General features: G+C 38.9%; 1 protein-coding gene across 4 annotated transcripts; it reads left to right on the forward strand.

Annotated features, from left to right (window-relative positions):
• The first annotated feature begins 42,506 nt into the window (after positions 1–42,506).
• On the forward strand, positions 42,507–188,641 carry LOC127426074 (ephrin type-A receptor 8-like). Of its 4 annotated transcripts, none has more exons than XM_051672572.1 (17): positions 42,507–42,723; positions 77,141–77,205; positions 114,000–114,663; positions 162,088–162,243; positions 162,744–163,202; positions 164,447–164,571; positions 165,554–165,716; positions 167,701–167,806; positions 170,658–170,725; positions 170,909–171,034; positions 174,955–175,140; positions 177,947–178,008; positions 178,142–178,351; positions 178,496–178,645; positions 181,000–181,190; positions 181,705–181,860; positions 187,138–188,641. In XM_051672572.1, the coding sequence occupies exons 1-17, from the start codon at positions 42,636–42,638 to the stop codon at positions 187,250–187,252; spliced, it is 3,090 nt and encodes a 1,029-aa protein (XP_051528532.1). In that variant the 5' UTR covers positions 42,507–42,635; the 3' UTR covers positions 187,253–188,641. The 4 variants fall into 4 exon arrangements, with proteins under 4 accessions (XP_051528532.1, XP_051528534.1, XP_051528533.1 ...); XM_051672574.1 differs by having other exon boundaries at positions 181,750–181,860; XM_051672573.1 differs by having other exon boundaries at positions 167,701–167,797.
• The last annotated feature ends 79,335 nt before the right edge of the window (positions 188,642–267,976 follow it).

The following is a 267,976-nucleotide window of genomic DNA, read 5'->3' on the forward strand; positions in this document are numbered from 1 at the left end:
TTAATTCGATAAAAAATGTTAATCGATTGACAGCCCTAGTTTTTAAGCTACACATCATCACCTAAAATTTTTGACAGTAAACTGTATAAGAACTTTCTCTCAGAGAGAATATAAGAGACTTTATATACATTTTATTTATTATATTATTTTATTTGACTCATTACCACAGTAATTAGGAGGCATCCATGGTCTTACCTTATTTTATTGCATTACAAATGCCATAATGATAGAATTAGGGTGAACATAAGGGCAACTATAGAATTCAAAATAAAGGGCTTTAAAGTCCGCTTATGTAATATATGTTCTGCTCTAATGAGATTTGATTTGATATTAGCAAACAAACTGTCCACGTTTGCCATCAGATATTCATAGAGATTATTTAAATCATTAAGAGCCTGAGGAAAATAATTAATATCTGTGCAGTTAAAAAATAAAATAAAAAAAGTGCAGTCTCACCTCAGAAAGGTGGAAGACCATTTTTGACCCAGGAAAAATCCTAGCTACCCTAACATGTATTCACAGTTGTCCATATTTGTCCATATCCAAGCCTTGCTGCGTCTAGCACGCCACCTATTTAGTTTTCTAGTCTGTGCATTGCCTGTTTGTACTCTGAGGTTTGTGTACCATCTTCTGAATTAGAGCTGGGAACAGAGATAAGCTTCTCCAAAATGGAGCGAGAGATCGTCAGAGGTGGTCGTTGTTGTGAAAGATTAGAAACACCCATCCTTAGAGCCAGGCAAAGCTTTCATTCGCTTGACCAGAGCCCCATTCTCCCACTTGCAATTTTAACATTTGAGAAAAGTTCTGATTATAGATGCCCGCGGTTGTTCTTTATCTCTTTGTTTTTGTAGCGTGGGATGGAGGGGAGAAAAGGTCCTAATAACTGCAACTTGGCCATTTTAATTACAGCAGATCGTTTGGTTTTCTTTTCAGGATTTCAGTGCTAACCATTCTGAAAACAATGAAAACAACTGTTCCATGGCTAATTGTTTGCTTGCGCAACTAAGTGGAGGTAGCATATTCATCGGTGACTCAAATTCACTATCCCCATATTCAGCATGAAAATTTTTACATATGGCAAAATGTATTATTTAAAAAAAAAAAAAAATAGGGCAAAATATGTTATCTGGGGCCAAAAATAAATAAATAAATAAATAAATGTCTTCAAGATGAAAGTATTCAAGAAATGCTGGCATAATTATTTTTTGAATAATCTTTTATGGTAATGTCTTAATAAAAATGAAAGCACTGAAACTATTTTTCTTTTAATATTACTAATATTATAAACAATTTCGTAAAACATTGTTGTAAACTTAAAACAGAGAAGACATCTTAAGTTTTTTTGAAAATAAATAAATATATATACATATAGGTGTGTGTGTGTGTGTGTGTGTATTATTTATTTATTTATCAATATATATATATATATATATATATGGGTGGCGGGGGGTTATGTTGGAGGGGTCGAGGATGCCGATTGCATCACCTTTAGTGAGCCGCTGGCATCCCCCTTTACATGGTGCCCCTATGCACTGCATACCTTGCATATATGGTTTTTTGCGCCTCTGTATGTGTGTGTGTGTGTGTATATATATATATATATATATATATATATATATATATATATATATATATATATATATATATATATACAGAGAGAGAGAGAGAGAGAGAGATTTTGACATTTTTATGAAAAGGCATATTTTGTTCAAATGGAGTAATCCTAGGAATATGTCTTGATATTTGCAACTAATTTTTACAAACTCACATTTGTAAAAATAAATAAATAAATACAAATACATTTTTAATTAACAAATAAAACATTACCATGGAAAATATGATTAAATCTTTTTGGAAATTAACGATTAAGTTCTTAACACTGTATTTATATTCAAGGTGCAAGGAAAGTATTTTAATTATTTAATTTTTATCTTTACTTGATGGTTAAACCATTTTTTTTTATTTTATTTTTTTTTAAATGAAATCATTATAATGTAGAAAATGCTATAAATGTCAAAAATGTATGAAATCAACAAGGACAAAAATATTCTTTTTATTTGAACTTAATGTGCTTTTTTATTGTGTGGCCACAATAAAAGAGTGGCCTTTTATTGTGGCCAGCCTAAGGCACATCTGTGCAATCATCATGCTGTCTAATCAGCATCTTGATATGCCACACCTGTGAGGTGGATGGAGTATCTCGGCAAAGGAGAAGTGCTCACTAACACAGATTTAGACAGATTTGTGAACAATATTTGAGAGAAATAGGCATTTTGTGTAGATAGAAAAAGTCTTTGATCTTTGAGTTCAGCTCATGAAAAATGGGGGCAAAAACAAAAGTGTTGCGTTTATAATTTTGTTCAGTGTATATGTGTATGTATGTATGTAAGGAATACATTGATGTTGGACCGTTGAATTATTGAAAAATAATGCACACAGAGGTGGGAATGTGCAGTGGAATGACTGTTACACCTCAGGTGTGCATTATTTTTCAATAATTCAATGGGCTGGAGTCAATTATTCCACTTATACCATGGTTACCACACCTTAAGACATTGTTCAGGGTTTTATCTCAAGACATTTTCTGGTTTTCGTCCCTAAAACGCTCTTGTGAGTGGAACTGCTTTCTTCCGCCAAAGATTCATCGTCTTTCTTGAATACAGTTCGAGCCTTCGTTGCTAGTTCTAAAACGTCACTTTAGAACTAGCAACGGAGGATTGCGAGGCTTGCGCTGCTTTCCTGGAGCACTTACTGTAGTACAAAGGTAGTGCGTTTTTTTTTTTTTTTTTTTGCATGTGTGTGTGCAAAAGAGAGAGAGATAGAGATGACTAAAATATTTCATAAATACATTTATTTAAATATATACATGTATTTAAAACATATATTTTCCCAATATATTGGTATATATATTTTTTCTTTGAAGTATGGGTTAACCCAAAAATACACAAAGCTCAGCTTATTACTATGAGAATGATTGCCTGAAAAAATATATGTTTTTTAACCTCAAATAATACGGCCGGCATAATCATCCTACACTGCTTTAGACAGGACAAAATTATAATACAGATTACTGTCCAAAATTCCCAACTTTCACACCTGGTACTTCACAATTACTCAACATGAATGCTGAATCTAAGCTATATTTTCCCCAGTAGACCATAATCTAATGTTTCGTCTCAATAACAACTTATGGGCCAGCAACAGCTGGTGAGATCACCTTGCCCTGTCTGCCAAATGATGCTGGCCATAGCCTCTTCTGCCCATAAGACCTTGGGTTTTTACTCCGTCAACCTCTGTTTATGTATACAACAGTATTTATGAGTCTCAAATCAACAGTTTTGTGGCTGCCTTCCAACCAAAATCCATTTATAGGTGATCTTGTTGGACCCTATTAGGGTTGGTGATATTATTAGTAGTATTCATTCAGCAGATTTTAAGGGGTTTAAACAGATTTAAAGTTCACATTGTAGCTTTAAAATCTCATTCGCGCTTAGGTTGCATTGTGACGTATCAAGTTTGATTATGTGAATGTGTGATTGATATTTCAAAGCTAGGGTGATGGGGATGCTTTTCAGTGAATAACAACAATACCGATCAGATGGAATTTTCATTAGTTGCTTTTATACTATCGGGCCAGTGTGAGCCAGAGCTATCAACTGGCCAGCCGGGGTCAATAGCCTCGGACCTCCAGCCGCAAGACCAAAATCAATCTGCGTTACCACCATCATCCCAATAACTCAGAAGCTTTGCCCAAAAACTCGCCCTTAATATGCCACTGCCGTGCCAATATCACACACCCCGCCCATTTCACAAGCAAGAGGGAAGCTCAAGCTGAGGTATCATGTTATAGATTTATCTAGAATATCAAATTTATATGGAATGTAAACAGCAAGATAAGTTAGCATTGACAACTCACCGACTGTAACACCATGGTGTCCCGAGTGGTTTCTTCACTAACAGTGGGACGATGTCCCAGCACACCATCTATGAAAGTTCACTGAACCACAAAAAGTAATTTCTTTGGGCACCGCTTTGTCCATTGGCCGTTTTAAAGAATTAGTACTCTGCCCGCATTTTTTTAATTATATTTTTCCCCGAACCTGTACTGTTGTGCACTGGATACACAACCTGGGAAGTTTTTATCTAATTATGAAGGCCTGGTAAAAACTTTTAAATACAATTTTAATAAGACCTTCATTACACAAAAAGAAAAAAAAAGTTGAAATCTATTAGTTTTAATATAAATCACACCCTGGCTCATAAAATGGCCCAAAGAAAAACTCATATACCGTAGTTACCACAAGGACAATACCTGGGAGTAATTGCCATGCCATTCTGAGGTCTGAACCAACACACTTTCACTTACTACCCCCAATCTTTTACTGTACCACTAAGCCATGTAAAGGAAAGTGGGCATTTAAGGCTCAACACTTTGACAAACATGGTTAAGTCTAATGAATGATAACCATGACAATGCAAGTAATTATAGAATGATGGCACATCAAAGGGTTGCTTCAAAGGCTTTCGTGAGAGATTTGGAGGATGGCGCTTTGGGCGCTCGAGATGTATATCACATGGATGAGTCTCACATCTATCTCAGCTGTGCCAGCTGATGTAAGCCTTGTTTCTCAGAATAATCCTGACAGCTCAGCCTCAGCCTGACATTTGTGTGCCACCACGGAGGAAGAACTAACACAGAAACAATGTTTCAGAACAAATGAATTGTTTTGGATGAGTGTGCATCATGAAGTTTGAACTTGCAGCATCCATTATGTTAAATTGTCATGAACAAGAACTGAAATATCATTATTTGCTTCAGGTGGTTGGACATTAAAGGGATAGTTCACTCAAAAATTAAAAATCTGTAATCATTTACTCACCCTCATGTCACCCAAAACATAAAAAATGAAACCACTCAATTCGTATGGTTTACCTTTATGCTGCCTTGGTGTCCTTTTTTAAGCTTGAAAGTTTGGACTCCATTGACTTGCATTGTATGGAAAAAAACACCTCATATCACCATCAAAATATCTTCATGTTCCACGGAGGAAAGAAAGTCATATGAATTTGAGACGACATAAGTCTGAGTAAATTATGAGAGAATTATCATACTCTGGATTGTTTGTCACCATCGTATGCCTTCAGAAGACTTGGAATATAATGCACAATCATCTTTTATTATACTTTAGGGTCCTTTTTTAAGGTTTAAAGTGAGGCTCTATCCACTGCCATTGTACTGAAAAGATGGCCCGTGATATTCATTAAAACATCTCCTTTTGTGTTTCGCATAAGAAAGAAACTTTTTAGGTGAACTATCCTTTTAACCTGTATTCTTTTACAGTTTGCCTTCAGCCGGTTCCTTCAACCCTCCAACACAAACATGCGTGAAATCTTTCTATTTGACCCTTCAAGGCCGTGTTCCACTAGACCTGTCATGCAAAAGACTTCTGAAATATTCCCATTTCGGAAGGGTTGTCTTATCGGTGCAGAGGCTATTCCGCAGTTCATGGGCCGTGTGACACTGTGTCTAAGGTTCTCATTTTGCCTTTCACTTAAAACAGCATAACAGTGATGTCCCTAGTGGGTCCAGTCAGGGGAAGCTGTCTGCTTCGAGGGCAGGGTCAAACGCCCCTTCAGACCACAACTGCCAGAGCACAATAGAGAACTGGCAACCCAGACACACGCCAGACTGAATACGCAATGAAAATAACTATGAGAAAGACATATATGTCAGATATTTCTTTATAGGTCAAACACAAACAAGCTGCAACTGCTTTAACCAATGGTTAGAGGCTGGTTTACGTTCAGAGGGTCATTTTTGAGGGTGAAGAAATTATAACAGAATTTATATTATTGGGTCAGATACAGTTGAAGTCAGAAGTTTACATAAAAATTAAAACTCATTTTTTAACCACTCCACAGATTTAATATTAGCAAACTATAGTTTTGGCATGTCGTTTAGGACATCTACTTTGTGCATGACACGGGTAATTTTTCCAACAATTGTTTACAGACAGATTGTTTCACTTTTAATTGACTATATCGCAATTCCAGTGGGTCAGAAGTTTGCATACACTAAGTTAACTGTGCCTTTAAGCAGCTTGAAAAATTCCAGAAAATTATGTTAAGCATTTATGCAATTAGTCAGAAATCAGCCAAGACCTCAGAAAAAAAAATTGTGGACCTCCACAAGTCTGGTTCATCCTTGGGAGTAATTTACAAAGTCCTGAAGGTACCACGCTCAGCTGTACAAACAATAGTACACAAGTATAAACACCATGGGACCACGCAGCCATCATACCGCTCAGGAAGGAGACGCATTCTGTCTCCTAGAGATGTGAAAAAAGTGAAAATCTATCCAAGAACAACAGCAAATGACCTTGTGAAGATGCTGGAGGAAACAGGTAGACAAGTATCTAAATCCACAGTAAAACGAGTCCTATATCGACATAATCTGAAAGGCTGCTCAGCAAGGAAGAAGCCACCGCTCCAAAACCACCATAAAAAAGCCAGACTACAGTTTGCAAGTGCACATGGGGACAAAGATCTTACTTTTTGGAGAAATGTCCTCTGGTCTGATGAAAAAAAATTATGACCATTGTTATGTTTGCAGGAAAAAGGGTGAGGCCTGCAAGCCGAAGAACACCATCCCAATCGTGATGCATGGGGGTGGCAGCATCATGTTGTGAGGGTGCTTTGCAGCAGGAGGGACTGGTGCACTTCACAAAATAGATGGCATCATGAGGAAGGAAATTTATGTGGATATTTTGAAGCAACATCTCAAGATATCAGCCAGGAAGTTAAAGCTCGGTCGCAAATGGGTCTTCCAAATGGACAATGACCCCAAGCATACCTCCAAATTTGTGACAAAATGGCTTAAGGACAACAAAGTCAAGGTATTGGAGTGGCCGTCACGAAGCCCTGACATCATTCCGATAGAAAATTTGTGGGCAGAATTGAAAAAGCATGTGCAAGCAAGGAGGCCTAAAAACTTGACTCAGTTACACCAGTTCTGTCTGGAGGAATAGGCCAAAATTCCAGCTACTTATTGTGAGAAGCTTGTGGAAGGCTTCCCAAAATGTTTGACCCAAGTTAAACAATTTAAAGGCAATGCTACCAAATACTAACCAAGTGTATGTAAACTTCTGACCCACTGGGAATGTGATGAAAGAAATAAAAGCTGAAATAAATCATTCTCTCTACTATTATTCTGACATTTCACATTCTTAAAATAAAGTAGTGATCCTAACTGACCTAAGACAGGAAAGTTTTCTATGATTAAATGTCAGAAATTGTGAAAAATGTATTTGTACTAAGAGTTAATTGAGTTTAAATGTATTTGGCTAAGGTGTATGTAAACTTCTGACTTCAACTGTATATCTGATAGTGCTCTTTAAATATAAAGCGGAATTTGGAGCTGCTTGCTGTATGAGAGCAAAATATCCTTGTTCCTTCAAACACAAAGATTCCTATCAGGAAGCTCTGCCTTCTTTGCTCTGAAAGATCCTCCCAACTTTTGTGGCAGGTGGAACTGAATTAATGAAGGTGATGCTGAAAACATTTTTGCTTCTGCTTGCCATGGTACCATTAGGGCCTCTGCCTTTCTGTTTTAAGATGACATGACTCACTCTGACTTATCTGACAGTGCATCATATCATGAGCTCTATAAATAGTGCTTTTCATTTAATGCTGGTTGGGATGTAAAAGAATGTCACCAACTCCTAAATCCAGTGCTGCAGCACCTCCAGTCATATGTAATTATTACTGTGAATGCCCATATGAAGAGATTTCAACAAATAGCTCTTTGTCAGAAATCCTGGAATTCTCATTTATACCTGCTAGTTAAGGGAATAGTTCATCTAAAAATGAAAATTCTGTCATAATTTATTCACCCTCATATCGTTCCAAACCCTTATGGCTTTCTTTCGTTTTAGGTAATTTTTTAAGAATATCTTGGCCACTCTTTTCCATACAATGAAAGTGAGTGGGGACTGGGACTGTCAAGCTAATAATAAAAGTAATCAATATGACTTGTGTGCTTTTAAAGCAATATGATATCATTTGAGTGAGAAACAGACAAAAATGTAAGTTGTTATTCACTAATAATATTCCCCTTTTGAAATGGACTACAAAAGTCATACAGACCGCATACAAAATCACACTCACATCATAATTGACTCAAGAGCTACAGTGTAAGGGAAGATCAGTCATGGCAAGTCAGTGAATATATTTTAATGACTTTCGGTCTGTTCATCACACAAAACTATCGTGTGTCATCAGAAGACTTGGAATATAGAGCATGAGTCGAATAGACTTCAATGGTATTTTTTGTTTTTTTTTGTTTGTTTTTTTGGTATTTTTGGATGTAAATTTTTTTAATACATACTGGAACTGAATGATTTTTAGTAAACCGTTAACAGTGCTCAAACGTGCATTCTTCCGCCGATGCAGATGCAACACTGTACTAAAATACAATGTTTCCTGCACTACCGTTTAATGGCACTGCAACACCGCGACTTAATTAGCAGAGCAAAACATACAGTGTGACCAGTATATTCCGATTCCTGAATGAATGACTCTTATGAGTTGCTTCTTTTAAATGTACAGTGCGAAACATACGGTGCAACAAGTGTATTCCGACTCCCTAACAAATGAAACTTATGAGTGGTTCTTTTGAATCTAGATTGCAAAATATACAGCGTGACCAGTGTAGTCTAATTCCCGAACAAATTACTCTTATGAGCCAGTTCTTTTCAGTCTACAGCATGAAACATACAGCACGACCAGTGTAGTCTTATTCCAGGATGAATGACTCTTATGAGTGGGTTCTTTTGAATGTACAGCATGAAACATACAGCGCGACAACTGCAGTCCAATTCCTGAACAAATTAATCTTATGAGCCGGTTCTTTTGAATCTACAGTGTGCAACATACAGAGCAACCAGTGTAGTCTGAGTCAAAAACAATGACTCTTATGAGCCTCTTCTTGTGAATCTACAGCATGAAATGCTTCCTCCTAAACGAATGACTTTTATCAGCTTTTTAAGTGAATCAAAAGCTTAAAGAAAGGCAAGTCATTCATTTTGTCTTGTCCAACTCTAAATGGACCAAGAATTGTTACTGTATGTGTTGGACTTAAATCAGAATAATAACTGGATGTTTGACATGTGACACATTTGTAGTTAAATATACACATTATGAGTTTTGTTGTAATTTGTGATATAAAAAAAATAAAATAAATAAAAAATCAACAAATTAATTAAATATCTTATTAATTCTAAATAAACACCATTTTCAAGAATCTATTTGTTAACTTAAAATATGAAATAATCTCATCATTTGGTAACAGGGAGCTGAGGGCAGTAAATCCAATAAGAACTGAATTTCTAAACTATTAAATGAATTGATAATGGAACAATTAAGGAACCAAAATCGTTAAAGGGATAGTTCACCCAAACATGAAAATTCAGTCATTGTTTACTCACCAAAATGCAAAATGCGATGCGTGGGTCGATCGTCTGTGTTTCTCAACTGCTTTCAGGTCCTTGAATAAGGTATAATGTGTGAGTAAGGGCAGCCAGTGGAGTTTCTGGTGCCCCCCTTGGGTAAGACAGTGCCCCCCTAGGGAGTTGGCGCCCTATGCAGACTGTGTAATATGTGTATAGGGAGTGGCGGTACTGGTAGCTACCTTCAGCCTCCTCCATCACACTTTTTGATTGAGAACTGCGGTTCAAACAAATCAGGCTGGTCATTGAAATGCATCTATTCTTCCACATCAAACTCTTCAGACATGTTTGAAAGTTCTGTTCTCTGGTTTGTGTACAGCTATGTTGTGTTTACTGTTGTTAATATTGCTGGTGGTCCTGTTGAAGTGAAACAAAATGTATTTTCGCTTGAATGCCCCATCTCGCACTAGCTGCGTAACTGCTGTTGCTCTGGTGCAAGGAGCTCTAAAGCTCACTTGCAGACTCATGAACGTGCACAGAAGAATAATGGTCAGTGAAGATTTTCAATAAATAATACATTAGATTTCGGTTTGTTTCGCACCAAACCTTATCGTATACTTTCATAACAATCATGAGTCTCACGGAATAATTTATTAGACTTCTGAATTATACTTTTGTGTCCTTTTGAAGCTTGAAAGAGGTGGTCACCATAAACTGCCATTGTATGACATCACTGAGAACAATTTTTTTTTTTTTACAATTTCTCCCATTGTGTTAAGAAAAGAAAGAAAGTCTTATAACAACACAGGGGTGAGTAAACAATGGCCGAATTTGTATTTTTGGGTGAACTAATCCTTTAAGAGGAATCGGTATCGTTACTGAAATCGTTAAATTCCTTACGATTCTCATCCCTATCTGACATACCCGGTTCATTTTCATTATATGTAAAAGAACCGGCAGTATATTCTGCAAAACATCTCCTATTGTGTTTCACTGAAGAAAGAAAGCCCCCCAACCTGGTTTTTATAAACAAATTTCCCCTCCTTAATTCCTTTCTTATATTTCACCATCTTTCACCTACGTTAATAGCCTTTAACATAGTACAGTGCTGCCTTGGTAACAAAAAGAGGCTTCCTCAGCCATTAATCATGATGACAAGTCCTTTGTTGTCAGTTAGCAGCTGTGCGCAGAGGAACATTACTCTTCTATCCTGGCCTGCGGTGTTGAGCAGTCCCGTGCTGCTCCCCTTTTCACGAGAAATCGGAAACTGTAGGGTCCAGCCCCTGCTCGCTTATCAGCTGCTAATTGAACTCCCAGCTGTTAAGAAAATGGTCCCTGTGTGTATTTTCAGCCACGTTTTGGCAGATATTGTAGCCTGGATTGAACTTGCGAATGTCTGCCAGCGGCGCTAGTTTCTAAAGGTTAATAATTTGTTTTTGATGAAGTATGATGACAAACTTTGAGTCGTGTGAAACAGCATCCTCAGTCGGGATTTTAAATGACCGTCCCTCCGAGAATTCCCTGCATGTCAACATCTCACTTTAAGCAGCATCTCAACATAATTTTTAGCTCAGGGACTGTTTCGATCTGCTGGCGTGAATGTCTTCACAGTGTGAGTTATCGCTGTAGGCAGCATCCAAAATGAGCACTCGTCAAAGTGAGTAAAAATAGGCTTTGGCGAGCAAATAAATAGATTTACTTACCTGTTAGCCGGTAATTTTATTAAGAACTGCAACATTACAGTATGTAAAGGGATAGTTCACCCAAGAATTAAAATTCTTTGCCTAGTGGAAAGTTTACCATCAGAAGTTTATCTAGAATGCCTAAAGTTGTGACAAATGTAAAAATGTGACGTATCTGACTGGATGCATAGCCTTTTATGTTAACAGTAAAAGGGAAGTGTCTTTTTCTCCTTTTTAAAAGTTAATAAGCCTTTTTATTTGCTATCTTAAATGCACGATTAAATGATAAGTTGCATTTTATTATTTATATTTAGCTTTGTTTTCCCCAGCTTTCCTCGACGCTATTAAAACAGACCTGTGTCCCATTTTTGTATTGCGACCTACTAGTTGAGAGCCACTGTTGCAATGTTGCGAGAGACATCATGACCTGCACTCTTTGTCACAAATATACAGTACTATATTATACTAGGGTGTTTCTTCAACTTTGGGCAATTTCACATCCCAGGGGTAGATTTTTATAAAAAAAAAATATTTTTGTTATATAAAGGTCAGGTTAAAACAACATTTTGTCACAAATGCTGTCGATTGAGCTTAACTTTTATTGAACCCAGAATATTCCTTTAAGGTTGCCTTTGTAAAGGGTTTATAAAGGGGTTAATTTATGACTACTCATTTGCAAATGCATTAAAAATCATTTATAGGGGGCCTGGGTAGCTCAGCGAGTATTGACGCTGACTACCACCCCTAGAGTCGCGAGTTCGAATCCACGGCGTGCTGAGTGACTCCAGCCAGGACTTCTAAGCAACCAAATTGGCCTGGTTGCTAGGGAGGGTGGAGTCACATGGGGTAACCTCCTTGTGGTCGCTATAGTGTGGTTCTTGCTCTCGGTGGGGCGCGTGGTGAGTTGTGCGTGGATGCCGCGGAGAATAGCGTGGGCCTCCACACACTCTACGTCTCCACGGTAATGCGCTCAACGAGCCACGTGATAAGATGCGCGGATTGACGGTCTCAGATGCGGAGGCAACTGAGATTCATCCTCCGCCACCCGGATTGAGGCGAGTCACTATGCCACCACGAGGACTAGGAATTGGAGCGCATTAGGAATTGGGCATTCCAAATTGGGGAGAAAAAGGGAGAAAAAAAAATCATTTATAATGCAGTTACAACCACATGAATAAAAAGGAGGACTTTCATACAATAATTGCCAAATAGTGAGCCAATTTAAACTCACATGTTATAAATGCTTAATAAAGGTACTTATTAAAATATATTTGAATTAAAATCATGAAATGTCATAATTCATGTTTTATGTCATGATGCAGCAAAACATAGACTACTACAGTGAGATTATAAGGTGTTGTGATTGTGTTTTGTCACTTTCCTTGTCACTTTAATGTCAAAATGAACGGTGCTACTCCAAGTGGTGTTTTACAAACAGTTTTCTGCAAAAACACTTTTCAGGAATTGATGCTTTTCTACTGCAAAGTATAATAATTCTAATTCTCTCAGGTGTCCACTTTACATTAATGTATACTTTCATAGCTTATTAACATTAGTAAGTCATTACTAAATGGTTCACAGGTGTATATTTTACATTAAGGTACACTTTCATAGCTTAATAATATTGCTAAGTAATTGTTAAATGGTTCATGGGTTTCTAATTTACATTAAGTTACAATTTCATAGCTTATAATTGTTGGTAAGTCATTAATAAATGTTTCACTGTTGTTCACTTTACATTAAGGTACACTTTCATAGCTTATTAATGTCTGTAAGTCATTATTAAATGGTTCACAGGTGTTTACTTTACATTTAGGTACACTTTCATAGCTTATTAATGTTGGTAAGTCTTTAATAAATGTTTCAGATGTGTTAACTTTACATTAAGGTGCACTTTCATAGCTTATTAATGTTGGTAAGTCTTTAATAAATGTTTCAGGTGTGTTAGCTTTACATTAAGGTGCACTTTCATATCTTATTAATGTTGCTAAGTCATTAATAAATGGTTCACGGGTGTTCACTTTAAATCAAGGTACACTTTCATAGCTTATTAATGTTGGTAAGTCATTAATAAATGGTTCATGGGTAACTCCAACAGGCCATGGTTGTCCAACTTGCAATATGGCAACTTTTTTAAGGTTGTAGCCAAATTATTACTTAATTCATAAATTACCTATAAAATGAAGGTAAATAAAGAATATAGATATAATTTTGATAAGTGAGAGAAATAAACGTTACAGGAATATTCCAACATTCCAACCATATACGTAGGCTACAAATCTGAGTAACGGCATTCTTTTGTCACCAACTCGACAAGTAAAGTGACATGAGTCAAGGCATTAGAGTAATGAAAAGTAAAACACAACACTTTTTATTTATTTCTATAATAATATGTTTTTGCTGAATCATGACATAAATCATGTATTAAGACATTTTATGATTTTGATGAAAATAAGTATTAATACATACCTTTATTAAGCATTTATAACATTTGAATTTAAATTGGTTCACTATATGGCAAGAATCGCATAAAAGTCCCCTTTTTATTCATGCTGTTATAACTGCATATCAATTATTTATAATCCATTTGTAGATAAGTTATTAGTCATTAATGAATCCCTTTATAAACGCTTTACAAAGGGAACCTTAATGTAAAGTGTTGCCAGAATATTTTTAATAAGACACCATTTCCAATCAAGCTGTAATTTTGCCAAATTATGCAAAAATATGAAAATATTATTTAATTGTGTGTATTAAGGTAACATACAATTTTAGCTATGAAATTAGCCTAAGCAAGACAAAGGAGCTGGCCATTTTATTTTAAAAATGTTAAAAATGTAATTTCCATCACAGTATTCAGTTAAATGCAATACAGAATTTGAGACTTGGTGGAAATGACACTGTGGCATGAATTTTCATGACTTTCTGAAAAATTTGACAGAAATGACAATTCTTCTGAGATGCATGTACATACACTGTTGGACATTTTTATAATACAATTAAAATAATTATAGAGAGTGTGAAAAATGTTTTAACGGACTTAACATTCTGGAAGTTCACAGTGTTAAAATTGAAACACCCATATATACAATTTCTTGGCCTTAAATTCATCTTGACACAAACTGTAGGCAACCACCTTGTAATGTTTTAAAAGCAAACACAAATTCTAGTCAAAATGAACTCAGATTGACCGTCAACCATTTCAACACCCAAAAGTGGCCCACTCTAATTGGCCATGAAATGCGACTAGCTCTCCAGGTTTTCTTCCTTGCTCACCATCAAACAAACATAAAATAAACAACCCATATTACGCATAGGCGAACAAAACCACCATGTCTATGTATAAACATGACTCATTCTGAGTTTTTTTTTTGCCATAGCCACTGTTGTTGTGAAGATTAGCTTCTGTGAAAAGAACTGTGTGGTATTAGCGGCTACGCGCTAACTGCTGTCGTAGCGCCAACAGCCTGGAGTCAATCCATATCTCAAGAGGTTTTGGATCTAAGCGCCTCCAAATGAACTCTTCTTCACCCTGCCTCCTAAAACCACCGCGACTGCCACTAGCTAGCTCATAGGCCTGCACTGAAAGTGACAAAAAAACCTCTGCTGTGTGTTGATGGCCCTTGTTCTGTCTCTCCTTGTCCTCCCACAGTACACTTTCCCACTGTTTTCTCACAAGAATGTGTGCGTGTGTGTGCGAGACAGCAAGAGAGTCTGGGTATCTCTGTCAGCAGAAATCCCTCACTAATGAAGTCCTTCCTGTCATCTATAGTGTCTGTTTACTTTCTTTTTCCTTTATTTTGCATAATATATGTGCATATAGGCTTGTTTGAGTCTCTGCATCTTGGCTCCATCCATATGTGACTAACAAGTTCCATAAATTAGCCTTGCTGTTATAAACATAGCAGAGAAGGTTACTAGAGAAGAACAATGATTAAACTTGTGACACATTGTCTATTAACAATTCAAATTGATCAGTACATAAACTTATCAAAGAACTGAACAATGAACTGATTTTAGTTCAGGTACTAGTTCCCCAATTGTATCGTAAAATACCTTTAATGTGACGAATGAAGTGTTTTGTGGTGCTACAGCTCTACTTGTTGGTAAATGTAGATGAACTACTGTTACTCTTCTGAAAAGTGTAGTTTAGTTTGTTGCATGGCTTAACTACTCCCCAACACTGTATTTAATTTCTTTATTATCCTTTTTTTTAAAATAAATTCATGTGAATCTTTATTGTTTAAGTCCATGCAAGCACTTAAGGTTGCTTTTATGAGCCATATTCGTTGTTAGATTTTTTGTATATGAATGGTCCACTAGCTTAATTTAAATCAAATCAAGGGTGAACAAACTCCTCGCCCACCCTCACCCTCATTTTCTATCGTCTTCATCCTCTATTTTTTTTTCTTTCATTCTATTAGAGATGGTGAAAGATTGCCTTATCTCCCTCAAAGGCACGGAAAGCCGCCTTGCGTGAAAGTGCCAGGACTCAAAATTCAAAGTAGTGATTAATGTGGTCTTCCTCCTCATAGACTGTGAAAATTAGCTCCCGGCTCAATTGAACGTGACCATGCACTCGGTGAGGATCCTTACAAACCGTAAATACGGCGTAGTCATGTGTACTCATCTGGTAGTACTATTCCCCTCATGGATTTCACAGATAGACCTGGGAATTTAATATTCAGCGTATTTGCAGACTTTCAGGCAGGGTCAAAAATTAACACCCGCCAAGGCAAATGTGAGTAAAAAATGGGCTTTGGAGAATAAATAAACCGTTGCTCGTAAGTTAGCCGGTAACTTTAGAAGGAACTGCATCATTTGATAATTTATATCAAATTGTATGAGCAAAAGTCTTTGCTTGTGTCGTAAGCAAGCAATTAAAGTTAGGATTTTGTCCTAACCATCGACAGGACATTTTGTCGATTCCTTGGTTTCTATTTCCGTGGCATCCCGCTGGGTAGCCACACCCACAGTGAATATCAAATATCTTCTGATTCATTGTAATGGTTTTGCAGAAAAATAACTTGTTGCTAGCTATGTCGCAAGTGATATGAACAATGTTCAAATCAAACCATCTACTAAAGAAAACATTTGTTGCGACTGGCGAGTGTTAGCATCATTAGTTTGTTTATGATGTGAAAGGTTCCACTTATGGTTACACATAAGTGGAATTTTCCAAGCATTAAACCACCAAAACAAAAATAAGAGTCACAATATTTTTGAAAATCTTGAGAATGACGTGACTGTGGCAAAAGTTTTGCAAAATTACGTATTTAAAAATTCAACCTAGTCTCATAGATTAAATGTAATTCGAACAAAATATTTTACAAACTAACTTTTACGTGCCGCTTTCCAAGTTTCGCCGCAATTTCTTGTTGAAATTAACACAAGAGGTGCTACAACAGCTGTGCATTTTATTTCACACAAATCACAACTGCAACGGCTGATTATGACTTTAGTATGACACTTATTTTTTGCACTATTACTCATACCCTGCTATGTTATGATATCAAAACATTTTTACTATAATGCAACATTTGAAAAACAACATTTTAACGCTTGTATTACAGACTCACCTACGTTTACACACTTATTCCAACATGATTACCTTGCACGGTAGCTCACCTGGTAGAGTGTTCGACTTGGTAGACTGCCGGTTTGAGCAGAGCCAAACATGCAAGCTGACATGAGAGAGGAAAGTGTCATAGAAGCAACCAGAATTTACTTGCTTGCTTCAGAAAATGTGCTTTTCATGTTGCATTTGCTTTTTCCAAACTATCAGTTATGTTTAGGTGTTTGTAAAGCGTAATGATGTCTGTTTTGTTCACCTCTCATTTGCTTTTAGAACACTATTGGTTAGTTTTAGGTTAAAGCTGTAGGTTAGGGAGGTACGTTTTACTCATTTAAACCTCCATCTAATATTCATCTTAATAATCTGATTACTTCACCATTTTACTCGCTTTTGGCGCCCCCCGCTGGATATTTCACAAGGAAACTGCAGCTAAGCGTGTAATGAAGCATGCCATTTCGTTTTGCAAAAATGTTGCCACGGTCACAAAATGTTCATGACATCAGACTGTCAAAATTTTACAAAATGATGTGTCTCATTACACCTATCGCAACAGTTTCGAAGTTAAACTCCACAGTGCATAGCTAAATGTGAGTAAAAATTTCTCCCAAATAGATGAGGTTCTTAAGGTTTTGCTCTATTAAGTTTTTAGTCAACAAAACCTTCCCCCTACCCTAAACCTTAACCCAACCGACAGTGTCTTAAAAAGCAAATGTGACATAAAAACCGCAATTGCTGAAGCAACCACGTGATTTTGTAGTACCTCTGCGACACTTATGGCTCATGTATCGACTTCAGGATTTGAATCTCGGTCCTTTGCATCTCAAGTGCAACACTCTATCAGTTGAGTTTCCACACAGTTTGATCACCCTCGAACAAGCTTGTAAATCTAGTTTATATAATGCAATGTTAAAATGTATCACCTTACAAGTCATACAATGTAGTAAAAGGGTTTTGATGTCATAAGAATCTGCCTTTTTAGTTGTAATTTGCTGTTTTAACACCTCTAGTGTTCATTTCACCAGAAAACTGCAGCGACACGTGCAAAAGGCACGTGAAAATCATTCTGCAAAAATGTAGGTATTGTTATGTGATTATATGAGACCAGGTTGGTTTCATCAAATGAGACAGAGACTGGCTCATTCAGTATATGATAACAGGTGAACTCTGCTGTTTGTCACTAATATACTAGGAATAAAACAGCTAAATATTGCCATTGTGGTTAATTAAAATAATTACAACAATAGAAAATACAGTTTCATGGCCGGAAAATGTTCACCATTCACCAACCATTGGCAGGCGTGGCAAAAGGTTACAGTACATTTGGACCTTGTATGGGTACTGGCGATTCAATTATTTTTAGTTATTCTGACTTACAGTACATGGTCGCAGTCCCTAACTGTCTGAGTTCCTCATATTCATTATCATAAAGGTCACGCACCTAGAAAGAATAGATTACTAGGGGTTGATTATCACCTTATCAGAGGCAGAGAGATGATGTCTTGCTATGTAGTATGGCCACTAAACGGCTTCCTAATTATGATTAATCACTCTGAGATGACACCCTGCTTTCATATTCATTCATCCAGGTTAAGGAAGACAGTTCCAATTAGCTTTTTTAGGACAGAATTACACTTTTATTGTTAAGAAATTAAAACAGAAACTTGAATGAATTTGATGAATTATTATACTTGATGAATGAAGATGGAGCTTGTTTGATGGTAATAGCACCATGTGCAACTCTCATTGGAGAATTGGTGGTGTTTGCTAAGTCAAACATCCATATAACTATTGCTCATACTTAAGCTAAAGGGGATTTGAACAAAACTTTAACACTCTTTGGTACACAACTCATTGTGCAACCATGCTACAGACATGAATGATACCTCAAATAACGAGGCTTGTTGATAAGAGGTGCACTATGTATTTTTCTTCTAAATTATCAGACTTATGATTTGTAGAAGCTTAACCATAATATCATGGAGACTTAATGGTGGGCTCTTTTGACTTGAACACCTAGCAACCATCTAGCACTGCCCTAGCAACCCCCAAAACGCCCTAACAACTGCATTGCAATGCACTAAAACCACTCAGAATACTTTGGCAGCCACATATGCAATGCAAAGTGACGACGAGTTCTGCACAGGCAGGTACCACTCACATTTCCTTCAGAAAATGTCAAAATCTACTTTATTTTTCTTTTTAACCTTTACTTTTTGGATTGAAGATACCAGAAAGTGTTGAAAAGATTTGAGCACCAAGTTCATGCTTCAGGCTTTCAAGGGTTTACCTGAGGTTATCCGTCTTGGTTGTCTATTGATTGTGGCTCTGTAAAGACCATGAGAGGATCTTAAACAAGTGGACTCTTCAATAATGGTCCATGGTAATTAAGCAGAAGGGGAGGAAAGATGTTTGTGTTGTCTGAAAGCATTTGTAATTACTGTAGTAACTTGTTGCCCATCTTGTTAGCAGCTACAGCTTTCACAACTAGATATTTACATTTTACGAAGAAAATGTGAGAGATCTAGGTGGTTGCTACTGTGGGACATTCCGATAACATGGTTTGGTTGAGATATATTGAATATCATCAATAGGCTGAAAAATATAGGAATTTATTATAGCCATATTGCCCAGCCCTAAGGTGTTCTAGGTAATTGCTAGGTGGTAGTTTACTGATTTTTGTTCCCTAAATATGACTTGGGTCCCTCCTTCAATACAAGTCTACGGGATTTTAGTCTGTTTCTAACATATGATTTGACATACATAAATCAGATCATTTAGAAATGTATTTGCAAACATCTTCTCAACAAGCCGCATCATTTAAAGTATCATTCATGTCTGAAGCACAAACTATTGCTCAGTGTTTTTTTAGTTTTTTTTATATACACGATAATTATGGAGTGTAAATTATTTTGTTATTCTTTATTCTCTTGTAGTCTCGTTTAATACATTTTTTTCAATCTACATATTTTAATCTCATCAAAGCCTAACTTCACGAGGCAATCAGATTATTTGTATACTCGTTTTTGGTCAACTTTTCAAACTCGCGCTGCATTTTTTCTTCTCCATGAATACTCCTTTACAGCAGCATCTGTCCATCTATCCATTTTGATTGGAAAAGCCTACAATAGAGTGCAGCAGTCTAGTTCAGGAAGTAAAAATCCCATTCACTTTTTCCATAGATGAATTGATTTTCAATGTTAACTTACAAACATTTAAAGACAGACCTACCTTGAGCTCTCGAGGTGTTTCATTGATGGTATATCCTTCCGTTGAAGACATCCGTCTGCATTATTTCAATGTTTAAAAATTGTGTTTGATATCGGAATTCATGGTAAACAACTACATTACCCATGGTCCAGCAGAGAAAGCTTCACCAATCAGAGGACCGAAATGTTCCTCAGAGCGATCGCTGACTCCAAAGATGCACTGTGAATTATGTTATCGAGTTGGTGTCTCTTCACCATTAAACTACTTATCTATTTGTTCATATCAAAATATTTAGCAATAAATGTAAAATATATTGTTTCAATACTTATAATCAACAACCTAAAATCAATAGTTTTATATATTCTTATTGTTTTTTATTCAGTGACATCATTCGAAATGCCTCATGGGATTGTAGTCGGTGCCTTCATGAAAGACAGGAAGTAAACAGTCTTTTACCATTGTCTTTTTGTCCGAGTCATTTTTGACTCAAAACAACGTTTGTGATGTTGTGATTCACCCCAGAGCTGGTTGGTTTGGTTCATGGCTAACAACTCTTTTATGAAGGATTTTATGTAAAGTCTATGGGGAAAAATGAATGGGAAAAATACTTTCAGAACCTAGACGACTGAATTAGTGGGCAGGCACTGTTGTGCTCTATATCAACAACTCACCAAGTGTTCTAACAAAGGTTACTAACCAGACTTTTAGAAATGTCCGGTATCGATTGTCTGATGGCTGATGATGCATTTTTCTTGACCAACGAGAAGCATTTGCTGTTCTGACTCCACCCAAATAGTTCCACTTTGTAAGGAAAGTACCACCAGAGGAGCAGGTACTAAAAAGTTTCCCAGTTTGATTCAGGTTTTTGTTCCATGTGGAACTAGTTCATGTGAACATGAAATAGTTCCAGAAACTAGGAACTGCAAACGCAGCAATGGAGTCGAGGGAGTAATCAAACACACCGTCCTCTCTCTCTCCCTCTCTCTCTCTCTCTCTCTCTCTCTCTCTCTCTCTCTCTCTGTAGCTGTAGGGAAACCAAATTATTTCAGAGAATCAGTTCTTTTGGACAGTTCATGCAAGTGAACTGGTTAAACCAAACGATTCCCTTACTGTATATTTAGTGTTATGAGCTCTGATTCATTTCAGTGAGTATTTCTGACGGTTCATGTAAATGAATTAGTGTACATAAATGATTCACTTGAGCCCTGCACAGCCTCAAAGGGCCTTTGACTTCTTTTTTTTAAGTATATTGCTGCTGTTTACCAGTTCTATAAAATATGGTGTTTTCTAGTTTATTAGTGTAAATTAAGAATAAATGTATGTTCATTTTAATGTAGTTGTTTAACCTATTTATTTAACCCTTCTGAAACAGTAATTTTGTAGTAACCCTAACTGTATGGTTATTTTGTTATTTTGTTATTTATTTTTATTTTTTTTACATTAATACTGTAGATAATTTGAATACTGTACATTTACATTTACATTTTACATTTATTCATTTGGCAGACACTTTTATCCAAAGCGACTTACAAGAGAGGAAAACATAAGCGAATCATCTTAGGAGACAGTGGTATGAAAAGTGCTGTATTACAAAGTATCACTAGCATCATAATAGTATTCAAAATAGAATAGAAAAAGTGCAACAGAATTTATTTTTTTATTATTATTATTTTTTTTTAATACTGTAGTAAAACAATGGTTAATTTTCCTAAAGGAATGATACCCTAATTAAATTGAGAACTAGCAGGTGATATTATTGAATTCTGCAATCAGAAATGTTAGAAGCATCTCTAAAGCCAGAGAGATAAGTTGTTTTATGAATTCATGACCGAAAGCTCAGCTTGTAAAACTTTGTCAAACTTATTTGCTTTGATATTTATCATTTCAACAACAAAAAATGTATTTCATAGCAGAAATAAACAGTGAAAATGCATCAAAACCTAATAAAGGGACAGAATTCACTTTATTTGAGCTAGCCATTTAGAACAATTTAGAATTAATCATGATGCAGAATGAATAGACTGAATCAACTGACTGATTCAGTCAGTTAGGACAAATGAATAGACTGATTTATGAATAGACTGATTCATGTATTAATGAAAAAACACTTGAATGTACTGTAAATGGAGATAAACAAGCATTTTTTGTATTTTGAGGCTGTTCCATCATGCTGTAAAATAAAAATTTTGTGAATATGGTGCCTTTAGCTCGAATGATAGAGCATGGGACTACTAACGCCAAGGTCATGAGTTTGGATCATGTGCACGAATGTATACCTTGAATGCAGGCTTTGGATAAAAGCGTCTGCCATATCAATACATTTAAACAGCTTAAAACATGGTCAACATGCTGTGTTGTCTGGCCTTGGCAGTGATTCAAAAACAAGACAAGAGAGTCTAGACCAGCAGAAAAGTTCTATTCATTAATTTGGTCAAGAAAACTTTCAGTCTGAAAAGTCAAAAGTTTAAATTATTGCATCTTTAACAAACTTTACTGTTATTGTTCAATACAGTTTTTATTATCAATCTGATTTACTCTCTCAGTTATGGACCAAGCACTTTTTAGTTCCAAACCCTATATGATTGTCTTTGTTCCGTGAAAAACAAAAGATTTTAGGCAAAATTTTAATCTCAGTGACCCTTCACTTTCATTGCATCCTTTTCCTTTCTGTCTAAAATCTTTTGTTTCACAGACAAAAGAAAGTCATACAGGTTTGAAACAACATGATGTAGAGTAAATGATGACGGAATTTTCATTTTGGGTGATCTATCCCTTTAAAGAGCAAAGGATATACTATTAAGATCAACTAGTGGCAAGTTGTCATAACACTTGGTGTGTAACGTTTGGAGTGGAGAGGTGTTTGATTTTTGCTGAAGACTTAACTCTGACTGTCACATTGATCAAACTCACTAATTCACCTTTCAAGAATGTAATTAATTTCATTTTAGAGAACAGATGTTTTGCATTGGATCTGTGAAGATGTTCTCCCACTGCTATTTACAGCCTGGTCCCATGAAATTTACAGGAGCATTGCAACATTTTTGCAAAACTGTAATTACATGCTTCATAACACATTTGGCTGCACTTTTCAAGTGAAATGTCCATCAGGGGGTGCCAAAACCGAGCGAAATGAGGTTGTAATAAGACAAGGTTTTTAAGGTGAATTTTAGATGGAGGTTTTAATAAAACGTACCTCCCTAACCTAAAACTTTACCCTAAACATAACCCATAGTGTCCGAAAAGAGAAATGAGAGTTTAATAAAACAGCCATCCTTACCCTTAACCAATACCTAACCTTAACCAATAGTGTTTTAAAATGCAGAAGCAAAATGAAAAGCACATTTTATGAAGCAACCACGTCAATTCGCCAAAACAATTATGTCTCTGTCATATCACATGTTAGCTTGAGTTCTTGTCTGGTTTTGAACCGCAGTCCTCTGATTCCAAAGTCCAATGCTCTATGAGGTGCACTACCTGGAATAAGTGTATACATTCATGTGGGTATGTAATACAAGCGTTAAAATGTATCATTTTTCTAAAGATGTTTCAGAGTAAAAGTGTCTCGACATCATAACATAGCAGGGTTTAAGAAATACTGAGAAAAATAAATGTTTATAAAGTCATAATCAGCCATTGAAGTCATGATTTGAGTGAAAGTGAATAAAACACACAGTTGTTGTAGCGCCTGTAGTGTTCATTTCACCTGGAAACTGCAGGGAATTGTACCTGGAGACACGTATAACAAGATTTACAAAAATGTATATAGAGTCACATTTTTATTATGAGACCAGGTTGGCTATTTAGCATCATAGTGTTTAGCACTTAAATTAACATAACAAAAATATAGATGCTGAAACGTACAATATAGATGTACTGACAGCACCTAAAATATAAATGTTTTTTTGCATATTTATAGCTTTAGAAACTTAAAACCATTTACAAATATTATATATATATTTGTAAATTTATTTAGATTTTTACTAGGGCTGTCAATCGATTAAAATGTTTAATCAAATTAATTCCATGATATGCCAATTAACTAATTGAATTAATTGCATATATAAATATTCTGCTGAGAAAGCCCCTAACTAAAAGGAGAAGTTGACAACCATAATACCAGCTCCTCAATTCTCTCTGTGCTATTTATCTACATAGCGTTTAGCACTGAAATTAACTAACACAAAAGATGTATTTAGAAGTGTCTAGGCATACTAACAGATGTTGTTGTTCATGTCTAGCTCTGTTTTCGGAGTCATAGAGAATTCTGATGACTTTGTATCTTTGTCATGATAGGAAAGCTGCAGGGCTTCCCAATGTAATTAGCTTAAAATTGGCACTGAATCCTGCCACTGAGAAAGTGATTTGCCCCTATGTTTGAAGTTGCCAGCAATTTTAGGAAGCCTTTGAGTGACTGTTTGAACTAAATTTGACCTGTCCATTCCACTCCTGTTTTTGATCTGGAGTTCAGATGAGGTTTAAAACTTCATATTAGCCTTTGATGAGAACAAGTACCTTGCGTAGCACACACTCCATCCTCTAGACTGGTCACCATAAGGTTGGCATCTTCATTGTGACATGCCACATGCCCTCTAGCAGCTTCTAACATTTCTAGACACCTGGAAAACGGTTAGAAGGAACTTCTTATTTTGGCAGAAACTTTTATTTTGAAAGTGAAGCCCTTTCCTTTTCTGTGTGTTTTTGACAGTAGCTTCTCACCTCTGGAAAAGCAGGTTGCTAAGTGACTCAATGCAACAATTAAACCGCAAAAGGCTGCTATTTAATTAAATAAATTTGAAGTCTTTGTGTTCCTGTATGCTACTTAGTGAATTAGTGCTCTGCCCACTGTCATCTGCTACAATTATATTGTTGATGGTGTTTTCCATGTATGAGTCAAGGGGCTCTAAAAGGTATGAGCAACCGGCTCCACACATTCACTTAGAAGAGCACATGCAAACTATATATTTATCTCACTAAATCAAAGCCTTAAAGGTGAAGTGTGTAATTTCTAACACTATCGTCACCAAACGGAACTACAAAAAGAAACATTGTTTTCAAAACAGCTTTTAGAATACAGTGCATCCGGAAAGTATTCACAGCGCTTCACTTTTTCCACATTTTGTTATGTTACAGCCTTATTCCAAAATGGATTAAATTCATTATTTTCCTCAAAATTATACAAACAATACCCCATAATGACAACGTGAGAGAAGTTTGTTTGAAATCTTTGCAAATGTATTAAAAATAAAAAAATGAAAAAAATTACATGTACATAAGTATTCACAGCCTTTGCCATGACACTCACAATTTAGCTCAGGTGCATCCTGTTTCCACTGATCATCCTTGAGGTGTTCCTACAACTTGATTGGAGTCCACTTGTGGTAAATTCAGTTGATTGGACATGATTTGGAAAGGCACACACCTGTCTATATAAGGTCCCGCAGTTAACAGTGCATGTCAGAGCACAAACCAAGCCATGAAGTCCAAGGAATTGTCTGTAGACCTCCGAGACAGGATTGTATCGAGGCACAGATCTGGGGAAGGATACAGAAACATTTCTGCAGCATTGAAGGTCCCAATGAGCACAGTGGCCTCCATCATCCGTAAATGGAAGAAGTTTGGAAACACCAGGACTCTTCCTAGAGCTGGCCGCCTGGCCAAACTGAGCGATCAGGGGAGAAGGGCCTTAGTCAGGGAGGTGACCAAGAACCTGATGGTCACTCTGACAGAGCTCCAGCATATCTCTGTGGAGAGAGGAGAACCTTCCAGAAGAACAACCATCTCTGCAGCACTCCACCAATCAGGCCTGAATGGTAGAGTGGCCAGACGGAAGCCACTCCTCAGTAAAAGGCACATGACAGCCTGCCTGGAGTTTGCCAAAAGGCACCTGAAGGACTCTCAGACCATGAGAAACAAAGATTGAACTCTTTGGCCTGAATGGCAAGCGTCATGTCTGGAGGAAACCAGGCACCGCTCATCACCTGACCAATACCATCCCTACAGTGAAGCATGGTGGTGGCAGCATCATGCTGTGGGGATGTTTTTCAGTGGCAGAAACTGGGAGACTAGTCAGGATAGAGGGAAAAATGAATGCAGCAATGTACAGAGACATCCTTGATGAAAACCTGCTCCAGAGCGCTCTGGACCTCAGACTGGGGCGAAGGTTCATCTTCCAACAGGACAACGACCCTAAGCACACAGCCAAGATAACAAAGGAGTGGCTCCAGGACAACTCTGTGAATGCCTTGAGTGGCCCAGCCAGAGCCCAGACTTGAACACGATTGAACATCTCTGGAGAGATCTGAAAATGGCTGTGCACCGACTCTCCCCATCCAACCTGATGGAGTTTGAGAGGTCCTGCAAAGAAGAATGGGAGAAACTGCCCAAAAATAGGTGTGCCAAGCTTGTAGCATCATACTCAAAAAGACTTGAGGCTGTAATTGGTGCCAAAGATGCTTCAACAAAGTATTGAGCAAAGGCTGTGAATACTTATGTACATGTGATTTTTTTCGTTTTTTATTTTTAATAAATTTGCAAAGATTTCAAACAAACTTCTTTCACGTTGTCATTATGGGGTATTGTTTGTAGAATTTTGAGGAAAATAATGAATTTAATCCATTTTGGAATAAGGCTGTAACATAACAAAATGTGGAAAAAGTGAAGCGCTGTGAATCTTTCCGGATGCACTGTATGTACCCCTTCTGCCATTAATCGAAAAAACAGACAGTCCCGCCCCTGACTTACGCCATTGGTCAAGTCAATGTTATTATCTTTCTTGAGATGGGTCGCTCAGAACAAAGATAAATTTGCATAGTGCCACAGAGGCACCAAAAAGCGGGTTATTGCGAGAAAGCAGAGTTCTTGTTTACGTGCACTGTATAAGCGGCGTACTCTTTACTCCCGTATACATAATAATAATAATTATAATTATAATTATATTTATTTATCACACATTATACATTTGCACATATACAGTGAAATTCTTTTTTTCACATATCCCAGCTAAGCTGGGGTCAGAGTGCAGGGTCAGCCATGATACGGCGCCCCTGGAGCAGACAGGGTCAAGGGCCTTGCTCAAGGGCCCAACAGTGGCAACTTGGCAGTGTGCGGCTCGGTCAGTAAGCAGCTTTATCCAGAGCAACGTAATTACCCCGTGATGCTTGTGTAGATAACAAACATGGTATCAGAGGAAGACTTCAGTATTTTATTCTCTGTTGCTTAGCTTTATTTCCAGATATTCCAGAGTTGTTGCCTTCCATTTCTATCGCGACCTGCAGCGGAACTGTGCTTCAAGAGTGGGGTTTCCCTTTACATAAACTCAGGGATTCCCTCAACGTACAAGTGCATATATGCGAACGTGGGGGGCCGTCGATATTTTACAGTAGTGCTTATTAATGGGTATAGTTTATAGTGTATGTGCTTTTCCCACTGTACTCCCAGAAATGTTTTGTTGACTTGTTGTTGGGCTCCATCCTATAACGTTTGTTATTCGGTCTGTTCCGCGCACTCTTCAAAAACCTGTTAGAAAGCCACGTATGTGTTTACATGGCCACATAAGCAGCTTTCTACGGGAAAAGCCTAGGTGTGTTAAACAGCTTTCTCTTAATCTCTTAAATGGCATAAGGAAATTGGCATTCTCGTTTACATGACATTTCAGAATAGCACTTTCTGCAAACACCCTGAAATAACCCGCTTTCTTAAGTGCATGTAAATGTAGTCAGTGTTTACAGTTGTCATGAAAATGAACCTATGAATGGCTTACTTATAGTTATCTATGCATATTAAGCTGGGAGAGGATAAAGTATTGTTTAACACCGAAAAAGTTACATGCTTCAGCTTTAATAATCACACTAAGACATAACATGATTTTAATTTGTGTGATGAATGTTTACGGAATGACATTCGTAAGTCAGATGGTTCCGGTTTTTGGTATCGGAGCATTTTTTACAAGCACAAGTACATGAGCGTGGTATCGGACCCGACTCTGATACCAAGATTGGTATTGGGACATCCCCAATCATATCAAATATATATATTTTAGGGCTGTCGATTTAACATGTTAATTCAATGTGATTAATTATATAAGAAAAGCATTAAGAAACACAATTAATCATAAGGGATTTAATAATAATAAAGGTAAAATAAATCATAAAAATAAAGGAATTTTATAATTATATAGTTTATTAATAATACTAAGGAATTTTCCTACCATTGGAGCAATTCACGCTTGAAGTGCCACCTTCATGTTTTTACGAGTCTCAGTCAGCAGGGGGCAGTAAACGCAACGAGGTGCAGTGACAACTATAAGTAAGCCATTCATAGGTTAATTTTCTCAAACTGTAAACACTGTCTCTGTGGCGCTATAAAAGTTCCTGTGTTTGTTTTGAATGCCCGCTTAGACCCGCCCCAACAACTTTACTCAACCAATGGCGTGAGTTTGGGGTGGGACTATCTGACTGTTTGAACAACTGAAGGGGAGTGTCGTTTTCAGAAATCTGTTTTGAAAACAATGTTTATTTTTGCAATTCCGTTTGATGGCGCTAGTGTCGCAGAAATTACAGTACATACTTCATCTTTAAGTCATTATTCACTGATAATGATGCTCTGAAATGGACTGCAAAAATGGTGCATCAGCAGCATTTGAAGCCAAAAGCCATTGAATCTCATGTGTCATGTGACCAGTTGCCATAGACGTGATAGCTGCCATATTTGCTCTGAGAGCTACAGTGGAAGCCAAGATTTTTATATAATAGTGACTTAAATTTCAGTCTGTTTTTCATAAAAAGCTATGACATAGCTTCAAAATATTTTGTATGGACTAATTTTATAGTATACTTTTATGGGGCTTTTTTTAAAAAAAAAAAAAAAATTATTTTAGAGCTTGACACACCCAGTTCACGTTCACTTTCATTATATGGAAAAGAGTGACCAGGACGTTTTTCAAAGAATCCACCTTTAGAAGAAAATAAGTCATATGGGTGTGTAAATGATGACCAGGTTTTCAGTTTTGGGTTAACTGTCCCTTAAAGTAAAAGACAGTTGCACTTAGTGATGATGTAATGGCACCAAAAGAACTACAAGTCCTGCCAATGAATGATGTAAGACAACAATGCATGCCATAATGCACTAATGCACAAAAATGATTTGTTAATAGAAACAAATTAAGCAAAAAACTAAATGCAGCTTTTCTAGATTCAACTTAGAAGCAAGACTCATCTTAATAATAAATATGCTACTATATTTTCACCATAAATAGGCAAATTCATTAGATTGCACGAGTGTGTCATTGCAGGTTTATATATAGCAGCCACTCTGTGTCCGAGACCCCTGTAGCGACCCGCACCATCTGCCAGCTCACAGTGCCACAAAATGGCAAGCTATTGGGTAGCCAGGCAGGTAATTCAAGGTTGCCGTGTGCCAACTGCTCTGCCCGAGCGCCTGTCAAGCACACATGCACGTCAGGTGCCCACTAGCACTGCTCACGCACCAGTGCAATGGAGTTTATTAAACACCTCCAGGCAGACGCATGACTGGGTACTGCATGACAACACATTAGTATGAAAGAGGAAGTTTGGTTGGTTGTTGCTCGAAGGATACGGCCAAATAATTTTTTTTGTGTTTAATACAGTGGCTGAAATTCACTAAATATGTCAAGAATATGTCTGGGTAATATTTCACCACCAGTAAAAAAGAAATAACATTTGCTTAAAGGCACTGTGTGACAGCTTTTTCGATGTTAGAAAACATTCTCCTATCCCAGTTTAATATGCAGTGTCAACTGTAAGTAAGCCATTTGTTTTGTTAATTTCCCCATAAAGTTTAACACTGTGGCACTATCAAAATCATTGATTTCAATTTTTTTTTTTTTTTTTACTTAAACAGATAGTTCACCCAAAAATGACAATTCTCTTATCATTTACTCACCCTCATGCCATCCCAGATGTGAATGACTTTCTTTCTTCTGCAGAACACAAACAAAGATTTTTAGAAGAATATTTCAGCTCTGGAGGTCCTCACAATGCAAGTGAATGGGTACCACATTTTTGAAGCCCCAAAATGCACATAAATGCACAATCCCAAGATACACTACATTTATGCATTTGGCAGACGCTTTTATCCAAAGTGACTTACAGTGCCCTTATTACAGGGACAATCCCCCTGGAGCAACCTGGAGTTAAGTGCCTTGCTCAAGGACAAAATGGTGGTGGTTGTGAGGATTGAACCAACAACCTTCCACTTACCAGTTCAGTGCTTTAGTCCACTACATCACCACCACTCCCTAGGATAGAACAGAGCACTACGCCACTACCACCACCACCACACTAGGATAGAGCAGAGCAGATCACTTGATGACTCGCACCACACTCATGCAAAATCCAGACTGTGCAAATGTGCGTTTTTAGATGAGAAATGTATGTAGCGGGAGTAGCACATATAAAGAGTCGAACGTGAGATGAATATCATTACATTTTTTTATTTAATTGTTTTTTAAATGTTACAAATTTTAAATGTGGGAGAAACCCTGGCATAAATGAGAATCTAATGAGAATCATCATTGAGAACAATATTATTACAAAATGTCCAGACACATGCTAATCAAAATTTGGAGGGATAAACAATGCGAAAGATGGTCTTAATAGTCCTAAAAATAGGCGTAATTTTTTCTATGCAAAACATATATTATTTTGTAAATAATAATTTAATTGGAATTTAAGGGTGAATTATCACCTGATATTCACTCACTATGTTCAGCAGAGGAAGCTTCAGTGGCTTTGTAAGTAAAAAAAGAGTGACATCTTGGGGCACCTAATGTTGTGGTGATGGTGCTGATGGAAGACACGTCTGGCCCACACGATCCCTCATCACATGGTGTCAATTCTCACTTTCTTTTCAGTTCTGCTCAGCTGCTTTTCACAAAAGCACTCAACATTCTCCCCCAGAAATACATGCCGTTTGTAATGCTGATTGTGCCTCAATGATGTCCCATTGACAATTTCCCTGAAAACAAAGGGCTGTGCTCGATGCAAAATGAAATATTCTTTGATTTTAATGAGAGGGTTTTGGTTATGAGCTGTGAGACATATGGTTTACACTGATTACAAGTTCTATTGCTTGCTCACACGCTCACTCTCTCTCAGAGACTACCTGTCACATAAATGTTATTTGGGTCCTGGCTAGGGTTGGGAATTAAAAAAACTACTGGAACAAATCATTTTTATGATTTTCAGTTCTGTTAACAGTTCTGGAATGTCTGCATTTTTACACTGATGCGGATCAAACAGCGTTATAAAATATGCTTTGCATATGCAATATACGCATCAAAGCCACCTTAAAGCTAAAATGTGTGTAATTTCTGCGCCAATAGTGCCACCAAACGGAATGGCAAAAATAACTGACATCGTGACTAAACAGCTCTATTCCAAAACTTTTATAAAACAATGTAGTTTTGTTAAAATCTAAAAATATATATATTTTATCAACTACTTTTGACAGCAGACCTCTGAGGGTAGTGAATGCAATAAGAATAATTTCCCAAGTATTCTGTCTTCCTCAAAATGAATAAATGAATTGTTAATGGAATCTGAACTAGAATCATTAAATTGAGCCTGATCTCATAAAAAAAAAAAAAAAAAAAAAAAGAAAATGTGACTGTGGCGACATTTTGCATAATCATATTTCGTGGCTCCTAATACGTACCGCCAAAGTTCCGAGGTGAACACCACTGAGTGGTGTCAAAAGCAAGTTACACTTTCTCCCAGATAGATGAGGTTTTTACGGTTCTCTATTGAGATTTAAATCAACAAAATTCTACCTCCTTACCCTAAACCTAATCCTAACCAATGTTGTCATAAAAAGCAAATGTGAGATTAAAAACGCAATTTCTGAAGCAACCACACCATTTCCTGGTGCTTCTATGACACTTTCCACTCCACTGAATCGTATGCTCTTTAGGACTCGTAGTCCGTCCTTTGCATCACAAGTGCAACGCTCTACCAAGAACAGTTTCAAAATAAGCTAACTTCAACAAACTATGCATTTATTCATTAAAATACATTTGCACTCACCCGGATTTTACATAGAAACCAATACTGACAGGATTAGGGTAATGCACATATATAAATAAACTCTGATTCTACATAAAGGCTATCATATTTTTATAATTTCACATGTTATTATTTAGAAAAACAAGTGGTGAAATTTGGCTTTTTATTAAAATGTGATCTGCCTGTGTTCAGATATTTAATGTACATACTGGTCTAATAAGCTTCAGAGTTTCTCGTACCACTTCGCATTTCCTTTCCCACATGAAATCAGATCCTTGTCCGTTGGTATGCATGACTCCAACAAAAACCAAAATACCAATAGAGTAGAATTCAATAAGAATCCACACTTGGCTTTGCTTGGACGCACACACCATGTCTCCTCCTCTAATCCAACACCTCGACAACATACATCCACAGCAACCCCCCATACAAATGCGCAGAAAAAAATCAATTTGCAAAATATTCAGTTATTGTTTTTAAAAGTGTAGAACAAGTACTCGATTAGTCGAATAATCGTGCACATCCCTACAAGATACATACAATATGCCATGTAAAAACAATTTAGCAAAATGTAAGTATAGAAACTTGTTTCTGTGAGACCATTTAGATTAAATTCCTACCTGTCTTGGCACTGAATTGGAGCAAAATGTCAGTCTTTGTTTGAACTGTAGTTAGACAGAATCTAGACTTCTCATTGGTTTGCATCAATTCTATTGATGTTTTCTTTATATTTCAGTAAAAAGCACCAGGCTGCTCTGCTCTCCTCCTGCAGATTAGCAACTACTTTATAGAGCTAAAGAGGTCTGTACTCATAGAATAGTTAGACTAGTGTGTTTGAAAGCCCAGCCAAGGCCAGGGCAGTTACAGAATGCTGAATAAATGAAAACTGTCTAGGTATTCTATGGCTAAACACATTACAGAATGTTTTTGAAAGTATAAAATCCATCTGTTTTAGTCACACATCCTTAAAATGTACTCTTTTTCACATTTTTATTTTTTTATTTTTTTTGCCTTAAAAAAGTAATTTATTTGAAGTATATAAAGCCAAAAAAATTCAACACTGCAAAAATGATGTACCATTTTGTGTGCCGCTTAAAGAAATATTGAAAAGTCTGTTATCATTTGCCGACCCTCAAGTTAGTTCCAAACCTGTATGGCTTTCTTGCTTCCAAGGAACACAAAATGAAATGCAGCTTGAGTTTTCAAAATACTCAAATACATCATGTTGCGATTGGTCACATGGTGCTTAAGGACAATTATGTCTGATAATTGCAGAATAATTGCTAATGTGCAGAACAGAAAATGAGATTTGAGACCAATGGCGTAGAGCAAGATTTTGTCTGAATAACAACTTAAATTTGGTCTGTTCCTCACACAAAGCTATTGTATGTCTTCAGAAGACTTGGAATATAGTGTTTGAGTCATTATAACTACTTTAATGGTGCTATTTTGTCCTTTTTGAAGCTTGACAGTCACTGATCACTGTCTACTTTCATTGTATGGGAAACAGCAGCTTGGACATTCTTCTAAACATCTCCTTTTGTGCTCCTCATCAGAGTTCAATGTCATACCAGTTTAAAAAAAACACAAGGGTGAGTTAATGATGACAGAATGTTGATTTTAGGGTGGACCATGCTTCACATGGATATTTATGACAACAGTTATGTCACCGCTGATACAGACAAGCACTGCAGCCTAGTGGCAGATCACAGGAGACTCAGTGGACTCCATATACTGGACTTGAACTTTTAATAAATAGATGTACATATAATCATATTATTGTGGTATAACAGATACACATGTAATAAGATCTATGAGCTACAAACTTACATCATTTCATCTATTCACTGGTAATCAGATAGGAAAAAATATGATCATGTATATTGTTGTCTTCCTAATAGAGTCACATTTAAACAAAATACAGACTTATTTGGGCTGGAGTTGTAAACAGAGGCTCACAGACTCATCCAAATGTCTTGGCCCTCTCGCATGCAGGCATGTTTTTCACTGTGGTTGTAAACAGGGATAGCTGTGACCCAACACAACATCTCCCCTGTATTCTCAGGACAGAGTTTGGCTTGGAATCTCCCTCCATGCCTCTCCTCTGTCTTCTTCTCTTCTCCTCTCTTCCTCATCTGTTTCTCCTGGCCAGCTGCAACACCAAAGATGGTGAGTTCACTGTGTTTATGCAAAGTAATGATTTGATACTTAAATTTCTGGTAACACTTTTTAATAACTTTCATTAATAACATTAACAAACATTTTTATATTTTACAGGGCTTATTTCAAAACAGATAAATCCAATTCAGAATTCTCTATACTAGAGAATATCTATATATCCTATATACTCAGCAAAAAAGAGAAAGCTTTCTTAATCAATATTTTTGTCTTGTTTTCCACTAAACATATCTAAACATCCTTAAAACATTATACCTTTACTAGATGATACCTTTACTAATGACATAAATCTTGTTTTTAAGAAATCAAGCAAAATTTTTGTGTGGTTTATGCATGGCGGGTCCAAAGGGAGGCGCTATATCGTAAAAAAAAGTTTACGTGTATACATAAGTCAGGCATATGAGGTAAAGCTTAGAATCTGAACTTTTCAGAGATAACCATCACTTCTGCATTTATGTTACATAAACAAAATAAGGCCTCAAAATATTCACGTCAGAAATGAGCACCCCCTAGTGATAATGGGGTAGAAATATTTATGTTAAAATAAATGTTTTTCACATAGCACCTAAATGGACATATATCAAATGAAAGCTCTTATTCTCAGAAATGTGACTATACATTTTATTTTGTTGCCCTAATACTACAGTTCGAAAGATTTCCAAAAGAATCAGAAAGTAAAATATAAGTCATCAAATACAAACGTCTATTTTATGTGCCGATAATTGCTTCCGTAAGCCCAAAGTAGCCAAAAACTTTATATCTCCTTTTACCTTAGGCAGTTTAAAAAAAAAAAAAATGTGTTTTTTTTACTTGTCTGTGAGCTTGATTGGCTGAATAATCTAATGCTATATCTTAGATGTCCAGAACAAAATATGCAGTCCAGCGGCAAAAGCTTACTTAACAAATTATCAGAAAAATATGTTTTCGACTATTGATGATAATATGTTATATATCATTGTAAAGGGGATCTCAGCTTTCAAATGACACTTAGATTGAGCTTCTAGTCCACTCAGAGGCTGAGATTCCCAATGCAACAATTAGGGTGGTGCATGAACTGAAAATTATACTGAATGCCTATGGACGAGCACATCTGTGAGGGCTAAAATGCATTAGAGCACCACATACATTTCAGATCTGTATATTGTGATGGAATGAGATAGAGAAAAATATTTTTTCTAGTGCTTACTGCCATCTAGTGGAATAAAATAAGACCTTTCAGTGTGAGGTAGAGTGAACAGAACCAGAATTACATGTTTACAAAACAAAGTTCTGTTTATCATAAGATTATAAACACACAATATTATATATGAGTGATTATAATATTTATAATTTATATATAATTATAAATATAATGTAATATATATATATATATATATATATATATATATATATATATATATATATATATATATATAATTCCCATTAAAAAAACAAAAACAACTAAACATTATTGTGATTCTAATTATAGGTTAGCTAATTGTTTACATTTCAGAATTTTTTTTAATTTTCTTTTTGTTCACACAGCTTTGAGGCTGGCATAAGAAATCTGTTGTAATTCTGCAAAGAAATAGAAAATGAAAGCATATAAAATCCATGTTAATTTTGCAAAAATAATTGCTAAATTATAATTGGTAAAACAATATATAAAATAATAATACATTTACTATTAGTTACTACTAGTAAATAAAAAATGAAATAGTACATTTGGCACAATGTGGAAAAAATATTTTCCATGCCAGTTTAAACGTTTGAGTGTTTCAGCAGAAATCTGTGGTACGCATGCAAAACATGTCGATGCGGTTTTATCAATGACATCTAGAAGTGTATTGCTGTGAGCAGTGGAGATTTTTATGGATTAATTTGAGTCAATGTGAGAAAAGCAAATACTGACTCAAGTCTAACTGAATCAGATATTGCCATGAGAAATGCTCTAAGAAGAGATAAGCTACAACCCGATATGTAGACATCATTTTATCTGTACCGGCAGCACTTAATCAGAAAATCCATCGAACGATGGCGATCAGGGTGGCCACTTTTTCTGATTAACAGTTTTTATTGATTCATACAATTAACAAAACAAATATTCAGAGAATCAACATTTAACCCCCACTATTACCCCTCTCCCTCCCAATCCCCAATCCCACCCTGACCCTCAACAAACATCCCTGTGGTCACACATGAGTATACACACACACACACACACACACACACACACAAAAATATAATAATCACACACATTTAAAACAATACTTCTCTCTCCACTGCCCCTCCCCGAGAGCCCTCCAAGAATGCCAAATAGCTGCCCCATTTGCCATCGAACGAATCCAAGCTCCCCAGCCTTTTACATAACACTTCCCCAAAAGCCACCACCAAAAGTGCTCCAGCCGACTTCCATCCTCCTAAAACAATCTGTCTGCCGATCATAACACTGGTTAGGACCCAATTTTTTATGTGTTTATCCCCTATATTGATGACCACCCCGTTGCCTATACAGAGTCTGGGGCAAAATGAAATTTGAGTGCCCAATACGTCACACATAAAACTCTGAACCTTCAACCAAAATTCTTGGATCTTAACACACCACCAAAAAACATGGGTTGTGCTTCCATCTTCTGATTGGCATTGCCAGCAGGTGGGTGTGTCTTTAAGACCAAGCCTATACAATCTAGAGTGGGTCCAATGGAATCGATGTAAAATCTTGAATTGCATAAGGCGCACCCTTGCATCTATAGATCAAGTTCCTCCTCCAATATCAAGTTTAAATCTTTCTCCCATAACCTCTTGATAGAAGTTAAAGCTCCGTCCCCCAGACTCTAAATTAGCAGGGAGAAATACACTGATGCCTCATGACCTTTTCCAAAAGCAGTAATCACCACTCCCAGAGTGTATCTGCCGCTTTAGCAGGGTGTATGTTACTCCCAAAAATAGTACAGAGCAGATGGCGCAGCTGTAAATACCTAAAGAACTGAGATCTGGGAATCCCAAAATGTTGAATCAAATTTTCAAAGGATCACAGCACTCTCATATAGGTCATCGAGTGTATTAACCTCCCTCACAATCCACTCTGACCAGCAGAAAGGGGACTTATTAATACATAATTTTGCGTTCAGCCATATGCTCGAGGCAACATTTAAATAAATGTCCGAATTAAACACCGAGTGCAAATGCAAGATAACGGGGTGTAACTTAACTTCTCAGATTAGTTTGATAGAAAGGCTTTGCAATGGCGAATTAGGGGCAAGAACTTCCTGTTTAATACAAAACCAGGGAGGGGCTCTCTCAGGTGGAAGTGACCAATGAGCCAAATGTCTGAGACCGAATGCATAATAATAAAACAAATTCTTGGGTAGGCCTAGCCCTCCTTTGTCAATCGGCCTATGCAGCTTACCGAAATGTAATCTGGGACGTTTACCAATCCAAATGAAGGACTTTGTTATGCTATCAAATTGCTTGAAATATGAGAGGGGGACATCTATATGGAGAGACTGTAGCAGGTAGTTGAATTTTGGAATATAATTCATTTTAATTACATTAACCTTCCCAATCATCAATCAATGTAATGGAGCCCACCTGCCCACATTGCTCGAAAACGTTTGTATTAAAGGGTCAAAATTAACTCAAATTTGCTGGGAATAAAAAACCCAAATACTTAATGCCCTGTTTGGGCCACTGGAAGGCGCCCGGCTGAAAAGCCGTTACCGGGCAGTACGCTGTCAGAGCCAAAGCTTTGGATTTAGACCAATTAACTCTGTATTCCGAGAATTTAGAAAAGGAATTAATAATTCTGTGGAGGCAAGGCATTGATCTAGTAGGGTCGAGACAAATAATAAAATATCATCTTCGTAAAGCAAAAGCTTATGCGTCACACCTCCCGCCACCACCCCTGGAAAATCATATCAAATCTTATCATGGCAGCTAATGGTTCCAGGGCAAGACAGAACAATAATGGGGAAAGAGGGCAACCGTGCCAGGTGCCCCTATGCAGAGTATAATAATCTGAAATTAATCCATTCGTTTGTACCACCGCTACTGGGTGCCTATAAAGTAACTTAATCCATCCAATAAAAGTATTCCCGAACCTATACATTTCCCATTCTACCATATCAAAATACCAAAAATGCCTTTTCGGTGTCAAGTGAGATGGCAGTGATCATTCGCCACTGACCACATGATATTGATGAAATGCCTAATGTTATCAGAAGAGCTACGGTCCCGAATAAACCCCACCTGATCTATGTATAAGAGATGTCATAACTTTACTTAATCGGTTAGCCACAATTATTGACAATAATTTAACGTCTAGCTAGATCAGGGAAATTGGATGGTAACTCTTACACTCGCTTGGATCTTTGTCCTTTTTAAGAATCAGACCGATCCGGGCTTGTGTCATGGTTGGCAGAAGCTTTCCATTCTTTAATGATTCCGTATAAAGTTCTAGCAAAAGTGGAGCCAATTCTGTAGCATAAGATCTAAAAAAAACTCAGCGGCAAAGCCATCTAGCCATGGAGACTTGCCTGTAGGCAAGGCCTTAATTACCTCACCAAGCTCCTCCAAGGTTATCTTAGAATCAAGAGAAATTTTTTGCTCAGCCATCAGTTTAGGAAGTTCTAATGGTTCCACAAAGTTTCTAATATCCTCATCAGGAGACGAAGACGTGGAACTTTAAAATAGAATAGAATAGAATTCTTTAAAAGCATTATTAATATCAATGGCTGAGGTAAATATTTCACCACCAGCAGATTTCACTAAGGGAATGGTAGAAAAAGACTCACTCTGTTTTATATATCTAGCCAGAAGTTTTCCTGCCTTGTCCCCCGACTCAAAGGATGACTGTCTTGCCCTGAATAGCCAAAACTCCACCTTCCGTGACAAAATATTATTATATCTGTATTTCAATTGGGTCAATTCTCTGAGGCCATCAGACGACATTCGGCACTTCAGCTCTGCCTCGGCACTTTAAATATTCCCTTCCAACTCCACAAATTCTCGTGCTTTGGATTTTTTAGTGAATGAGGCATACTGTATGATCCAGCCCCTAAGAACCGCCTTAAGTGCCTCCCAAGCCATGCCCACAGAGGATACCGAGGACCAGTTGGTCTCCATATAAACATTGATTTTAGCCTTTTACATTTGTTGGAATTCAGGATTTTGCTAAAGGGATATATTAAACTATATGATTTCCTTTTCTCCATATGTGGCAACAACTCTAAACACACCAGGGCGTGATCTGAGACTAAAATGTTTACAATTGAGCAATCAACAACAGATGAAAGAAGGGACTTAGATATATATATATATATATATATATATATATATATATATATATATATATATATATATATATATATATACATAAATCTATTCTAGAGTAAATCTTATGGACTGATGGACAATTTTCATCCCTACCAGATGGGTTCAAAAGTCTCCAAATATCTGTAAGACCAAGATTTTTAATTATTCTTTATTCTCTACTCTAAATTATTAAATTAAAGTATTCATCAATTTTTAAACATCAAAATATTGTCTAAAAATTACTATTTACCATGAAGTAGTAATATAATGTAATCTTATTTTTTCCCCATTTCACGACTATGTGCTGCGTGCTTCAGAGCACTCTGCTCTCTTTTATCTACTACACACACAAAGCACAAGATATTCATAAATCTGTGTTGCTAGTGAATGTGCGGCCAGCCTCCCAAATTAATTTTGAAGTGCGCAGCACATGCAGATTACATAGGCCTATACATTTAATTGAATCACAGCCTTTTGCAGTTTAATAATCACACTAGGATATATCACAATTTTGATTTGATTAATTGTACATTCAAAGGCCCTACAACAACAATTAATTTTATTCAATTTCAGACAAAGTAAATTGGCAGATTTTCAGTTCATAAACACTAACTTTTCACCCTGTTCCTTACACAATGCTATCTTATGACATCTAAACACCTTTATTATAGCAGATGACTTGTAAGGTGATACATTTTTACATTTGCATTAGATAACCAACTACATTTATAAGCTTGTTCAAGCTTGATAGCCTGTTGCACATAAGATGCAAATGACTGGAGGTACGAGTCCTGAAGAGCTTGTGAGTCAACACTGAAAGTGTCATATAAGCACCGCAAAAAGATGTGGTTACTTTAGCAATTGGGTTTTTCATGTCACATTTGCTTTTTATGACACTATCGGTTAGGTTTAAGGTTTAGGATGGGGAGGTATCTCTCTCTCTCTCTCTCTCTCTCTCTCTCTCTCTCTCTCTCTCTCTCTCTCTCTATATATATATTTAAACTCAATAGAGCATTAAGCTTAAAAACATCGACTGTTTCGAGAGAAATGTAACTCGATTTTAACGCTACTCAGTGGACATTTTACCGTGGGATTGCCACAATACGTGAAAGAAACCATGTAATATAATTTTGCAAAAATTTCACCACAGTCATGTTATTTTCATTAGATCTGGCTGAATATAAATATTGTTAATTGTGCTGTCAGTAGATTAACCTTTTTAATAACGATTAATCACATAATTTTTCATAGTTAATCACAGATTAAAAGTGCTGAAAGTCAAGCCATACTACTCTTACTGCTTATGTCATATCTATGTATAACAGAAATAGTATGGTAGTATGCCATTCCGAAAATGACCAACATCTTGTTCTGCTTTAAGTGCTGACACTGCCCACGTAATGATACTTCATCCAAATTGTCCAGTAATCATTAGATGATGCTTCAAAAGCTAAGTAGAGACAGGTTCAAAGTTTAAATCATATGAACGGGAGAACTCCAACAAGCTGCGCAGCGGTCTCTTATCAGTGCCATATATTGTGTTTAGCTTGTAGGTGATAGTTAAAATTTGGTGTGCTTCTGTGGTAAACTTCCGACTTACAAAGGATGCAAAGTACTTTATTTTTGTCACAAGTCCCATCTAGGTTTGTTTTGTATGAGGTCCTTTCTCTATCATTTTATCATTCTAGTGTGTATATCCGTGTAATGCCACCAGACACATCGCAAAAGGTCCATCCTATTCCAACCAGTGTTTAGAAATCACACAGAGCTGAATAAAATCTCAGAACATAATGTGAAAATTGGTAAATGCGTTTGTAACAGGTAAATGTTGGGCAAGGAGGAGGCGGGAACCGGCTGAACAATCAGCATAAAGTTTAATGGACAACATAAACTTAAACCAACATAAAACACGTGCATCTCTCTCTCTCTTGAACCGGCGCCTCCGGCTGCCCCTCATCTCGCTCTCCCGCTGATCAGCTGATTCAGCGCCGGCCGTACCCCTCCGCTTTAAAATGGACAAAAGGTGTATGGACTATGAAATTTTTCATTAATGCCAAAGGCCACTGGTTCTCACATCTTGTAACCAAATGTTGTTGACGTCAAACCTGACATACTTCTGAAGGCACATATTTTATTTGTGAGCTACAGCGGAGGTCAACATTTTCACATATAAAAAAAGTAATACAGGTTTGGAACAACATGAGGGTGAAATTTTTAAATTTCCAAAAAAGTGCAATTTTGTAGTAGATTTAAGGTCACAATATATTTAATCACCTTAAAGGAATAGTGCACCCAAAAATGAAAATCATTTTCTCACCCTAATGTTGTTCCAAATGTGTATGACTTTATTTCTTCTGCTGAACACAAACTAAGATTTGCATAAAAAGTAATCCAAATGACTCCAGTTGTTTAATCCATGTCTTCAGAAGTGTTATGATAGATGTGGGTGAGAAACAGATCAATATTTAAGTCCTTTTTGACTACAAATCTGAATTTACAGTGAAAAAGGACTGATCTGTTTCTCACCCACACCTATCATAATGCTTCTGAAGATATAGATTTAACTAATGGAGTAATATGGATTACTTTTATGCTGCCTGTATGGACCTACAGAGCTGAAATATTCTTCTAAAAATGTGAATTTGTGTTCAGCAGAACAAAGAAAGTTACACATCTGGGATGGCATTAGGGTGAGTAAATGATGAGGGAATTTTCATTTTTGGGTGAACTACCCTTTTAATTAACAAAAGACCATATCGCCTTATTTTCTTATATTCTGTAAACAAAAGTCTTTTCTTCATGATTTTGAAAATATCACAGTCAGATACCAATCAAATCGAAATACAACTTTCCAAACACAACCTTAATCAAATTATTTATCTAAATGCATGCATAGGAATGTGGCTCCAGATCAGATATACTGTATGTTGTGTGTGGTGGAGTCAATGTAAGACTTACATTTATTTCAAACCCTGCATTCTGATTGGCTTCTTCATCTGACAGGCATCGCTGAACACACCCCTGCGCTGTGCCTGGTGGTGTTGCAAGTGTCCAAGTGCAGGCAGGCAGTTTTGAAAGCAGTTCTTGATAGAGACTACTGCTCCGCTTCTAATCTGGCAGACAGCATAGGAGAGCGAGTGTGCGAGGGAGAGGGAGAGAGAGACAGAGGCAGAGAGAGAGATTTCTCCCCACGCACCGGGTCCACATTTGCACGATGGCATCAGATCCAGGGCTCTTGCCCCTCTTAGTGTGGACTATATCAATGCAGGTTCTGGGGTCCAGAGGAACTGCTAGTAACGAAGGTAAGTGTATGTGTGTCTGGATTATATGGGCATGCATTTTTGGTGTTTTGCCAACAGTTGACAGTACAACAAAGTGATGCATATTAGGTGTGAGCGGGGATAGTTGTCATCCATGGAAGTTGTCACAAGGGTTATGTCTTCAGTAAAAAGTCCAATTACATAAATCTTAAATTAGGAAATTTTTGTGAATTCTGTCCTCCATACTCCAATTCTGTCTTTGAAAATACTAATATAATTAAATTAATTATTAGCTCTTGGGTAGACAAGCAAACACATAAAAATCAGATTGGAATACATTAAGGCAAATATCAATTATGTAATGATTTAAACCGATATGTTGAACTGTGTTCTCAGGACAAGGGTATTTTTCATAAATGTCAGGTAAGACATGCATTTTAAATGCTATAATTTTATACAATCGATTAATTACAATGTATTTAGCTAAAACAATAGTTTGATATTAATGTTTGTTTTCCATTGTTTGCCATTTTGTGAATTGTTTTCTGCTTTGTAAATGTTCTACTGCTTCAGTCTTGCTGAAAAGCATATAATAGGTTGGTTATTGGCAGGTTCCATTGTGACAACTTACCCCATTTACTTTGGATATACATCTAATCTGTATTAGATTAGATGTGTCATCTAACATCTAATGAATATTTCCATCATTATTGACCTGGAAAAAAGATACAGTTAATTTAATAAATGTTGAACTTTTGTGACAACATGCCCTGGGGTTCAAAGTTCAACATGTATTAAATAAACTCAAACTTTTTTCCGGGTCAATAATGATGGAAATATTCATTAGATCTATTGTAGCCAAGACTTTAAGGTAAGTGTCACAAATTGACTTTTAAAATAAATCTGAGCTTAAAATGGAGTTAAAAGTGTGACAACTAGCACAAATCTCCCCTATACTCGATGATTACATCTATATTGCTTCTATGCATCAGTGCGAAAGGCAAGAAAACTTTATTCGAGATGGACTTGCATGCATGAGAGTTTGTGCGCTTGCCTTTGGATCAGTGGAAACTTGCATAAAATCCCTCAGATCAGTTTTATTTGTATGCGAATGTGTGTGTGTGAATGTGTGTGGGCTAGTCTGTCACTGTAAAATAGGGAACACACTGTTTCAGATCTGTCATTGTGATTGGAGTGATACCATGATGGCTTTGGAGTTATGTTGTACGATCTGTGCGATGAATTAAACGTATGCTAAAGGTAAATGTGTGGTTTTGGGTACAGATGCACCCTCATATCATATCACTGACTACATATATCTTTCAGTAATCCAACATGTTGAGCATTAGACTGCCTAAAAGTGAAGTGTTGCTGAGATATAAGGGTCATGATATGCTTAATCACCTTTAACAAAAGAGAATTGTCTTCTCTTAATGATATACAAACTCATCGGTGCGATCACATATGCCAAAATGTAGGGTTTTAAATATAGAGTATATGAACCATCATATAATACTGCTGACGGAGAACACATACCCTGCAATGCTGTATTGTTTGCAGTTTTTGGCATTTTCTATATATCTGTCAGGTTTTGTCAAAGTTTCATCATCTTTAATTAGCTGATTTTGAAAATTAGGTTGGTAACAGTCTACAATAAGGTTGTATTCGTTAACATCACTTTTACAGCGCTTATTCATCTCAGTTAGTTAATTTCTACATATACTAACAAATTATTTAAATTAAAAGTTGTATACATTAACATTAATGCATTATGAACTAACATGAACTAACAATGAACAACTGTATTTTTATAAATTAACATGGCAACAATTTACAATAAGGATCCATTTGTTAACATTAGTTAACAACATTAGTTAACATAAACTATCAATGAACAATACTTTTACCACATTTATTAATCTTTTAAAATCAAAAGTTATATAACATCAGTTAATGCACTATTAACTAATAATGAACAATTGTGTTTTATTAATTAACATTAAAAAAGATTAAGAAATGCTGTAAAAAATATATTGTATATTGTTCATTGTTAGTTCATGATACCTAATGCATTTACTTATGTTAATAAGTAGCTTAATTGTTACTATTAAGTGTTATGCATTTGTGTTATTTGTCTAGAACAGGATTGCTAAAATGTTTTGACGTACTAGACTCTCAGCCATTTCCATGGACCCCCAAATTTAAAAATGCCAGATTTTCTTGATAACACTGACTGTGTAGTGACTTTCATTAAAAATGTAAACATTTTTGCAATATGCTAAACTACTAATGACCCAAATTTCTAAATGAAAGTTACCATGTTCTCAATTCATTGTACCACTTTACGGTTCGAATAAAAGAGATTTACATTAGTTTAATGATGTTTTTACACTCTGTAGAAGAAACCATATCTACTTAGGATGATATAAGCAGGCTGATCTCATTTGTAGGTATTTGTATGTTAAGTGTATATTTTGTTACGTGTGGTCAGACACTGACATGTACAATACTGACAGCATCTTTTTTAATCTCATTAGATTACATATTTTATTGGAATGTGTTATTTCTAGTCCTCTGCAAAGTTTGATTCTGCTGACAACCTTGAAATGGTTTTTAACAAAGTCAGTCCAGATTTAATTTCAGAGTTTTTCTTAAAGATTTATTTTAAACATCTAACATTTTTTTAGTTGTTTTACCTGTTTTTATATTTCAACCTGGTTTTTGCCATGAAAATAGACATTTTAGATGTTGTCAATATGTTAAAATTGTCTGTTTATGTGCCTGTCCAAACATAAAAAATAACCTTTAAAAATTAATGAAATCAAGCTGATATAAGATTTTTTTGTTTGTTTTTTTTATCATTATTTGTAAAAAAAAAAAAAAAAAAAAAAAAAAAGCTATAGAACAAATTAACCACATTTAGAAAAATATTTTGAAATATACAGCATATATTTTTTAAAGAAATTACTATATGTTTCACATATCAGTCAACCCGACCCCCTGCATTACTTTCATTGCGAGTCTAGAATTGGAAACCCCCACTGTTGATCTGTTACATTGTCATATCACACTTCTTTACTATGAGAACAGAAACACTTCTGACCTCTTGACCTCATTCAGCCTCTGGATACGTGGCTATTTTCCCCCGTTCCAGCCATAGCATGCTTCCCATCTCGTAGAATCGTGCCTTAGAGAGAGTTTGCGTGTGCTGGAGACTGCGGCTTGTCATGGATGTTCCGCTCAGACACACTAAGTGAACACATGGTTTGCGTCCTATTTCTGCCTCTCCGGTCACTGTCACAAATGATTCAATACGGCGTAAAGACTGCTAAGGTGAGCGAGGGAGAGAGAGGGAGTCTGAAATGACTCTAGACAGGAGTGTTGGACAAACAAGGGATGAAACAGAGAATACAGTGGAGTCCAAAAGTCATTGGAACATCGGAATGTAAAACAAAAAATGAATTTAGAATATTTTAAAGAAACTTTTAAAGAAAAGATTCTGCACTATTTCTAGGCAGCAGTTTTGTGACACTGACCATGTTCACTTCAACTGACGAACATAAGACGATCTTTGGAACATTCTCAAATCATGCTTGGATAACATGGATCATCAGGTGCATGCCAGCTTGAGTGCTTGTTGTAATTAAGGCAAAAATTACAAAATAAAATTATGAAATACATGTACATTTTTCAAATCAGCTTTTCACTCAAATTGTATGTGCAGTGAAATTGTTTTTATTAAATTAGAAAAATACAAAATCAAAGCATTTCTCAGACTTTTGGACCCCATAAAGTCTATATAAGAAAAAATAAACCTTGCAATTTTACTTTCGTTTTTAACATGCGAGACCTTTAAAGACATCTTGGCAGACTTGGGCTCAGCAAGCTGCAATGACAAAAGAAATCAAGGAACATATTTTGAGACTGTTTGAAATTCCAAATAACTCTGTGGACTTTAATCATACACTTTTCGGCATGTAACTGCTGATGCGTTTGGTGTTTTGTTGAATTGCTCCATTAACCTGCACAAAAGTGCTTTGAAAATCTCTGTCGAAAAACATATTACCTGCCTTAAAAAGTAGCTTTTGAGCCAATGCAATATTAAGCAGGAAAAAGAGTTTGAAATGCTGTTTATAAATCATCTAATTGATGTTTTCTGCAGTGACGATCTTCTATCCAGTGGCGGTTCTAGACCATTTTAACAGGGGGGGCCAGGCTGGGGTGGGGTGTACTTGTAGGGGGGCAACTGCATTATACCTTACTTGTCCTCTGTACAAGTATAAAACAAAATTTGCTATTTTAATATTTTATAACATAACGCTATTTTAGAAGACCAAATATTTACTAACTGAAATAGCATATAAAATATGATGAAAATTGATGAACAAAAAGGCTAGTTACAAATGTTGGAGTCAGTATTGGTTACCCAGCCATGTTGTTCTTTAGAATAACAAATGCAGTAAAAGGACTTAGTAAAATGAATGACATATCAACATTTTAAGTTAGAGTATATGCTGTATGAGGAACATGTACAAGCAGGGGTGTAGCAGTCATTTTAAATGTGGGGGGACACAGCTGTCAGTAGGTGGCTCGCACAAACCCAACACTTACAGTTCAGTATTAACATATTACAGTATATTAATATATAAGCGTAATTTACAGTAAGTATTATATTAATATATTCATATTATTATTATTATTATTTTTTTTTTTTGGTGGATTTTTTTCCACTTTTTCTCCCAATTTGGAATGCCCAATTCCCAATGTGTTTTTTAAGCCCTCATGGTCGCGTAGAGATTTGCCTCAATCCGGGTGGCAGAGGACCGTGTCTGAGACCGTCAACCCGCGCATCTTATCACGTGGCTTATTGAGCGCGTTGTTACGGAGACATAGTGTATGTGGAGGCTTCACGCCATCCACGCTCAACTCACCACGCGCCCTACCGAGAACGAACCACATTATAGCGACCACGAGGAGGTTACCCCATGTGACTCTATCCTCCCTAGCAACCGGGCCAATTTGGTTGCTTAGGAGACCTGGCTGGAGTCACTCAGCACGCCCTGGGATTCGAACTAGAGAACTAGTGAACTCCAGGGGCGGTAGCCAGCGTCTTCATATTATTTACTTTTAATATTTGTAGTATTTTAAAGATTCAATTATTGCAAAATAATGGCCAAATTTTTAGCTCCAAAAATAAAGGGCATCTTGTGGAGCACTTACTTCTGTTTCACGCATGACAATAAAAGACAGAGCACAAGCTGGTCCTGAATAAATTATTTAATCAATTACAATAATGACAATTGTGCATGTGCACAATTGTATTTTTTACTCTGTGCTTGTGCATTGTGGCTCGAGTGTTTTGAATACGTTCACCAAAATTTGTTCAGATGCCAGAAGGTGGTGACAAATGAGTGTCTTGTTTGAAATGAGTTAATCACTGAATCAATGATCAAAAGAAAATTGTAATCCTTTAAAATGTTTATGTCTACAGACCTACAAAGAGACTTTAGTAAAGGTTTTAAGCATTATTAGAACAAAGCAAATCTATAATTTCCCTACAGTTTGTGAGCTGCTGATCATGACTTTTATCAAAAGACAACAATAATAGTCTTATAATAATTATAATGAGTTTCAATAACGTCCGTACGTTCATGTATACAAAAGTATGTCTGCATATCTATTGACTTCAGTAAAATGCATAAGTGTTCTAAGAACACAGCAGATCTGTCTTTTTTCCTACATTTTGTTGACTGCACACCAAAATAGAGGTAAAAAAGAGGAGCTGATATTAAAAATAGCTTTACATATTTAACACAGATCTAGTAATCTGCTTAAATTGGCAAAAACAACCAAACTATTACCTCACAAACATAATGTAAAATGCATAACTTAATGAAGACTCATGCGCTGATATAAACTCCACTTACAATGTGTGCTTTAAAGAAGGAATGCCCATTGTTTTTTTTTTTTTTCTGCAGTGCATTTCACGTAATGCTGCCAATCAAGAACGATGTGCCTATAAATAACTCTCATTTGTGTGTTCCTCATCTCTAGATTATTTATTTAGAACAACATCAATGCCGATAAAAAACATGAAAAAATGAGCATTGTTGAAAGAAACTTTGTAGAAATGAACTGAGCTGCATTGATTAGACTGTCTGACTGATGGCCTATTATGTAAGGGTTGTTTCGGCTCATAAAACTCATCTGTGATTGACTGGATGGTCGCTCAATCAGCCCAAAGTAACAAAACACAAAGAATACTGTATACAAATCCACCATTTGGACTTGGTATGGGTTTAGCTCGGAAAAGTGCGGGAGACAAAAATCACCTTTTTAAAGAGTGTGGGGGATGTGTCCCCCTCGTCCCCCGTGGCTGCTACGCCCTTGTCTACAGGTCTTGTAAATGGTCACCATTTCTTTGCCATATTTAAGCACATTTTTAACTTAGTCTAATTTAAATAGCCCTGCAGAGTAACAAATGAATTTTTAAAAGTACAAATAGTATTCCATGTAATATTTTATTTACTATGAGGTCATAAATGCTGCATGCAAAATAATTATACAAAAATTTAAAAATGCTGTTGAACAGGACATACCAACTTCTAGTATTTTGTATCAGCTACCCCCATAAAAGTATTTTGTATCAGCTACCCCATAAACAAAAAAGTATTTATATCAGTGTTTATAACTGATCATAGCTGCACTGTACAGTGCAAAAATGTTTAAATAATGATGGTGAATATTGACATAGTGACCTCAGGTTCGATATTCGTTGGACATTCTGTTTCTCCTACCCGCACTCTCTGGAGATGACAAGAGTATATGGCATATCAAACGGGCATAAATCATTGTACTCAAAACAGTCCACGCTTGTTGTAGCTGCAGAATTATTCCTGAAAACTAATTTTACACCTCTTAAAATTATTATGGATTCATTGGGCATTGATGTTTTATTTAAATGTAATTTGTTTGTACTATTTACTGTGATAAGGGAATATTATGTAATATAACATATGTTACAGTAGATAACAGACACAAAACAGAGGAATTCAGAATGGAAGCATTTTCTTTTTGCCCCCGCAAAAAATTATGGGAAAACATTGTTAAGCTTGACTTCACAAGTCTAAACCAAAAAAAAATTTTTTTTTTTTTTTTTTTTTTAAATAGACCTGTTCAATATCTTTGGTCTATTTTTATTTATTTATTTATTTTTATTTTATGCTGAAAGACATAATAAACAGTACAGAAGACAGTAAGACATCAAATTGATTTCACATTCAGCTTGCTTATGGCTGGAAGGCAATCACAAACACTACATTAGCAGGAAAAACATTATTCTGAGAAAAAGAAGTCGATCTCTCTATCTTAAATTTTTCATTTTTTTTTTTTTTTTTTTTTAAACCAGAACATAGGCATCGTCGTTTGAGTTTAGTACTCCACAGTGTAATTGTCTAGATTGGCCCTAAATCCAGAATGCCATCAGAATATTTATCAGTGGATCTATTAAAAACTTGCTCAATTTTAGTCAGCCAGTTTCTCAAACTTAGACCTTTGATTTGTGAAGAAGAATTTTTATCTGAAGAATGATTTTACCAACCATTAAATAAGAGGGTTTGATGAATGGTTGTCTGTATGTCTTATAATAATCTGAGGCTCTTATAATGTTGCAGTCTAACATAATTTCAAACTCTAAAAATAAAAGGTTAAAAAATATATTTGTTTGTTTGTTTTGACAACCTGGCTGTTTCTTATAAATAATAACAACAACAATAACAATTATTATTATTATTATTACTACTACTACTTCTATTACACAATATAGTTACATCTTTATTCTCCATAAAAAGATTTGACTCTAGATGAGCCCAATCCTGTGTTTATTTATGGACATAATAATTAAGCTAGATCATCGTAGACACTACAGTTGAGTTGGAGATTGTGGGATTCAAGTCAAGTCATGTTTATTTATAAAGAACAGATGTTGACCCAAAATGATGAAACAAATATATATAAAGATATAAAGATTATATAAAAATATTTTTGAAAAAATAAAATCAAAAATAATATGAATATAAATGCCTTTAGAATAGTTGATTTTGAATTATAAGAGTAAATATTTGAAATATGTACAAAATTTTTGAGTTTTTAAAAAGTTAGAAGTTTGATTAATATGGTAATTATGATGAGATTTTGTTTGAGAAATATTAAGAAAAATACGTGAATAATAGATTTGATGATTTCTTAAAGTGCAATGAAGGAAACTGCGGACTTTTCAATATCCTTGCAGAACATTCTATTGCATTCAGTTTTTTTAATTTATTTTTTATTTGTGATGCAGTTAAGATGCTTTAAATGTAGACGCATTACTTCATGTAGTGACAGGTTACATCAAAACTGCCATGCTTCTAAATGTCAGAAAAAATAAGTAACTCTTGAAGTGTGACAGTGAAAAAAAAAAAAACACACACAAAGTAAATCCTTATCTTCCCATGAAGGAAACCAAAATTCCCAAACAGTACTGTCAATTATTTCCCTCCTTTTATTTCCATGTGGGGGGCCGAGAAAGAGATGACATTCCTGCTCCATAATTTGAAGCCCAGCATCACATGGTTCATACATGATTTTAAGTGGGCTCTGCACAGTTTTCTCGACTTGATCTGCTGTTTAATGACCTATGTGTCTTAAACCTCGTACCGCCTTCCATCTACTGGATATATTTGCTTCGAGCTATTCATCACTCTTTCATTCTGTGTATGATGAAGGAAGTGTTGATTAAATGAGATAACTAGAATGTGTGTCACATGTAGGGAATTGCATTATGATTTCTTACATAAGAGTAGCTTATTGTGCATCCTTGCTGTAAAGAAAAACAAAGAGGAAACTTGCATGTGGCTCTTAGAGATTTGCTAGGGAATTTGATATTGATTGTGGACTGTTTGTGAGTTTGATGAATGGGGATTTGTGACTGTATGGAGCAAGAGGCACTAAACTATTCAAGGGAGGGGTGGTGTAGTGGTTAAGGATCTGGGATGATGACCCAAAAGGTTGTGTGTTCAATCCCCAGTAAAGGTGATCTATAAAAATCTAGAAGACCTTGAATGCCAAGTTTAATTTAGGAGGACAGTACCTATTTTATATGAACTGTAAGAAGTTATATAAGCAGTTAAACGACAAATAAAAAGCAGCTAAACATCAAATAAAATGTAGCTCATTATCAAAACAAAAAATAAACAGTAGTCTAAGTAGCTTAGCGACAAATAAAGTAGCAAATGCCACTTACGACAAATATAAAAGTACCTTAGCATCGAAACGACTAATAAATATTAGCTAAGTAGCTCAACGACAAATAAAAAGTAACTAAGTAGCCATATGACAAATGAAAAGTAGCTAAGTATCGAAATGAATAAATAGTAGTTGGCTAAGTAGCTAAATGAAAAAAACTAAAAAGTAGCTAAGAAGCTAAACAACAAATAAAAAGTAGCTAAGAAGTCATAAGACAAATAAAAAGAAGCTAATTATGAAAAATAGTAGTTAGTTAAGTAGCTAAATGACAAATAAAAAGCAGCTAAGTAGCTTTACATCAAATGAAAAGTTGCTAAGTAGCCATACAACAAATATAATGTAGCCTTATTATCAAAACGAAAAATAAACTAAGCTAAGTAGCTAAATGAAAAAAGTAGCTAAGAAGCTAAACAACAAATAAAAAGTAGCTTAGTAGTCATAAGACAAATAAAAAAGCTAATTAGCAAAAAAAATAGTAGTTAGTTAAGTAGCTAAACAACAAATAAAAAGTATCTAAGTCACCATACGACAAATACAAAGTAGCTAATTACTGAAATGATAAAGAAATTGTAGTTCGCTAAACAACAAATTAAGCAGATAAGTTGCAATACGACAAAAAAGTTGCTAAGCATTGCAATGACAAGTAAATTGTAGATAAGTAGCTAAGCGACAAATGAAAAGTAGCTAATTATCTAAACAACAAAAGAAAAGTAGTTAGTTAAGTAGCTAAACAACAAATAAAAAGGAGCTAAGTCACAATACGACAAATAAAAAGTAGCTGATCATTGAAAGACAAATAAATAGTAGTAAGCTAAATGACAATTAAAAAGTAGATAAGTCGCAATAAGACAAATAAAAAGTAGCTATGTATCGAAATGACAAGTACATTTTTGCCAAGTAGCTAAACGACAAATGAAAAGGAGCTAAGTCACAATACGACAAATACAAAGTAGATAATCACTGAAACTACAAATAAATAGTAGTAAGCTAAATGATGAATAAAAAAGTAGATAAGTCGCAATAGGACAAATAAAAAGTAGCTAAGTATCGCAATGTCAATTAAATTGTTGCTAAGTAGCTAAATGACACATGAAAAATAGCTAAGTAGCCATACGACTAGGACTCTGTGAAAATATAGATTTTCCAATGCATCGCGATCTTCATTTGAGCGATCTCGATATCGTAACCAATTTAAATCCTAAGATCGGTCTTTTACTCTATGCTCAGCTCCCTACAATGAGAGGAAATCACTCGCATTTGCAACTAAATTTCACGCTATGTGACTAAAATTTATATATTTGGCAACTGGCTGATAAATGTTCAGATTTCACTGTGTGTTGAGAGTAAAAGTTGTTCAGTGTAATGTGTGTCCAAAGACGAGATCCACGCAACCCATTTGTCATTGAATTATGTCTCCTTCCTGTTTTATACAGTCAGTTGTTGGTCAAAAACAACAAAAAATAAACATTTAATTATAATCATGCATAGCAGGGATGAGGTAAAAAAGCCATTTGAGTCCTATCTCATTAAAATGTGCTCATTTACAGACGCTCTCTACAGAACAGCCGGTTCGTAAAGTGACAGTACCAGCTTTTAGCACGTGTTCAACAAATCAATGTAAATAACTGTAAATAGTACAAATTATGCAATTAAACTCTGAACCCACAACAACTAGGCTACATATTAGGAATTTATGTTAGCAAGGCAATGTAAAGATGTAAAGCAATGTAAATATTTCATAAGATTGTTTCACAAAATCAGAGATGCCAGAGACTACAGTTGAGGTATTTCTATAGACATGTTCTTCGGTATGAGTTCTGCACAATATCTGTGCATGTTGTTTGGTCAAAGCTTGAAGCTAAATAATCAAAGCAAGGTAAGTCAAGCCTGTGCAGTTACCTTTGTCTAAGCTGTGGTGTTAATCATATGCCTCCGAACAACAGACTGTCTTAGCTGACCTACAAGTACACTTTCTATATCAGAATAAACATGGTCTTTTTTCACTTTTCTGTCTGGGTTTACAGTGTAGGAGGAGTGTGTTTGGACTTGTGCACTTGTGGAACAAGGATTTCTAAATCAATACACAGTCTGGTAGCAGCCAGGGCTTCATAAGGCCAAATCTGAGGAGAATACTGATGTTAAGCATGCTAGCACACTCTTGCTAGCACTTGAGCTAAGGCTGACCTTACCTATTAACTTAGACTTTAATGTTCCCTTGAGGCTAAATTAAAAGAATAGTTGAGATGGAAACATTCTTTTTGTTTGGTGCTTTCAAAAATTGTCAGTACATTGTGGTACAGTTCACACACATACACAAAAAATAAATAAATAAAAGCATCTGTCATTATTTACATACCTTCATGTTGGTGAGATGTTAAAGGAGATTTTAGGAATCACCAAAAAAAAAGATGCAATTAAAGTGAATGGGGACTAAGGCTGTCATTCTGCAAAGAAGAAAGAAAGTCATACGGTTGTGGATGCCTTAAAATAGCTTTTTTAACAGAGCAATTTGTTTGTTTGAATTTATCTTGTTAAATGCATTCGGCATTGCTGTTTTTGACTTCAAAACCAAGTCTATGCGCCAGTCTATGTAATTTGCTCTCTGAAAGCTAGTGTTGTACCAGCCTGCACTAGAGGAAGAGACCTGATGCAAGGCAGTATGAAAAAAGAGCCACTTGATGCAGTTTTTCCAAAAGGGAGAAAGAGACAGAGAGAGGGGCGCAAAGCGTGAGAACGAAAGGAGATAGATAACATTCTGACATAAACGAAAAATGGAGTGGCCCACAGCAGACATAAAAACATGCCTGTGTTGAACTATATGGCAGTGGCTGCGCTGTGAAAAGCCACCGCTCTGGCCAGAGGGGCTGTTTCTGTCATTCCGACCAGATTCACCTCCACATCCCTGGATGATGGAGAGCAAACAAAAACTCCAAACTCTGCTGTGCACTTTTGCCGCAGGAGCCCTCAGACATATATTCTTCCGACTGCAAGGGTGATTCCTCACACTAGTAGTGAACTAAAAGTCAAAGCCAACAAAAATATTTTTACTCGACTAAAATATAAAAAAAAAACGGTACATAAGATACAGTAACAAAGTATTTGTACTTCTTAACTGTACTGTACACCTCTCGCAGAATGTTAGAGACCGATAGCCTCAGTCATCATTCACTTTCATTTTATGAAAAAAAAAGATGCAATGAAAGTGAATGGTGACTGAGACTTATGTCGCTAGCCATAGTGATCTTTGTCGCCAACGGTCACTGCAGCTCGTGTCACCGGAAGTCGCTCCGCTCTCATTGAAAATGAATGGGATCGTGTCGCTTTGTTGCACTTTGACTTCAGTGGGTAAACTATCCCTTTAAATTGAGATTTTTTTTTTTAACTGAGAGTCACTATTTATAGTGCCATAATAGTATTAAGCTTTTTTTTTTTATTTATTTATTTATTTTTTTATTTAAATGATGCAATATGGGTGTAGTCTTGTTTGGATCAAATTATTATTATTATTATTTTTATTTTTTTCAAAATAAATAAATATACGAATTAATAAAAAATGCAAACAAAAATGCATGATTTGAATACAACTCTTCTGTGATACATTTTTTTTTTTTAAATGTATAAATAAAAAAAAAGAATTCGCAGTCAGAAATGTCAGTTGGACAATTGTCGAAAATATGATTAAAAATATGATTTTATTTATTTATTTATTTTAAGTGAAGCAGTTGTTTGAAAATATTACAAATCATATTTAATATCTGAAAAACTTTGGTTCAGCAAGAAAATTACCAATTTTCATGGTTCCAGAATTCACAATATTTGTAAAAAATTCTAATGTTTTACATTTAATCTTGACATTTTTTATTTTGTTGAACATTTAATATATGTTCTCCATAACTGTATGAAACCAACACAAATACATACACAACTTACATTTTTTATGCATTTTAAAATAGTTTTTTTAAAAAGATTTTTCTTTTTATCATTTTAAACATTCTTATTTGTCATTGCATCTATAGAGTTGTTCAGATACATAAAATAAGATCTGAGCTTAAATACACATTTATTGCAATATCAAGTCTTATGTTCTGTTGAAGAGCTCTGTGGCATGATCTCAGATCAAATTTCAGAATATTTAAAATCTAGAAAAGCTTCAATATTCCAGCTGGCATTGTGTCACAACACTGAAACGTGATACAGTGATTGTTAAACTCTGCTTGATCTTCAGTGATGGATGCCCCCTCTGGTTTCATGAAGAAATAATGTATTTTACACCTCATAATCTGCACATAAATCAAAGGTTTAACCTAATTCGGTGATGGGATGAAGGTAGTGTAAGTCTACAGTGGTCTCCACCTCACAACATAACCAGCACACTCTCTGCAATATAAATGCTTCTCACACACACACATTCATCATATTAAAAAGTGACACACAAATTCATCATTGAAAGGAAGCACAGATTATGAACGGTAGGAAAAATTAATAAACATTATTTGAAGGCGAGACGAGAAGCAAACGAAACTCATTCTGTGGAAAAAGATTTTATTTAATATCTCTTTCAACCCATTGCATCAGCATACAGTGAGTTATTTAGGCAGTGGCCCAGATTATTGAAGAAATAATCTAACAAACCCGAATTCCACAAGTTGAATATTTCTCATGGGTGAATGTATATTAAACAATTACCTGCAAAAAACCCTGTTTATTTCAAAAAGGAACAGACCTTCCTGAGTTATAAGTGTTTAAACTCTTAAAAAATCAAGTTATACTTTGGTGATGAAAGAAATAATCTCTTTTTGTAAGCTGTGATGTTTAACATCAGTTTTTTAAAGGAATAATTCACCCAAAAATGTCTTAATTTACTCTAATGTTGTTGCACACCTTATGACTTCCTCTCTTCCGTGGAACACAAAAGGAGCTGTCATGCTCCACAAAATGACAAAATCACCATAAAAGTAGTCCAATTAGTGAGCCTGATCTCATTAAAATTATGACTGTGGCAACATTTTTGCAAAACTATATTGCGTGTTTCCACGCAGTTCCGAGGTGAAATGTTCAATGTGTGGTGCTAGAAGTGAGTCCCCGAACAAATTAGGTTTTTAAGGTTAATGCTCAAGTGACTTTTAAATCAAGAACCTAACCCTAACTAACCCTGGTGTTTATTTTCAGACTTTTTATTGAGAAGTATAATAAAACAGCACAATGTCATAATGTCATATCTGCAGCATCGTGTCTTTGAAATACATTGAGTGTATCTTGTCATTTCACACATACCGGTGAATCTGTCATACACATACACTGTTCATTCACCATATGAGCGCTTAGTGTCTACTCTATTGTACTGGACTTATTTCCATTAAATGCTATCAGAGTGTATAGATTCACCTAATGAATGGCAGCACGATACTAAAGCCATTTTTATGGATTAAAATGTATCTGACTGTCAAAAGAAGACTTATCTTTGCTCATCTGAGAAGACTTGTGTTGTATCATTGGATTGGGTTGCGACTTATCCTGACATAATTCTATATGAGACATCACACATTTCTCTAAAGGATTTACTGATTTATTCAAATGATTTTGTCTGACATCCGCTAAATATGAACACAAATCAGGCTTATGTTTGTAACTTCAAAGCTGCCTAATTTTCCTCAAAGACACTAGGAAGGCCAGAGCTGGTATTGGAGGTAGTTTAAAAGAAATTAAATAAAAGGATTTTTATGGATTGATAAGCAAAGCATATTTGGTCCTCTGTGGAGTGCACATGTCAACCCCCCCCCCCCCAATTCAAAGAATTTAAACATAGTCTGCCTGTGTTTTATCTGTCCTTGATGTGTATCTTTTAGAAACAGTCACACATTAATTACCACAGAGTTATTATGTGATATTATGACAGTTAGAAGCTACAAATTGATGTAACATATTTTTAAGGTTTTTTAAGGTGACTGGACTTGCATCCAAAAATTTGTTATATACTGTGTGTGTGTGTGTGTGTGTGTATGTCTATATATATATATATATATATATATATATATATATATATATATATATATATATATACACACACACACATATATAAATACAACAATTGTATTACTACAAATTACTACAATATGTGGTGTTACTAATTAAACTACTCTATAGTTAAATGCACATTATAAAATGGAAAGTCTGAAATCTGATTGGATGAGCCACGTTCAAAACCATTTTGAAACAGAGCGTAACAGCCACTTTTTCAGCCAGTATTTCCTATTCATTTTTCCCCTAGGGTTTTCATAAAAGTTTTCACAAAAGCATTCTAAGCCATGAACCAAACCAATAGCTCTGAGGTGAATCACAACTGTACACTCAAAAAACAGTTATTTGGCTGAACTTGATTGGAACACTGGTTCCACATGTTTGCGATGAGTTTTTTTTTTTTTTTTACTTAACATTACTATGTAATCTAAACACAAACACTTTGTGTAGAAAGAACCTTGAATTGGGTAAACCCAATAAAATTAGATCATGTAACTAAATTAAATCTTTTTTAAGTCTTTACGTACAGTACTAACTAGTGAAAGTGAATGTTAGCATGCTAAGTACATGCTGGTTGAAAGCACTACAGAGTGTAGTTTAGTAACTATGCTATGGTTAGTGCAACAATTACTCAATGAAGAAGCAAACAATTACATGTGTTACAGCTACCTATCCTCATCATAGCTCAAGCTCCACTCTTCACCATTAACCCCCAAAACTCCAACATAACAAAACATAAAACACTAACAATTATCTCCCCTTATAGTCATCTTGCACAAAAATACATGAAATAACACTTAATGTTAAAATTTACTCTGCCTATGGAGTCCCATGCAAAGCATGCTGGGAAATGGAAATCTCTTGCCCAGTTTCATCAATGCTACATTAACACCACAAAAAGTATTCATGTAGTCCCAACTCAAATGGATTAAGTAAACTTCCATTTTACACATTTTTACAAAACACAATGAAATCAAGCTGTAACAAAATATTCTAGAATTGTGTTACTTTTTCTCTATCATTTTAATTTAGTAAATTGAACAAGCAGCAAAACAAAATTTTTTTTTTCTTTTTTTGAGTGTGTATTATAACACTTGGGCAATTCCATGAAAATGTCAGCCATACCATGGACGATTTCAATCTTATTTAAATTCATCATACAGCCTTAAAGGGTATTATAACTTAATATAATGTGTCTTGGAGGTCAAAGTCTGCAGATTTCAGAGTGTTTTGGATGCTTTCCCCTCATGAAGCAAGTGCTGCTTTATCAACTATCACATCCGTAATGAAGAGATCATAACGCCAGTTTTTCCACATTTATGTGAAAAAGACAATGAATAAAAAAATAAATATTACATGTTCTTAGGAGTGCCAACCCTTCTACATTCTATGGCTATTATTATTTCTGGATTTGAGTTTTTACGAAGTGTGTGGTCTACCAAAAACTTGTGTCCATTTTTGTCACATCCGTAACGCAAGCACGTTTCCTGATCTAAACTGGAAAAAATACTTGTCTAGACTGAAACTTTTCTGATGTCTGAACTCAATCTGCAGGGGTCTATGATTATACATATAAATTGTTTGATATACTGGTAATGAGTACTTTATATATTAAATTAAATTTCACACTTTCACTGCAAATGTCACATCCATAACGCTGGAATTGCCCACTTGCAGTTTTCTTGACCTCATGTTAATTGAGACCCTAGTTTAATTGTACTTCTACAATTTTGAAAGGTGATTAAAATTATGAAAAACTTGAAACAGTGAATAAATGTTGACTTGTCATAGCACCTAAAATACACACTTCCCTGTCTATCACTCACTCGACGTTGTGTCGATGTAGTGACACTGGGAGTTCGCTCTTGAGAGCCCCAATCACCTTTGCTTTATTCAGAAAAGGTCAATGAAAATTGGCGAGTGGAATTTGCATGCCACTCTCCGCCCCGGACATACGGGTATAAAAGGAGATGGCGTGCACCGCTCATTCAAACTTGTTCTTTGGAGCCGAGCGCATGTGTGTTCATCCCGTCACCTTACCTTCTGCTGCTGGAATTTACGGCACATATCAGCAGTCACCCTCGCATGATCGAGTGTTGTGCTTCCCCTGGGTGCTTCGGTGGCTGAGTCCACAGGTGTTAAAGGAGTATATTCCAAAAGAGTATATTTTCTCTAAAAGAGCTCACACAAACAATTGGCATCTTTTTAAAGATGACCTTTGGCCTTTTTGCTACTGGGTGTGGCCGTTATCTCTCCCTACCAGATGGCCATGAGATCTGTCTTGAGTGCTTGGTCACCAGCATGCCGAGGCAGCTTTCGTGGAGGGGTCATGTTCTCACTGCGAGAACATGCCCATGAGAACGTTGCGGTCATGGCTCTCTTCCTTCTTCGTGAAGCAGAGAGCCACCGCGGCTGCTTCCCGACCCGGTCCGTCCTGGGTTGAGACTCGGGTGGCTGCGTTGGCGAGCACCGCGGGCGATCTGGATGTGGATATGGGAGTGTTCCCGCCAGCTCAGTCCCCACGGACCTCCCAGCCCCCAGTACGCTCGTTCTACCCGTTAGAGTCACAAGCGAGGTAGGCGGTCTGCCTCAGAGCAGATTTAATATCTCGTTCGGGGCTCGTGACGAGGATGAGTTATCAGTTGCAGCATCGGAGGGTGGGCTTCTGCTTTCGGAAGCAGGCGAATCTTCTGAGCTCCTGCTCTCGGGAGGTAGAGCTCAGGATGAGGCGGACACTGAGTTGGCAGCCGTGCTTGCCCGGGCAGCCGCGAACATCGGGATTGAGTGGAACCCTCCGCCCTGCCCTGAGCGTTCGTGGCTGGATGATTGGTTTCTGGGCTCGAAGCACGACTCATGGCTGTGCCCCGCCCCAGTGCCCTTCTTCCCGGAAGTGCACGAGGAGCTCACAAAGTCATGGAAGGCACCTTTCTCTGCCCGTACACGCTTCGCCAGCTCGTCCACCCTAACTACCCTCGACGGCGGAGCGGCTAAAGGATATGTCGAGCTTCCCCAGGTAGAGTGCGCCATTGCGGTGCATTTATGCCCGCAGGGCGCAGCCACCTGGAGGAACTGACCAAGGCTCCCTTCCAAGGCGTGTACGTTTTCTTCATCACTCGTGGCGGCACACTCTCACGTGATCTTGAGACCCCAGGCCCGGTTACGTGCCCAAAGTTTCCACCACTCCCTTACGGGATCAGGTGGTGAAACTGCAAGTGCTCCCTTCGGAGGAGGAAGACCTGGCCTTGTCATTGCTGTGTCCAGTTAGCGCCCTGCGCATCTATCTGGACTGCACGCATAGCTTTAGATGCTTGGAGCAGCTCTTTGTCTGCTTTGGAGGGCAGCAGAAGGGGAAAGCTGTCTCCAAACAGAGGTTGTCCCATTGGATTGTGGATGCCATTTCTCTGGCTTACCAATCACAAAACCGGCCATGCCCTTTGGGAGTCCGGGCGCACTACATCAGAGGTGTTGTGTCCTCCTGGGCACTGGCGAGGTGTGCCTCTCTAGCAGACATATGCAAAGCAGTAGGTTGGGCTACACCCAATACTTTTGCGAGGTTCTACAACCTGTGTATAGAACCGGTTTTGACCCGAGTGTTATGAGGTAACAACAGGTATGCCGGGCAGCCAGTCGGGTGTATCACTTGCATTTGCGACTTTCCCCTTTTAAGATGATAATGTGCGCTATCTCGTCCACAACAGTTCTCCGCAACTGGTGAACACTGGACAACTCTTTAATTCCTTAAGCACTATTCGGTGGTGAACTCGGCGGAGGAGTAACTCATGGTATGCCCCTTTTTAGGTGAGCCTGCGTACTTGGGCGCAATGCTCCATACGTGGTGATTCCCCCCTCGGTAATCCCGTATGATGCGTTTCCACTGTTCGGTTTCCCCTCAGGTAAACCCTGTGTTTCCCCTCGTCAGAGCTCTGCTCTGCCTCGGCCACTTTTGCTGTTTACCCTCTCCGTAGATAGGGTCCTCCCCAGTGGCATCATTTCATATGTGAACTTCCCCGTCGGTAAGTCCATGTGAGGTATTCTCTACATATTAACCTCCCTCCAGTAGGATGTGTCTCCATAGTGCTCTCCCTCCTGGAGAGGGAAGAGCACTTCCCCAGCACTATTCTAGCAGGTGCTCGGCGGGAAATTGTTTAATACAAAAATAAGGAAAGGCCACCGCCTGTAGCCTCCTCGGGTAAGTGCCTCCTCCCACCCTTATCTGGACCAGGGAGACACCTTACCTAACTTGCTGGAAGGTCACGACGTGGTCGAATGCTCGCTGCGAGGCACACAGAAGCTTGCTCGTGTCTGCTCCTCCGTACCTCGTGACATGGTTCAGTGCCTGCGGCATTTCTTATAGGAACCCCTTAGTGTCACTACATCGACACAACGTCGAGTGAGTGACAGACAGGGAAAGTCTTGGTTACTGATGTAACCTCTGTTCCCTGATGGAGGGAATGAGACGTTGTGTCTCTCCTGCCGCGGCGCTGAACCGACCGCTGACATGGCCGGGACTCTCTCTCGGCTCCTCAGCACAACTCTGAATGAGTGGTGCACGCCATCTCCTTTTATACTCGTATGTCCGGGGTGGAGAGTAGCATGCAAATTCCACTCGCCAATTTTCATTGGCCTTTTCTGAATAAAGCGAAGGTGACTGGGGCTCTCAAGAGTGAACCCATAGTGTCACTACATCGACACAACATCTCGTTCCTTCCATCATTGAACAGTGGTTACATCAGTAACCAAGACGTTTTCGCTTATACATTCATGTACATTTTAAATTAAAATGTTTATATGTTGGGGAAAAAAGTTCTTCAACACATAATTTGTCATCTACCGAGCTATAGAGTCCTGATTATTATTATTTTTTCTGCTTCCTCTTTAAAAAAATAAAATAAAATAAAAAAAATCAGATCATCACGTTTGTAATGGTTCTATGGATGTTTTAATGATGGGACCCATTTTCATGATTTCATGATCATTCACAATGTGTCAAGAGATTGTAGGCTATAGTTTATTCCCTCATTAAGATGTTCAGTACACAGTCTTGTACCTTTGTCTTTTTGTTAGATTTTCAAATATTTTGTTAGATTTTCAATTACTTTTTTTTGCTTCAAATCAAAGTTTGCAATGTTGTGATTCACCTCGGAGCTGGTTGGTTTGGTTCATGTCATGTTTGGTTCAACTCCTTTATGAAGGATTTTATGAAAAAATATATAATAATAATAATAATAATAATAATAATAATAATAATAGGGAAAATACTTCATGCGCCAAGATGGCTAAAAAATTTAAGGCGGGCACTATTGCGCTCTATAAACCTCTATTGACTAACATTATAAGCGAACTTCAGGGAACATACATAAAAATGGAAAAGTGTTGAATATGGCCCCTTTAACTACATAAAGTTTAAAGACTAAAGTTAAAATAATGTTTAACAGAAAGCTATTGATTCTGAGTGAATTTTATCCAGAATGAACGTTAGATAGTTGATTGTCTGAATCATTTAAACTTCAAAAACTTGTGAACATTACTTCCCAGCTCATAGCTGTTTCTAACTAGAGATACTTATTGAACTCTGTTCTACATAGTGGTTTTGCTGTGCTTTCCTTGCTCCAAAAATAACTCTGCAAGCCTTTACATCCATCCAGCAAACAAGTGAGCAAACACTCTCTAGGGAACACCTGGCTTTGGTGCTGCGTGGCCGTTTGTGCCCACTGAATCCTCCAGGGACACGGAGGCTTGTGTTCATCTCCAGTTCTTGCTCTTCTCAGGGTGCAGAGAACATGAAACTCTGGAATCAACTGATCCATCACGGCAGGACAGAGAGTCAAAATGCTGCTACTAGTCTAAAATAATTATAGTCTAGAAAAAATTGAGCTTTTGAGGCCCATAAAAAAGAAAAATCACGAATGAGATCTCTGTTATTGTGTCACTAAAACAGCCATGAGAGTAAATGGAGAAACAAATGGAGACTTTTAAGAAAGAAAGTCATATGGGTTTGGAATGACATGACATATTCATTTTTTTGCCAAACTATTCCTTTAAGTCTCCTGAGCTATGAAAAAGAAACCTATAAGCGATATAATTTCCTCTGGAGGACCTGGCAGAGAGCAGACCGAAATACACCTGGGAATTCATCTCTGTCTCTAAACGCTATCAACAATTCATCACCGTTCACTAAAGTAGTCCTTCAACTAAAAGCAGCCGGTTATTCAACACGGGCAAAACAGAGTCAATTTAATGACCGATTCCTTCAAGCATGATGTGTTTGCAATAGAAAGCTTCTCCAGAGCTTTGAGGATAGATTTGCATCCATGAAATGAGTCCTCAAGGATTTCTTCGCTTAGATGATATGCTAAAACAGAATGTTGTTTTAAATGTTTGTGTCGAGTCGCTCACAGACTCCCTGCAGCAGTGAGGGTGTTTAGACTCGCTTTGTTGTGTTCCCTGTGAAGTCATTTCAAAGAGAAGGAGATGGCCATTTTTCTAGATGAAAAACAGAAGCATTGGCACACAGTCGCTGTGTGAGATCTGAAATCAATTTAATTATAATGGAAAAACAATATTTGTCAGATTTGCTTTAATGAGAGGAAATATATTGACATGTTCAGAATGGAATACTAGCTTAATACTGACTAGATATTGTGCAGTATATACTGACATCTTTAAAAAAAAAAATAGTGAGTGAAACAGTATGCATTACTGCAGGATGCAACATTGTTGTCACATGATCTCATCAGTTTGCACACTGTAAAATATTTTTAAAACAATATATATACAGTATATATTGTATTGTATTGCATTGCATTGTAAAATATAATTTTTCACCGTACTTGGTAAGGTATGGTGTAAGGTATCAGTTAACTAATCAACATATTTTCAGTGTTAACTATAAGGTAAATAATACTTTTTATTTAAAAAAAACAAAACATATTTGCATGCATATTGTATCATAAATGTACATGTATTTTCTTGTTAAATAATGTTTTTTTTACTGTACATGGTGATGTACAGGGTAACAACTAGTTAACCATTAACAGTTTTTCACTGGAGCATTTTTGCATTCTTCGTTCAAATAAGGAAAATGCATGTTAGTTATCCAGTTATCATCTCGGAAATAAAAAATTTTTTTTTGTATTTTTAAATAAATTTTGTGTGAAAATTTTTTAACTTTTTGTAGTCTGATTACAAATAGTACAAAAAAAGCAGCATCTGTATATACTTCCAGTTCATTCATCACAAAGGAAATGGAAAGTCAAGTCGAGCGCATTGCATTGTAAGATATTCCAGTATTCCCTGCTGTTGAAAACTGTAAATTTTAGCAAATTTATTAGGTTTAGTGAATTGTAGTACATTGTTATAAAATTGTAAATGTAGCAGGGGTTGCACCGACTAGACAATTAGTTGGTTAGTTCTGCCTCTACTCGACACGTTTGGTCCATGCCGACTATCCCTTTCAGTTGGGCTGGTTCCAAACAGCATCCTGTGTATTTGCGCACAAATACATTTTAAAGTATATCTAACTTTATTAGGAATTACATAAATAAAGTGAACATGGAGCGCTTTGCATTTAAAAAGCATGTATGAGGAAAGCCACACACATACCACATGCAGTAAAGATGGTTAAAATGAAAATTGACGGGATGTGGGTTAAATACCATATGTGCTTTATTGTTTTTTTTATCTGTTATAATGACAGACATATTGCTATTCTGCTCACTACAGTTGTTCAGAGTGGTTATCTGAATTACCATAGCCTTTATGTCAGCTTGAACCAGTCTGGCCATTCTCTGTTGCCCTCTCTCATCAACAAGGTGTTTTCGTCTGCAGAACTGCCGCTCACTTTATGTTTTTTGTTTTTGGCACCATTCTGAGTAAACTCTAGAGACTGTTGTGTGTGAAAATCCCAGAAGTTACAGAAATACTCAAACCAGCCTGTCTGGCACCAACAATCATGCCATGGTCAATTTTTTTCCCCATACTGATGCATGATTTTATGCATTGCACTGCTGCCACACAATTGGCTGATTAGATAATCGCATGAATAAGTATGTGTACAGGTGTTCCTAATTAAGTGCTCAGTAGAGTGTATAATTTATCTATAATTTACATTGAAAGAAGGTGTTTGCGCTGAAGAATGACAATAATTTTTTTGCGCTGAAACACTGTGCAAAAGTTGCACAAATTTTTATTGAATTCACCCAAATGTCTTCAGAACAGCATTAGCTCCAGTATTTAGCTCCAGTGTGTAAGTTGCCAGTCAGAATGAAAGAAATAAGGTAGATATGGAAAGGGAACAAAACTATGTCCTTCTGTTTGTTTTTCGAATAGTTTGCAGTTATGTGTGTGTGTGTGTGTGTGGTGTGTGTGTGTGTGTGTGTGTGTGTGTGTGTGTGTGAATAAGAAATAGATCAGTGATTTGATTGGTCAAAATGAAAATAGTCAAGTGTGGAATTAGGGCATATGGAAGTTCTGCCAATCAAAAGTCATCTTAAACCCTCATCAGTACTTCCCAAAACTGTACCTGTAGTTGTTGCTCCAGCTGGAACTGATAGAAAAGATACAGATGCTTGATTTGAAATTACATTTAGAAGGATTTGGTTGTGCAGACAAAGGATTAATTTAATAGCACATTCTATTAAGGATGTGTTTGGGCTCTTTGCATTTTAGCTGCATTAGACCAAAAACAAAAATAACCATATTTCTACATTTTCTAAAGAAAATGTAAGTGGTGCTTGACTGCAAAACTTTCCGCCATGATGGTAGGGTGTTTTGGCTGTTTGGCAATGCATTGCTATGTATCTTTCATATGTTATATTTTGGATATAATTGCATAGAAATATAATAGCACACCTCAAAATGCCACGTGATTTGAGTTCATAATTCATGTTTGTAGCATAAATGGTGCAGGATGAATAACACACTGAAGTTTATTACTTAGGGCTATCACCCTCTAAACTGTTTGAAGCATTTGAAAAAGTAATTAAAAAGACAAACAAACAAACAAACAAACAAACACAGGTATATTTAATTCTCTTGTGGATTCATACCCATTTTGCATTATTTACAACTTCTAAATACTTTACAAGCTAATGATAATTATTACTTTATATTCCCTTTGGGATTGCAAACATATTTCTTTGTCATTAGGAAAACTTTACATTTCTAATCCAAATGCATTGCACAAATGGCTTTGAGGCTGTTGGCGGTACCCCTTCTACACTCACCTCGATGACCAAAACTTCACCCTGTGCCCTTTTAGACACCACAATCTCTCCACCAGTGACCCAGACTGTTTGGGGCATCACAGGCCTCCATCAATCCACTGGTTTGAAACGTGCTTCTGCATGAATAGCCAGAAGAATTGGAAATGGAGAACAGTTTTCGAAGAGTAAAAGAATAAATGGAAAAGTTAACCATTGCCCAGGGACGTCTGTGTTTCCGAAACGAACAAAACTTATTTTACAGCAGGTCCGTGACTTTTCTCATTTGATGGATGGACTCATAAAAAATTATATTTTCTGGGGGGCAAAAGATAAAAAATTGTTTTACAAAACTGTGGAAGTGTACACCTAATCCCCCCCAAGAGATCCCTTTGTCGCGGAAATTCATTCGTCACAGTTGACAAGCGACAGGCATCTCCATGTGTAATTTTGACATGGGCTTCTGAAATTGGTCCAATTGCCTGATTCCCCTTAAACAAGAGGAAGATGGAACCATTTTTGAAATGGATAGTCCCACCCCTACCTCACGCCATTGGTTGAGCCAGTGTTGCTATGTCTGGCTGCTCAAGCAAACAGGGCAAAGATTTAATAATGTCACAGACCACACTATTTACACTTGGGGAAATAAATTAAGCTAACAACACACAAACAATGATAATATTTCATGTATGTATTGAACACATCCCATTAAACATTCACAGTGCTGTGGAAAAAGTAAGTGAACCCTTGGATTTAATAACTGGTCGATTCTCCTTTGGCAGCAATAACCTCAATCAAATGTTTCTGGTAGCTGAGGATAAGACCTGCACAACGTTTAGAAGGAATTTTGGACCATTCTTCCATACAGAACTGCTTCAGCTCAGCCATATTCTTAGGATGACTGGTGTGAACAGCTCTCTTGAGGTCATTTCACAGCATCTCTCTTGGGTTAAGGCCTGGGCTCTGACTCAAAAATGTGGATTTTGTTTTTTTGAAGCCATTCTTTAGTGAATTTACTTCGATGTTTAGGGTCATTGTCCTGTTGCATCACCCAACTTCTACTGGCTTACAGCTACCCTGACATTATCCTGTGGGATATCTTGAGATAACTTGGGAATTCATTTTTCCCTCAATGCTGGCAAGGAGTACAAGCAGCAAAGCAGCCCCAAATCATGATGCTCCCTCCACTGTATTTCACCATTCGGATGATGTTTTCAAGTTGGTATGTGGTGTCCTTTTGACGCCATACGTAGTTCTGCGTGTTCTTCCCAAACAATTCAACCGTAGTTTTCTCAGTCCAAAAAACATTTTCCCAGTAGTGTTGTGGACTGTCAAGTTGGACATTTGGAAAGCAATATTTCTGTTGTTATGCAGCGGCTTCTTTCGTGGTGTGCTGCCATGGACACAATGTCTGTTTAATGTTTTCCTTATAGTAGACTTATGAACAGAAAGGTTACCCAATTTTAATGATTCCTTCGAGTCTTTAGCTGTCACTCTAGGGTTCTTTTTTTACCTCATTGAGGATTCTGCAGTGTGCCTTTTGAGTCATCTTGGCTGGACAGCCACTTCTATGGAGAATAGCCACATTACTAAATTGTCTCCTGTTCAGCTGTGGACAGATGAATTTCTAAGCTCTTCGAGATAACTTTGTTACCCCTTTCAGCTTTATGCAAAGCAACAATTCTTGATTGTAGGTCTTCTGAGATCTCTTTTTCGTGAGGCATAGTCCACATCAGCAGATGCTTCCTGTGAATAGCAAATTCAAAATGTTTGATTGTTTTTTATAAGTCAAAGTAGCTCTAACCTACACCTCCAATCTTGTTTCATTAATTTGATGCCAGGTTTGCTAACTCCTGACTGTAATTGGCTTTTGTTGACATCTTTAGACTAGGGGATCACTTACATTTTCCACAGCACTGTGAATGTTTAATGGGATGTATTCAGTAAAGACATGAAATATTATAATTGTTTGTGTGTTGTTAGCTTAAGCATATTGTGCTTTATCTATACTTGTAACTTTGATAAAGATGAGATCACATTTTATGACCAATTAATTTGGAAAACCAGCTAGTTCCAAAGGATTCACATACTTTTTCTTGCCACTGTATATATTTAAATATTCTTTGTATTGACCCAAGAGGTCAGCGTGTGACATTTTGATCTTCTACTGGTCAAGCATCCTCTCAACATACGGATTCACAGGCCAGAGTTTACCAAACTTGAACTTTTGATATGCAGTGTAGTATGCAATTTCTTCACATATGAGGTTGTGTTACCGGTCTCCCACATTCCGATGCATTGGGAGTGAATGGTGCGTCCTGTGTAGTGTGACCCCCTTTTACTTAAATTGATTTTTTTTTCTTGACCATTTAATTGAGAAGCCCTCGAGTATGACATAATTTCCTGTAAGTTGCAGTTTTCAACATTTTCATACTATTCTATTATACTTTCCCGCAAAAATAACACCATGCAGCTTTGAAATATGTATTTTTTTTTTGTTTTGAGCCAAGAGGTCAGTGTGTGATGTTTCAATCTTCTGTTGGTAACACATCTTCTCATCATCCAAATTCAAAGGTGAGAATTCACCAAACTTGAACTTTTGCACGCAGCACAATGCGAAATTTCTTTGCATGAGCTTGCATTTCCAGTCTCGCACATTCAGATGTGTTTGAATGGGAGTGAATGGAGTATGAAGTGTAGTGTAACCACGCCATAAGGTGCGGTCACATTTACCTTTGCATGGCAAAATTCCGTGGATATTGAGCGTGTGTGAAACCAGCAAAAAACTAATTGCCAAGCAGCCTCTTTTTAACTGTGAGAGTGAAGTTAAAAAGAAATTCAAAGCTAAAATGATGTCCTTGTCGATTTGGAATATTCAGTATAGCTGTGTACAAAGTACCGCCCACACAGATATCACTGCCAAACCAAGAAACTTCCTATTGGTCAATGCGGCGAATTCGCCTGTCAAAGTTAACCAAACTTGAACTCCAAAAACTGCAAAATCCACAAGGGGAAATTCTTCGGCAATGGAAGTCCATTGCACAAAATGTATTATCGTGCAAATTTCCATTATGAATTTCCGAGATGACTGTATTTTGCCCACGGAATTTCACCATACAAAAGTAAATGTGAATGCGCCCGTAAAGTTATGCATGTGCATTGTAAGAATGTGATGTTTTAACATGCAATAAAATTAGCTTGTAACAGGAAAAGGTACACTGTTTAAAAAAAAAAAAAAGAAAGAAAAAGTTGAATTACAGCTGTTATGGTTCTGAAAATGCACTTAAGTTGGTAGCATCACTCTTAGTTAGTTACTTCTTAATGCTGGTCCAAGGATCCAAAAAGCGACAAGGAGAGAGAGTGTAGAGCGAGAGAGGCCATCTGTTCCTACCTTCTGACCCAGTGCCCTCATTAAAAGCAGCCTTTCCAAATTAGGAGTCCAATCACTAAGCACACTAATACTGCTGATTACAACACATGCTCTCTGTGAGAGAGACAGAGAGAAGAGAGAAAGAGAGAGCGGAGGAAGTTCTTGAAGTGAGTCTGAAGAAAATTAACCAAAGTGATGACATTTAAAAGAATGAAAAAATACAAAAAACCTGTTAATGAAGAGATTCTGGCGATATTCACAATACAGTTGAATGTGGTCCAAATCACACTGACTGAAACGTATTAGCATTAGCATAAATCAAATTTTAATCTGATTTTAAACCACATGGATACAGTTTGGATTTTTTTTTTTTTTTTTAAGACCACAAAAAAGAAGCAAATCTAAATCAAAGATGCCAAAAAATATATTTTTGCTGCTTGTCTGAACAAAGCTTAAAGGTTCTGTAAGCACTGAGCTAAGTGAGCTTTCATGCACGATTTTACACTGCTTATGCTTTAACCGACAACATGTCAGGTCATTTAAGCGCATTAAATGTTTTTCTTTAATCAGGGCAAGGTCATAAACAGTTTAAGCATAAACCAACTGGCACATGTAGATTTTTTTTTTTCCAGATTTCGCGTTATATGTAATCACTTTTACTGGCGTTCTTACCGGCTTATCCAATTTTCACAAGCGCTGTTCGCATGAATGTTTTGTCATCAAATGCAGCGACTAACCTGATGATTTCAATTCTCATGTAAACACATTTTTCTTGCAATGTTTGATTTTTTGAATAAACTGACTTTAGGTAATTATCAGTGTATTGGTGTGTATGTTATCGCACTTATTGACTGAAACACATTAGCATAAAATCACATTTTAATCGAATTTAAATACACATGGATATAGTTAGGATCGGATTTGTAAAAATGGGATTTTGCTGTTTTTTCAGACCACAGAAAACTAATCAAATTTAAATATGCTGAATGTTTTTTTTGTTGTTGTTGTTGTTGTTTTTTTTTTTTGTTAATGCTGAATGAAAAAACATAAAGGTTAGCGATGTTAGCCATTCCAGAATTTCCACTAGATTTAGCCACTGAATTAGGCATGTCCCCATTTTTTTCAAATCCCCGTCCTACAAAGTCAAGCCAAGTCGGACAAAGTTACAGTTATAACGCAAGACAAACTAGCAACTGACAGCTGCTTATAAAGCTGAATATGGTGTTTAACTTGAATTATCCACTTTCATTTACCATACTCTCAGCTTCCTGCTTCCCGCTTCTCATTTATGGGCTGTCCTGTAAATGCGCATTGATTGACAGGCAGAAAGTGCCTCAAAGTCTTCTGATTGTACTACTGTACCATTTTACCTGTAAAATATAAGAAGACATCTGCTTCGAGCTCACCTGTTGTTTCATGATACCTTGAGGAGTTTCAAGCCTGTTTGTGTTATCTGTTATTACAGTACCCAACACATATTCATGTGGCAGTCTGGGAGTTTTGCAAATTGAAGGTGACTCCTTGTTTATCCATTTCCAACTAGTTGGGTGCAGTGAATGTAAAACAGGATTCTGGGTCTCTGGGCTTACGGGGATAAAACTGGGTCAGGTGATTGTCTCTCATCGGCTCCTCCTCACGCACAGATGGGCACATCTGTCACAGCTTCCCCCATCAAGTGTCACAACGCCCGCTCAGGGGCACACAGTTCCTCCCCTGTATCCCAGATGGATGGGAGCAGGAAGATACAGTTTACCATGTTTATCCATGAGAGAAATTTACCATGATATGGCCCTCAGCTGTGGTTATGAAAGAAAACAATGTTTGTTTCAGGGTGACCTCGAATTTTACTGAAAATAGGCACGATGTCTGGTCATCAATATGAGCCGGCGAACGTGTTTCATCATGGTAAATGTGGGGCTAGGATTAGCAATAAGCCATGAAAGGCTTTTTGTTACAGTGATGCATGTTACCGTGGTCTTAAGCATGATGCAATGAAAACGTTGTGCCTAACAAATACTGTATGAATAAAAACCAATGTTCAATATATATATATATATATATATATATATATATATATATATATATATATATATATATATATATATATACAGTTGAAGTCAGAAGTTTACATACAACTTAGCCTAATACATTTAAACTCAATTTTTCACAATTCCTGACATTTAATCACAGAAAAGGTTAGGATCACTACTTTATTTTAAGAATGTGAAATGTCAGAATAATAGTAGAGAGAATGATTAATTTCAGCTTTTATTTCTTTCATCACATCCCCAGTGGGTCAGAAGTTTACATACATTTTGTTAGTATTTGGTGGCTTTGCCTTTAAATTGTTTAACTTGGGTCAAACGTTTTGGGTAGCCTTCCACAAGCTTCTCACAATAAGTTGCTGGAATATTGGCCCATTCCTCCAGAGAGAACTGGTGTAACTGAATCAGGTTTGTAGGCCTCCTTGCTTGCACACACTTCAGTTCTGCCCAAAAATCGTTTATCGGATTGAGGTGAGGGCTTTGTGATGGCCACTCCAATACCTTGACTTTGTTGTCCTTAAACCATTTTGCCACAACTCTGGAGGTAAGCTTGTGGTCATTGTCCATTTGGAAGACCCATTTGTCACTGAGCTTTAACTTCCTGGCTGATGTCTTGAGATGTTGCTTCAATATATCCACATAAATTTCCTTCCTCATGATGCCATCTATTTTGTGAAGCGCACCAGTCCCTACTGCAGCAAAGCACCCCCACAACATGATACTGCCACCTCCATGCTTCACGGTTGGGATGGTGTTCTTCAGCTCACCCTTTTTCCTCCAAAAAAACGATGGTCATTATGGCCAAACAGTTAAATTTTTGTTTCATCAGACCAGAGGACATTTCTCCAAAAAGTAAAGGTCTTTGTTTTTCACCTGCCTGTCTGAAAGTCTGTGCTGACCAACTGGCCCCCATCTTCACACAGATCTTCAATAGATCACTGGAGCAGTGAGAAGTTCCTTGCTGCTTCAAACGCTCCACCATCATTCCGGTCACCAAAAAACCCATAATCACAGGACTTAATGACTACAGACCTGTCACTCTCACGTCTGTGGTCACGAAGTCATTTGAGAGACTGGTTTTGGCCTACCTGAAGGACATCACTGGACCTCTGCTGGACTCCCTTCAGTTTGCTTACCGAGCAAACAGGTCTGTGGATGATGCTGTCAATATGGGACTGCATTATATCCTGCAACACCTCGACAGTTGTTTCAAACCCGTATGACTTTCTTTCTTATGCAGAACACAAAAGGGAAAATTTTAATGAATATCCGATCTGTGTATTCAATGCAATGATAGTTGATAGTGACTTACTTTAAATCTTAAAAAGCACCCAAAAATATAAAAGTAATACATGCAACTCCTGTGTCATATTGCAAGTCTTCTGAAGCCATAGGTTTTAATGAGAAACGACTCAGACTACAAGATATTTTTCAAAGAAAATCTTGACATCCATTGCAAGTTCATGAAAGCTATGAAGGTTGTTCAGTTCAAGTGAACTGTTTAGTGCAAAAAACTATGCAAGTTTTCCTCTGAACACATGTGCCACTATGAATGAGCTTCTCTCTTAGCGCTCATGAACGTGCAGTGGATTTTCTCCCAAAAATTACTTACATTTCAGATTGTTTCTCACCAAAACGTTTAGTTTCTTATTGCGATTATTATTGATTTATTAATAAAACTTAAAATGTAATATTTAAAACTTTTGAAAATGTATGCATTTTTTCATATTTCTTTTGCTGCTGTGTTATAAAATAAGCCATTTGTGCCCATGTATTACACTCAAACAATACATTTTTAAGATTTACGCATTTCAATTTCATAACAAATTTTCATCAGATTGAATTGAGTAGTCTTTAACAAAATTACATTATTTTTTTTTATTATAATGTTTTTATTTAATTTTTTTATATATATATTGTAGAAGATTTCATTTACACAATTAATTTTGATTGAACTTTTTATTAAATTGAACTGTAAATCACACATGGGCTCAAGTTAGTTATTTTATAACACAACATCAACAGTAATATCATAAAAGACATACAGTTGTGCTCAAAAGTTTGCATACCCTTGGAGAATTGGTAATATATGTACCATTTGTAAAGAAAACATGAGTGAGCAGGCAAAACACATTTCTTTTATTTCTTATGGGATTCATATTCAACTGTAGGTTATAACAGAATGGCACAATCATAAAACAAAACATGGCAACAATGAAAAAAATGAAATAACCCCTGTTCAGAAGTCTGCATACCCTTAGTTCTTAATACTGTGTATTGCCCCCTTTAGCATCAATTACAGCGTGCAGTCTTTTGTAACAGTTGTCTATGAGGCCCCAAATTCTTGCAGGTGGTATAGCTGCCCATTCGTCTTGGCAAAATGCCACCAGGTCATGCAAAGTCTTTGGTCGTCTTGCATGAACCGCACGTTTGAGATCTCCCCAGAGCGGCTCGATGATATTAAGGTCAGGAGACTGTGATGGCCACTCCAGAACCTTCACCTTTTTCTGCTGTAACCACTGGAGGGTCAACTTGGCCTTGTGCTTAGGTTCATTGTCATGCTGGAAAGTCCAAGAGCGTCCCATGCACGGCTTTCATGCAGAAGAATGCAAATTGTCTGCCAGAATTTTCTGATAACATGCTGCATTCATCTTGCCATCAATTTTCACAAGATTCCCTGTGCCTTTAGAGCTCACACACCCCCAAAACATCAGTGAGCCACCACCATGCTTCACAGTGGGGATGGTATTCGTTTCACTATAGGCCTTGTTGACCCCTCTCCAAATATAGCGCTTATGGTTGTGACCATAAAGGTCTATTTTGGTATCGTCACTCCAAATTATAGTATGCCAGAAGCTTTGAGGCATGTCAAGGTGATGTCGGGCATATTGTAACCGGGCTTTTTTGTGGCATTGGTGCAGTAAAGGCTTCTTTCTGGCAACTCGACCATGCAGCTCATTTTTGTTCAAGTATCGTTGTATTGTGCTCCTTGAAACAACCACACTATCTTTTTGCAGAGCAGCCTGTATTTCTCCTGAGGTTACATGTGGGTTTTTCTTTGTATCCCAAACAATTCTTCTGGCAGTTGTGGCTGAAATCTTTCTTGGTCTACCTGACCTTGGCTTGGTATCAAGAGATCCCAGAATTTTCCACTTCTTAATAAGTGATTGAACAGTACTGACTGGCATTTTCAAGGCTTTGGATATCTTTTGATATCCTTTTCCATCTTTATAAAGTTCCATTACCTAGTTACGCAGGTCTTTTGACAGTTCTTTTCTGCTCCCCATGGCTCAGTATTGTACAATAGTTTTGAATAATTGTATGGTTTTGAAGGCTCATGTGACACTGTGGTGTATGACGTTTCTATTTTTATTTATTTATTTATTTTAATAGACAGGGTTCGCACTGTCATGGAAAACCTGGAAATATCAGGGAATTATAACATTTTGTTTTCAGGCCTGGAAAAAATTTGCAAAATGACTAAATCTTAAAAGGAAATTTCTATAGTGAATATATTGTTTTTCTATTTATTTCTTTATTTTTACCGTTATTTTATTCAGAAATAATTAATCTCCTAAATAATGTTCTTGTGTTGAGTAGAATTTGCTTGCAAACCATGGCGATTGTGAACAAATTTTTTAATTTGTTTAAAGGGTTCACAAATTGGTCTGAATGATTCATTAGCGAATCAGTCTGAATAAAAATTATTTTAAAAAATCGGTTTCCAGAAATCACAAATGAATGAAAAAAGTCATAGAATTTAATTGGTCAAAAAGGATGGGAACCCTTAATAGAGCAAGAAAGTCTAGCTTGTCCATTTTGAATTCAATTGACACTAAATGTTAAACACTGGGCTAATGTGGCAATGTAATTGGTCCAGCCATAAAGGAGTTTAAACTCATTTATGGGCCATTAACCAAACATTTAGGAAATTATTTGTAAAAGCTTTGGCTCTTGCTTTGAGAAGAGGGTACTTGTGGTTTATTCCCAGTTTGCTTTATGATAATGACATTAGACATCAGTCTCTGGGAGATTAGAGATCAGGTTGTCTGGTGTTGAGGTCACAGGTCACTATGTGCATTTTCCAAACGGCATTTTTGTGCCCTTGAAGGGCACTTCGAGAAGGGGACGCCACTCGAAGGGTCGTTCCAAACTAAAGTAAGAAAGTTTATTTTTTTCACCAAGGACCCTGTCACAAGACTTTTAGTGATGGCTACATTCAAACTGTAATGTCATGCTCCATTCAGGTTGCCTATATCTAGAGCTCTGTCCTCTGTAGTGAGTAAGGCGTAGGGATGATCACTTTCAATTGGAATTCGCCCTATGTCTGCCGAGCAGTTTGTTTGAATGATATGTTTTCTAAAACTTTTGTATCAGTTTAAAAGAGAAGACATTTAGCCTACAATTTAGCCAAAACAGTGTATGCATTCCCAATTTACTTGGCTGGGCGTAAAATCATAAACTTAGTTCCACTAATATAATTGCAGGAAAAACAGTGCTTTTGATTACCATTGTAACATGTACTTATTTTCAATTTACAGTGAATATCCTGGACACAACGAAAATATCAGGAGACTGGGGCTGGCTCACATATCCTTCACATGGGGTAAGAAATGTCCGGTTTTATTTAACATTACAGTATGTGTGTTTTAAAACTGACATCTGTTTTATGTGTGATGTTTAAATACATTCTTTCTCATAATTCAGTTTAATGTACAGAGACAACTGTAGGTAAGCCATACGTAGGTTGACTTTCTGTAGAGTCTTAACACTGTGCAGCCCGACATGTCAACTTCTGGTTCAAAAAATGGCGTAAGTTTAAAACAGGATAGCTTCTCGTAGCCAGGCTTCTGACTTGCCAGGCTTCTGAAAGTCTACTCCACTTTGCAGCTTTTTCTGGCCAAGACCCACCCACTTAGAAGGAAAGAGAACATCTGACTGACATGTCAAGCGACCAACCACAGTTTATAACCTGTTTGTAAACAATATTTTTTGCAGTTCCGTTGGGTGGCATTAGTGGCACAGGAATTACACACAGCAACCTTAAGCGTTTAGGCCAGAAACATACGCAAATGTGAGTGCTTGGCCAACGCATTGCCAATGTGTGGTCAGGTTTAACATGCACGTTAACGTGCATTCTTGCGTTGCTGTGGTGGTAACAAACCTCAGTACTCAAGGGGGCGATAGAGTTACCTTCAAAAGTCTGTGCCATTAAACTGGATGTTACTATTCAGGTAACATACTTGTTCAATAATCTTATCTTTATAATGTTTCTCCGCCATGAAAGTAGTTGACTTGACAGAGAAAACTTACCGTAGAAGCGGACAGTTCACACTAATGTCTGCAATAGTCCTTGTGGCAATGTTGAGAATGCAACATGTACTTTCAATGTTTTATGAATTACTATCTGACAAAATTTGGAGTGCAACTTCCCATGAAATAAAGCTTGCGTAGTTAGAAGCACTTGTGATCACATGTGTGTAGAATATGTTTCGCTTTTATTTGTGCCTTCAATTTCTGTTGAGGTTAAAAGGTCAGATTTTTCCAACTTGTATGATTTTTTTTTCTCTATATTATTCTGTTTGTTTATAGCATGTGAAATGTGTTTAAAGATTTGTGCCTGTCAGCGCAGATGCAGAAAACACTGTGATTGCTGACATATGCTTTGTACACACACACACACACACACACAAACAAACAAGTACACACACTTTCCCTAATCCCCAGCTCCTCTGTCTCACTTGTCACTTTGACACATTATTCAACCACTCTCAGTCTGCCCTGAAAGAGAAAGGGGGGGGGTAGAGGACAGGACAGAGCGAAAGAGTGAAAAAACCATGGCAATGTTGAGAGTTGGAGGCTGTTGTCTGTTTTCAAGTCGGGGGTATTTGCATATTCTAATTGAGAAAATGATGCATGGGGTATTGAATTAGCGGCGCACGATGTGATCTAAGCGTTGAACTGTCACAATTAGCGAGGGTGGCTGTCAGATTCTGATGGCATGATGATGTCCCTCGGAGTGACACACCTCCCCGTAAGGCGACAATTACCAAAGCCTGCAACTCATCGCCGCCATTGATGTAACAATCCCGCTATTATCATTTCACAAGTTTAGCAGAGGCGGAACAGAATAAAATCAAAGAGTCTCTGAATATGGATTTAAAAGGGGGGTATTTCTGAAGTTTTAAAGGAATTATTACTCACCCTTATGTTGTTGGAAATCTGTATAATTTTCTATCTTCTGTAGAACACAAAGGATTACATTTTGAAGAATGCACTGGCCATTATTTTACTTGTCATACAAGTGTATGGGGATGATGGCTGTTGAGCTCCAAAAAGGACACAAAAGCACCATGAAAGCAGGTGTTAAATTGGGGTTTTTGAGGAGGGGGAACTCTTAACGCCCTCCAGTCTCCAATTTCTTGTCATCTGATTGGTCAATACTGATCCTGATACTGATCATTTAACCTTTATGAGGAGCTCTGTCATAACTGGTTCTAGAAGCTTTCTGATCACTGTCACTGTTATCTGAATTATCCTGTTGTTATACCATAGCTGATGATAAGTTTTTTGCTGACTAAAATGCTGTAGGTTAAAAATATTCATTTTTAAAATGAAAGTTTTTAATAGGCCTTAACAACAAGTAGACTTTCACAAAATATTCTCTATATTAGGATAGATAGCCCTATAAAGAACAAGGCTTAGTTACAAACTGAATTCGAACTGATAACCCATATTAAACTTAATGTGATAGATGTGGTTATTCATTGTCACTATTTCATTTAATTATTGTAATTCATAATTTTATTTTTTATATTGTATTTATTTTTGCATCATAATATACTATTGAAATATTTGATATCAAATTATTTTATTCCTAACTACGTCCCTACCTTTTCATTGGGTTAGATGATGGTAATATTAGTTCCGCTTCCACTTGTTCCCACTGGATCATTAATGAGTGGAACACACACACTCTTGTGTGATTAAAGAGATGAGAAGAGAGTGGACAAAGAGCACATACTTGTGGTCTAAACAGATGCTGCTGTTGGTGCAGTTTGGATTTGGAGATCAGTTTGATATCGATTGGTGGCCGATTGATCGTAGCTTCCCTAAAAGGAACCCTACCCCCTAACACAAGCCACAACCCTAAACCTCACCATCAGTGGAGTAAAAATGTAATTTTAGAGCAAAAATGCAACCACAGAATCACACTCACCATTGTTTATGTGAAACCGATTAATTCCTGGTTTCCACGGGACCAGAACCTGTGTCTTGGAGCAAGCAAGGTTATTATTGTAAACTAAAACATAAACTAAACGTAAAAAAACATTTTTTTGTAAACTGAAATAAAAATAAAAATAAACATAATTGGAAAAACTGAAACTAAACTAGAATACATTTTCCAAGCAGGTAGAAAACAAGGGTGACCAGAAGTCAGTCCCGGTTTTACGAGGTGTGTCCTGGCATCCCATCATTTCTCAGAAAAATTTAATAATGTCCTGGTTTCAGCTGTTAGGCTCACTGATTTTTTTTCTTTTAAATTAAATATCCTCACGTTCTTCTTGGTATCGTGTCTGGTATCAATTGCAGGGAAGGGAAGATATTTTATTGCATTGCACATTGATTTGACAAAACTTTCATTCTAGTTTTACAGCAGTCCGTTCAGAATCTGGTTACCATAACAACGACTCATGCGCTTGGCGCTCTCTGCTGCTCCCTGTCATCATCCAATGCAAATTAGAAATGCCCAAATGAAAATGCATGTTCAACAAGCTGAAAGAAGCCAATCTATTTCTTTGCACAACACGTGAAAATGGAATTGAAATGTTTTGCTGTCACTGTAAATGTTCACTTTCCCTTGGCCACAGTGTTAAATAAGAGATTGCAAGTCATACTCATACAGCTGTATTTTTTTTAATAGTACAAGCACTTAAAAGTTAAAATACAATTACACATTTCCGCATTTAAGTTCCAATGGTGCACATTTTGTGTAAAAATGTGTAGCTGACAAGAAATTTCAAGCACTGACAAGTCATATCATTATTACACATGCGGTATGACATCATATGCATAGAATTGGTACATTTTACAAATATCAAAAATATGGTTAAAATCATATAAACAATATATAATAAAATAAAATAACATTTCACATCTAAAAGATGTTATATTGAATTTAGCTACACATCTATATCTATCTATCTATCTATATATCTATATCTATATCTATATATATATATATATATATATATATATATATATATATATATATATATAATATATATACATATATATATATATATATATATATATATATATATATATATATATAGATATATATACCCCCCAGGTGTCCTAGTTTGAGACTTTCAAAATCTGGTCACCCTATAGAAAATGCGCCAGCCGTGTCTGGGACTTCAATTATGACACATTTGAACCTTTATTGGAATGACTGTTCATTGTGTTGCCAATGCATGATGTGAAAACAAAGAGAACAGAAACAATATAATATCCAGTAATGTATTCTGACTTTCTCTCTCTCTCTCTCCCCCCCCCCCCCCCCCCACACACACACAGTCTTTTCTCTCATTCTGTCATACACCGTCAATATGTGATTTGTTTTACATTTCATTTGGAATTGGTATAGAGTTGATGTTGATGTTCAATTTTCAGAATTGCGACAAGACTTACTTTCTCATGTCAAATGCGCCAAAGAGGACTTTGTGGTTAAAGTTCAATAAAAAAAGAGGCATTCATAAATAGGAATTGTGTTTTCTTCTACTGTAATATCAGTAATGAAATTCAGTTGGTCTTATTAAAAAGAAATTTTTTTCAGATTAACAATTTTTATTGATTCTTATAAATAAACACAGAAAAGCAAAACATATATACACAGAATCAATCTTTACCCCCATTATTACTCCTCCCCCTCCCAATCCCCAACCCCACCCTGGCCCCAACAACATCCCAGTGGTCGCAAATACAAAAATAAATAAATAAATAAAAAATATAATAAAGATAATCACCCATCCTTAAATGATATATACCCACCCCATTTCTCCACGAGCCCATTGTACTTTCCCATTCTACTAAACGACCCCTCCTCAAACGCCACCACCCTTCCCATCTCCGAGCACCACTCCTTAAAGGAGGGTGCTCCAGCTGACCTCCAGCCCCTTCAATTTATCTGTCTGCCGATCATGACAGTTATTAAGACCCAACTCATTATGTGTCCGATTTCCATGTCGATGACTGCCGCATTGCCCAAAATACAGAGTCTTGGGCAAAATAATACCAAAGTGCCTAATACATCACACACTAGACTCTGAACCTTTAACCAGAACTCCTGGATCTCAACACACCCCCAAAAGACATGGGTTATGTCTCCATCCTCTGATTGACATTGCCAGAAGGTGGGTGTGTCTTTAAGACCAAGCCTATACAATCTAGAGGGGGTCTAATAGAACCGATGTAATATCTTGAATTGCATAAGGCACACCCTTGCGTCTCTAGATGCAGTCTTGACATTTTTTTTAGAATCCCAGCCCAATCTCCCTCCTCCAATTCTGGTTTAAATCTTTCCCCCAGTATCTCTTGAGAGTGGTCAAGGTTCCATCCCACAGATGCCCGCACTGATGCCTCATGACCTTTTCCAAAAGCAGTAATCACCACTCTCATAGTATCTGCCACTTTAGGGGGGGTGAATGCTATTCCCAAATATAGTACAGAGCAAGTGGCACAGCTGTAGATACCTAAAAAACTGAGATCAGGGATCCAAAAAAGTTGAACCAAATTTTCAAAGGACCTCAATCCACTACTCTCATGTAGGTCACCGAGTGTAGTTACCCCCCTCACAATCCACTCTGACCAGCAGAAAGGGGACTTATTAATTTTGCAGTTTAGAGTTCAACCATAAGCTCGAGGCAACATTTAAATAAATATCCGTATAAAATACTATGGACACTTTTGTCCATACCGAATGCAAATGCGAGATAACAGGGTGTAATTTAACTTCTCCGGTTAGATTGATAGAAAGGCTTTGCAATGGCATAATAGGAGCAAGAACTTCCTGTTCAATACAAAACTATGGAAGGGCTCTTTCAGGTGGAAGCGGCCAATGAGCCAAATGTCTGAGACAGAATGCATAATAATAAAACAAAATCTTGGGTAGGCCTAGCCCACCTTTGTCAATCGGCCTATGCAGTTTACTGAAATGTAATTTGGGACGCTTACCATTCCAAATGAAAGACTGCGCTATGCTCTCAAATTGCTTGAAATAAGAGAAGGGGACATCTATAGGGAATGACTGTAGCAGGTAGTTGAATTTTGGAATACAGTTCATTTAATAACATTAACCTTCAAAATCATCGATAAATGTAATGGAGCCCACCTGCCCACATCGCTCGAAAACCTTTTTATTAAAGGGTCAAAATTAACTCTAATTAAATCAGACAAATTTTCTGGGAATAAAATACCCAAATACTTAATGCCCTGTTTGGGTCACTGGAAGGTGCCTGGCTGGATAGCCATTACTGGGCAGTATGCTGTCAGAGCCAAAGCTTCAGATTTAGACCAATTAACTCTGTATCCTGAGAACTTAGAAAAGGAATTGATACTTCTGTGGAGGCAAGCATAGATCTAGTAGGGTCGGAGACGAATAATAATATATCATCTGCGTAAAGCAGAAGCTTATGCACCATATTTCCCGCCATCACCCTTGGTAAATCATCCTCCTTTCTTATCATGGCTGCTAATGGTTCCAGGGCAAGACAGAACAATAATGGGGAAAGAGGGCAACCCTGCCGGGTGCCCCTATCCAGAGTGAAATAATCTGAAATGAATCCATTTGTTTGTACCGCCGCTACAGGGTGTCTATAAAGTAACTTATTCCATCCAAAAAACTTACTCCCAAACCCATACATTTACAAAATCTTAAAAAGATAATCCCATTCTACCATATCAAATGCATTTTCGCCATCAAGTGAGATGGCAGCGACCGGAGTCTGATCATTCGCCACTGACCACATGATATTGATGAAAAGCCTAATGTTATCAGAAGAGCTGCGGCCCCGAATAAACCCCACCTGATCTATATGTATAAGAGATGTCATAAATTTACTTAATCGATTAGCCAAAATTTTGGACAATATTTTAACGTCTAGCTGGATCAGGGAAATTGGACGGTAACTCTTACACTTGCTTGGATCTTTGTCCTTTTTAAGTATCAGACTTATCTGGGCTTGTGTCATGGTTGGCGGAAGCGTTCCATTCTTTAATGATTCCGAGTAAACTTCTAACAAAAGTGGAGCCAGTTCTGTAGCATAAGATCTAAATAATTCAGAGGCAAAGCTATCTGGCCCCAGAGCCTTACCTGTAGGCAGGGCTTTATTTAACTCGTCAAGCTCCTCCAAGGTTATCTCAGAATCAAGAAAAAATTTTGCTCAGTCGTCAATTTAGGGAGTTCTAGAGGTTCCACAAAGTTTCTATTATCTTCATCAGTAGACGAAGATGTGGAACTATAAAGATCAAGATAGAACTCTTTAAAAGCATTATTAATATCAATGACTGCGGTAAATATTTCACCACCAGCAGATTTCACTGAGGGAACAGTAGAAAAAGACCCTCTCTGCTTTATATATCTAGCCAAAAGTTTTCCTGCTTTGTCCCCTGACTCAGAATATGACAGTCTTGCCCTGAATAACCAAAACTCCACTTTCAGTGACAAAATAGTATTATATCTGTATTTCAATCAGGCCATCAGGCAACATTCGTCACTTCAGCCCTGCCTCTGCACTTTTAAAAATTCCTTCAAACTCCACGAGTTCTCGTGCTTTGGATTTTTTGATGTATGAGGCACACTGCATGATCCAACCCCTAAGAACCGCCTTAAGTGCCTCCCAAGCTACGCCCACAGAGGATACTGAAGACCAGTTGGTCTCCATATAATCACTGATTTCAGCTTTTAACATTTGTTGGAAATCAGAATTTTGCAAAAGGGATACATTAAAGCGCCAACTATATGATTTCTTTTTCTCCATATGTGGCAACACCTCTAAACTCACCAGGGCATGATCTGAGACTAAACTCTTTCCAATTGAGCAATCAACAACAGATGAAATGAGGGACTTAGATATATATATAAAAAAATCTATTCTCGAATAAATCTTATGGACTGATGGAAAAAATGAATAGTCCCTACCAGATGGGTTCAAAATTCGCCAAATATCTGCAAGACCAAGATTTTTACACATCCTGTGAAGCATCAGTGTTGCTCTAGGGGGCTTACACACTTTTGCTTCACTATGATCAAGGAATGAATCCATCAATAGATTAAAGCCTCCTCCCAATATTATATCATGAGTGGTGCCAGCGGCTTGCAACATCCCTTCAAGATCTATAAAAAAAAGCCCTGATCATCGGTAGGTGAATAAATATTAACCAAAATCAACCTTTGTCCCTGAATTTCAGCTAAAACAATAATGACTCTTCCTAATTTATCTTTAATCTGTTTAAGACATTTGAATTGTAGATGGTTACTTATCAATGTAATGACTCAAGATGGTGCCGAGTATGGCTGCTGCGCTGCGAACTCCGACCCAATATTGCAGTGTTTTGTTTGTTTTGTCTACAATTCTTATGTTTTTTGCCTTGGATGTTGTCTGCCTTATTGTCTGTGATAGACAAACACTTTTGGACATTAGTTCTGCAATAGCACACCAAAAACCAGACTTTAAATACCTCAATGCCGACCCACTGTTTTCAAACACGACAGTGGAGTCCTTTGACTGGGCTGCCCGGCCACAGAAATGCAGCCAAAAAAGGGGAAGGAGAGCCGGCATTCTTGTCAGACTAAGACGTCATGCAAATCGACCCCCGCTACCCAGCATTCTACTGGCAAATGTTCAGTCTCTAGACAACAAGCTCTGCGAGCTGAGAGCGTGGATCTCTTTCCAATGAGAAACGAGGGACTGCTGCATTTGCCTTACAGAAACTTGGATGTCTGCAGAGATTCCAGACTCAGCCATCAAACCCATGGGTCTCTCCGTGCACCAAGCGGACAGAGTGAAAGACCTCAAAGGTAAAAGCAGAGGTGGTAGTGTATGTTTTATGATCAACAAATCCTGGTGTGATCAGAGGAATGTATATTCTATCAGGGGTCACTCTTAGGAGCCCCAAACACCTCTGCTTTTTTGAAAAAAGGCCAATGAGAATTGACGCGTGGAATTTGCATGCCACTGCCCCGGACATATGGGTATAAAAGGAGCTGGTATGCAACCACTCATTCAGGTTTTCTGCTGAGGAGCCGAGACCAGGTCCCGGCCATTTCAGCGGGTAGTTCAGCATTGTGGCAAGAGGGACACAACGTCTTGTTCCCTCCATCAGGGAACGGAGGTTACGAAAGTAACCATGATGTTCCCTATCTGTCACTCACTCGTTCCTTACTCATGTTCTCACTCACATGAGAAACATCAAATGGCTTACTCACCCCAATGCCTCTATGACAGACAATGCTTGCTGGGGACATGTAAATACTTTGCGGCCATCCTTAGTATCTATCCTCAATTTGGCCGGGAACATCAGAGCAAAAGAAAACTTCCGTTGATGTAAGAGTTTCTTGCATTCCGTGAATCGATCACATTTCTCTCTTGTCGAATTCGCAAAGTCCGGGAACAAGAAAATGTTGTGATTCTTCCAAGAAAGCTCTACTTTGCTCCTCGCCTTGCGTAACACCAGATCTTTATTGGATGATCTCAGAAATTTGGCCAGAATTGATCGGGGCCTGTTTCCCTCAGAGGATCTCTGAGCTGGGACTCTGTGAGCTCTCTCGATTTCCAGCTTATGGCCCGTTATGTCGAGCAGACTTGTGAAAAGCTAATCTAGGAATTTCACCATATCTCGGCCCTCCTCATGCTCAGGAATTCCAACAATTCAGATGTTATTTCACCGGCTACGATTCTCCAAATCATCCAGTTTTTCCAAAACGCGTTCCAAGTCTATTTTGGTCGCTAGCGGATTAGCAGCTAATTCCCTCTCCGATGACTCCAGATAATCGGTCTGTCTCTCCACATCCCCGATTCTTGTAACCAACTCAGAGAATTTAGTTTCCATCGCAGTAATCAATCGATGTATTACAGCAATATCCTCTAAGTCAGCAACAACTTTCATCAGCATCACAGACATGCTCGCCAGTTGATGTTGAATTTCTCCCACCGCACCGTGCAAACTGAGTCCCTGGTCTGCGGGCCTGTCAGAGGTTTCAGCTTGAGCACATAAGTGTCTTTTAATATCTCCAGAGCCCGAGGATTTTGAATTCTTTGCCATGTTGATTTCACAGAACAGATATGTAGCAGGGTGTATCGAATCTCACCAGTTTATGACATAAAATAATTAAAAACTACCACAGAGTTCGCCGTTTACACGTCCGCTCCTCACATGGCGTCATGTGACTCTCAAAATGAAAATTTGTAATATTACAAGTATTATTTACAAACTGTGCATTTGGGTGTCCAGCTATATGACCCACATTGCACAAATGCCTGTTTTCCCCATTCTATATGTATCACTTGATATAAAAACTAAAACTAAAATAAAAACTAAATGTAATGAAAAACTAAAACTAAACTCTAAAATATTTAACAACTAAAACTAAACTAAAACTAACAAAGAACTAACAAACAAAATGAAAACTAAACTAAATTGGAGTGAAACATTTAAAACGAAATAGAAATAAAAACTAAATCAAAAATGTAAAACTATTATAACCTTGTCTCAGAGTGAGCGTGATTACTTCCTGGTTTCCATTTTGACCAGAACCTGTGTCTCGGAGTGAACATGATTACTTCTTGGTTTCCATGGGACAAGAACCTGGTGTTAGCAGCGCCACAGGGAGAGGTGAACACATTTGAATTGATACAAAACATCTGATGTGGGATGGCGTTTGTGAGTAATTCGGCAGAATGAGGTCGATTTCAGGGTAAATTAACATTCGAATGTTGACAGAATTTTCTTTTTTGGGTGAACTATTCCCTTAAAAAGAATTGTTGCATCCAATACAGTCGAATTTTGAATGACAGTCCTAAGAAGAAGAGCACAAATGAAATGGATTTCCCCCTTTACTGAAAGCACACTTACTTACAACATGAAAGGTAGAAAATTGGATGTACACAATTTACTGGAGTGCACTTTCAGCACAAGTCAATAAGCCTGAACGCAATAAAACCTCTAGATAATGAGCATCCGCTTTTGCATTTGCCCTCTAATTACTGTTTGTTATATTAATTTCACCGCAGATAATGAAAGCTACTTTCTTGATCTTTGTCTCCTTTTACTTTCACATCTACTGTGTTGTATAAACATCAAAGGCCAGCGACGACTGTTAAACCATCTCTCTCATGGTACGCAGGCAGTTATATCTTCTTCTCTCAACTGTAAAAATAATTTCCGCAAATAGATTGTTAGTGTGCCTATTCGCACTGACACAGACAGCATCTCCTCCCCAATTATTATTTGACAGCTGGCTAAAATTAGTCGCGAACTTTATCAGCTTGGCATTAATTAGTGTACCTGTCTGATGTGTACACGGTAGACCCAACTGAAATGTGTCACGACAAATATATCTCATTTACACTTGGCAATGCTCTGTTAGATGCAGAAACTTGTCTTTTCTTCACTAATAGCTGTACTTGTATTTCTTTTTGTTCATTTGAATTCAGATTTGTGTCCTGAAAACATATATATATATATATATATATATATATATATATATATATATATATATATATATATATATATATATATAAACACATAAGAGCTCTTTAATGTCTCAATTGTTGTTCCTAGACAGCAATGAGATTAAATGGAGAGAAAATGGAGATGTTTCCCCTGAGACCCTTTCTCTAAAACCAAATTATAATTATATTAAATTGTTCATTTAAAGCTACACTTTGTAACTTTTGGCCCTCTAGCGATTGAAGCATAAAACTGCAAGTTACTTGGAGAGGAACATTGTTTTGGTAATTACGCTTTGGCTCTACTCTCTGGCGTGGATGAATCTGATGGTTTGAGGTGTACCGGTGTACTCTTTCTGATATCTAAAAAAAAAACATAAATTCAGATTATCCTACTGATCATAAAACATTTGCTACAAGATACCTAGCTCAAGAGATAACCTGTTTAGCTGGAAATGGTCACTAGTTGGCTAATTAAAAAGATGAATATGTAGATAGTTTAAAGTTAAAATTTTACACTGTCCTTCCTCGATAATGAAATCAAGCACCACAGAAACACAACCCATAATAAAATGCCCCCTTAGAGAGGCTAACGCTGTTTAACGAACTAATGCACTAATGTTAGAGAGCTACCTAACTATCGGTCAGATAAAATATCTTACCTCTTGAGCAGGAAAAAAGCCATCTCTGGGTCGGTTTTAAATCTTTTCAGATCTCAGAGTTGTAGCCAGCTCTTTAGCAAGCTCCCTTTTTGCTTGCAGACTCTTCTTGGTTCAAGGTTTCTGTATTTTTACAACAGGTGATTCCCCAGAGGGTTGCCTTTTTGAACAATTCATGGTCAGTGTTGCTAATTTGTTGTGACTTCAAGCTTTCAGCTTCAAGCTACTACCACACCTTCCACTGCACCATACACGTGCTATAGTAGCCGGACCTTTTCTTCTTTATTTACGGACATGACATAAAGATGTTGTATCTGTTTCTCCTAGACAGCAATGATATTACCTTGTGCGACCCTGCATACACATGTGTGGACGTTATATTTTGGCCTCGCTATACCCAACGCATAATTTAATTTATACCGACTGTATTTTAAACTTTCGATGTATGGAGTCATGTGACAAAACAACATGGCACGAATCACAGCGGAGTTTGTCTTTGGCAGAAATGCCAAGTAAACTACATCTGGTAAGAAACCGCATTAAGTTTTTACATTGAAACCTGTTTGAGTCAAAATATTAGAGTCTCTAGATTCATCCGATATGCCATTTTTAAAATTTGAGCGATTTATCGTGAAACGCCATGGTACTAAGCACAATGTACACTAATGTGTACAATAGTACAAGGTTTTAATTAGAAATCCTTTATTAACTGTGCATTTTCACATTGAGAAATGTGTTTTTACTTTCAGAGGCTTTATATGGAGTTAGCATGAAAATTCGGTGCATTTCGAACTGTTCTGAGACCAGTGTAAACAGCACACTGGAGTAATCTCACATGTCACTCCTTTCAGAAGAGATCTCAAAAATGTCTCAGACTGTGCTCAAATTTGCTCATATGCCAAAGTCTGCTGTCAAAAGTCAGAGATCTCAGCATGAACTCAAACGATTCTCATCAAATTAGTGGAAGATATATATTGGCTAAATGAAATTATTATCGTAATTTGTAAAATCACAAATGAGAACTGTGTAATATCTCAGTTATCTCTTCTAGACAGCAGTGAGATTAAATGGAGTGCAAAGACATTTGCTGTATCTTAAGTCTCTTGCTTTTTTTTACTAAGAAAGAAACCCAGTAATCTCACATTTGTCTCCTCTAGAGTTTCAGAAGAGGTCTCAAAAATGTCTCTATCTGTGCTCAGATTTGCAATAAAAGTCAGAGATCTCAGTATGAACTCAAAGACTATTTTACTATAAATTATCTGACCAATACTTTTCACATTAATTTTATAGCTCTATACTCTAACTCTATGTCAACAATGTTTTATAAAAGAGCAACCTCTGAGCCATAATTATTTTCTCTGGGCAGTTCCAGACTCCAAAGACAGTTTATGTTTGTGGAACAAACAAAATACTTATACAGCACATGCTGATCACGTAGACGGTATATACAGTTTGTTTGGTAGTCGCAGGCCTGACCCTCATGTTAAAATGCTACAGCACTGTCTGTACCGTCTGTGGAATCGGTATAGATGGATTGAATACTTCAGCCATCTTTGTGCCCTCTGATTCCCTTTTACAAAAATATTTGCTACATGGACACTTCTCTCTATATAAATCTGTATTTTCAAGGATTTGCCACTTCCTTTTCCTGAAAATTTTGCCTTCCTCGGAATGCTACGTGACTTGTGTGGTGCACCACACAATACACAAGACCGTCTGGGACAAAAAGAGCACAGCGCAAAGAGATTACTGTTTCTATTTGACATTTTTTTAAGGCTGTACGGCTGTGACGTATGATCTGTCATAGTGGAGGGACCTTCGCACTGTGTGCGTCCTGCAGGTTAGATGAAAAAGTTTGATTGTGTCATGCAAAGAGGACTTTTGCAACTCTGGGTTCGATTTACACTCTCATTGAGAACAGCTACAAGAAACATGACATACGGTTAAAGCATATCTGCCATATGCTTTGTCAAATCAGTTGGGGTTGATGCTTGTTTGGCCCTGCAGTAAATATACACATTTAAATTAGCTACTGTAAAAAACTTGCCAGAATTTCACTGTAAAACATACAGTTACAATGCGTTGTGGTGCCTGTATATTTTACAATTTAAAATTATAAATATCATTAACAGATTATCTTAACATACTGTATAAACAACCTTATGTACATAACTATCAACAAAAATAAGTTTAAAAACAACTTCTTAATTGAAATAGGAAATATAATAATATATTGGTAACAATAGAAAATGTACTGGGTATCATGAATGAACTAACACTTAAAAATATTTTTAACAGCATTTAATAATCTTGCTTAATGTTAATTTATTAAATCATGCATATTATTTATACTTAAGCAATATCACGAGCAAGAATGCGATATGGCCCTATATCAGCACTGCTGTGATTCGGCCGCAGGCCGAGTGCGATAGGTAATCACTGCAGTGCTGAGTATGATATTGCTTATATACAACAGTTCAATGAACAAGTCAAAGAAAAGTTCAAAGAAAAATTAGGAAAACTTGAGTACGGTCACAAAAAAAACCCATTTGTGCATGGAACTACTTGCTTACGTGACGGATCAGAATCTGCCATTGCTAGTTTAAACCAAATGATGCGTCCAAGCCTTCATTAGTAATTCAAAAATTTCACTTTAGAACTAAAATCATGACTTGGGCTGTTTCTAACAAGTTATTGGAGAAACAAGGATGTGTGTGCGTGTGTGTGTGTGTGTGTGTGTGAGAGTGAGAGAGAGATAGAGAGATATGGAGTGTGTGCGATCACCTGTTGATGATGCTGTAGTCTGTTAGTCAGCTTTCTGAAGATAATGTCATTTTGGTGAAAAGCATCCTATTTTCTCAGTGGAAAAATAGCCATCCAAGCGGGGGTATTCCTCCCTATTTTGCAGTAGCCGGTGCGTAAGAGTCTTTCACTATAGAAACCGCAGTCTCCTCCGCCATTTTGTCCTCTCCAATGTGGAAAGTCCGGTAAGAGGTAAGCGCCTTGAGTATGTGTAATTAATCAGCTGTGATGAGCCGTAATGCTGAGTTGTTAGTTTATAGCCGTTTAAAGCTATTTCCTAGCTTTAGTAGTGTAGTAGTAATATGAGCGATCACGGAGTGCTGTTGAATATAAACACTGAGTGACGCTGACTCACTTCACGTCACCAGCTGGCTCATATAACAAACAAAAATGGTCCTTTGCCTCCACCTGCTGGCTAAAATATGTAATGTCACAATATTAAATGTAAAGAGACAGATGGCTCTTAACACATCTGCACTGCTCTTACACTTTAGTTTAGTGATACACACAGTGAAGCGTCCGAGTGCTGATGGTGTGAGACCATCAGTACTCATGGAACGTCTCTCGTCCAATCAGATTCAAGGACCGGAACTAACAGTTGTATATATATATATAAAACGTCAACCACCACTTTGAACTCCACATCTCATTCTGCGTTTTGGTGATTTTGGTAAACTTTACTATCATTTTAAGTGAACCTTCGAGGAAAATAAAAAGTACATTAAAAAGAATGCATGACATGACCCCTTTATGTCATGTGTTAATACTTTCAGTGTACAGAAACAGGTGTTTGTTACCGTGTACTGAAAGTTTTATCTCACTCATGATAGTGACAAGTATCATATTGTGCCTTCTCTGACAGCTTCTCGGCACATTGCTATCTCAGTATCGGGTCCTGTGAGGCCTAAGAGCTTGTCACATCTCACTTTACCACACAATATATTAAACCAGGTTTAGTGAAAGACTGGAGTTTAATGCTACACACTGAAAAAAAAAAAAAAAATGCTTTGAATTTACAGGATTTAATCATACACATCGGTTACGCATGAACCAATTAAGTTAACATCAACATAATTTTTCCTCTTGGGTTGCCTCATTAATTCTTTGTCTGAAAAGGATTCACATTCACCCTACATAATGCAATCTAGTACAGTGCACATTTGAGAGAATAACATGAATAGGAAACAAGTTTAGAAGAGAAACACAATTTTGTTGTGTAGATCACAAATAATATGAATTTGTAAATCAACAACCTGTGTTTTCCAGGTTTTTTTTTTTTTTTTTTTTTTTTTCAGTGAAGAAATAAATTAACCAATGAAAATACAGTCAGAATCACTCCATAGTGATTACTCATGATCGTCATTCATTAAGATAAAAGTGAAATGGCATATAAAGCTGTCACATTAATCTATATTGTGAAATATTTTGCATCATAAACAAAGCCTTCCATAAAAAATATAAATTCAATAAAATGTTTCGAAAATTAAATGATAAACTATAAGAAATGTAAATAATTGTATTTTTAATTTTATAAACGTATATTCAAATTTATTTTAATAAATATAATAATAATTTAATTAAAAAAAACAATTATATTTGGCTCTTTGATGGCACGCACAGCTGACTTTACAAACTATTTTGCATCTATCCTTATGAATTTGTTGCACCAATTTTAATACACGCAAGTATGAATGAAAAATGAGAATGGGCTGCATTCTCAGCAAGAACTTGACAAAAGGGAATTAAAAGCCATCTGACACTCTGACCCGGGAAGATGGATTAAAATTGGATTAAAGCAGCACCTTGACTATGAAATCCGTCACGTTCCCTCACGCAAATAGGAGGCTTATGGAAGTTTATGTGAGCATAAAGTAGAAACGAGTGATGAGGAACTGACATCGTCTGAAACGTGAGAAAGATGTGTTGCAATAGTTCAGCACACACCTGTTACATTAGATCAGCTTTAGTGTTTAATTTCTGCACCACTAGCATCACAAAACGTATTTTTAAAAATAATGACAAACAGGTTTTCAAACAGGTTTCCTCAACACATCCTTTTCATTTTTGGGTGAACTAAAGCTGTCAGCCGGATACAGAAATCTTAAGCACGTTCGTGATGTATAGAGTGATTAAATGATGGCTATAATTGCTAATTTTACAGCTCACTAGTTCAACAAAGTTTCTGAAGATGCTGAAAAAATATATAAAATAGTCCCACTTTTACCAATTATCATACAGTTCTCATCAAGCCAAGCCAATGAATTTTTTTTTTTTTTTAATTATTTGTATTTATTGGTTCTGACATCCAGGGGTCATAAGCAAGGGTACACTAAAAAATAGCTCTTTGGCTGAACTTGATTCAGTTGTGGACAGTGGTTCCACATGTTTGAAATGAGTTTTCTTAACTTAAAATTACTATGTAATCTCAACACAAACGTTTTGTGTAGAAAGGACCCAGTTGAACTGGGTAAACCCAACAAAATCAGACATGTCAATGTAACTCAAATAAATCTCTTCTATTCCTTTATGTACTAACTAGTGAAAGGGAATTTAAGCATGCTAAATACATTGGTTGGCACTACAGAGTATAGTTTAGTAACTTTGCTATGTTTAGGCATGTAATGTTTAATGTGTTTGTTCATGTGTTTCATGTCATGTGGTCCCCTGGTCATGTGATTTCATGTTTCCCTCCATGTTCATGTGTCTTGTTTTCATTGGTTTATTGTCTTGTTACCTTGCTATCAGTTCTGTCTTGTCATTGGTTATCATTGTCATGTTTCTCCCTTGTCCATGTATTTTAAGCCTCATGTTTGCCATTGTCAATTGTCCATTGTCAGGTATTGTTAATGTAACATTGTTTGTGAGTGTAACTTTGTTGGATGGTTCATGTCATGTCAAGTCAAGTTTAATCAAGTCAAGTCAAGTTAAAGTCAAGTTCATGTTTTTGTATTTTGTTCACGTTGGGAGTTACGGCTTTGGAATTTCACATTTGTTAATAAAACTGCACTTGGGTTCATCACACGTCATCGTCTTTGTCATTGAATACCTGACCATTGCAAGATGAACTCAGCGGTTCAAATCCTGCGTCTTCAACAAGGGAAATTATGTGGAGGACTTTTACGATCTGGCCTGACTTTAATGAAATCGCCCTCAAGGACATTTTCCGGGTGGGATTGAGTGAGCCGGTTTCCTCCTTGATGCCTGGTGGTCGCAGTCCCCTCAATCTGGCTCAGTATATCGACCTTGCCCTGCAGATAAGTGGTTCTACGTTCACTGTGGGGGAGGTGGATGCCGAGCCGGAGTTCCACATCGTGGCCGCCAAGCCGGAGTTCCATGTCATGGCCGTCAAGCTGGAGTTCCACGTCATGGCCACCAAGCCCGAGTCCCACATCATGGCCGCCAAACCTGAGTCCGACGTCATGGCCGCCAAACCAGAGTTCCACGTCATGGCCGCCAAACCAGAGTTCCACGTCATGGCCGCCAAACCAGAGTTCCACGTCATGGCCACCAAGCCAGAGTTCCTCGTCATGGTTGCTGAGCTAGCGCCACCTTTTGCCCCGGATCCTGAGTCTGCTCCCTGCCATGTCACAGCCACGCCTCAGCCTGCTCCATGCCATGTCACAGCAACGCCTCAGCCTGCTCCATGCCATGTCACAGCCACACCCAAGTCTGCTCCATGCTACATCACAGCCACGCCTCAGTGTTCTCCATGCTATGTCACAGCCAAGCTTCAGTCTGCTCCATGCAAGGTCTTAGGCTCACCTCTGGCCAACGAACCAGCGTTGCAGGCCTTGTCCATTCCAGAGCCATCTCTCACTGGGCTATTTGAGCTGGAATTGGTTCCTGCCCTTGTTCCCACCCTCTGTTCTCCTGATCAGACAAGGGGAACTTTCGACCCTCTGACCCCGCCTAGACCCTCCGAGCACTGGACTCTGCCTTGGTCCTTCAATCCCTCAATCCCACCTTGGCCCTATGTCCCTTCAGCTCCACCGTGGTCCTTCAGCCAATCGGCTTCTCTGTGGTCCCTCGTCCCTCCGGCTCCACCTTTGTCAGTTGGTCACCTGGCTCCACCTGGCCTCTCCTATCCTCCAGCTTTGCTTCGTCACTCCGAGCCTGCAGCTTCATCAAGGACCTTCTTCCCTATGGCTCACCTTGGTCCTCAGTCCCACTGGCTCCGCCTTTGTCTTCTGATCCCCCAGCTCCATTTCGGTCCTCCGAGCCTACGGCGCTACTTCGGTCCTCTGAACCTCCGGCTCCACCATGTCCCTTCGAACCATCGGCTACTCTTTGGGTACCAAGTTCCCTGGTGTCACCCTTCAAGTCTCTCACGGCTCCACCTTCCATGGCTTCGCCCCTCAAGTTTCTCAAGGCTCCGTCCCTCGAGCCTCTCATGGCTCCACCTTCCACTGGCATTGCCCTTATCCCATGCTTCACGCCCTGTCTTGCCAAGCCACACCTCTAGACCCCCCCCCCCCCAGCTCCCTACAGAACTTTTTGATTATGTCATGTTTCATGTGTTTGTTCATGATTTGGGGTGTCAGAAGCCGCCCCTAGTGGAGGGGATATGTAATGTTTAATGTGTTTGTTCATGTGTTTCATGTCATGTGGTCCCCTGGTCATGTGATTTCATGTTTCCCTCCATATACATGTGTCTTGTTTTCATTGGTTTGTTGTCTTGTTACCTTGTTATTAGTTCTGTCTTGTCATTGGTTATCATTGTCATGTTTCTCCATTGTCCATGTATTTTAAGAATCATGTTTGCCATTGTCCATTGTCAGGTATTGTTAATATAACATTGTTTCTGAGTTTAACTTTGTTGAATGGTTCATGTCATATCAAGTCAAGTTTAATCATGTCAAATCAAGGTCATGTTTTTGTATTTTGTTCACGTTGGGAGTTACGGTTTTGGAATTTCACGTTTATTAATAAAACTGCACTTGGGTTCATCACACGTCATCATCTTTGTCATTGCCAGCGACAGCGTTACAAGGCACAGCATTTACTCAACAAAGCAAGCAATTAATTTCATGTGTGATATTTACCTGTCATCATCATGAGCTAAAGCTCCACTCTTTAACATAATGGTAACCCCCAAAACTCAACACAACACTTTTAAATCTCAGAATAACTAAATATTAAACTTAACATAAAATAAAACTTAATTTTAACATTTACTCGCCCTAACACCACTTCAAGTATTCATGTAGTCCCAACTTAAATGGATTAAGTAAACTTCCATTTTACCAATTTAAATGGATAGAACTCAATGAAATCAAGTTGTGACAAAGTGTTCTAAAATTGTATTGCTTTAGTTCATTTTAATTAAATAAACTGAACAAGAAGCATAAATCCCCCTTTTTTTTTTTTTTTTTTTTTTTTTTTTTGAGTGTATAAAATGCCTTAGTAAAAATATTTTGTAACATTTTCTGAAGGAAATGTGAGTGGGGTTTGCCTGTGCAAAACTCACTGCCACAATGCTAGGGTGTTCTGGCAGTTTGGAGGTAAAATGTCCACTGTTTGGTGCTGAACGTGAGTTACATTTTCCCCAGAACAGATGAGGATTTTAGGTTAGTACTCTATTGAGTTTTAAATCAACAAAACCCTACCCTAAACCTTAAACCTGAACCTAACCGAAAGTGTAATAAAAAGCAATGTGAAATGAAAAATGCAATTGTTGAAGCAACCACGTCATTTTGTGATGCTTCTATGACACTTTCGGCTCACATATCGGCTTGCGTGCTCTTCTATTAGACCAGGTTGTATTTATGATAATCTGGTCTCTATATATGGTTCAGGACCCTCCTTCAATGTAAGTTTGATTTTTTTTGGCCCCTCTTATCACCTGCCAGGCAAAAAGTCTGATCGCTTAGAAAAAAATGGCGATGCTGGTGGTGCAGATGTTACACACTTCACTTTTACATTTTTAATATAGGCTCACAAAAGTACAACTAATGATGGATGCCAACATTGACAGATCCAGAGTTTGTCTCTGAATCCATTGTTATGGATCCTCACCGCAGCCGACAAGACCTGAATCATTTATGCCCCTTCATGAACTCATAGTGAGATAGCTTTTTACTGTCCAACTCTGGTTGGCAGACAGACGAGTGACCCCAGGCTCACCCCTGGCAGATATCTCAGCCTTCTGCACATTCCTGCAGGGCTTCAGTCGCCATAGGCTGTCATTACGGCAAATCACTCAGGCTGTGACAGCTGCTGTCGGATGACTTCATTATGTGCCCATTTGGCTCATGGTTGCCATGACATGTCTGTTGACACCCACCTTCTTTCCAACCCCTCTCGCCCACCCACCCACCACAATCGATCGGAGTGATAAGACAGGCAGGGACGATGACAAATGGACTTTGAGAGTGAGATGATATGGATGTATACAGATGTCCACCCACTCCCCTGTTACCGTCAAATGTGTCACTGTGTCACTCTGCGCTGTTGCTTGGAGGCACGGCATTAGTTTACGGGTGGCAGCAGCACCTGAATGGAGTTCAGGGAAAATGGGCAGGAGTGTTTTACTGTCACAAACATGCAATAATTGCATCATGCTGTATTCATATCAAGGTCATTTGCAATGGGCTGAGAAAACACCCTGAGCTGCTGAGCAGTAACAACAAACTCAATGCATTAAAAGTAAATAAATGAACATTTTATGTAAAAAGTGACTGTTTTTCAAACAAATGAAAAATAAACTTTTGAATTGAGATAGTGTTGAATTGTAAAATATTGTTAAGAAAAAAAGTTTAGTTAAACCTTTTTTGAAGATTCTAAGAAAAAAAAAAGATCAAATATGAAGATGTAATTCATTACAAATTTTGCAAATAATTCATAGAGTCCAAAGTCATGTGAATAAATGTTACTTTTAAAAAACAATTACCATCATTTTCAAGCTAAACATAAAAATAAAAATAAATCAATAAAAAAATACAAATTAAACTAAGAAACTTTTACATTTAGATATAACAAATTGTAAGTTTCCTGAAGATACTATGTCAAAATATTCCAAAAAATTATATAATATTAATGTGTAATTTATTACAACTTCTGTAAGTATTTCGTAAGGTCCAAAGGTTAGTAGACTTTTGGTGTCATGACAATCTTATTGCATTAAAAGTAAATACATTTTTTTTATTATTATTTGACCATCATATTCAAAAATAACTTTAAATTAAAAAACGTAAAAAAAATAAACTTTTACATTGAGATATTACATAATTTGTAAAATATTATAAAATTATTAAGATTTTTTTTAAAGTTAACCCTTTTTTGAAGATATTATGTAAAAATATTCTTTAAAAATCTCATATTAATATGTAATTCAATGCAACTTCTACAAATATTTCATAAGGTTCAACATTTGGTAGACTTTTGGTGTCACGATAATCTTATCGCATTAAAAGAAAATAAATGTTAATTTTTTTTATTTTATTTTTATTTGATCATCATATTGAAAATAAAACTTTTTAAACTTAAAACAACAAAACTTTTAAATTGAGATACTCATAATTTGTAAAATATTACAATATTAAGAAGTGTTCAATGGTTAGTAGACCTTTGGTGTAATGACAATCTTATTGCATTAAAAGTAAATAAATGTTACTTTTTTAATTTGTCATATTTTAAAATTAACTTTAGAATAAGAAACTTTTTAAACTTAAACATTTTTTTTTACATTGAGATACTCATAAATTGTAAAATACTATAATATATATATATATATATATATATATATATATATATATATATATATATATATATATATATATATATATATATATATTAAAGTTAAACCTTTTTCTGAAGATAATATGTAAAATATTCTTAAATTATATAAATTATATCATATTAATATGTAATTCATTGCAACTTCTACAAATATTTTGTAGTGTTCAACAGTTGGTAGACTTTTGGTGTTATTTTTTTTAAAAGTAAATAAATGTTTTTTTTTTTTTTTTGGACCATCATAATCAAACTAAAATTTAAAATAAGAAATATTTTAAGCTTAAGAAATTACATTAAGGTGCAAAAAAAAAAAAAAAAAAAAAATGCTAAATGATCATAATATTATTAAGAATTTGATTTTTGAAGATAGTCTTTTTGAAGAAAATATGTACAAACATTCTAAGAGTAAATATATAATATGAATACAATAAAAGTAATTGAAAATAATGGTTAAAAGTGTGACCATCATTTAAATGAACAAAATGTGACCATCGATTAAATGTAATATTATTATATGAACATATATATATATATATATATATATATATATATATATATATATATATATATATATATATATATATATATATAATAGAAACTCCACCGGCTGCCTTTACACGTTATATGTTATTGAAGGACCCGGTAGCAGTCACGGAACACAGACGATCGCCTTGCACTCACACTTTCACTTCGCGCTCGCACCGCGCCTCGCAACTTTAGCCTCGCGCTTGCACCACGCCTCGCAGTGCAAGGCAGGTGTTCAAATGGAAGCTGTCTTGCCGCTGCAATCATGTCACAATGTTAGGAGCCTTATCTGTGCTTTGCGGGCATGTTCTACTGCTGTGCTACAATGATAGGCAGGTCTCTTGGCGCAGGTCTCAGCATAATGTCTCCCACCATCTGTTTTCCCGACGGCAATGCATGTGACATTAGCGGCTTTTGCGCGAATTAACTCGCTTCTCATGAACTACGGATTATTGAAAGTGTCATATTACGCATTAACAACAACACAAATTTGTTGTTAAACGAATTTTGCGTTAAAGGGTTAACTTCCACAGCATTATATAATTACATTATATATATATATATATATATATACTGTGCAAAAGTTTTAGGCACTTGGGAAAAATGTTGCATAGTGAGGATGTCTTCAAAAATAATGCCATAAATAGTTTTCATTTATCATTTAATGTCATACAAAGTCCAGTAAACATAAAAAAAATGTTAAATCAAAATTTGTTGTGACCACCTTTGCCTTCAAAACAGCACCAATTCTCCTAGGTAAACCTGGATACAGCTTTTCTTGGTTGTTGGCAGATAGGATGTTCCAAGCTTCTTGGAGAATTCACCACAGTTCTTCTATCTATTCTCAATTACTTCTGTCTCTACATGTAATCTCAGACATACACGATGTTCAGTGGGGGGCTTTGTTGTTGCAGGGCTCCCTGTTCTTCTGTTCTAATCTTTTCTATTTGCAAATGTAATGTTTGGGAGTCTAACATTTATATTTCCTATTGACACACTAAAGCTGAAGATATAAATAACCATCTTAAGACAAATGCTTTTGTGAAACATCTTATCTGCCTAAGACTTTTGCACAGTACTGTATATATATGTATATATAATTCATTACTATTATTGTTACAACTGGTGGGCATTTAACATCATAATAATCGTAAATAATAAACAGGAAAAAAATGAAATAAAAAGTAAAACATTTATTACACCAGTTTAACATTTTGTGGGAGATACTATAAAAAAAATATATTTTACAGAAAAACAAAATGATATGAGGATCATAATAATATTTACAGTATAACAACATGGTAAGTGTTCAGAAGCTTCGTCCTTGCCTGTCCAAATATATTGTATCATTTCACCACACAAGTCTGTGAAGTTCTGATAGCTGATATTTAATGCTTCTCAGTAACTTTTGCAGTAATTACATCAAGAAAAAAATAACTCCTACTTATCTACCTCGAACAGCGTCGCCTTATTAAGTAAAGCAGGATGTTCTCTCTTCTCTTCTCTCTGCTCAGGACCACAGGCACTTGAATAAATACTGATATTTCATATCCTCTAAAGTGTACAACAAAGGAACCGCAAAGGTCTTGAGCAAATATTTTGCAGGGCCCAAAAGGTTGGTAGACATTTGGTGTCATGATGATCTATTTGCACAGAAGCAGTATATTAGTAGCCAGTGAAGATGTCTCCTCAGAGGAAAATGTAATTGCTCTTTCATAGCATTCATTGGTTTGCTAGGATGTTATGTGTGGTTGCTAGGGCATTGATAGGCGGTTTCTAGGTTGTTCTAGGTGGTTTAATTAAGACCACCTTTGGTCATATTGCTTAAGCTAAAATATAACTTTATTTTTTGATTGCCCTTTTGTATTACATATCGTTATTTATACATTTAAAGCCTTATGAAGTTTTCTAGACTCTTCATTTATTTGCCTCAATACTTTGAAGCACAGAATATGTCAAGACTAGACACTGCTCTGGATGAATCATAACACTGTATGCTAGCTGGCGGTCGACATACACAGTTAACACACACATTCCAAAAAGGTTATCGATGTAAAAGCCAGTATTACGATCAGCAGGAAGAGAATTCAATTAAAATCAAGATTTCTTACTTGAGTGAAACAGGGTGGGAATATTTCCAAGATTAATAGTCTGGTTTGATGCTGCATAATTGTGTCAATGCCACTTTAGGATCGGCAGTTGTTCTGTGTTGCTTTTTTTTTCCAAAGGATTTTCTCATCCAAGCCACTAATCTGAAATTAGATCACCAAGAATTGATACAAGACTTTTCTCTGCCAGGTTTTCTGGAGCTGTGTATAACTTTTCACACTGCACTAAAACCTGAGTTAAAGGAAAACATGACATGACACTACCAAAAAATAATACCAAAGTAATTTTGTGTCGTGTATTTTTTTGCATACCTCCTTATTGCAAATGCTTGAGAAAGTGTAAACTAATGCCATTTTTTCAGTGACATCTTCAACGAATGATTTTTAATAATTAATATAAATTATATATCCTATTTTGCTTACTAAAACTACTTAATTGCTATTTTCAATTTATTATTATTATTTTGTAATTATAATTATATATATATATATATATATATATATATATATATATATATATATATATATATATATACCTTAAATATCAATGTGTGATACATGATATAAATGTATAATATATTGCCTATTTTGCTCACTAAAATTACTTTGCTCAACACAATTACTTGTCGGCTGTGATGAAGATCCATAACAATGGATTCAGATACAAACCCTGGATCGGTCAATGTTGGCATCTATCATTAGTTGTACTTAGGTAAGCCTATATTCAATATTTAAAAGTGAAGTCTGTAAATTCTGCACCACTAGCATCACCAAACAGAATTGCATTCTTTTTTTCACACGTTTTAATTAATTTAATAATTAAAAATGTATAATTGCTATTTTAATTAGGGCTATCAATGGATTAACAAATTCAAAGTAATTACATGAATTTCCAAATAATTAGTCGAATTAATTGCAATTAATCCCATATCAATATTTGCTGAGAAAGTCCATCAAATACAGATTATTTAATATAAATAATAATTTAAATATCTATTTAATTCAGATATTCAGATTGAAATACACTGATGAGCCAAAACATTATGACCACTCACAGGTGAAGCGAATAACGTTGATCATCTCCTAACAAGGCCACATATCAAGGTCGGGAAGATTAGATGGTAAGCGAACAATCAGTTTTTGTTGTCAATGTGTTAAATGCAGGACAAATGGGCAGGAGTAAAGACCTGAGTGACTTTTACAAGGGCCAAATTGTTATGGCCAGACGACTGGGTCAGATCTCTGAAATGGCAAGGCTTGTGGGGTGCTCCCGGTCAGCAGTGGTGAGTACCTACCAACAGTGGTCCGAGGAGGGACAAACCACAAACTGGCAACAGGGTGTTGGGCACCCAAGGCACATTGATGTGCGAGGGCAACGAAGGCTATCCTGTGTGGTCCGAACCAACAGAAGGTCTACTGTGGCACAAGTGACAGAAAATGTTAATGATGGTTTCGGGAGGAATGTGACACAACACACAGTGCATTGCACCCTGCTGCATATGGGGCTGCGTAGCCGCAGACCGGTCAGATTGCCCATGATGACCCCTGTCCACCGTCGAAAGCGCCTACAATACTGAACTGAACCTTAGAGCAGTGGTAAAAGGTTGCATGGTCGCCGTAGAAGGCCGAGTACGTGTGTGCTGTTTACCTGGGAAAGTGATGGCACCAGGATGCACAATGGGAAGACAACATGACGGTGGAGGGACTTTGATGCTCTGGGCAATATTTTGCTGGAAAACGCTGGGTCTGGCCATTCATGTGGACATCAATTTGACATGTGCCACCAGCCTAAACATCGTTGCAGCCCAGGTACACCCCTTCATGGCAATGGTATTCCCTGATGGCAGTGGCCTCTTTCAGCAGGATAATGCGCCCTGCCACACTGCACACAAATTTTTCAGGACTGGTTTGAGGAACATGATGAAGAGTTCAATGCGTTGCCTTGGCCTCCTAATTCCCCAGATCTTGATCCGATTGAGCATCTGCCGGATGTGCTGGACCAACTAGTCCGATCCACTGTGGCTCCATCTCACAACTTACAGGACTTGAAGGATCTGCTGCTAATGTCTTGGTGTCAGATTCTACAGGACACCATCAGGGGTCATGTAGAGTCCATGCCTCGGAGAACCAACAGCATATTAGGCAGGTGGTGTTTTGGCTCATCAGTGTATATTGCACCATTGCGGCAGACGAGTAAAGCATTATTTAGAGAAATACAAAAAGTGGCTTTAGAAGTCAATATATTTTTATTCTCATATAATTGAACATAAGCCTACAGTTGACTGTGGCTTTGCGTTCCGTCTGCACTATTTTTAATTGTCATCTATATACATATGCTTCAGATGGACACTTTTGGAATGTCTAACTGGTTATCAGCATCATAAACATCACCTTTTTTCAGAGCCTGTGTCAAGTTTAAAGTAGTTGAAACTTTGAAAATCATATCTTGAGGTACCTGCTTTCTGTTGCACTTCATCCAGCTGTCAAGAATGCATCTAGCATGACTGGCTCTTATTCTGTGGCTGCGCTGCTTGTGAGGTTTGTTGAGGCACACTGAATGCCCCCTGCTGATGTAGCTCATAAATACACAACGTTACATGTAAGCCTACCTCAAGCTTGAATTGCTCAGATGGTAGAACAATTCATAGTTTTATTACATCTCAGAATGCACAACATGTCGAACCTTGAGGCGGATGGACTACAACAGCAGAAGACCACGTCGGGTTCTAATTCTTTCAGTCAAGTACAGAAAGCTGAGGCTGCAGTGGGCCTACCATCTGTGCACCTCAGCAGAAATCGAGATTCATCAGACCAGGCTATGATTTTCCAGTCATTAATTTTCTAGTTTTGGTGAGCCTTTGGGAACCCGACATGGTCTTCGGCTGTTGTAGCCCATTCGCCTCAAAGTTTGACATGTTGTGCATTCTGAGATGCTATTATGCTCACTACAATTGTACAGAGTGGACATCTGAGTTACCGCAACATTTCTCTCAGCGCGAACCGCGTTTCCGTCTGCAGAACTGCCACTCAATTGATGTTTTTTGTTTTTGGCACCATTCTGAGTAAACTCTACAGATTGTTGTGTGTGAAAATTCCAGGAGATCAGAAGTTACAGAAATACTCAAACCAGCCCGTCTGGCACCAACAATCATGCCAAATCACAGAGATTACATTTTTTCCCCATTCTGATGGTTGATGTGAACATTAACTGAAGCTCCTGACCCATATCTGAATGATTTTATGCATTGCACTGCTGCCACACGATTGGCTGATTAGATAACTGCATGAATAAGTAGGTGTTCAGGTGTATCTAATAAAGTGGTCGGTGAGTGTATAGTCTATTTTGCTTGCTAAAATTACTTAATTGCTATTTTTAATTGATTAATTGCTTTCTATTTTGTCAGTATTAAAAATACAACCGATGATTTATTAAATAATTAACATAAATATAATGTATAATATTAATTACATTTTTAATTACAGTATTAAATACTGTGTTTCCATTTTCAGTACAGCTGTGTCAGTTTGCAGGATCAAATATTGCCTTAAATGATTGGAGAATCAGAAATCAGAACAATTTCCATACAAAGGTGTTTCAATACCTGAACAAAAGGATTTTCTTTGTGCCTCCCAAAAATAACATCACTTTGATTTATTTCAATAGTTTTCTTCAGAGATTGTCTATTATGTGATAAAGTTCAAACAAAACCCAGACTTTTATCGGGAAGCTTATGAAAAGACTAACCAAATTGCTCACACCCCTCGAGCCAACCTAAATATGCTTCAAAAGCACTAATAAAAGGTATTAGATTTGTTCAGAGCGATAGATTTTCTAATGCTCTAATCATTAGAGCAAGGACAAATTCAATTTAACTGATAAAAACTTAATGTGGGAGGCTGGTTATAGTGTACCCTCGAATCAAACATTTAAATTACAGCAACGGGCTTTTTGTAGCTCTCCCATGGGAAGTGCATGCCTTGGAAGATCTACGTGCGAGCAGAGGCCAAGTTCACTGTGGCCAAGCTCGAGGCTTCTCTGAGGTCAGCAGTTTCCTTTTCAATTAGGCCCTCTGTGTCTGTAATGTATTCGGGGAGGCAATCTAACCAAGGCCAGTGGGAGCTGAATTGTAGCGCTACCTCTTGCACTGCTCTTCATGTGTGCTTAGATGGGCTAAAACTTTTACTTATCTGATTACTGTTCATAAATGTGTTTTTTTCCTTCCTTTTTCTTGTTGGCCAAATCATAGATTTAGTGGGAAGTTTTCCCGGTTTTATGTTTTCCCAAGAAAATTTGAGTGTTGCTTGCCTGTGCAAATATTGTGAGTTGTGGTTTCGAGCATGTTGCTATGTGTTTGCTTGGGTGTTCTTGGTGTTTGGCACCCCCAAGTCTTTGATATTTTGGTCTGTATATACTGTATAGCTAGGGTCCCTCCTTCAATGTAAGTCTATGGGATTTCGCCAGTTTTATCATCTGTCTATTGAAAGTCGATTGAAGTTTGATTGCTTTTGAAAGAAATAGCACATCTCTCCTCAGCACGCCACACGATTTAATGAATCATTCATATCCGTAGCACAAATGGTGCAGTATGAGTTACATGCTGAATTTTGATACTTAGAGTTAGGCGTTTGTTGCCATGCCATGACAGTAGTTAAGCAGAAAGAGAAAAATTATCTCATGAAAATAACGCGACTGTGGCGACATTTTTACAAAATAATATTACTTGGTTCATAACACGCATAGTGGTAGTGCTGAGGTGAAATGTCCACTGTGTGGCACTAAAAGAGAGTTAAATTTTCTCCCAAACAGATGAGGTTTTTAAGGTTATGCTCTATTCAGTTTTACCTCCCTAACCTAAACCTTAAAAAAGTGTATATTTCTCATTCAATGACATCTCTCCCTTTCAAAGCTAATGAGCTCTATTGCTTTTCATGCCTGTGAAGACTGACTTTAGCGCGAGCCAGTAGCATTCGAGTGCAGGCTGTGAGGCAGCATATCATTGGTTTCACCCGCTGAACGAATACGCCCCTTCACTGAACCAGTCGGTTGTTTGAGTCTGAACAAGATGAGACATCGTTCATGAATGAACTGAATGTACTGGTAAACATGTTTGCGTAATTAATCACAGTCAGATCATTCTTCATGTTTCATGACATTCATGTTTAGTGCCTTGTATAGTCTGTGTCTTGTGTGAGAATGCATGATTTGCCTCATTGACATTGTCATGCGTTCTCTTGTCTTGTTTATTGGCATGAATGCATTGCTTTCATGTCATCCTTGTGGCATGCACTTGTGTCAATTGTTTGTGTCTGTCTCTCGTGACCTCGGGTGCACTTCGCTCGCTTTGCGCTGTGCATCCAGGTCGCAATCCGTCTTCATGCTGTGTTGGGGTTCGGTAACTTCTGTCTTCCGTGCCTGTTTATTTGTGGCCGAACTCTTGCACAGATGGCCTTGTCTCATTTTGTCGCCTGTTGTGTGCATCGTGTGGTATGTGCTTTGTGGTGTATGCTCAGGTTTTATTTTTCTTCTTCCTCTATTGTGAGAGTTTTTGGTTATTTTTGTTTTCTTTTTATTTAAATAAAAGCATTGTTGCCAATCTGCGTTTGGGTCCTTCTCTCAACACCACATACCATGACATATAGGAAAAATAAGACTTGCCATTTATGTTGTAAATGTTATTGTGTTTAATATCAAATTTTAAATTGTCTTTGTACATTTGTAGACACTCAAATTCCATTTGTGTTGCTATTAAAGACTTTAACACGGGCCAATAGCATTCAAAAGCGACCTGTGAATAAGAATATCATTGGTTTGACCCACTGAACGAATACACCCCTTCACTGAACCAGTTGGTCATTTCGTTCATGAACGAACTGAATGTACTGGTGCACTCGTTTGCACGAATGAATGAATGAATCACTCATCATGAATGAGGATCTGCTGTTCGACTGAACGAGAGGAGCTGCATGTTGTCCGTTCAGTTTGTCAATCTCGTTCAACAAGAAAAGGGACTGGATGAATTATGAATAAAAGTGAGTGATGACCGCATATTACACTGACATTCAAATCTTATTGAATTTCAATAGCTTGATAAAGAGCTAGCTCAGCAGTTCACAGTATGATAGATATGCTTTTGTTGTCATTTGCGGGGAAACACTTATGATGTTTAAAAACTCTGCAGTGCTGAAGTCTCTTGGTAGAATTGTAGACACTTATATTTTAATTAAGAATAATTAGACTTGTTCTGGTCATGAATGAATGCTTTTGGTTCAATGCAATTCTGTAAAAGACGAACATTTGGCACTATCTACAGGTGTAACTTACAGAAATGGTTAATGAATCAATGAATGAATCTGAACCAATCTTTTTGGTAAATGGAATCTAATGAATCAAGTCACTGAAATGAATCAAAATCACCACCACTAGATCACTGTGCCAGTCTGTGAGAGACACGTTGAGCTCTTAAAGTGACAGTAACCTTTTTAGCACTTGTAATACAAATGAATGTAAACTCAATGGGCCTCATTCATGAAACTTTCGTAAATATATGAGTAAATAAATGAGTTATTTGCATGTAAAATGGACCTTCCCTGAAAAATTTCCGCTGGATTCACTAATGCTTCATACTCCCCAGATTTGAGAGTACAACGTGTATGTTAGTGAATTCCAAACATTCGTAAATAGAGGGTGTGTGCAAGTTCATTCACAATTATTATGATCCACGCCCATGAAAACGCCATATAAGGAAGGCATCAGACTCACTAGTAAATGCTGTTAACATCTATGCGGAACAGTAATTAAATAATTTTTATGAATGAAGTACATTCATATCATAACATTTTGATTTAGCAAGCACAATAGCATCTCAAAGAAAGTGAGGACTTACTGTCATCGTATGTTTTTGCTGTAATTTTGTGAATCAAACAGTTCAAGAAGTCAATAAAAATGGTTTGACCTGAGTTTAAAAATGTTCAGTTCATGTCAGGAGGAGGATGTCTACCACCATTAACCTATTCTGGTTCAGTTCAGCACATCACCAGCATCATTTGTGAAACATCTTGGGTAAATCATGATGGTAACAGTAATATACTTGCAACTGGAAGAATTTTCAGAGAAATTAATAGAATGCCTGAAGAAGACGTTTGACTGAAACGTTGTAAGATATTACAGATTTGCAAGTTATATGGCTGGGCTTTTTCTAATACCCCCCCCCCCCCCCCCCCCACACACACACACATTTGTGTTGCGTATACCTGCCCGCGATTTGTTTATTTATTGGTTTAACAGCATTAGCATTAACCATACATTATCAACTGAACATGATTTACTGATACATACTAAATTATGAAACCTAAATTATAGAGCTCATATCAAATAAAAAACTGTCCAAGCAGTCAATTCTATCAAAACGTAGTCATGACAGTTTGCCTGAAAGGCACAAAGAGGTCCTGCAAAGAAGAATGGGAGAAACTGCCCAAAAATAGGTGTGCCAAGCTTGTAGCATCATACTCAAAAAAACTTGAGGCTGTAATTGGTGCCAAAGATGCTTCAACAAAGTATTGAGCAAAGGCTCTGAATACTTATGTACATGTGATTTTTTTCGTTTTTTATTTTTAATAAATTTGCAAAGATTTCAAACAAACTTCTTTCACGTTGTCATTATGGGGTATTGTTTGTAGAATTTTGAGGAAAATAATGAATTTAATCCATTTTGGAATAAGGCTGTAACATAACAAAATGTGGAAAAAGTGAAGCGCTGTGAATACTTTCCGGATGCGCTGTACTTGCGAAGAGCATGTTCTGCACCTAAGACTTAAATGAAGCTTCCTTCTTGCCTCAAATACATTAACATACTCATTTTGTGAACATAATGACACAAAGACATTAATTATTTTTTGTCTGCTCCCGTCTGTATCACCAACTTTCTGCCTCAAAGAATCCCCCAGTGTCATCTGTCCACTCTGCTTATCCGGCAGCACTCCACTTTTAATTAACACGGAATATTCAGCACTCACACGCGGCATACGCCTGTGCTGTCCGTAGAGCTTGGTGTGAGCACTTGGCTTGGAGAGATGAAAGACCCGCTGTGTGGCGGCACGTAGCGGCTCCCTCCTCATGGGGATCTACCCCAGTTGGGTGCGAGGTCTTTCAAAGTACAGCTAGCCCTCAACTCGCCCTCTTTATTATTTCATGAGTGAGCCGAAAGAGAAGAGCTAATTGCCCGCAGACAGCTTGACTGAGACATCAGCGCTATCAGATTGGGCCTACACACAAAATATTGTCTGTACACTTTCCCTCTAAACAGGTTTTCTTGCTAGAGCTCTGACGCTAATTTTGTTCCAAACCTGTATGACTTTCATTCATGCAGATGTTAGTTAGTAAAAGTAGATGTTAGTTGGAATGTTAGCCTTAGTCACCATTCAAGGAAAGCAATTCCTTGCTTTATCAGTTTTGCACATTCACATTGATGAGCATTTCCAATTTTTTCTTCAAGCTCAAAATATGAATCTTAAAATTCATTTGCAACTTGTAATATTTGCATTGCATAAGAAACTGCTTAAATTGCACAAAAATAGTCCATGAATAATGAGTTATTCTCTTAGTTGGGAAACACATGCCACATTCATCACAATATGAAATTAATCTCAGCACAGAAACGCATTGCAAGATGTAAATGTTTTAAAGAAACTCTCATGAGTAGCAATATGTTGTCTGTTTTATAAGAATCTTAATTCTACAAATATGTAAATCCACAAATAAGATCTCTGTTGCATTGAAGATGTGTTTGTAACAGAAGCTTCTATCCTTAAAGGGATAGTTCACCTAAAAATGAACATTCAGTCATCATTAGCTGGGTTTCCATCCACATATTTGTATGTATTTGTATTTTGGAATATTGCGTTAAAAATACTGGATGAAAACACCAAGACACAAATTAAAATCTCTAAAATGCTCATAAAAAAAATAAAAATAAAATAACTTTAATTCAAAAAGAGGACAAGCTCATAAACTATGATGTAACACATTATCAAATTTATTCCTTTAGAATTTAAATAGTAATACAGTTATGCATCAAAAAAGTTATGTGACTTTTCCTCAGCAAGCCATGTGAATACATCATTTGCTCAGAGAATATCATACATTTTATTGCATAGCATCTGAAATGTTGCTCAGGGGCTTGTACCATGAAGCCGGTTTAGGTGGCTAGCCATGTAAGTTTTAGTTTAGTTTGTGTCAAACCTGGGTTTTAGGTAACATGATAGTGGGTCAGACTTTACTGGTGCTCATCGCCATAGTAACTTACGCTCCATGGCTAACCTGCTCCAAAGCAGGTTTTGTTCTCGGTAACAGATGGCTAACAGATACTGAGATACTCAGCTGCGAGTAAAGTGACACCTTTGATGCAATGAAGTCACTCCACCTTCTCTCTTGGTACATTTTTTGAGCTGCCGCTTTTTAACACTCAAATTTAAAAGCTCACCATTCACACATACTGTGGACTATTTGCAAAAAGCTGGTCTAATTTTTTCAGAAAACCCTCCAAATATATATATATATATATATATATATATATATATATATATATATATATATATATATATAAAAAGACTCCAATTATTCATACAAAATATTGTATATGTTTACAATCTTATTATGAACAGAAAATTACTTTTTTTTTTTTGTCCTAACTTTATGAGCATTTTATGCCACTAGATGGCAGCAGAATTTTCCCTCTATTACCTTCCATGACAAAATGCAGAATTCCTCTATTACCTTCCATGACAAAATGCAGAATTTCAGCCCTCACAGATGTGCTCGTCCATTGACATTAAGTCTAATTTTCAGTTCATGCACCACCCCCATTGTTTCATCAAATATCTCGGCCTCTGAGTGGACTAGAAGCACAATCTAGGTGTCATTAGAAAACTGAGATTCACCGCTTTGCAATGATATAATAACAATAAATGTATCACAAATAGTCGATAACATATTTTTCTGATAATTGTTTTTTTTTTTTTTTTTTTTTTTTTTTGCATGCTTTTCCTGCTGGACTGCATATTTTGTTCTGGACATCTCAGATATAACATTGAATTATTCACCCAAGCAAGATCACAAATAAGTAGAAAATGTCTCATTTTGTAGAAAACTGCCTAAAAGCAGATGTAAAGTTTTTGGCTGCTTGTGGCTTACAGTTGCATTGATCGGCGCAGAAATCATTTTACAGAAATCATATTTCACTTTGTGATTCTTTTGAAAATCTTTTGAACTGTGATATTAGGGCAATAAAATAAACTATACAGTCACATTCCTGAGAAGGTTAGCTTTCATTCGAAATATAACTTGTCCATGTAAGTACTATGTGAAAGACTTTTATATTCATATGAATATTTCTACCACATTACCTCTAGGTGGCGCTTATTTGCAACGTGGATGTTTTCAGCAATTATTTTGTTATGTTATGTAACATAAATGCATAAGTGATGGTTATCTATGAAAAGTTCAGATTCTAAGCTCTCAAGTGATACCACATATGACTGACTCACGTAACTGGGGACTTTAACATTTTAAGTGTAAACTTATTTTGCGATATAGTGACCCCTTATGGACCCCCAGGTGGGTCCATCGAGTTTATACTTTACAAAAAGTTTTTTTTAGAAATCCAAAAATAGACTTGATGAATCGATGATAAATTACTTATTTGAGAGTCTAAATATAGATTTTCAGCAGATTGAGTATTTTATTTAAATACATTATAATTGTTTTCATTTACCTACTCTAGCCATAAAATAAAAATATCTATAAAAATATAAACATATTATACCTGGAATATTAGGCTATCCATAAAACAGCTAGTAAGCTATATTAATGCAATACCTACCAATAATTATCTATTTTAAAATATTAAAATATTAATCACTCAGCAAGATGGCTATAGAAAGGGATGAATGCCACCCAAACCCATTATTATATGGATTAGAGATGAACATACTGTATTTCACTTTATGTTTAATATAAACAGTCCACAAAATATGAAAAAAGAACAAATATGCCTTATTTTTGCATACCAATTATTGAATATTCCGAGTGCTCACTTTTTAATTATGCTATAGTAACCTACTGCATATTAATATGTAATGATATTAAATTACATTAAGCTTGAATATAACATTTTTTATATATTTAAGCTTTTACAACTAATAAGCCTATGTACTTGTGAACATTTAGGAATTTACTTACGCATTGATATATCAGCTGTTTCACCTTTTAAATGTTTTTGTTTAATTTTGTAAATTTTTTTATGTTTTTAAAATATTACAATTTTCATAATAATCAGCATTCAGTGGAGAGGTAAATCCCACTGACTCCCTTGCGAGAAGTGAATCACTCTGTCTCTCTCTTTCTCTCCATGTTTTACATGTTTGGCTGTTCATTGCAAATGCAGCATCATGGTACCAATTAAGCCTGATTGGATTGGTTTGGTTTGTCAAATCAAAACCAATCCTGTAACCCTGAGTTTGTTTAACTAGCTTCATGGTACAGGCCCCTGGTTATTCTGAAATGCCAAAGCCTGTCATCAAAATGGTTGTCTACTATTACCTCCCAGAACTGGCTTCAACTTCCATTTTAATTTCTATTTTGCACCAATTTCAACCAATTTCTCTCATAAACATGGGATGGAAATGCTGCTTTATTTGCAAATTGTTTTGCAATATTCTGATTTTGCACATACATTAAATTCTCACCCTCATGTTGTTCTATACATTTATGATTTTGTATTCTTTTAAAATGGATCTATTTTCAATGTAAAATCAGCTCTCTCATTCTCTGTTTCTCTTTGGCAGTGGGATGCAATCAACGAAATGGACGAGTATTTCACTCCCATCCATACGTACCAGGTGTGCAATGTCATGAGCCCGAGCCAAAACAACTGGCTCCGAACCAACTGGATCCAGCGAGACGGCGCCCGCCGTATCTACATCGAGATTAAATTCACGCTGCGCGACTGCAACAGCATGCCAGGAGTACTCGGCACCTGCAAGGAGACCTTTAACGTCTACTACTACGAGACTGACCGGGATATTGGCACGAGCATCTGGGAGAGTCAATTTTCCAAAATCGACACCATCGCGGCTGACGAAAGTTTCACAAATGTGGACCTAGGGGTGCGAAGACTCAAACTTAACACTGAAATTCGTGGCGTGGGGCCACTTAGCAAACGCGGCTTCTACTTGGCTTTCCAGGATATCGGAGCTTGCATTGCTATCGTGTCGGTGCGAGTTTACTTTAAACGTTGCACGGGCATGTCGCGGAATCTTGCTGTCTTCACGGATGTGGTAACAGGGGCAGATTCGTCCTCACTCGTGGAGGTCAGAGGTCAGTGTGTGGACCATGCAGAAGAAAGAGACACGCCCAAGATGTACTGCAGCGCGGAGGGGGAGTGGCTTGTGCCTATTGGGCGATGCGTGTGTAGTGCCGGGTTTGAGGAACATAGAGATAGCTGTATTGGTGAGTGGAAAAGTTTGACTAATTTCTTAAAAGCTGATTTGTGCAGTGTTAGGGAGTATCGAACTAAAAATAGTGACGCTACTAATTTAGCTAAATTAATATCATTATTATTATATTAATAATAACTAAATCTATTTATCTATCTACCTCTTTTTATCTTCTCCAAAATATTTTTTTTTTAATCTCAATAAGCATTCTCAATTGTTGCTCGCTCACTCATTTAAAGGAAATAACATCTTGGTTACTGTTGTAACCTCCATTCCCTGATGGAGGGAACGAGAAGTTGTGTCGATGTAGTGACACTAGGGGTTGCTCTTGGGAGCCCCAAACACCTCTGATCTTTGAGAAAAGGCCAATGGGAATAGGCGAGTGGAATTTGCATGCCACTCCCCTGGACATACGGGTATAAAAGGAGCTGGCTCGCAATCACTCATTCAGGTTTTGCGCTGTGGAGCCGAGACAGGGTCCCGGCCATTTCAGCGCATAGTACAGCACTGTGGCAAAAGGGACACAACGTCTCATTCCCTCCATTAAGGAACGTAGGTTACAACAGTAACAAAGACGTTCCCTATCTGTCACTCTCTCGACGTTGTGTCAATGTAGTGACACTAGGGTTCCCTATACGAAAACACCACAACCAGCTGAACTGTGTTATGCGGACTGATGGTGCAGGTGCAAGTGAGCCGCTGCGTGCCTAATAGCAGGTGCATCCGGTCTGCACGTAGCCTCCCCCAACACCCCAAGAGGGGGAAAAACACCACGGAGACCATATCCTGCCGAAAGAGGAGGTTAACCTGTGGGAAATACATCACATGGGCAACCAGCCGCATGTGGAAGAAGCCCCGTGGTAGGTCCTACCCAGAGGAGAGGAACTCTACAGCACGGCGACTGGAGGCAGGGGAGGACCCTGCCGAAGAGAGACATGGATTTGCCCTCAGGGAAACCGTACTGTGGAAAATATGTACTGGGCCTGGCTATGAATTCCTCCGCCGAATTCGCCAGCCATAGGGCTAAGGAGGAAGAACATCCAGGGTTCACTCTCTTGTGAACTCGCATGGGGGAAAAAGCGCACGTCTTCCCCTCAGGGAGGGGAAAGGTGCTATGTGCAAGCGGTACACCCGGCCAGCTGCCCGCACACTTACCTGCTCATACCTGTCAACACACAGGATGAAACCGGCTCAACCCAGAGATTATAAAATCTCGCAAAGGTATTGGGTGTTGCCCAGCCCACTGCTTTACAGATGTCTGCTAGAGAGGTGCCATTGGCTAGGGCCCAGGAGGATGCCACACTCCTCATGAAGTGTGCTCATAATCCCAAAGGGGAGGGCATGCCATGGACCTGGTATGCCAAAGCGATGGCATCCACGATCCAGTGTTTGGATGCCTCTGTTTGGAGACAGTGTTCCCTTTTCACTGTACACCAAAGCAGACAAAGAGCTGCTCAGAGCATCTAAAGCTCTGCATGTGGTCCAAGTAGATGCGCAAAGCATGCACTGGACACAGCATCGACAAGGCTGGGTCTGCCTCCTCCTGGGGTAGTGCTTGCAGGCTCACCATTGATCCCTAAAAGAGGTTGTGGGAACCTTTGACACATAGCCCAGTCAGGGTCTCAAGACCACGTGAGAGTACTCCGGACAGAACTCCAGGCAGGTGTCGCTGACAGAGAATGCCTGCAGGTGGCAACCCTCTTGATGGACGTGAGCGCAGTCAGGAGGGCAGTCTTCAACGAGAGAGCCTTTAGCTCAACTGACTCTAGGGGCTCAAACGGGGCTCTCCACAGGCCCAGCAGGACCATGGAGAGATCCCATGAGGGAATGAGGTGTGACCTAGGAGGATACAACCTCCTAGCACCTCCTAAGGAACCTGACGATCAGGTGCTTCCCCAGGGACTTACCGTCCACCACGTTGTGGTGTGCCGCTATAGTGGCCACATACACCTTCAAGGTGGAGGGGGACAGCCGCCCCTCCAACCTCTACTGCAGGAAGGAAAGCACCAACCCGACACCGACTGCGCATCTCTGGGGGTCTTCGCCTCAGGAAGAACAACAATTTGCGAACAAACGCCACTTCAAAGCATACAAGTGCCTCGTAAAGGGAGCCCTGGCCTGAGTGATCGTGTCTACCACCGCTGGTGGTAGGCGACTTAGTTCTTCCGTGTCCCGTCCAGGGGCCAGACATGGAGATTCCAGAGGTCTGGTTGTGGGTGCCAGATGGTGCCCCAACCCTGAGAGAGGAGGTCCTCCCTCAGGGGAGCTCGCCAGGGAGGGGGCTGTCGTGAGGAGCGTGAGTTCCAAGAACCAAGTCTGGGTGGGCCAGTACAGCGCCACCAGGATGACCTGTTCCTCGTCCTCCCTGACCTTGAACAAGGTCTGTGCAAGAAGGCTCACTGGGGGAACACATAATTGCGCAGCCCCCGGGGCCAGCTATGTGCCAGTGTGTCTATGCCAAGGGGAGCCTCGGTCAGAGAGTACCAGAGTGGACAGTGGGAGGATTCCTGGGAAGCAAACAGGTCTACCTGTTCTTCACCAAATCGACTCCAAATCAGCTGGACCACCCGGGAGTGGAGTCTCCACTCTCCCCTGAGCATCACCTGCCATGACAGCATGTCCACTGTACGGTTGAGGTCGCCCGGGATGTGAGTGGCCCGCAATGACTTCAGTCACTGCTGACTCCAGAGGAGGAGATGGCAAGCGAGTTGTGACATGCAACACAAGCATAAACCGCCATGGTGCATCAGCCTAACACGCGCCCCAGCCTAAATTGGAGGCATCTGTCATAACAACGACACGCCTGGACACTTGCTTTAAGGGGACCCCTGCCCGCAGAAATGTAAGGTCTGTCCAAGGGCTGAACATGTGGCAGCAGATCGGTGTGATGGCCACGCGATGCGTGCCGCGGTGCCATGCCCATCTTGGGACTCGAGTCTGTAGCCAGTGCTGGAGCGGTCTCATATGCACCACTTCCCTTAGCGGGGCAAGGGCTGCCTCTGCGACTTTCGTAAAGATGCGAGGCGACAGGGACAGACTGAAGGGGAGGACCTTGTACTGATATGCCCGGCCCTCAAAAGTGAACTGCAGAAAGGGTCTGTGCTGAGGTAAAACCGAAATATGGAATGGAAGTACGCGTCCTTCAGGTCTACCGCCACAAACCAATCTTGATGCCGAATGCATGACAGAATGCGCTTCTGAGTCAGCATCTTGAACGGGAGTCTGTGCAGGGCCTGGTTCAGCACTTGCAGGTCCAAGATTGGCCGCAACCCACCGCCTTTCTTTGGCACGATTAAGTAGGGACTGTAGAACCCCTTCTTCATCTCGGCTGGAGGGACAAGCTCTATCATGTCCTGCTGCAGAATGGTCACGATCTCTGCACGCAGGGCAGCGGCATTCTCGCCCCTCACTGAGGTGAAACGGATGCCGTTGAACGTGGGCGGGTGCTGGGCGAACTGAATCACATAGCCATGTTGGATTGTCCTGGCCAACCAGCGTGACGGGTTGGAGAGCACTAGCCATGCCTCCGAGCGAGTGGCACCAAGGGGAGGATCGCGTTTGACGTACCTGCGAATGGGGCCTCGCTACGGGGAGGAGCAGGAACCGCCACGTCGAGGAGCCTCGCATCCTGAGCTCATGGCTGTGCTGAGGGAAACATCAAAGCACTTACCTCCCTCCGCATACCCACCATAGGACAGGTCAGCAACGGGAGACGGGAGCCCTCACGCTTGTCACGACTGCCTGGTCGTGGGTGTGTGTGTGTGCTGCGGCCGGGTGTGTGAAGGCGGGGTGCCTGCGTTCCTAGCGCCCTGGCTGCGAGTGTTCAGTGATGGCCGTAAACACCGGGTGTATTACCCAGGGAGTGAGGAAACCGCTCTTTTTTTGAAAATGTGGGTACCGCAGCCCCTTGGGCATGTGGTGAAATCATAATAAAAGGGAACAAAGGATTATCCTCCTGGCCTTCCACCGGGAGATGGAGTGGTCTGTATACCAGCTCCGGGGTTCCAGTGGGCCTCTTCCTTCATGGGTCATCTGTCTCAGGGGCACTTGGTGGCCTTCCTGGGGCTCTTAGCACTGGATCATGAGACAGGGGGTGTCAGCTTCCTGCGGGGGGCTCTACGCCGGGGCCGAGTGGTTGGCTCGGGCTGCGGTGGAGCCGCCTGAGTTGCAGCCGCAGGGGGATGCCCTCGGTGGCGAGCAGACAGGGTGCGGGACCTTGAACCACACTGGGGCATGATGTGTTGGATTGCCTTCATCTGCTTCTTCACCGCTGAGAACTGCTGGACAAAGTCCTCAACGGTGTCACCGAATAGGCTGATCTGGGAGATGGGAGAATCGAGGAAGCTGACCTTGTCTGCATCCTTTCTCTCAACCAGATTAAGCCATAGGTGGCGCTCCTGGACCAACAAGGTGGACATCGCCTGCCCGCCCGAAGGGTGAGATCGGTCACCGAGCGCAGCTTCTGCATCACTTCGGGGTCAGGAATACCCACTTGCAGCTCTTTTAATGACTTGGCCTGGTGTACTTGCAGGAGGGCCATGGCATTCAGGGCGGAGGCAGCCTGTCCAGCGGCACTGTAAGCCTTGGCCACCAGGGACGATGTAGACTTACAGGCCCTGGACGGTAGTCTCGGGTGACTCCGCCAGGTGGCGGTGTTTTGCGGGCACAAGTGTACTGCAACCGCCTTATCCACCTGAGGAATCTCTGTATACCCCCTAGCCACCCCACCGTCAAGGGTAGTGACAGCGGGGGAACACAGAAGTCGGGTCCAGGCAGTAAAAGGTGCCCACCACGACTTTGTGAGTTCCTCGTGCACCTCTGGGAAGAATGGAACCAGGGCAGGATGCGGCCGTGAGCGGCGCTCCGAACTCAGGAACCAATCATCAAGCCGCGAGGGCTCAGGGCAGGGTGGCACTCCAACCCAACACTCGCGGCAGCTCGGGCAAGCATGGCGGTCAGCTCCGTGTCAGCCTCAGACTGGGCGACCACATCTGAAGGTGGGAACCCAGTCTAGTCCTCAGCATCCGACTGCGCCAACCCGCTCTCCGATGCTGCAATCGAGAGCTCATCCTGCTCTCGAGCCCCGAACGAGACATTAAACTCATCCTGAGGTGAGCTGCCTGTCTCATCCCAGAACTCGTCCCGGCGGAACCACTCCCATTGGGGTCCCCAAATCACCCCCGGCGTTAACCGAACCGGCTTCGTACACGTAGGTAGCGGCTGGATTGGCATTCCCCTGCAAAAAGGAAAGCCGCGACCGCAATGTTGCCATGGTCATGTTCTCACAGTGAGAACATGAACCATCCACGAACGCTGCTTCAACGTGACTACAGCCCAGACACGTGAGACAGCGATCATGGCCATCAGAGGCAGAGAGATAGCGACCGCATCCAGGAACTACACACAGACAGAAAGTCATCTTTAAAAAGAAAATCTTTTAGAAGAAAATATACTCTTATTTTGTACAAATATATACTCTTTCAGCTGTCGAAGCGTCCAGGGGCGTACTCTGCACTAGTCGTGCACTAGGGGGAGAAAGCTGCTTAAATGCGCCGTATATCCAACAGCAAACGCTTCTCGTGTGTGAGGTGAATGGAACGGCAGTGGAACTCGCTGCTCAACACCGCTCGGCTCCGAAGAGAAAAATCTGAATGAGTAGTTGCGAGCCAGCTCCTTTTATACCCGTATGTCCGGGGGAGTGGCATGCAAATTCCACTCGCCAATTCCCATTGGCCTTTTCTCAAAGATCAGATGTGTTTGGGGCTCCTAAGAGCGACCCCTAGTGTCACTACATTGACACAACATAGAGTGAGTGACAGATAGGGAACCACGGTTCTGTGATAAACCATTTAAAAGAAGGACTATTTGTTTTTTCTTTCTGTTTACTAGTTCATTTCCAAAGCTCTCTTTGCATGGCCATTAGCAGCTACTGAATGTTTCAATAGATACATGACTGTGAAATGCTGTAGAATTGTAATTAATTCAATTTCCCTCTTGTTGCCTGTACTGAAATGTTCTGTGTCGAGCATATTACTCAAACCGTCACAAATACTCATAGTTTGTCAGGTAACTTTCTGCTCAATCTGTGGCTAATAGCACTCACGGCAACCCATTTCCTTTCTGGCTCCTTTCTAAAGCACTGCCACTGTCTGTGTGAGTCAGTAAAGGTTAACTGTCTGAGCCACAGAGTCAGGCTTTTGCTGTCTAAACTGGGTCGCTGTGCTAATTCTCTCAGTGAACGCGCCCTCCTCTAGTCACGCACAGCTCAGGGACAAACCAGCACTCTATCTGGGCTGCTCTTAGACACTGTGGCCCCCTCATAAAAATTAAAAAATAAAATAGAACAACACTGCTTACTACTCTTAAAGCAAGCAAGCATTAGTTCAACCAAAAATATAAGTCTTGCCATTATTTACTCACCCTTATATAATTTCAAACCTGTGTGCTTTTTTCATAGAACACAAAAGTCGATTTTTTTTATTTTTTATTTCTTTACACATTTATTTTCCATTAAATTCAGTTCATAGTGACATCTAAGGGAGTAGATTTGGCTTGAACATTGAACAACGTTTTAAAAAATAGAAATGCAATAAAATTGCACCAATTCAAGTAACATTAAATGTTTTGGAAGGTTGACTAATTGAAAGAACTATGCAACCATAGGTTGCACATTCATTGCAATGAGCATGCTGCCTTCACGTGCTATTGGAATTATCGTAAATACGAGTTTCCCACTCGGAAGTTGCACATGAATGACCCCTAAAGTCATAATTATGACTGGGAAACTCTGAGATAATTTACCAGAGTAATACCCGATATCGGAGTTTCAGAGATGGGAGGAGACGTAAACTTTCACATGGCGGATGGGAGTAAGGTTTCTGTAGTGAATGACAGGTTTTGTTAATTTTTTGTAAACATCATCTCCAGGGTCAAGCGCTACTTTGAACTTCACATGAAAAGCGATTACAAACACCATCTCATTCTGCATTTTCGTGATAGTTAAGAATTGACGTGCTTCTGTGGTAATTAAATTGCACCTTAAACATGCTGCAAAGCACTTGATTTCCATCACACGTCAAATCTGGGCTTGTTTTGTACAACAAATAATGTTAAGAGGTCCTTTTCCCATCACTTGATGACAGACATGGCTGTGTGTGTGTTTGTGAGGTGTTCATCAGTGTAATGACTCCGGGCGGACACATTGCAAAGGTTCCAACCTTTTCCAACCAGTATAAATGCTGGTTTATACTTTATTAATTGTAAATGCGTCAATCGCGATTAAGAAAAATGTATGTGTTAAACTTTTTAAATTATTCGCATGCATTGATGTGTTACCTTTGGCAGCTCTAGTTTATACTATTTAATAATATAAACGGTAGTGAACCGTAAAATATATGTAAAGCCTGAAAAATGGTCACTTTATACAGTAAATTTATGGCAACCACAGCTGACGGTATTTTAATGTATTTTGTTTTACAGTGTGGTCCCTACAAACTATCGTTGTATGGAAAGAGTTTTCATTTTTGGGTGAACTATTACTTCAGCAGAAGAAACTTCTTGTGTAAGATTTGTTTTCAGAGAATATATCTTGAATTCAGTTTAATTTTCTTACTCCATTGGCAAATTGTTCAAGTTGTCTCAAGTTACCAAGATGGCCACCGATGTCATGTATTCCCTGTTTTTGTCTAGACTTTTATGTTGAAATTCTTGTTTAGTTCTCCATTCCTGTTTCCTGTGTTAATTTTGTAGTCCTTTGTAGTTTTATTTCATGATTGGTTTTCCCTGATTGTTTCCCCAGGTGTTCCTCATTCCCTGATTGTTTCCCCAGGTGTCCCTTGTTTTCCCTTGTGTATTTAAGCCCTTGTTTCCCCTGGTTAGTTTGTCAGTCTTTGCATGTGTTTGTTATGCTTTGTACTTGGTTCCCTGTGTTTTGTTCGCTTTATATTCTGAGTTACTTTATCTTTGTTTATTAAAGCTGCATTTAGATCCTCATTTCTCGCCTGCCTCGTTACAGAAAGACTGACCAAAAATGGATCTAGCGGCAGAATTCTGCTCCTTAAGCAAGGGGACCGTACAGTTGAGGATCACACCCGTGAGTTTTTAGAGCTAGCGAATTTAGTGCACTATCCAGACCGCTCTCTGGTGGTTTTCTTCCAGACCAGTCTGAATAGTGTACTAAAGGAACTAATGCCTCCGGCTGATCCTCACTGGACACTCCACGAATATGTGGAGAAGGTTCTGGAACTTTGCGGTTCCCTTTACACAGTGGATTATGGCGGGAACCCCGGGCCACAACCTGCATCTTTGGCTCCCTTGCTCCAGGCCTTCCACGGCTCCTTGCTCCAGGCCTTCCACGGCTCCTTGCTCCAGGCCTTCCACGGCTCCTTGCTCCAGGCCTTCCACGGCTCCTTGCTCCAAACCTGCGCCCACGCCTGCCACGGCCAACGAGCCAGTGCCCATGCCTGAGTCTGCTCCCCGCCATGTCACAGCCACGCCTGAGTCTGCTCCCCGCCATGTCACAGCCACGCCTGAGTCTGCTCCCCGCCATGTCACAGCCACGCCTGAGTCTGCTCCCCGCCATGTCACAGCCACGCCTGAGTCTGCTCCCCACCATGTCACAGCCACGCCTGAGTCTGCTCCACGCCATGTCACAGCCAAGCCTTCCATGACTCCTTGCTCCAAGCCTCCCGTGGCCCCTGTCTCTAAGTTGAATGATTTGCTTCTGATGTCGGTGCGTAGGGCCATGAAGACCCTACCTCACAAATTGTCAGCGCCCACGCCTGCCACGGCCAACGAGCCAGTGCCCACGCCTGCCACGGCCAACGAGCCAGTGCCCACGCCTGCCACAGCCAACGAGCCAGGGCCCACGGCCAACGAGCCAGCACCCACGCCTGCAACGGCCAATGAGCTGGAAGCCTCGTCCGTCCCAGAGCCTGCGTTGCCAGCCTCGTCCGTCCCAGAGCCTGCGTTGCCAGCCTCGTCCGTCCCAGAGCCTGCGTTGCCAGCCTCGTCCGTCCCAGAGCCTGCGTTGCCAGCCTCGTCCGTCCCAGAGCCTGCGTTGCCAGCCTCATCCGTCCCAGAGCCTGCGTTGCCAGCCTTGTCCGTCCCAGAGCCAGCGTTGCCAACTTCGGCCATCTGGAGGAGGAGGAGGAGAAGAAAGGCTTCTGTTCCCAAGGCTCTTCCCGTGTACATGGCCATGGAGGTCATTTCCAAATCTCCGCCCATGCTCACGACCACGGAGGTCGTTCCCAAGTCTCCGCCCATGCCCACGACTACAGAGGTCGTCCCCGAGTCTCCGCCCATGCTCATGACTACAGAGGTCGTCTCCGAGTCTCCGCCCATGCTCACGACTACAGAGGTCGTCTCCAAGTCTCCGCCCATGCTCACGACTACAGAGGTCATCCCCGAGTCTCCGCCCATGCTCACGACTACAGAGGTCATCTCCGAGTCTCCGCCCATGCTCACGACTACAGAGGTCATCTCCGAGTCTCCGCCAGTGTTCACGGCCACAGAGGTCGTTCCCGAGTCTCAGCCAGTGTTTACGACCACAGAGGTCATTCCAGAGTCTCTGCCCGTGCCCACGACCACAGAGGTCATTTCCGAGTCTCTTCCCATGTTCGTGACCATGGAGGTCATTTCCCATGGCTCCGCCTTTCTTGGCTTCGCCCCTCGAGCCTCCCACGGCTCCGCCTTCTTTGGCTTCGCCCCTCGAGCCCCTCCTGGCTCTGCCTTCCTTCGTCGAGTCTTCCATGGCTCCGCCCGCTCCCCCAGAGACTATTCCTCCAGCGGCTCCACCCGCTCCCTCAGAGACTATTCCTCCAGCGGAGGAAAAACATTTTCTTTTTGTGTAGCGTCTGGAATCTGCTCCTTAAAGGGGGGCTCTGTCATGTATTCCCTGTTTTTGTCTAGACTTTTATGTTGAAATTCTTGTTTAGTTCCCCATTTCTGTTTCCTGTGTTAGTTTTGTATTCCTTTGTAGTTTTATTTCATGATTGGTTCTCCCTGATTGTTTCCCCAGGTGTTCTTCGTTCCCTGAATTTTCCCCAGTTGTCCCTTGTTTTGCCTCGTGTATTTAAGCCCTTGTTTCCCCTGGTTAGTTTTTCAGTCTTTGCATGTGTTTGTTATGCTTTGTACTTGGTTCCCTGTGTTTTGTTTTCTATATATTCTGAGTTACTTTGTTTATTAAAGCTGCGTTTAGATCCTCATTTCTCACTTGCCTTGTTACAACCGAGTGAACTGACTTTTTTCTTGTTTAAGAATGTTTATGTATTTTACTGGAAAATAGTGATTACAATTTTTGTTTTCGCAGTATGGGGGAAAAGCCCTGCATATTACTACTTAAGTCTTGGGCGCTGGCCCCTGTGGAAGAATTGCATGTTGTAGCGATAGAAAATGTCAAAATGTTTCTTGTTTCTTTTGACCGAGAGCTCAGCGACAGCCCCCCCACGATCATTTTAAGTGCCGATCAAAACAGAAAGCTAGCTTCACATCTCTCTCCTGTCAGCCGTGGATCCAGGCTTTGCGGTCCAGCGTGAAAATGTAGGGAAAATATCCATTTCAGTGGAGATAAGACAGTTCATGCTCATTGGAGTAGCAGGGAGCCTTGTCAAATCCACTCCATTTGGCAACTTGATTTAACCTACTTAGATTCAAGGGAGAGCGTCTCTCCCACATGTTCGGCCGCCGCTGTGGGCTAACTTATTCATGAGTGGTTGTAAACACGCTGCCACTCTACACGAATTGTGTTTGGAAGGCCATGACGATTTGCATTGGGTTATTTGAACAAAAGAAAAATATAAGAACATATACTATACTGTATCAATATATACTGTGGGGCCACTAGTGATTTTTTTCTAATTATTTTTTATTTACAAATTACAAATTTACATAAATATCTGAATTTCATAGTATTGATATGTTCCCATATTGTTAGTGTTTTGGAGGAGTTGTCCAAGCTTTGCTTCACCAAAATAGTGTTTCCTCCTTCTGCAAGGCTCAGAGAGTTTAAAGTTGTTTGTCAAGGTCTTTTATTACTCATAGCATTTGCTAAAAATGCTTTGACTTTGTAATATTTTCTGACATTAGATTGTTTCAAAGCCAGTCAAAAGCAACATTGCCAAAGAGGCTAGTTTTTCACAATCTACCAATTTCCCGAATTTATACTCACAGTTTATAATTATAAACTCCTCTGTACAATCTTGTGTCTGCTTGTGATTGTTAGACCTCTCTCTTGTTTTAATGGGCAGAGACATCACCAGCTCATTGGCATCACACCAGGGAATTTCAGAATGCTTTATACTGTCACTCTTCCATAGTGGTATTTATTTTCTGACAGCGTACATTTGAACAAAAAGAGAGAGAGAGAGAAAGAGAACTAAGAGCTGCAGAGTTTTAATATATATTTATTTTATTAGATCATAGACCTGAAAGCAGCTAATTAGATTTACAAAGCAGACAGATGCGATCTGGTCACATAGACAACTAACAGTCCTTAAGCTGTCTGTTTGTTTTTCACAGACACAAAGACACCTGCACAAAAGCTAAAATATGATGATTTGAGTGAAGATGTGATGAATGGGCTTTGAACATAACAGGCTGAATGTATTCTATCCTGAAATGTTAAAGTAGGGCTGGGCAATATAGCTACAAAAGCAATATCTCAATTTCCAGCCCATTGATGATATTCAATGTATATCTCGATAATTGTGTATTTGCTCTGAAATGGCTCAAAAGTGATTTTAAATTTTTTTATTTTACTATTTTATTTTTTATCAGAGGAATGTCCTGGTTACTTTTGTAACCTCTGTTCCCTGATGGAGGGAATGAGATGTTGTGTCGATGTAGTGACACTAGAGGTCACTCTTGGGAGCCCTAAACACCTCTAATCTTTGAAAAAAGGCCAATGTGAATTGGCAAGTGGAATTTGCATGCCACTCCCCCGGACATACGGGTATAAAAGGAGCTGGTATGCAACCACTCATTCAGGTTTTGTGCTGAGGAGCCGAGACAAGGTCCCGGCCATTTCAGTGGGTAGTTCAGCATTGTGGCAAGAGGGACACAATGTCTCATTCCCTCCATCAGGGAACGGAGGTTACGAAAGTAACCAGGACGTTCCCTATCTGTCACTCACTCGACGTTGTGTCAGTGTAGTGACACTAGGGGTCCCTATACAAAACGCCACGACTACTGAACTGTGTTACGTGGACTAGCGGTGCGAGACGGGCAAACCTCTGTGTGCCTCGTAGCCAGCGCACCAGGCCGTCATGTAACCTCCCCCAACATTCTTATGAGCATCGAACAGTCCTTCGAGAACGAGTCGACTGCCCAATAAATTGGGACAGGCTAGCCCAGCCATGGCCTCTTTTCCTCTTTTTTCTCCCCAAAAAGAGTGGAATTTGTTATCCAACTGGGGGCCATAAATGTCTACATCTTACCAAGGGGAAGACACCGTGGAGACCACACCCCACCCAGAGAAGGGGGGGGGGTATTTCGAGTGTAAATACGTCACATGGTCTTACCGAGTCTTGTCAAAAGTATGTCATGTGGAGAAGTCGACCCCGAGGGGGGGAGGAGTTTCTACAAGCATGGTGACTGGGGGCAGAGGGGCCTCTGCCCAAGGAAGACGCAGTTTACCAACAGGGAAACGATTTAGCGGAAGATATATCACATGGGGTCACCTATGGGGAACCAGCACATGTGGAGCACCCACCCCAGTACAGGGCTTAGTTAGCACATGTACTGGGCCGGCAGCAAGTTTCTCCGCAAACTCATCTGCCACAGGGCTAAGGAGGAAAATCATCCAGGGATCACAATTGTGAACATGACTGGGAGTCAAAGGTGCACGTCTTCACCTCATGGGAGGAAAAGGCATTATACGCAAGCAGTACACATGGCCAGCTGTCCCGGAACTTACCTGTTCAGACCTGACAACACACGGGACGAAACCGGCTCAACCCAGAGATTATAGAACCTCGCAAAGGTGTTTGGTATCGCCCAGCCCGCTTCTCTGCAGATGTCTGCCAAAGAGGTGCCACTAGTCAGGGCCCAGGAGCCCGCTACACTCCCAGTAGAGTGGGCTCGTAGCGCCACGGGGGGCGGCACGTCCTGAGCATGATATGCTATCATGATGGCGTCAATGACCCAGTGGGCGATCCTCTGTTTGGAGACAGCACTTCCTTTCCACTGTCCACCAAAGCAGACAAAGAGCTGCTCGGAGCTTCTAAAGCTCTGCGTGCAATCCAAATAGATGCGTTAAGCACCCACCGGACACAGCAATGCCAAAGCTGGGTCTGCCTCCTCCTGGGGCAGTGCTTGCAGGTTCACCACCTGATCCCTATACGGGGTCGTGGGAACCTTGGGCACATAGCCCGGTCGGGGTCTCAGGGTCACGTGAGAGTAGCCTGGACTGAACTCCAGGCACGTTTCGCTGACAGAGAACGCTTGCAGGTCCCCTACCCTCTTGATGGAAGTGAGCGCAGTCAGGTGGGCAGTCTTCAAAGAGAGTGCCTTAAGCTCAGCTGACTCCAGGGGCTCGAAGGGGGCTCCCCATAGACCCCAAAGGACTACAGAGAGGTCCCATGAGGGGATGAGACGTGGTCTGGAGGGATTCAACCTCCTAGCGCCTCTCAGGAACCTGATGATCAGGTCGTACTTCCCTAAGGACTTACCGCTATAGCAGCTACATACACCTTCAAGGTGGAGGGGGACAGCTGCCCCTCCAGCCTCTCCTGCAGGAAGGAAAGCGCCGATCCGACTGCACATCTCTGGGGGTTTTCGCGTCAGGAAGAACACCACTTAGTGAACAGACGGCACTTCAAAGCATACAGGTGCCTTGTAGAGGGAGCCCTAGCCTTAGTGATCATGTCTACCACTGGGGGTGGTAGGCCACTTAGGTCTTCCGTGTCATGTCCAAGGGCCAGACGTGGAGATTCCAGAGGTCTGGTCATGGGTGCCAGATGGCGCCCCGTCCCTGAGAAAGAAGGTCCTTCCTAAGGGGAATTCGCCCAGGGGGGGGGGGGTCTCACGAGGAGTGTGAGGTCCGAGAACCACATCTGGGTGGGCCAGTAGGGTGCTACTAGGATGACCTGCTCCTCGTCCTCCCTGACCTTGCACAGGGTCTATGCAAGTAGGCTCACTGGGGGAAATGTATATTTGCGTAGTCCAGGGGGCCAGCTGTGTGCCAGCGCATCTATACCAAGGGGTGCCTCGGTCAGGGAGTACCAAAGAGGGCAGTGGGAGGATTCCCGGGAAGCAAACAGGTCTATCTGTGCTTGACCGAATTGACTCCAGATCAGCTGGACCGCCTGGGGGTGGAGTCTCCACTCTCCCCTGAGCATAACCTGTCGTGACAGTGCGTCCGCTGCAGTGTTGAGGTCGCCTGGGATGTGAGTGGCTCGTGGCGACTTGAGGCACTGCTGACTCCAGAGGAGGAGACGGCGGGCGAGTTGTGACATGCAATGGGAGTGTAGACCGCCTTGACAGTTGATGTACGCTACCGTCACCGTGTTGTCCGTCCGGACCAGCACATGCTTGCTCTGGATCAATGGCCGGAACCTCCGCAGGGCGAGCAGTACTGCCAACAACTCGAGGTAGTTGATGTGCCAACACAGCCACGGGCCAGTCCAGGAGCCGGCGGCAGTGTGCCTGTTGCATACGACACCCCAGCCTGTCTTGGAGGCGTCTGTCGTAACCACGACGCACCTGGAGACCTGCTCTAGGGGAACCCCTGCCCATAGAAATGCTAGGTCATTCCAAGGGCTGAAGAGGCGGCGACAGATTGGCATGGCGACCATGCGATGTGTCCCGCGGTGCCATGCCCATCTCGGGACTCGAGTCTGAAGCCAGTGCTGAAGCGGTCTCATATGCCTCAACCCGAATGGTGTGGCAACCGCAGAGGATGCCATATGCCCCAGGAGCCTCTGAAAAAGTTTCAGTGGAACTGCTGTCTTCTGTCTGAATGCCTTCAGACAGTTCAGCACCGACTGTGCGTGCTCGTTCGTGTGGCGTGCTGTCATCGAGACTAAGTCCAACTCCAAGCCGAGAAAAGAGATGCTCTGAACCGGGGAGAGCTTGCTCTTTTCCCAGTTGATCCAAAGCCCTAGACAGCTGAGCACCAGGTCCCTGTGTGCACACAGTAACTCTCGAGAGTGAGCTAGGATCAGCCAGTCATCAAGGTAGTTGAGTATGCGGACGCCCACTTCCCTTAGCGGGGCAAGGGCTGCCTCTGCGACCTTCATGAAGATGCGAGGGGACAAGGACAGGCCAAAGGGGAGGACCTTGTACTTGTATGCCCAGCCTTTGAAAGCAAACCACAGGAAGGGTCTGTGTCGAGGTAAAACCGAGACGTGGAAGTATGCGTCCTTCAGGTTTACCGCCGCAAACCAATCTTGATGCCGGACGCTCGCTAATATGCGTTTTTGCATCAGCATCTTGAACGAGAGTCTGTGCAAGGCCCGGTTCAGAACTCGCAGGTCCAAGATTGGCCGCATCCCACCGCCTTTCTTCGGTACAATAAAGTAAGGGCTGTAAAACCTCATTTTGGATGGAAGGACAGGCTCTATCGTGCCCTTGCGCAGAAGGGTTGCGATCTCTGCATGCAAGGTAGCGTCGTTCTCACCCTTCACCAAGGTGAAGCGGATGCCACTGAACCTGGGCGGGCGCCTGGCAAACTGAATCGCGTAGCCAAGTCAGACGGTCCGGGTCAGCCATTGCGGTGGGTTGGAAAGTGCAAGCCATGCGTCCAAACTCCGGGCAAGGGGGACCAAGGGATAATCATGTCGGATGTACCGGCGGGTGGGGCCTCCCAGCGGGGCGGACCCTGAGGTGAAAAATGAAACAAAAGATTCACCTCCCAGCCCTCCATCGGGGGATGGAGTGGTCTGTCTACCAGCTCCATAGAAGCGGATCTCCTCTTCCCTGGGTCGCCCGTCTCAATGGCACTCCGAAGTCTTCCTAAGGTTTTTGGCGGCCGGCCATGAGATGGGTGGCAACTGCTTCCTTCGGTGGGCTCCACGCCGGGGTGCACTGTAGGTAGAAGGACCGAGGCGGGGAGCCGCTGGGGTGGCTTTCTTTCTTACGAATGCAAGCCACGACCGCAACGTTGCCATGGTCATGTTCTTGCAATGAGGACAAGACCCATCCACGAACGATGTCTCCGCGTGGGCAGTGCCCATACATGGTAGACAGCGATCGTGGCCATCAGAAGCGGAGAGATAACGACCGCAACCAGGAATAACACACAAACGGAAAGGCATCTTTAAAAAGATGTTCCGTGTGTGCCACTCTTTTAGAATGAAAATATACTCTTTTTAGAATATACTCTTTTTGTTATTCTGCCGAAGCGCCCAGGGGCGTTCTCTGCATTCCACGGGTGCAGAGGGGAGAAGCCGCTGAAATGCGCCGTAAAATCCAGCAGATGAGGTGAATGAACTCGCGGATGAATTCAGCTTCAATGAATAGAATTTCACTCGCCAATTCCCATTGGCCTTTTTTCAAAGATCAGAGGTGTTTAGGGCTCCCAAGAGTGACCCCTAGTGTCACTACATCGACACAGTGTCGAGTGAGTGACAGATAGGGAACCATCATTTCATCACTAGGTTAAATAAACACAAGGGAGAATGAGATTTAATCATTTTCATTGATATGGACATTTATATTTATATTCCATATACAGTAATACATATAGCTTAATAAAAAGCATTATTTACTATTATATTGTGAATGAACAAGTTGTGCAAAAACTAATTTTTTATAATTTTTGGAACCCAGTTGAATATTGCATAATACTAAATTATTACTGTGGGACCAAATCAGGGTTATTATTATAATATATTACAGAATGATTATTATTTTGAGGATTAAATTAGTTTTATACAAAAGTAATATACTTCTGTCCTATTTACTTCACCTTCACCTGGAGCATTTATTTTGACACTGAAAGTGCAGTGTGTAGTTTATAATGTTCCGTATCTGGTGAAACACTGTCGTTTTCTGTTATACTGTTATACATGTTTGTAGATTTATATAATAACTTGTAGCAGTTACTAATGTTTGGAATTGCACGAATGCTTGCACCTGCAGTACTTTTGATTTTACAATGCATGTGAACTGCTCTGAGAGTGCTGAAAACATCATTAGCCCTGCGCGTGCACACAGATTAGCGGGTCATCGGTTCATTCTGTTGCGCACACAGACCATGTTTATCTGTCTTTAATCAGTGCATTTTGCGATTTAATAATCACATATAACAACATCGCCAGTTTAATGTTATTTTGATTAACTGTGCTGCCCTGAAGGGTTGTGAAATGAGTCTACTGATGCACTCTTTATGAAACTTAAAGGGATAGTTCACCCAAAAATGAAAATTCAATCATTGTTTACTCACCCCTGTTGTTATAACCCTATATGACTTTCTTTATTTTTCTTAACACAATTGGAGAAATTGTGAAAAAATTGTGTGCTCTGTGATGTCATACAATGGCTGTTTATGGTGACCACCTCTTCAAGCTTCAAAAGGACACAATAGTATAATTCAGAAGTCTAATAAATTATTCCATGATACTCATGATTGTTATGAAAGCACACGATAAGGTTTTGTGAGAAACAAAACGAAATCTAATGTATTATTTAGTGAAAATGTTCACTGACTTTTTGTCTCCTTTATCTTTCTATGGTAATCAAAGTTTTTGTCCTAACCAGCAGTGACGAGCAATGATACATTCTATCGATGGCTTGTTTTCTGTTTTTTGCATCGTGCAGGTAACTCCATCTGCTGTGAACTAGCACCATTCCAAAAACTTTCAAAAATAAGGCTGGGCATAGAAATGCATAAATTCTTCAACTACAGAGCCGCGGCAGATGCGTTTGAGCTCATAATGTTATAGTGCTCGCCTGTTTCATTCTCCCTCTCTCTCCTCAACAGTTCTCTGTAACTTTAACTGTCTTGTCTAATGAGAAAAAGGCAAATATCAATAAAACTGATATCATATACCATCTGCAAATATGCAGATATCTCATTTAAACTGTTTAAACCATTTTTCATGCGATTGCTAACGTGGACATGCCATGCATGGTTGCTGGACTAATAAATTACTAAAATGTGATGACTAAAAAGAAATCAAAAGAAACTGCTATCTACTATTTTCAATACAATATTATTTTTTCGTTTTGTGTGAAATTGAGTAAATATAGTGCTAAATTATTTTATTTTTTTTAGCAATTTAATGTTTGTTACTTACTATATTAAATTGTGTGATGTATCAGCATTGTATCAGCCTATCGGCCACCCTGCTCTCTGAATATCGGCATCGGCAACGGACATTAAAAAACCCAAATAGGTCGACCACTACTTCTGTATTATACTTTTGTGTCATTTTGAAGCTTGAAGAAGTGGTCACCATAAACTGCCATTGTATGACATCACTGGGCACAACATTTTTCACAAATTCTCCCTTTATGTTAAGAAAGAAAGTCATATAGGGTTATAACAACACAGGGTTGAGTAAGCAATGACTGAATTTTCATTTTTGTGTGAACTAATCCTTTAATGGCCAAATAAAAAGCACATTAAAATCCTTATTCACGATATTGCTTAATTTTATGTCAGCAATTTGTGAATATTCAATATATTGCCCAGCCCTAGTTTAAAGTGAAGAAAATGCAACATTTAGTTAGCTTTGAGACTAAATAAACTTTTAGCAGATATATCTTCTGGTATCTGTTTTTCTTTTTTTTTTTAACTACCAGTTTATATAAAACTGGCAAAAAGAAACATTGTTTCATGAATTGGTGAGCTGATTGTTGTGGTGTGTATGGCCAAAAAACAAGTTCAGCCTTACTTTACTAGCAGCTCTACCTCTCTCTGGAGGATGTTTTTATTTATTTATTTATTTGTTATGCAAAGGATAACTTTTCTGTGAACTTGTTGATGTTAGATAAAGGGTATTAATGATATGTTTAAAGAAAGTCATACTGATTACAGTCTTTGAGTTGATGAGGACACCATCTGTCTGTATGCCGTATAATCAAGCGTATGAATGCATTAGCAGGGAGATTTGATGTCACAGAACAAAATTAGGATTTTAGAGAGGAAAGTTGTGTTTAGTTCATGTCATTGCTGTACAGTAGATTTGTATTTCTCTATATTTTATTTACACCAATTCTCCTACTTACACCTGGACACATTTTTTCTTGGTTGTTGGCAGATAAGATGTTCCAAGCTTCTTGGAGAATTCGCCACAGTTCTTTTATTTATTTAGGCTGTCTCAATTACTTCTGTCTTTTCGTGTAATCCCAGACTGACCCGATGTTCAGTGGGGGGCTCTGTGAGGGCCATGCCATCTGTTGCAGTGCTCCCTGTTCTTCTATTCTATTCTATTCTGTTTGCAAAAGTAATGTTTGGGAGTATAAAATGTATATTTCCTACTGACACACTAAAGTAGCAGATATAAATAACCATTTTAAGACAAATGATTTTGTGAAACATCTTATGTGCCTAAGACTTTTGCACAGTACTATATATAAAAATCTGGTTTACAGTAAGGCACTTACAGTACAATGGGGCCTATCAGTACAATTGTAACATACTCACTGTTTCAAAATTATAGCCACAGACATAAACAATATGTGTTAACATGATTTTAGTGTGATAAAATCATTTGCTAACCATTTCTGTGTAAAGTTATAGCCAATTTTATAACTTTGTTGCCATGATGACATAACACCGTAAACCCTAAAACAACTGTAAAAACGCTGAACTTTACAGCTCAAATAATGCACAAGTTTTAACAGGAGAATTGATGTGTTTTTATAAAAATCTAAGCTTCACATTTCTGCCTTTAAACCTTCCAAAAATGGGCCCCATTCACTTCCATTGTAAGTGCCTCGCTGTAACCTCAGTTTTGCTTTTTTTAAAGAAAAGGAGGGATGAGTCAAAAACATTTCTTGTGGTCATCAATTTTATGCTACAAATGCTGTCGAATGCGCTTAACTTGTATTGAACCCTGAATATTCCTTTAACAATTGATAAGTCTCATGTTAACAGTGTGTATTTTATCATTTTTGCATTGCCCCATAGACTTCCATTGTAAGTGCGATACTAATTTGTATTATTTTTTCTAACTGAGGATCAAGTTGAAATTATTTTTATGGTAATCAGCATCATGCATTGTATTGAACCTGGAACATTTCTTTAAATATCAGCAATAACAAACTTCAACATCATGTTGGATTGCAACTAAAATATACCTTTACAGTCACTAAATAACTGCCCATATGGCCGCCCAGTCAAAACAAGTTAAAATCCAACATGCAAAGACTAATTTACTCTGTGTCCTATTAACCACACTGTATGAGGAAAAAACAGAACAATACCAGCCAACAACACGTTGGTGGCCGTGATAACAAAAACAGATATTGCGCCTGCGAATGGAAAGAATAGGAATTTGCAAGAGGGGGCGGAGAAGAGTGGGATACTAATAAGCCTTTTTTGTGTCTAAGCTGGGTGTGCATTGTGTACAGCGGGAGGGTTTTCTGGCCAACATATTACACAGGGATTAAATGAGGAAATGGGGGGCTCCTGTGGGCAATATTAAAGGCCCACAGACAACTATGCCGCTGTGACAATGTTGGTTTTATCTGTTTGCCCACCGCGCAGGCAGTCAGACAGAGGAATGGGGTTGGGAAAAGGGTTTGCGGGTTTTTTTTTATTTTTTTTATTTTTATTTTTTTAAAGAATGCATTTTATCTCAGAAAGACTGAGTTAACACCTGTCACTCAAAATCTTGCCCCCTCCCCAACCATAAATGTGTACATGTATCAGAAATGTTGAAGAAGACTTGTTTATTCCAGGCAACTCGTGTTAATATTTGTATTCTAATATACAGTAGAGGAGTCTGTAGATTGTTTAAGCTAAAATGGGCCACTTTATAAACGATTATAAACAATAATATTTTGATGGTTCTTTTTTATTAAAACTGCTCAAATAATATTGAAAGAATCCAAATTCTAGTTTGGATGTGTTATAGTAGTATTGTATGAACGCAGTATCCATAAATGTGCTCAAATATGCACAGTGACTTCACACACACTCTCACAAACACACTAATTTAATAACAACTGTTGAGTAATAATACATTTACACATAAAATTACAATTGAAAATAAATGACTATTTTTACAAATTTTAGAAATTAATTTATTACAATGTGAAGACTTTGAGAAAATCTTTACAGAACAATGCAGTATTTGATCCACACACACACACACACACACACACACACACACACACACACTAGGAACTTTTCACAGAATGGTAACAATAAGTTTTGTGACTTTTAGTAAGGGGAGGTTGTCTTTTAAAGTTATATCCTTAAATTTACAAAGCAAACAAAAGTTTACAACACAAAGAAATCAAGCCACAACACAAAGAAATCAAGCTACAACAAAGAAATCAAGTCACAACACAAATAAATTCAGCCACAACACAAATAAATTAAGCCATAACACAACAAAATTAAGCCACAACACAAATAAATTAAGCCACAACACAACAAAATTAAACCACAACACAAATTAATCCACAACACAATAAAATTAAGACACAACACAACGAAATTAATCCACAACACAACAAAATTAAGCCACAACACAAAGAAATTAAGCCACAACACAACAAAAGTAAACCACAACACAAAGAAATTAAGCCACAACACAAATAAATTAAGCCACAACACAACAAAATTAAACCACAACACAAATAAATTAAGCCGCAACACAAAGAAATTAATCCGCAACACAAATGAATTAAACCACAACACAAATAAATTAAGCCACAACACAAATAACTTAAGCCACAACACAAAGAAATTAATCCGCAACACAAAGAAATTAATCCACAGCACAACGAAATTAAGCCACAACACAATTAAATTAAGCCACAACACAACAAAATTAAGCCGCAACACAACGGAAATGCTCCCAGCCACTAGGGGGCAATATTCTAACAACTACAAATCCAACTCAATCTCTCTTAACTCAACCTCCCCCACTACACACATTTTAACACATTAATTTGTGATGTCATAGACAATTTCTTGCAATGCAATGTTATTAATTTAATGAGACACATTTATTTATTGACAATAATGTTTTTGCTACAGATTCACTGGCCCATTTTAGCTGAATGCATGGCTCATTTGACCTGAACACAACAATAATGACACGGAGGGTGACTTTTTGACATTTAAATAGTTCTTAGGCTTAAACAATTTTTTATTTTTATTTTTATTTTTTTTTACATACTTTCAATATAAAATGATAGAAGAGACCTAAAATAAAAGACAAAGAGCTGTCTGGAAAATGTGCATAGACATTTTAATGCTATTCTAGATGATTTACTAAAAAAGTGGCCCACTTTTTCTAACATCACCCCTAGCTTCCGCTCTGTTTTCACATAATGCTATTCTATGACATCTAAACACTTTACTGAAGCGTATGACTTGTACAGCGATACGTGTTAGCATTTTCGTTACTTAACCAACTATATTTACAAACTTGTTTGTGTGGTAGCTCAACTGACAGTGTTGCACTTGTGATGCAGAAATATGGGTACGAGTCCTGAAGAGCAGTCAAGTCGATATGTGAGTCAAAAGTGTCATAGAAGCACCACAAAATGATGTCGCTGCTTTAGCAATTGTGCTTTTCATGGCACATTTTCTTTTTTTATGACACTATCGGTTACGTTTAGGGTTTAAGGTAGGGAAGTAGGTTTAGTTGATTTAGAACTCGATAGAGCATTGTGAAAGGTTCTTAGCTCTCTTGGAAAGGAGGAAGCGGGAGACAGCGAATCCAACTCAAATGTGTTATTTATTTTACAAAACTCAAAACTACGCTTTCCAGCGGTAAACACTCAAACACAATGTTCATTCGAACAGCACAGTCTTGGGGTGTGTTAAGCTCTCTCTCCCTAACTGGCATCTGGCTTGCCCTTAAATCCGTCTCCAACCTCACTGCAATGACAAACAGCTGTTAGAGACATTCATTGACAGGTGATGATCCTTACCGTTCTCATCTCCTGATCTTGCTCTCCATTCACAAACCGGCGCTCAACCACGCCCCCACTACCACAAGCATTAACCTGAAAAACCTTATCTGATTGGGAGAAAATGTAACTCGCTTTTGGCGTCACCCAGTGGACATTTCATCTAGGACCTACGCATTGTCGTTTTACAAATTGTCGCCACAGTCACATACTGTAACTTTCACAATATCAGGCTGTGGTGTTGATGGTGACAGGAAATTCTTAAAGACATCATGTAATCAGATTTTCACATTATAACTCATCAGCTGTGATTTTCTTTCTCACATTCTTTTTGTCGCAGTTAATTTAAACCAAACTCTGTGAGAATGACAATGCACGCCTGCCTCCCTCGTTGCAACCGAAAACCGTCTTATCAGCCCATTTGCATTGCCATTGTTCTCATGAAACGAACGGGGCGTGTGATAATCCACAAAGCCACAGCATCACAGCAACTTCATAAGACATTTTAAGTCTGAGCACAGACAAAAGAACTAAACAAAAGCTTGTTCGGCATTTCCCTTATAATTGCTGTTCACAAGACAGCACTAAATTTTCATTTAGATTGTTTCATTTAGTCAGCGCCACTGTAAACGTGTCGCTCTTTCACTGTCTCTGCGCACTTCAATTAGACACGGTTAGATAGTTGACAGCAATCCAATCAAACAATCAACAGCTGTTTAATGCTCATTAACAGAGATTTGTCTCATTTGATGTGTGGTTACACAATGTTTTCAAAGGGAAACACTGTTAGATTGTTGCAGTGTGGAGATTTCCTTCCTTCCATTGAAGCACATAAGATACTCTTTGAAACATTCTTAAATCATGCTTGGATATTGTGAATTCAAACTTGTGTTCAACTTTTTACTCAAATTTCTACTCTGAAAAGAATAATTTGTAATGATTTTTTTTTTTTTTCGTGAGACCCATAGGTGTTGCTAGACCCTATTTAGCAGGGCTTAAGCCCACCCTAACTTTCATCTCAGCCCCCCTACAAATCTGTGACTGCATATTTGAGCTCTTTAAACAGCGGCAGCACTCACTGTTTGGATTACATTTTTGCAGATTATTTTCTTTCGTCTTACTGGACTGAAGCCGCCTTTTCACTGCATCCGACAAATGAAAGATGACAGACCAGGGTTCAGTAATTTCAAATGGAGTGTCGCACGGCGGCTGTGTGGAGTTCCGACCATCTGCAGAGGCGGAATTTCGGATCTGATTTGAGCTTCGGATAGGTTGAAATATTTGTGCGATTAGACCGTATATGACACCCAACTGAATGTGATGTATTCATCAAAACTATGAGCATGAAGTGAGAAACACTGACGGTTTTTGTCCTAAACTTTATTCTAAATGCCTGCTACTTCTACAGATTGGACAGTTCTGAAGTCAAAAATTATCATCCATGTTGCAAATGTATATATAAAAACAAAAGACTGTAATTAAATGTGTACATGTCATTTATATCTACACTTGCCTTCACATATCAATGAATTTCTACTCCATATTTATTGAAGGATTAGGGGCCAAGCACCGAAGGGTTCCCTAATTAGTGTTCAACAAGAGCCAAATTCTGTCAACAATACAATGTCAAGGGCCACAGCCCTCGATGTAAGACAAAGTGTTTGTGCTGCTGTTATTATTATTATTATTATTATTACTATTGTTGTTTTTATTATGAAACTTTTTGTAATTATTATTTTATTAGTTATTTTTCTCAGTATTAGTAGCCTGTTTTATTTATTCAAACAATTAAGAACATTTTGTTTGTATACAAATACACAAAAGTACACAACTTTGCCTGCTGAAAAAAAAAAAAAAAAAGAAGAAGAATTTTTGAATGATTCTTCTTTAATGAAGAATCTGGATCTCCATGTCCTCCATGCCGGTCAACTGTTCCTGCTCACCTCCAAACGGGATCTACTCTTTGCACTTTCTCTAATTACAGATTCAATTATTAGACCTATTAGCATTCATATTGTTATTGCTCTTAAGGATAATATAACAAATTATCGCAATAATTTCAATAAAGAAAAGACAGTGAACCAGTGTTTTCTCATGTATATTATTTTTTATATATTTAATATAAACATATTAGGCTATGCATCATATTTTATACTGTACATTACATGTTATTCTTAATGTGCACTATTCCACAAGCATTTGTATCATGTATGTTATATTATCCAGGCATTAATCCTGGCATTATAAAAACAGTAGTTGGCTTCGGGAGTCCGTTTGGAATATACTCGTAGCAAAATACATGTGCAAATATAAATAGGACGTACAGTATATTTATGCAACAGTGCTCTTTACTCATCTCACTCGCATAAAAACACAGATTATATACTCCTCAGAATGCATTAACACTATGGAAAGAACATAATGAAAGAGTTATGCCAAATTAGGTAAATAAATGCTTTAACAGCATTCAATATATTAATCTCTAGCATTGATAGCTGGGCAAGAGACTGGTATAAATGTTTGTAGAACAGTAACAGCGCTGCCTAATGTACAGGGGTGACATTTTTTTTCATCGGAAGTTTGTCTCGCAAAATCGTCATGGATTTGGTGTGAACAGGCCTTCAGCGTTTGCCTATTGAGGAACCATGCCCTACTGCATCCGTTAATATTATTAGGGGTCAAGCACCGAAGGTGCGTAACTCCTATTGTATCTGTTAGTTAGGGGCCAATCACCGAAGTTGCGTAGCCACTATTGAATCCGTTAGTATTATTATTAGGGGCCAAGCACCAAAGGTGTATAGCCCCTATTGTATACGTTTGTATTATTAGGGGCAGCTATGGCACCTATTGTATCCGTTATTATTATTATTATTATTATTCTGGCTGGGAGTCTATTGCAGCCCGATGAACCGTACATAGGAAAATTATGACATTTGGCACTCTGATAGGGTTTGTCATGAATAGTCCCCGTACCAAATTTGAGGTCTCTAAGACATAATCTATAGCGCCACCACCATGTAAAAAATTCACTTTTCTTTTATGCCTATCTTTTGAACCATTTGTCCTAGAGACAATTCTTGTTTTGTCTCATTACTCTTCTCTTGATGATGCCAATAGCTCTTTTTCACACTCCGGGTTTTGGAAGTAAATGATTGCAGGGTAAACTTCGACAGCGGTGAATGGGAGTGAATGGGAGATCACAGCAAATATTATTTTCACTTACCCATTTACTCCCAAAAAAATCCACTGTTACGTTTGAATGACTTTCCAGAAGAGGAAAAAAATAGAGAGGTGTGGATTAAGACAGTCAGATGGGAGAAGATGCCAAATTTACTGTCACTTTTTCAGCAGCTGTAATAGAAACACCCTCGCAGCTGTAGTAATACATTTTTTAACTAATTACAATTAATATAACACAAAGCGTAATGTTATATATTTATTCTCAATATTAAAAAAGAAATTATAATATAATAAAGTTTGCGAGATTTACACTGCTAAATAAGGCAGAAATGCGTCATAACAGTCTGTGAAAAAGGTCTATGGACCCCTTACATTAAAACTCTGCCCATTACAGTGGCCGCCATCTTGGATTATGTCATTCATTGTTTTTTCACTTCTGCTCCTTCAAACTGTGCCTGATTTGCACACAAAATGGCTCAAAATAATCTCCAGACTTAGCCGCACAGAATGAATAATACGGAATTTTGATATTTGACTTTGTTGAAAAGTTGTGCAAACACATATTTAACGAGGTGGCTGTGAAAAATGATTTGAGGCTGTATCTCAGTAACGGTATGTCCTATCGAAACGAAACTTGGTATGCCTAATGAGGACCATGGTCTGAGGGCACATGCAGAGTTTCCTGACAGCGCCAGCTATGTTCTAAAATCATGTGGTTGGTGTCTTTTGATTCCTTAGGTTCAAATTCCCACCTTGACAAATCATGCAGTTAAAATATCTGTTGTTTTTTTTGCATTGTGCTTTTAAATGTTTGCTGGGCTTTTCTCTAATTAAATTTTTATTTTCATTTTGTTGTAAAGTTACATTAATACAAAGTTGATTATGGTGATTACGATGATCGGCTGTGATTGCTCTATGCTTGGTGTGTTCCTTTGGTGATTGTCAATGTTGTGGCTCTGTGGTGCAGAGGACTGCAGTGACCTGTTGAGTGGAAAGTTGTAGACTCAAATCCATCCAGAGGTGATGTGTAATGTTGTGTATTTGCACTTTATGTCACATGTGATCTTTGGGATGTGTGGAATGCTTGCCATTTTGCTGCTTGGACCCGCAAGCTATATATACCTTGCAGCTATATTTATTATTATTATTATGGTTGGGAGTCTATGGACGCCCTATGAACCGTACATAGGACAATTATGAAATTTGGCACACTGTTAGGGGTGGGCATGAATAGCCCTTATACCAAATTTGGGATCTCTAGGTCATACTCTATAGTGCCACCATCAGTTCAAAAGTCTTTTGTGTGTATCTTTTGAACCATTCTGGTTCACCATTCACCAAACATGTCTGATTACTCTCCTCCTCATGATTGAAATAGATCCCTTTTATTAAAACTCCATCCATTACAGTGGCCATTGTCTTGCATTATGACATTTACAGTTTAAACTTTTCACATCCTTCAAACTTTGTCCAATTTGTCCAAACAATGGCTCAAAATAATCTCCAGACCGAGCCGCATAGGACCAGAAATCATTTTAATTTGTGCTACCATTCAGAAATTTAGTGACGTCGACGTGAAAATGGATTTGAGGCTGTATCTCGGCAATGCTTTGTCCTATTGAAACAAAATTTGGTGTGCATCATCAGGACCGTGATCCGAGGTAACATGCAAAGTTTGGTGACAGCACCACCTATGGGTCAAGAAATGCCAAAATTGGCTATTTTGGCTGTAACTTCTGAACCATTTGTCCTAAAATTATGAGTTTGGTGTAACTGGATTCCTTGAGTCATGAGGATTTAAAAGATATACAGGTGCATCTCAATAAATTAGAATGTCGTGGAAAAGTTCATTTATTTCAGTAATTCAACTCAAATTGTGAAACTCATGTATTAAATAAATTCAATGCACACAGACTGAAGTAGTTTAAGTCTTTGGTTCTTTTAATTGTGATGATTTTGGCTCACATTTAACAAAAACCCACCAATTCACTATCTCAAAAAATTAGAATATGGTGACATGCCAATCAGATAATCAACTCAAAACACCTGCAAAGGTTTCCTGAGCCTTCAAAATGGTCTGGTTCACTAGGCTACACAATCATGGGGAAGACTGCTGATCTGACAGTTGTCCAGAAGACAATCATTGACACCCTTCACAAGGAGGGTAAGCCACAAACATTCATTGCCAAAGAAGCTGGCTGTTCACAGAGTGCTGTATCCAAGCATGTTAACAGAAAGTTGAGTGGAAGGAAAAAGTGTGGAAGAAAAAGATGCACAACCAACCGAGAGAACCGCAGCCTTATGACTGTCAAGCAAAATCGATTTAAGAATTTGGGTGAACTTCACAAGGAATGGACTGAGGCTGGGGTCAAGGCATCAAGAGCCACCACACACAGACGTGTCAAGGAATTTGGCTACAGTTGTCGTATTCCTCTTGTTAAGCCACTCCTGAACCACAGACAACGTCAGAGGAGTCTTACCTGGGCTAAGGAGAAGAAGAACTGGACTGTTGCCCAGTGGTCCAAAGTCCTCTTTCCAGATGAGAGCAAGTTTTGTATTTCATTTGGAAACCAAGGTCCTAGAGTCTGGAGGAAGGGTGGAGAAGCTCATAGCCCAAGTTGCTTGAAGTCCAGTGTTAAGTTTCCACAGTCTGTGATGATTTGGGGTGCAATGTCATCTGCTGGTGTTGGTCCATTGTGTTTTTTGAAAACCAAAGTCACTGCACCCGTTTACCAAGACATTTTGGAGCACTTCATGCTTCCTTCTGCTGACCAGCTTTTTAAAGATGCTGATTTCATTTTCCAGAAGGATTTGGCACCTGCCCACACTGCCAAAAGCACCAAAAGTTGGTTAAATGACCATGGTGTTGGTGTGCTTGACTGGCCAGCAAACTCACCAGACCTGAACCCCATAGAGAATCTATGGGGTATTGTCAAGAGGAAAATGAGAAACAAGAGACCAAATAATGCAGATGAGCTGAAGGCCACTGTCAAAGAAACCTGGGCTTCCATACCACCTCAGCAGTGCCACAAACTGATCACCTCCATGCCACGCCGAATTGAGGCAGTAATTAAAGCAAAAGGAGCCCCTACCAAGTATTGAGTACATATACAGTAAATGAACTTTTCCACAACATTCTAATTTATTGAGATGCACCTGTACATTTTTCCAACACCATATAACCTCTCCGCCATTTTTAATTTGATGAAAAAGTAATGTATATTTAAAACGCTTTGTTCGATTTGAATAAAAATTGGAAGGGGTCTTTGACATCATGTCCTGAGGGTACTTAAGCAGTTTGGAGACAGTGCCACCTAGTGGTCAAAATTCTTAGTCAACTTAAACAAAACTTTTAATGTATCATTGCTTCCTTATTCTAAGCCTTCTGAAATTGGCAGAGATACATTTCTAATTGTATTATATATATATATATATATATATATATATATATATATATATATATATATATATATATATATTTTATTTTAAACCTACTCTCAGCTTGGAATGTCTCTTTGGGACTTTTGAACTGTGGCCCAGTGGTTAACACAAAAAAGGGCAAAAGGTTGTGAGATTAAGTACAGGTAAGAGCTGTTTTAAAATGTGTACTTCTGTTGGTCTCTGAGTCTTCATATTTTGGTTACTACAGTGCAGACTGTACTTTATTGTGTAATTCCTGCTTCTATTAAAATAAAATAAAAACTAACCTGTACCAATACACAGAACTGGCCTAACAGATCATTCAAATAAAGAAGGTACACTCTCTGGGTGATGACTGATTATCAGTGATGACACCTGATGCTAACACACAGAGTCTACTGAAGGAAAGAGGGAGGCACAACAAGAGCAAGAAAAAAAGAGATCAAACCAGCAAACACTGCAACAACTGAATCTGTCTTACTGTCACACAGTCTTAGATGTACATCCACTGCAAATAAAATGTCTCAATATCTCCTGGGAGAAAGATTGAAAATACTCAAAATACAACACTGCCATGTTCTATTATTATGTTACTTTGTTTATATATATATATATATATATATATATATATATATATATATATATATATATATGTGTGTGTGTGTGTGTGTGTCTGTGTGTGTGTCTGTGTGTGTGTGTGTGTGTGTGTGTGTGTGTGTGTATATATACAAAAGATTGGGAATTAATAGAGCTTTAGCTCCATTTAGTGTTGCTGATTTTATGTTTACGTTGTTTTTTTATTTAAAGTCACCATTATGTTGATTAGTGTTCTCTTTGGTTATGCACTTCAACCTTATTCTTTAATGAGTAAGCTATTTTCTCTAGTAGGTGTGATAATGTTTCAGCAAAACATGTTTAGTTGCACAGTGGTGGGAGAGGAAAAAAATGAGCAGAATGCAAGTTATTCACATTGTGAGAAGTGCCTAAAAGAAGTGTAATGCTTTGATCGCATTGGTTGTAAGTTAATTGTACAAATCAATGACACATTGATCATGGCAATATAAGCAGTTCATATAGAAGAGGATTTACTGCAATGGTTATTTGACAAATTGAGCAGATACTGCCACTGAAGGATTCAACGATCTCTTATAAAAAAATTAAAAAAATACCTTTGCATAGTTATTCACACAGAATCATCCCTCTGAAAGGGTCTACAGAAAAGCAACGAGAACATCCTCTTTGATCATGCACTGCATGTACTACTTTCACTATTGCACACCATCTTTGTATATAAATATGTAATTTCTGTGACTTCTGACATAAAAGAATACTCTAACAAATACTCGCATTCCTCTATAAAATAGATGATTAGAGTTTCTGCTTAGACAAAGATCTTATCAGTTTGATTTACAGTAATTACAACTAGCTCATGGGAACACAAATCTCACCCATGGTAATTAAAAATAAATAATTTTCATAGCATAAAATGACATTATTATGATTAAACGGAACTTGAAACATAACTATAACCCACAATTACTTTTAAATGTTAATTAATAACACCACCAAACAGTCCCCAAAACATCCACAGACCTACCTAATTAATTATGCAAACACAACAGCCAATAACAAGTCCCCAAGCAAAAACCCACAACAGAAGTTACAATATTTTTTCTATGAGGTTCAGTTTCACTTTCCTGACAGAATTTATAACCTGTGTTGTTTGTTACTGATTTGCAAGGAAAAAATTAGCTAAATAATTCCACTGTCACAGTGACAAAAAATACATTTAAATAAAAAACAATGCAAAATTCAGTTACATGGCTTGTAAGAATTTGCTTTTTATCAATTATTTGATAATAAATTATAAATATTATAATTAGTTATATAATAATATATAATAATAATATAATATTTAAAGTTTATTTTGAACGTTATCTACATTTTAGTTAGCAAGTTATGATTCGCTAAAACTACCTGAGAGCAGAAAAGCCTTAGGATAGACTGAACAACCTGGCACCACTCTTATTACAGACTATGTAAAATATAAATGTATAAATAATTTTTTGTACGGATTTTTGTACTAATTTATTGTTTGATTCAAATAATGTTTGTGTTTGAAAAAAATGAATTACTTATAAATAATATAGCACGGTTAAATATCCATCAAAAACCATTTATATATAACCCTCACCACAAACACAAATTATTTAGGGGGTCCTAAAATAGCTATGTGCCCGGGGTCCAACATTTGGTGCTACACCCCTGGTCACTAAATTATACTTCCACTGTAATTTTGGATTTCATTTGATACTTTTACTTTTACAAAATCTCAGTTAGATATTCCAGAAATCATCCCAGTGGACCCTTTCCATCTCACTCTTTTGTGCTTGTTCTGTTGAACAACACTACATTTCCCAAACAACTTTTGTACACATGAAAACAAACATCCTCACAACATATTGAAACATTGTTGTCTAATAACATATTGTACGTTTTGGCAGTTGACGTACATCTAAGGCTGTGTGACAGTAAGACCGATTCAATTGTTGTGGTATCTGCTGGTTTGTTCTCTTGTTTGCTTTGTCTTGTTGTTCCTCTTTCCTTCAGTAGACTCTGCTTGTTAACACCAGGTGTCATCGCTAATGATCAACCATCACTCAGAGAGTGTATCTACTTTATTTAATTATTTTTTTGGCCAAATCAACATTGCACACTTCAAAATCTAGATTCAACACTGCTCAGTGTTAGTTTTTAACACCATCGGGTGGGACCAAAATGAACAATAAGGAGTGTATATTTAACATGGGGATATTGCTGTGTACTCTCATCCAAGAATGTCTCTTTAACGTAATGTTGATTGTGTGGGGCAGTGGTTAGAGCTCTGGGTTTCAGTTTAAAGGACTGGGTGAACCCTGGTTTGATGCCTGTTTCAGCTGGTATAAATGTTGTTCTGGAGCTTACTGCAATGTGCTTAGGGAATAGCTTTAGGACTTGGTCCCAATCATTGCTGCTTGCAGCAATATTTATTGTTGTTGTTGTTCGGCAACAAATAATTATAATAAAAACTATAAAACCAGTAATGATAATGATAATAACAATGTTACTAATATAATGGAATCTGAGTAATTATTAATTATGAATTTTATTGAATTTATCCATCTGCTCAACAGCAAGGTTTGGTAGCAAACCTCAGAAAACAATTTTTTTTTTAAATTTTTTATCTTTATGTCTCAAGGGACTGGGTGCTCTGACATTGCAATTCGTGAGTGCCTTTTCCCATGCAACAAACATTGTGTGACTGTGGCAATGTTTTTGCAAAATAAAATTATGTGGTTCATTACACATCTCAGGGCAGTTCCGAAATGTCCACTGTGTGGCGCTAAAAGCGAGTGAAATGTTCTCCCGAACAGATTAGGTTTTTAAGATTTATGATCTATCGAGATTTAAATCAACAAAACCAACCTCTCTACCCTAAACCTTAAACCTAAACCTATCCGATAGTGTCATAAAAAGCAAATGTGAGATGAAAAACAATTTCTGAAGCAACCACATCGTTTTGTGGTGCTTCTATAACACTTTTGGCTCACGTGTCGACTCGCATGCTCTTTAGGATTCATACCCCAGTCCTTTGTATCGCATATGCAGCACTCTATCAGTTGAGCTACCACGCAATTTGTAGTAGGTTATGCAATGCAAATGTTAAAATTAGTCATATGCTATAGTAAAATTGTATATATGTCATAAGATAGCATTGTGTGAGGAACAGAGCGAAAAGTGTTTATGAACTCATAATCTGTCCTTTTACTCGAGATTTGAGTGAAAGGGTATAAAAGTCACTGTTATTTTAGTGCCTCTAGTGTTCATTCCACTAGGAAATTGCTGTGTTACATACAACAGGCCACATAAAAATCATTTTGCAAACATGTAGTTATTGTAACATGATTGTATGACTAGGTTGCGAATGCCACTAAGGGAGAAATATGACGTCAGAGACAGTAAAAAGGTGAGTTAACAAACCAATCAAATTTAACAACATCCTCTCTCACACAATCTCATCTCTTGATTTCATTCCAGCATTACTTTTTTGTGATGATGTGAAAGGACACGTTGATCTCTTGCTGTGGAGGCGGTCATTCATTAATGAGGGCCCCCAAGTTATGTAGGAAAGTCGAGGAAGTAGAGAATGAGCCGTTTTTGCAGCTTGGTGTCAATAAATGCTCTGTTTTGACTAGGGAGGAAGTTTTAAAATCTGAAACGTACTGTATGTGTCATGTGTATTTTGTTAATTCATGTCTTTTATTTTGAAAAGTTTAGTTCCTGTTCCCTTGTCATGTGATTTCATGTTTTCCCTCCATGTTCATGTGTCATGTTTTCATTGGTTTATTGTTTAATTATCTTGTTAGAGTTCTGTTTATTCATTGGTTTATGTTCTCCCATGTCTTGTATTTAAGCCCTCATGTTTTGCATTGTCCCTTGTCAAGTATTGAATGTTGAATGTGATTGTAAATCTGTTGTTAAGTCAAGCCAAGCCATAGTCAAGTCTAGTCTAGTCCCATGTTCATGTTTTGTTTTGTAGTCAGGGTTATTGGTTCTCACTTTGTAAATAAACTGCACTTGGGTTCTCTACACTATGTCTTCGTCATCGTCATTGCCAGCAGCAGCCAGCATCGTTACAGTATGTTTATATCGTACAATAAACTCTCATATGTCAAAAGATCAAGGGCATTTTTATTCCTCATGATATGACCCCTTTAACATGCCGAAAGTGCGCTTGACTACACCGTTCATCTGGATATATGCCAGTTTATACTGCTCTTATCCATCATTTGATCATTATTTGAAGAATTACTGCTAAAATGATCAATTGAAAATGTACACAAACATGTCTTTTACTGTAAATGTAATTCTTGGCCGTCTGCTTTCATCTGGTGGTAATAGCGCAGTGTAAATTGTGCCGGGCAATTTTTGTGAATGAAGCGCAATCTATAATAAGCCTGTTTTACAAAGAAGGGAGGCATGTTTCGTGGAATGGCAGTGACTTAATTTAAATTCTCAAGATGCAGTACAATTTCAGTGCTCACTGCACCTGCTTAAACTAGATTGCGGGTTAGTGAATAAGATGCAAGTTTTTGCACTGAAATACCTAAGTGAATTCCCTACTAAATATTTTAGGATTTACTAATTTAGTTTTGTTAAACAATACACAATTCAATTTGATGGAATTTTTAAATGTTTTTTTAATTAAATTGAAAAGTTGAAAAAAAAAAAAAATTGGAGTGAAAATACATCATTACTCTCTGAACAAAGAGAAAAGATAAGTCTTAAAAAAATGACTAGGTATATTTAACACCATGTGACCCATTTTGCCAAGTCTATTGCACCAGAAATGTATTAATAAATGTTCTGTATACCCTGTACCAACAGGGGCGGTTCTAATCACAGGCTCACTTTGCTATATGGCATACGTACTTCTCTAGCAACAAAAATTAATGCCAGTCTGTGAAGTTTTTAATATATGCACTCAGGTCCCTTCTTCCAGCTGGATTTGTTAACCTGGTGCCATGTTTCATTTCTGCCTATTAGTGCAAGTGAGGGACGTTTAAGAACATAATTAAAGCGAGAGGCCCCTGTGGGAGCGTTCAGGTAGATTAAATGACTTCATTAGAGTTACGCTGCAGCAAGTGTGCGATGTAGCCCTCGGACAGAAGCACTGGTCCGAGATACAGGGCTTCCCTGCTGGGAGAAGATTGTCAAAGATTGTATAAAGTGTGTACATGCATCTCGTTAGCAAGCCAAGAGTTCTTGGTTTCAATGGCCTAGCAAAATATTGCATTGATACTGACTTATTTATATGTGTTTAAGAAACCTTTATTATTATTATTATTATTATTATTAACACAACCTGCCAAAAAATCCAACTTAAACTAGCCTATAATGTGCCCTGCTGAAAGAAAAGACCAGGTTTTGGTTTTCAGTTTGGACTAGCTTAAATTACAAAACAGTCTAAATTTAAGAATAGTTTTAACTGGATTTAGATAGACCATGTTGTTGTGTGTCCTGTTGAAAAACAAAAACAAAATCTAAGGTGTTTTGCTGGTTTTAGGTGCTCAACTGGTTGATCTAGTCTCCCAAGCTGGTTTAGCTGGTTGGCCAGCTGGTCTCCAAGTCTGACTATCTGACAAAACCTTTCAAAAACTATCCAAACTGTTCTGCTGGAATGTTTATTTGATTTTTTTTTTTCTCTATTTATAAAAAGTTTTCGACCAGCTTTACATTCAAAAATAGTCTTAACTGGATTTAGACAGACAATGCTGTTCTGTTTTTTGCTAAAAAAAAACAACACTGGGTGCTTTGTTAGTTTTAGGTGTTTTAAGATGGTTTAGCTGTTCTCCCATTCTGATCAAGCTTGTTGTTTTTGCTGGTTTAGCTAGTCCCTATATGGTTTCCCAGTCTGGCCAGATGGCATGTGCTCAAAATCTATGTAAAACCATCCAAACAGACCAGTGTAGGAAATCAAGGCTGGGAAATCAACTAACCAACTTACTTCATTTTTGTTGTTGTTGTTGTAGTTGTTTTTGTAATGTGTTAAAAAAAAAGAAGAAAATAATATTTAAAAAAAAACTTAAGCCTAAGGTGGTTTGCTGCTCTTAGGCGTTTTAAACTGGTTTAGCGGTATCCCATTCTGACCAAGCTGGGGCCTCATGTATTAACGTTGCATATGCACAAAAATGTTGCGCCACTTCTCACGCTCATGATGGGATTTATAAAAAGAAAACTTGACGTGAAAATGTGTGCACCACCAAGCAAGCTGTACCCCTTGCATACACACACGTTTACTGCTCTGTGTGAATTGGTGACTCCAGCTGGACTAGTAATGAACTGAACAGACTTTGATTATAAACACTGCTTTTCTTTAAACAGTGTTGAGTGTAATGCATTACTATGTAATAAATTACTGTAATTAAATTACTTTTTCATTGAGAAAAGTAAAGGGATTACTCTTAATTTTTCAGTAATTTAATTCCAGTTACTTCTGATGTAATTGTGTTAAATACTGTACAGAATATAGAACAATTCTATATAAAACAATATTGAATTTAAAATCGAAACTTAACGTCTAATGTTAAAATGTATGTTTTCTAATTTAATGCGGCACCCTTAAATTCTTTGGCCAGTTCATAAATAATTTATTTGATTTTATATGATTTATTTGAAAGAATTAAAAGAACAATTTCATGTCTATCCTTGTATTTTTCATCTGGTCGGGTTTTAGAAAGTATTTTGTAATAAGTAATGCAATTACTTTTCAGACAGAGTAATTAGTACAGTAATCTAATTACACTGTAGATGTAATTAGTAGTTAGTAATTAATTACTTTTTTAGAGTAAATTACCCAATACTGCATTTAAATACACAGCATTTAATCAAATAAAATAGAATAAAAAAGTATATAGTTAAGCACTTGAATCAAAATGAATCATTATCCAGCTAATATTAAGCTATATTAATTTGATGTAACTAATTGAAAAGACTTTCAAATATAAGCTGTAAAAAGGAAATATTGGGAGTAGATGAGCAGCCAGTAAAATACAAAACAAAAGGTAAGCTTGCACATTTTATTTTTAAAAAGCTCTTTAATAATCCGTTGATGTCAGACAATAGTTTAACACTGCACACATCATTTTATAATCTTTATTTTGTTTCCAGTATTATATATTTAACTTCTCCATAAAACACCCTTAAAATGATTTAAAACATTCTCTGAGAAGCAAAATTGCATAGATTTATACTTGCAACAATAAAAACAGTTGTCCTGGGATAAGATATATTATCAGAAAACAAGATAATATCTTTAAAAATAATGTTTCTCAGGTTAACAGATCTTGTTTAAAAGATGTCTAGATATTTTACTCTAAAACAAGACAAAGATTTAGAAATGATATTTAGCACCAGCATCTAACTTATGGGTATTTGAGGCATTAACAGTCTGTATTGTCTCCCGTGTTCATTGTTTCAAGTAGCGCTGGGCAATATGCACCAAAAATCATATCTCTATATTTTTAGGCTGAATGGTGATACACTATATATATCTCGGTATTTTCTATGAAGTGGGCAAATGTTAAGTTGTAAGTCAAAGCCACAAGTGAGATGGTAAATTAAGCTTGCAATGCACTTTGTTTCGAGGCAGAAGACTTTTCGGGCTGCAAAGGCTTCGCGGCTGGGGTTGCAGCAGCTGCGCAAAGTTTAACACACTCTTCGTACTGCAGTTTACAGTAAAAACCAGGGAGCATCGTTGCTCACTATGTTCCCTTACCAGAAACGTCCTCATGTCTTCTGAAGTCTCTCAAGTCGTAAGATGACAAGCACAAGTGTAAAACTATGAAGTCCAAGCATTATTTTCTCTTAAAAAGAGATGTTGTTTGTAATGTCTTTCATTCATAATTACCATGAAAGTGAAACAATCTTTTAAATATCTTTTTTTTAAAGTTGTTAAAAGGTTTAAAATACACTCCATTATATTTTTATTTCTTTATGCCATTTATCTGTTATAATAGACCTTTTTCACAGACTGTGATGACGCGTTTCCGCCTTATCAACGTAAATCTCGCAATTTCTTTTATATTATACATTTTTTAAATATTGAGTTTTAAAATATTTAAAACATTATGCTTTGTGTTATATTACCCTGGAAGTAGTTTTAAAAAATAAATTCCCACAGCTGCGAGGGGGTTTCTATTACAGCTGCTAAGAGAGTGACAGTAAATTTGGCATCTTCTCCCATTTTACTGTCTTAATCCACCCCTCTCTATTTTTTTCCTCTTCTGGAAAGTCATACAAATGTAATAGTGGATTTTTTTCTTTTGGTCTTGGAGCAAATGGGTAAGTGAAAATAATATTTGCTGTGATCTCCAATTCACTCCCATTCACCGCTGTCTAATGTTACCCTGCAAACGTTTACTTCCGCTTTCCAAAACCCGGAGTGTGAAAAAGGTCTATAACACTGTACGTTTGAATAGCTTCAGCAAATATGAATGATAGTGTCATTTATACAGCGATGGTGCTGATTAATAACAGCTGTGCTACAATGCGCAAGCTCGTTAACGTGTCACGGGTGATTGAGTCATAAGTGTCCCAATGTTCAGTGGATGAACACCCTTACTAGTGCCCGAATTCGTGTTCATGATATACTGATTCACGACATAGGGAGCTAGGGAGCTGATTGAGACACAGGGTGAGTTTTCTTAGGTAGTGTGGACCGGTGTCCTGAAAATATATGCCTACCAATGCTATTTTTGCGTAGTTTTAGGCTTGAGGTTAGGGTTTGGGGTAGGGTTAGGGCTTAGTACAGCCTAACACCATAAAGTGAACTTTGCGCAGGTTCTGGCGTACTTATGGTTTTATAAATCTGAAAATTTTTGTGCCTATGCAAAATCTGACTTTTGTGAGAACATATACTTTTAGGATGAAATCTACTCAGAGTTTTATACATGATGCCCCTGGTGTTTAACTGGTATAGCTGTTCGGACAGCTGGTCTCCCAGCTGACAACTGGCCCAACCCCTTTAAAACCATCAATAAAGTGTAAACACCTTAGCAAGGCTTACAGACCAGCTAACCACTTTACCGCCATCAAACAGATTTAAAATGTGTCCTGTTGCAAAAAAAAAAAAAACATCTTAAAATTCCAAAATAGTCGTAACTGGATTTAGATGGAAGATGTTTTTTTTTTTTTTCTCTCTCTCTGTTAAAAGAAAGCTTAAACCAGCCTAAAGTGGTTTGCTGTTCTTAGCTAGCCACCAAGCGTGTTTTCACTGGTCAGGTTTGATGGTTTTAGAGGGCTTTTGGGCACTTTTCAGCTGGTGAGCTTGGGAGACTGGCTGGCTGACCAGCTAAACCAGCTAAACACCAACTTGGCCAGGCTGGAAGACCAGCTATACCAGCTTAAACCAGTTTAAGGTAGTTAACTGGTCTAAGCTGGCCACTAAGCTGGTTTCCACTGCTCAGGCTGGTCTGGCTTGATTGTTTTAAGAGGACGTTTGGACACTTTGTCAGATGGTCAGTTTCGAGAAAACCACCTCCAGCTGAACATTCTTAGCTACTAGGCTGTGTACTTCATGATGTAAAAACTGCAAAAATTATGTCCTTTACTAATCGCTGGGACTGAAATCCGTTCAATCATTTATCAATTTGTTTTCCATAAGCAGCCGAGTCTATCTGCGCTATCACACAGATTCTCAAAGTAATAAAGTCACCAGCCGCATCTCTCCTTCTACTGTTAATGACTCTTCAAGGTCGCCCCCAATTTAGACAAGTTGGTCTTCATCTATCAAGCACTTAGAAAGAGGCACCACTTTTCTTGAGTAAATTGATCTGATAGCAATTACCCTCCTGCGCTTGAAAAGTTTTAGATGAGATCTTTGGAGGACACTGCCGAACCGCAACTACAGACAACAAGATTAAGGGCCAAAATAGAAAACAAAAGCAAAATTGCATGCCCACACACACACATATACTGTACTTATATGTTTGAACGTATTTGAGAATAAACTGATAATAGACTTCCATGACCCATGCTCGTAACCACATAAAGTTGTTAATATCAAATTGCAAGCCACGAACAATTAACTCCTTACGGCCCTCTCATATATCCATTAAAAGCCTCCCTCTGGGATAAACACATTTTTACACATGGCCAGTTTCAAATTAGGCTGCTTTCTAGAGGCCACTGCAAGCCATTTGCACAAATTAAGATATGCTTGTGTGTCAAAGGTATATGGTTATTTTGTGCATTGGGGGGCTATGTTTGTAGATTTTATGACCCATGCACTCTTTCTTCATGTTGCCTTGGGATCAATTAAAGTAATAGTTCAATGAAGAATTTTTGGCATTATTTACCCATATTCCAACCCTGTATTATTGTCTTTACTCTATGAAACACAAAAGGAGATCTTATGCAGAATGTCCATGCTTCTGTTTTGCATATAACGAAAGTAAATGGTGGCTTCAAAAAGTGGTTTCGTAATATTATACGGCCAATATTTATTTTAGTAACTATAATATAATATATAATACAATATTATTTCCAGTCACTTAGTGGTCTGTAACGTAACATGTGAAGTCAAACCTTGCCTGACAGCCACTTACAGTATGCCTGAAACGTACTTTACGCAAGTATGCGGATGCAAGCGCTAAGTCAACGCATTGCCAATTCGCTGTCTGGTTGAGCATGTTTAAAGGATTAGTTCAACCAAAAATGATAATTCTCTCATGATTTACTCACCTTTAAGCCATCCCAGATGTGTATGCCTTTCCTTCTTCAGCAGAACCGAAATTAAGATTTTCATAAGCACATTTCAGGTCTGTATGTCCATACAATGAAAGTGAATGGGTGCCTTAAGGCTGCTGGCTGTTTGACGGTCCAAAAGGCATATTTATGCAGCATAAAAGTAATCCACATGACTCCAGTCGATCAATGAATGTCTTCTGAAGCAAATCTATAGGTTTGTGTAAGAAACAAATCGATAAACTAATCCTTTAAGGTGCATTTTTCTGTTACTTTGGTGGTAACAAACCTCGGTAATCAAGGGGGTGATAGAGCTGCCTTCAAATGTCTGTGCCATTCAACTGGATGTGTTATTACTCAGGTATAAATTAATTATTTGATACAATGTACTTATTATGTATTGTTGCATTGTAATTACATTTAAAGTACCTGCATTTAATTACATTTGTAGTTACACTGTTAACCTTACCTCTAATCCTAACCCAACCCTTACTCTAAAACCTAACTCTAACCCCTAACCCTACTCCTACTCCTAAACCTACCCGTACCTCAACCTCAGTAGCAGGAAATGTGAATCTCGTGAGAATTTTGCAGAACAACATGTTGCTACACAGCAAATACATTGTATTGTATTTATTTTAATGTAAGTACATAGTAGTTAAAGACACCTAATATAAAGTGTGACCAAATGAAGCTTGCGTAGCCAGAAGTGCCTGGGTTATGTACTTCCGTACTTGACTTTGTTTCGTTTGTTAATTCATTATATGGAAAAACATTTCATTTTGTGTTTCACAGAAAAACTTAAATAACACAGTGTCAGAATAACATGAGGGTGAGTAAATGATGACAGAATTAAACATTTTTAGGTGTACTATTCTTTTAAATTTACAGAGGAGAGTGTGAGTAATATTTAGCAAAATTGGCAGATGTTATGCACACTGCTGTTGAATATCTATTATGTGCAGAGTTTATTATGACTGAAGACTAAATCTAATATGCAGGTAAATCCTTGTATTGTAATGCAAAATGTTAGCCACGCTGTTTGATATCAAAGGCCTGCCTATTTAATGACTATCAAAAGGTCATGTCTGTGTTTGCTGTTATTGTACTCTTGGTTCGGCTGGAATTTCATGCATGAATTGGCATTTTGATAGTTAGAGATGATGCTTGAAGGACTGATCATTTGCAAGCAATTCATCTTTTCCTCTTCTTATCCATTCTTATTTATTTCTTTATTTATTTTTACCCTCTGGATGTTCGATCTCGAGACCCCACTCCCTTGTGGTTTGAGGCCAGTTGGTATTAAGTCTTATCATGACCGTGTGGCTTTCAGAATCTGGTCGGTGCCAGTCAAGGTCAATATCGCTGCTGCGGAGTTTTTAGCCTGGAGACGGAGTGGATGGTTCCAAATGTCACTAACCTTGATTAATGTCACACCTAAAAGTGCAGTCACCAAAAAAGGAAGAAACTCTCACTTTTTGATGTAACTTCTGTTTTTAGGTGTCTTTAACTACTATGTACTTACATTATAATACATACAATACAATGTACTTATTGTGTAACTACATGTTGTTCTGCAAAATTTTAGATTCACATTTGCTGCTTCTGAGGTTGAGGTACAGTATGGGTAGGTTTAGGGGTAGGGTTAGAGTTTAGGGTAAGAATTAGTGAAGGTTAGTTTTAGGGGTTAGGGTTAGGTTAGGGTTAAGTTATAAAAAAGTGGCATCCCTAAGAATAACACTTAGAATTTAATTATTCCAAAAAGTCTCATTTAAAATAATCATTTTTGGTTTTCGGCCAAGTGTGTCCAGAATTTTCGGTTTCAGCCAAGAATTTTCATTTCCACCTAAACATATCGCTATGGAATACATCACTATTTTTCAAGATTCAAATATTACAAGGCACTTTGCCTTTGGTATTCCACATATGGGATTTAGTCATTTTAAAATGTAAATACAATGAAGCAGAAATGTTTGCTTTGTAAATTACAGCCTGACTGGGAACACCTGTTGGATTTATATGACCCTCACAGGAAACAGTCATTAAAGTAACATTACAGGCCTACATATATTAAAAAATGGCACAGTGCTGCAATGTAGTGTGAGTGATGCTGGCCTAAATCTAGATCAGGACAGTGTGTACCGAGCAAATGACGCACTAACACGATCGAGCTGGATGCGTCCAGTGGTTGTCCAGACCCTGTGCAATCAGTAACCCCTTCACTGTAGAGAGGGACATTTACAGCGTGTGTGCGTTTGGAGGAGTTGTGATGGAGTGGCCCATTTCCAGCTATGATTTCACTGACAGATTCATTCATCAATCACACGATCCTCCCAGCCTGTTAGCAGCTGCTGTTTGCTCCCATAAGAGTTCTCGGGGTGTCTGTGAGTATGTAAGTATTTCTCTGTCTACTTGTGAGTCTCTTAAAAGTCATGCTAAGGTTTGTGGTTACTACACAGAAGAGTTGCAGATCTGATTCAGAACTTTAGGTTGAGCATGCAAGGTTATATGAAGGTAATTAAAAACACTTCATTTGCGAGTCTCTTTTAGTGCCGATGCTTAAATCACCTTGGTCTTCTACAAGTCCTTGCATAGTCTGGTCATATAAGAAACACCTTGGTAGTTATTCTTCTCAACCATATTTATTTAACTATCTATACAGAGAGTAGAAATCAAGGTCAGCACACAATGGCTGTAAATATTCATTAAAATTCATTGTAATGCAAATTTGGCTGCAAGGGAGCTGCACTCTGACAGCTGCTGACAAAACAAACAATGTGCCAATGTGCTATAAAAAACAAAAACAACAAAACATGGCAACCCTAATGTAGTGTATGTAAACACCATACTCTTATCCACTTTGAAAAGAGATTTACTAAGAAGAGTCCTATAAAAGCAAAATTTCATCTAAAAATGAAAAGTATTTGTATTCGTAGTTAGTGGGATAGACACTGACATGCACAATATCAACGTAGGGGCATCTTCTAAAACAAAACAAAAATAATAATAAAAATAAATAAATAATGTATGACTTTAGAGACATAAAACTCCTTTGAGGTTCATGGAACATTGAATTATTGGAATTCAAAGGTTGATGTCATTATAATTTTAATGAGTAATATTAATTAAATAGCCTATGTTTAATGTTATCACATTTACAGGGTTGGGGAGTAACGAAATACATGTAATGGGATTACATATTTAAAATACAAAATGTAAGTAACTGTATTCCACTACAGTTACAACTGAAATTGGTACATTGGTACTTAGAATACAGTTACATTCAAAAAGTATTTTGATTACTGAACAGATTACTTTGCATTTTATTGTCATTTGTTTCATTTAATATTTTGTCCTTTCAGATGGAAAACATTTATACATATAAATGATGCGATCCAAAGTGCATTTGAACAGCGGTGAAACACTTTCTTATGATGCGTTACATTCATACGAGCAGACAGAGAAGTAAGTTTGAAGTAAGTTTGGAGCAGAAGAAACAGAAATAAACCTTGTGTAAATTGTCAGCTTTACACTAAGCTAAAATGCTATTTCTAGCCATTTTACATGTACATGTTACCAGACACTATCATAATTTCTTTATCAAGAAAACTCACGTTGGATCATAATTTCTTTTTTTCTAGTAAGACCTTTGATATTAGGGCAAAAAATTTATTCTTGATAATAATTTTTGTATTGTTTTCCTGTAAAAATATCGAAAAATCCTTAAAACAAGATCAGTTTGGTTAATCTTGTTTTAGAAACAACACTGCATAAGATATTTCGGTTTTTCAGAGAATGTATTTTTAACATGTGTATTTTGTCTTACTGTACTGGCAGAGTTTTTATAGTCAAAACAAGTGAAAAAATCTACCAGTGCTGAAGAAGTAATCCAAAGTATTTAGAAAACGTTACTGACCTTGAGTAATCTAATGGAATACGTTACAAATGACATTTTACAGCATGTATTCTGTAATCTGTAGTGGAATACATTTCAAAAGTAACCCTCCCAACCCTGCACATTTATTTAATGCAGCTAACCTAGTTTAACATCAACAGTGTATGAAACTTACATTTCATACTTGTTGAGCTTTGATGATAATAAAATAAAATAAAAATCAGCCATAAAAGTGTGCAAAAGACTTTACTTTTATTAGTCCCATCGGGATTTCATTTATAAACAAATTTGCAGTTAAAAAGGTCTTTCTCTGACAAAGTTTCTCCAAAATTCACTGATAAACGAGAGTCCAGCTCTGGGATTGTGTCTAAAGCTACATCCACATTTATCTGTTTTCATTTGAAAATGCAGTTTCACGTCATCATTTTCCAAAGTATGTGGTAATGAAGAGCATTTTTGGAGCGCTCTGTTTTTGGTGGAGGAAAACACTGTTCCAGTGTGGATGAGAGACTTAAACATAACTAAATAAATGCATTTTCAAACAAAAATGTGTCAAAAACATATTAGATCAAATGAAAATGTACAGTATTTCGACTAACAAATGAAAACATATACATAATACTCCATTTTCAGTTTTCTAAAGTCATAATTTTCCAAAGTATGTGGTAATGAAGAGCATTTTTGAAATGCAGTTTTTGGTGAAGAAAATGCTGTTCCACTGTAGATGAGAGGTGTAAACATAGTTAAATCAAAGCGGTTCCAAAAGAAAACAAATTAGAACAAAATTTATGTTAAATAATAAAAGAAAGCGGATCCACGCTACACATATCGGTTTCCATTTTGTATTGTCACCGTTTTCGTACTATGTCGTATTAGAGAATATGTCGTATTAGAGAGTGTTTTCGAAAGTCAACCAAAAACGTGTTAGTGTGAACTTGGCCTTTGTATTGAACCTGAGATGGTAACCTCACAAAGGTTTTGGAAATTTAAGTTTTGACTTCAAAGATTTTCGTATGTTAACATATGTTAAAGGGTTTATGTTTTAGATGCTGTCAGTATGTTAATATTGTGCATTTCATGCCAAGTCCACACTAATCCATTTTCGTTTGAAAACTCAGTTTTCAATTTCATAACCCTAACACTTCGTCATCGTTTTCCAAAGTATATGGTTATGGGGAGCGTTTTCAAACATCTCCATTTTCGGTGAAGGAAACAGGTTTCCAGTTTGAATAAGAGGCATAAACATATTAAAAATATCAATGTGTTTAAAAAAAATTAAAAAAAAATCTATTAGTGTAAACGTGGCCTCAGGGTCTATCCAAACGCAATAAATAAATAAATTTTGTGTACACTTCACTTATGAATATCAACAGATACGAATGCAATCACTCCTGGAAAAGGTCACAAAAAGTTCATTGCGATTAACTTGAACTTGAAAAGACGCAAGCACACCCTTCAATCTCCATTCTCGTGGACGTCTGTAGGTATATATGTTGAATGTGTGTGCATGATTGTGTTGCCACGGGTAATCTGTCAAAAACTTCAAAGTGCATAGACACCACTGTACTTGATGAGCATACGGTTCTGATGTTTATCGTGACCCGCTTTTCAACTCAGGAGCTTTTAAAAAAAACATCAAGGGAGGGAAGGATTAATCAGATAAATCCAAAAGAGAAAACAGACAAGGATAAATACTGCAAGAAGGAATACTTTTCAGGCTCCCTTGGGTCTCTGCCAGTCGAGATAAAGAACTTGCTATCACTCTGTGTTAATTCTCATTTTCTTTTTTCCCTAAAGCTCAGATTTCTCACCCATATTCTTGTTGTCACTACTTGAACATTCTCTTTCCAACTCTGGGCTGCTTCACATGAAGTGACTGTGTTTGATGACTGGTTCACAACTTGTTATATTTGTTTAAATAATGTTCTGTTAGACATAGTATGACATAATATTAACATAGTTTTACAATCCAAGCCATTGTGCAGTGGGGGCGCAGGTTCAAGTCTGGACAGCAATGTTCCCATTGCACCTTTCTCTAATGACTTTGTGACACGCTTAGCAAAAATGGCTAAAAGTTCCCCCAAAGAAAGCAGTTTAAATAAACATTTCAACAGTAAACAGAAGTTTGCTTATTTTGTTGATAATCATTTTAGTTGCAGCTGCATTTCTACACTGTTAACATTACCAGAATGGAAAAAATAATAACTGTTTTTAAACAAGTTTGCCGAACACAACCCTGTCTTCCATTGGCAGTCAGATAATCCCGCCCAAAATGTATGCCATTTGGTTCAGCCAATGTTGCTGTGTTTGGCTTGTTGGGATGCTCATACAAACAAAGCCTTGTTAAAAAAGTAGCATAAACCAGCCGAAGCTGGTTTGCTCGTTTTCACTGTTCTCTCAGTCTGGTTTGATTTGCAGATTTTAGAGGGGTTTGGGGCACTAGTCAGCTGGTCAGGCTCGGAGATCAGCTGTGTATTACTTTAAGTGAAAGATTTTATTTGAAGTTTACTTATAGTCCATCCACATCAAGCTGGGCTAGAAGAAAATTTGTATTTAACATCTAAAAAATGCACCTATTATCTTTAAACTTGTTACTATTTTTTCTGTTTTTCCTGTCAGCCTGTGAGATGGGTTTCTACAAGCCAGCTGCAGGTAATCAGCTGTGTGGGAAATGTCCCCTCCACAGTCACTCTGAGACCAGAGCTGCTCTAACCTGCCCATGTGATGCCAACTTCTACCGTTCTTCTACAGACCTTCCTGCTTCTCCCTGCACAAGTGAGTGTGCAGGCTTACAAATCAGACCGTTATTTTTAATGCAAGATCTTCTAATTCAGATTTAACTTCTTAGATACAGTGACACCAAAAAAATATTTGGACACTCAAGCCACACTTAAAAATGACTGAATGTCATTGCATTAGATAACAAAATATCAAACCAAGTCATTCTAAGCTTTTCTCATAACTAACTTCATTTTATGCAGTACTTTCTTCAATTAATTTTAACCAACTGGTGTCAAGGTGATTTTAGTTCCCTTCAAGTTAACACATGTGTTTTTGGGTTGACCGTAACTACAATTTTGACAATTCAACTTTTTTAGACTTTAGAGTCTAAAGAAACTGTAAGACATGATTAATTGTTGAACTTAGGTCATGTGGTTACTGAAGTGCAAATTCAATAATTCCCCTTTGATCAGTCAGAGCTGATAAGCATGAATACTCTCAGCCTCTCTAATTAACCTATAATTAACAAGTATCTGACTTCACCATCCCCACAGGACCTCCTTCAGCTCCAGTAAACGTCATCTCATCTGTGAACGGCACCTCGGTCAGTCTGGAGTGGGGCTCACCTCTGGACACAGGGGGCCGCAGTGATGTCATCTATGATGTTCAGTGCCAGAAGTGTGACAAATATGGAACGCATTGTGAAGACTGTAGGGTCGGTGCTGTTGGGGGCATCGGGGCTGGGAACGTCAATGGAGCTGTTGGAGACACGACTGGAGCTGCTGGCGAAACAGTTGGAGGAATTATGAATGGGGTTTTGGTGGCCCGGACTAGAGTGGCTCCAGTGCGGTTTATCCCTCAACAGATGGGACTTACGGAACCCTGGGTGACGGTCTTGAACCTCGCCGCTCATGCCAACTACACCTTCCGTATTGAGGCGCTGAACGGAGTCACACACCTGAGCAATGAGCAACCACAATCTGTGATGGTCAATATCACCACAAATCAGGCAGGTAAGAGATACTGTTCTGTCATTAAAGCTTGATGAATATGTTTGTATAAATGTCCAGAGCTTTTAAAACAAATCTGAACAATGGTAATGTTATTTGCCCTCACATAATTCTTAAAAAATCCCTGAAAATCCTGGTCTTACTAGCCTAAAGTGGTCAAGCTAGTCGAGCAGTTCAAGCTGTGTTTTAGAACATGGATAACAAGATATCCACCGGCTTATCCAAGAGGGTCTACAAGCCATAATCAGGTTGACCTTGGCCACACCATTAAGCTTGTCTAGCTGATCGACCACCTCAACTAGTTTGATCCAACTAATGACCAAAATGACCAACTTCAAACAGCTTCACCAAGGTGGTCTACCAGCACTAACCATGTTGACTTCAACCCCACCAGCTAGTAGTCTAGCTGATCAATCACCTGAATTAGCTTGAACCAGCTAATTACCATAAAAGACCAGCTTAATACAGGTTAGCCAAGGTGGTCTACCAGCCCTAACAACCTAGACCTCAGCCAGAGCAGCTAGTAGTCTAGCTGAACAACCATCTAAACTAGCATAAACTAGCTAATGACCATAAATGAACTACTTCAAAGAGCTACGTGTAGGTAGTCTAACAGCTTTAACAAAGGTGACTCCAGCCCCACCAACTAGTAGTCTTGATCTACCACCAAAACTGGTTTACCAACTAATGACTAAAATGACCAGCTTCAAACAGCTTAGCCAAGGTGGTCTACTAGCACAAACCATGTTGACTTTAACCCCACCAGCTAGTAGTCTAGCTGATCAATCACCTGAATTAGCTTGAACCAGCTAATGATCATAAATGACCAGCTTCATACAGCTTAGCCAAGGTGGTCTACCAGCCCTAACCACATAGACCTCAGCCAGAGCAGTTAGTAGTCTAGCTGATCAACCATCTAAACTAGCGTGAGCCAGCTAATGACCATAAATGACCTGCTTCAAACCGTTAAGTGTAGGTAGTATACCAGCCCTAACCAAGTTGACTTCAGCACCACCAGCTTGTAGTCTAATTGATCAACCACCTTAACTTATTTGAACTGGCTAATGACCAAAATTACCATCTTATAGATGAATAAACCATACAGTATTAAATCAGAAAATGGATTTAACTATATTTTCTAGAAGGATAATAATGCATTCTTTTTATTGTTTCTCATTATATAATATTCATTTTGTATAACTAATCTGTTGTTTTGCTAAGGGGACATTCATGTCTTGTTTTCACAGCTCCATCTCAAGTGATGGCTATCCGACAAGAAAACGCCAGTCAGAACAGCATTACTCTTTTCTGGCATGAACCAGCCCAGCCCAATGGAGTTATATTGGAATATGATATCAAATATTATGAAAAGGTAGGATAATTTCTTTATTAAAGTCAAAATACTCCAAGTCCAGTAGGGTTAATATTGATTTACTAATGAGAAGGTCTTTTCAGTACAAATGGCTTGACAGCGAGTGCCAGTTAATGAAGGGTCACATTTTATAGACTTGCCCGAAGTCATATATCTCAATTTAACGGCTTGGCTTATTGGCAGCTCAGTGTAACTGAAAGGAAATTACCAACCAATGGCACTCTCTGCCTGATTTGGTGAGATTATTTAAAGTGACATTGACAGCAAACAGTGAGTACTGCCAAACACTGGAGAGAAGTTAATTGTTGCATGAGCCAGGAGCTTTGCTGCCTAATGGCGCAAAAGACATCTCAGCTGTGACAGAAAATTAGTATACAGGGCCTACTTAACAATGCCATGATGTAAATACAATTTACATGCAATTCCTGCTTGTCAAACTGCTGTCTGTGGTGCTGATTCATGGGGAATGGTGCTTAACAAAGAACATGCATTGGTGTTTGACGGACATACGATGCCTGCAGTCTCCTCAGGGGACCGACAAGCATCAAAGACATTTAAACAAAGCGAAATGCTTTCGGAAGGGACAAAGTTCATGGACACTGTGGAGTGAAGCAGAGAATGCTAACAGATTAGTGAGCTGCACAGTTGTTTGCACTTCAGTTTATGCTGTTTAATCCTCTTGTCTTGGCTTAAAGGGGTAGTTCACCCAAAAAATAAAATTACAGGTATGTCATAATTTACTCACCCTCATGTTTTTCCAAACCCTTCTGCTGTTATTGTTTCTGATTCTTTTAAAATAAACATTTTTCAGGTCCTTGGTTTGAAGTCACTGGACAGTTTGTCTTTGGTCACTGCCATCCTTATTTATGGATTGTATAAACATAAATCACCTTAAATAGATTATTTACTAGAACTGATTGTCCTTTAAAGGTACATTGTAACCTCTCGTTGTCTTGTTTGTCTCTCTGGGACATCTCCACAGGACAATGAGCAGCAAAGTTATGCTACACTAAAGTCAAAGAATACTAGTGCTAAAGTTTCAGGACTGAAGCCCGATACAAGCTACATCTTCCAGATACGGGCGAGAACTTCTGCTGGCTGTGGCCGTTTCAGCCAGTCAGTGGAGATACAAACCGGTAAAGCAAGTGAGTGCTTTTCCACATGTTTGTGCTATAGAAACAGGATAGTTCAAAGGGATAGTTCAGCCCAAATTTTAAATTATCTCATCATTTATTCACCCTCATGCCCTCCCAGATGTGTATGACTTTCTCCTGCTGAACACAAAGATTTTTAGAAAAATATCTCCGCTCTGTAGGTTCATATAATGAAAGTGAATGGTGGCCAGATGTTTAAAGTTTAAAGTAAAATAAGTCTAAAGATCTAATAAGTTTAATAATTGTGTTGTAGCATCTTTCATACTTTAAATACAAATATTTGCTTAATAAATAAATAAAAATGGAACTGGCTTTTTACATTTTCTGAAGAAAATATAAATGGGGATTGCCTTTGCAAAACATGCTGCCACAATGCTAGGGTGTTCTGAGTGTTTTTTTGGCACATTTCGATGTGGTTGCTTAGGGTTGCTATAGCATTGTGAGGTGGTTGTTGGGGGTTTCAGGTGATTGCTAAGTGGTTTCTTACTGGCCCTTGTCAAAATAGCCCACCCCCGAACTCTATGATATTCTGGTTCATCAATATCTCTTGACTCCCTCCTTAAAGGGATAGTTCACCCAAAAATGAAAATTCTATCATTTACTCACCCTCATGCCATCACAGATATGTATGACTTTCTTTCTTCTGCTGAACATATAAAATTATTTTTAGAAGAATATTTTAGTGCTGTTGGTCCTTACAAAGCAAGTGAATGGTGACCAGTGCTTTGAAGCTCCAAAAAGCAAATAAATGCAGCATAAAAGTAATCCAATTGTCCAGTGGTTAAATTAATATCTTCTGAAGCAATATAATAAGTGTGATTGAGAAATAGATCATTATTTAAAGCTTTAACTATAAATCTCCACTTTCACTTCAACATTCTTCTTTTGTTTTTTGGGACTCGCAATTCTTTGTGCATATCACCATCTATTGGGCAGGAAGGAGAATTTATAGTAAAAAAAGATTTAAATATTTTTCTGTTTCTCACCCACTCCTATGTTTTCACTTCTGAAGATATGGATTTAACCACTGGAGTCATATGGATTTATTTTATGCTTTTTTTATATGCTTTTTGGACTTTCAAATTTCTGGCCACCATTCACTTGCATTGTGTGGACCTACAGAGCTGAGATATATTTTTTTGTGTGTTCAGCAGACGAAATAAAGTCATACACATCTGGGATGGCATGAGGGTGAGTAAATGATGAGAGAATTTTCATATAATTTCCTTAAAACTATCCCTTTAAGGAGGGACCCAAGACCGGTTGAAGAACCAGAATATCATGGAGACCGGGGGTGGGCTATTTTCACAATGCCATAGCAACCCCAAGCAACCACATCGAAATGTGCCAGAAAACACTCCGAACACCCTAGCATTGTGGCAGCAAATTTTGTAAAGCCAAATATTTTACCACTCATATTTTCTCCAGAACATGTAAAAATCCAGTTACGTTGAATTTTATTAAGCAAATACTTATTTAAAGTGGCTTAAAAATGAGAGATGCTACAACACAATTATTAGACTTATTAGACTTAATCCATACTGTTAACTTCATAAATAATTCCAAATAGTAGATTGTTGATGTATTCTTTTCTGATAAATATATTGTACTTATAAAAGAAAATTACATCATGTTTAAAACCTTATAGTCTTCAAAAATGATTAGCTTTATTTAAGTGTTTCAATTCATTTGATTGCTTAATTGGAAGATTTGCGGCAAAATTGTTCTTAAAACCTTCTACTATACCTTTCTTGATTGACCATAGCAGAGTTTTTCTGCATTTAAACTTGAATATTCATAAACTAACTGGTATATCTTGTGAAGTTGATTGTTTTCATCTCCTTGGACAAATAAGTTTTACGCAACCATTTCCTTTTTGGTCTCGCTTCCCCCTGCAGTGGCAAAACTGTTGATGATTCAGTGCTTAATGAGGCGTTTGTGTTGATATGTGCCGGTTTCTGTTTTTCCTCGCCAGCTCCCCTGCGATATACCAACATGACAGTTATCTGGATCTGCATGGTTTTGGTATCAGGACTGGTGACATTTCTGGCCTTTGTCATCTGCAGAAAACGGCAAGAGGAGTACTTTGAATTATCTGCCTTCACTTTCCCCTGCTGTATTCTGTAATATATGTTAAGAGAAAACTCATGCCAGCTTTCTATCCTGAAAAAATCAACACTCAAATATGTTTCATGCTGAAATTACACTCGGGGTCGGATTTGGAGAATTTCTTTTTACCGTGAATTAGAGGATTTTTTGCCCACCTTGAGATTTTATCATATGTATTTAACCTATATTTTATTATAATTTAATTATTTATCTATATTTTATGATTATTATTATTATTGATATGGTTTTCATAGGCTACGTTGCACATAAATAGAACAGACTGGTACGTGCGTCAAGACATTAAATCAACGACTCATTAAAATTTTTATAATGCGCGACACATAACTTAATTTACTCTCGGGATTTTCTCTCAGTGCTTATCTTTATGCAAGAGCCCGAGGGTGAATAATAGCAATAACAAAGGGTGTTTAGTTATTCAGTAAACAAAAGTTAATTGGCAACATTTTTTACACATTTATCAACTTTATTAACTTAATGACTTTTAAGTTGTCAATAGACGTTGTAGTAGATCACATTCCTCTGTGAGACGGTTGATCAAATGTCTTTTAAGAACTTCCAAGTGCAAAAACTCCTTTCACATGCCACTTGGGTAACTGGCAGAGTTAGCAACTTTGTAGACAGGCCCAATGACATTTAGCCACATTTAGCTGCAAACTTTTAATTCTTTTGATGTGCTGTTTATCTCTGTGCCACCCTTTGTCTGTAATTGTTTAGTGTGAACGGCCCCTTTCTCTTTGATCAAACATCTTTAAGGGATGGCAAAGCTGGCTGCATGAAACACTTAGGAATGAAGCATCATGGTGGTGTTTTTATGTTCAAAGTTATAAAATATTGTACAATAATAGTATCATATTTTAAATGGGATTTATTTGTTTATTTGACTTTTTTTATTTATTTATTTATTTATTATTTTTATATTTATATCATGGATCAGCTTGGGTTGGCCCACCAGCCCACCGGGAAAAGTCCCGCCACTCCTGATGGCTAATCTGACCCTGACACCCCGACCCTTGCCTTGTGAAACACAGTAGAAAACTGTGCTTCGCAAGGCAATATCTAGGCAAAGTTGCTCCCTCAAAAGTATACCTTAATACATTTTTATTGTATTGATTTAGGAATGTTCTGATATAGCCATTTAGAACACAACAGTAGGGTTCTGGAAGTAAAAATCCCATTCTTTTTCTCCATTGAGAAATTGTTTTTTAATGATAAAAAATAAACATTTCATGATAGACCTTTTATAGAGTTCTCATGGTATATGCTTTTGTAGAAACAACAATCAGAGTGATTTCAACTACATTTTTGAAAATTAAATAGTTTTTAATTGCAGAATTCCTGGTGATTAACTACTCTACCCATAATCCTGAAGAGAGATCCACCAATCAAAGTTACTCTTACCTTGGAAACCGGTACTGTGGCAAATGAGCTCAGCAAATTTGTTGACTTAGGGGCTGTTCAGACCGGATGCGATCTTGCTCTTTAAAAAAAGGCTAGTGCAGTGCAACGAATGTAACCGAACGCAGATGCTTTTTGAGATGCGTTTTTAAAAGTCCAAGTTCTTTAACATAATATAGTGTCCAAAAAAGGTAACTCCTCCTGGGTGAGAAGCTGGAAAAACAGCGAGACACAGCGCAATGGTCAAAGGCATCCATCTAGCACATGTTTACATAGGGACAAAAATGGAAAAAACAGCACATGAAAAAGTGCACTTCAAGCTGCTTTTTATATATATATATATATATTCTTACTGTTTTTAATTACTAAGTTATGAAGTTACTGTTACATTCACATGCAATTCAACATCCACTTTACTTGAGCCAAATAAGTAGGTTTATTTACATACAAAGTACCTACTTTGTTTGCATGTGTTAATTAATTTTATATCATTTATATAGCTTGCTGTTGGCCCACCAGCCCACTGGGAAAAGTCCCACCTCTCCTGATGGCTAATCCAACCCTGACCTTTTAATTAATTTCATTTATTTATCACACATTATACATTTGCATATATACAGTGAAACTCTTTTTTTCACATATCCCAACTAAGCTGGGGTCAGGGTGTAGGGTCAGCCATGATACAGTGCCCCTGGAGCAGATAGGGTCAAGGGCCTTGCTCAAGGGCCCAACAGTGGCATCTTGGTGGTGCTGGGGCTTGAACCCCCAACCTTCTGATCAGTAACCCAGAGCCTTAACTGCTGAGCCACCACTGTCCCCAAAATATGTATAGAGTATGTGTATAGAGTAAGGTCACAAATTAGATTTTGACTATGACTTCATGGAATGATTATACACTAGGTCATATGAAAATGAAATGTTGCAATGTTGTGATTAATCTCTCAGCCTTTTATTTAATTTTTTAAGATTTATTTGATTTTATTTTAACTGCCTGTGGTGTAAAAGAATGGGAAAAATCCTTCCACAACCAATGCTACCGCAAAAGTCGGTGGTTAGTCTATTGTTTTTTTATGCAAACAACTTACATTTCCACAAGTCTGTGTTAAATGATGAATTTAAATGTGGTTTATCATTGCTTACTGTATTTTAATGAACAGAAGCAGTTCATTAAAATATTCAGTTTGTTTGATATTTATAAGCTAGTGGATTAAGACTCAGAGGCGTTTGATATCTCCATGTAAAGAAAATGTGTTAATGTTAAAGTCCTTTTATAAATAAGGATTCAGATAATTTCATTTTTCATTTGAATATAATTAATGTGGGACATATTTCATGAAATAAGGGCCTTACAAGTCTTATGTTTATAAAATATATATATCTATATCTATCTCCCGGTTTGCGTTACAGGCGTTGTGGGTACAGCAAAGCTTTCCAGGACTCAGACGAGGAGAAAATGCACTACCAAAATGGCCATGGTATGAAAGACACTGTGTTCCCCGATGATTCCTCTTTTAATGAATTTTAGGCAGGAAACGATTGCTTTTTTGTTCCAATATCATGCTGTAGCTGCTGTCTAGGCCCTTCAGAGATTGTGCCTGTGACTGAAAATTGCTTTTATGCTGCTATATGTGACCAAATGCTGATTCTGTTTATTCTAGTATCATTTCCAGAAGCCAGATTTTATATTGATCCCCACACATATGAGGACCCCTGCCAGGCTGTCCACGAGTTTGCCAGAGAAATTGAAGCTTCCAGGATCAAAATAGAGAAAATCATTGGTTCAGGTATATTTGTCCAGAACACCTGGATATTCAGGCACTACATGAGTGCTGCCTTTAAAAAGTCTTATAGATTCATAATTAAGTATATGATATGACATTATTCAAAAATACATTAAAAATGTAATTCACTAAACATTTTCACACTTGAATACCCCTCTACTGTGCTATGAAGATCATGTTTTCAATTAAATTTTCTGAGTTCAAAGCCATTTTGATATACACTATATTGCCAAAAGTATTCGCTCACCTGCCTTTAGATGCATATGAACTTAAGTGACATCCCATTCTTAATCTATAGGGTTTAATATGATGTTGGCCCACCCTTTGCAGCTATAACAGCTTCAACTATTCTGGGAAGGCTTTCCACAAGGTTTAGGAGTGTGTTTATGGGAATTTTTGACCATTCTTCCAGAAGCGCATTTGTGAGGTCAGATACTGATGTTGGACGAGAAGGCCTGGCTCGCAGTCTTCGCTCTAATTCATCCCAAAGGTGCTCTATCGGGTTGAGGTCAGGACTCTGTGCAGGCCAGTCAAGTTCTTCCACACCAAACTCGCTCATCCATGACTTTATGGACCTTGCTTTGTGCACTGGTGTGCAGTCATGTTGGAACAGGAAGGGGCCATCCCCAAACTGTTCCCACAAAGTTGGGAGCATGGAATTGTCCAAAATCTCTTGGTATGCTGAAGCATTCAGAGTTCCTTTCACTGGAACTAAGGGGCCAAGCCCAGCTCCTGAAAAATAACCCCACACCATAATCCCCCCTCCACCAAACTTCACAGTTGGCACAATGCAGTCAGACAAGTACCGTTCTCTTGGCAACCGCCAAACCCAGACTCGTCCATCAGATTGCCAGATGGAGAAGCGTGATTCGTCACTCCAGAGAACACGTCTCCACTGCTCTAGAGTCCAGTGGCGGCGTGCTATACACCACTGCATCCGACGCTTTGCATTGCACTTGGTGATGTATGGCTTGGATGCAGCTGCTCGGCCATGGAAACCCATTCCATGAAGCTCTCTAAGCACTGTTCTTGATCTAATCTGAAGGCCACATGAACTTTGGAGGTCAGTAGCGATTGACTCTGCAGAAAGTTGGCGACCTCTGCGCACTATGCGCCTCAGCATCCGCTGACCCCGCTCTGTCATTTTATGTGGCCTACCACTTTGTGGCTGAGTTGCTGTCATTCCCAATCACTTCCACTTTGTTATAATACCACTGACAGTTGACTGTGGAATATTTAGTTTTTTTTTTTTTTTTGCTGATTGTTTGTTTTTTTGCGGGTTAAAGTAAAATGTCTAAGTGGCATAACCGTCTGGAGACAGTTTAAATTTTTTTTTTTTGTTGTTTTTTTAAAAAGTAAACAAATAAATAAGTCTAATTTAAAGCAGAAATTCTATATATTTTTTTTTAAGTGGCATTATTAAAAACAGTGAAACAATTTTTATTATTTTTTTCAAAAATTATTAATATTTGAGAAACTTTTGTCCACCAAATTTAATTCAGGTGGTGTAACCAACATGTAGGTAGTAATTCTATTTCCATGTGATGAAAAATATATAAACAAACAAATAAATAAAACAGACAGGTCCCATTTAAACTGTCAAGAATGTGTAAAGAAAATAAAAAGAAGAAAAAAAAAGAAATCTGGACATTTTTAAGAAAAGGTACATTTTGTTCAGGTCAGTTGGAGTAATTCTAAGAACTTCTTGATATATCTTGACTCAAATTTAATTACAATTAATAATATTTGTAAATAATAAAACCCATACGTGTGTGTGAGTTATATTATTTACAAATATTATTAATTTTTGATTAAATTTGAAGTGAGTGTGTGTGTGTGTGTGTGTGTGTGTATATATATATATATATATATATATATATATATATATATATATATATATACATATACATATACATACACATAGAGTGGCAAGAAAAAGTATATGAACCCTTTGGAATTATCCTCGATCCTCCTTTGGCAGCAGTAACCTCAAGCGTTTCTGGTAGCTGTGGGTTTGACCTGCACAACATTCAGAAGAATATGACCATTCTTCCTTACAGATCTGCTTCAGCTGAGCCATATTCTTAGGATATCTGGTGTAAACGGCTCTTCTGAGGTCATTCCACAGCATCTCTATTGGGTTAAGGTCTGAGCTCTGACTGGGTCACTCCAAAATGTGGATTTTCTTTCTTTTTGAAGCCATTCTGTAGTGGATTTACTTCATTGTTTAGGGTCATTGTCCTGCTGCATCACCCAACTCTTACAGAGCTTCAGCTGGCACACAGCTACCCTGACATTATCCTGTAGGATAACTTGATAAACTTGGGAATTAATTTTTTACTTGATGATGGCAAGCGGTCCAGGCAAAGCAGCCCCAAATCATGATGCTCCTTCCACCATACTTCACTTTTGGAATTATGTTTTCAAGTTGGTATGCAGTGCTCTTTTTACACCACACGTAGTGCTGCATGTTCTTCCAAAACAATTCAACCTTAGCTTTCTCAGTCTACAAAACATTTTCCCAGTAGCATTGTGGAGTGTCAAGGTGGTCTTTGGCAAACTTCAGGCACGCAGCAATGTTTTTGTTGGAAAGCAGCGGATTCCTTTTGTGGTGTTCTGCCATGGAGCTGAAGCACCCCCAGATCATCAACGATCCTCCAACTGATCGTCGCATGAATCAAGCCATGTACAAGGTTATCCTGGAAGAAAACTTGCTTCCTTCTGCTTTGACAATGTTCCCCAACTCTGAGGATTGGTTTTTCCAACAGGACAATGCTCCATGCCACACAGCCAGGTCAATCAAGGTGTGGATGGAGGACCACTGGATCAAGACCTTGTCATGGCCAGCCCAATCTCCAGACCTGAACCCCATTGAAAACCTCTGGAATGTGATCAAGGGGAAGATGGATGGCCACAAGTCCATCAAACATTGTGTACACTCGATTGTATTCAGTGTGCAAAGAAAGTACTTTAATAAATTTTTACATGATGTTTACACCACTTGACATAAAAATAAAAAATAAACTGTAGAAAATGCAATGAATGTTTTACAAAAATCTATGAAACCAACTTGGACACAAAGATTATATTTTTTACAATCTTGATACATGTGTTTTTAAACTAGATGTTTAAAAGGATTCAGATTTTTATTATCTCTGACATCCTTAGTTGTCGATGACCGATATAAATAATTTCAATATTAAACACTCTAGGTGATCCAATCACAAGCACTAAATACAGGTATTAATGGGTCCCAACATGTTTCCTATCACTCAAACCACATTTGGAGATAGTCAGAAACACATGTGACCACATTGCATTTATAAATGCTAGTCCGTCCTGATGCGTCCCAGATAAAAACAAAGAACCACCTAGTCACCTATCAATCAACCGTTGCACTAAAGCAAGAGTTTTCAACTTTGCTGGCTATATACGGCTTTAAAAGAAAACAACCATCTGGTCCGAATTTCTTTTTATTTATTTTTAAACACTTTCATAGTCATGCACAAGAAGACACATCTTTTAATACCGTTAAAATAACTGAGAATTCTGCTCAAAACATCACATTTGAAGTTAGATTCAAATTCAAGTATATTTGGGAGAAACACGCAATACTTGCGCAAAACACTGTGGTCAACTGTGGTCTGATTAACATGTATACATGCTGGACGAAGCTGAGCTACACTGGAACGTTATCTAGGTCTGTTAGTCTGATTTCAGAAAAATTAGAGTATGAAAAAGTACAACTCCAGACGGACAAATCTGTTTACAAGACATTTTAAAAATACTGACTTACTCTGAAATCAAACTTTTAAAGTGCATGTAAATGTACTGCCTGAAGGTTGAAATTGTAACTTGAATACAAATCCGAAATGACTGGACACTACCCATCTTCTTATCCTTTTTTTTCTGGCACATATCAGGAGAGTTTGGTGAAGTATGCTATGGGCGGATGAAACTGCCAGGAAAACGTGATACTCCGGTGGCTCTGAAGACTCTTAAAGCTGGATACACAGAGAAACAGAGAAGAGATTTCCTCAGCGAGGCCAGCATCATGGCACAGTTCGACCACCCTAACGTTATACACCTGGAGGGGGTTGTTACTCGCAGTAAGCATTATACTTCAGTCACAAAAATTATTTAGACACTTAAGTCACACTTAAAATGGAACATCATTGCATTAGCAGCCTGGTCTCATGAACATTACGTAACAACATTTTTGCAAAATGCTGTTTGGATGCAGTTTCCCAAGGAAATGTCCAGCGGGAGGCACCAAAAGCGAGTGTAAAAAGTGTGTCGTAATCAGACAAGGTTTTAAAGGTGAATATTAAATGGAAGATTTAATGAGTAAAACATACCTCCCTAGCCTAAAACTTTAACCTAAACCTAACCAATTGTGATCTAAAATCAAATGAGGTAGACACAAAACAGTCATCCTTACCCTAAACCAGGGGTCTTCAACCATTTTCAGGCCAAGGACCCCTTGGTGGGTAGAGAGATGGAGCCGGGACCCCCGTTACATTGTATAAAATTGAGTGTTGCATTTTTTTGCCTATAAAAATGTGGATGGTAGGCTACCAAATTATTGTATGTATACATCATGATGTTTACATTGCAAAGCCATTGAAATCATCATTAAATGCTGCCCTGCTGAAAAGACCAGCTAAAACCAGCATAAGCTGGTTGGCTGGTTTTAGCTTGTCGCCCAGCCTGGTCATAGCTGGTCAGGCTGGTTTTGAACCCTTTTTTTTTTTTTTTAGCTGGTCAGGCTGGTCTTAGCTGGCCTTAGCTAGTCAGGCTGGTCTTAGCTGGTCAGGGAGGCCTTGGCTGGTCAGGATGGTCTTAGCTAGTCTCCCAGACTGACTAGCTAAAAAGTGTTCAAACCCCCTCTGAAACCAGCTAACTGACCAGCCTGGCTAGGCTGGGCTACCAGCTAAAACCAGCCAACCAGCTTAAGCTGGTTTTAGCTGGTCTTTTCAGCAAGGATGTACAGCAGGGGTCTGCAACATTTTTGACTTGAAGTGACATTTTTAAATCCTTGTGCCAAACCTCCAAAAAGAAAGAAAATGACATACAGACCTTGTCCATGCAGAACAAAACAACTTTTATAAGGTTACTAAAATGGAGTCATCTCATTTGAGTGATCGATTTTATACATTTTAAAATTACTGTTGATTTTCATAAAATTTGTAATGAGGAAAACAATGACTGAGTGCACCTTTTAATTATGTTGATTTGAAAGTCACCATCTTGTGTGTGTTGAACGTCAAGGACCTGTATGCCACCTTGATAATCTCAGCGGTAACTATTTATTTATACCAGGCAAGTACGCTATTGTTCTGAAAGCAGGCTGAAAGCATCTGCTCAACCACACAGCGCAACCAACGCAAAGCAGACGGGTTTACTCACGTGACCCTCTGCCGCAGTGCAGCTAAACCTGATGTGCGTCGCGCATTGAGCAGCTCGTGGTGAACAGTGGTCGTGTGAAGGATTTTTCCAGACTGCGCGCTTCTGCTGACTAGCGCTGTTTAGTCACACTTTAAAATTTGGCATGTAACTGCGAAGGACTTCAACATGTTGATAGTTCATACTCGCTCGTGTGCGAGTGAGTGATTTTTACAAATGCCACCAATGGTGGATCAAAAAATAATTTTTACAACAGTGCAACTGCGGACCCTCTGGGGGTCGTGGATCCCCTGTTGAAGACCCTTGCTCTAAACCAGTGCCTAAGCCTAATCGAAATTGTCCAAAAACAATATGAGAAATGAATAGCACATTTTCTGAAGCAACCATGTCATCTCGTGTCACTTCTATGACACTCTTGTCTCACATGTCAGCTTGCATGCTTGACTGGTCTCGAGCATAAGTGTTGTGGCAGAATGGCCCTGCCTCTGAGGGTCGTGCTTCAGCCAGGCTCACGATGGGAGTTGGGGAAGAGAAGAGGCACATAATTAATAAGCCTCATTGGGGCAGCATTTAATGAGGCTCACCTGTATTGGATGGAGCCTCATCAGCGCTGTCAGGAGGGTTCGGCCGAGGTAGATGCACTGCCGGACCCGCTCCTTGGACTCCCGTCGTGAGTTACATGTGTTGCCGGGGAGGACAGCACGTGTTGTGGTCAATGGGCTAGAGGCTGGGCCGATTTCCCCTCTCACCTACAAGACAGGCCACTAAGGACACCACCGCCCTATGCGCCGCTGACCCAGTATGGGAGCGCGTTTTGTTTGTTATTATTTTCAATAAACGCCACACCCACTGTGTCTGTCTTTTGCTCACCCTGCCACATTGTGTAAATGCAGTTGGGTCTGTAATACAAGTGTTAAAATTTATTGTTTTTCAAATGATGCGTAATAGTAAATGTGTTTTGATATTATAACATAGCAGTGTGTGAGGAATAGTGTGAAAAATAAGTGCAAGTCATAATCGGCTGTTGCAGTTGTGATGTGTGAAAGTGAATAAAATGCACAGTTGTTGAAGCACCTCTAGTGTTAATTTTACCAGGAAACTGCAACGAAATGTAGTATTCAGCACATATGTCAGTTTGCAAAAATTTTGTTATAGTAATGTTCATTTGATGAGACTAGGTTGCACATTAGATAACAAAATCAAACCAAGTGGCATCTGCAAACAAATGATGCTTGAGCATTTCTCAGAACTAACTTCACTTTTCTGAGCCATTTTTGCAATCAGTCAGTTCCTCTCTAGTTCACACAGGTGTCCTAGCAGAGTAACCACAGATGTAGTTTATCACATTAAATATTGACATGCTCCACTAGCGGTGAAACATACAGTTAGATGTAGTTGGAAACCTATAGTTTAATTTCACTTCACAGAGACTTGCATCATCTTTCCAAACTCTTGACATGCTTTTCTCGTTCCTTCTGTTTTTCTCGTTGTTTCTCTTACTCTACTCAGGCAAACCGGTAATGATCATCACAGAGTACATGGAGAATGGCTCACTGGACTCTTTCCTCAGGGTGTGTAAACACGTCTCTTTTTGTTCTGTTATGTCTTCGTAGTTTTGTTTCGCCTCATTGAACCTCCCTGTGAACTAAAGAATGACTTCACAAAGTTTTCTCTTCCTTGGCTTGTTTTTGTTCTTCTAAACAGAAACATGATGGTCAGTTCACCATTATTCAGCTGGTCGGGATTCTTCGTGGTATAGCTGCCGGCATGACTTACTTGGCCAATCTGGGGTACATCCACCGTGATCTGGCTGCCAGGAACGTTCTGGTCAACAGTAATCTAGTGTGCAAGATTTCAGATTTTGGTCTGTCACGTGTGCTAGAAGATGACCCTGATGCAGCCTACACCACGAGTGTGAGTGTCCATATTCTATTTATTTCAATGTGCTCTCAGACTTTTGGATTCCACTGTATGTCTATTTCATATCACAGTTGTTAGTGTTTAAACCTGTATGCATGCATTTATATTTGTTCATCCTTCCTCCTTATGGAATTTTAGGGAGGAAAGATCCCAATCCGTTGGACGGCCCCTGAGGCTATTGCTTATCGAAAGTTCTCGTCCTCCAGTGATGTGTGGAGTTATGGAGTGGTTATGTGGGAAGTGATGTCATATGGAGAACGGCCATATTGGAACTTGACCAACAGAGATGTGAGTCTAAATCACACACACTTCATATGTTTGGAATATACACTAGCATACTACCTTTACTATGCTCAAAATAGCATACTAGCATACTACATTTACTATTTTGTACCAGTCACACATACTTTACAAAGTCCATGATGGCTATGTTCAGAATAGCATACTCTCTAGCATACTACCTTTTACAATTTTTGCAGCATGCAACTGTATAGACAGGGTTCAGAATAGCATACTAACTTTTACTATTTTTGCAGCATGCAACTTCACAGATCACATACTTTACTAAGTTTTTTTATTTTTTTATTTGCCAAAATAGCGAACTAGCATACTACTGTACCATTACTCTTTTAGTAGAATGCAACTGTTCAGATCACATTTGACCACTTTCATATTGCCTGTGTTAAAAAAAAAACCATCATCCAACCCATTACTATTTTTGCAGCATGTATAGATCACACATACTTCAAGTTTTTTATTATTATTATTATTTATTTATTTGGCTATGCTCAATAGCATACTGCATTTGCTATTTTGTATCAATCACACATACTTTACCGAAGCCAAGTAGTCTATGTACAGAACAGCATACTACTAGCATACTGCCTTTATAGTTTTTGCAGTATGATCACACACACAAAGTTTATATAGGCTATTTTCAAAATAGCATATTAACACACTAACTTTACTATTTTTGCAATATGCAAATGTACAGCTCACACATACTTCACCAAGTTCATATTAACTATATTCAGAGTAGCATTCTATCACACTAATCTTTGTATTTTTGTATGCGGTACGTATACTTGTTTATGTATACATCATTTTTAACTTGACTAATTATTTGATCAGACTCCCAAAAGTAATTTTGTTTTATTCAAAATTGGATTCAAAATGTAAAGAGACCTCTCTTTATTTTTTAGATGAAACCATGTCCAATTGGATGCCCAGTAAAGGCGCGGTCACATTTACCTTTGTACGGCGAAATTCTGCGAGCGATGGCGTTGGCGGAAGTTGAGCACGTGTGAAACCAGCAAAAAATTAAACTTTTTAATGCTTCTCTTTATACTCTGTGAGAGTAAAGTAAAAGAAACTTGATGCTAAGATGATATCCTTGTCCATTGTGAATATTTAGTATAGCTGCATACGAAGCACCGCCCACACAGAGGTCACTGCCGAACCAAGCGACTTCCTGTTGATCAACGCGGTGAATTCGCCTGTCCTCCGGAGGTCGCATTTGTCGGCCGCATACGTCATCGAGGCTGTCTCATTTCAGAAAAGCGAGTAGGACACTTTGAATGCAGCCTTCGAATGCGACCTTCTTTCATGGGAATTCGGAGGATGCATGAGGTGTATCCTTCGTGGGCACTCACAATCCACAATTCTTTGCTTCAACAGAAATGTCTTAAAAAATGACGCCAATTTGCCCGTAAATATGATGTTCAAACGCAAGGAATGTTAATTCCCAAGCTGAAGTACCTCAGTAGATGGGTGCAGAGTATATAATATATATAATTATATTAATATATAATTAAAATAAAGTATTAGACTAAAAATACACCTGTAAAATCTATTTTCTTTTCTCTCACCCCATAACTCTCCTAAAATGTACCTCATGCATTCCCTTCCAGAAGGACTTTGTTCCCTTCTCACTCAAAGCACTCGCGCTTGTTAAAGAGTGGCGTGCTGTCATAGCAACCATGTTACCTTCCGTTTCCGTTTGTCCTACGAAGGCCGTCTCGTTTAAACGAGACTTGTTTAAAGGAGGACGCTCGGTATACTGAGGCCTTCAAAGGACGCGACCTCCGGAGGACGCATCCTTCCAAACGAGACACAGCCTTGAACTCCACGTGAAATCCGCAAGGGGAGATTCTTTGCCACCGGAAGTCCATTGCGTGAAATTCGTAATCACGTGGATTCCCATTGAGATGACCGTGCGAAGGTAAATGTGACCGCGCCTTAATGAGTTTATATGACAATGTAGCATACTACTTTCTGAAATTTTTAGCACTGCATAATACATTGTTTCACATTCTATTTTTTAAATTGATTTTAAACATGATTTGTTATACATTTACACTAAATTAAAGTTAAAAATAAAAAAAAATGTTGGCTAGATTTATGCTGCTAAATATTTTTCATAACAGTTTGTGAAAAGCATCCACTCATTGTATACTGCAGAGTATGCTAGTATTCCATTCCGAACACAGCCACTGTCAAATCCTCATTTGTAAGTAATTTTGAATAAAAGCGTTTAATACATGTTAATGTAAAATATCAATCATGATCATTTGATTAGTGGAAACATATTGGAAAAAGGCAATGTGCACTCTTACATTAATTTGATTCTTGTATTTCTGCAGGTAATCAAGTCTGTAGAGGAGGGCTACAGACTCCCTGCACCCATGGGCTGTCCCGGTGCCCTCCACACCCTCATGCTGGACTGCTGGCAGAAAGACCGCAATGAAAGACCCAAATTCTGCCAGATCGTCATGGTCCTGGACAAGCTGATCCGGAAACCAGAGAACCTCAAGTCAATGGACACATTGTGCAGGTGAGCACCCGGCAATCGATACACAGCCTTCCGAGGGATTTACTTGACAAATGCACTTTGTTGGTGTCAGTTATGATCCATTCAAAAAGTCTTACAAAGCTGATGAGAATGTTACAGGAATACGTTAGTTACTTTAAGATGGCACCAAGACGCAAGTGTACACTTTCCAATAAGCTCATCTCAAGATGTGGTCACCATTAAATAAAAGGCCTCTGTGCGATATTGACATTGATCCAAAAGAGTGAACCAAAAAAAGGCTTCTTTCACAATTGGACTAGTATAAATTGCTCATCTCAGAGCACGAGTACCGTCGAGTTACTGGTGCATATCTAGATGGGGGGTAGAGTTGATGGGGAAAAAGAGGGATTTCATCCCTGTATTAATCTACTTGAACTGGCACCTCCTTTCCAATCTTCTCTATCATTTTAACTTGTATTGATTTTCTACCTGCACTCATCACATTTCAGAGGTACATCTCATACTCTCTTTCTCACACCCCGTGTTCTCATTTCAGACTAAACAGTACTTTAATGAACAGAAGTATTCCTGATTTCACCAGCTGCAGATCGGTGGATGAGTGGTTGGACACCATTAAGATGGGCCGTTATAAGGACCGCTTTGCTGCAGGAGGGTACCTGACTCTAGGGCATGTGATGAGCATGAAACAACAGTAAGCTGATTGATGGAGTGCTTGAAGATTGGTAATGCCAGAATGAAGCCCTTTAGTGCATCATTGTGTGCTCACAGGGTTCCATGGTAAAATACATGAATATTGATGCTAAGGTAGATTAAGAATACAATGGGGGAAACTTTTTGGTTTAAAGCCACTGATTGTTGCCTCCAAGGTCAGATCAGTTGACTGTTAGATGCAGTATCTATTTGTTCTTCACATTTCCATTGGCTATTTAATGTGCCAATCCAATTTCTGTGAATTTGAAAACATTGCTGCCTTGAAACCATACACCGTTTAAATTTTTTTATTTTTTTTGAGACAGAACATTTTTCAGATGTGTGCAGCTGTGCTGGTTGCAAATAATTTGTTTATCTCAAATGCTTTCAGTTAATCTTTTAAAATAAAAAGTTGATTATGGCAATACAGTAAATATATATACACATATATGCTCACACAGTATATACAACTTTCTTAATCAGTATTTTTCTTTTTTCAGTAAAATACCTAAATATCCTCTACAATATCCTTAAATATTCAAATATTTTTCAAATATTATATACAATTATAATATTTTCAGTATATTGCAGTCAAATTATATAGGCCTATATACTGTCTGTGTGTGTATATACAGTGCATCCAGAAATTATTCACAGCGCTTCACTTTTTCCACATTTTGTTATGTTACAGCCTTATTCCAAAATGGATTAAATTCATTATTTTCCTCAAAATTGTACAAACAATACCCCATAATGACAACGTGAAAGAAGTTTGTTTGAAATCTTGTTTGAAAACGGAAAAAAAAAATCACATGCACATTAGTATTCACAGCCTTTGCCATGACACTCAAAATTGAGCTCAGGTGCATCCTGTTTCCACTGATCATCCGTGAGATGTTTCTACAACTTGATTGGAGTCCACCTGTGGTAAATTCAGTTGATTGGACATGATTTGGAAAGGCACACACCTGTCTATATAAGGTCCCACAGTTAACAGTGCATGTCAGAGCACAAACCAAGCCATGAAGTCCAAGAAATTGTCTGTAGACCTCCGAGACAGGATTGAATAGGATTGAGTCACAGATCTGGGGAAGGGTTCAGAAAAATTTCTGCAGCACTGAAGGTCCCAATGAGCACAGTGGCCTCCATCATCCATAAATAGAAGAAGTTTGGAACCACCAGGACTCTTCCTAGAGCTGGCCGCCCGGCCAAACTGAGCAATCGGGGGAGAAGGGCCTTAGTCAGGGAGGTGAACAAGACCCCGATGGTCACTCTGACAGAGCTCCAGCATTTCTCTGTGGAGAGAGGAGAACCTTCCAGAAGAACAACCATCTCTGCAGCACTCTACCAATCAGGCCTGTATGGTAGAGTGGCCAGACGGAAGCCACTCCTCAGTAAAAGGAACATGTCAGCCCACCTGGAGTTTGCCAAAAGGCACCTGAAGGACTCTCAGACCATGAGAAACAAAGATTGAACTCTTTGGCCTGAATGGCAAGCGTCATGTCTGGAGGAAACCAGGCACCGCTCATCACCTGGCCAATACCATCCCTACAGTGAAGCATGGTGGTGGCAGCATCATGCTGTGGGGATGTTTTTCAGCGGCAGGAACTGGGAGACTAGTCAGGATCGAGGGAAAGATGAATGCAGCAATGTACAGAGACATCCTTGATGAAAACCTGCTCCAGAGCGCTCTGGACCTTAGACTGGGGTGAAGGTTCATCTTCCAACAGGACAACGACCCTAAGCACACAGCCAAGATAACAAAGGAGTGGCTCCGGGACAACTCTGTGAATGTCCTTGAGTGGCCCAGCCAGAGCCCAGATTTGAACCCGATTGAACATCTCTGGAGAGATCTGAAAATGGCTGTGCACCGACGCTCCCCATCCAACCTGATGGAGCTTGAGAGGTCCTGCAAAGAATAATGGGAGAAACTGCCCAAAGATAGGTGTGCCAAGCTTGTAGCATCATACTCAAAAAGACTTGAGGCTGTAATTGGTGCCAAAGGTGCTTCAACAAAGTATTGAGCAAAGGCTGTGAATACTTATGTACATGTGATTTTTTTTTAATATACATACATATATATATATATATATATTTGCAAAGATTTCAAACAAACTTCTTTCACGTTGTCATTATGGGGTATTGTTTGTAGAATTTTGAGGAATATAATTAATTTAATCCATTTTGGAATAAGGCTGTAACATAACAAAATGTGAAAAAAGTGAAGCGCTGTGAATACTTTCCGGATGCACTGTGTATATATATATATATATATATATATATACTGTATATAACATTGAGAATTTTTTTTTTTTTCCAACTTAAAAGTGCTCATGCTCCCTTTTAAAAATATAAGTTGTCAACTTAAGAGGGAAAGTTGTTTAAACAGAACATAAAGTTGCCTTTAATCAACATAACTTGTTAAATTAGCTTAATGTCTTTTTAAGTAAACTTGACTTTCTTAGTTCAATCCAGTGTTGGGTCATTTATTCTAAAAAAAAGTAATTACTAATTACATCTTCTACAATGTAATTAGATTACTGTACTAATTACTCTGTCTGAAAAGTAATTGCATTACTTATAACTAATTACTTTCAAAAACCCTGATCGACCTCGTTGAAATATAGACATGAAACTGTTCTTTTAATTCTTAAATAAATCATATGAAATCAAAAATTATTCATGAACTGGCCAAAGAATTTAACGGGTCAGCGTTAAATTAGACGATAAATTTCTATTTTAAATTCAATATTGTTTTATATAGAATTGTTCTATAGTCTATACAGTATTTAACACAATTACATCAGAAGTAACTGGAATTAAATTATTGAAAAAAATTAAGAGTAATCCCTTTTTTCAATGTAATTTAATTACAGTAATTAATTATTTAGTAATGCGTTACACTCAACACTGGTTCAATCAACTTAATTCGAGTTCAATTCAAACTGAATATAGAAATATATTATTGATAACCATAGAAGTAGTTAGGGCTATCCCATTGTCAGAGGTAAAATAAACTACAGTTTGATAATACATGACCAAATGATGATCAGAGACCAACATATTACACCTCTATCATATTCAAACTAAAGCTTATTAACGAGACATGCATGGGCCTCGACACAATACACTAGAGGTCTGTGCAGGACTGTTTTTACTCCTGCTCCCGCGAGCTCCCTTAAGTTTCTATCCCGCACCTGAACGCTCCCACAGCTCCCAATTTTGCTCCATGTTCGCCTGCTCTTTGCCCGCAGTGATTTTCTTCCTGACCACTCCCGTTCCCGCAAACCTGCATTTGTTTTCCACACAGGGCAAAATCCATACAAATAGACAACAAGTGTACGCAAATAACGTCTTATTTTTCTGTTATTGTTATTGTCAGATGACGCGTGACTTGATGCCCATCTGACTTGCCTGAGGTTGGTTTCTTAACACAAATGTTTTTGTTTTTTTTTGTTTTTTTTTTGCACTCATTAATGTAATACTTTTAATAGCCCAATATAAAAATAGATATCCACATCTAATTTTTAAAGCTCTTTTCTGACCGCCCGCTCCCTCTCACAACTCATGTCTGCTTCCACTTTCAACTCAGAAACGTAATCCCACGCCGCAAGAAATCCGATTGGATTATGCCATAGTTTTGTGGGAATGCAAACCTCTAATTTACACACAAATCACAATGATGGTGACAATCGTCAAACACATCAAGTAAAAAGATGAGCTTTGAATTATTGCTACATGCCAAATAACTGAAAGTGACAAACACAACCAGCAGCATAAATTAAAGCAGCAAATAGTAAATTTTTTTAAAAAAGACAGTAACTCTGCAATTTGCATAATTTATTCATGCCGCAGTGCATGCTGGGAATCAGAATACGTGAGCGTGATGTGCGTAGTCCTCTTGATTTTTTTAAAAATTTATTTATTTTATTTTTTATTTCAACTGAATCGTTTTTCTATGTTCAATAACATCACAATTCAGCGTACAAAAACTTGGATAATTGAGTTATCACAACAAGATTGATCAAGGGAATTATTCTAACTTTACATTTGAAATTATAACTACACTGAAAAAAAGAATTTTGTGGTGAAGTGATATAGTAGAAAAGATTCAGTACTTTCTACACTGAATAAGTTAGTTTAAACGTGAACTTGGAAATATTAAGTAAATTCTGTATTTGTACTTAAATTCAAACATGTAAAATTGAATGTTCTAGCTTATAAATAAATATTATTACTGATTGTTTATCTTTACAATGCATCATCATTTATCAGTCCTAAAGTAGAAACCTTGTCATATGTATTCGTTAATTTGAGTAAATTTCACAGTTAAATAGAATAAGTACATTTTACTTAACTTTTTGAAGCTGGTGTTCCCAGCATGCACTGGGCTTGAATAATTAATGAGCTTGCATTGTTTCACTGTTTGCAAGTTTATTTACACCATTTTTATTATTGTTTTTGCTGTTACTATTAGTATCTTTTTGTTTTATGAAGTCTGAAGATCATTTACTTAAAATTGCTCATGATCACAAAAAAAATCAATTTTAATTGTTAATGTTATCGTGTTTTGTGCACCAAGTGTTGAGGTCTGCATGTGCAGCCCTGTTTTTTGTTTCTTTTGCCTGTAATGCTTAGTGATATTGTCTATAAGACTATGTAGCATGCAATACGCTTTCTTGTGTATGTCATAAAGTTCAAAATGTGGAATGTTCCATTAAGGTGTTTTACTAAATGTACATAAGATTTGTAAGTAAAAATTATTGTATTAACTGAAATGTGTAAGTTAAATATACTCACTCACTTTAATCAATATTACGTCATGAAATTAAGTAGATTTTACTTAATTTTATACCATTAAAATTTATTTAGAAAAACTGTGTGCAAAAACTTTTTAAAAATTAAGTAAATCATGAATAAATACTCAACCTATGGGGACATATTCTTTCAATAAGTCAGCCTCCCAATGATACTTTGGAAAATGTTTAATGTTACTTGAATAGGTGACATTATACTGTTGAAGGCTTTGTTTGGAAAATGTTAATAAAGCATTATATTGTTACATATTGTTTTGTTTTCTTTCCTAAGATGGAAATAAAAGCATTTTGACAGGAAAATAAGTATATATGGTGTCAAATTTCAGCATTTTCAAAATCTGCAATTAATCACGATTAACTACAAAATAAAATAAAAAATACAAATGTGATTAATTGCGATTCAAAATTTTAATCTACTGACAGCCCTACTAATTACATTTCTTTTTCCACTTCTGTCTTAGAGACATCCAGAGGTTGGGCGTCACATTAATGGGCCACCAGAAGAAGATCATGACCAGTGTTCAGGTGATGAGGGCCCAGGTACTGAACCAGAGCGTTCCATCAGTGCACATATAATCATGGACCTCTCTGCCTTATCAGAATATAAATACATATTGATCTGATACGTGTCTGGGTCGTGTGTATGAACTTCAAAAGACTACTTCCCCTTCCTAAAACAGAACCTGACATGGACTTCTACTGGGATGAGAATGAATGCAACACATGAGTTTTTTTGCTTCAATAGGACATCCTGAAACCATCCCTTTTTCTCTATACTTTCTTTTGTAAATGTATGATGGACTGCCTTAAACGACACAAATAATTTAAATATTGTTGTACATGGATAAAGATTTTATGAATAACAGAGTCATGAATATGTAATGAGTGGACCTAATGAATATTAAAAAAGATGGACATGAATATGCATAGTGTTAAAGTTTTGCCACACCCACCACAGCACCACAATGGCATGGATGAAACTATGAGTACCTCAAGTGCTGATATTCAAAGCCGAATATTATGACGAAAACAATATCGTATTGGAATGAACTTGAAAGGTGAAGTGTGTAATTTCTGCATCACTAGCGATACAAAATGGAATTGCAAAAGTTATTCGGAAAGCATGCCATTAGTCGGAAAACAGGTTTGAGCCAATGTTGTTGTTCATACAAACAGCAATATTGTTATAGTGCCACAGTGTTTACATTTTTGGTGAAGTCAACCTATGACTTGCTTAACAGGGCTGGGGAGTAACGAAATACATGTAACGGGATTACGTATTTAAAATACAGTTTAAATCATTGGTAATTAGAATACAGTTACATTCAAAAAGTATTTTGATTACTGAAGAGATTACTTTGCATTTTATTGTCAATTGTTTCATTTAATATTTTGTCCTTTCAGATGAAAACATTTATCCATATAAATGATGCGATCCAAAGTGCATTTGAACAGCGGTGAAACACTTTCTTATGATGCGTTACATTCATACGAACAGACAGAGAAGTAAGTTTGAAGTAAGTTTGGAGCAGAAGAAATAGAAATAAACCTTGTGTAAATTGTCAGCTTTACGCTAAGCTAAAATGCTATTTCTAGCCATTTTACATGCACATGTTACCAGACACGATCATAATTTTTTATCAAGAAAATTCATGTTGGATCATAATTTCTTTTTTTCTAGTAAGACCTTTGATATTAGGGCAAACATTTTATTCTTGATAATAATTTTTGTATTGTTTTCCTGTAAAAATATCAAAAAAATCCTTAAAACAAGATCAATTTGGTTGATCTTGTTTTAGAAACAACACTGCATAAGATATTTAGGTTTTTCAGAGAATGTATTTTTAACATGTGCATTTTGTCTTACTGTACTGGCAGAGTTTTTATAGTAAAAACAAGTGAAAAAAATCTACCAGTGCTGAAGAAGTAATCCAAAGTATTTAGAATACGTAACTGACCTTGAGTAATCTAACGGAATATGTTACAAATTATATTTTACAGCATGTATTCTGTAATCTGTAGTGGAATACATTTAAAAAGTAATCCTCCCAACCCTGCTTATATTTGTCTCTGCATATTAAACTGGGATAAGAGAAAGTATTTAAATACCAACAAAATTACACACTTCATCTTTAAGCTACAAGCACATAATCTATGATAAGCCAAGATACTAAAAGGGATGGTTCAACCAAAAATGAATATACTCTCATCATTTACTCACCCTCATGCCATACCAGATGTGTATGACTTTCTTTCATCTTTGTTGGTCCATACAATGCAAGTGAATGGTGGCCAGAACTTTGAAGGTCCAAAAAGCATAAAAGTAATCCATGCAACTCCATGGGTTAAATCCATGTCTTCGGAAGCAATAAGATCAGTGTGGGTAAGAAACAGATCAATATTTAAGTCCGTGTTTACTGTAAATTCTTTTCCCTGCCCAATAGGTGGCGATATGCACGAAGAATGTGAATCGCCAAAAACAAAAGAAGAAGAATGTGGAAGTGAAGTGGAATGGAGATTTATAGTAAAAAATTACTGAAATATTGATCTGTTTTTTCCCCTTACCTATCATATCACTTCTGAATCACTGAATCACTTCTCAAATCTCTATGGATTTAACCACCGGATTCGTATGGACTACTTTTATGCTGCCTTTATGTAGTTTTTAGACCTTAAATGTTCTGGCCACCATTCACTTGTATTGTATGGACCTACAGAGCTGAGATATTCTTCTAAAAACCTTCATTTGTGTTCAGCAGAAGAACAAAAGTCATACACATCTGGGATGGCATGAAGGTGCATAAATGATAAGAGAATTGTAATTTTTGGGTGACTATCCCTTTAAATGGAAATCTCTGGGCTTTTGATAAACGCTGCATAGCGCACAATAATATGGACAAACACTGAATTCCTCTCCATTTTGCCTCTGTGGTCGTAAAAAAGGAAAAAAGGCAATTATGTATGTCATGTGTTTGATTAAACACCCTGGAACTAAACCTGCTGTTATTTATTGCGTGCTGAACCGAGCTTCCCTGTGGATCCCTCTGGAAATGGGAGGAATAAATATGTGTAAATGCTGGTCTACTGAAAATAACAGAAATGCATTCATTCTGCTTGAGATCTGTCTGAAGTAGAATCTGTATCTTTCTGTTATATCTTGATTCAGAGATGGCCAGTTTTAAAAATTGTATTCTTACCCTAAGAAAATCTCACATTCTTAAAGTTTAGGCATAATAGAAACAATCTTTTGTTTTTCTAAAAACTAACAAACTACAGCTCCAGTAATGAACCTACCTCACACTTAAGGGTGCACTCAGTAACTTTTGTCTTTGTGTCATTTTGGACCACTGACACCTAGTGGCTTGGATGCAGCATCATTTAAAATCAATAGTTTTTCGTTTCAGATGTCATTGTAGAAATGTAGTATTCACAGTGAGCCATAATTACTTTAATCAATGAGTGAAAGTGTCCAATAACAGGACAGTTACTGAGATTAAGCGAATAGTATTCGGCTGGTAATGTGATTCTAACATGGCAGCCCCCATGTGCGGACCCTCTCCATGTAGAATAAAACAGCTTTTATAAGGTTACTGATATAACTGGAGTATTAATTTTAATGTGAGTGGTCATGATTTCCTACATATATAGCAAAATTACAATTCATGTCTTTAGGAGTTAAACTTTTTTGATGAGGAAAAAATAACTGAGTGCACCTTTAATTAGAAAGCTCAAGATACACGTACTGTGAATGTGCGGTGGAACTTGACTTTAAAGTCAACATGAAACCAAAATCGACCTTATTTACTTTCTTAATACACATTTTTGTTGTGTTGTGCACAATTTATTAGTGCATGTTATTCCACAGAAAAGAAAATATCTTTGCAATCTTTCATCAAAATTCAATTTGCTGTTGGAGCTGTGGCGCAGAAGGTAGCACATTCGCCCCTGACGTATATCAGAGCTGTTGACTCACGGGGACCTAAGTTCAAAATGTGGTTTAGGTCATGTCCCAATCCTATTCCCACTCTCTCTCCCTCCCTTTCCTGTCCATCTGTACTGCCCTGTAAATAAAAGCTAAAAAAATACTGGGCCTCCTTTGATAAGCACTGAAAACAGTGTATGTCTCTTAAGTTCATCTTAAAGATAAAAATTAAATCATCTAATTGTACAAGTTTTTGTAAGACTAATGGAGTTTCCAATGAATCAGACATGTAAATATTAATCAAATAAAGTTTTTTCTTTCTCTCTGTTCCATTGGAAAGAGCAATAACTTTCTGTATGCACTCTGGAGTGCAAATAAAATCAAAACACTTCCTTGTGTGTTTGATAATCAGAGAGGAGTGTTTTTAATCAGTGATTTTTAATGTGTTTTTTATCTGGGCACATTATCACTTTTCTTACTGTCATCATAATGGTCTTGGTACTATTTGTCTTTATCATCATTAACATCTTCATCATCATCATAATTGTTGCCATCCCCAAGGTAACCCATTGCACAACAATCCATGTCAACATAAAAGTCAGATGTGGGTGAATATCATGAAAAAAATATTTCCATCCTAAATAAAGCGAAATTAAAACACAATATAATATTTCGCATAATTACTAAAACTTTGGAACTTTGCAACTAACTAAAAGTAGCCTGAGGTGTAGCTATAGCCTATAGCAACAAAGTACAAATTTGTTACTGTAGGTACTGTTGGTAGAGTAAATGTTTCTGTAGACTTTCACTTTTACTTTATTAATACCCAGTACTGGGCAGATTACTTGTGAATTGTAATCAGGTATTGATTACAAATTACATGACAAAAAATGCAATAAGTAACGTAATCTCATAGATAACATTTTTGGGGTAATCTAATCCGATTACTTTTGGATTACTTTCAATCTATTTTATTTTATGTCACATGCATTTGAGTAGGATAATCATTTTAACATAAAAGTACGAAGAGGAAGAAAATGTATTCCATTCTTAATTACTAACAAAAAGAGCCTCACAAAAAGAGCTCCTTATGACATTTTTAAAAAGTGCCTTTAACATTACATGAATGAAATACACATAAAATCTAACAGCAATGACAGTGCATGGCCAACGTTTATAATTCAAAACACTGAGACGTCAAGTTCACTTTAAGAGCATAAAACAATTGCAGCATTATGAACATTAATGACTATAAAATCAATAGAAACAACACTGCCTAGGTCAAAGCTTTCATCTAAAAACACTGGAACACCTGTAACACTTGCTTACTAATAGTCCATCACCTATTCCAAAACTGAGGTGCAAGATATTATCTTTTGAACAGCAAGAATATTCTAAAAAAGCAGAATATTTTAAAACAGCAGAGTTCCACCGAGTCATACAAGGAACAATTGTGCCATGTTTTATGTCAAGTTTCATGCAGTGGGCTCCACTGTATCAGCAGCAACAGTAAAGTGATAGACTTTGTTCCACAGTGTTGCACATTTTGCAGTTTAATTATTGTGTATTGGCATCCACTAGATCCTTGAGCAATTAAGTTCAATGTGCGAGCTGCAAACCATTGGCAAGGTAGAAAGAAATATATATATATATATATATATATATATATATATATATATATATATATATATATATTTTAACGTATCTAGTTCATTTTAAGTGCATAAAACATTACATGAACAAACAGTAATGAACCTGAAATCAACAGCAATGACATTGCTAGGTCAAAGCTAACAGCTCAAAACACTGACACACCTACCTTTAACCCTCACTACTCATTAATAGTCCATCACCTATTCCTTAGCTGATGTGTATATTTTACTGTTGTTATGTAAAAGGAGCACATGCTCAAAATGTTTATCTGTGAGAATATTGCGCTTCGGGGTAAGAATATGATGATATTGATATAAAAATGATCAATAAATTATTTACAATTTACTGCCATTGCCTTGTTAATATGTAATTATGTACTCTATAAAAAACTTACTGTAGTCCGATTATGAGTATTTTAAAATGTAATTTAGTCCAATAACAAGTACTTGATTTTTGTAATCTGAATACATATTCCAGATTATGTGTAATCTGTTACTACCCAGCACTGTTAATACCTTTCTAGACCCAGTAGCGGTGTTAACCCAAACCATACAATTGCAGACATCGGGGGGCCCCGGTCGGACGGCAAAACACTCAAGGGTTGACGCGCTGTTCTGTGTTCACACACGGATATGCTGTTTTCAGTGGTTTAGGAGCAGTTCATGTTCATTGTGAAGGCAAAGTGCTGCAGGTTTAACCATTCGCAAAAATCCAAACATTTGAAGCTGCTTAAAGTTATTATACAAATATAAAAGCACAACACAGTATCACAGTAATGAAGGAGGTGACAGCATTTCACCCGATTTGTCATGAGGAACATTGTAAACTGTGACATACATTCTGGCACTGCAGTGCACTATCATTGTTCAGTCAAAATAAAAGCCCCATGCAGGTGGGGGGCCTGGGTAGCTCAGCAAGTAAAGACATTGACTCCCACACCTGGAGTCGCAAGCTCGAATCCAGGGCGTGCTAAGTGACTCCAGTCAGGCTTCCTAAGCAACCAATTGGTCCGGTTGCTAGGGAGGGTAGAGTCATGTTGGGTTAACCTCCTCATGGTCACTATAATGTGGTTCTCGCTCTTGATGGGGCTCATGGTGAGTTGTGCGTGGATGCTACGAAGAATAGCATGAGCCTCCACACGCACTAGATCTCCACAGTAACGCGCTCAGCAAGCCACGTGATAAAATGCGTGGATTGACTGTCTCAGACGCGGAAGCAACTGAGATTCGTCCTCCGCCACCCGGATTGAGTCAAGTCACTATGCCACCACAAGGACTTAGAGCGCATTGGGAATTGGGCATGCCAATTTGGGGAGAAAAGGTGAAGTCAATACGACAGAAATATATTATTCTTGTATAAAACAAGCCCTCAGAATAAAAATACTAATTTTGCATTATGTTATAATAATCTAAAACACTTGACAGGACAATAATAAATAATATTTAGCTAGGTTCCAGAATATAAGTGAGTGAAGATGCATTGTTAGCACACCCTGTTAATTCACAAAAATGTTTTGTAAAAATATATGTAGGTAAACATTACTTTTTATTACTGTATTGTTTTACTGGTGCATACAAATTATAGTTATTGCATTTTAAATTACATACCATTCCTGTGTTCATTTAGTGAAAATTTTAATTTTTATTTCATTAAACGTTTTGAATCTACTTGGCAACAATGGCTGTTAGGATGAATGAAAAATATTTAAAATCACTTTTATGTAATTTCTGAGCAAATAAACAATTATCAAGATATGTTTAGAATATCATCAACACCCTGAAAAATATCGAGATATAATTTTTTGAGCCATATCGCCCCCCCCACCGGTGGACCCAGGTTGGAAAGTTTCTTGGGGCCTCGGAAATTTAAACCCCACCCCTGTCTAGACCCTGTCATGACAAATGAATGCTGATAGTGCGCTGATAGTTATGTCCGATTCACAAACTAATCATTTGAGTTGAATCTTTTAATCAGTTAGATTATTTTGAATCTGTATCACTCTGTTATATCTTGATTCAGACTTGGCAAGAACTATTTACAATATTTCTACTTTACTCAAGTATAAATGTTTCTGTTGGCTTATACTTCTTTACATTTTGAAGAGAAAATTAATACTTTTACTACACATTTACTTTCTGTAAAAAAGTAATCCACACGCCTCCAGTCGATCAATGAATGTCTTCTGAAGAAAATCGATAGGTTTGTGTAAAAATAAAAGCGATAATTAAAACTTTATTAACTTTTAAAAAACACTTTGTGCTACCAGTCGACTCATCATGGAGTTGTCGCGTGATGAAAGCGCAATGGTGCGTTCATGTGAGAAGTCGGAAACGTGCACTTTGTATACAACAGAGGAATGAATATCACACGAGAGCTAGGTCATTTCAAACAACAAAACAGCATTGGTTTGTAGTTAAAAACATTTTAATTATCTATTTGTCTCTTACAAAAACCTATCGATTTGCTTCAGAAGACATTCATTGATCAACTGGAGTCCTGTGGATTACGGTTATGCTGCCTAAATATGACTTTTGGACCATCAGACAGCCAGCAGCCTCACGGCACCCATTCACTTTCATTGTATGGACAAACAGAGCTGAAATATGCTTATAAAAATCTTCATTTCGGTTCTGCTGAAGAAGGAAAGTCATACAAATCTGGGATGGCTTCAAGGTGAGTAAATCATGAAAGAATTATCATTTTTGGGTGAACTAATCCTTTAAAGAGCATGAATACAACATTTACTGTTTAAATTTCAAGATAAAAGTGATATCATTTGAAAGCTGAGATTAAAATCGTGTTTCTCCAAAAAACTACTTCTGACTCAAATGATGGAGCTTGTCACAATTTGTGCATATGTAGCTGTAACCTGCGCTGTCCTGTGTTTTCACTCTGTGTTGTGTGTGGGTGTGTAGTAATGAGACAAAACAGCAAGCGCTTCTGGACATAATTTTTCAGAATAAAAGTCCCACATTGATTGAACTCATTTTAAAATTAATACGAACATGGATTACACTACACCACTACATTTAAACAGGCTTGAGTAACCCCGCTGCTGAAAAAAACCTGCACTTAACCCCACACAAGTAGAACACTACAGACCAGTGTAACGAACTGGCCATGGAGACGGTGTTAGGATCCATGTGCAGGAAGTTTATTAAAAGAGACACAAGCAAACACTATAAAACAGCAGGCAGAGAGACGTAGTCGTAAAGCAGGCAGATAAATCCAATAAACCAAACAGACAGTCCAACCAGGCAAACAAAACAAAGGGTTATCCAAAAAGCAGTAAATCCAGAAAAACAGGCAATGGTCATAACATGAATCAATAAACAATGGCAATGGAAAAACGCTCAGTAAGGCAGGGTAATCTGGCAATACTTCGCACAGAACAATGGAACTGCATGGCTAAATATACATGTGGTAAACAGGAAATGAGCAGTGAAGAAATGGGTGAAGATCAGTATTTGGGAGAGGGCTACCTCTGGTGGTTGGTAGGATGGGTAACAACCTCAGATGTTACAACCCGTCTCTCTCATCCCATTCATCCCAAACACTTGACAACACTTGATCTCTCACAGAACAAGCTGCTGGATGACAATCAGTCAGGCTTCAAAAGTGGACACTCCACCGAGACTGCCCTGCTGTCTGTCAATGAGTTGCTGAGACAGGCGAAAGCTGGATTCAGATGATCCATCCTGATTCTACTGGACCTCTCTGCAGCCTTCAACATAGTAAACCATCAGATCCTATTCTCCACCCTCTCTACTCTGGGCATCACAGGAACTGTGCTTGACTGGTTTAATTCCTATCTCTCAGGTAAGTCCTTCAAGGTAGCCTGGAATGGTGAAGTGTCTAAGTCACATCAACTACTTACTGGGGTACCTCAGGGCTCAGTGCTTGGACCACTTCTCTTCTCTATATACACAACATCACTGGGACTCATCATTCAGGCACATGGTTTCTCTTACCACTGCTACGCTGATGAGACACAGCTCTACTTGTCTTTCCAGCCCAATGACACCATGGTGACTGCTCGAATCTCTGCCTGTTTGGCAGACATCTCAGCCTGGATAAAGGAACACCACCTGCAACTTAACCCAGACAAGACTGAAGTCCTTGTCTTTCCAACCAACCCTGCTGTTGAACACAACATCACCGTGCAGCCAGGTTCAACTACAGTAACGCCTTCCAAAATGGTAAATCTAAGGGTAACCATTGATAAACAACTAAATTTCACAGACCACATCTCAAAGATCGCACGATCATGTAGATTTACACTCTACAATATCAGGAAGATAAGACCCTTTCTCTCTGAACATGCCACACAACTTCTTGTTCAGTCACTTGTCATAACTAGACTGGACTACTGTAACGCTCTCATCGCAGGCCTCCCTGCATGTGCAATTAGACTCCTGCAAATGATCCAGAATGCAGCAGCACGTCTGGTCTTTAATGAACCAAAGAGAGCATGTTACACCACTCCTTGTCTCTCTTCACTGGCTGCCTGTTGATGCACGTGTCAAATTCAAGGCTCTGATGCTGGCATACAGAACAGTCACTGGATCAGCTCCAGCATACCTAAAATCATTTCTGCAGAGCTATGTTCCCACCAGAAGCCTGCGATCGCTAAGGAACGGCGCCTTGTTGTACCAACACAAAGAAGCACCAAAACACTTTCGAACTTTCGGTTTCATCGTACCACGTAGGTGGAATGACCTTCCAAAGACACATCTTTTCCATGAGCATTTAAACAGTCTCTAAAAAAAATCTTGTTGCACTTTAATCTGTCTTGAATACTATTATTCTGATGCTAGTGAAACTTTGTAATACAGCACTTTTTGTACCACTGTCTCCTTAAGATGATTCGCTTTCCTCTTTTGTAATTCACTTTGGATAAAAACATCTGCCAAATGAATAAATGTAAATGTAAATGTAAATTACAGTGGTAAAATAAGATATTTTACAACACAGATGATTTTAGGACATCCCACAATGTGGTGAAATAAACTTTATAATCATATGCCTTAAAAAAAAAAAAAAAAATCACAAAAAAAAAACAATTAATAAAATTATATATATATATATATATATATATATATATATACAAATAATTGAAGATGAATTTTGATATCCACTACATATCTAATGGTAAAAATGTTATACATGCTACGATGATGTCAACATAGGATTATCATATGGCATATCACATTTTCCAACAATTTATCACATTTTTCCTTCATATTGTGCAGCCCTACTACAGTGTATTTGACTTTCTTTCTTCTGCAGAAAACAAACGAAGATTTTTAGAAGAATATTTCAGAAATGTAAGTCCTTACAATGCAAGTGAATGGTGACCAACATTTTGAAGCTCCAAAAAGCACATAAAAGCAGCATAAAAGTAATCCATATGACTTGAGTGGTTAAATCGAGATCTTCAGAAACTGAATGACAGGTGTGGGTGAGAAACATAACTCTTTTTTCTATAAATTCTCCTCCCTGCCCAGCAGGTCGCAACATGCAAAAAGAATGCGAATCGCCAAAAACAAAAGAAGAAGAATGTGAAAGTGAGATTTTGATAGTAAAAAAGGATTAATTATTGATCTGTTGCTCACCTACACCTATCATATCGCTTATGGATTACTTTTATGCTGTTTTATGTGCTTTTGGAGTAACAAAATGTTGGTATCCATTCACTTGCAGTGTGAGGACCTACAGAGCTGAAATATTCTTCTAAAAATCTTAAGATGCATTCAGCAGAAGAAAGGAAGTCATACACATCTGTCATGGCATGAGGGTGAGTAAATGATCAGAGAATTTTCATTTTTGGGTGAACTATTCCTTTAAAGCATTTTTTTTTTTTTTTACTTTTGAAATAACCTCAACCTGAAGTGTATACAGTTTATGTATCAAAAAGTGGGGTATAAAAATCTAAAGACTGCACTGGAATTCAAAATCTTAAAGCCTGGAAATAAACAAAGTTTTAGGATTTTTTTTTTTATTATTATTATTATTTTTTTAAACAAAGTATCATTATGGCAAAAAAAAAAAAAAAAAAAAAAAAAAACAATATCTTAGATGATTCATTATATCTAGGTCACTAATAAAAAATTAACAGAAAACTATAATAATAATGATTTACTTTTTCCATTAAAGCACACAAGATGGCTCCAACCAGTACAAGTTTTTACAGTCAAATGTTTAATTAATATTGACAAAAATATATAATTGCCGATACTGTTGTCAAAATTCAGCACACAAAACATATTTAATATTCATATGGACATTGTAAACAACATCATGAATTGCTTTTGTCACCAACTGTGTTAAGACAAATACACTTCAATGTGAGTGTCCACAGTAATCCAAACGAACAAAATGCAAACAGAGGTGTTCCAAACATTTGCAATACGTGCAGTTCATACAAACTCTGCGATTAAACATTTATGAGTGCCTTGACTTACTAGTGTTGTCATGCACGTATAGTGTATGCTATACTCTCTGTGCGTATGTTTGCAGTATCCCTAAGGAAAATTATATACATTTGGGTCAATATGACTGAATTCAAAAATGAAAACAGTTTCTACGGCAACAATGAATGCCATGTTCATAAAATGATAAAAAAAAGCCAGAAAGAGGTCATTTAAACACTTATGTGCTACAACTATATGCAATACCCTACTAAGAACTTTTACTGTACATAAACAGGTCTTCATTACTGTAATGAACCTCTTGACTAAAGAATCAAAACATACTCATACTTGCATACATTAAAGAACTAAAGACATCTGCTGTGGCTGACCTAATTACCTGAACAAGTTGAATAAGGATTTCCCTACCCTTAGAGAAAAATTCATGAGTTACTAATAAAATGTAATAGTGCCCTCATTACCATATATGCAAATCGGCATCATTTCAATGCAGAACCTTTACTCTCCTGGCCTCTGTATGCACCCGGCCCACTCAAACTTTCCCTTTGATGTTATAAGCGAAGTCTGTCACCAATGATCCTTATTTGCATGGATCTGATACAATCCATGCTTTGCAAATTATCATGCCCCTGGAGATATCAACCAGACAGAGAAGAAATTAAGACCTAATTCAGTAGATAAGATCTTTTAAGGGGCAAAAAAATGCAAATAGTACAGGGTGAATGCTGAATCAGGAGGAGCCATGGTGTTGCAGGCCGGGATTAAACCTTGTTAGTCACAGAGCGGCCTGACCGCTGATTCAACTTCACGGAGCTTATTAGTGAAAAGAGATTCACACAATAGCGCTGAAAATGTTTCTTTCGGTTCTCTGCAAGGTTCAGCACACCGTATTTATGTAGAGCTAGTTTTTAATGTTATAAAATATAATTATCCATTACTTATCTTTCTTGCATGCGTTGTTTATATGAACTAAACAAATAACATTGGCTCAGTAGCTGCAACATGAATTCAAAAAATAGTGTGCCAAAAATGAAAATTCTCTCATCATTTACTCACCGTCATGCCATCCCAGATGTGTATGACTTTCTTTCTTCTGCTGAACACAAATGAAGATTTCTAGAAGAATATCTCAGATCTGTAGTTCCCCACAATGCAAGTTAATGGTGGCAAGAACTTTGAAGGTCCAAAAAGCACATAAAGGCAGCATAAAATAACCAGTATGACTCCAGTGGTTTAATCAATGTCCTCTGATGCGATATGATAGGTGTGGGTGTTAAACAGATCAATACTGAAGTTATTTTCTACTATAATTTTTTCTCCTTGCCCAGTAGGTGGCGATATGCACGAAGAATGTGAAACAGCAAAAACAAAAGAAGAAGAAAGTGAAAGTGGAGATTTAGAGTATAAAAGGACTTAATTATTGATCTGTTTCTCACCCACACCTGTCATATCACTTCTGAAGATATGATTTTAACCACTGGAGTCTTATGGATTACTTTTATGCTGCCTTTATGTGCTTTTTGGACCTTCAAAGTTCTGGCGACCATTCACATGCATTGTATCCACCTACAGAGTTGAGATATTTTTCTAAAAATCGTCATTTGTGTTCAGCAGAAGATAGAAAATCACACACACCTGGGATGGCATGAAGGGTGAGTAAACGATAAGGGAATTTTCATTTTTGGGTAAACTATTCCTTTAAATACTTTATTAAAAACGTATTATATTATTATATAACATAAATTATTTTATTGATCCCATTGACAGTTTATCAGAATCAGCAGCCGCTCTGAAGTCGGACAAAAGTAATTGCTATTCTGCAGTTAGACTGAAACCTTCCAATAAAGTTTTCAGTTCACATCATATTAACTAAAAACAAGATACCAGATACAGGATATCTAAAGTAGGATATACATTGGCCCCAAAGAGTATTTGGAAATTTAAAAATGCATCAATGATGAATGAGAACAAAATATCAAAGCAAGTAGCATTTATTTAAAAGATATTGCAAGTAAACTGTCCAAGAAAAACATTTCACAGAAAGAAGATTGTTAGGTTTTTAATTATAAACTATAGTTATAATGTTCATAATGAAAACAAAAAGTATGTGGACATTTTGAGTTAACTTGAGTGAACTCCATGCATCCACTAAAATCACCTTTTTCACACCAGATGGTTAAAAGTAATCACAAAAATGGTTTAGAAAAATGAAGTCAGTTCTGAGAAAAGCTCCTGTATCATTTGTTTGCAGATGTCACTTGGTTGAAAAACAGTATTTTGTTATTTAATGCAGAGACATTCACACATTTTAAAGTGTGAATTTTTAAGTGGTCTTAACTAAACTAATCCCCCCCAAAATATACTGCATGCGTGAACACAGATGCTTCTAGCTACGCAAGCTTGATTTCGTGTGTCGTTGCTTTCCGAAATGTCTCAGACTGCAATTCATATCACATTAGTGTGAAAGGTGAGTTTTCTCTTTCAAGTAAACAGCAACAGTTTGGAGAGAATATAGCTAAACAAGCAAGTCATTGTATTTATAGCAACTTACATGAATAATAACACATCTGTTTGAATGGCACAGACTTGAAGTTGTCTCTGTCACCCTCTTGAGTAATGAGGTTTGTTACCACCACAGTATTGCAAGAAGGTACGTCAGTATGTTCAACCAGACCGTGCATTGTCAATGCATTGGCCAAGTGCCGGGTTTACGTTCACGTACTTGCGTAGAGTATGTTTCTGGCCGAAGACTGTACAAAATCTAAACACACTGTCATTAAACTCATTTTCAATTTATGTAGACTCAGATCTGTGTAAACAAGAGTCAAACAGTGTCAAAACCCTCTCTTTCTATTATGTCTGTCCTCTTTTGAGGTCGTGTCTTTTAAAAGCTCACTGTCCTAGTTAACACACTTTTCTTGCAGTGGTTTGTTTTCCCAGCATGCTGTAGCTCTCCGACTGGTGTAGTACAAGGGGGCAGCAGTGCATGCAGGCAAAGTGACAGATACTTTACCCCAGACAGAATATCTCCTCCTTTCAACATTTCTGAAAGTCAGATCAGTTGAAGCAGTAGACCAGGGGTTCTTACACTTTATCGGCCCGGAACCTAAATATGACATTTTGCGTTTACCTGGGACCCACACTTACAAAACTGTGCTGCATTTACTGTGGTATATCCACTGATTTATACACTTTTTCTAACATTTTTTTTTTTTTTTTACATTGACAGACTCTTACAGAAATTATTATTATTCTTTAACAGACTCACAGAAACATGCTCACTCTCAAACTGTAGACAAAAGAAATGTTAAACTGATAAAATCAATTATAAACAGTATGAACTGGAAAGCATCATATTTTGCAACCCTTACAAACATGTACCATCGCAACCATAGTCTCTGCCAAAAAACACCATAGTTACTACAGTCATTGTTAATAAAATTATAATAATACATAAAACTGATGGTGATTTATTAGTCAGGAAAAGATTCTGAAAGTCTTATACACAGTTTGAAGGTGATCACATATGAATTTCAAGTTTTATTGTAGGTAAGGGCCTTGAATATTGGGGGGTATTGGGGGGTATTGGGGGGGGGGGGGAGTGTGAAGCATCTACATGCTTCCATTGATCATGGTATAAATATTGGGGGATTGTACTTGCTTGTTTTGATTATTGGGGCGGTTACCTCCCCCCAGTCCCCCTGGAAACTATGCCCCTGATTGTAGGTCTGGTAACAATAATTGCAGTAACTATGTTATTTTCAGCAGAACAGACATCAATACATTTGTGTCAGCTGACCATTATTTGTCATACTGATGTCTTTCTATTTATTTAGGATTGGATTATGAAAAATTGACTGCATGACACAACAATACATAGCGATTGATTGTAAACAACTTACATATCCCACTTTGATAGACAGTACTCACTTTTTTCTGTTTATATACACCAGTAATTTGGCAAGGCCACCGCCTACCTCACATACAGAAGTGGTGGCAAAAAGACCGGTGCGTACAGTAAACCAAACCTCTAGTAAACCAACAGTCCTCAAAAAATTAGCTGTTACCTTTAAATTGTCTGGTTAAGCTAAATGAAATGTTGCGCAGCACTGTTGGCTGTCAAAATCACAATGGCAAATACCAAGTGCTTCACTTTATCAGATTCCGTCAAAATAGCTGACTGGACTGAGGAGATCATTTCCAACTCATGGCTTTGTAGCAAACATTTTATTACAGGTATGTTATTAACTAATTTCATTAAAAATAGTATAGCTAATATTTTTTCTGTATTTATTATGGCTTTGTGTCATACTTTCATTAAATCGATGATTATAACTAGCTGTGTTAATAGCAACAGTGTACCCAAATCTACAGTGCATCCGGAATGTATTCACAGCGCTTCACTTTTTCCACATTTTGTTATGTTACAGCCTTATTCCAAAATGGATTAAATTTCATTATTTTCCTCAAAATTCTACAAACAATACCCCATAATGATAACGTGAAAGAAGTTTGTTTGAAATCTTTGCAAATTTATTAAAAATAAAAAAACGAAAAAAATCACATGTACATAAGTATTCACAGCCTTTGCCATGACACTCAAAATTCAGCTCAGGTGCATCCTGTTTCCACTGATCATCCTTGAGATGTTTCTACAACTTGATTGGAGTCCACTTGTGGTAAATTCAGTTGATTGGACATGATTTGGAAAGGCACACACCTGTCTATATAAGGTCCCACAGTTAACAGTGATTGTCAGAGCACAAACCAAGCCATGAAGTCCAAGGAATTGTTTGTAGACCTCCGAGACAGGATTATATCGAGGCACAGATCTGGGGAAGGGTTCAGAAAAATTTCTGCAGGATTGAAGGTCCCAATGAGCACAGTGGCCTCCATCATCCATAAATGGAAGAAGTTTGGAACCACCAGGACTCTTCCTAGAGCTGGCCGCCTGGCCAAACTGAGCGATCGGGGGAGAAGGGCCGTAGTCAGGGAGGTGACCAAGAACCCAATGGTCACTCTGACAGAGCTCCAGCATTTCTCTGTGGAGAGAGGAGAACCTTCCAGAAGAACAACTATCTCTGCAGCACTCCACCAATCAGGCCTGTATGGTAGAGTGGCCAGACGGAAGCCACTCCTCAGTAAAAGGCACATGACAGCCCACCTGGAGTTTGCCAAAAGGCACCTGAAGGACTCTCAGACCATGAAAAACAAAGACTGAACCCTTTGGCCTGAATGGCAAGCATCATGTCTGGAGGAAACCAGGCACCGCTCATCACCTGGCCAATACCATCCCTACAGTGAAGCATGGTGGTGGCAGCATCATGCTGTGGGGATGTTTTTCAGCGGCAGGAACTGGGAGACTAGTCAGGATCGAGCGAAAGATGAATGCAGCAATGTACAGAGACATCCTTGATGAAAACCTGCTCCAGAGTGCTCTGGATCTCAGACTGAGGTGAAGGGTCATTTTCCAACAGGACAACGACCCTAAGCACACAGCCATGATAACAAAGGAGTGGCTCTGGGACAACTCAGTGAATGTCCTTGAGAGGCCCAGCCAGAGCCCAGACTTTAACCCGATTGAACATCTCTGGAGAGATCTGAAAATGGCTGTGCACCGACGCTCCCCATCCAACCTGATGGAGCTTGAGAGGTCCTGCAAAGAAGAATGGGAGAAACTGCGCAAAAATAGGTGTGCCAAGCTTGTAGCATCATACTCAAAAAGACTTGAGGCTGTAACTGGTGCCAAAGGTGCTTCAACAAAGTATGTACATGTGATTTTTTTTTTTTTTATAAATTTGCAAAGATTTCAAACAAACTTCTTTCACATTGTCTTTATGGGGTATTGTTTGTAGAATTTTGAGGAAAATAATGAATTTAATCCATTTTGGACTCAACATAACAAAATGTGGAAAAAGTGAAGTGCTGTGAATACTTTCCGGATGCACTGTAGCTAGCTTTGAAGAAAGCTAATTTTATTCTATATTATCTTTTAGCGATTTAGAGGAGCTAGCTAGTGCTAGCTGTCTAATCTGTCAAATCGAACACAACATTTTGCTAGCTGCCACCACTTACTGCACATGTACTGCAGTGTTTGTAAACAATGGGACTGGTCTATTGATAGATACATTTTTAACTATCTTACTAACTTTTTATCTATTGAACAACTGCTTTTCGTCTTGTTCTGACAGTATTTTTGCAGCTTTTTCTTTCGAGCAGCGGGTGCTCTTTTTTCCCAATTTGGAATGCCCAATTCCCACTACTTAGTAGGTCCTCGTGGTGGCGTGGTTACTCACCTCATTACGGGTGGCGGAGGACAAGTCTCAGTTGCCTCCGCTTCTGAGACTGCCAATCCGTGCATCTTATCACGTGGCTCGTTGTGCATGACACCGTGGAGACTCCGCATGTGGAGGCTCATGCTACTCTCTGCGATCCACGCACAACTTACCACGTGTCCCATTGAGAGCGAGAACCACTAATCACGACCACGAGAAGGTTACCCCATGTGACTCTACCCTCCCCAGCAACCGGGTCAATTTGGTTGCTTCAGATACCTGGCTGGAGTCACTCAGCACACCCTGGATTTGAAATCGTGACTCACAGTGTCAATACTCGCTGAGCTACCCAGGCCCCCACTCCATGTTCTTTCTGATAGTTTATGTAAAACCGAGACAAACATTTCATCAAGGAATTTTTTCATCTTTTATTTTGGCTAGTGTACATGGTAACTGCAGTGTCATGAAAATGTCGAGCTGCTGAGTAATACCTTTGACCTCATCACCTCAGCACCTGACAGTGCCTGCCCTCCGCCTCACTTGATATGGTGGAGAGCATGCCCATCAAATTATATTGCTGAGTGATGTCATCATAAGAAAACATCCGTCAAAGATTGGACTGAACAGAGAGTATTTGCTTTAAGAAATTTAAGTTACACTTACTAAGGAATTAATTCCACATTTATTAAAATATGTCACAACCCAACACATATGGCTTTACAATCTAATTTGGGTTGTGAACCATAATTTAAGAAATGAAACTGTAGACCTTGGAAATGTCCCAAAAGTTTACATTACCAATTTAAACAGAAAACTAGTTTATCTTTTTATCAATAGTAGGTTGAAAGATCTATAGCTGAAATTGCTCTGTTTTTACTGGAACCACTACCCCTAGAGGCCAAAGCTGGAAGTGTTGCTGAATGCATGTGCACTTTTCCAAGCTCCCGAGTGTCCGGGTGAATTTTCCACAGACTGGTGCCAGTGAGTTTTAAAGCAAGTTGTTTTTTGTTGTAAATGATGTAATACAGTCAACAGGAATATTAAAAATGAACCATGGTTAAATAAAAAATGTACCATGGTTTTATGAACCATGATTTTACTACAGTGACCATAGTATCACCATAGTATTTCTTAGGAAAATCATAGTAAACACAAATTTATGCATGGTTTGCATCTACACACGACTGATGTCGAGCTGCGGGAGAATCACCCCTCTCACACCATACGAGGAAGGGAATGTGTGCGATCAACAGACCCCCTCTCTAACCTGGATATCAAGCCCTAACTCTCCGACCTTCACCATTACCAAAATAAACCTTTATATTCTTTTTTTATTATTATTTATAATTTTTAGTAGTATTAAAGGGGATGTTAAGAGTGGGAACAGGAAACAGGAAGGGAAACAGAGTGGGACAAAAGGCAGATTCAAACCCGGGGTGCTGGCACGAAAGAGCATATTCACACCGTAGTTACACCCCATACCACTGAGGCTGCGCTTATATAACAGTTTGTTGTAAATTTCTGAGTTTCCACTAGACTTTTGGAGTGCAAATAGCCACGCTGTGTGGCTTTTAACACATGGTGCAAATAGTCACTCCGTTATATTAACCATACCGCCTAATCCAAACCACAACCCTCAACCTATCCGTTACTGGATAGTGGTTATTTTAGAAGGAAAATGCAACCTCCGTATCATGCTCATCATTGATTTAGCTAACACAATTACTTGACTAGAACCCGTGTCTTGAAGGTTGCTCGCACAACACGGTATCACTAACGCTAGAGGGAAATGTGTTTACGCTTGAATTTATGCAAAAAAAAATTGATGGGAGATGCCACTTGTCAGTAATTCATCTGAATGGGTCGATGTCAGGGTTTCAGAACATTCGGTAGCATCATGTCAAGTTCCCGTGTGATAATGTTGGACTAGACTGGCAAAAATATCACACACCGAACACATAGTTAAAAAAATACACAATGCACTGTCCTAATGGATATAAAGAAGCACAAAATCCACATATGGCTGTACATTGTTAAGAAATGTGATTTTTTTTATTTTATTTCACAAATCTCACCACCTGTATTGCTGTGCATGTTTGTGTGGACAACAACTAAGCAAGACTGATTACTGGTCTGATTACTCTATGCAAATTAGTCTAATGTCCATGCCAAAAATACATTTTAGGGAATCAGCACATTTCAATCTGACTCTAATTAAGTACACCAATGAGAAAGAGAGGGAAAAAACAATAGATCATGAAATTATGTGCATTGATCTCCAAAACCCCAGAGCCTCTGTCCTGCCCCTGCTTGATTTTCTCCTCAGGTCTGTCCGCTGGGCTCGCGTGTTTGCTGGCTGAACCTCTCACTGTTGGTCTAACTGTCCCACGTGTAAACTACAGCCCCGTGCAAGTTTTCTCCTGGCCATTTTAGCATCAGAGCTTTATGTTTGATAACATCTTTCCCTTTATGAAGGGGAATACACTTTGGATGTAAGCAAACCGCTTCCGTCTTTACGTGAACGCGAACTTACATAAAATTAGTAACATACTGCATGATTTGTGTTGTTGGGCATGCAGGAAGTTCTGTACCTTAAAACGTTCTCACCTTAAAAACCTGAAAATGTCCTCAAGATAGATGACTGCAGTGGCAAAATAAATTGTTACTTTGTGTTGCTGGTTGCTAAGGTGTTCTGAGTCGCTTTAAACACTTTGCTATGTGGTTGCTAGGATGTTCTAGGTGGTTACTAAGACATTGCTAGGCAAATGCTATAGAGTGCAACAGTATGGTTCTCGAAGTAAAAATCCTATTTATTTTTTCCATAGGGGAATTAATTATTAACGATAACTTATAAACCTTTAAAGATAGACCTACTCTGATGTTGTTAATCAATGGTAAATGTAGTGTTGGGTTCGAGTCCACCATAGAGTCCGAGTCAAGTCTGAGTCTTTAAACAATCGAGTCCGTGTTGAATCCGAGTCGAAAAGGGGCCGATTCGGACTCAAAACCGAGTCCATAACAGGCTGAGTCCGAGTCGAGACCAAGTCCGAATGAATCTGTCCATGAATCTGAATTCAAATTGTAACCGTAAACTCAACATCAATATTTTATGCCTATTTTAACTTTTACAGCTAAGAAAAAACAATTGTCAATATAAATGTAACAAAAACACCTCTATATTTTATGATTTGTATCCTGCTGAACAAACTTCAAAGTGGTTTCAGAATGAAAGCATATGCTTTTGGTGTATGAAGACAAAACTGTCCTTCAGCACACTTCTTAATGTGTTCTGTTGACATTTCAGTTAATTGTTGCTTTTTCCCCTTTTTTCCCCAATTATTTTTTACAAATTTTTTTCAAATTTATTTATTTATTTATTTTTTCATTTTCAATTTGTGCTTTCAATTTAGTTTAGTTTTATCTAAAATGATCCCTATCTAAAGAAATAATATATACTGAGATCACGTTTTTGTGATCTATAGCTGGTTAGCAATGCAATTAACTATTTAACTATTTAAAAAGTTACAGTTAATTCATAAAGGACCAGTTTAAATTGACAACACTGCGTGGACCACAAGAGACTACATAAGCCTACATGTGTGCATACATTATGCCTGAAAAGACTTAATAGCCCAATATTAATAATATTTTTCTGAATTTTTATTTGTATATGTTGTTTTAGTAAACTGTGAGAGACATGATGTGGGTGACTTGACTTAATGAAGTTCTTAACCACGATGAAACCGTGATGCGAGCACCGTCTTGGCTGCACAAACGCCACATGTGGTTTTACCAGTTGTCAGGTCCCGTGCCATGCAAAACTGCCTTGTAGTTTCTAGTACACTGGCTACATACCTGTCTTTATGTGTTTGTCATGCCAGCCACCTCAGTAATCTATGTTATACAGCAGTCTCCGTAGTAACATTCAAGTGTATTGGTTGACTAAGTGTGCCACTCTGCAGGTGTGTTTGCTCAAAACGATGAAACAAACTCTGGCTACGTCAATGACATCAGGGGGTGCTACAACTGCTTGCAGACAGAGTGTCCATTTATTCCTGTTTTGTTATTTTTATTTATTTATTTTGTTCATTGCATCACATATCAAATGCAATGGACTCAGCTGAACTCTGAAAAAAATCCAGAGTCCCAAAGGCTCGAGTCCGAGTCAAGTCCAAGTAAAAATGCATCTGAGTCCATGACAAGTCCAAGTCCATTAAAATTGGACTCGTGACTCGAGTACCCCAACTCTAGGTAAATGCTTCTGTTGAAGGCATCAGTCTGTGTTATTTCAACTTCCTTGTGAAAAACTACACTATCCATGATCCTGAAGAGAAAGACCCACCAATCAGAGAATCGCAGCAAACAATGCGTGCCAAAAGAGCTCAGCAGTGACCGCCCACATCCATGATGCACTGTGAATGAGGCAATCGAGTCGGTCTCCCTACACTGTTAAACTAATTATATATTTGCACGTATATTAATATTTTGCAATATACTTTAAATATATTGATTCTATACTTTATTTATATAATCAACAACTTTAAATCAATAGTTTACATTTTTCCCATAGTTTTTAATTTTAATCACATCATTCGCAATACTTCATGTGATTGTAGTTCATGCCCTCGTTGTCATTTTACAGACTGATCTCACAGTGAAATAGGAAACAGTAGGTTGACTTTTCTTTAGCTATAATCAGTCTGTGCTTACCAAAATGCGAAACACTGCCCCCAGTGGCCAAAGCAGTAACTGTTGTTGGGTGTATTGCAGGGGCATCACTTTGTTTTAAAAAGTGGTGGGGAATATAACTTATGTTATGTGCAGATAATGTCAAATAATCTTTTACTGTTTTGATAAACATTCAGTTTTTTTGGCTAATTTAAGAGCTCCAATAAATATTTCACATAATTAATTTGATAACCGTAAATCTGGCACTGTCAGTAGGCCTACTTGGATTTTGTTAGTCAGTGGATAAATACATGGATCAGTACATTTTAGCCAGAAAGACAGATGGGTTTTATGGTAAAGTTTTCGCCTCAAGTACAAGGAGTTCTGGGTTCTAATCCGCCCTAATAAAACTTTTTATTTTAATAAACAAAGTGTCACAGAAACCCAGACTCGATGATGGTGTTGAACCCGAAGGCAGGTATATATTGACACAAAACACAAACAGAGAAAAACAGGTGAGTAGTAAATAAGCAGATCTGTGCAGATGTGAAGGACTGAAACCTGAGGATGGTTCGTGTTGATGCAGGTAGTGATAATCCTTGGGGTGACAAACACACAATGGGAAGTAGACGTAGGAGTGGATGCTTGGAGAGATCGTTGGAGTTACGGTGGAGAGGAATCGAGGAGAGATCGCAGGAATGACATTTGAAGAGTCAGGTAAGTCGCAGGTGAGTCTGTATTATGAGTTGAGACCAGACAACGAGTGAAGGGAGAATGGGGTTTAAGTAGAGGAGCTGATTGATGTGGTGAAGAGAGGCAGGTGCAGGTGAACAGTATTCAGGAGAGAGGGATGGTTGTGTGTATATGGCAGGAGGGTCAGGTGGATCTGTGACATTACCCCCCCTCCACGGACCGCTCCAAAGAGATGTGCTTCCCATTGCTGTGGCCGACCCCATCCACGAGAAGCTGGACGGCTGGTGAGTGTCATGGAATTTGGTGAGTAGGGTCGGGTCCAAGATGTCATCTCGAGGTATCCATGATCTTTCCTCGGGGCCGTAGCCTTCCCAATCTACGAGGCACTCGAGACGACCCCTGCGACATCAGGAGTCCAGGATGTCTTGGACTGCGTAGACTGGTCCGTCTTCCAGGATTAGCGGCTGGGGGGGGGTCATCAACCGGATCAGGTTCTGAGGAGTGAGGAGAGAGAGACGGGTGGTAAGGTTTCGAAAGGAAGACGTGGAAGGTAGGGTGAATGCGATATTCAGGTGGGAGTTGGACAGGGTTGGTAAGTGACAGGGTTTATTTGTCTGGTGATAGTGAAGGGACCAATGTGCTTTTTTGCAAGGGAAGCGCAACCTGATGTCCCTCGTGGAGAGCAACACCTTCTTCCCAGGCTGGTAAATAGGAGTTGAAGATCTCTGGGCATCGGCATGGCTCTTCTGGCAGTGCACTGCCCACTGCAGATGGAGGTGAGCCAAGTCCCAGACCCTCTCGCTCTCTCTAAACTGGTGGTTGACAGCTGGGATGTCTGATGGTTCTCCGGACCAGGTGAAGAGATGAGGTTGATATCCGAGTACGCTCTGGAAGGGTGTGAGGTTGGTGGAAGACTGATGCAGGGAGTTCTGTGCATACTCGGCCCAGGACAGGAAACGACTCCAACGGTTCTGGCGGCGATGACAGAAAGTTCTGAGGAAACGGCTTATCTCCTGGATCTTCCTTTCCATCTGCCCATTACTGTGCGGATGGTACCCAGAAGAGAGGCTGATGGTCACTCCCATAATAGAAAAGAAGGCCCTCCAGACTCTAGAGATGAACTGGGGGCCTCTGTCGGAGACGATGTCTTCGGGAATCCCATAACTTCAGAACACGTGGTTAAAGAGGGCTTCTGCGGTTTCTAGGATGGTGGGAAGTCCCTTGAGGGGAATCAGCTTGCAGCTTTGGAGAAACGGTCAAAGGCCACCAAAACACAGGTGAATCCCTCAGAGGATGGCAGATCCATGATAAAATCGACCCCTAGGTGTAACGAGGGAGTTTGCCAGCCGGTAGTTGTCGCTGGGTTTGAGATATAGAATATTCCGGACATCCCTGGACGAACCTTCTGACATCTCTGTCCATGCATGGCCACCAGAACTGGTCCTGGATGAGCGAGAGGCTCCTATTGGTCCCGGGGTGGCCAGTGCCCAAGGAGGAGTGCACGGAGTCAATGAATGTCAGACATTGGGAAGAGGGTATGTAAGTTTTTGCTGGCAGGGCAGACCAGCGGAGCAGGTTCATTGGTGGTGGCTTCTGCAATGCTATTGTCTAGGGACCATTGGATGGGACTTACAATGACGTGAGGAGGAAGTATGGTGTCCAGTTCCTCAGGGTTTTTCTCGAGCATAGAGACGGGAAAGGGCATCCGCCTTGATGTTCTTGTCACGTGAAGACGAGGGTCCATCGTGCCTGGAACACGAAGGGGGCATTGACCAGGCCATACAGCATCACCCGGTACTCATAGTGGCCGGTAGGAGTCATGAAAGCGGTCTTCCATTCGTCTCCCCTCTGGATCCGAATGAGGTTGTACGCTCTGTGAAGGTCCAGCTTGGTGAAAATTGTAGCTCCTCTCAACAGTTCCAAGGCAGCCGGGATGAGGGGAAGCAGATATCGGAACTTGACTGTGATCTTGTTGAGGGAGCGGTAATTGATGCAGGGTCGGTCCTTCTTCACCACGAAGAAAAAGCTTGAAGCAGCAGGGGATGTGGATGGCTGGATGTAGCCCTGGCTAAGGGCCTCCTCGATATACTCCTCCAAGGCCCTTTGCTCTGGGATGGAGAGAGGGTATATCTTGCCATGGGGCACAAAAACAGGTGAGTAGTAAATAAGCAGATCTGTGGATCCTTGACACAAAGAGGGTATCTGTACATCAGTGGATGTACTGTACACCAATGAGCCAAAACATTATGACCACTCACAGGTGAAGCGAATAACGTTGATCATCATCTAACAAGGCCACATGTCAAGGTCTGGGTAAATTAGATGAAAAACTAACAATCAGTTTTCGTAGTCAATGTGTTGAATGCAGGAGAAATGGGCAGGAGTAAAGACCTGAGCGACTTTGACAAAGGCCAAATCTTTATGGCCAGACGACTGGGTCAGAGCATCTCTGAAATGGCAAGGCTTGTTGGGTGCTCTCCGTCAGCAGTGGTGAGTACCTACCAACAGTGGTCTGAGGAGGGACAAACCACAAACCAGCAAAAGGGTGTTTGGCGCCCAAGGCTCATCGATGACCTCAACTAACCTAACCATCAGTGGAGTGAAAATTTAATGTTGAGGGGAAAATGCATCTTCTGAATTGCGCTAATCACTGATAATGAGAATCCCTATTGAAGAAATGACTGGGAAAAATATTTCTGGAACTGAGACCGCTGAACATGTGGCCAGGCATTGATGCACTCTATAAAGCCCACCCTCAATTCTCTATAATATTTTGGTCCCTCCTTCAATGTCAATGGGATTTTATTTGTTATTTTTTTGGAACTATGTTAAAATTAACACATAAAATATTATTAATAATAACCCAAAATTATACTTACAAAACTGATGCATGCAAACCTGTCTGAGGAGCAGTTTGTCAGATCCCATAGGGTGTGGGTCGGATTACAGACCTATAGTTTATTTTCCTCAAATTTGTGAATAAAAAACTATTCTAATTGGAGATCAAAGGTTAAGCTAATAGTCTGTTCAAGCCGAGTCACGCAGGCTGACACACGGCAGCAAGACCTCATGGGCTGCCCGGTCTGCATGCACATTTAGACCGTGCTGTTTTTGCATGGAAGCAAGGCACACCAGTTTGTCACCTGGTGTTGCCTCTACTCTGAAGCAGTGCTTCTCCCAAGCCTCTGATGGAGAAAATGCTACTATTTTCAGCATCAAATATAGATGGGTAGCCCGTGCATGTTGTGTTACTCAGGAAGCGTGTTTGTGTCTGTGTGTTGAGCATGTGAGCCGTTGGAAGTGGAGCGATTCGTTTCATTAGTTGCAATGTTTTATTCATGAGAGAGCATTCCACTCTGTCTTCACACTGCAAGACTGAACACAGTCACGAAAACGAGCTGCACGAGCAAACAGGCATGAATTCAGACACCCAATACTTTGATCTACACTACCTTTCACTACCATTTCTGATGTGCACTGATGCTAGTATGCAAGAGCACAATCTATTATTTGTATCAGGTTTTGACAGATCAAGTTGAAGAGCATACGTCCATAAATATCTGCATTTCTGTAAACATTTGACTTTTGTAAAAAGCATCATATAGATATGTCAACGTGCTGAATGCAGGAGAAATGCCGCCAGTGGCCAAAAGTTTGGAATAATGTACTGATTTTGCTGTTTCGGAAGGAAATTGGTACTTTAATTCACCAAAGTGTCATTTAACTGATCACAAAGTATAGTCAGGACATTACTGATGTAAAAAACAGCACCATCACTATTTGAAAAAAGTCATTTTTGATCAAATCTAGACAGGTCCCATTTCCAGCAGCCATCACTCCAACACCTTATCCTTGAATAATCATGCTAAATTGCAAATTTGGTACTAGAAAATCACTTACCATTATATCAAACACAGCTGAAAGCTATTTGGTTCATTAAATGAAGCTTAACATTGTCTTTGTGTTTGTTTTTGATTTGCCACAGTATGCAATAGACTGGCATGTCTTAAGGTCAATATTAGGTCAAAAATGGCAAAAAAGAAACAGCTTTCTCTAGAAACTCATCAGTCAATCATTGTTTTGAGGAATAAAATCTATACAATGCTTGAAATTGCCAAAAAACTGAAGATTTCATACAAAGGTGTACACTAAAGTCTTCAAAGACAAAGGACAACTGGCTCTAACAAGGACAGAAAGAGATGTGGAAGGCCAGATGTACAACTAAACAAGAGGATAAGTACATCAGCGTCTCTAGTTTGAGAAATAGACACCTCACATGTCCTCAGCTGACAGCTTCATTGAATTCTACCCGCTCATCACCAGTTTCATTTACAACGGTAAAGAGAAGACTCAGGGGTGCAGGCCTTTTGGGAAGAATTGCAAAGAAAAAGCCACTTTTGAAACAGAAAAACAAAAAGAAAAGGTTAGAGAGGGCAAAGAAACACAGACATTGGACAACAGATAATTGGAAAAGAGTGTTATGGATCTTAACCCCATTGAGCTTTTGTGGGATCAGCTAGACTGTAAGGTGCATGAGAAGTGTCTGAAAAGACAGCCACATCTATGGCAAGTGCTACAGGAAGCAGGTGAAATGTCACCTGAGTATCTGGACAAACTGACAGTTAGAATGCCAAGGATCTGCAAAGCTGTCATTGCTGCATGTGGAGGATTTTTTGATGAGAAATGTCTGAAGCAGTTTAAGAAGTTCTGAACGTTTTTTTTTTTTTTTTTTTTTCAAATTGTAATAGTAATTTTTCACATTATTGATATCCTGACTATACATTGTGATCAGTTGAATGCCACTTTGGTGAATAAAAGTACCAATTTCTTTCCATAAGACAAAATCTGTACATTATTCCAAACATTATTCCAAACTCCAAACTGCCAGTGTATATATATATATATATGTATATATATAAAACTATGTGACCGAAGGTTTGTAGACACCATATTTGCTCGATGACCATTTAATTTCAAAACCATAGGTATAAATTTCCCCTTTTCTGCATTCTTCTGGGAAGGCTTTTTCCAGTATACTACTTGCAGCAGAGATTTGCTTCAATTCAGACATAAGAGCATCAGTGTTGCCATGCACTGATGTTGAATGATTAAACCCAAAGACTTTTGGTGGGGTTCAGGTCTGGACTGTGTGCAGGCCAGTCAAGTTCTTCCACAAGAGAACCATTTCTTTATGGACCTCAGAATTTTGTTAATACAAAAAGGGCCCTCCCCAAACTGTTGCTGCAAAGTTGTCTTTACAATAATTTTTGTAGTAACCAAACTTGATTTGTCTTTACAATAATTTCTGTAGTTACCAAACTCTATAATTAGAAGGGGGTGTCCACAAACTGTTAGCCATATAAATATATTTGTTTTTTTTCCATATAATTGAACAAGCCTATCACTGGCCTACAGTCCACAGCAATCCATTTTACAATTCAATTCATCAATCTGTCCAAGATAGACTTATTATAATGGCTTTTCTAAGGGCACATCTATATGCATACTTCAGGGGCATCTCACTTTGGATGCAGGCATGTCATAAACAGCGTTTTTAAGACACTGTGACAAGTTAAGCATAGTTTGAAACTTAGAAAAACACATCTTGAGATCCCTGCATTTTGAATTGCGCTTTGTCCAGCTGTGTTTAAATGCAAGACCACATCCTCCTCATCTTGTGCAGTCTACTGTAGCTTTTTTTCTGTACAACTGCACGTTGCCTGTACAGCTAGAGTTCCGCTTACTGCCCACCGCTGACTGACGCTCATAAAAACATGAAGGTGGTAATTCAAGCTTGAATAGAGCTGTTCAGCCATGATGTCGATTTGTAGGCTAACCCAGAAGTCTAATTCACCATGGGTTCCCTTGGGATTTTCCTATGGGTTTTTATAAAAAGGTTTTTGTACTTATGAGTAAAATAAGGTCTATGGTAAACATGATACATTGATGATACATGGACGTTTTGTTCTACAACATAAGTTACACCTACCTCAAACATGAATTTTGAAGCCGCCGTGTTTTGTTTTGTTGTTTGTTTTTTTAAGTATGCAATTCAATACAGCTTCAAAATTCATGCCTTTACCTAACCCCTAACCCAGTTGTAGTTTTTAATATTTTTTTTATTTTTTTTATAAATTACCCATAAACATGTTATACACAACATACACCCAGAATGCTCTAATTTACCCAAAAAGTCTTCAAAATGGATGCAAACAACATGAGAAATACAAGATGAAAACTTTAAACAAAACACATAAGAAAATTACCTGTTCTTATCCATTTTCTTGCTGTGTTGGATTAAAGTGTGACTGTAAATTGACAGTAAATTTTTCTTCCAATGGGCGTGGCCAATTCAATTCAAATTCCAACTCAGCTCCTGAAAGGGAGCCAATTCTTAAATTCTGAATTTTGCCTAACACTGATGCAAAAGCTGACAGATTTTTTCATGCTGTTCTGCTGACTACAGTATGTAAACAGAATTCTTGCCAGAGGAGTCACTTTTAGCTTCCACCCTGGTTGTACACTTTACAGGAAGCAGGAAGAAACCACAACAGGTGCAAGACTTTGGTGAGGTAAGAAAGATATATGTTTTAGAATGAAGCAAGTTTGGAATATTTTGGAATATTTTATAGACAAGGTTTTAATTTTTTCTGAAAGAAATGTGAGTGGTGCTCACCCTAGCAAACTTGCTGCCACGATGCTAGGATGTTGTGGGTGGTTGCGAGCATTAAAAGGATTTTCTTGGTGATTACCCTGCTAAACAGACAAGTTTAACATGCAATTCCCATGCTGGTCTAGTCTGGTTTATGCTGGTTCAGCTGGTGGATCAGCTAGATTTAAAAGGGTTTTGAGCAATAGAAATAGTTATGTTTGCCTCAGGAAGCACTCATTTTATAAAAATGTAAGTTAAAATTACCGTCTGCTTTGAGCAGCTAAAATTAGTTTGAACTTTTTTCTTTAAATGACACTCTATTTATGTTGTGGCTAGTTTGAAAGGTCAACACATCCAACATTTTCTTCTGACAAAGTTCCAGACATTGTTTTTTCAGTTCCTTTAAGCAGCTTGTTAAACGAATGAGAAAGTCAACAAGAGAAAAAAGAAACAATTTCACCAGTGCCCAATCTGTATCCTATGCCTAAATTGAAGAGTCTACGTCAATGCGGCATTTGATTTGATTGCTTATGTAGATAGAGCCGACAACACGCTCCCTCTGATCCTGTTCGCACAAGAAGAGAGACAGATTTGAGGCCGAAGTAAATCCCATCTGCGTCTAGCTCTCAGAGGAAGACTGAAATGCATTACTCATGAGCGGCACCTTATCAGCACAGAGAGTTTGGCCATTGGTGCACAATTAGACGTGCTAATCCTTCACTTAAGGAAGGCTAGTGGAAAAGCCTCCACTGTTGTGATGAATTTTAGGTGGGCTCCATGAGTTAAGAGTTTGAATTTTGCCTTAGTGCTTCAATGTTAGTAAAAACGAATGATAAAAAAAGAAGAAAAAAAAGAAAATGATTATAAAATAAAAATTGTATCTGTAATGTACAAATTCAGAAGGTTCCCTGTATAATTAACAGCATCAGCTGAGAGAGAATGTATTTTCTATGTACTGGTAAGTTAAATGGACATTATGAACTGAAATACTGTATACTCAAATGACTCAGAATCAAATAGAATCAGAATCGAATGAAGAGCTTTGAAAGATTTCCCATTTAAATTGGTGAATTTGTATCAATACCCAGACCTACTTAGAAATACATCATGCTACGAACGTTAACAGCATTGTGAATGCCATTAATGTTAATATTTTAAAGCTTAAAGGGGTCATATAGCTTAGGAGTTGAAACAATACTATGTACAACCTTTAACTGGGCAGTTTTGTGCATTTTACAAAGTGGTAGAGTAATAGAAGTGGTTTTAGGGTGAGACACTTACTTGACAAATATTAGCATGTGGTGAGGAAGACACATTGACTCGCGTCTACTGCTGAGAACAACAGATGTCACTGCTGGAGATGTCCTTGAAATGACTCCAGGACTATGAAATTAATTTGCTCATATTTGCCCTATTCAAGGGTGATCCAATTAGTAACACATCATTATTGAAAATGCAACTTTCTGACCTCTGACCCCTGTTGCCCTTTGACCCCGAATGCACATTAGGCACAATGAGTCTATGCTGTTGTTAGCAATAAATATATTTTAGCATTTAAAAGAATCTATCCATAGGTTATTTTTTAACCTATGTGAATTTGAAGCTTACCATTGCGGAAAGTCCGTCTAATGCTTTAAAATTCATTTTTAGATCATACCAATCAAAATGCAAAAACAGAAAAATGGTTTGAAACATTCATTTTTCATTTTTCTGGTTACTTCAAGTATGGATAATTGATCTTTTCTCTCATTTTCTTCAGTTTTACCTTTTCTATATTGTGACTATATTGACTCATCACCAATTTGCTATTTTTCCATATTTTGTGTCTTGCAATTTGCGCTGTGGGTTGAACCATTATCGTGTGGGTTAGGGAATGAACGGCTTATTACTGCATTGACGTAGAGGAGTTTAAAAGGCTAGCAGGGGTCCAACCTAATTATTATTATCATTATTATTATTAATAATGATAATAATATTTTTTTTATGTATTAAGGCTTTAATACGGAGCGTATTCTTGCAGTTTACCAGGTCCATTTCTCCTTGTATGATATTCACTGGAAGACAACTGTCGCATGGTAGCTGGCTATAAGTGGAGAACTCAGAATTCTAAAAATTATTCGCAAATAAATCCCTTATAAAGGCGTTAATACATTACAATAGATCCAATACATTTATGTATGTTTTTTTAATGATAGCTGGTTTCCTTCCAGTTAGAAATGAATATCAAACAAGGATAAATGGACCTGGTAAATTGCAAGTAAACACTGTATAAAGGCCTTAATGCATAAGCAAATATTAATAACCCTAAGTTTAAAAGGAAATGAAAAGCAATCCAGAAGAGGTCACCATTGTTTATTACTAGTATCCTATGCTTTGTAAATAAAATTTGAAAAAAGTGATACAAGTGGCAGGATGCCTGCCAGCGAGAGATCAAACCCTTATCATCCACTGCACGGAGCGAACAACGAAAAGCCAAACCCTTTATGCTTATGCAACCCACTTAAAGTGTAGATATGTGCTTGGCACCAAGTTGGCACTCAGTGGGTCATGCAAATTGTTTGCCCACTGGCAAAGGTGGCACGTGTGCCTTTGGTTGTCGACTTCTGCCTGGGCAAGCCTTGTAAACTACTCCTCAACGTACATGCAGTCCATTCCCTAACCCACACCCCTGCGCTAATGGTACAGCTCACAGCGCAAATTGCAAGGGAAACTGCAACCCCCATTAATGCAGCCTAATAGACATGCCCATGTCTAGTATGTTGTTAATATTAATCAAACATTAATGTATTACTGTAAAAGTATTAATGTATTCATACAGTGAAGACTGGTCGTTTAAATAGTTTTATGTTACATTTCATGTTTTTTTTTGTTTGTTTTTTTTTTAATTTCTGAATGTTTAACTTGAATACTTTTCAAGTATTGCTGTTAAAATCTTCAAGCACTGTTTTCTTAATTTGTATCGTTTTTCTATTGTTTTTATTTGTTCTATACTGAAATATATATATATATATATATATATATTGTGGTTAGGTAAATATAGCAGAAAAGATTAAGTATTTTCTACATTGAATAAGTTAAAGCGTGAACTTCAGCGTAAATTCTACATTTGTACTAAATTCAAGCATGTAAATATGAATGCTCTAGTATTTATGATTGATTGTTATCTTTACAATGTGTCATCATGTATCAGTACTAAAATAGAAAACCTTGTCATATTTATTTGCTAATTTGAGTAAATTACACTGGTAAATAAAATAAGTAAATTTTACTTAGCTTTTTGAAGCTGGTGTTCCTAACTTGAATAATTCATGAGCTTGCATGGTTTCACTATTTGCAAGTTTATGTACACCGCTTTTATTGTTGATAACGTTTGGTAACTTCTTGTTTTATGAAGTCTGAAGTTAATTTTCTATTCAAAATTAATCATTCATGATTTAAAAAATTATCTGTTTATTGTTACCATCATTGTGTTTTGTGCACCATGTGTTGAGTTCTTCGTGCACAACTCTGTATCTATAGTCTATTGCCAGTAATACAAGAATATGTTGTCGATTAGACTACATAGAATACAATAAGCTTCCCTGTGGAAGGCTTCCGTATGTTATGTGGTATAAGATTAAATGAGTGTTTGTAAGGAAAGTTCAAAATGTGAATTGTTCATATAAAATGTTCTTTGAAATTTTACTTAATGTACATCAGATTTGTAAGTAAAAGATACTGTATTAACTGAAATCTTTAAAGTTAAGTTAAATTTGCTAACTCATTTCATCAATATTATGTAATGAATCTAAGTAGATTTCACTTCATTTTATACCCTTAAAATTGACTTAGAAAAACTGTGGGAAAAACTTGAGAAAAAGAAATTAAGTAAATCTTACTAGTCATTTTTGTTCAGTGTGCTTATAAGGTTTTTCTTTGTTCTTATTTTATAACTGTTAACTTATCTTGAACAATTGCGTAAGAACTTGAAAAAATATTTACTTAAAGTAGTTAGCTAATTTTGTTGTGGTATCAAAATTGGTATCGGGAATCATCAAATAATTTTCATATGTAAGCTAAATGGACATCGTAACTGAAATATCATCATCAAAATTGTTTTAAAATTGCAGTTAGATATATCATAATATATGAATGTTACATTAGGGGTTAACATTAGGGATCTGTTTGACCTTCTTGATCCTTGAAACTCACTGCCAAAACTCACAGCTATGATGTACCAGTTGGTGAAGATGCCTTGATACATCGAGCCATGGTACTCATCTGGTGAGGGACAGCACAGGCTCCTGGCCACTTTAAAAGGGGTGATTTGGCCCAAAAAAAAAAAAAAAAAAAAAGGATTCCGCAAAGGCGCAAACACAATGAACAAGTCATAAGATTAAGAAATATTGATAATTTTTATTTTGAAATTCTCCACTGTCCAACAGATTCTACTGTGCACACAATAGAAAGTGCACCGTGCGTGGATCTGATCATTTAACATACAAATCACAATGATGGTGAACAGTAAAAACAACATATTAAGTATAAAATGAGCTCTGAATAATCACTAAAAGATAAATAACTGAAAGTTACAGCAAATAAAATAACAGCAGTATCTAAAAAAAAAAAAAAGAAGTAAAGCTAAGCAGTACACACTAATCTGCTTAATTTATTCATAAAGCAAAGCATTTCTGGGAACTGGATCGCAGCTTCTTATAACTGTATTATCTGAGACAGATCGCATGCACACTTTGCTGAATAATACGTGCGCCTGACAGAAACACAGGAAATAAATTGTGAAAAATAATGCTTTGTGGCTAATTTGAGTCTTTGAGGCTTGTTTTGTGTAAAGGATAGCAGAAACAGTGCTTGTCAAATCATTAGGGATTTTCATGTTTTCTCAAGAATAATCTACTGGGGAAGGAATTCAGACACTGTTGATATAAAAACGCAAAAATCTCACATAGAGTGAAAATTTGAGCAATTTATCTGGAAAATAACCAAATCATCCTATCTACAAAGATCTCTGCTCTCTAAGAGGTATGTGTTTATTCTCAACCCGTACTCATTCCCTAAGCATTCAATTTTGACGCTTGTGCAGAAGCTGTCCGTGTCTGCATGATGAAGCATTCAGCATATCATTTATTTCTAAAAATGCACTTTAATAATATTCCAAACCATACAATAGCATTGTGTGATTAGCAGAGTGAAACTGAAGGTTTTAATCTGTGAAAATATTCCCCCTCCATGAAGAAACTGCCATCCTAATTATACTGGCACATCTCATTCAAAAAATGAATACAACCGAAACTGAGCTCATCAAATCTGTTCACAAGACCTGCGAGAGCCAATGGTAAAAGCTTGAGCTCTCCACAATGGGTCACAAGACACACGAGAGCCAATGGTAAAAGCTTGAGCTCGCCACAATGGGTCACAAGATACGTGAGAGCCAATGGTAAAGGCTTGAGCTCACCACAATGGGTCACAAGATACACGAGAGCCAATGGTAAAACCGCTGAGTTGCTGACGTCAAACCCGTCTCATAGAGCTTGTGGCAGCAATTTTTGAATGTGTTAGAAAGAAACTTGTGCAGGATATGTTACGGTGGATGCCGGGTGACCGTGATCGGTAAATGAAAACTTACATTTGGGTTTGTTCTTCACATAAAGCGATTGTAAGAGTACACTCGGAATTGAATGGGTCACTTCAGCAGTGCAGGATGTGTACAGACAGATTAAATAACAGAAAACAACAGATTAAATATTAAGGACTGTGAATATATGTTGCTGATTTTAAATTAAATGAAAATCATTCCCCAACATATGTCACGATGTACGCCAACGTATAATTAAACAATGCTAAAATTCTGATGCCCTTCGTGTCAGTCATTTGACGTCAAAGTATTCTCGTTGAAGAGAACGTACTTGTCGGTTGCGTCGGAAACTGATGCCAGAGGGCACCTTTGCCTCTGTAGATTGATGTGCTGGCTCTTGCACAAGCGCCAGTTTTTGATGCCTTGGGAGTAAGAACGTGTTGTTATTCTTTACATTTGTTTACAAATATATATTTCGAATTTGTGGTGATGGGGGCATGGTCATGTTTATGTCTGCGGGAGAGAGGGAGCGGTAAGGCTAGTCATCTGGGTTATCATTATCTCTGTAACATGGTTGAAATGGGAAAGGAGGAGGCAGGAACTGGCTGAACAATCAAAGTAATATTTTAATATGAACATAAACAAAAAGACACAAAAACGTAAACACACACATGGCAGCTGTGTCTGGCTCTCTCTCTCCCAAACTGCCACATTGTAGTCACATTGTAGGGCATGTGTAGTCACGGCCCAGCCCTGCCTTCCTCCTCATGACAATCTCTAACACCTGTTTCTTGTTGTAATGATGGCAGAGGGAGACATAAAAAGGTACACGAGGTGTCAGAGTGGCAGAGACCAGAGAGAGACTGTTCCTGTGTGTGCGACAAGAATTATTGACTCGTTTGTGTGTGATTACTTGACCACTGAGTGCCCTTTTGCTTAAGTTTTGTGAATGACGTTGAAGAGTAATAAGATACTCACATTGACAGTTCATTGCCTCCTGACTTGCCCAGATTGTGAATGTGTTACAGTGGTGCCAAAACCCAGGATTTATTGGAGGACAACGTTGTCATGGAGTCTTCACTGCTGGGTGAAGTCATCAAGTCCCTTGCCAGCATCCAGCAAACACAACACCAGGCCATCATGGAGTTACTCCTGGAGCAGGAGCAGCATTTCCAACTCCTGCTCCAGGCCCGAGTGGAGGACCGACAGGCATTCTGGAGCCTGATGAACCTAGAGGGGGCTTCAGCTGTGACCCCAGAGCCCACATCACTGGTGACCCTCATCAAAATGGTACCAAGCGATGATCCCGAGGCCTACCTCGATCTTTTCAAGAAAACCGCCAAGGTGTGGAAGTGGCTACCCAACCAGTGGGTGGCCCACCTATTACCGCTACACACCGGGGAAGAACAACTAGTGGTCCAACAACTTCCTGCCGCCAGCCTCCTCAAATACAAAGACCTGAAGAAGGCCATCATGCAACGGGTTGGCCGTAGTCCTGAACAGACTCCACAGGGTTTTCCCCATTCTAACTGCTGTATGGGCATCGGCTGTGTGGCGTGCTCAACGGCATACGGAAAGCTTGGGAGGAGGAACCTTCAAACAGTAAAAATGAAATTCAATACATTCTTGATCTTAGAGCAAAACTCCACACTTTGGGTCAACTAACACAGGATAATTTGCTCCAAGCTCAGGAACGTCAAAGCCAACTATATGACAGGGGCACTCGACTACGGGAATTCGCACCGGAAGATAAAGTGCTTGTATTGCTGCCCACCTCAAGCTCTAAATTATTCGCCAAATGGCAAGGGCCCTTTGAGGTCACACAGCGAGTCAGAGATCTCGATTATGGCAAACGGACAGGAGCGGGGCACATCAAATATACCACCTCAACCTCCCAAAATCATGGGAGGCAGTCCCTGTGGCATTGGCTACGGTAGTCCCGGAGAGGGCGGAGCTCGGGCCGGAGGTGACTTTCAAATCACATTCATTCACCCCGGTCCCGTGTGGAGACCACCTTTCACCATCACAGCTCACGGACGTGGCCAAGTTGCAAGCGGTGTTCTCACCTCTCCTCAGTTGCATGAACCTCATAGAACACATTTCGAGACCACCCGGGGGTGGTGGTTCATTGCCGCCCCTAATACCTTCCTGAACACAAGAAAAGGGCTGTTCCAAGAATTGAAGGCAATGCTCGAGATGGGCGTAATAGAAGAGTTGCACACCGATTGGGCCAGCCCAGTGGTTCTGGTACCTAAAAGTGACGGGACGGTCCGGTTCTGTGTAGACTATCACAAAGTGAACGCGGTGTCCAAATTTGATGTGTATCAAATGCCTTGGATTGACGAGTTGCTCGATCGGTTGGGCGCGGCTCAATTTTATTCGACACTGGACTTTCGACAATCCTTTCGACAAAGGGTTATTGGCAGATCCCTTAAACTCCAAAAATGTCTTTTCCACACCGTTTGGCTTACACCAATTTGTAACCCTTCCAATCGGTTTGTTCAGGGCCCCCGCCACGTTCCAGCGTCTCATGGATAAAATTCTCAGACCATGTTCAAGTTCTCGTACTGCATATTTAGACGATATTAGTATTTATAGTAATGGCTGGATGCAGCACATGCAACATCTGAGAGTTGTCCTAAGGTCGCTGTGACAGGTGGGGCCTATGTAGTGGTGGGGGTGTGGTCGTGTACCTGTCTGGGAGAGAGAGAGTGGTAAGGCTTGCCACCTGGGTTATCATTATCTCTAACACCTGTTTCTTGTTGTAGTGATGGTGGAGGGAGACATAAGGCGCAAGAGGTGTCAGAGTGTCAGAGAGAGACCAGAGAGAGACTGTTCCTGTGTGTGCGACAAGAATTATTGACTGAGTGCCCTTTTGTTTAAGTTTTGTGAACGATGCTGAAGAGTAATAAAATACTCACGTTGATATTTCATTGCCTCCTGACTCCTCCATTGCCCAGATTGCGAATGTGTTACAGAGGTGTTGTATTTATAGGCCCTATTTAAAATATGTAATCTTATGTATACATAACCCCCCCTCCCCAAACAAACAAACATGTAGTTACATGATTTTCACAGATATTTTAACTTTTATTCACTTTTGCACACATTCTGGCCAACTTTTTGTTTTCATTGATTTTGTTGCTCTAAATAAACATTTACACATAGTTATGTGGGTAGTTGAAATGGAATTTTAAGCATTGTCAGCAGTGTCCTATACTATTAAAACTATCTAAAACTATTTTAAACAGCATTTTCTTATTTTGTGTTACTTATGGTTGTATTTGTTAACATTAGTTAACTACATTAGTTAACATGAACTAACGATGAACAATACTTAATAATCTACATATACTAGTCCATTTTTTACATTGAAAATGTTATAAGTTAACATTAGTTAATACAATATGAACTAACATGAACAAACAATAAACAATTGTATTTTTATAAATTGACATTAGCCAAGATTAATAAATGCTGGAATATTGTATTATACATTGGTAATGATACCTAATGCAAACCTTTTTGTAAAATGTTACCCAGTAATTATCATACTTGCAGTTTCCATGACCTCATATTAATTGAGACATTGGTTTATTTGTACTTCTAGAAAAAATCTGAAAGGTGATCAAAATAAGGCAATAAAATGGTGATTTGTCACAGCACCTAAAATACACATATTTCCTTATGCATGTATATTAACCTAACATCTTCATGTTGGGAAAACAAACTATTGTACACGTTATTTGTCATCTACCGAGCTATACAGTATAGTGCTTCTTTTTTAGTGCTTTCTATTAAAAAAATATACTCATCACGTTTGCAGTGGTCCTAGAACAGGGGGCCCATTTACATGATATCGCCTAGGGCCCCACAAACCTACGGGTCAGCCCTGGTGTTGATATCAGACACTCTAAAGAAGATCCATGAAGCTCTCATGATTGTGTATGTATCCGCTTTTTAAATTTCTCAGATCGGTTGGTTATTACCTTTTAAAGCTGCTTGTAAATGGCAAAGTTTCAACACTTTTGTTTTAGCGCAGTGGTTGATTGACAGGTGAGGGGTGGTGCTTCACTGCTGCCAGAATGCATACAGGACGGATTAACGTTTTCACCTCAAATGTGATGTGGTCACATGCGTTTTTTTATCACATTCGTATGTGGTTTTTGTAATCCGATCACAAAACATCTTAGACACCTTTTAGACCTGTATTTAGGGCTGACCACATGTGATCGGATCACCCGAAATGCATCTTAATACCAGGTAGAAATGGGGTCATAGTTCGACTTGATTAATAGTTTGGTGTATTGGAATGTTCCTACACCCTTTTATGCATTCTCAATCCATTTGCCAAGATGCCATTGCTTTGGCGTCTGTCTGGCTTGGCAAAACTCTAGAGCTCCTCCGACGCCTCCGTATGGCAGGCAGGCGAGCGGGCAGGTGGCCCTTGGGAGTCAGCATTGTGTGATAACACTTTGAAATGATAGTTTAGCCCAGGAGAGCACTTGACATGCAATATCTTCCCTGCTCAGATCGACAGGCAAAGCAAGCGCAGAGCAAGGTAAACATCGGCTCAGGGCGCCGACACAAGGCGAGATCCCGATGAAAGTGCGCTCATCACATGCCGGAATGGAGGAATGCATCTGGTCCACTGCACAATTACCACTCTGTCCATCATGCCGCTCATCACCAGCGGCTTTTCTCACTCACCGCAGACGCATTTATTCTCGTCTTCCACTGTCTGTGTTCTCTGACTCGACAGCTGCAAATAGACAACAGGTAATGTATTGACAGTCTAATAAAGAGCTTTGGCACTGGATATAAATCAAGTGTGTTTGTTTGTGCAGGGCGACTCTCACCTCTTTGTCATATTAATGGTTTCCCAGACGGTGAAGGCGTCAAGGTAAAGGACGTCTGGTGTTCTTACACTGAGAAAGTAAACAAAAGCGATCTCATACTCTCATAGGTAAATGTTTTGTAATACTCCATAAACACCCCTAAAATGAAAATTCTGTCATTATTTACTCACCCTCATGTCAGGGGCAGACTGTGAACAAAAATCAGCCCTGGAGAAAAGTTGTTGATTAGCCCTGCAGAAAAGTTGTTGAGTGTGTGGGGGGGGAACAAGCCCCTCAACATTATGAAACAAAATTTCAGGGTTTACACATAAAGCACATCCAACACATTGCATCCGAATATATTAAACTGTTAATCTCAAGCACAAATGTTATCACTCAACACCATAAACTATCAAACAGTCATGACATTTGAAATATTGAATGAAACGGTTTACTTAAGTTTTGATCGGGTCCAAGTGTTTTTAACTGCCCCATTCTTCAATAACAGTTCCTTTGCAAAGCTTGAATCATATTATGTCTGGTTCACAAGCAATCCACGGCAAAAAAAATACACACATCATAGTCTAAAGTACGATAAAATGATGCACACAAATCCTATAGGCGCACTGAGATGCACATCGCCGGAAACACATCGAAACGGTCAAAGATGTCCATCTAGTTCATGTTTACATACACCAACAATTAAAAATATCGCAGATAGGTGAAAGAACATGTCCATGGCGAGTTTGTGCTCAAAACAACAAGAGGCAGCAGCTGAATGAAAGAGAATTGCTTCTCCCTTTCAGAGTTGTAACTTGACACCGCGTCTTTTAAAAGCGGCGAGCTATACATGGCAGCGGTCAAAGAGTCTGTGTAGTTCATGTTTATAGTCCAGATGGGTCCCCTTTGGTGTTCAGGATTAGTTAGCCAAACAAGGCCTGTGCTCTTGATTTGAACTGAACGCCAGTGGGCGGAGCCAAGGGTGTGATGACGCATGTTGTGGGACGAGTAAATAGAAATGAGCAATGTTTCTCAGCATCACAAACAGACAGATTTCAAAACGAGACATTTCAGCAGGGTGGCAACTGTAAATACTCTTTTTAGACTGGGGAGGAAGTTTTGAGTTCTGAAATTTACAGTATGTTTTAATTTAAAAAATAAGTGTATTTCAGCATGATGTCATGAATATTACGTGACTGTATCAACATTTTTGCAAAATGACTTTACTTGGTTCCCTACACGTATTGCAGCAGTTCTAAGGTTAAGTGTCCACTGTGTGGCACTAAAAGTGAGTTAAATGTTCTTCCAAACAGATAAGGTTTGTAAGATTAATGCTCTATCAAGATTTAAATCAACAAAACCTACCTTCCTTCCCTAAACCTTAAACCTGAACCTAACCGATAGTGTCATAAAAAGCAAATGTGAGATGAAAAACTCAATTGCTGAAGCAACCGTGTCTTTTTGTGTTGCATCTATGATACTTTTGGCTCACGTGTCAACTCGCATTTTTTCTGGAAAGTTGAGCAACTGCACAATTTGATTGCATTCAAATAAGCTTGTAAATGTTTTTGGTTATGTAATGCATCAAATTACAAGTCATGTGCTACACTGTAATAAAAGTGTTAAGATGTCATGAGACAGCATTGTGAACAAGGTGAAAAGTAAGTGTTTATGAACTGATAATTTGTCATTTTTCTCTGCATTTACTTGCCGTGATATGTGTAAAAGGGACTAAAAGTCCTTGTTGCTGTAATGCCTCTAGTGTTCATTTTACCAGGAAACAAAATTATTTTACAAATTATTTTGCAAAAATGTAGGTATAGTAATGCATTTTAAAGATAGATAACCTGCCTTAAAATATTCTGCAGTGTTGCTTTTCCAGCACATGTAACTTGTTTTATGGATTATTACATATTTTTACTGGAAAACGGAAGCAAAAAAAAAAAAAAATACCCGCAAGAATTTCTTGTTCTGTAGAAAAAAACTGTGTGAAGTTTGTTTAAAAATTCTCCCTTTTGTGATCCAAAATTAACAGCATATGGGTTTGGAACAGCATAAGGGTGAGTAAATAATGATTGAAGTTTTGGGTGAACAATCCTTTTAAATTTTCTGCGTACATTTTCCAAGCAGGTTTGATTCAGACAGGAAGTATATGATACTTCATTTGACCTTCACTACAGAGAAACATCTACAGCAGTGCTGAGGGTTGAACTCAAAGTGTTTGACAGCTTACATTTAAATAGATCACAGCAACCTTGACTGTGTGCAGTCGTAACACCAAGGACTTCACAGTTTCTCGAACCATACACACTTTTGCAATGACTAGTTTTGCATCAAGAAGAGCCAAATTATTAGAATTTTAGAAAGCATAAGAATATATTAGATTAGTTGCAGTGGCTCATCATAGAAAGTTATGTTAGACTGAATGCCACAGTCACCATTCACTTTCATAGTATGGAACAAAGATGCAATAAAGGGGAATTGTGGCTGAAGCTAGCATTTCTCCACAGAAGAAAGTTTTATGGTTTTGGAACAATATGAGGGTACATAAATAATGATCGAATTTCATTTTGTGTGAACTATCCCTTTTAAAGTGATTTTTTTAGTTCTAATTTGAAGCTCCTGAGAGCAGGACGCTTATTTATTAGTGATGAAATTCTCAGTTTATTTTCCTTTATTTGCGCGATTCCTTTAAAGTGCTGCTTAGAAACAACACATTTCAGCTTTGTTGACACCTCTGACAGCTTATTAGCAGCATAATGATGATTCAGCGTATATTTGGAGCGGGTTCACCATAATTAGATTGTCTCTCTTTCGTTTCATTTGAGTGAAAGATACACATTTTTCTCTGGTTCTTCTTCAGTCCATAAATATGTTGTTAATTTGAAAATTATTTTTTAATGATGAGTCATGATAGCAATAAATTTGCCAGAACAAGTTACTGCCAGGAACACTAGCAACCAGATGGCTGGTCTTTCCAAAAAAGAAGAAATAAAGAAATGAAATAACTGGATAAAGAAATATAGAGATGAAACGACATATTGCAAAGATTCAGAACTTGTTTTAATTAGCAAGTGATTTAGCACCTACCTGATTTTATATTATTACTTCTGACAATTTAGAGCAATTAAGTGGTGTTGCATGCTAACATGTGATAATATTTGCTCTTTCTTCTTAATAATGAACAGTTCTTGAATTCTATCTGTCACTTGTGAGCATTTACACATTACAGTTAATCACAATGTAATTATCCTTCATTCATGACAATTTGAAAACACAATCCTATCTCATTAGTATCTGTAGGTATTTGTATGTAAAGTGTAGCACATGTGCATTTTTGAATGTTTGGATTGACACTAAAACCTGCAACATCAACATATTAAAATCATCTAAAATGTAAAGCCTTTATATATGAAGCTACATATTTAGAGACAAATGTTTATGAATCCTCTGAAGATTGATGAGATGGAGATGGCAGAAAAATACCTTTTTAAAGACAAATTCATAAATAAATGGAATCCAGACGAAAATAATTAAATTAAGTCATTTGCTCTTTAATGGCTAAATTTAATAATCATCAAAGCTCAACAAGTATGGAATATAAGTGTAACATTTAGTCTATAACAATATACTGATAGCTACCCCTACAAAAGTTTAGAGTTCTGGTAAACTAGTTGCAAACTTGCCACAAATTTTGCGCAAATTTGCTACTATATGCCACTCTTTTCACATGACAATTAGCTTGTGATTTGCCACAAATGTTTGCAGAGTTTGCAGCTCTTCACCAATAGTGGTGAACCTGCAGTAAACCTTTGGCAAAAACGGACAGTTTGCCGCAAAGCTCATTTGCATGTGAAAATAATCAGTGTTTGCAGCAAATTTGTCATACATTTTTTAGCTTATTCCAAAAATGCAAAACCGTAAGAAAAATACACTTGTGTGACATTTAAAATCATCAGCTTTGCCTTGGGTTTTGACATCATAGTGTAAACAGTCATGTGCACAACACTTGCTCGCATTGGATAAGCCGTAAGAATATGGGTAAAGGTGTTTACATGCAACGGGAAATTGTGGTAATAGGCAAAAATCTACGTGTGCGATCGGTTTTGGCTTCAACTGTTTATGACATTACCCTGATAAAAGAAAAACATTTAAGGAGTTTACATGATTGTACATATTGTCAGCTTACTAAGCGTAATCGGTGTAAGATCGGTCATGTAAACACGTTCAGTGTTATAGAGCAAGGGTTGTGCTAGGGGTGGGAAACCAAAGCTTAAGCCCTGAATATTTTCAGAAAAGCCCTGAATGTTTTATCATCTTGTAGTGATGTTGAAACCAGGGCCTAAATGTTTTTTCCATTTCGGTTCGTTCTGAGCCAAAACGGTATCTTTTTGTTCCTATTGCGGCATTCCGCGGCCTCCTTTCCAATTGGTAACCGGTAAGAGGTAAATAAAAGAACGGTTGATAACGTTCTTTTTAAAATGACAGTTCCCTGTGCTAATGGTGGGTGAAATCACAGCAAGCATAGCATACAGTAGCCTAGAATATAAAATAATGTATTTTCAATAAATGTATTCTTAATATTAAATATATCCACAAAAATATATTTATTTTTTTAAATATACACTTATGAGCCATAACACTATGACCACCTGGTTACAGGAGGAATGTGTCACAACCCTGCTGCGTATGGGGCTGCGTAGGTGCAGATCTGTCAGAGTGCCCATGTTGACCCCTGTCCACTGTCAAAAGCACCTACAATGGGCACGCGAGCGTCGGAACTGGACCTTGGAGCAGTGGAAGAAGGTTGCCTGGTCCGATGAGTCCCGTTTTCTTTTACATCACGTGGATGGCCATGTACGTGTGCACCGTTTACCTGGGGAAGTGATGGCACCAGGATGCACTGTGGGAAGACGACAAGCCAGTGCAGGGAGTGTGATGCTCTGGGCAATGTTCTGCTAGGAAACCTTGGGTCTGGCCATTCATGTGGACATCAATTTGACACGTGCCACCTACCCAAACATCGTTTCAGACCAGGTACACCCCTTAATGGCAATGGTATTCCCTGATGGCAGTGGCCTCTTTCAACAGGATAGTGTGCCCTGCCACACTGCACACATTGTTCGGGAATGGTTTAAGGAACATGATGAAGAGTTCAAGGTGTTGCCCTGGCCTCCAATTTCACCAGATCTCAATCCGATTGAGCATCTGTGGGATGTGCTGGACCAACAGTTTCCACCTCGTGACTTACAGGACTTGAAAGATCTGCTGCTAATGTCTTGATGCCAGATACCACAGGACACTTTCAGGGGTCTTGTAGAGTCCATGCCTCGGTTGGGTCGGTGCTGTTTTGGCGGCAAGCAAAGGACCAACAGCATATTTGGCAGGTGGTCATAATGTTTTGGCTCATCAGTATACATCTGGCCATTTAAAATCAATTAATAGCCTAAATCTCTCTCTCCTGCATACACACACACACTGTATTGGCACATTTGGGTTAGACACCATCTTATGCTAATTATTTAATTTTAATTATTTGTTTAATTACAGATCTGCTTTTCAGTCAAAACCCAGCAGAATCAAATCTGTATTAATGCATCATGCCTAACAGTAATTCAGTATAGACAGTATAAACAACTGAGAAATGTACCTTTTGCCTCAGTATATTTCCTTGCATCTAGATTAATCATGCATGTATATGTAATTATACATGCATGGTTAAGTAGTGTAATTGTTGTAATTCCAAAAATGTACTGCTGTAAACCCTTTTTTCTTAGGTTTCATTAAAAAAATATTTTTAAAAATACAAAAAATAATATATATATCTGAAAGAATTTAACCAGTTACCAGCATTTAAAAATAAAGTTATCACTCCAGAACAATTGAAAAGGACTTTGTTCCTGTTTTCATTTACGTTATGCCAAAAATGTTGATCGTTTTCATTCCTTGAACCGTTTTTAGTCTCTGCTCGAAGTAGCAGTGCTTCAGTGTCAAGTTACTAAAATATTCATATAAAGTAATATATATAATTTTATATATTATATATTATCTAATCAGCCAATCATGTGGCAGCAGTGCAATGCATAAAATAATGCAGATACAGGTCAGGAGCTTCAGTTAATGTTTACATCACCCATCAGAATGGGGAAAAAAAATGTGGTCTCATGATTTCGACCGTGACATGATTGTTGGTGCCAGACGGACTGGTTTGAGAATTTCAGTAACTGCTGAAGAGTCTCTAGAATTTACTCAGAACTGGCTCTAGCTGACAGAAAGGCTACGGTAACTCAGATAACCACTCTGTACAGTTCTAGTGAGCAGAATAACACCTCAGAAATCACAGCACGTTGAACCTTGAGGAAGATGGGCTACAAAAGCAGAAGACCACGTCGGGCACTTTATGAAGACCATAGTGTTCCTAATAAAGTGCTCAGTGAGTGTATTTAAATTCATTATTTAATGATATTTTATTTTCCTAAAGAATCAATAACCATTTATCGATAACCATTTAAAGTGTTATATGTGTTCAGGCTCAACATGAATTTAACGACATCAACGTAACTAAACTCTGGCCATTGCTACATGTCATCTACCCACTTTTAAACTCTGACTGGTGAGGCACTGTCAAAAACAGTCATCACGACTCCTTATCAGCACAAAGGAGCCACATGCTTTTTTGACAACTTTTACAAATTGAATACGCTAAACATCACATAATCCACTAAGATCACTGAAAACACTGGAGACAGGCGATTGAAAACAGGCTTCCGTTATGAATTGTGGAATACTTAAGCGTTCATGAAAAAAGGTGGATTAAACATAATTGGTGTAATATCGTGAATGTACACATGCTCACTAGCAATTAAGAGAATCTCACTTACATTTCTGTGTGTTTGCTGTAGAAAAGTTTCTGACCGTTCTTTAGAAATCTCACAGAACAAAATGAAACCGTTCCAACCAGTCTTCAGAGAATTTGTAAAGATTTGTACCTAAATTGTACATATGTAAAAGGGTTTACATTTTACATGCTATCAATACTTTTTAATAATGTTTATCCAAGCATGTGTAAAAATGTTGCATACAAATAGAGCACCCTAATTTTAAGGCATCATTCCAGACACAATGATATACTGAAACGCCTTACTATCCTAAAAGATGAACTAGCCAACCTGAAAGCTGGACTGGCTGTTTTCACACTTAACTGTGAGTATCGCACAGCTGCATTCCTTGTTTTTGTTTCTTTCCAATTTGAGGAGCTGTAATTCTGCACATCCGCAAAAAAAGCTGTTCTGAGATCACACTAAACTGCCCTGCACTCAGTTCAATCCATTTGCATCTGACACGTGCCTTGTTTTAACCGTACGCACTGGGCTATTTAATGAGAGACGGTTGTATGAGAGGTTGATTGTCTCCCAGTTGATGTATTCCATTGGGGGTTGGTAGGGCTAAGATCCCAGTACTGTAACAACTGAGACAGCTGTTTGCGTTCTTTCAGCTGTGGAGGTTGTGACGCTGCCTCCTCTGACGGGAGCAAACTCCTGATTGAGCTGCACATTTGGGCTCCGTCATTATCGTTAAGCAAGCCTCTGTCTCCCCGCCTAATGAAGACTGAGATCGTTCAAGCAGGACATTTTGAATAAGGCAATCAAAATTGAAGTGTCGCCCTCTTTAAACTTTCAGGATTTCAGGAATGGGTCACATTTATTTATGGCTATGAATATGGCAGATTAACACATGCATACCTTAATTTTATCTCATAATTGTCCTTTTTAATGCAAGTTGTTGGCAACCTAAAGCATTGCTATTTTAGCATGCCTCCGTATGCAATTTCTTGAATGTACTCTAAAGATGTCTTAACGCTGATTAATAATTGTCAGAATCGTATTTTCATCCTCCTTGAGATACCCTTATCTTGCCTTTTATCGCTGTTTTAATTATGCCTATGTACTGGTTCTACATGGATAATATACTCGTCAGCGCTTCTCAGAATAAAACCGATACTCTAAGATACTCAAAACACCTGCTGACCACAAATCCACATTCAGCAGTGATGGGTTTAGAAATATGAGACAAGAGCTCATACTTGAATCAGTAGTGCACCTAGTCTAAGACTATGTTCCCATTGCACGGTGAAGTGCCAAATTCTGATTTTCTGGTCATGCATTTCCGTAGGAGGTCATTACATTAAAGTCAACATGAAATCAAAATCGATGCTATTTATTAGTAATGATTGTAATGTTGTTACCTAAAAGTTGACGTGAAATTCAAATTTACACTGTTTATAATATTAATGCACATTCGTGATTATGTTGCAATTCAACAGTGCATGTTATTCAAAAAGTGTTTGAAGTAGAGTTGTTGCAATTAACGTGAAAACGCATATGATTATTGCAATTTTATTAACAATTAATTACATTTTGATTAACATTAACAAAAAACCGTTACCACATTTAAACAGAAACAAATGAGTGAGCCAAGTAAAGAATGCTGTTGTATAAATGTACAATATGAACATCATCCATACAAATTATAGAACCTATATAATGCATAAGCCTTTTTTTGTTTTGTTTTTGTGATTAATCTCCATTAATTACTTGGTAGTCTTTGTCAAACTTTCATAAAACAATAACACTTTTAGCTGTGCACTCTTGATTTCATGCTTAGATTTGTTCCAAAATAGTTCCAATTGATATTGCAATACACATTCACATTGCATTCTCAGAGGCGCTACAGCGAAATAGTATTGTAAAAGAAACGTATGTTTCTACAGTTAATTTCCTCTTTCAGGTCAATTACTGTCATGATGGAGCAATAGTTTGCAGAGCAACTTAGGGACCATTCACACGGAATGCATTTTTGCATTTTGTCTCTGTTGTTATTCATTAAATGTAAGCGTGTTAGACGGATGTTTTTGACAAATTGTTTTAGTGTGTTAGATGACGTATCAACCTAAAAAGAACTTCAAATTTTCAAAACATGTCTCGAGACATATGCATTCTGTTTTATTAATTGCGCTCTGTCCAGCTTTTTGCAGTGCAAGAATGTGTTCTGAACAGCCCCTTAGATCTTTAAAGTGTATATCTAGCTCCCTCAATACTAACAAATCCAATTTAATGACACAGATATTTGAACGTAACTCTGTTCTTCCCTCGAGTACTTAGGTTTGTTATTGTCAAAGTAATGCAAGAATGTTAATTAAGTATATACAACAGGACATTGCGCACTTGCAATGCATTGGCCAAGAATTCACGTCTGCAGATTTGCACTTGTGTATGTTTCTGGCCTAAGTTGTACAAGCTTGAATATATATTTGCAATCATATACTCAAAGTTTTGAAAATTCATAAGGGTCAATAGGGATTCAATCCAATCAAGTTTAAATGGTGGTCAGAACTTTTGCATTCTACAAATGGCTTTTCCCAGGTGCTGGTCGATAAAAGAACACACTCCAAGAAACATATTTTCAAAGACGTTCTTACGGTTTGGACCCTAGAGGATTTGGCTGTGTAGCTCTCTCAATGTCACAATGAAAGAAACTTGAGCTCCCTGCTTGGTTTGAGTGAGTGTCAGAGGTCAAGCATTTGAAGTGAGAAGCCGTGTGAAAATCTTTATTGTACAGCAAAGGGTAAGCAGACTGACTCTTTTTAGCAGTTGACAGAGATGGTTCAAGGTCTCTCCTTGACATCTGAGAATCGTACAGTCCTTTTTTCCGAAACTCAGAGAGGAATAGGATGGCAGATTGCATGTATTTTTTTTTTTTTTTTTTCTCTTTTTAAGACATTTAAGGTAGCTGCTAAAGAGTAAGCATGGAATATCATGTAGAACTAAATTATGGTACTACAGCCTTTGACTAACATTAAAAGTGCACTTTAAAAATGCTACAAAATAAAGTGCAATTGAAAAAATAAAAATGTTACAACAGTATAAAATGGACCCTTTAAAAGTTTGGTAAAAGAAGAAAAATCTGTGTCTGTTGGATTCTTTTGCCATATTTTTTTATATTATGACATGTGAAAATAGCCTAACCTCTGACATTAAGGTGACTGACTCAAAAGAATTCCGCTGATGTTTATAATATCCTTATGTGCCGTGAGGCTCGCATCTCCGGAATTGACTCCTCAAAAACAGATTAGTGTTTCAGAAAATTGCTGACCTTTCCCACCTTGTAGCGACTAACTCGGTTCTGTCATTTTAACATTTGAAGTGGCCAATAAAGTTTAATCGTCCAAACATTTATTCTTCCATTAACAAAGTGCAGAGCTGCTTCTAATGGAGCGAGGGTCAAGACTCGCTGCTTGTGTCTTTATGCAGAAGCTCTCTTCAATACAGTGACGCACATATACACTATTTGTTTTTCTGTCTGTCTGTCTGACTGTCTGTCTGCCTGTCTATCTAGTTAGCTATCTAACTTGCTGTCATTTCATCTCAGTAACTTAAGATTTTGAGTCACAAGTGTTTCTTTTCTCTTTCAGTGCTTATGTTGGTTTAAAACACCTTTGAAATAAAAAATTCAACAAATGTAGTTTTTTTTTATGTAAAAATAATAATAATAATAATAAAATAATTAAAATAGAACAATACTGTTGTGAATTCAATCTTCCATACCGTAATTCCAATATCATCATTTATTTTATTTTTTTTTTATTATTTTTTTTATTTGTTGTGATTTATAGTTGTTTAACTGTTTATATTTTTCAGAAAAGCCTAGAATAGACTATTTAATGGTAGGTTCCACTTGTACTTTCCCAAAATAGTGTAACAACAAGTTGTTACATAAGACCAGATGTGTCCAATAAACTGTATGTTTTTCCTTGGCAATGAAGGTGGAAATTTTCAATAGCTTTGTTGTCGCCAATACTTGTTTGTGTCAGGAATTGTACTAAAGCCAAGACATTAACTTTAAAATGTAAATTTTAGTTTTTTATTTGTAATACATTTGCAAAGTTATCAAAAATCAGTTCCCTATCTGTCACTCACTCGACGTTGGTGTCGATGTAGTGACACTAGGGGTCACTCTTGGGAGCCCAAGACACCTCTGGTCTTTGATAAAAGGCCAATGAAAATTGGCGAGTGGTATTTGCATGCCACTCCCCCGAACATACGGGTATAAAAGGAGCTGGTATGCAACCACTCATTCAGATTTTCTCTTCGGAGCCGAACGGTCATGCTCACTGAGCTGAATACTACTGTTCATTCACCTCTGCTGGATCTGACGGTGCATTTCAGCGGCTTCTCCCTCCTCTACACTGGTGCACTGCAGAGAATGCCCCTGGGCGCTTCGGCAGAAAAACTAGAGAGTATATTTTCTGAAAGAGCATTTTTCCCCTCTAAAAGTGTATATATTTCTCTAAAAGAGCGCACACATGGAACGTCTTTTTAAAGAGACGTCTTTTTAAAGATGCTTTTCCGATTGTGTGTTATTCCTGGTTGTGCTCGTTATCTCTCACCTTCTAACGGTCACGATCACTGTCTTTCGTGTTTGGGCACTGCTCACGCGGAGACAGCATTTGTGGATGGTCATGTTCTTATTGCGAGAATATGTCCATGGCAACGTTGCGGTCGCGGCTCGCCTTCGTAAGAAAGCGAGCCACCCCAGAGGCTCCCTCCTCGGTCCTTTTACCCACGGGTTTGAGGCCAGCGCGGCTAGCACTGGGGGCGATTTGGGGACCCCAATGGGACCGCCTCCGCCGGGTATCCCCCCGCGGACCTCCCATTCCCCAGCACGCTCATCTGCCCCGATCGGGCTTCCGGGTGAGTCCGCCGGCTCGTCTCATGGCGAGTTCGACCTCTTATTCCGAGCCCACGAAAGTGATGAGCTCTCGAGCGCAGCATCGGAGAGCGGGCTCGTCCAGTCGGAAGCCTCAGCTGGGCTCCTCCCTTCGGGGTCGATCGCCCAGTCACGAGCTGACGCGGAGATGACGACATGCTTTCCCGGGCAGCCGCGAGCGTCGGTTAGAGTGGATTTCACCGCTCTTCCCTGAACCCTCGCGGCTCGGTGATTGGTTCCTGGGCTCGCGGCGCCGCTCAAAGCCACGCCCCGCCCCGTTCCTTTCTTCCCGGAAGTGCATGAAGAGCTGACAAGGTCGCGGGAGGCACTTTTTACTGCCCGGTCCCGATCTTTTCAGCTTCCCCGCTCTCACTACCCTCGATGGTGGGGCAGCCAAGGGTTATTCGGCAATCCCCCGGTGGATAAAGGCGCTCGCGGTGCACCTATGCCCGCAGAGCGCCGCCACCTGGCGCGGGTGCCCAAAGCCCCCGTCCAAGGCCTGTAGGTTTACGGCGTCTCTGACTGCCAAGGCCTACGGTGCCGCTGGACAAGCCGCCTCCGTCCTGCACGCCATGGCTCTCCTGCAAGTCCGCCAAAGCGCTAAAGGAACTGCACGAGGGTAGTTCCACCCCAGGATTGATGCAGGAACTGCGCTCGGCGACCGACCTCGCTTTCCGAGCGACGGAGGTCACGGCGCAGACTCTCGGGCAGACGATGGCCACACTAGTGGTCCAGGAGCGCCACCTTTGGCTCAACCTGGTCGAGATGGGTGAGGCCGACAAGACACGATTCCTTGCTGCCCCCATTTCCCAGGCGGGCCTATTCGGCGACACCGTCGAGGACTTTGCCCAGCAGTTCTCGATGGTAGAGCAGTAGATGGATGCTAGCCAGCTTATCCTGCCCCGGCGCGACTCAAGATCCCGCACCCCATCTACTCATCGCCAAGGGCATCCCCCTGTGGTGACTGCACCGGCTCCGCCGCAGCCCGCCCCTTCGGCCTGGCCCCAGCGTGGAGCCCACCGCAGGAAGCAGACGCCACCCATCTCGCGGCCGCCCAGAACCCGTGACAGGCTTCAAAGCGCCCTTGAGACGGGCGACCCAGGGACAACGAAACCCGCTGCTCTGGAGATGGTAAGCAGATCTTCATCTTTTTGTTACCTTTTGCATTTAATTGCGCTGCATGCCCTAGTGGCTGCAGTACTCAAGAGCACAGCAAGAGTGGTTTCCTTGTTCCCTGGGTCACATATCCGGTGTGTACGGCTGGCATCACGACCACCGTCCACCACTCAATTTGGCAGGTTGGCGCTCCAGCAGCGATCTCCCGCCCTGAGCGCCCAGCTGTGGCACAAATCCGCCCCCCATGTGACAGTCTCCACGGGTCACAAGGACAGGCCTCTTCCTCCCCTGTCCCAGGCTGTTCCGGGGGTGGTCACAAGGAGCCAGGTAAGTGCTTTGATGTCCTCGGACTCAGCAAGGCCACAACGTGGTGTGGAATCTCGAGCTCCGCCCTGCCGCGAGGCCCCACCTGCCGGTACATCCGATGACGTTGTCCCTTTGGTCCCCCTTGCGCAGAACTTGGACGCATGGCTTGCGCTTTCCAGTCCGTCACGAGGGCTGGTCCGGACCGTCTGACTCGGCTGCGCGATTCACTTCGCCGGGCATCCGCCCAGGTCCAGCGGTGTCCACTTCACTTTGGTGAAAGACGAAAACGCTGCTACCTTGCGCGGAGATCGCTACCCTCCTACGGAAGGACACGATAGAACCTGTCCCTCCAGCCGAGATGAAGAAAGGGTTTTACAGCCCCTACTTCATTGTACCGAAAAAAGGCGGTGGGTTGCGGCCAATCTTGGACCTGCGAGTACTGAACCGGGCTTTACACAGACTCCCGTTCAAGATGCTGACGCAAAGACGCATTCTAGCGAGCGTCCGGCATCAAGATTGGTTCGTGGCGGTAGACCCGAAGGATGCGTACTTTCACGTCTCGATCCTTCCTCGACACAGACCCTTCCTGCGGTTCGCGTTCGAGGGTCAGGCGTATCAGTACAAAGTCCTCCCTTTCGGCCTGTCCCTGTCTCCTCACGTCTTTATGAAGATCGCAGAGGCTGCCCTTGCCCCATTAAGGGAGGTGGGCATTCGCATTCTCAACTATCTCGACGACTGGCTAATCTTAGCTCACTCTCGAGACGTGTTATGCACACACAGGGACCTGGTGCTCTCACACCTCAGCCGACTAGGGCTTCGGGTCAACTGGGGAAAGAGCAAGCTCCTCCCGTTTCAGAGCATCTCTTTTCTCGGTTTGGAGTTGGACTCAGTCTCCTTGACGGCGCACCTTACGAACGAGCACGCCCAGTCGGTGCTGGCCTGTTTGAAGGCATTCAAACAGAAAACAGTGGTTCCACTGAAACTTTTTCAGAGGCTCCTGGGGCATATGGTATCCTCTGCGGTGGCCACCCCGCTTGGGTTGATGCATATGAGGCCGCTTCAGCACTGGCTCCAGACTCGAGTCCCGAGACGGGCATGGTGCCACAGGACACACCGCGTGGCCATTACGTCGGTCTGTCACCGTCTTTTCAGCCCTTGGACCGACCTCTCATTTCTACGAGCAGGTGTTCCCCTAGAACTGGTCTCCAGGTGCGTCGTGGTCACGACAGATGCCTCCAAAACGGGCTGGGGTGCTGTTGGCAACAGGCACACAGCCGCCGGCCTCTGGATGGGTCCTCGGCTGCGTTTGCACATCAATTGCCTCGAGTTACTGGCAATTCTGCTCGCCCTGCTGAGGTTCCGGCCGTTGATCCAGGGCAAGCACGTGCTAGTTTGGACAGACAGCGGTAGCATATGTCAACCGCCAAGGCGGTCTGCGCTCCCGCTGTATGTCACAACTCACCCGCCGTCTCCTCCAACGGAGTCAGCAGCACCAAGTCGCTGCAAGCCACTCACATCCCGGGCAACCTCAACACTTCGGCGGATGCGCCGTCACAACAGGTTACCCTCAAGGGAGAGTGGAGACTCCACCTTCAGGTGGTCCAGCTGATTTGGAGTCGAATCTACAGGCACAGGTGCACCTGTGGAGGCTGAATCCCTCCAGGCCATGCCTCGTTCCCTCATCTGACCTCTGTAGATTTTCAGGGTCTACAGAGAGCCCCCTTTGAGCTTTGCAGTCAGCCGAGCTTAAGGCACTCTCCCTGAAGACTGCCCTCCTGACTGCGCTCACTTCCATCAAGAGGGTAGGTGACCTGCAAGCGTTCTCTGTCAGCGAAACGTGCCTGGAGTTCGGTCCGGGCTATTCTCACGTGATCCTGAGACCCCGACCGGGCTATGTGCCCAAGGTTCCCACCACTACTTCTAGGGACCAGGTGGTGAACCTACAAGCGCTGCCCCAGGAGGAGGCAGACCCAGCCCTGTCGTTGCTGTGTCTGGTGCGCGCTTTACGCATCTATTTGGATCGCATGCAGAGCTTTAGAATCTCTGAGCAGCTCTTTGTCTGCTTTGGTGCACAGCGGAAAGGAAGCGCTGTCTCCAAGCAGAGGATCGCCCACTGGCTCATTGACGCCATAACTATGGCATATCTTGCCCAAAACATGCCGCCCCCGGTAGGGCTACGAGCCCATTCTACCCGCGGTGTAGCGGCTTCTTGGGCCCTGGCCAGAGGTGCCTCTCTAACAGACATTTTCAGAGCAGCGGGCTGGGCAACACCCAACACCTTTGCAAGGTCCTACAACCTCCGGGTGGAACCGATTTCATCCCAGGTAGTGGCATGCAACACAAGCGGATAAGCCTGGGATAGCCAGCCAGGTGTATCTCTTGCACATAGCACCTTCCACCTCCTTTTGAGCTGAAGACGTGCGCTGTTAATTCCCAGTAGTGTTCACAAAAGTTGTTCCCTGGTTGACTTCCTCCAAGCCCTGTGGCAGTCGAGTTTTCGGAGAGACTCGCTGCCGGCCCAGTACACACGCTAACTAAGAGCCCGGTTCTGGGGTAGGTGCTCCGCATGTGGCGGTTCCCTGTAAGGCTAACCCCATGCAATCTATATCTTCCACTAATTCATTTCCCTGCTGGCAAACTGCATCTTCCTTGGGCAGAGCCCCTCTGCCCCAGTCTCCATGTTGTAGTAACTCCTCCCCCATTGGGCAGGATCTACCTTGAAGGCTCTCCACATGGTTGGAAAGACCATGTGATGTATTCTTCCACTTAAATTCCCCCCCCCCCTCTTGGGGCGAGGTGTGGTCTCTGCAGTGTTCTCCCCTTGGGAGGGACACCCCCCGACTACACCTGGTGGCCCAGTCGGATAATCCCCCTTCTTTTTTAGGGAGTGGAAAAAGAGAAGAGGAAAGAGGCCACGACTGGGTTAAGCCTGTCTCTATCTCTGGGTAGTCGACTTGTCCCCAAAAAGAGCCGTTCAACACTCATAACTGTGTTGGGGGAGGGTACGTGTCGACCTGGTGTGCTGGCTATGAGGCACACAGCAAGTCTGCCCACCACACACCGCCAGTTCACGTAACACAGTTCAGCCTTGTGGCGTTTTGTATAGGGACCCCCTATTGTCACTACATCGACACCAGTGTCGAGTCAGTGACAGATAGGGAACGTCATGGTTACTGGTGTAACCTCCGTTCCCTGATGGAGGGAACGAGACGTTGGTCCCTCCTGCCACAACGCTGAACTACCCGCTGAAATGGCCGGACTTTATATCGGCTCCTCAGCGTAAAACCTGAATGAGTGGTTGCATACCAGCTCCTTTTATACCCGTATGTTCGGGGGAGTGGCATGCAAATACTACTCGCCAATTTTCATTGGCCTTTTATCAAAGACCAGAGGTGTCTCGGGCTCCCAAGAGTGACCCCTAGTGTCACTACATCGACACCAACGTCTCGTTCCCTCCATCAGGGAACGGAGGTTACACCAGTAACCATGACGTTTTTTTACTATGTCATTATGGGGTATGGAGTGTAAATTTATGAGAAAAAAATAATAATTTAAAGCATTTTAGCATAAAGCTGCAAAAAAAAAAAATGTGAAAAAAATGAAGTCTGAATACTTTCTGAATGCACTGTGTGTGTGTGTGTGTGTGTGTGTGTGTATATATATATATATATATATATATATATATATATATATATATATCATTCGATTAAAATTTGTAATCACGATTAATCGCTTTGTTATAGTTAATCACTATTAATCTCAGATTTTGAAAGTGCTGAAAATTGACACTATATATACTTATTTTCCTGTCAAAATACATTTATTTCCATCTTAGGAAAGAAAAAAATAAAACAATATGTAACAATATAATGCTTTATTAACATTTTCCAAATAAAGCCTTCCACAGTATAAAGATAGAAGTGCATTAAAATAGCACCAATTCAAGTAATATTAAACGTTTCCCAAAGTCTAATTGGGAGGTTAACTTATTGAAAGAACCAGCATCAAGGCTTGTTTTGTACATCAAATAGCATTAAGACGTCCTTTCTCCATCATTTTCTTGCTGTCCAATGAACTGAAATATACTGTACATAAAATACACATATATATTAGTGCTGTTAGTTGATTAAAATGTTTAATTGCAATTAATTTTAATCGACTGACAACATGAATATATATACCCTCACTTAGCACTTTATCAGGAACACTATAGCCCTAATAAAGTGCCCAATGTTGTCTTCTGTTGTTGTAGCCTATCCGCCACAAGGTTTGACATGTTGTATATTCTGAGATGCTATTCTGCTCACTACAATTGTATAGAGTGGTTTTCTGAGTTACCATAGCCTTTCTGTCAGCTCGAACCAGTCTAGCTATTCTCTGTTGACTTCTCTCATCAACAAGGTGTGTCCGCCCACAAAACTGACACTCACTGGATTTTTTTTTTTTTTTTGGCACCATTCTGACTAAACTCTAGAGACTGCTGTGCGTGAAAATCCCAGGAGATCAGCAGTTACAGAAATACTCAAACCAGCCCATCTGGCACCAACAATCATACCACATACCACGGTCCAAATCACTAAGATCACATTTTTTACCCATTCTGATGGTTGATGTGAACATTAACTTAAGCTCCTGATCCATATCTTTATGATTTTATGCACTGAACTGCTGCTACACGATTGGCTGATTAAATAACTGCGTGAATAAGTCAATGTGATCTAATTAGAATTTGTATGTATTCTTAGAGCATTCTTATTAAGCATTTCATTTTATTTTTGTTTGCCATGGTACACAAAAAGAGTTTTCAGAATATGCCAAAAAACAAAATAAACCACAAAAAGCACCATAAAACAATAATAAAATGAATCCATACATTTGTTAGCTATAATCCAAATCTTAAGACTGCTTTCTGTGAAGAACAGACCCAAATTCAAGCCTTTTATTCAACAATGTTCGTCCGCTGTAACAGTCAACCTGCATTTGTTTCATTTTCAAAATTCAAAAATTGGTGCCTCATGCACTGACCAGTGGTTTTACTGTAGTGATGTTGAATGCTCATTGGCTCTCAAGTGCCTCGTGACCGTTTGCGACTGACAGCGCTGTTATGGTGCACATCAAGAGAAGATTTACAGTGACTAATAATATAAATTCTTCTCTCCACCTCACACAATGCTATTGTATGCCATCAGGGAGCACATCAGATGCAGCACATTGCCCTTTGGACTACTTTTGTACTGAATTTTGCCAGTTTTCGGAATAAATTATTGTGATTAAATTTATCTGCCTTTTACGTGTTTTATGCTTAATAAATAGTTATGGTTAGGTTTAGGAGTAGGTGTGGGATTAGCGGTTGTAAAATATATATAAATTAATATATTGTAACAAAAAATATTGTTACTGTACATTAATTTACTTTTTATATGTTTTATATTGTTGAAATGTGGTTATGTTTAGAGGTTGGGGTAGGGTTAAGGCATCTAAAATATCTATAAAACAGTAAAAATATATTTATAATTGATTCGTGTATTCAAATATAGTTGTAATGGATTTGTCAATATTTTAAGTTTCTAAAGCTGTACATACGTGAGAATGTTTCTGTTTTAGAGGCTTTCAAACGTCCATATTGTACGTTTTAGTGTCTATCCAAATGTACAAACATGTACGTTTAAATGTTAAAAATATTTACGTACAAATAGCTACATATATTAATAAGTAGGTGTTCAGGTGTTCTAATAAAGTGCTAAGTCAGTGTATATTACTCTATTGACAATTTAAAGCCAATTTCTTGGCTTTAGTACAATTACAGACACAAACAAGTCTTGGTGAGAATAAAAAATTGATTTCCACCTTCATTGCCAAGGAAAAACATACAGTTCATTGGACAGTGCTTCCGTGTCAGTGATAAAATGATGGAGAAAAGACCGTTTAATGCTACTTGATGTAAAACAAGCCCAGATGGGACTTGTGATAGAAATCAAGAATTTTTCAGCCAATGTAAGGCACATTTTAATTACCACAGAAGCACGTCAAGTTTAAACCATCACCAAAACGTAGAAGGTGTTTTTGTCTGCAAGCGCTTTTCATGTGGAGTTCAAAGCAGCTCTTACAGTTATGAAGTATGCGTCAAAGTAATGGCTCTGGGCGGACACATCCAAAGGTTCCGCTCTTCCTACCAGTGTTTATGCTGGTTTATGGAGTATTAATGGTAAATGCGTTAATTGCAAAATATTAACGCGTTACACATTTTAAATGAATGGCATGCATTAATGCAGTGGTTCTCCGTTTTTTTCGGGTCACACCCCCCTTTGAAACAAGAAAAACGTTTGTGCACTTTTTTCATCCGTGAAACACAAGATTGAGGGATGAGAGAATCGTGTTTGTGGCTGTCCATGCTCCAAAAGCACACATAAAAGCACCATTAAAGTCATCCATAACACTCGTGCCTCAATTCTTCTGAAGCCATATGATAGTGTTGTGTGAGGAACAGACTGAAATGTAAGTGTTAATTCACCTCATCGCTCATTTGAAACTGGTGCACATGCAAGAATGACCTTGTTTACATGAGTGCACCTGACATCAGCGCTTTGGGCTGTCAAGAGTTGCGCTTGCAGGATGCGCTGTGGTGCCAGGCAAAAGTTTAAACAAGGCAGGAGAAAAGGCAGAGGAAAATAAATTGTGCACATCGGTTCTTATGTGTGTTTTTACTATTTTTGTTGAATGTGTGAAAGTGAATAAGATTTGAGGACGAGTCAGTCTTCCGCGCCCCCCTGCCACACACTTTGAGAACCACTGCGTTAATGCATTAACGCTCTAAAATATATATTAGGGTTGTCCCAATACCATTTTTTGAGAACGAGTATGAGTACAGACACTTCGTTTTTGGTTCTCGCCGATACCAATAACGATAGGAGGTCCTAGCTCGGGCTTTGAGCACAAAAGCACACTTGTTGAAGATAGATAGGTTTATTAGATATTTATATATATATATATATATATATATATATATATATATATATATATATAGATAGATAGATAGATAGATAGATATAGATATATGTATATAGATAGATAGATAGATATAGATATATTTGTGTATATATATATATATATATATATATATATATATATATATACTGTATATACACATACTGTACATACATGTCTTCCTCAAGATTCAGTTTCTCCATTCCTTCTAATCTTTGTTTCTTTTTAATTCTCCCGATGTGTAGTCAGCGTATCATTCAACAATCCATCCACTGGTCTGAGGGAAAGCAGGTTTGGCCACAGCCAGCCAAGGCTGCAATGGAAACAATGATTATCTCAGCGGGACGCCCTCTTACAGCAACTCAGACCAAACTCTCGGTGACCCCCACAACCCATCTCTTTCTCTCCTCCTTTGTTTCACAGTTTGTCTTATCCAAGAGGATGGCAGCCAAAGTCAATCATTATTTGAGGGTTAGAAAGACGAAAATTACAGATAAAGGAAGACCACTCTTTGGCTCGCCTCAAATTTACTCTGTTTGCAGTGGCTGATGTGTCCTCTTTTGATTGTCCTTTCATCTTTCCTCTTGTTTCTAAGTGAAACAACTTCTGTTTGAGTGATGATGATTGGCAGGTTGAAAAAGATGAAGGAGAACAAAGAAGAAATGTTCAGTTGTAACTGGTTGAAATGCAGGGCGCTTTTTATTTTGAGTGTTTGCAGGTGAGAAAACTGACTCGGTTAAGTTCAGCATTGGCAGGCTGCCTTAAGGGCAGAACTGTGATCAGAGACTACACCGCAGGTCAGGAGGAAAAACAAAGCTTGGAGCATAGAAGTCAAACATGCAGTTTAACAGAGAATACAGAAAGAGGTGTTAAGAGGATGAGGTCACATGGAGACCATGAAGATCAGGTGCAGTTTATTATCAACTGTTATTCATAGTCATTTAGCAGATGCTGATCCAAACCAGTCCGTTCACTGAATACCTGATGTATTTTGCACACAAATATGACAAGCACTTTTTCAATCTGGCAAACTCTAATCTGATTAACTGGCTTTACGCAACTTCTAGGAGTCAGGGTGCGGAGGTTTTTTACAAGTCCACCTGGAAATAAAGTTGAGTTTACAACATAACAGTGCAATAAGTTTTAATAGTTTATTCCAGGGGTTCTTTTTTTGTTTGTTTTTTTCAATTTGGAATGCCCAATTCCCACTACTTAGTAGGTCCTCGTGGTGGCGCGGTTACTCACCTCAATCCGGGAGGGGTTGGACAAGTCTCGGTTGCCTCCACTTCTGAGACTGTCAATCTGCGCATCTTATCATGTGGCTCGTCGTGCATGACACCGCGGAGACTCTGCATGTGGAGGCTCATGCTAAACTCCACAATCCACGCACAATTTACCACGTGCCCCACTGAGAGCAAGAACCACTAATCGCGACCATGAGGTGGTTACCCCATTTGATTCTGCCCTCCCTGGCAACCGGGCCAATTTGGTTGCTTAGGAGACCTGGCTGGAGTCACTCAGCACACCCTGGATTCGAACTCACGACTCCAGGGGTGGTAGTCAGCGTCAATACTCACTGAGCTACCCAGGCCCCTATTTCAGGCTTCTTAAACTTTTTCGGCCCAGGACTGAAATAAGAAGTTTCATGTTAACCTGGGATGAGCAGACACTCGTACTGTTATGTGTGAAAAGGTGGAACTGACGCCATGCACTGAGGATCTCTGAGGGGGAAAAAGAGTTAGAAACGCTCTGACAGATGATATAAAATTCCAATAAATACACGATTACAAGGCTATATGGTTTGTAAATTTGTTATGCGGTTTGGGTGTTTTGTTTTTACAAGAATCAAGGATGCTTATATGAGAAATACTAACCAATGTAGCCTGTAAATAATAGATCTTTTACCTCATTCTATGAAAAGAATCCACAAAAGCTTGGAAGAAGATGTTGTTATGTACACTTTGTGGGGTTTTGAAGTTAGTTTGGAGCATCAGAAATAGTTCTTGTGTAAATTGCCTTGTGAACATTTAGCATTATGTCAAGGTAAAATGGTATTTCTAGGCATTAGATGCACCTGTTATGAGTCATGATTATATTTTATAATGAATTCTATCAAGAAAATCCACATTAGATCTTTTTTTCTTCCCTCTAGTAAGACCTTTGATGTTAGTGCAAAGATGTACTGCAAAAATATTACTCTTAACAAGAATTTTAGTATTTTGTTACTGTAAAAAATCTAATAACTCCTTAAAATACATTTACTTGAAAAGCTACAACGCATAAGATATGTAGACTTTTTCAGAGCATGTATTTTTTATATAAGTGTATTTTGTTTTACTGTACTGGCAGATTTTTTCATGTTTTTCACTTGTTTATAGTCAAAAATGAGTTAAAAATCTGCCAGTGCTGAAAAAGTAATCCAAAGTATTTAGATTACGTTACTGACAATGAGTAATCTAACAGAATACGTTCCAAATTGCATTATGTATCCTGTAATTTGTGGTGGAATACATTTTAAAAGTAACCCTCCCAACCCTGCTCATTACTTTGAACTTGCCCACATAATGCATTGTGGGAGCTTCTTGCTCTTTATGATACTTATATAAAACTGAGACAAATTCATCAATGATCATTCATCAATGAATTTATCATCTTTTTGTTTGTCTAGTGTACACGGTAAACGCAATGTCGTTAACATGTCAAGCTGAGTAACCCGTTGGCTGCATTACCTCAGCACCTATGGGGGCCTCCGCCTCACATGACATCGCGGAGAGAGAGCATGACTATCAAATTATATTGTGGAACAGAGCCGAAAGACAGTCCCGGCCAGCGCAACAGCATCAATGAGTGCTCTGAGCAGAGCGCATTTACTCGTAGCAATTTCAGTTGCTCATGTCTTAAAATACATCACGACCCAACATGTATGGCTATGCAACCCAGTTTGGTTTTCTGGATTTAAAGGTTTATAAGTTATTGTAAATAATTCCCCTATTGAAAATTAATGAATTAATTACCCTATGGAAAACATTTTTTATGGGATTTTTACTTCCAAAACCCAATTGTTGCTCTCTTTCAGATAAACCCACCCCTAAACTGCACATAAACAAAAATAACTGTGGTTGGTCCTTTTACATGCCAGTCAAACAATCTCTTCATGTCTAAAGGCCTTTTCACACCAGAGATGATGCAATAATGCTAAACAAATCGCCATATACAGTATATTATATTAGAGATATAAGATTGCTGTCCTTTTCTGCATATCACAGTCCCCTTCGGCATATCACTTCACCGTTTTGCAGCCCTCTTCAGCCAGTCGCGGCCTGTTCGTCTTAACGCGGTGGCCCGTTTCAGCTTATCGCCGCCCATTTCATGGCCGGCCCAGTCCGCCCCTGATTTGGACCCTCTCCATGTAGAATAAAACAGCTTTTATATGGTTACTGTTATGACTGGAGTCTTCATTTTAAAGTGAAGGGTCATGATTTACTACATATATTGCAAAATTACAATTCATGTCTATAGGAGTTACATTTTTTAATGAGAAAAAAATTACTGAGATCACCTTTAAGGCATTTGTTGCAAATTAAATACACATCATCACTGCTGGTTCAGAATTTCTTCCTTGAGTTCCATCAGCATTTAATGTTGGTGGTCAAAACAGCTTTATATGCTTTAGCGCCACCAGTTGTGCTGGTTTTGGTAACTGCAGCAGCTCCTGACACGTGATCCAAAGCTCATATTTTATTTGTCAGGGCATTTCATCGCCGGATAAAGAAAATAAATAGTCACACTCTCCAAAAAAAAAAAAAAACGTCCTGGTTACTTGCGTAACCGCCATTCCCTGATGGAGGGAACGAGACGTTGTGTCGATGTAGTGACACTAGGGGTCACTCTTGGGAGCCCAAAACACCTCTGGTCTTTGAAAAAAGGCCAATGAAAATTGGCGAGTGGTATTTGCATACCACTCCCCTGAACATACGGGTATAAAAGGAGCTGGTATGCAACCACTCATTCAGGTTTTGTGCTGAGGAGCCGAGACAAGGTCCTGGCCATTTCAGCGGGTAGTCCAGCATTGTGGCAGGAGGGACACAACGTCTCATTCCCTCCATCAGGGAATGGAGGTTACGCAAGTAACTGTCACTCTGTCACTCACTCGACATTGTGTCGATGTAGTGACACTAGGGGTCCCTATACGAAACGCCACAAATGGCTGAACTGTGTTAAATTAACTGGTGGTGTGTGACGGGCAGACCACTGTGTGCCTCGTAGCCAGCGCACCAGGCTGACACGTAACTTCCCCCAATGCTGTTATGAGTTTCGAACAGCCCTTCGGGGACAAGTCGACTGCCCAAAAGATAGAGACAGGCTAGCCCAGTCGTGGCCTCTTATCCTCTCTTTTTTTTCCTCTCCCCAAAAAAAGAGTGAAATTTGTTAACTGACTGGGGCCACCAGGTCTACATCGGGGGGGTGTCCCTCCCAAGGGGAAGATACCGTGGAGACCACACCCCACCCAGAGGGGAGGGGGTATTTTGAGTGGAAATACGTGACATGGTCTTGCCGAGCTTTGTCGGAAGTATGTCATGTGGAGAAGTCCCATGGTAGGTCCTACCCTACGGGGGAGGAGTTTCTACAAAAATGGTGACTGGGGCAGAGGGGCCTCTGCCCAAGGAAGACACATGTACTAGTTAGTACATGTACTGAGCCGGCAGCGAGTTTCTCCGCAAACCTGTCTGCCACAGGGCTCGGAGGAAGTCATCCAGGGAACACAGTTTATGAACACTACTGTGAGTCAACAGCACACGTCTTCAGCTCAGGGGAGGTGAAAGGCATTATGCGCAAGCGATACACCTGGCCAGCTGTCCCGAACTTACCTGCTTGTGCCTGCCACTACACGGGACAAAACCAGTTCCACCCAGAGATTGTAGAACCTCGCAAAGGTGTTGGGTGTTGCCCAGCCCGCTGCTCTGCAAATGTATGTTAGAGAGGTGCCACTGGTCAAGGCCCAGGAGGCCGCCACACTCCTGGTAGAATGGGCTTGTAGCCCTTCCGGGGGTGGCTCGTCCTGAGCGTGATATACCATTGCTATGGCGTCAATGAGCTAGTGGGTGATCCTCTGCTTGGAGACAGCGCTTCCTTTCCGCTGTCCACCAAAGCAGACAAAGAGCTGCTAAGCGATTCTAAAGCTCTGCGTGCCATCCAAATAGACGTGTAAAGCGTGCACCGGACACAGCAACGTCAGGGCTGGGTCTGCCTCCTCCTGGGGCAGCGCTTGCAGTTTCACCACCTGGTCCCTAAAAGGGGTCGTGGGAGTCTTGGGCACATAGCCCTGTCAGGGTCTCAGGATCATGTGAGAGTAGGCTGGACCGAACTCCAGGCACGTTTCGCTGACAAAGAACGCTTGCAGGTCTCCTAACTTCTTGATGGAAGTGAGCGCAGTCAGGAGGGCAGTCTTTAAAGAGAGTGCCTTAAGCTCAGCTGACTGCAGGGGCTCAAAGGGGGCTCTCCATAGACCCTGCAGAACTACAGAGAGGTCCCATGAGGGAATGAGGCACGGTCTGAAGGGATTCAACCTCCTGGCGCCTCTCAGGAACCTGATGATCAGGTCGTGCTTCCCTAAGGAATTACCATCCACTGTGTCGTGGTGTGCCGCTATAGGGGCTACATACACCTCCAAGGTGGAGGGTGACAGCCACCCTTCCAACCTCTCCTGCAGGAAGGAAAGCACCGATCCGACTGCGCATCTCTGGGGGTCTTCACGTCGGGAAGAACACCACTTAGTGAACAGATGCCACTTCAAGGCATACAGGCGCCTCGTAGAGGGGGCCCTTGCCTGAATGATCGTGTCTAACACCGTGGGTGGTAGGCCACTCAAGTCTTCCGTGTCCCGTCCAGGGGCCAGACATGGAGATTCCAGAGGTCTGGTCATGGGTGCCAGATGTTGCCCCATCCCTGAGAAAGAGGGTCCTTCCTCAGGGGAATTCGCTGGGGGGGCTGTCGTGAGGAGCGTGAGGTCCGAGAACCATGTCTGGGTGGGCCAGTAGGGTGCTACCAGGACGACCTGCTCCTCATCCTCCCTGACCTTGCACAGGGTCTGTGCAAGTAGGCTCACTGGGGGAAATGCATATTTGCATAGTCCAGGGGGCCAGCTGTGTGCCAGCGCATCTATACCTAGAGGTGCCTTGGTCAGGGCATACCAGAGTGGGCAGTGGGAGGATTCTTGGGAAGCGAACATGTATACCTCTGCCTGCTCAAATCGACTTCAAATCAGCTGGACCACTTGAGGGTGGAGTCTCCACTCTCCCCTGAGGGTAACCTGTTGTGATAGCGCATCCGCTGCAGTGTTGAGGTTGCCCGGGATGTAAGTGGCCCGCAGGGACTTGTGGTGCTGCTGACTCCAGAGGAGGAGACGGCGGGCGAGTTATGACATACAACGGGAGTGTAAACCGCCTTGACGGCTGACGTATGCCACCATTGCCGTGTTGTCTGTCTGAACTAACACATGCTTGCCCTGGATCAACGGCTGAAACCTCCACAGGACGAGCAGAATTGCCAACAACTCGAGGCAGTTGATGTGCCAACGTGGCCGCGGGCCCATCCAGGAGCCAGCGGCTGCATGCCCGTTGAATACAGCGCCCCAGCCCGCTTTGGAGGTGTCTGTCGTAACCACGACGTGCCTGCAGACCTGCTCTAGGGGAACGCCTGCCCGTAGAAATGTGAGGTCGGTCCAAGGGCTGAAGAGGCGGTGACAGACCGGCATGATGGCCACGCGATGTGTCCCATGGCGCCATGCCCATCTCGGGACTCGAGCCTGGAGCCAGTGCTGAAGCGGTCTCATATGCATCAACCTGAGCAGAGTGGCCACCGCTGAGGATGCCATATGCCCCAGGAGCCTCTGAAACAGTTTCAGAGGAACCGCTGTCTTCTGTCTGAATGCCTTCAAACAGGTCAGCACTGACTGTGTGCGCTCGTTCGTGAGGCGCCGTCATCAAGACTGAGAACAACTCCAAGCCGAGAAAAGAGATGCTCTGAACCGGGAGGAGCTTGCTCTTTCCCCAGTTGACCCAAAGCCCTAGTTGGCTGAGGTGTGAGAGCACCAGGTCCCTGTGTGCACACAACACATCCCGAGAGTGAGCTAGGATTAGCCAATCGTTGAGATAGTTGAGGATGTGAATTCCCACTTCCCTTAACGGGGCAAGGGCTGCCTCTGCGACCTTTGTGAAGATGCAAAGGGACAAGGACAGGCCGAAAGGGAGGACCTTGTACTGATACGCCCAACCCTCGAATGCAAACCGCAGGAAGGGTCTGTGTCAAGGTAGAATCGAGACGTGGAAGTACGAGTCCTTCGGGTCTACCACTGTGAACCAATCTTGATGGTTTCTGCATCAGCATCTTGAACGGGAGTCTGTGTAAAGCCCGGTTCAGTACTCACAGGTCCAAGATTGGCCGCAACCCACCGCCTTTCTTCGGTACAATGGGCTGTAAAACCCCTTCTTCATCTCGGCTGGAGGGACAGGCTCTATCGCACCCTTCCTTAGGAGGGTGAGCAATTTCCACGTGCAAGGTAGCGGTGTTCTCGCCCTTCACCGAGGTGAAGTGGACACTGCTGAACCTGGGAGGACGCTTGGCAAACTGAATCGTGTAGCCGAGTCGGACGGTCCGGACCAGCCATCGCGATGGGTTGGAAAGCGCAAGCCACGCGTCCAAGCTCCGGGCAAGGGGGACCAAGGGGACAATCTCGTTGGACGTACCGGCGGGTGGGGCCTCATGACGGGAAGAAAGGAACTGGGGCGGGGCGTGGCTGTGAGTGGCACCGTGAGCCCAGGAACCAATCATCGAGCCGCAAGGGTTCAGGGGAGAGCGGAGGGTTCCACTCCAGCCCGACACTCACGGCTGCCCAGGAAAGCATGTCCGTCATCTCCGCGTCAGTCTGTGACTGGGCGACCGTACCCGATGCTGCGCTCAAGAGCTCATCACCTTCGCGGGCTCCGAACAAGAGGTCGAACTCGCCGTGAGACGAGCCGGCGGACTCATGTGGAAGCCCGATTGGGGCAGACGAGCGTGCTGGGGAATGGGAGGTCTGCGGGGGGATACCCGGCAGAGGTGGTCCCATTGGGGTCCCCAAATCGCCCCCAGTGCTAGCTGCGCTGGCCTCATACCCATAGGTAGAAGGACCGAGGCGGGGAGCCGCTGGGGTGGCTTGCTTTCTTACGAAGGCAAGCCGCGACTGCAATGTTGCCATGATCCATCCACGAAAGCTGTCTCCGTGTGGGTAGTGCCCAGACACGAAAGACAGCGATTGTGACCATCAGAAGGTGAGAGATAACGACTGCAACCAGGAATAACACACAAATGGAAAGGCATCTTTAAAAAGACATTCCGTGTGTGCCGCTCTTTTAGAGAAATATACTCTTTTTTAGAATTTACTCTTTTTAACGCCCAGGGGCGTTCTCTGCAGTGCACCAGTGCAGAGGTGGGAGAAGCCGCTGAAATGCGCCATCAGATCCAGCAGAGGTGAATGAACAGCCATGGGAATCTGAAGAGAAGAGAAAAATCTGAATGTGTGGTTGTATACCAGCTCCTTTTATACCCGTATGTTCGGGGGAGTGGTATGCAAATACCACTCGCCAATTTTCATTGGCATTTTTTCAAAGGCCAGAGGTGTTTCGGGCTTCCAAGAGTGACCCCTAGTGTCACTACATCGACACAACATCGAGTGAGTGACAGATAGGGAACTTGCTTTGTTCACTTGTGAATGGCCGCTCTTGGTTTGAATGGCTTCAATCATAGGAATTCATTGTTTATATTCAAAATGTTAATTGCAGCATATAATCACTGCAAACATTCGTGTTTGGTGTGCAAAGGCCTTAAGTGGGTGGCTCTTGTCCAGAATAAGTTGCAAAGTTTATCAGACTTTATACCGATAATCAAAAGTCTGGCTCTGTGACCCTATATCCAAAAAAAAAAACATCAACACCTCTTAGTCCACCTAGATTAGAGCCTAGAACCACCTATACTAGTTGGTTGTTGTTCGTGTATCTGCAAAAAAATATATGCAATACATATAGGTTTGGTCTTTACTGATCCATTGTGAAATGGGGACCCTTGTGGTTTGAATCAATAACCTTTTGGTAAGCCCCATCCTGAGTGTTTGATTCACTGTCATATAGAAAAACATTTCTTTGGTCAAGATCTCTTATTTCCTCCCTCAGTATGGGCCTGTGTGTGACAGAATTGTCCTTTTTCAATGTAAGTGCCTTGCAGTGCAACCATCTGCTAGGAAGACCTCATCATTTCAAGACACAGTGGGTTGTTTGCTAAAGTCACATTTTGTTTTACAAATTATCATATAATATATTCAAATCACCTGTGGTGTTACGGAATAACCAGATAATTGAGGGCAAAGAACAAAGCTATATCCTTCATCTGGGGGAAAAAACACACATTGTCCCCCACCGTATTGCTCTGAGTTAAGACAGCTAATGTGACATTCAAAGCGGTGTTGACTGATTCCTGCCTGATAACATAGTTTCCTGGCATATCCTTACAGATTAATTAATTTATGAACCCTTCTTATTTCATTAATTTAATACTTTGAAGGAGCAAAGATACACCTGGCGTCAATCGTAATTATTTTACTGATGCTAAAATTAGCGACTAGCGCAAGGCAAACATTTGCAGTGTTAGACCAGAGTCTCCTTCAAACAAAGATTGGTGATCAATAAATATCACTCAGGATGATTTTAACTAATTAGAAAGGTAAAAGAAAAAGAGGAGACTCTGTGCAGGGAAAAGCTGTTGGCAATCGACTTTGCAAGGCAGTCAGAGCCAATTCGGTTTTATTATTGTGATTAGTATAAAAAAAGAAGAAGACTGAATTAGTGAGCGAAAGAAACATTTGAGGTTTGTAAATGCCGGGCAGTAGAAAAAAAGAGTCTGTAAGTATGAGCTAGCCATGCTGTCTACTGCCTAAATAGGCAGCTGCCTTTTAAGGCAGCATCCTGACTGAAAATGGAAATGAAACCTCATAAGATTTGGAACGCTCTACATATGCAGCAAACAGGCTGTGCATCATACAAATAGCACTCCGCACATGAAGCACACAAGAGACTCACAATTTATTTCAAATGAGTTTGATGTTAGCATGTTGCTAAGCTAACACAACAGTACCCTAAGACAGTGTTTCCCAACCTTTTTTGCAGCAAATACCCCTTCATCGACACAAAACTAAAGATGTGTACCAAAAGCTAAATACCATTTAAATACTGATATATATATATATATATATATATATATATATATATATATATATATATATAAACATCATACATACTGTATAAATATCATCGAATTCCTGTTTTTATTTTTTTATAATAAAATCTGATATAGTTACAATTACATATTGCGATCATCATTTGCTGAAGATTACTTGTTTCACGCTGTCTGTCTTGCAAGTGTTGCAGAGTCAGCAGCAGATCCTCACACAGACGGGCACTCCGCTTCTCAAATCAAATCAAAATCAAATCACTTTTATTGTCACACAACCATATACACAAGTGCAATAGTGTGTGAAATTCTTGGGTGCAGTTCCGAGCAACATAGCAGTCGTGACAGAGATGAGACATATACCAATTTACAATAAACTTCAGATTTACACAACACAATTTAAAATCTAATATACACATAATTACACACAACACAATATACAAATAATAACATACAATGTACATTATACAATACACACAATATAGAATACACATTATACAATAAAAAAATAGTATATATAGTATATATAAAATGTACAGTAGGTTGTATTTTACTGTACTGACATTCAGGCTGTCGGTTGATAGTCAGTTGCCAGTGTGTAGTTAAGAGAGATATAATTATGCCAGTCCAGTGTGAAATAATAAGACTAATAAAGTGCAGTGCTGATGTATATTGATCGTGAGAGATCAAGAATTCAAAAGTCTAAATGCTTGGGGGAAGAAGCTGTCATGAAGTCGGCTGGTGCAGGTCCTGATGCTGCGATACCACCTGCCTGATGGTAGCAGTGAGAGCAGCCCATGGTAAGGGTGGCTGGAATCTCTGATGATCCTCCGAGCTTTTTTCACACACCGCCTGGTATATATGTTCTGGAGGGAGGGAAGCTCACCTCCGATGATGTGTCTGGCAGTTCGCACCACCCTTTGCAGGGCTTTGCGGTTGTGGGCAGTGCTATTGCCGTACCAGGCAGAGATGCAGCCAGTCAGGATGCTCTCTACAGTGCTGGTGTAGAACAGTGTGAGGATGTGGCGGTTCATTCCAAACTTCCTCAGCCATCTCAGGAAGAAGAGGCGCTGATGAGCCTTCTTCACAACAGCCTCAGTGTGGACAGAGCATGTGAGTTCCTCAGTGATGTGGACACCCAGGAACTTGAAGCTGCTGACTCTCTCCACTGGTGCTCCATTGATGGTGATGGGGCTGTGTTCTCTTTCTCTTCTCCTGAAGTCCACCACAAGCTCTTTGTCTTACTGACGTTGAGGGAGAGGTTGTGCTCCTGACACCAGCGTGTCAGATTGTGCACTTACTCTCTGTAGGCTGTTTCACCATTGTCAGTGATCAGACCTACCACCGTCGTATCATCAGCAAACTTAATGATGGCATTGGAGTCGTGTGTTGCCACACAGTCTTGTGTGTACAGGGAGTACAGGAGTGGGCTGAGAACACAGCCCTGTGGGGCTCCAGTGTTGAGGGTCAGTGATGAGGAAATGTTACTGCCCATTCTAACCACTTGGCATCTGCTTGACAGGAAGTCCAGGATCCAGCTGCACAGCGAGCTGTTTAAGCCCAGAGCCTGGAGTTTCTCATCAAGCTTGGAGGGCACTATGGTGTTGAATGCTGAGCTGTAGTCTACAAACAGCATTCTCACATAAGTGTTCCTTTTTTCTAGGTGGGAGAGAGCAGTGTGTATTGTAGATGCAATGGCATCATCAGCGGAGCGGTTGTTGCGGTAAGCAAACTGCAATGGGTCCAGTGATGGAGGCAGCACAGAGCAGATATAATCTCTGATTAGTCTCTCAAAGCATTTGCTGATGATGGGGGTCAGAGCAACAGGACGCCAGTCATTTAAGCAAGTAATTTTGGATTGCTTTGGTACAGGCACAATGGCGGATGTTTTAAAGCATGTGGGGACTACAGACAAAGAGAGGGAAAGGTTGAAAATGTCCATAAAAACACCGGCCAGTTGGTTCGCACACGTTCTGATGACGCAGCCCAGAATGCCGTCTGGACCCGCAGATTTACGGATATTCACCTGTCAGAAGGATCGTGTTACATCCGCTACAGAGACGGAGAGTGAACTAATGTCTGTAGCTTCGGCCACGAGTGCTCTCTCTGTGAGGGCGGTGTTGTTTCCCTCGAAACGTGCATAAAAAGTATTTAGCTCATCCGGGAGAGAGGCAGCGGTGTTCATGGCAGAGTTTTTATTCCCTTTAAAGTCCGTGATGATATTAATTCCCTGCCACATGCTTCTAGAGTTGGTGGTGTTAAACTGTCCTTCAGTCTTGTTCCTGTACTGGCGTTTTGCTGCTCTGATAGTTTTTTGGAGTGCATAACTGCCTTGTTTATGCTCCTCCGTGTTCCCGGAATTAAAAGCGGAGGTCTACGCATTAAGTACTGTGCGTACATTGCTATTAATCCAAGGTTTCTGGTTCGGGTAGATCCGTATTGTTTTGGAAGGAACAACATCCTCTACCCACTTTCTGACGAAACAAGTGACGCTATCAGCGTTAAACTCGATGTCGTCATCAGAGGTGGACCGGAACATCTCCCAGTCCACGTGATCAAAACAGTCTTGTAGCGTAGAGTCTGATTGGTCCGACCAGCACTGGATCGTTCTGAGGGTGGGTGCTTCCTGTTTCAGTTTCTGCCTGTAAGCGGGCAGAAGCAGAACGGAAGAGTGGTGCAATTTGCCAAATGGTGGGCAGGGGAGGGATTTGTAGCCATCCCAGAAGGGAGAGTAGCAATGGTCCAAAACCTGGTCCCCTCATGTGTTAAAATTGATGTGTTGGTGGTATTTTGGTGCAACTGATTTGAGATTGGCTTTGTTAAAGTCCCCGGTCACAATGAACGCGGCCTCAGGGTGCGCGGTTTCCTGCTTGCTTATAATCCCATACAGTTCCTTGAGTGCCCGGACTGTGTCGGCTTGTGGCGGGATGTACACAGCTGTGATAATGACCACTGTGAATTCCCTCGGTAGCCAGAATGGTCGACATAGAAGCATGAGAAATTCCAGATCAGGAGAGCAGAAAGACTTGATAGAATGTACGTTCCTCTTATCACACCAGGATTTGTTGATCATAAAACATACACCACCACCTCAGCTTTTACCTGAGAGGTCTTTCGATTTGTCCGCTCGGTGCACAGAGAACCCCACGGGTTCGATGGCTGAGTCTGGAATCTCCGCAGACATCCAAGTTTCTGTTAGGCAGATAATGCAGCAGTCACTCATCTCTCGTTGGAAAGAGATCCGCACTCACAGCTCGCAGAGCTTGTTGTCCAGAGACTGAACATTTGCCAGTAGAATACTGAGTAGCGGGGGTTGATTTGCGCGACGTCTTACTCTGATGAGAATGCCGGCTCTGTTTCTCCTTTTCCTTCTGCGTTTCCGCAGCAGGGCTGCCCAGACAAAGGGCTCCACTGGTGTGTTTGTAAACAGCAGGTCGGCATTGAGGAATTTGAAGTCCGGTTTACGATGTGTAATTGCGGAACCAATGTCCAAAAGTGTTTGTCTGTCGTAGACAATAAGGCAGACAACATCCAAGACAAAAAACATAAGAATTGTAAACAAAACAAACAAAAAACTACAATGTTGTGTCGGAACTCGCAACGCAGCAGCCATACTCGGCGCTCCGTATCAGGTGTCACGCTAAATTCCGCGACCGTTCACCCCTCTCTTTCAAAATAAACTGTCCTAGGGAGTGATATCAGCCCCTGTGCTATCCTTCCCCACCCATCTCACTGATACTGCTACAGTGTCTGTCTGTCTATCTGAAAAGTGTCCTCATCTGCTAGACTTGGGTAAAAGAAGGTATCTAAGGGACTGTTCACACCGAATGTGTTTTTGATTCCATCTGTGCTGTTTTTCAATTGTCTTTCTATGTAAACATGCACTAAACCATCAGTCACCAATTAGCGCACTGCAGTCCGGGTCCAGACCCCAGATGGGTTCCATCTGGACCGTGAGACATCATTACTTTGATTACCCCATCTCACTGTTTGTACACTTTAAGCTGTGAACACCGCAAGTGCTCAGGGGCACAGGGTCTTTCAGCACTCTATCCTCGATTATTTTTCTCTAGAACCGAACACACTTCATTTACACCCCTTCAAGCTCTGTGCACATTGTCTCTCTCTTCCCCGGCCCACATGTGAGTAGACATCAGGTGCTGTGTACAGCTGGGTGTGCAGCTCTATGCAGTGCCTCGTGTCTACTCACATGCGGGTCGGGGGAGCTGCAGACCCAGTTATTTAACGAAAGTAGACCGTAGAGGAAAAATAGAGTGAGCAGCAGTATAGATGGATTCCGGGCCAACATCTTCCGCTAAAAAACACACAGCAGAAAACAAGATTGAAGCAAAGTGAATTCATCTTCATGTGTCTGATAAACTCTGACGGTTCAGCTAAGCCAGGTTTGTGATTGGACAATACCCCTACGCTAAACGGACATTTTTGACTGTTGCTCCACATCTCGCTGAGTTTTCAGCATCTTACGGAGGAGTGCCACATATTTACAATGCTGCTTCAAGTCAAAAGAACTTCGAACTTTTAAAAATGTGTTTTGAGACACCTGCCTTCAATTCCAAGTTACTTAGACCCAGAAACACATTTAAAGTTTTTTGCACTAAATAAAAAAATAAAGTTTCTGCTTTCTAATTATGTAATTATTACGTTTCTAATCATGGTTGAGATATAATCATTTAAAAGGCTGTCATAAAACCTTGTTTATATTCTGTCTCAAACACTGACTGTGACCCTATTCCCAACTCAGACATGGACCCTGGTCCTCATCCTGGCCCTGACACTTACCCTTATCCCAGTCCTAGGGTCAAAACTAATCTCAGCCTTGAATCTCTGGACATGTCTATGCTTCACACTTTTAACAGAGTCTCTGCCCTTTTCAGAGAACTTACCCAGCCATTTTTACCAAGAATATATATCAGATCCTAAGCAACTAATTAGCCCGGTTGCTAGGGTGGGTAGAGTCACGTTGGGTTAACCTCATCGTGGTCGCTATAATGTGTGGTTCTCGCTCTCAGTGGGGCGCGTGGTGGGTTGTGCGTGGATGCCGCAGAGAATAGCTTGATGCCTCCACATGCGCTAGGTCTCCATGGTAACATGCTCAACAAGCCATGTGATAAGATGCACGGATTAACTGTCTCAGATGCGGAGATTGAGGCAAGTCACTACGCCACCATGAGGACCTAGAGCGCACTGGGAATTGGGCATTCCAAACTGGGAAAAAAAAAAAAAAAAAAAAAAGAACATACAGTATATCAGAGAAGCTTTGGCAGATCTTTTGCAACTTCAGAATGATGAGGATTGTTGCATCAGCATGATGAGGCTGTACAAAGATGCTGGATGCACAAGTGACCTTGCTCAAAAACTCAAGGAGCTTTTTGGCCAGCATATTCAATGGATGTGGGCGTGGATTGTAGTAAGACGTGTTCTTTGGATTGTTTACCATAAAGGACATCTATTGGAAGAAATAAATGGCACACTATGCAACATTCTTTAATATCTGAGTTAAAATGCTAGCCTTTTCCTTTTCCAGTCCTCCCAGACTGAGTCAGATTGCAGTACTTAATAATATACTAATATTTATTTAACTGAGTTGCATTTCAACACACAATATTATTTTTCTTTGAATATAAGGTTGGACACTTATAGTGTTCATCTGAAGATGTATAATAGGTGATTATATTGTGCAAAAGTTTTTCCCAGTATATTTCGTTTTTTTTTTTTTCAGCACTCCCAGAAATGTTGTAGCCTGTAGGGTGCATTCTTGTACCATAGATGCATCCTAAATTTGTGGGTTTATTTGTTTTTGATTGGTGGCTGGTTGAACTGTCTCAGTGTTATTTATTTATTATTACTATTTTTTTTTAGTTACTGGTTTAAAAAGAATTTTTTTTTTTTTGTTTGTTTTTGCTATAAGAAGTTGTGCTACTCTGTAACAACTCTTGGAAATTTGTGCTGTATATATATTGATACTGTAGGTTATTGTTTTTACAATGTAGGCTTTACTTTGTACACAGTGTTATCGCACACTATTTGTCATTTATCAGCATGTATACCTTTTCATTGTCAAATTGAAAACATTTAATATCCTCTTTTTACTGAAGACAACAAGTGTCTTTGGCTTATGTTTATACTGTATATTAGAATTAATGTACTGTAATAATAATAATAATAATAATAATAATAATAATAACATTGACAACAACAACAACAACAATAATAATAAATGCATGAATATTTAAATCTGGTGCATTTTGTGAGTAGTTTTTAAAAATGTACTGTAAAGGAATACCAATGTTTTTATGCCTTAAAAAGGATACTATTGTTTTGGAAATTATTACAATATGGCAAAATTATTACATTTTAATTCAAATGTTTTTGGTGAGTTCATTATGTAATAAATTTCTCATAATGTAGAAACGCAGAGCTCAAGATTTTATTATGTTTTGAGAATATTTTATTCATTAATAATGTTATACTTGCTACATTATGTGCAGTTATTACATTGAGTTGCTATAACGCATTATGTCTGAACGACCCCTTTGGCCCCTGTACCTTTTTGAACAGCCTTCAACTTGGGAGCATATTATGTCTTAAAATGCTGCCTACATTTGCAGCTTACTATGTTTTGGAACAGAGTCTTTGTGAGAGACTAAGCACAAATAAGTTTGTTTTGTATGAACTTGCTTGCTGAATGCACAGATGTGAGGGCATCTCATTGAGACGACTCCAGTACAATACAAAGAAAACTCTGCAACCAAACAATGACCATTGTTCATATTGATATGTAAATATAATTTCCTTGTGTGCCTCTTTGACCCCAAACCTGTTGATTGCACTGTGCACCCTTCTTTGATCGCTGTGTGAATGCTATATTGTCTGAGCAATTCTGTCTCTGTACATAGTACTTGTCAACGGAGCTGGAACAAGCCAGGTCACGTAGGCCCTCCTCAGCCTGAACCAGCTGTCAGCTGTGGGGTTTGGCTCCAGCTGCTGTGAGCCATTCTGGGCCTGAGCTGCTGGGGTTTTTCAGCCGATAGCGATTGGAAGCTGCAGTCATTTTCACAGAAGCGTAACGAGGAGCGCACGGCGCATTGTCTTTCTTCCTTTTGGCCGATGTCTGCGCTGCATGTTAATTACAAATGTGTATTTTCATCTCAGGGCAATGTATAATTACATTTTTTTTTTTTTTTATGTTTGCATTGCACTCACAATTGTGGATAAGATGTTTAAGTATTTGACAGTCATTAAAAATTATTGGCGAGTATTCATTTTAAACGCAAAGTCTCATGGTCTTTACTGCACTGAATGTGTCAGATGTTTCAAACTACAGATCTGTACACAAACTTAAATGCTGTGATGCCGACAGGCTTCATTAGATTTTCACTCTGTAGGCCATATGTGATGCCGTTGAACTCAAAGCAAGGAAATGATATCAAGCCAAACCAAATTCTTTCATGCTTACTGATAATAATACAGGTTTCACCGAAAAGCAGACCACACAGTTTGGAGTTGTGAAAAACAAATTATTTTCACTTTTTTATAACTATGAGACAGGTGTGTTGATATAAACTCATAGAGTAGATACAGTCCTGAGATCCTTCTGTTTACACCTGTTCCTGGTTTTAAACACAGCATGACAGGCATCCCGCCAGGAAATTAGCTAAAGATAAACACCTCCGCATGCAGGTGAGCCATTTCTCGTCGGACGGATTGATTAATGAAGCCCTCACTGAGATGGAGCACAAAACCAACAGCTCGCAAAAAAATAAAAAATAAAAACACACACAATAACACAGGAAACATCATTAAAAGCAGGATTCGTTCAAACACTGGGGGTGAAATATGGTTCCTGTTTTTCAACAGATGCCCGCTGGGATGAAAAAGTCTGGAAGGTGGAAAACAGTATAAGATTTTCAAATCATTTCAGCAGCTATGAGATTTCCACCCCAAATTATTTCCACTGAAATGTCAGAGGTAAAGTTATGACTTTACTGTTCTGTCCTAGCAGAGTTCTTCACTAACCGAATTAAGTTCTAATTTAAAGGGGTAGTTCATTCAAAAATGAAAATGGTCATGATTTACTCACCCTCATGTTGTTCCAGACCCATACTTATGACTTACTGTCTTCTGTAAAACACTAAAGGAGATGCTAGACAGAATGTTATCCTCAGTCACCATTCACTTTCATTGCATCTTCTTTCCATACAATGAAAGTGAAAAGTGACTGAGGCTGCCTAACATCTCCTTTTGTGTTCCACAGAAGAAAGTCATGTAACACTTAATAATCACAGTGATGTTCACTTTGTTAAGGGTTTATAAATGACTTATAATTCATTAATGAATGTGTTATAAACCATTTATTAAAATGTATTACAACATGAATAAAAAGGTGATTTTCATGCAATACTTGTCAAATACTGAGCATTTAAACTTACATGTTATAAATACTTAATAAATAATTACTCACCAATTACAATTAATGTAATATCTTGACTCACTTGAGCTGTCACTTATCTCATTAAAAAACACTTTTCAGGTTCTCATGCTCATTCTCATCATATACTGTATTGTATAATAAAGCCATATGGCCATGAAACCATACTGAACTCTATGTATATAGGTTTCTAATGTTGGCAACTACTTAATACATGCTTAATATGTGTCCACTTTACATTAAGGTACATTTTCATAGTTTACTAATGTTGAATATGTGTTATTAAGCATTTATAATATGAGGTATAATGGTTCACTTTTTGGCAGGTATTGCATGAAAGTCACCCTTTTTATGCATATTGTAATAACCTCATTTCAATAATTTATAATGCATTTGTAAATGACTTACTTGTCATTAATAAACCCCTTTATAAATCCTTAAAGGGAACATTAATGTAAAGTGTTACCAAAAGTCATACGGGTTTGGAACCTCATGATGGTGAGTAAATGATGACAGAATTCAAATTTTAGCATAAACTAACCCTAAACAACAATACTTTCGAATAACTAAGTATGTTATGTCACAATAATACAAATAAACATTCAAAACACATCTGTGACATTCATGTATTTAGGCATGAGGGATTATGGGTGGAAAAATCTGCATTATTTCAATCCAAATCAAGTGAGCCTGCTCCAGTGAGTTTTAAATCAGCCTCTCACAGCTGTTTATTGTGTGATTACCATGGCCCCTTTCCTTCTGACCTGTTTTTTGTCAGTTTGTTCACACACGTACAGAGGAAGCCGCATTGGTTATGTCGTTGCGTAGTAAACTTTGGCAGCAAGGAAAGCTTTGATATGCTTAGCTGATCGATACAGCCTCCTTGCAGATTAAAATGCACACATTCTAACACGACCCCATTCGCTTTAAATTTGCCAGCCGAGCTGATCTCACATGTCTCTCTGCTCTGTTCCCATGCTCTCCTGCACATGCACCATAAGCTTTAAATCTGCTCAAAAAGGAGGGAGTGATTAATTAAATATGATTGATAGTTAAAGTTAACTGTCTTTGTTTAGTATAGGCCTTTGGTGTTATTTATATTGTTATTTTAATTCATATTAAAATTACATGCTTAAAGGAATAGTTCATCCAAAAATTTAAACTGAAATAATTTACTTAAAGCGCTCATGAAAATGCAACAGACATATGCCAATCGTATGCCCGGAAGACTTGGATGACATAGATTACTTTTGTGATACTTTAGGGTCATTTTGGGGCCTGCAATTTCCATTAAAACATCTCCTTTTGTGTTCCACTTTAGAAAGAAAGTCATTCAAGTTTGGTATGACATGAGGGTGAGTAAATTAGGACCGAATTAAAATGTTTGGGTGAACCGTTCCTTTAACAGTAAATTCTTGGCGTAATATATCAGAACTTTCTTTGTGTCATCTTGGACTTACATTGACATCTAGCGGCTTGGATGCAGCGTCATTTAAAATCAATAGTTTTCAGTTTCAGATGCCATTGTAGAAATGTAGTATTTACAGTCAGCCATGATTACTTTAATAAATGAGTGAAAGTGTCAAACAACAGGACGGTTACTGAGATTAAGAACAGTATTCGGCTGGTCATGTGATTGTAACATGGCAGCCCCATGTGCGGACCCTCTCCATGAAGAATAAAACAGCTTTTATAAGGTTACTGATATGACTGGA

Source organism: Myxocyprinus asiaticus, chromosome 35 (genome assembly GCF_019703515.2).
Source record: "Myxocyprinus asiaticus isolate MX2 ecotype Aquarium Trade chromosome 35, UBuf_Myxa_2, whole genome shotgun sequence".
Lineage (NCBI taxonomy): Eukaryota > Metazoa > Chordata > Actinopteri > Cypriniformes > Catostomidae > Myxocyprinus > Myxocyprinus asiaticus.

What these genes read in the sequence shown, in the direction of transcription:
- LOC127426074 (XM_051672572.1), top strand. Translation starts at nt 42,636, where the DNA reads ATGGCATCAGATCCAGGGCTCTTGCCCCTCTTAGTGTGGACTATATCA. An exon ending in TATCACCACAAATCAGGCAG is followed by an intron (nt 163,203 to 164,446) that starts GTAAGAGATACT and finishes TTGTTTTCACAG; the next exon opens with CTCCATCTCAAGTGATGGCT. An exon ending in GGAACTTGACCAACAGAGAT is followed by an intron (nt 178,646 to 180,999) that starts GTGAGTCTAAAT and finishes GTATTTCTGCAG; the next exon opens with GTAATCAAGTCTGTAGAGGA.